The 270,372-nt window shown below is 34.9% G+C and overlaps 11 protein-coding genes and 2 non-coding genes across 27 annotated transcripts; 8 read left to right on the top strand and 5 right to left on the bottom strand.

Moving 5' to 3' along the window:
* Positions 1-105,322: 105,322 nt before the first annotated feature.
* LOC106672433 (protein FAM210A-like) lies at positions 105,323-155,172 on the top strand. Of its 2 annotated transcripts, none has more exons than XM_024228888.1 (5): positions 105,323-105,531; positions 153,880-154,207; positions 154,270-154,424; positions 154,483-154,648; positions 154,863-155,172. In XM_024228888.1, exons 1-5 carry the CDS (start codon positions 105,471-105,473, stop codon positions 154,867-154,869), a joined length of 717 nt encoding a protein of 238 aa, XP_024084656.1. In that variant the 5' UTR covers positions 105,323-105,470; the 3' UTR covers positions 154,870-155,172. The 2 variants fall into 2 exon arrangements, with proteins under 2 accessions (XP_024084656.1, XP_014259355.1); XM_014403869.2 differs by lacking the exon at positions 105,323-105,531 and adding an exon at positions 151,249-151,538.
* On the bottom strand, positions 154,825-161,029 carry LOC106672429 (tripartite motif-containing protein 45). Of its 3 annotated transcripts, none has more exons than XM_014403857.2 (13): positions 160,196-161,029; positions 157,454-157,592; positions 157,219-157,334; positions 157,015-157,161; positions 156,825-156,959; positions 156,538-156,768; positions 156,377-156,478; positions 156,181-156,300; positions 155,918-156,116; positions 155,723-155,852; positions 155,505-155,619; positions 155,195-155,318; positions 154,825-154,984 (listed from the first exon to the last, which is right to left on the bottom strand). In XM_014403857.2, exons 2-13 carry the CDS (start codon positions 157,584-157,586, stop codon positions 154,866-154,868), a joined length of 1,671 nt encoding a protein of 556 aa, XP_014259343.1. In that variant the 5' UTR covers positions 157,587-157,592; positions 160,196-161,029; the 3' UTR covers positions 154,825-154,865. The 3 variants fall into 3 exon arrangements, with proteins under 3 accessions (XP_014259343.1, XP_014259344.1, XP_014259345.1); XM_014403858.2 differs by lacking the exon at positions 160,196-161,029 and adding an exon at positions 157,693-157,969; XM_014403859.1 differs by lacking the exons at positions 157,454-157,592; positions 160,196-161,029 and adding an exon at positions 159,706-159,808.
* On the top strand, positions 159,565-164,379 carry LOC106672430 (FAD-dependent oxidoreductase domain-containing protein 1-like). 2 transcript variants are annotated; one of them, XM_014403860.2, is made up of 9 exons: positions 159,565-160,110; positions 162,763-162,992; positions 163,057-163,170; positions 163,231-163,387; positions 163,447-163,583; positions 163,643-163,729; positions 163,786-163,942; positions 163,997-164,111; positions 164,175-164,379. In XM_014403860.2, the coding sequence occupies exons 1-9, from the start codon at positions 159,751-159,753 to the stop codon at positions 164,312-164,314; spliced, it is 1,497 nt and encodes a 498-aa protein (XP_014259346.1). In that variant the 5' UTR covers positions 159,565-159,750; the 3' UTR covers positions 164,315-164,379. The 2 variants fall into 2 exon arrangements, with proteins under 2 accessions (XP_014259346.1, XP_014259347.1); XM_014403861.2 differs by having other exon boundaries at positions 159,569-160,071; positions 164,175-164,352.
* Positions 164,380-164,383: 4 nt separating this feature from the next.
* On the bottom strand, positions 164,384-166,831 carry LOC106672434 (calcium load-activated calcium channel). Its single transcript, XM_014403870.1, has 5 exons — positions 166,552-166,831; positions 166,416-166,493; positions 164,843-165,017; positions 164,630-164,774; positions 164,384-164,574 (listed from the first exon to the last, which is right to left on the bottom strand). Exons 1-5 carry the CDS (start codon positions 166,610-166,612, stop codon positions 164,482-164,484), a joined length of 552 nt encoding a protein of 183 aa, XP_014259356.1. The 5' UTR covers positions 166,613-166,831; the 3' UTR covers positions 164,384-164,481.
* Positions 166,651-169,370, top strand: LOC106672435 (COP9 signalosome complex subunit 9). The gene is made up of 3 exons (XM_014403872.1): positions 166,651-167,137; positions 168,837-168,909; positions 169,234-169,370. The coding sequence occupies exons 1-3, from the start codon at positions 167,069-167,071 to the stop codon at positions 169,272-169,274; spliced, it is 183 nt and encodes a 60-aa protein (XP_014259358.1). The 5' UTR covers positions 166,651-167,068; the 3' UTR covers positions 169,275-169,370.
* Positions 169,371-169,861: 491 nt separating this feature from the next.
* LOC106672431 (transcription factor Dp-1) lies at positions 169,862-181,319 on the bottom strand. Of its 5 annotated transcripts, none has more exons than XM_014403868.2 (11): positions 180,922-181,319; positions 180,417-180,517; positions 180,234-180,312; positions 175,228-175,313; positions 175,053-175,156; positions 174,782-174,992; positions 174,507-174,719; positions 172,294-172,442; positions 172,139-172,221; positions 171,979-172,062; positions 169,862-171,003 (listed from the first exon to the last, which is right to left on the bottom strand). In XM_014403868.2, the coding sequence occupies exons 1-11, from the start codon at positions 180,968-180,970 to the stop codon at positions 170,798-170,800; spliced, it is 1,365 nt and encodes a 454-aa protein (XP_014259354.1). In that variant the 5' UTR covers positions 180,971-181,319; the 3' UTR covers positions 169,862-170,797. The 5 variants fall into 5 exon arrangements, with proteins under 5 accessions (XP_014259354.1, XP_014259348.1, XP_014259353.1 ...); XM_014403862.2 differs by having other exon boundaries at positions 175,228-175,346; XM_014403867.2 differs by having other exon boundaries at positions 174,782-174,965; positions 175,056-175,156; positions 175,228-175,346; positions 180,922-181,318.
* Positions 181,320-181,633: 314 nt separating this feature from the next.
* On the top strand, positions 181,634-187,338 carry LOC106672424 (F-box/SPRY domain-containing protein 1). Of its 2 annotated transcripts, XM_014403837.2 has the most exons (3): positions 181,638-183,031; positions 185,985-186,075; positions 186,157-187,338. In XM_014403837.2, the coding sequence occupies exons 1-3, from the start codon at positions 182,351-182,353 to the stop codon at positions 186,249-186,251; spliced, it is 867 nt and encodes a 288-aa protein (XP_014259323.1). In that variant the 5' UTR covers positions 181,638-182,350; the 3' UTR covers positions 186,252-187,338. The 2 variants fall into 2 exon arrangements, with proteins under 2 accessions (XP_014259325.1, XP_014259323.1); XM_014403839.2 differs by lacking the exons at positions 185,985-186,075; positions 186,157-187,338 and adding an exon at positions 183,144-183,330 and having other exon boundaries at positions 181,634-183,031.
* Positions 186,189-195,547, top strand: LOC112126109 (hydroxylysine kinase). Of its 3 annotated transcripts, none has more exons than XM_014403836.2 (8): positions 186,189-186,269; positions 193,320-193,463; positions 194,222-194,363; positions 194,426-194,512; positions 194,581-194,714; positions 194,773-194,947; positions 194,999-195,225; positions 195,290-195,547. In XM_014403836.2, exons 2-8 carry the CDS (start codon positions 193,326-193,328, stop codon positions 195,455-195,457), a joined length of 1,071 nt encoding a protein of 356 aa, XP_014259322.1. In that variant the 5' UTR covers positions 186,189-186,269; positions 193,320-193,325; the 3' UTR covers positions 195,458-195,547. The 3 variants fall into 3 exon arrangements, with proteins under 3 accessions (XP_014259322.1, XP_014259320.1, XP_014259321.1); XM_014403834.2 differs by lacking the exon at positions 186,189-186,269 and adding an exon at positions 187,550-189,460; XM_014403835.2 differs by lacking the exon at positions 186,189-186,269 and adding an exon at positions 189,535-189,977.
* A 6,300-nt stretch (positions 195,548-201,847) lies between these two features.
* Positions 201,848-219,049, bottom strand: LOC106672425 (transmembrane protein 164). 2 transcript variants are annotated; one of them, XM_024228887.1, is made up of 6 exons: positions 218,852-219,049; positions 209,376-209,716; positions 209,182-209,298; positions 208,882-208,960; positions 204,001-204,101; positions 201,848-203,501 (listed from the first exon to the last, which is right to left on the bottom strand). In XM_024228887.1, the coding sequence occupies exons 2-6, from the start codon at positions 209,691-209,693 to the stop codon at positions 203,325-203,327; spliced, it is 792 nt and encodes a 263-aa protein (XP_024084655.1). In that variant the 5' UTR covers positions 209,694-209,716; positions 218,852-219,049; the 3' UTR covers positions 201,848-203,324. The 2 variants fall into 2 exon arrangements, with proteins under 2 accessions (XP_024084655.1, XP_014259326.2); XM_014403840.2 differs by lacking the exon at positions 218,852-219,049 and adding an exon at positions 214,470-214,968.
* A 132-nt stretch (positions 219,050-219,181) lies between these two features.
* Positions 219,182-219,255, top strand: Trnan-guu. Its single transcript has one exon. It is a non-coding gene; the product is annotated as a tRNA-Asn (tRNA).
* Positions 219,256-221,469: 2,214 nt separating this feature from the next.
* On the top strand, positions 221,470-221,551 carry Trnas-aga. Its single transcript has one exon. It is a non-coding gene; the product is annotated as a tRNA-Ser (tRNA).
* Positions 221,552-223,189: 1,638 nt separating this feature from the next.
* On the bottom strand, positions 223,190-230,374 carry LOC106672423 (metallophosphoesterase 1). 3 transcript variants are annotated; one of them, XM_014403830.2, is made up of 10 exons: positions 229,962-230,374; positions 229,766-229,902; positions 228,544-228,614; positions 227,259-227,400; positions 227,031-227,197; positions 226,877-226,959; positions 226,689-226,811; positions 226,489-226,632; positions 225,439-225,601; positions 223,190-223,331 (listed from the first exon to the last, which is right to left on the bottom strand). In XM_014403830.2, the coding sequence occupies exons 1-9, from the start codon at positions 230,058-230,060 to the stop codon at positions 225,440-225,442; spliced, it is 1,128 nt and encodes a 375-aa protein (XP_014259316.1). In that variant the 5' UTR covers positions 230,061-230,374; the 3' UTR covers positions 223,190-223,331; position 225,439. The 3 variants fall into 3 exon arrangements, with proteins under 3 accessions (XP_014259316.1, XP_014259319.1, XP_024084654.1); XM_014403833.2 differs by lacking the exon at positions 225,439-225,601; XM_024228886.1 differs by lacking the exon at positions 223,190-223,331 and having other exon boundaries at positions 225,090-225,601.
* Positions 230,375-230,500: 126 nt separating this feature from the next.
* LOC106672422 (suppressor of cytokine signaling 5-like) lies at positions 230,501-234,274 on the top strand. Its single transcript, XM_014403829.2, has one exon. The coding sequence runs from the start codon at positions 230,954-230,956 to the stop codon at positions 232,139-232,141; it is 1,188 nt and encodes a 395-aa protein (XP_014259315.1). The 5' UTR covers positions 230,501-230,953; the 3' UTR covers positions 232,142-234,274.
* The last annotated feature ends 36,098 nt before the right edge of the window (positions 234,275-270,372 follow it).

Here is a 270,372-nt window from a genome sequence, read left to right on the forward strand (position 1 = left end):
GATCATCTTCAGGGCCTGGGATTTATAAACATTATTTCAATTATACAAATATATGTAGGATGTATAAAAAAATGAATTTATACTATTTGACATAGCCATAGTTAGCAACCTGGGCCCGATACTTGCATATATAATTATGGCACATCTATTAAACACGGTTATACCACAACTTCCTTTCACATTATCCTTCCTAACTAAATACGTAGATGATATATTAACAGCAGTTCCCACAGACCGAATTCACACAACATTAGATACATTTAACAGCTTTCACCCACGCCTACAATTTACTCATGAAATCGAAAACAACAAAACAATACCATTTTTAGATACACTCGTAATAAAGCAACCAGATGGCTCATTAATCCCAGATTGGTATCAAAAACCGAGAAACACAGATCGCTACCTCAACTTGACATCACACCATCCTCTTCAAATAATAGTCCAAAGGGCTACTTCACACAATTATTACCCTGAGCCATGAATCATTTCACCACAAGAACATAAAGATTTACAAACATCCTTCATAACAATCTCTACCCTAAACACATTATTAACAGAATAATCAACAGCTTCAACTCAACACTAACACCATCCACTATTACTAATAATACTACATCAAATCTATCAAATACAGACAAACCAACATACACATACAACTCATAAATTAAATTCATTTCTCTATACAGATAACGTTAAAAAATCATTAAAAACTATTAAACAATTCACACATTTTTTCCAAAATTAAAGATCCCACAAAAGTAACAAATAAATCTGATATAATTTATAACATGAATTGTTTAAATTGTCCATCAGTATTACATCCCAATATCTTGATAAGAGAGTAAAGCACCATATCCATAGCAAAAAAACCAAACAAAATCCTACAGCTCTGGCTACCCAGCATTTTGAACACCAACACAATTTCGACTTCAACAATCCAAAAATATTACACACAGAACAAAACAAACATAAACGTAATTTTTTAGAAATGGTTTACATCAACAGGGATAAACACGGCATCAATTTCAGAACACACACATGTAAACTCAGTCGCAGCTACGCTAATATCATTAATGAAATTCAGTACCAATAACATACATATATCATCATCACACCACGCAAAACATATAATATAACATATAAAACAATCATTACATTCAACACATCAAACATTTCTACATAGTCTAATTCTTCAACAATTTGGTTTTCCTGTTATTTCTAATTATCTCCATCTATATAATCCTGAAAGGATAGTCAGGCCAACCATTACCCATTTTATTATATATCAATACAATGATTTTAAGTTCTAAATTAGAAAATTTTTGAAACCTATTTTATTCAATCAATTCTTCAGTCAATGTTATGTTGTTTGTTCCGACAATGAAGATACAGAGAAGCCGAAATGCGTGGGATAAACCAAACAAGAAAGGATAGGAATACCAAATTGATCGAGAACGTCCAAACTGCAGCTTATGATGTTTTCTTTTCCGCATCCAAACTGGAGTTTTTACTTAGTTTATGTAATCCTAGTCATCAAAGTTTATGTTGTTGTGGTCGGTATTTGTAATAAAAAATTATATTTTTATGCAATGACATGGCAAGAATGTCGAGGAAATATTTTGGTTTAAAGCTTTAAATGAATAGTTCTGCGAATATGCTTGAAATAGGAGCACAATAATCCCACTTGATGGACAGTCATTTGATGTTATGGTAAAACCAATTACAACTTAACCTAACACCAACCTAACCCAACCCATGTCCTCCCATTCGCTTAGTTTTGTCGAATCTAATAAATCTATTTACCTGCATTATTGCCGCGTGTGTTTAATGTTTTAACGTGTTTAGAGAGAGAGAGAGAGAGAGAGAGAGAGAGAGAGAGAGTGTGTGTGTGTGTGTGTGTGTGTGTGAGAGAGAGAGAGAGAGAGAGAGAGAGAGAGAGAGAGAGAGAGACCCCTAAGAATAACAACAGGCCACAAAATGTTTTTACAAATCTACCACTTGAATTAATGAAGGTTTGACGTTAACATAAAGTAAAATTAGTTGAACTAAATAGTTAACTAAATCACTAAATCAACTAAATATAAAAACATAGAAATAATAGTAGCAATAATAAAAATTTCAACTCAAAAAAGTCTAAATGACTGAAATATGGTTTCCCATTCCTTCTCTACATTTTGTTGTTTATATTTTACATATTAACGTCGTTTCGTTATTATAATTATACTTGGCACATGCTTTATAAACTTAAACGCCTCCTACTCTCTCTTTGTTATCTTGTCCTGAAATCCTACCTAACAGACCCCCTATTCTGAGTGGGGTGCGGCAACGGGTTCTCGGAAGTCAGACAGATAAAAGCCAGAGTCGTACAAGGGAGCATTTTCTGTCCCATCCTTTAAATCATTTATACTGCTGACCTACCGATACACCCTAATACCGTCACCACCACCTATGCGGACGATACCGCAATTTGTCCTCTACATCGAATCCAAGATCCATCATCCAAGAACACCTTGAGATTATCGAAGATTGGTGCAAAAAGTGGAGAACAAGACAGAATGAAGAAAAATGTACTCAATGTACGTCCACATTTATAAAACAGTTTTGCCCCCCTATACTATACTTCAACAATAAAAAGATAACGATTCACGTCAAATTCTTAGGACTACACCTAGACTGCAGAGTGAAGTGGAATCCCTACACAAGACATAAGAGACAACGTAACAGAACTTGGACAACTAAGATGACTTCTAGGACCCCATGCCCTCCATGTACATCAACAACAAAGAGATTCCGACTTCCATTCTAGTCAGATACTTAGGACTGTATCTAGACAGTAGACTGACATGAAGTCCCCGTTCAAGACTTTGGAGAGAACAACTAGACTACTTGGACAACTACGAAAACTTCTAGGCCAAAAATCTGCCTTTACCGTCAAAACTAAACTAACGTTATACAAGACTTTACTGCGACCACTTTGGACCACTGGAACTGTGGGGTTTGCCAAGCCATCCAACATCCAGCGAATCCAATCAAAAGTCCTGAGACAAATGGACAAAGATCCTTATTACTTACCTCACTATCCACAACGGCCTCAACATTCCTTTCGTCAACGAACTGATCCGTTCCCGATTCCTAAATTTACACACCAGCCTCCCGATCTATACTAACCCTACTGCCCGAGCTCTCTCTACACATTCCCATCACGAGAATCCACCACGTCGCCTAAAACGACGATGGCCCCGAGACCTTCTTACCCATTAATCCCTCACACTGAGTGTCAGCATTGGCTGGTTCCTCATAGCATGTGTCCTCCGGGTGCAACGCTAGCATTAGTGTTTGTGTTGTGACCGTGGGAAAAACATTTTTTGATCACATTTGTAGTATGTACGGATATGTCTAGGGTACGAATAAAATATTTACAAACATTTTTTTACATAATATGGACGGCAAAACAGCCCAACCGACCTTTTACCTTTCACAACGAACGTATAAATGTTTCTAAAAGAAACCCTTTCTTTGTCACAAATCAATTTTATATTGATAATGATTTATAAGAAAAATATTTTTTATAGTAAGTTGCATTAAGTAAATGTTCATAATTAACTTAATATTTACACGTGATATGTAGCTGTAGTTCGTCTTCGGAGGGTAAATGTAAATGAGTTTGTTTGTTTTCTTTAATTTTTATCCTGTAAAGCTTGTTACATTCGCCTATTCGTTATACGGGTGCCTGGAGCTCGTCGGATGCAATTTCAGGATCGGGATCAGAGGAATGTACGGTTCTTGCGTCTACAAAGGATGCTAGGAGGATGAAAGGTGTAGTTGGGATGTCTGAGGTGTGAAGGAGGTACAGTAGTGTTCCTAGCATACCCCCTGGTCACTACTGCTCCCACAAGACATTGGTTGTTGTAGTCAGACCCTTGGCAAACTAGGAAGAATCATAATGTGAGTTAGGAGCGAACGATTAGGTACAAGGTGTTTGGAAGGTCCCGCTTTAGTTTGTATAGAAGTCCCCATGCCACAGACCAACGCTTGTGTCACATAAAGGAAGAATAAAGTATTCTTTACGCTCTAAGGATGATGACATGTGGTCTACAACGCGAAGCATCTGCAGGATTGTGGAATGTAGAGAGCGAAAACCAAATTGGTAGAGTATTATACGCTACCTTGTGTTCTATCTTGACACACGCTCAACCTGACCGACACATACAAATAAAAATACAGCAATTGAACATTCGCTTCGGATTTCTCTATAAACGAAATGAACTGAAATCTGACATATCGTCAAAATACAAACTGATACTCTACAAAACTTTACCGAAACCGATTTGGACATATGGACTAGAACTGAAAAATGGCAAAAAGGGGGAAAATTCAAAAGGTGCGGTTGAGATGGGAAGTTGGTGTCCGAGTGGATCGAGGTCACGATAGCTCAAGTGGTAGAGCAGCGGCGTATCTAGCCGAAGGTCGTGGGTTCGAATCCCGCTCGTGCCATTGACTTTTTTATCTCAACTAAAACCTTAATTAATTGTAACATATGACTAAAACTGGGATGGTCCCGGGATCTCGTCATCAAGTACTATCCCTGGAGTAAAGTTCGGAGAACAATGTTGGTTGTTGTCCCTCATATCTTAGTGTAATATAAATATGTATGCTGTTCCGTAAAATTACAAAATGCATTATTTTATATAGATAGTAATAAATATTTCATTATGTAGAATATTTATTTTTATCTCACGATATAATGAGAACGTTTTTTTATAATTGTTTTTGTTTGCCATTCTTATAAACAAGATAAATTGGCCAAAAAACGTTAAAAATAGTTGTCCTCAACCTTGAGTAGACGTTCTTTAACAAGCTGAGATATCGATGGTGAAAATCGACTATTTAGTATTACTTCTGATGAGGAATTAATATATAACGACTAAGGAATTCAAATTATCTGCCTTGGGACAACAACGAAAAATTGTCATCATCAAAATACGCGCACAGATCGATCGAGTAACACGAAATGAAAATGGAAGGTTTTTTTAAGAATTGGCCAGGCCTCGGCCTTCGCGTACCGAGAGACACTCGAAAGCCGCCTCGAACCTGACCCACTTCGAAACGTCCGAACAGAAATTCTGACCGACTTCGGCCCGGTCTCCTTGAAATAATATTTTTCGTGTCAAACTCGTGTGAGACTGTTAGTAGATTGGAATTGCACTCATCGGCGATTCAGTATAAAAGAAGCCCTCCAGCTTTAATTCCCACTTAGAATTTGACCAAATAAATAAACTAAGAAAATACAAACATATAAAGTGGTAAACTATATTATAAAAAGTAAGAGCGAATGACACAATTAAACGGTAATAAATGAAGTTTTTAAAAACTAATTCTAAGTTCAAATTTACAAAATGTCAATTATTGTTTCAATTGGTTTAGCAAATGTAATAACTTTTTTTTGCTTCGTTTCGAACTTTATTCGGGTCATCTTCTCGTCCTGGGTAAATTACAAAACATATGTTCATTGGGAGAAATACAATTTAAGATGTAAATATAGATTTTGAACGAAGTATGTCATACTCACATAAGGGTGGAAGACTCTGTAAAACTGGGAAAATTTCGTTGATCAGAGGCGGCTTTATCAAAAAAATTTTCCCAGATTTACCACGTCCCCCACCTTGTTACAGTCATATAAAAAAAGCAGAATACAAACTCACGTTTCACAACTCCAGTATGACAACACAATAATAGCACCACGCTACATGTCAGTATGACATACTTGGTTCAACATTTATATTTACATCTTAAATTGTATTTCTCCCTATCAACATAGGTTTTGTAATTTACCCAGGCCCTGAAGATGACCCGAATAAAGGTCGAAATATAGGCAAAAAATGCAAAAAGTGTTTTTCTAAACTACCTCATTCTTAACCGCTCCTCACGACTTCAACAAATTTTTGAAATATATTATTTAAATAATTAATTAAAATTGTTCTTTTTAGACCCAACCATTAATTTTACAATGATATATCCATGATATATATGATGGACAATTTTTACAGACTACTCAATTTATTTAGTTTAAAATTAAATACATTATCTTTCTACGCCAGTTACAGGAACTTTCTTTTTACACCAAGACTCTAGTAGTATGAGGTGTTGTTGAGTAATTAATTAAACATTAGAACAACACATGGAAATGTGGAAAACATATTTTAATTGTGAGATTACCTTTTCTGGGCTGCGAGGTGATAGACCTATCGTTTGATAATACCTGTCATCACGGTCCGCTTATCCTCCCTGATTTATTATTCAGACGCGTTCGGGTGATTTTTGTCTTCTTCACACTTCACAAAAATCACCCAAACACTGATGATGGCGAAATGCCAAAACTATCTAAACCCATAGAAACCAGCGGGAATAGGCGGACCCGGATGATAAGATAACTACTAAACAATAACATGATTTAATGTATAAAATTGCTAATTTAGCTTAATCAGAAAATATTTTCCATCTGTATCTTTCTATAAAAGTTCTTTAACTTATTTAAATGTTGATACTTATATTTAAAAAAAATTAGTTTTTTATATTTTTTAAATTTATTTCTCAATTCTGAACCTCTATCTTCCACACTGTACATATTTACCTTTAATTCTCGTCGTTTTTTTTTTACGAGGGTTCGCACCAGCAGAGGTCATATAAACCAATCAATACGCATTCACACAAATAAATACAGTCATACCTGTATACATTGCATTCATTCTATTTGGTGGATGGAGTACTGAATATTCCTCCATTGAACTGCTTACAATAACAAACTAATCTAAATTTTTTTTACTGCCCTCGGGGTGTCGGTGTTTTTGAAAAAGTATGTCCATTTGTAAGAATGTCGGGCTCAAACGCAGGGCCGCTGGATTCGAACCCGGGACCTTTACCTTACAGTGATGAGCGCCGTGTCAACGCCTAAACCGTTGCGGCCACCCACGCCCCCTCTCGTCGAATTACATATTGAAAGTATTGATATCAAAATTTGAATGCCAATTTTTCAATGTATTTTCTCAATATTCTTAATTTGAACTAACAAAATTAAAACTTAGGTCAGTTTTCTATTCTATGTTTTCCAACTGAGAAAGTTCTACAGCCCACTATCGTCGAACCGCAGACAGTTAATTAAGTTCGTCCCACTAAGCACATGCATTACATGAGAAAATTGCAAGCGTTTTCAATAATTCTAGTTTTTCGAATATTGAAAAGTGACAGTCTGATATATTCTTTATGTTAAATAGTAACGTACTGAAAAGGCTTAAGACGAACAATTCATACGATTTGTATTTTTTTCCAAAATGGTATGAATATTCTTAATAACATATGATTTAGTATATACATTTATCGTGATGTAGTCTACGGGGTGATGAACCTGTAATTTGATCCTTATTGATCATGTTGGGTGCCTATCCTCGGTGGGTTGGTCCGTCAGACGTGTTTCGGCATATTGCCGTCTTCGGTGTTGGCTCTATGTCATTTCTTCGAAGTCAAATCACTTTTATAAGGTCGTGAAGGTGGTTTTTCCTCGGTGCTTTTTCTTTTTAATTCGTACGGTGTTTTCAATTATGTAAGAAATGTATGTGAACGTTTGTTAATCTGTTTGTTTATGAGGGTTTTAGTGTTAAACGTGATGTGTTTGTATATTTACAAGTTTTCGAGGATGAACATTTCTCTTCATTTCTGTATGTCGTGTAAAGGTTTGTTGTTGAAAGCTCGATATGGTTTCCTTGTTTTGAGTAGAGTTGCTTGATTTTCCGCCCCTGTGTCTAAACGAGCTTTTATGTTCTTTGTATCTTTTTTTTTACTTTCCTGTCTGTTCGATATATTTGTCCTCCCATTCGCATTTTTTGGAGATTTTCCAAGTTGGTTTGTCAATGTTTCGTCTTATTATTATTATAATTGTGTTCGTGGTCTTCATAGATGTTTCAATTCCTAATTTGTTAGATAGATTAATTAGTTTGTACGTTTCTTTCTCTGAGTTTGTGAATGTCGCACATTTAGTGCCTTGCAGTGGGTTTTGTTGATAGTGTTTGTGTTGTATCCGTTCATTTTTTGTCGATTAGCAGTTCCATGCTTGTCTCTATTGTTGAAGGTTCGTGATAGTTTTGTGTGCGGTGAGTCGTGTATGTTTGTTTTCCGCCGTTATTGGTTTTCATATTTTGTCGAATTGTAGTTTGTTGTGAGTTTTAGTGGTTGTTAGGCCTTATAAATCGGAACATGGGATTCCCCCAGGACTGCCTTTATATCGGGTGCCATGCCTACTTGTTCCCTATAAGGGCCTGGCAAGGCTCGACTAAGTGTGACATACTGAGCAACCTTTTTCTACACGTTTGTGTTTGCCTCAAAAGAAAGTATTCTGTGGTTTATGTTGCCGTCGTCTACTATTGTATGTCATCAGCATATCTGTGATGTATTTTTTTCCATAATTTTTCTTTTGTAAGTTTTGTAAAAGTACTTCTGCGAAAAAAGTTGGGTTACCCATTCCTAGTCCGAATTTCTGTGTGTACATTTTTTCTTTGATGCTAAAGTACTTTTATTCTTTAGTCATCTGTACTTTAGTTTATTTTCTTTAGGCAAACTGCGTTTAGTTCCTAAAAATAGTGTTAATACTCTTATTTGTAGAATAGAACATTTTTTTAATAATGGTTATAACCCAAAAAATTGAATGAAATAGATTCTCTAATTTCGTGGTCCGCTTGACCAATTAATATATTACAATTAATTAAGGTTTTTAGTTGAGATAAAAAAAGTCAATGGCACGAGCGGGATTTGAACCCACGATCTTCGGCTAGATACGCCGCTGCTCTACCGCTTGAGCTATCGTGACCTCGGATTGGATTCTCGACGACAAATGAAATATACACGGAGAGGAGAGCTTCCAAAAATGGCTTGAAAAATGGCAAAAAGGAGGGAAAATTCAAAAGGTGGGGTTGAGATGAGAAGTTAGGGTCCTAGTGGATCGAGGTCACGATAGCTCAAGTGGTATACAGCGGCGTATCTAGCCGAAGATCGTGGGTTCGAAACCCACTCGTGCCATTGACTTTTTTATCTCAACTAAAAACCTTAATTAAATTAATTATATCGTTATATCTGGTTTATAAGTTTGTAAAAATAAAACATGTTTTCAGCTGTTTTATTTTCACTACGACAAATTTGTGTTAAGTTAACGGTAAATTTTACAGATTCAATTAGGCCTTTGAATGGCATGCAAGTTGGTATAGTCTGATGTAATTCTTGTTTATAATCTAAAGCTATTTTTTGATACAGATAATTCAAAAACCAACCATTAAAATCAGGTACAAAATTCATCCTTGCGGTCTTCCACGTAACACATTTTCTCTACTGGCAAAGTGACTATATCGTCAAACGCCTGACGTGGAATCCTCACACACGACTGAAACGTCAGGACATGACACGATATAGACTTCTTGACAAAAGTTCTAATTTACCTCTCAAACATAAAAACTGCTTTACAACATCGTAATTAAGGACTTACGGACTGGAAGTGAGGGGTTCAGTCAAACATTCGAACATTTACCGCATTCACTGACCAGTCCTTAATACTATATGCTCCATTTTATGTAATCTATCCTCACAAACAGAATTACTTGTCCATTTCATAAAGTAAATTTCATAAAACCTTCCAACTATGATGTGATGAAATCAGCACATCAGACAAATAGCATCCCGACGAATCCCCTTAAACCCTCCCCGCCGACTGAAGAGACCGCGAGATCTCCTATGAAATCATGGTGATAAAAGTGATAATGACACAAGTATCAATTAAACAGACAATGTTTTAGTAACATGACCAATGGGGGAAGAAAATCTCCACTCTTGTTTCTAATTTTGTATATATTACCTTGCTCACTGTTACTTGTTACCTACTTGATGGCAGTTGTAATGTATTACAAATTATTAAAAAATAGTAATAACAATTAATTAATTAAGCAAATATTATTTCTCATTAACAAGTAATAACACTGATCATACACCAAATTAAACTTCAAGTGGTCGATACTTTCTATTGAATAATTTCATTAACGATTATGAATTGATGAATTGTTTTATAGTTTTTGAATAATTCATTCACTTTTTTCCAAAATTAAACATCGCACACCAGTAACAAATAAATCTGACTTAATTTATAAAATCAACTGTTTAAATTTTCCGGCAACTTACATCGGTATTACATCCCAATATCTGGATAAGAGAGTCAAGCAACATATTTACGATTGCAAAAAACCCAAACAAAATCCTACAGCACTGGCTATACACCATTTTGAACACCAACGAAATTTCGACGTCAACAATCCAGAAATATTGCACACAGAACAAAACAAACATAAACGTAAGTCTGTAGAAATGGTTTACATCAACAGAGATAAACACAGCATCAATTAAGAACAGATACATGTAAACTCAGTCTCAGCTACGCCAATATCATTAATCAAATTCAATATCAATAACAACATATATCATCATCACACAAAACATATAATATAACATATAAAACATTCATCACATTCCACACATCAAACATTTCTACATAGTCTAATTCTTCAACACTTTGGCTTACCTTTCCTTAATTATCTCCCTCTATATAATCTTGAAAGGATAGTCAGGCCAAACCATTACCCATTTTTTCCCATTGTCGGCTCCTTTCACTTCAATGAAACCGATTCCTCCTATAAAAATGTCTTTCTATCCCCACTTCCTTCTTCTCCTCTTCAAAATCCAACGTATGTAGACAAAAAACATCAATATCTCACTGGCACTCTCAACGCGACACACAACAATGACACATTTACACAGAAAACAAACACCTTGATCAAATACTTTGATTGAGTCTAAAATTTCTAGCATTGTAGAAATTTATATTTTTTTCCACATCCTACATGTATTTGTAAAATTTACGCAATATTTATAAATCCCAGGCCCTGAAGATGATCTCAATAAAGATCGAAACGTTGACACGATAAAGAAAATGTTTTTCTAAAACCTACGTCACATCAGACCGCATCTCACGATTTTTGAATAATCAATAACAATCAATAAACTTGTAAAAAAAGACTCACAAAACTAATCTCCAAATAATCATTAACTAACGGTCACTAAACACGACAAACTTCATTAACATTAATTAAAAAAGATTAAATGGTTTATTTCATTAACAAATTGCCATGTCATACAAAAAATACATGCCATCTGAACAAATATCTTGCAAAAATATTTATTATAAAATAAATTATTTTATTTACAATGTACGTTTTATTCTTTAAACATTTATAATAGGCGTCTTTGTGTGAATGCGTGTCTACTTATGCTTATATGAATTTTGTACAAATTATGCTAAATAGTTGGCTACATTAATTAGAATCAGTCGAAGGAGCATATATGCACAGACAGTATTTAAGTAAGTTTCAGTAAACGATGGACACTGGTTGGTAGTTCGATCGATAATCAATCGTCGCAGATGTTGGACTTCTAAAGGCTAAATTACTACTAATTCAAAGCAAAAAATATTACTTATTTACAACGGTTTGATATGCATTAACCATATTGAAAACCTTCGGGAATAATTATTATAAAGAATGACGATATAGAAAAGAATGATTGATAAAAAGAAATTGGGTAGAGAATAAGTTGATCAGACGTGTTATTTTCAAAAGGTTGTGTTGATTCAACCGAAGTGATTATCCCCTCGGCAACCAAGAACGTCATAAACGCAGATCATCGTTCTAGAAAGATAAAAAAAAGGAAAACTATTACACCAAATAAACCTAGTCGATAAAAGTATAATGCCGAAACAATAAACAGAAGGTATAAAGTAGTTTTTTGTTTTTTTCTTTGTTGGCCAAATAAACATATTTTGCACCGTGAAGATTTTTTCTTTTTTGGGGGTTTTGGAATCAGTGCAAATCCGGTCGGGATATGGAATGGAATTTGAGGCATCACTTGACCACCAGTCCAGGGCGGTCACCGTGGCACGAGCCTACTTTCATTCCCTCGCCAATCTCCCTTTCTTTCACATAGATTCTTTCATGACTGGCTCATGGTGAAAACACAAGAGTAGAAAAACCGTAGGGTATACTTGAATGTTCTTGAAGTTTCTGAAATAATTTATAGTGCCATAAAATTTGCTTTTGAACTTTTGACTTACATAATGTAAAAAATACGAATTATTAAAGTAAATCAAATTGTATTATGGACGAAAAGTTTCCAACTGAAAAACCGTGGCGATTGAGCTCTACAAAAAGTAGAAACTGTAAGTAAAAATATTCTGATAAACAAGCTGCGCTCAAAGGATTGACGTTATCTGAAGTAAAATCACAGATAGATGACTGTATCAGTCGTTGGCCAACTGGCGAGGTTTGGTGAAGATCTTGAAAGACCGCTTGCTGTACAGCAGAGGTGAAGGAAGCGTCGTCCGGTTCATCTGGTGTTTTTAGGGATATTTTGTGATTGATGGAATTCGGAATGTGTTCCATCTATAGGAATTCTGGCTTTTGTTTAAGGATCGGATTGAGGGATGAGGTAAGTAGCTTGAGCTGTGATCGGAAAATAGGTCACATAGATTAATTATTGACGTGTGTAAGGGACCGACGTTTTTTGTTACAAAGAAGTCTATGAGGTCGGGTATATGATTTACATCGGTTGGCCAATGTGTGGGAGTACACAGAGCGGCCACGGGAGTTGGTCTCCCTGTAGACCCAATGCAGGTGTTTAGCGTTCTACTCACCGCCTATAAGAAATCTAGGTGGTCTGGACTGATTGTCAAGTGATACCTAAAATTCCACTCCCTATTCCGACCGGATTTGCACTGATTCCAAAACCCCCAAAAAAAGAAAAATCTTCACGGTGCAAAATATGTTTATTTGGCCAACAAAGAAAACAAAATCAACAAAAAACTACTTTATATCTTATGTTTGTTGTTTCGGCATTATACTTTTATACGGCATATACTGGGTTTATTTGGTGTAATAGTTTTCCTTTTTTTATCTTTCTAGAACGGTGATCTGCGTTTATGACAATTTTGGTTGCCGAGGGATAATCACTTATGTTGAATCCACCATCCAGCAAACTATGTAGCGATGTAAACCAGCGGCTAAAACGCCGGGCGCAACCCAGTACACAACCCTTCTAATAACCCAACACGGAATCATACTACAGGCTCGTGGCTCGTGATGTCCACCCAGGAACCACCTACGCTCAGATAGCCAGCAACAAACTTTGCCCAATCACCTGGATTACTCCACCCTGGAAAGCCAACCTCAACAGCAGGCCATGTCCTACCTCCCTCCTCCTTCCGCTACCAATGACCTTCTGACAATCCTCTCCTCCATTTTTAATTAATTTAAATTTCTTATTACATCCTCATCACCATATACAACACCATAGTCTCAAAACTTATCCCGACCCCGTCCCACCTCCTACCAATGATCCTATTTCAATCTTTTTCGATGCTAACATAAGTTACATTATGTAACTTTTGACTTTCATAATGTAAAATTACATAGTAAATCAAATTGTATTATGGACGAAAAGTTTCGAACTGAAAAACGTCCAAGACATTCAAAGATTTCGATTTCGATTTGAAATCGGTTGGGAGTTATTACTTTGTTGAGTGGGCACTCAACAATATACGGATGCGATTGGTATGGTTGCTGATTGAAAGAAGATCGTAACAACCCGTGCTTTGCAGGAAGTCTGTGGGGTTGGTTGGGAAGACTTGATGTGATATGGTATTACGGTAGCTGTACCTCCGTGGGTTCTATCGTCGAGATGAACAATTCTGTAAGTCTTGTATCCTGGTACAGTTGGCGTTTCTTCAGTCTAGTTTCCGTTATGAGGGCTATTTATATATGTCGTTCGGGTAATATTGCAGTGAGTTATTTAGTGTTTGTGAGTTCACCGTTAGCATCGAGCAGGTTTGAAATAGATTGTGGGAAGGGGTCGGGATCAGTTTTGAGACTATGATGGTCAGTATGGTGATGAGGATGTAATAAGAAATTTAAATTAATTAACAATGGAGGAGAGGATTGTTCGGAGTTCATTAGTAGCGGGAAGAGTAATGTGGGAGATGGCCTGCTGTTGAGGTTGTCCCTCCAGGGTGGAGTAATCCATTTGGTTGGACAAAGTTGTGCTGGCCATCTGAGCGTCGGTGGTTCCTGGGTGGATATCACGAGAAGGGAGTTTGATCCCGTGTTGGGTTATTAGAGGGGTTGTGTGGTAGTTTCGCCCGTTGTTTTAGCTGCTGGTATACATCGCTGGGTGGTTTTGGCGTCATAAGGCGGAAACCGTAGGTACACCGGGCTCTTTCGTCATTTTTCACTTGTATGGGTGCCTTCGCTTCACTTCACTCAAGAAAAAAGCGAAGGATTTCGTAAAAAAATAAGATAAAAAGAAGAAAAAAAGGTAATAAAAATAAATTCTGTATTGAGCTACTCGGGCGTTCTGTTGACAAACAATTGCTCATGACAGGCAATGTGTTACCGACAGCGCGGTGAAAAGCCTGGAACGGCAGTTTTCCTGCCCGTCCACCTGCCTATTAATTTAGAAAGATTCATTAACTCATAATCGTTGTCTTTTGTTGAAATTTCTCGAAACTTTAGGATAGTACACGTAAGACATACGACTCACGATGTGCTCGCTTTCAAATAAAGTTCATGAAACAGGTCAATTAGATGAGCTGTGATAAACATGTCTTCACTGTACGAGATCAATAGCAAGACTCCATTTACTTCCATTGTTTATTACATTTATTTACACGTTTACCTTTACTCTAGAAAAACGTGTCAGCACAAAAACATTGGCGTTGGGCTCGATTTATCAACAAAATATTGTAAACATGACAATTATTAAATTGATTTGGTTTCGGAAGGCATTTTTCACAGTAAAAGTTTAACTTGTTAGTCTTCACCATGATCAATGAATATTTCTTTCAGCCCGTTTCTATTTAAAGAAACAACAGAAGCGGGGGCTCAAAGAACAAACAGATCTGAAACAAACCATTATGTAACTTGATTAAATTGCAAAAATCTCTTTCGTCCCTGGAAAAAAAATCATTATTAACCTGCTGCTTGTGTTTTAAAAGTTAAAAATTTGCATAGGTTCAGAAATAATTCTTAAATTGGTGAAACATAAAATTTGTAGGATTGATATTTTCTTATTAATTCCATATTTCGTTGAATACACTATTCAAGAAATGACCCGCATCCAAATAGAAAATTTGTAATCTCACTTCACAGTGTATTTTTCTTCTTAACGACGATCTAGGCCTGGGGCGTCCTCATTGTTCTCCATGCTAAATTGTAATATTCCGTTCTTTCCAAGCTAGATTGTGATTAATTGCTATCTCTGCTTTGGGTAACACGGGATAATCGCCAACGGGGCTGATGAAACGCGACACGCTCTTCCCTCCATTCCATCTTAAAAATAAAAAATACAAAAAAAAGTTCGTAGAGAAATACGAAAGAATGTTTGAAAAATGGAGGTATTTGTGGTGAGCGGTTTAGGAAAAATAGAATTTCTAGCTTGTTTCTAGATGTTTCTCAGGCCTTTGACAAAGTATTTCTATTATCTGATTATACAATTATACCTTAGGGAGAGATTTTTCGCAGTAAACCAGGGATCGGAAACATCTGAGATGGAAGAAGTGCTTGCAGGTGTGCCACAAGGGCCAATACTCGCTCCGCTGTTGTACACAATTTTTTGACATGCCCACAAATGAGAATGCACTTACCACATACGCACATGACACCGCCATATAAACAAGTCATTCCTCTTCTACACAAGCTTTACTTGTGCTACAAAACCAAATGTCAATAAATGAAAAAGGAGCAATCTTTGGTAAATCAAGTTTAACCCTTCAAAGTCATATCACTTTTACACTCCGCCGTGAGACTTATCCTAGCGTATACTTACACAATGAACATATTCCTCAATCCGACAAAGCTAACTATTTATAATTAACATTATTTGATAGAAAACTAACTTGGAGTTTTTAAGCAGACGATTTAAAAAGCAGACACTCAACAAACGATTTAAAATGCTTTATTACCTACTGAACCGACAATCAAAATTGCCATTAATCAAAACTTTCGACATACATATACCAACTCAAACTTATTTGGAGGTACGGGTGCCAAATTTATGGATCGGCCAAATATACAAAGATTACGTTTTCACTCCAAAATTTTAAGACTAATCGTTTCTGCCCCTTTTTACGTTAACAATAACATATTTCACAGAGATCGTCACATGCCAACAGTTTTTTCATCCATCAAAACATATTACCGACGTTTTCATAATAAATTACAAATGATTGTTAGGAGATCGTGAGATGCGGTCTTATGTGACGTACGTTTTAGAAGAACATTTTCTTTATTGAGCCAACGTTTCGACCTTTATTGAGATCATCTTCAGAGCTCAAAATGTTAGTCTTCTCGTAGATGGGTCATTCTGTGTGATGTGTTGAGATTGGTGAACACTTTGAGCCCTGAAGATGATCTCAATAAAACTAGAAACTATTAATTAAGGTTTTTAGTTGAGATGAAAAAAAGTTAATGGCACGAGCGGGATTCGAACCCACGATCTTCGGCTAGATATGCCGCTGCTCTACCACTTGAGCTATCGTGACCTCGATCCACTCGGACATGAGTTTTTCCCTCCTTTTTGCGATTTTTCATCTCAAGGTGGGGTTGAGATAGGAAGTTGATGTCCGAGTGGATCGAGGTCACGATAGCTCAAGTGGTAGAGCAGCGGCGTATCTAGCCGAAGATCGTGGGTTCGAACCCCTGTCGTGCCTTTATTTTTTTCATCTCAACTAAAAACCTTAATTAATTGTAATGTATTAATTGGTCAAGCGGACCACGAAATTAGTGAACTTAAAAACTAGAAACGTTGGCATGATAAAGAAAATGTTTTTCTGAAACCTACGTCACACCAGACCGCATCTCGCGATCTACGAATAATCGTTTCGTTCTTTATTGAGACCATCTTCAGGCTCAAAGTGTTTGTTTTCTGTGGAGTTGTGTCATTCTTGTGTGTCGCGTTGAGAGTGCCCAGTGGGGGCTAATATCATTAATCAAATTCAAAATCACCACTTCACACAAAGCCTATAATATAACATATAAAACAATCATTACATTAAACACATCAAACATTTCTACCTATTGTAATTCTTCAACAATCTGGCTTTCCTTTCCTTAATTATCCCCGTCTATATAATCCTGAAAGGATAATCAGGTCGAACCATTACCCATTTTTCCCATTTTCGGTTCCTTTCACCTCAAAGAAGCCGACTCCTCGTATAAAAATGTCTTTCTATCCCGACTTCCTTCCTCACCCCTTCAAAATCCAACGTATGTAGACAAAAAACATCAATATATCACTGGCACTCTCAACGCGACACACAACAATGACACATTTACACAGAAAACAAACACCTTGATCAAATACTTTGATTGAATTTAAAATTTCTAGCATTGTATGAATTCATTTTTTCCACACCCTACATGTATTTGTACAATTTAAACAATGTTTATAAATCCCAGGCCCTGAAGATATCTCAATAAAGATCGAAACATTGGCACGGTAAAGAAAATGTTCTTGTAAAACCTACGTCACACCTGACCGCAACTCACGATCACCAAATAATTATTGGCTAACGGTCACTAAACACCACACACGTAAATTACAAAATCACACTAACACACAAATACGATTACTCCTTTCCCCACAATTACCACATAAGCGACTGAAAAGAATATTGATAAGAGACCTCTTAAATGATTAATATCCTTTTATTAATCCAGAACGGCTACCAATGGATAGCTTTCTCTATAACGCCCGTAATGCCACAGGCATAAATTGAAATCCAATCTGCTGTTTGTATATAAAATACATGTACAGTTGTAGATAAAAATAAATTTAAAAAAAGACGTACCGTTTTAAATGGGTCACCTTTGGGTTAAATCAGCAATCATGATAAGAAAATTTAATGTTTGATACAATATGAAATTAGATCATTTTTTGTAATGGAATTTGTGGTAAATGTTTTATTTTTCTCGTTAACTTAAACTTTTGCGGAGTCCTTCTTAAAACCATTGCTTGGTTTTTTACTACTTCCAAGTCTGGCTTAGCAATAAATGACGTGACAGATCCCATATTTGCATTATATCGGCATGGACAAAAACTATGCGGAGTCCTTAGAGCAAAGGTGATAACTCATAAATATGTCCTTTGGGTATTTGCAACTCTCTCATTCTGGAGGGAAATATGGGTAGTTTAAAAAAGCCCGATAGAACTTCGGGATTAAAGATGTTCAGTTTGGATTTCTCATCTTTTTAGCAGTTGGCTATCGAATAAACACGCTACTTGTCTGCCGGCATGACGTGCTCTCGGGTATAAGTAAGAAAAAATAAGATTCAACCTAGTCAAAACCAACTTTTACAAAAATGGCATATCCTCATAACACACGATCGCGGGAACAAGTATATCGGACAGTAGTCAACAACATAATCGAAAAACTGACAGACCTAAACTCCCTACACAGAAACATAAGCATCTACAATATGAATTTCGTAGACCTACCAATCACTAAAACTGACAACTTCATGCAGCCGACTCAACTTACCCCATCGACAGAAAATGGCACCACTAAAATGCATGACAGATTAAAAACGGTACAACTCAAATGCCTAAGATAAATTCAAAACGATGTAGAAATACTACGTCACACACAACAGTAAAAATTGTTACAAACAATAACTCATATGATACAAACACAATCAACAACATATAATTTCAGCAGAATCACAACAGAGCACCGTCAAGTGAATAAACAAAACACACACTCAAAAACAAAAAGACTCTATCGACCACAGGAACATACACAGGGAAAATACGTGCAAACAAGCAATTTTTTTTAACAAATTAGGAATGAAACCACTAAGGGCCACGAACACAATTGGAAAACTACTAACAATTAGAGAAAACATTGTCAATACCTCTCTACTTGACAAAAATCTACGTCATAATATGCGAGTGCCATCAAAAACATCAGATATACAGGACGAAAAATAACATAGAGACGAAGAAAATGTTTAAGGACGAAAATAAAAAAATTAGAAAACTGCCTATTAACCCTCAAAAATACAGACAAACATGATGCTTCTATTCGACGTACAATGAGGATGAAAAAATAAAAAAATGGCAACTTGGAGAAATGAAAACATAATACATTTATCACTAAACTCATAAACAATTGTTTCGCCATTCAAAACATATACGAATTAAAATAAACATGATCGACGATCATAAACGCGCCGACAAACAATAGTAAAGCCTCGCACCTTACAAAAGAGACTTGACTTCAAAGAAATCACTCAGACCCAACACAATGATGGCCACCAAGTTATCCAGGCAGACCAAAATGTTAGTAACGGCCAAATTCCATCGCCCCACAGACCATACAAAGAAATCTTTCAAAAACCATCTCATGGAACAGTCTGTCATCTCAACCACCCAATTATGGTTTGTAAGATTTTCAAAAAGTCTAATTGGATTATTTTAATTCCCAGTTTAATGGGTCATTAAAGTCATGCCCATCTCAACTCCACCTTTCGTATTTTTCCCTCCTTTTTGCCATTTTTCATTAAATTACAAAGATAATTTATGACATTTCTCTCTGTATTTCTGCTAGGGGATATGCTTGAAATTTGGTCGTTACCGAATATTTTGGTCTACCTATCCTCGCTGGGTTGGTCTTTCTGATAAGTTTCAGCATTTCGCCATCTTTCCTAAAATTTCAAACTTGAAAACGTTTTCTAAATTATCGTCCTCAATTATTACGTGATCTATGGTCGATCGACGTTTCACAAGAGACACATAGATTCTATCTTGGTATCTGGGGAGGACAAAATATGATATATGGGTTTATATGCTTTTACAGAACATTTATTAGGTTTCGTGGTCCGCTTGGCCAAATAAATTCTTTTCAATTAGTTAATCTTTAATTAAGATTTTGGTTGAGATAAAAAAGTCAGTGTCACAAGCGGGATTCGAACCCACGACCTTCGGCTAAATACGCCGCTGCTCTACCACTTGAGCTATCGTGACTTCGATCCTCTCGGACACTAACCTCCCATCTCAACCCCACCTTTTGAATTTTCCCTCTTTTTTGCCATTTTTCAAATGTCGCGTAATCTATTTGATTCTCGGCGACAAATGCAATGGCCACGGAGAGCTTAAGTGAAGTATACTTCAGCTCAAGTGGTAGAGCAGTGGCGTATTTAGCCGAAGGTCGTGGGTTCGAATCCCGCTTGTGACAATGACTCTTTTATGGAACCTTGTGAAGTGGCAATATCGCACTGTATGAAGTTCTACTAAGATGCGATTATTGCTATTGCAAACTATACTTTTGTACCTAAAAGAATGCATGTATACGCAGAATAAAAATAGTGTTTTTGGAAACCCAGGGATGTGAAACATTTTTTCCCATTACAGGGATATTTACAGATTAAAATTTATAATTTGTTAATTTTCAGTACAGCGTTTAATTGAATTTTTCTTTTCTCAACAATTTGTTAATCTGAATGATTTTAGACTAGTTCAAATTTAGACATGAACGTTCGTTGTTGCCTCAGTCCGAGTAATGCTATTTAATCGACCTTATTTCCACTATCATAACGGGTCAAGGATCTACCTCCAGCATAGGCCGAAATTCCGAAAATTTTTAATCCACGATTAAGTAATAAACCATATTTCCCGTTCAAAAAACGTTAAATGTTAAACACAATTAAATATATTGCATTATCGAACCATGTCTTTCGATTCCTACAATCGAATTATTTAGACAGAAGTAAAAGTTCATTGTTTTTAACGAAACTAACATCGATAATAAAATATAACTTACACTATTTAACATAAAATGATTACATGAATTATTATCGGATCTTTTATACAAAATTCAGCTTTAACCGCAACACAAAAGTCCGATGTTGTGGTTGGTGCATTACAAAAATAAATTTTTTGGCATTTGAAGTTCATTTGTCTTTAGATATTCAAGTTCAGCAAGTTCACAATGAAAATGACCGTACAAATCAATAACAAGATCGCAAATTAATTTTAAGTCTGACGGCTCCAGATAATCGATAGCCTTCCCGCCCAGCTAGTCGACTACGATACAAAATTTAACATTTTACAAACGGACAAATTTTAAATTGCACCCAGTAAATTACACCCCGAGGGTTAGTGTCGGTCTTCAGGGTAGGAAAACGAATTCTGGGGGAAAAAAGGTTTAAACGAAAGGGAACGTCCGCAAAGGACTTCGTTAAAAGTTAATTACGAAAAGCGTAAAAACAAAGCAGGCTTGTTTTAGCCGCAGTTTACAGTTGACTTTAGCAAGCCGTTTGGGAATGAAACTATCCCGACAGACTTAGTATTGACTTTTTGATATCCGACAAATCGGGATAATCGTCACTCTTTTGACCTGCAATGATTTTATTCAACATTCTCCATCAAATTTCGCAATTGAGCCCTCACCCTGTGGTTTCACAGGGAATCCACAGTCCATACTAGTCCTCTGACGATTTTCAAGTCTATTGAAAGGATTACAAACGTCGAATGACCCTCGCAGCTGGTTGAAATTAAAAATTGTGTAAACAAGTGGTGAGGGGCTTTTGTTTTGCCGGGGGCTCGGATCGAGCACCGCGATAACTCGGTCGCTGTTCGCTCGATTGTAAAAGTAGGAGGGCCTTGACACAGATTCGTCCGGGAAGAACTCGCACGGAGATTTTCAAACCGCATCCACGATGTTTTGACGATGTGCGCACCTCCGATGGTAGAGACGCATCATCTCTGAGGACGGGAGACGATTAATCATCAGACATCCCATAACCAATAATTAATATATCGCTTTGACGCAACCCGGGCAACGTCAGATTATCCTTATCGCCATTTTCCCTTCGTCCTGAAATCAAATCCAAAATACTTATTTTTATAAATTATACATATTTTCAATTGAAATTCATTAATGATTAGTACGTTTTTTCGCTCCGCCTAAAACACAGTTTAAATTTTATTAATTTAGTTTCTACGTTTTCAAATCATTTTTCCTAGATTATAAATTTACATTACGCCATTTTTAAGTAATCAATAAGACTTCTATTTTATACGATATCAACAGTTAGTTTCAAAATATCCCCCAACAGCAATAACCATGGTTTGTCATATAACAACATATATTCTTACTGTAAACTTATTACACATATTTAAAAAAAAGACTTATAGAAAGAAAATAATGATTTTTTCATCCCTTTTATTTGTCCAATTTGAAAAAATACTGGTGCGAAGAAATATCCTACTTTCGCGGTTTTTCTTTTTGACACAAAAATAGCAACTGTGCCTCTTGCATTATTGAGTTTTATCGGTATGGAATTTAAATAGCATGCGAATCGTCCTTCCTAATTAATAAATTACCTACAAACAATTTTATTATAATTTTTTTTTTAAATTTACATTGTGCCATTTTTAAATAATCAATAAGACTTCTATTTTATACGATATTAAGAGTTTCAAGACATCCCCCAACAGAAATAACTACACATATTATAATAATGTGTGGTGATTAGTGACCGTTAATCGATAATTATTCAGAAATCGTGAGATGCGGTCTGGTGTGACGTAGGTTTCAGAAAAACATTTTCTTTATCATGCCAACGTTTCGATCTTTATTGAGATCATCTTCAGGGCCTGGGATTTACAAACATTGTTTACATTTAACAAATACATTTAGGATGTGGAAAAGTGAATTTATACAATGTAAAAAATATATTTTGCATTGTATAAATTAACTTTTCCACATCCTAAATGTATTTGTTAAATGTAAACAATATTTGTAAATCCCAGACCCTGAAGATGATCTCAATAAAGATCGAAACGTTGGCTCGATAAAGAAAATGTTTTTCTGAAACCTACGTCACACCAAACCGCATCTCACGATTTCTGAATAATTATTATAATAATATTCTTACTGCAAACTTACTGCATAGATTAAAAAAATATTTATATAAAAAAAGGACTTTTTCTTTATTTGTCCTATTTAAAAAATACTGGTGAGCCATGATAAGAATAATTCCAGAATTATCCTACTTTCGCTGTCTTTTCTCACATTCTTCAGATTCATATAACATGATATCATATATTGAGGATATTAAAAATGAAATCATGTTCTTATCGAAAATTCCATATTCAATTAAAGCAAAATTTTAATTTATTCTATATTTTTCAAGGGCAAGAATGCAAGACATAAATGTGTACTGTTTTTCACAAGTAAAGCAATAAATTAACAATATCTAATTATTATGTTCTATTACATAATAAAGACTTTTTATTATTCTTCTTCTAAATTTGAATCACGTTCAAATTCATTCGAATAATCAAACGGGGAAAAAGCTGAAAGATTTGATCACCTTTCTAAATTATGTAATATATTTGCATGATATCAAATTTTTTGAATATTAAAAATAATCGGTTGAAAATTCCATATTTAATTAAAATAAAGTTTTAATTTATTCTATATTTTTCAAGCGCAAGAATGCAAGACATAAATGTGTACGGTTTTTCACAAATAAAGCAATAAATTAACAATATCTAGAATCAATATTCATTTTAATCCGACGTATGAAAATTAAATGATTCCAAACCACTGCAGTGTATTTTTCTATTTAAAAAGTACTGGTGAACTATGATAATCCTACTTTCGCAGTTTTTTAATGGAACATAAATAGCTAAAGTCCTTCCTAATTAATAAAGTACCTACAAACAAACAAGCAATGTTTTGCGAATATCTCCTGTTGTTCTATTACATAATAAAGACTTTTTGTTATTCTTCTCCTACCTTCAAATTCATTCGAATAATCAAACGGGGAAAAAGGTGAAGGCTTTGATCACCTTTATAAATTATGTAATATTAAATTCACTAATTTCGTGGTCCGCTTGACCAATTAATATCTTACAATTAATTAAGGTTTTTAGTTGAGATAAAAAAGTCAATGGCACGAGCGTGATTCGAACCCACGATCTTCGGCTTGATACGCCGCTGCTCTACCACTTGAGCTATCGTGACCTCGATCCACTCGGACACCAACTTCCCATCTCAACCGCACCTTTTGAATTTTCCCTCCTTTTTGCCATTTTTCAAATGTAGAGCAGTGGCGTATCAAGCCGAAGATCGTGGGTTCGAATCCCGCTCGTGCCATTGACTTTTTTATCTCAACTAAAAACCTTAATTAATTGTAATTATGTAATATATTTGCATGATATCAAAGTTTTAGAATATTGAAAATAATCGTTTGAAAATTCCATATTTAATTAAAATAAAATTTTATTTTTTTATTCTTTTTTTAAGGACATGAATGCAAGGCATACGCACGTATATGATTTTTTCACACGTATAACAACAAATCACAATATTTAGAAGCTTCGATTAATATTCTTTTATAATCTGCCATATGACAGATCTTGTTAAATGACAACTTATTTGTCCTATTTCAAAAAGTACTGGTGAGCCTTGATATGAATAATTTCGGAATATCCAACTTTGGCGGTTTTTCTTTTTGACACAAAAATAGCACCTGTGCCTGTTATATTATTGATCTAGACTAGTGGCTTAGACCTAGATATTTTTAATGGTTTAGAAACAGGCCCGTTCGTGAACTTGATTTATTTTGTATTATTTCCTCGCCAGGCGAACACATTAGCACAAAACTTCTTTCTGATTGTACATTTTTTCGTAATTCTATTCACTTAAATAAACACGTTTGTTACTGTATAAGAATTATTTGTGGATTACAAAAACATTTAGTTTATCATTGAAAATTTTCGCAAATACATATATCTTTATTACGATCTTCGAACGTTTGACCCGAAAAAGATTTCTTTGCCTAAGTCTGTCTGCCTCGACTACCGACCGTAGCAGTTCGACTCTGTATTTTTTATTTATAATTTCGATGTATAACTTTTTTTTTTTTTTTTTTTAATTTAATTTATTTATTTGTTACCTATACAGAATTGTATACTATACAAATATGTACACATGCATGAAATATCACACAGCACAACACTAGCACTAATGCCAGCACTGCACCGGTAGGACACATGCTTTGAGGAGCCAGCCATTGCTGGCACTCAGTTTATATGATTAGGGATCAAGGAGGTCCCGAGGCCATCGTCGGTTGAGGCGTCGCGGTGGGTTGTCAGGATGGGAATGAGTGGATAGGGCTCGAGCCGTATGGTTAGGATGGTTTGAAAGGTTGGTATGGAAGGTTTGGAATCTGGACTGGATTAGTTCGTTGGCAAAAGGAATGTTGAGGTCTTTGTGGATAGTGAGGTTAGTGACATAATAGGGTGCTTTAACAATTTGTCTAAGGACTTTCGATTGGAAGGACTGGATGCGCTGGATATTGGAAGGCTTGGCAGTGCCCCACAATTCTACTCCATATGTCCATATTGGTCTTAGTAAAGTCGATGTATAATTAGATCCAAATTTTCTTAATCCATACAACTATCCGAGAATATTGTTAAAACGGACGGTGTATCGCCGTACTCGTTTGCCCTTTTTGCCCTGTAATTTCCTGCAGGAGAGATTAAACTAGGTCAGAGTTGAATATTTAGCGCAAGAGAGGGAGGAGGGGCTCAATGAAACTTTTCACTTACAATTAGACTAGCTCGACTTAAATAAGGGAGAAACCGGATTTATTATCGAGCAATGCTTTATTAAAATCCCTATACATTGTAATGTTTAGTGCTTTCCATATAAATTGTTCGCATTTAAATCACATCAATTATAGCCTCGAAACTTTTCTCCTTTAACTTTTTCTCGTGATATTCGGGTATAAATTTCTTGCAAAAAAATTTCAAGCTGGGTTTACTTTGGGCATTTGGGAAAAGCTGCTTCTCCAACTGCTGACATGTCACGCCTCGCACGTTCCAGGTTGTCATATTGTTCAGGAATTTTTGCCCCCCGCCTAAACCATCGAATTAAAATAATTTGCCCGAGGATTTGAACTTTGTCCAAAGCGATTGTACGATCGTCCCAAATTTTCTACAGAAATCAGGCTTGAGTATCGTTAGATATTACTGCATGCTTGGAAAGTTTTTTTGTCGTCGTCGATCAAATTAACGGTTTAATTAGCAACTATTCATCAAAAAGTAATTAATTACCTGTGTGCATGGGAAAGCGTTATAGACATTCTCTATCAATCATGCCAGTAAAAACTACAGGGTTAATTAATTTCCATAACTACTATTCATCTCATAACTTCCAAATTTAGCAAAAATATTCGTGGATTATTCACTATTTTCAAGAAAACCATTAGGCGTTCTGAATTATCAGGTGCTTGGATTGTAAGTTAGTTACTTAGATGCGAAAACTCTACACAGTCCTTCATGTGGCGCATTTCCTTTTCGGCAGCATTCGCCAAGAAGAGTTATTGCTGGATACACATTAACTTTCAACCCATTGAAATTTCTCCCATGGTAAAAACATTAACGGCGACGGCCATGGACCCAGATCGTCTTAGCCCCTTCCAACCTGAAGTTGCGCAAGAATCCATTCATTCTTCCCCACAAACCAGTAGATAACTGTGATGATCTTTCTCCTCTCTCAGACGTTCATTGAAACTATCAAGACCATATTATTGAAATAAAAAGGTGGAAAATAAAAAATTTACTAATAAAATGTTAATAGCTCTTATCCGCCTGACATTTTCGCCGGCTTTTTCTCGTACATGTTTCGACTATGATGGCTTGGACGACTAAATAAAACTGGAGAATAGGCAGACAAAGCCCTAGAAAATTAATGGTATTACGAGAAATTTACTTTTCACTACCTTCTTCGTACTTGAATCACAGACAGATTTGGACCGTACTAGCCATATGTGAGGTTATTCATGGATTACAGAACATGTCACAGAACTCACATGTTGGACTTTAAAGGTCTAACGACGCTATCGACTATTGGCCGAAGATCTACATTTTATTTTGTCAGGAAAAGACTGATATCAACATCATGTGATTTAATGCTTGAAATGGTCCAACGAAATGCTTAAATATCCAAACAATTACACCCAAATCAACCCTTTAATTGCAAGGGTCCTGGTGTAGCTCTCTGGTGTATAATGTGTGACTCGCTAATTTTTGATTTGGAGACGATTATATTCTGCTTATAAAAGGGACCTCACATTGGTGCGATAAAAGTGACCATAGCTCTCCACTACTTAAATAGCTGGGATAACGGCCAAAATTTTCAACAAAAGTAAATCTATGTACTAATCCATGTACAAGAAAACAGTGCTGGAAAATGTGAGGCCTTCATAGAGGGTAAAAACAAAACAAAAAGTTAAAAAAATTAACTACTTTGGAGTAACCTTCACTAAAATTTTCATGGACTTTCCATATAACAAAATCTTCCAGCAAAGCTCTCCAGATAATCCAAGTACTATCAAAGCACACTAAAATACCTGAGGCTGTCAACAAGGTGTACTACTGCAACAAACCACAACAGATAATGAGAACGGGTGCTCAAGCAGTACTGAGGCTTGTCATTCATCAAGCCCCAAACCTTTGATGTCGGAGTATTTGCCGGAAAGGCCGAGCCACCTTGAAGAATAATGAGTCTTTACGGTCCCATGGTGTGAAGTAGTAAATTTCTGGCCATGCACGCCATGACAACAGGATTAAAAAGCGCTCGGGCGGCTTCCTTCTGCTTAATCTAAAAATGGAAATGGGTCAATTTATGCAATAACTAGAGGTGGAAATCATGTAAGAAGTCAATAAATTGTAGAGTTCTGATACAAAGAGACACTTACCTTTGAGCCAAAGCCCGCTTATGTGTCCGGCATGCCAAGAAAGATTGCTCCATTTTTCCCACCTGAAGGGTGCACATCCTTGCCTCCATACAGAGAACGCGCATGAGAATTGAGTTTGATCATGGCAGCGAGTCTGGATCCCCTGTTCAGATTCTTGGAGGGAACGGGGTTGTTCTATTGTTTGTAGTTGTTGTTGTTGTTTGTTGTTCTATAAACCTAGTTTGTGTTGAGAGTGAAAGTATTTATTAGCGTGAATATGTGATGTGGGAGGATCGATGGCGGAAAATCGAGTATTGCATAATATGTGTAAAGGGGGATGGAGAAATATCGAGTAATCTATCATCCTAATTGAATGAAAGCATGTGAATGGGAATGAATGAATATAAGGATGAGCGTGAGTACGAGTGAGTTTGGAACACCCTGGGTGGGTATTCTCTAGTCTGTCGGTTATTTACTGTGAATAGAAAAACCTAGAATTGCTGGGGACTGCGAGAAGCGAATAGGCTCAACTCGGCACATGTTTTATACATGTATGTACATGTACGGATTTGAGCCTATATCAATCCATAATCCAAATCCTTCAACAAGGAGAACCTGTACCCAAATAATCAAGGATCATATTTCGGAACTGCTGAAGTATTTAAGGAAGATAATTTGTCAATTTAAAAAAATGTTTCTGTTATTTTACATCATTTTAATTAAATTATCTAATAGCATGTAAATGTACGTAACTAATAATTAAATAATCAATTTTTTAGAAACCTTTCCCCATGGTCTTGTAGAACCTTATTCTTCAAATTTCACTGTTCCTTTCTAGTGACTTACGTTTCTTTTAAATCGAAAGTATCCTCATGGCCATCGATACATTAACTTCTTATATTTTTGCTAATTATCCACGTATTACGAAAGGGTGATAAACTCGAGCATGTTATTAAGTCGTAGGACCTCGACTGGATTTGAAAATAAAGGGGGCCACAATGCCCTAGAGTGTAAGTCCGTCCTTTCGATTTATTGCTGACGCTATCTTGGGTTCGATCCTCAGCGTGGCTCTTGGAAATTTCAAACCGCTCAAAAGAAACTTCTAGCTGTAAAACCTTCGTCCTAACATTAGACATGAGAAACAAACGTTATATAAAATATTCTGAAGTTTACGTTGTGGAACACCTCATCCGAGTTTTTGAGTGAAACGTCTAAGTTAAGGAATACTCGTCAATCATTCTACGATTTGTTAATTAAAGCGAAGAACGTGATAATAAAGTTTAGAAGAAGCCTCATTAATTTCCTTCTACCAATTTAGAACTGAACCTTTTGGATTTCAATTCTGTCAGGTCTACAGCAATTTTGATAAGAATTTCCGATATTAAACTTATGCATGTCGATTCCGCCGTCCCTCCCTTTTACCTTAATGAGGGAGCCTTCCGTAAAACAAACCAGAGTATGAGGGTCATTATCTCAAAGTGATGATATCCTCCTGGGGATTTCACTTTTGCATATCACACAAACGAGGATGCCCCTATTTTCTTGAAATTCCGCATTACAAACTCAAAAATTCGCTGGAAAATTTTTTTGAATCAAAGAGGACTCCAACCATATTATAATATCTAATTTAATATAGAATAGATTTGATAAAGGTTCATATCGTGTAAAATAAATGTGATAAACCCTAATAATGAGTTATACACTAACATGGCCAATTATCACGATATAATTTATTTTTATAGATTATTTTTATATTAAAAATCAGATGTAAGGACTATTTTGAATCTTGAAGTCTCACTTGTGAGTTCTGTGACAGGTTATTTGGTTATTATCACCCCTAAGTACAAGTCATATTGTGGAAATACGTCTGAAACAAAACCGGCGAGAATGCGAGGTTTGAAATGGAATTGAATTGAAACTGAAAAACTTTATTCTGGAACTTCAAGCCACCTTAAATAATTAAATAAACTAGTTTTCGTGGTCTGCTTGACAAATTAATATCATTCAATTAATTAACGTTTTTAGTTGAGATAAAAAAGTCGTAGACAAGAGGGGATTTGAAACCACGATCTTCGGCTAGATACGCCGCTACTCTACCACTTGAGCTATCGTGACTTCGATCCACTCGGACACTACCTTCCATCTCAACCCCACCTTTTGTATATTCTCTCATTTTTGAGAGCGGCGTATCAAGCCGAAGGTCGTGGGTTCAAATCCCGCTCGTGACACTAACTTTTTTATCTCAACTAAAAACCTTAATTAATTGAATGATATTAATTGGTCAAGCGGACCACGAAAACTAGTGAATTTAATGAGTTAAAATGAAGTATACTTCACTAAAGCTCTCCGTGGCCATTTCATTTGTCGCCGAGAACCAAATAGATTACACGACATTTGAAAAATGGCAAAAAGGAGGGAATATGCAAAAGGTGGGGTTGAGATGGGAAGTTAGTGTCCTAGTGGATCGAGGCCACGATAACTCAAGTGGTAGAACAGTGGTGTATCTAGCCGAAGATCGTGGGTTCGAATACCACTCTTGACACTGACTTTTTTATCCCAACTAAAAACCTGAATTAATGTAAATAATTAAGTATGAATACGTCACTCTTCCAGAGCTCCAAGCTTGATTAGGCTAATCAAAGGTGCTCATTTACAAATATACAGGGTGTCCTTTTTAGATGGCCCGATGAATTTCTCTTGAACCAATGATACTAAAAAAATAGGTGTTTAATATCTTTTAGTCTAGTTTCAAATTTTTACCTTTTTCTGGAGAAAAATTATACAGGGTACCTGAGGCCCAGTTCAACTTCAAAATTTCAAATACAACCCTATACATCCTGACACGTCATTTCAAAGGATTTTATTATGCTGAAAACAATGGCGCATTCGGATTTTAAACTGATCAAAAATGACAAAGTTCTGGCGAAAATTTTGGAAAAAATATTTGGTTTGCTATTTATTAATGGCATTTCATGTTCGAACTGCCTGTCTTGCGTAAAGATGCAAAGGTTTGCTCTTTTTAACCTCTCTTCACCGGTGCTCAGCTCGATAGAGTAGAGAGATGGTTTGAGAAGCATTTTCTATGCGTTTTCTATTCTAGGCGAAGTCACTATTTTTTAAATGGCCCCACAGAAAATAATCAAGTGGGGTTAAATCGGGTGACCGTGGAGGCCAGCAGATCGAGCCTTGAGATTTTATCCACATATCCCGAATGGGAAGATTCAAATAACGGCTCACCTTCAAAGAAATAGATTAGAATTAGTTGATATCCATCAACCTGGAGAATCGTTCTTTGTCGTTGGCGCAGTGGAACATCATCTAATAGTGTTGGTAAAATCTCCCTCAAAAAATTAAGGAACTGAGTACCATGTAAATTATTTCGTAGAAAGAAATCCCTATTAATTTATTTTCGAAAATTCCATGCCAAACGTTGATACTGTGAACCACCTGATGACAAGCGTACGAAATTCGGGGATTTTCTTCTGACCACGTTCGAAAATTCCAACGGTTTAGTACGCCACTAGAGGTCAAGTTGGATTCATCAGTCCGTAGGATGAATGGAAGAGTAGAGTATGCTGGAGAATCATTCTTTGTAGTTGTTGCAGAGGAACATCATCCAAGTGTCGGTACAACCTCCCTCAAAAAATTGGAACTGAGCATTCATTCCGCGCCAAACGTTGATTCTGTGAACCACCTTGTACAAGATTTCGAAATTCTCGGATTTTCCTCTGCCCACGTTCGAAAATTCCAACGGTTTAGTGTGCCATTAAAGGTGAACTGGGATTCATCAGTCCATAGGATGTATGGAAGAACGATTTCTTCAGGCTTCAGAATATTCTAAGGCCGGAGTACATCTGTAATTTTATTTTTTGAAAAACCTAAAACCTTCCAACATTTCGGAGAGAGGAATTCTGACTGACGATTTCTTTTTGCTGCAACTTTATCATTTTTTGGCTAATTTACAATCCGATTGCACCATTGTTTTCAGCGTACAAAATCTTTTAAAATGGCGTCACGATGTATAGAGTCGTATCGGAAATTTTGAAGTTGAACTGGGCATGAGGTACCCTGTATAACTTTTCTTCAACAAAAGATAAAAATGTGAAACTAGACCAAAAATATTTAACAAGTATTTTTCTTAAATTTAATTATTTATTTTTGATGCCATCATTGTTTCAAGAGAAATCAGCCGGACCGTCTGAAAAAGACACTGTATGTACATATAATGTGAAAATACTTTACTATGGAAATTAAACTTAAAGGGCCTTGATGCTAAGTTGTAAAGATGAGAAAAGAACGACGAACGCAGCGGTTTCGTGTTTAGGGGAAGTTAGAAGGGCCGAAGCTAGTTAGATAGGCGTGTACAGAATATCTGGAATTACGGAGATCATTTTCACGGTGTCACGTGAATAGACGTCAATAGCAGACCATAAGAGGAAATTTCTAGATTTACAGTTATTTTGGTAATACTCATTACCGATCCTCCTCGTCTGACGTGTGGTCCAAAGCACGCCGGATTAGTCAAAATAGCCTGAGGATGATTCAGGTTGCCTCGGGGTGGTTAGAACAAACCAGGATGTCCGACTTTGTAGAGGCCAAACGTTTCGTTGTTTTTTTTCAGTCTGCTCACAGTCAGTCATTGTCTGGTGTTGTTTCGTTAGGTCACGGTTTGCTTCAAACATTACCAAAGTAAAAGTAGCAGTGGTAAAGTAGCATCTACGTTTCTTGTCTCTATCTCTCAGGAAACAACCAGCTGCTCCCATTGACAAAATTGAGCCCAATGATTCATTTTCTCCAATCAACAATAAATCCAAAGGAGCCATAAAACCCCAATTATGTATAAGTTATAAGTTAAACAGATAGTTTTAAATAAACTGTACAGATAGTCAATTGGAATAGCACGAAACATGATGTGACCCTTTCAAATAGGCCAATGAATATACCAAATAAATAGACCAATGAATTAAATATATATACCAGTATATATATTTAAATATTTCTGATACACAATATAATACCGTAATTTGACATATAATCAGACCGAACACGGAAAAGGAGATTTTTCTACCATGGTTCATTAAGGACTTAACATGTTTTGTCTGGTGTGGTTTGTCATTGTTCCAGTCATTTTCAGTCACAACCAAATATTATTTTTCGGTTTGCTTTAATTCAATTGACTAATCCACTAAGTTTTGGGCACAAAGTCTGTAAGACGCATTTCGTCATTTCTCCATCTGAGTTTGATCTCTGATAAGCAAACCAAAATGATTTAAAGGTAACGAACAAAGTGTAGGTTCATAACCCTGAAGACTACTTTTTGTATCACAGGAAGGATTATTATCATTGTGCTGGCTTGAGTAAACTTCAGGTTAACCAGTTATGCATCATCAAATTACACGTGGAACAAAAAAATAAAAATTACTGAATAATGTTTTTATCTAAAGTCGTGGTTGAGAGGAAAAAGCTAGTTTCACGAGCGGGATTCGAACTTACGACCTCCGGCTCAATACGATGCTTCACTTACCAGTAGAGCTGTCGTGATTTCTATATCATAAATAAAATATTAGAGAGAGAGTTTTCTTAGACATAGATAGCAGGCTAAGGCAAAATGATCGCATAGTACAAGAGGTAAGATTTAGATTTCATCACAGTTAAGATCCCAGACGAATTAAATGCATATTGTATTGATCAAACAATAAGGATGAAACTTTCGTGCACGTGCGTTCTCTAAGGTCCGAGACGCAGGATCTGTTCTCTGTTCAACAATCAGGAAAAGGAGTATCGGTCTTAACCCCACTTTATCTTATCTCGGCTTTAAACGCCCGATAAATAAAAATAGACTCGACCCCTTTGTCTAAGCCAGTGATCGGGGATTTTTTCCCGAAATCCTTAGGCTGCGATGACCCGGTTCGTCGGTGTCGTGCGACGTTAACGGCTCGGGTGGAGATTGATCGGCAATAAAATCGAGGTGAGAAAGATTTTCAGAGTTTGTCGCCGTGCTCGAAGCGAAGCCGGGCAATGTAAACAAACAGGTCGGAATTTTCGAGTGCGACGGACGGAAATACACCGCTTCTATTTTCGACCGGCAATGTACAACCCTTTAATACTGATTGACGGATGTGTTTGCCTTTACAATAAACAAAAAAAATGAAAACTATGAAAGATTTGCCTAGGTGAACTGCAATGTTATCTCTACAACCCGATTAAATGGAAAATTTGTGTAACTTTTTTTCTAATGCTTTTTTAAACACAAAACTAACAAACTCACTCTCTCTCTCTCTCTCTCTCTCTCTCTCTCTCTCTCTCTCTCTCTCTCTCTCTCATCTCAATTTTTTTGTACGTTATTTGATGATGGTTAACTTGTTAACCTCAAGAGATTAAAGTTTTTGAATCTTTGTGTAATATTTTTAGTAGAGTGGACGAAAATATACTTTCTGTCTACGGAGTGGCCTTATCGTGTCACTATCTTTGAGTTATCCAATTTATATTTAATGGCAATTTCCCATTAAGGGGAACATAAGGAATTAGATTTTCCCTCTCCGCCCTTATGTAAGCATTCTACATACATATCATGATTTTCTCACCCGACATATTTCTGTACCAATAAATTTTTTTCAAAGATTAATATGGAGATTTGGAATTTAAATTTCATATCATAGGAAGGATAACACGCAAAAATCGTGAAGCGTTCCAAATTTTTGTTTCTCAGGGGTGAGTGTGTGACGTCTATAAAGTAAACGTAATTTATTAGCGAGAATGGAATGGGTTCAACCCCGCCCCGAGGAATATCGGGTACTCCAAATAGAGTGCGTGACGTCCCGAGAATGAAAGTATTAGCGCGAATGGAGTGGGGGTCAACCACGTCCAGAGGAATATCAAGTACTGTGGGGTAGTGAATGTGACCAGATTTCTATGTTTGTGGGTGATGTATGCATATGTATTGTGTGTTTTTGTCATTCTGAACTTGACAGCCTGAGGTACAAACGAGCAGCTAGCATTTTAGCATCGAGACGTTCAAATGGTCAGTTTAAACAAAGTTCGCGTGAAAGACCAGAAAAAGTGGGAAAACACGCAGAGGGCCGGCGATGTCCTCAACTGTTTATCAGCCCATAAACCTCGTACTTTATATATACAGGAAATCAAGTTTTATTTTCGGCAATGAACGTATCATAATTTTGCTCATTGTTTTAACATAATTGAACACCGGTGACCCGGTAAATAACCTACCAAACGAGCTAAATTGTACCTATGAAGGTACAATGTGAAATAATTGTAGTATCTACTTTGTTATTTTACCTCCCCTAAACGAAATTTCATTCTGGACTTCATACGAAAGGCGTTTGTTCGATAAATTCCAATTCAGTTTTTACCGTTTCTACTGACCTAAATGTACGTTTGCACTTATAAATAATAAGGCGTGATATCTCTGGGGCAGATGGTATCTCAGGCACGTTCTGTCGACGCTCAAAAGTAAATTAAAGAAATGGTGTATGTATCATACATTTCTTTAGATTATCAAGTATTGCACCAAAGTTTATTAGCTAAAGTTACATATCACGGCTTGTTAAACTAATATAAATCAAGCAATATATTTATTTTATTTTTGTTAAATAGGAGATTATTTTTCAACTATTTATATTCCTTTCTGTAAAATATTTTTAATTTTTTTAAGTATTGGGTATCTAACAAACAATTGTTCCTGCAATTTCTTTTTATTTATTTTTCTATTCTGCGTCTCTATCTTTCACGCTGTAGAAATATTTCTCTTTATTTTTTTATTGTATTACATATCGCAAGTATTAATAGAATTAATGTTAAAGTCTGAATTCCAGTTGTTCTTTTCAATTTTTATTTATACTAACAAAATCCAAAGTTTCTTCGGTTTTCTATTCTATATTTACCATCTGAGACTGTTTGTTCAACAGGCCACAATCGTCCCACCGCAGTCCGTTCTAATGAAAGTTCGTTCCACTAAGCTCATTTATTTATTTTCACGAGAAAACAAAAGTTTTTTGGCGCAGACAATAAAATACAAGTCAAAAACTTTATTGGCCTCAAAAAAATAAGGACGTCTACCTATATTTAAAAATTTATGTATAAGTGCGCGTTAAATAAACAAATCAGATTTGAAGATTTTTTTAATAGGGGCATCCGACAGCTTGGTCATTTCAGCCCCGAGCGCATGTGTAATATTGCAACACACATTCAATACTCATTCGCACAAATACATACATTCACATCTATATACATTTCATTCATTCTATTTGGTGGATGGAGCACTGAATATTCCTCCATCGACCTGCACACAACAAGAAACTAATGTAATTGGGGTCGATGGGATACTTTTATAAACATTCCGCCATCGACCCAAGTCACGTACACAGCTCGAGGGGCGATGGGGATGCTATTCCACCATCAGCCCCTCCCCATTCACTCTAATATATACTATCACTCATACAAAACACATATTTTGAAGGCTATATACAATCAAAAGTTCCCAATTCCCCTAAAAAGCGGAAGAGGGGACCCTGAATAAAACTCGCTACCGTGTTCGAGAACTCTTCTTAGATCCGGCAGCATTTACTAAAGATGTTGTTATTGTTATTTATTTTTTTTTATTTGGATATTTATTTATTCCGGTCTTCTTTAATTGACTTTGTTGACTGTTTAGATGACTACAGAGTTTCCGGGTAGGTGTCGGAGGTAAGGGGCCCGGTCCGGCACTGATTTCTTGCTGGGTGGAAAAGTGGCCTCCAGAACGAAGTACTTTTCCACATTATTTTCATGTTAGTGGTTTTTATTCACATCTACCCTAAGACCCTCATTATCGAGAAAGATTATTCCTAAAGTAAAATAACCAGCCTGGTTGGTCGTCCACTTGGTACCGGGGCGGAGGCATCTCTCCACATATTGTTTTATTCGAGCTTTAAAGTCCGGTGGCTAGTGCGAAAACATAGATATATACAATGTATATAAAAATCTTTATTACGCATAGTTACATACAATACGTACTTTATTTCCATATTTTTCATCCAGATTTCTTCCCTTTCATAAATTGGCTTTTCAAAAATTCTAGTTTTTGCCAATATTTGAAAAGTGCATGGCTGATAAATTCTTTACGTTGAGTGTAACATATTGAAAAGTCTTAACCCTTTTTTGCACAACGATGGCTCAGGGCAACCCCCAGTTTAGAAGATATTTCCCATGAGTTCAGGGCGGGTGCAGGGTTTTTCCTTCCATATTTCCTCTCTTTGGCAACACTGATTTTTTTGGCGCAATCTCCATATTCTATGTCCAACATGGCTCTTTCACCCGACCACTGCATCTTCTATCGATTATCATATTAGTAACATAACGTTTTTTATATACCTTTTACAATTTATCCCTTTTTGCACAAAGTTGATTCAGAACAATGTCAACTTTAACAATTTTGTTTAAGGTTAACAAGAAATCCAGTGAGCTTAAGGCGGGCGCAGTGTTGTTTCTACTTATTAAATTCCTAGTTTCGTGGTCCACTTGACCAAGTAATATCTTACAATTAATTAAGGTTTTTAGTTGAGATAAAAAAAGTCAATGGCACGAGCGGGATTCGAACCCACGATCTTCGGCTAGATACGCCGCTGCTCTACCACTTGAGCTATCATGACCTCGATCCACTTGGACACTTAATTTCTCATCTCAACACCACCTTTTTGCCATTTTGCAAATGTCGTGTAATCTATTTGATTCTCGACGACAAATGAAATGGTCACGGAGAGCTTTCATGAAGATATACTTCATTTTATCTTATTCAATTCGTTAACGCTTGTCTAATATCTAACTATATGACTAATTTTTAGCATCCTTTTGGTATGAAAAGCTTTGCTTGACATATATTAGATGTAATAAACTAAACAATTATCAGCAAATAACTAATTATTTTTGTAAATAATTGTATTAATGTTATATAATGTTGGGACTGACAAAAAATACTCTCCTCTGATTAATTCTTTTATTTCTCATAAACTGCTAAATGAATAGCTTTGATTTTTTTAAATTCAAATGAAGTAAGATTCGAAGAAAACACGAGTGTGTAATTTGTCTGTATAATGTTTACGACAACGAATATAAAATTTTATTTTTTTCAGATTGGTCCAGATGATGAATTTCCACAATCAAACTTTCTTCTGACTTGTCCAGGTATGGTGATTTGAACTGTGATAATAAATATTATAATTGTTCTCGACGCATATAAATAACTTCTTCATAACAGGACAATTTTTTTATAAGATCTAAAATATTTAAAAGGTTAAAATTAGAACTTATCCTCATCTAACATAATTCAACCAACGCAAAATCTATTTTAAAACTCGGACCTGACCCGTCTCTAACCCTAACGCTACCTAACCCAACCATTCCTAACCTAACCTGACCCAACCCAACTAACCTAATCCAGTCTATGCGCATGTTACATGGTAATGTGAAATCAATGAAGCTAAAATGGTAGGCAAAAATATGTGTGTTCCATCCCAAAAACATTTCCATCTTAAAACCCGAACCGACCTAATTTATGCAATCTAACATTACCTAACCGAACCCGTCTCTTACCCTAACCTAATCTTACCATACCTAAACTGTCGAAATCAAACTAACCCAACACATCCCAAGTGCAGGCTTCATAGTAAAGTGAAATTAATGATACGAAAATAGTAACGCAAAAAAACGTGTCTTTCGAGTCTGAAAACATATCCATATTAAAACCCGAATCCTGCCTAACCCAACCTAACCCTAATTTAATCCTACCTAACAATTCCTAACCTAACTAACATAACCCCAGCCCATGCGAATGTTACACGATAACGTGAAATCGCTCCTTAATTAATATATTCCGCTTCGTTATAGCAAATCTGGGTTCCGCTGTTCACCTGGGTAGAGCTCGCGGAAGACAACTATAGTCGTATCAAACATATTGTTTATCAAAATAATAAATTAACAATCATTTCTTCGACATTTTCATGTTTTTAAATGGGAGATTCGTAAATAACCGTTTCTTGAACTTTACTTTAATTTCGGCTGTAGAAACGTGTAAACGCAATAGGAGAAGGGTTCAATATAATTACAAATTACGTTATTTATTGTTTATCGGAGTCGAAATTGCCAATGAGGTGTTTTTATTTCATTCGTTCAAATAACATATTTTTCTTGATGAATAAGTGAAAACGCGCCACTTTCATATTACATTTGACAGCTATTCCTTGCATTTCGTAAGTTTGACTGCTTCCCTTGTCCAAAAATTAATTTGGGGGGGGGGATGTAAAAGATCGACTACAACGTTTTGGCCTCGGCTTTCGACTGGATGCGTAGCCAGGCGTGGCAGGCCGTTTTGTCGGTTTCACTCTCGGATCTGGCACGCCCACGCGTTTCTGTCGAAAGGAAATCGAAAGGATCTGCCCATCGCCGTCCTTGAGTGATCCATGGTTCTTGAAAATTTCATAAATTCTAAGAAAAACAGGATAGTCGGAGAAAATTTCACATATAGAATAAATTTAAATGGAATTCTTCGTGTTTATTGTATGTCAACTCAACATTATTGATGACTCAAGCCGGATTGGGCAACATGCGAAGACATCGGCCGACTCGCCTTTGTTCTATGGCCGGGTAAATATCTTTCAGATGAGAAAAACACCCGAAAGATTAAATTATGCCCACTTCGTTAATTTATTACGTTTATAAGCAAATATTGCCTCGGTAAAGCGGCACGTGCACTTTTTGCTGTCTTGTTCAGTAATAAATCCACGAATGAGAACAAAACTTTCAACACCCGGTTTGACTGAGCCATTAATTATAATTTACGATTAGTCACATGTGTAAAAATCATCACAAAAGCCCATCGAGGCTTCATTGGAAAAAATAGTCGTTAAAAAATTATTTCTCGTTTCTACGAGGTTTAATAAACTCTAAAGCGTACACTTAAAAGAACGCTTGAAACTGTGATAAAATTTGAAAAAGTATTGGATATACTTTTAGCAGTTACACTTTTGTCTATTGTGTCCGATCTCTGCTAATGATTTTCCTGAAAGATTATAAATGAGGCATAGAATTCTTTTCAGGGGTTTCAAGTCTAGGTCCACATTGCACAAAAATGGCTTTCCTAGGTTTCATGTCCTTTTCCTACCAATTGTAGCGCAACTGAATAAGATATGTTCTATTCCCTATGCCATTTGACATATTCGACATTGGTCTTCTGTTAACAGGACAATTATTGTAGGTAGTATTTACTTAAGCATGTCCCGTAAATATACTTGTTAGGGTCTGTAATGCTTAACAGGTGAGTTGGATTTCCTCTTGTTTTTGCGTGTAGTCTTTTTGCTAGCCACATTCCTGGCATACGTTCACAGTATTTGTGCTCTCTAGTAACCCGGTACTTACATGCTTGTGCGGATTTAAGCTTACATAAATCAGTAATTATGCAAGAAACACATGAGAATAATTTGACATAAATAACATGTAATATAAATATGGAACATGCTAGAAAATAAATAAATTCTATTCCTCGAAGGTATATTAGAATAAGGAAAAAATCAACTGTGCTTATTCACTCAAACATTCATAGTTAATTAAGTCAGAACGTGTTCGTTTGAAGGATTATTTCTATTGCTTAGCGAAGTACCTGCGGTCTTGAAGTACGGTCAGGGTTGAGGTATATTTTAAATTTCATATTGCGAATAACTAAACTAAACGCCACAATTAAACGTTTCTGCCTTTATTTTTCAAATATATTTCGCGTTCCTCTTCTGGCCAATCAAGATATATTGTTATATAGAAATGTTCAATATTGACATATATTCGAAATAAAATATACGAAAGCATTCCTATCGCCTATCAATTAAAATTCGACGTATGCAAATAGATCCCGGGGGGGGGGTCCAGTCCGAAAATAATTCTCCATATGCTACGCAATAGCTGGAGAAAAAAATTGACAACTCATCGAAAATGTCAGCTTGGACACCTATCCATCATTGGAGCGTTATTGTGTAAATGTCTTTTTAAAAAAATGAAAGAACAAAACTGGATACCCAATATATGAATTATGGTAATGCCCAACAGATTTAAAAAATATTAAATGCGATTCTGTTAGGGAAAAAAAACGTATAAAATATTTCATTGCAAGAAATCAATTTTTTTTTTTCTAAACATAACCAACAGATGATGGAAGTTATGTAATCCGTTATAATAAAAGTCCAAAAAAAAACTTTATTTATAATAACGAATACAATTTTATACAACAAGTATACCGGCCAACAACTAGCATAACACTGCGTCTAGGATAAGACTAAGAGTAAGACTTAATAGAAGACTAACGGAAGACTGTCGGCCCTAGCGCCTGAGCCCTATTTATATGGAAGTGAAGTTTGCTGACTCAGATGCTGTGGATTCTGGAAGACGGTACCATAACTTGGATGATACATAGTACAGGTGGTAGTTTTCCGAAATGGTAAATCGCAAATATCAACGAATACAGAAGATGTTCGAACTCGATTTTGTCCATATTGATGTTTTAAACTCTTAAATGAAGTTCCACGTGTCAACCTGAAGAGTTCTCTCTCACTCACACTCTCTCTCTCTCTCTCTCTCTCTCTCTCTCTCTCTCGTTCTCTCTCTCTCTCGTTCTCCCTCCATATCTCTCTCTCGCTCGCTCTCTCTCTCTCTATCTCTCTATCTCTATCTCTATCTATCTATCTCTCTCTCTCTCTCTCTTTCTTTCTTTCTCTTTCCCCTCCTCTCATTTCTTTCGCGTCTGGGAAATAACATCTAGTAACTGTAATAACGTTGACCTGTTTCTATATCTCAGCCAACAATCCGCTCTTTTGAAGAAACAAGGAAGCAAGGTCAAAAATATGTAAAAACCCCAGAATCCAATGGCACCTTACACAAGTGACATAGAAAGGTCATAGCAAGCTGTTAGTAATTGAAATTGGTATTCAACTGGTTTCATTCTCTGACTCCAAAACCTGCAGTGGTCAGTTTATGTACCAGGAAAGATTTTGACTTTCGAAATGAAGGCAGTAGTGAAGTTCAAGCCCAAAAATCCTCGTGTTATCCACATTGTCCCATTGTTCACAAGAAACATTAAACGAAGAGGAAATTTCTGTGCTTTCAATGTGTTCTTTCTTGTCCTACCGAATATTAAATATTATGATTTAGAATGATTCAAGTCGTATTTGTAAAACGCAAAACCATTGGCTAAACTACAACCCTCACCAAGACTGGTAAAATTACTGCTACAATTGGAGAGGGCTAAACAAAGAAGTACGACTACTAACCAGTCACTGGCATCTGAGAAATCATCTACACAACATGGGCATATACAACGATGATTCCAACTGCAGATTAATAAGGAGGAGTAATAAGGAGGAGGAAACAGCCACCCACATCATCTTCGGATGCGAAGCAACAGCTCAATGGAGATTTAACCTAACATACGAAAAAGCTTAGCGAATCAAATTGTAGCAGCGACAGTCAATGACATGATACTTCTAAGGAGAAGGATTGAGTCTATTGCACTGAACTAAGGAACTTGGAAGGTACAAGAAGGCTGCAGTGCCTGGGGAGCACAACCCCGCTTCCTAGTATCGTTTGTACCATACCATACCATATTAGCTAAACTATTTTAGAAGTTGGGCATAAAGCAGCATTAAGTATGAGCGATCGAAATTGTAGTCATCAGCATAGTTAGTGCAGAGGCACTAAGGTATGTAGAAACAATTATTGGCCTTGTACGTTCCTTCATGAGCCATTGCCATCTTAAATATCCGACTGTAGGTTGAAGATGTGAGCCCATTTTGTGCACTCTCTTATGTACAACTCCAACTTACCTACAAGATTAACTTGTCACAGGCAGCTCTAGATAAATCCATAAATGTTCCAACGACATAATCTCTCTCAACCAAAGCACAGTGCCCATAGTTTTTCAACATGTTGAGCCGGCACTGGATTACTTATTGGGTCAGTCTATATTTGCATGTTTTTGAATTACTTTCAGCACTGTGCTATGTTCAGTGAGGAACCGTTGTTTCGTCGTTCATGTAGGGCTGTATATACCGTAGGGAACTACAACAGTATATATGGGCTAGTGCCTACAACCGACGGAGAGTGTTCACCGGTTCGTAGACCAACATACACCATCTAAAATTTTGTCAAGTCAGAAGTGCGGCGCCTGTTGATGTACCTTTCAACCATGATTTTTTTATTTGGACTGCACTATTGTAGTAATGCTCTCATATTTATTGAAATTTGTACAAGAAGAAATTGAAAACAAAATATTTTCTTCATTTCAAGTTTAATTATATTAAAATCAGATAATAGCTTGGTTACTAGTTAAGTAAAGTACTATTAACTAATGCCAACTTGCTGTTATTAATTGGTCAATTATTTATACTTTTTATTATAATGGTGTATGCTGCACGTGCAAAAAGTGAAATCCAAAACTTCGTCAAAGATTCATTAATATCTATGTTGATGTTACATGTCATGGTGAAAGGATTCATGGTGAACCCCTTCCCTCGACCTTGGCGCTTTGATGTTGGCTTTGAATAAAGTTCTCCTCGAAGCAAAGCGGGTAGTGAGCCGGGGTATATGGATTTCCCATTTCTTAGGTAAATTACGAACGCCTTCCTCTTCCTTTAATAGTAATAAAAAAATATTACCCTAATAGTCTGTTTATTAATTAAAATAAATAGGGAAACATTGAAGTAAGAAAGTGCGTTTGATCTAAATTGTAAAAACTTTGCGTCAAACTTTGTTGTTTCGTAGGCTTAGAACAGAGATAATCTCCTCCCCAGGTTTGATCATTACCGATTGTTCATCCAGATGGTCTACGATGAAGCGGGCAGATAAAGTTTAATCAGCGAGAGTAGGTAATTCCAAAAAACAATGTCCATTATCAAATTGTTCAATCTTATTAACTGAAATACAATGAATTATTGCATGTCGAGAAAACCATTTCACCCGTTGACCGTTTGGAAACTGTGGAAACTGAGATTTTCCAGGAGGTTTCTTGCACTGAATTTTTTTTTCAAAATTATTTATTTAGTGTCTATATACATGTATATACATATTTACAAGTTGTAAACAAGAGTGCCAGTAATAATTTACCTCTCGACTTAAATAAATAACGAATATATAATATCTTACAACTTAAATGTTGGGAAAACTGGACTACAAAAACCCAACCCTGAGTTACACTTAGTTTTAATAAATCCGTTGCAGTTCGTGGTCCGATTGATCAATTAACATTTTTCAATTAATTAATATTTATGGAAGGTATTGGTTAAGATAAAAAAGGCAATGTCACGATCGGGATTCGAACCCACGACCTTCGGCTAAATACGCCGCTGCTCTACCACTTGAGCTATCGTGACATCGACCAATATCTTCCATAAATATTTATTAATTGAAAAATGTTAATTGATCAATCGGACCACGAACTGCAACGGATTTAATAATTAAACTGAAGTATATTATCATGAAAACTCTCCGTGGCCATTTCATTTGTCGCCAGATTACACGACATTTGAAAAATGGCAAAAAGGAGGGAAAATTCGAGAGGTGAGGTTAAGATGGGAAGTTAGTGTCCGAGCGGATCGAAGTCACGATAGCTCAAGTGGTAGAGTAGCGGCGTATTTAGCCGAAGGTCGTGGGTTCGAATCCCGCTCGTAACACTACCTTTTTTATCTCAACCAATATCTTCCATAAATATTACTTAGTTTTAATTATTTAATATGTTCTTAATTCTTTTGTGTTTATAATATTAACACCGGATTGTCCTATTTTTCTTATTACTAAATTTTCACTCATTACATTTTTAATGAAAAATTTAGCACTAATTTCTTTAAATTATCCTTAATGTAAGGTACACTTGTAACATTGTGGAGTTTACATTTGAGTATACCTAGGATCATCCACAGCAAACCTCAGGAATTTATTTTGCACTCTGAAACTTTTTAAAATTAGTTTCACTTGTGAAGCTCCATGCGGCTGCCGCACTGGTCTTACTAGTACTTTGTACAATAACAGTTTGTTATCAACACTTAGTGTTGAATTTCTATTTAATAAAGAAAATAGTTGAACTATTAGTCCTTTACATTTATTTACTATGTTATTGATATGCGGTGTGAAGGGAAATTTTCGGTCTAAATTTATCCCTAAGCATTTCACTGCGTTTGACCACTCTATGTTTCGGTTGTCTACTATTAGTTGGTGATGTAGTGTAGGTCGTCTTTTGGTCAACAAAATAACCTGTGTTTTGTCCACGTTGATTTGTGTTTTCAGTGCCATTCGATTTACTATGGCGTCTATTCTCCATGATGAGACATACAGACTGTGTCATCAGCGAACAATGACAACACAACATTTTCTTTTATGGCCATGTCATTTATGTAAATAGAAAACAAGATTGGGCCTAGCACAGAGCCCTGAGGTACAGTACCCTAAGTAAGCAAGCAGACCTTATTTTAGACTTTTCATGTCTAACATGGACTTGAAAAGTTCGGCCTGTTAAGTATGAGCTCACCAGTTGAACAACATATGGTAGAAATTCATAAACTATTAAGGTGGCCATTCACGATCGCTCCAAACAGGCCAAACGGAGCGACGCCGTTCCAAAAACCACGTCAATGGCAAAACTGAACTGGCGTGCCCGGCTGTGCCGAATATTCGACCGGTCCAAACTTCAACGCGCCACTCCAAATATCTACGGCGCTATGCCGGCATGGCGCGTTCGTGAATGGGAAAACCTGGCGCGAACGGTGGAATATTGGTCGTGAATGGCACAACCCGCGTTTTTTTGGCGCATTCTCCGTCTTTCTGTCACTAAGCAAATCTCCGTCGTACATTCTCAAAAAGTCAAAAACTTTTATTCTTTATTGGTAATGACATCCAATCGAGATTTTATTGTTGAGGTGATTGAATTGTATGAAAGTTTACCATGTTTATGAAAAGTGGTGGACAATGATTACCACGATAGAAATAAAAGAAATTCGGTCCTCAACCAGTTGGTCGACGTTTTCAAAACAAAGGATACAAATGCAACGAGAGATGCGGTATTGATAACCCCTAACAATGATCAGAAACCGTAGTAGAGAACGTAAGTTCTTTTTGGTTCATCCCTGTAGCGAGAAATCGTAATGTGGTTGCCAACCTTTCATGTAGTGATGATTTCTCTCATGACTGTTTTTTTATTTTCTAATCAAGGGGGTAACAAACTGGAGTAAATATAAATAAGACGTTAATCTTTTTTTTGTAAGGTTTTGGTTGAAATGAAAAAATAGTGTCACGAGGGGATTCGAATCCACGACATTCGGCTAAATACGCCGCTGCGCTAACCACTTGAGCTATACTGACTTCGATAGTTCCATCCACTCGGGCACCAACTCCCCATCTCAACCTACAACCTTTCGAATTTTCTCTCTTTTTGCCATTTTTTTGGTGTCGGAGAGGATCGAAGTCACGATAGCTCAAGTGGTAGAGCAGTGGCGTATTTACCCGAAGGCCATGGATTCAGATCCCGCTCGTGGCACTAGCTTTTTCATTTCAACCAAAACCTTACAAAAAAGATTAAATAATTGAAAGAAGTAATTTGGTCAATAGAACACTAAATATAATGAATAAATAAGACGTTTCATCCATCCTTAAATAGTTTCTCCAATCAGCGGGTTCAAGGGAAAGTTCTTTCATCAAATTGATATGGGTATTACGGCTTCTGTTCAGGAGCCACTTCTTATACCATTTTCTCTTCGATTTTTTGCTTTTAATATGTAAATAAACAGAAGAGTAGCACAAGAGATCGTCATCCATTTTGAGCGGTCGTGAATGCCCCTCAAATTTCAGGCACTCCAAATGGAGCTGTACGGCTTGGCGCGGTTCAATTTGGTGTGATCGTGAATGGCCACCTTTAGAGCTTATAGAGCTTATAGAGAAGACCTTCATGCCAAACGGTAGCCTTCTGTACGTCCAACAGTAACACTCCGGTATGCTTTTATTCATTAAATTTTTCTGTCGACTCGTCGCGCTAGTTGTGCTGTCGTAGAATGACCCGTTGGAAAGCCGAATTGTTCATTTAGTAATATGTTATTTACTTCCAGGTGAGAGTTAATTATATTTACGATTACTTTTTCGCTATTTTGCTTAAAGTGCTTAGAAATCAATGCATTGAAAATGTAAAAGTTCTTTATGTACGACAAAAAAACGAGATTAGGCGGATCAATGTAGAACTGTTCCTTTGTTGACAAACCTCAACATAATATACACTTGTAAAGTAAAAAAAAACATATGTACTCGAAAGATATTTAGACTATCAGAAGTAACAAACTAAATTTGTAGAAAAAAAATTGCATTATGTTTTATTTAATCATTTCTAGTTTACCGTTACTGCCAGAATAAATCGTTGAGGGACCCGATTAATGTTTGATAAGTGGCTCAAGTTCATTTTTATTTACTAACTATATATGACAGAACTGGTCAGTCAAATCGAAACGACGTTATTCCAAAAGTTAAACAGTTTGTTTTTTTCGACTCGAACTCGAATTTTAAGCCTATCGCCCGAGGTGCGTGTCATCGCGGAGTTGATAAGTCGCGGCTTATCGCGGATTGTTTCCACTTTCCAATCCGACTGACTCAATTCGCCCACTATCGTTCTTTTCGGTGGAAAACAATTTAATATTACTCCCCTTCGGTTTCGTTTTACTCGAAGCTGATCCGACCAATATTGAGTTGTTTGTTCCTCAATGTTTTGTAGTCTCATCAATTGTGTACCATGTCGCGTTCTTTAATTACTACTGCCTCTAGTGATGCATGTGTGCACCTTTAAGTTTAAAACAAGGTAGATTGGAAAAACTCAATCAGGAGAGTTTGCGGTTAACGACCGTATGAATAGTTAAAATCAATTATACAAAGTGTTAAGGAAATTAGCGTTAAAAATTCACTCATGGGAACATTTGTCTCAAGCGCGCAAGCCTTATAATTTAAAATGTGCTGGAATTTTCGTTCCATTAGTTATATCACTAAAAGTAGGTCGAAACGGTCCGACACAAAGAACAAAAAGATCCTTGTAAAATAAAATCCGACCGTTCTGATTTTTTCGTTATCTATAAATCGTCCAACGTCTCGAATGAAGAGATTAACACTTAACACGTTAAATGACTTAATTCCATTTACAGCTATGATCTAATCAAAGAGGTTTTTAATGTTTTATTTATTAAAACTGGGCAAATGAGACCGTCTATTAATTTTATAAGGGCTAATTTAGTAATAAATACACTTTAGTCAACATAATAGTGTCACAGTTTATCTAGTTGAGTTCACCTCGTAACTTTTGCAGAACTAATTCAAACGGCTTTGACCTCGTCGTCTTACAATGTGCTGACTATGTAGCAGGCATCGGTGTTCGGGTGGCTTTGAATAAGTAGATGGTGCTTATAAGGATACTGTTTGATCTCACAATCAGTGTCGATGTACGGGATGTTCAGCTCTCTGTGTATGACGCTATTGCAAACATACCAAGCGGCATCGTTTTTTCATAGACTTTATTTTGGAACATTGTAGTATAATTTCTATTTAAATATAATCTCTGTAATTTTTTTAAAATTCCTTCCCAGCGGCCATTACGTTGGCGGTTTTAAAGCAAGTTCTTTCTTTTTCTTTTTGGGATTGGCTTTCCATTTATTATTTTTATCTATTATCACGCCTATATAATTTAACTGATTTCTGCGATGAAACTATTTTACCGCTGAAGAAGATTGGTTTGCCTACTAGTTTTATATTCGTGAAATTCTGGTTCGTTCATTTCGACTTTTCGAGTATCTGTCCCGTCATGGATGCTGTTGAGTGTCATTTGGAGTTGTAGTGTTGTCATTGGTGTCTTTTTATTTAACTTGAGTCTTTCCGAAAGGTAGGAGGTCAAAAGTTCAACAACTTGGTTTGGTAATATTTTTTATAGCTTATTAATTAAAGCTTTTTGAGATTAAACCTTGGTGCTAAATTCAATTAATTAAGGTTTTTAGTTGAGATAAAAAAGTCAGTGTCCCCACTTTTTAAATATTCCCTCCTTTTTGCCATTTTTCAAATGTGTAATCTATTTGATACTCGGCGACAAATGAAATGGCCACGGAGAGCTTTCATGAAGATATACTTCATTTTAACTCATTAAATTCAATAGTTTTCGTGGCCCGCTTGATCAATTAATATTCAATTAATTAAGGTTTTTAGTTGAGATAAAAAACTCAGTGTAACGAGCGGGATTCGAACCCACGACCTTCGGTTAGATACGCCGCTACTCTACCACTTGAGTTATTTATTGACTTCGATCCACTCGGGCACTAACTTCCCATCTCAACCCCACCTTTTGAATATTCCCTCCTTTTTTGAGATGGGAAGTTAGTGCCCGAGTGGACGGAAATCACGATAGCTCAAGTGTTACAGTAGCCGCATGGAGCTTCACAAGTGAAACTAATTTTAAAAAGTTTCAAAGAGTGCAAAATAAATTCCTGAGGTTTGCCGTGGACGCTCCTAGGTGTACCCAAATGTAAACTCCACAATGTTACAAATGTACCTTACATTAAGGATAATTTAAAGAAATTAGTGCTAAATTTTTCATTAAAAATGTAATGAGTGAAAATTTAGTAATAAGAAAAATAGGACAATCCGGTGTTAATTATAAACACAAAAGAATTAAGAAAATATTAAATAATTAAAACTAAGTCATATTTATGGAAGATATTGGTTGAGATAAAAAAGGTAGTGTTACGAGCGGGATTCGAACCCACGACCTTCGGCTAGATACGCCGCTACTCTACCACTTGAGCTATCGTGACTTCGATCCACTCGGGCACCAACTTCCCATATTGAATATTCCCTCCTATTAAAGATGGAATAACTCAAGTGGTAGAGTAGCAGCGTATCAAGCCGAAGGTCGTGGGTTCGAATCCCGCTCCTGACACAGACTTTTTTATCTCAACTAAAAATCTTAATTAATTGAAGGATATTAATTGGTCAAGCGGACCACGAAAACTAGTTAACTTTAGTGTTAAACTTGTCAAATTGCATGTGGAAGTATCGACAAACAATATTAAGGTTCTTTGGAATAGAGGGAATGTGGTCAATGATCATCGATCCATTGACTCCCAATATTCCAAAGAACATAACAAACATTTGTCAAAGGCTTGGGATACATCTAGGAATAAAGCTGGATATATGTTTTTGTCTTCCAGAGCTTTCAATATATCAGTAATTCTACGTATCTGATCTATGGTTAAGTGCTTGGTCAAACTGGTGGCTCTTGGTAGAATGTCTAGTATTTTTTGTGACCGTTACTTAATGATTATTTAGAGAAGGTGAGATGCGGTCTGGTGTCATGTAGGTTTAGAAACACAGATCGCTATTCCAACTTTATATCACACCATCCCCTTCATACAATAATAAACGCGTCCAAAGGGCTACTTCACATAATTATTACCCTGAGTCATGACTCGTTTCACAACAAGAACATAAAGATATACAAACATATCCTTCATAATAATCACTATCCTAAACACATAATCAAGAGAACAATCAACAAATACAACTCAACACTAACTCCATCCATTATCACTAATAGTGATACACACGTGATAAAACAACCATATTGCACATTAATCACAGATTGATATTAAAAACCAAGAAACACATCAATTCTATCAAACTGAATTATACAGACAAACCAATATACATATCCAGTCCATTCGTTCCCGGCCTATCACAAAATTAAACACATTTCGTTCTTCTGATAACTTTAAAATAGACTTCAAAAACTATTCACACCCTTCTTTCAAAAATTAAAGATCCCATACCAATAACAAATAAATCTGACGTAATTTATAAAATCAACTGTTTAAATTGTCCCGCAAGTTACATCGGTATTACATTCTAATATCTGGATAAGAGAATAAAATAACATATGTTGTTGCAATCTATCATATCTATGATTGCAAAAAACACAAACAAAATCCTACAGCACTGGCTATCCACCATTTTGAACATCAACACAATTTCGACTTCAACAATCCAAAAATATTACACACAGAACAAAACGTAACTTTTTTAGAAATGGTTTACATCAACAGAGATAAACACAGCATCAATTACGGAACAGACACATGGAAACTTAGTCGCAGCTAATACCATAAATCGAAACGTTGGCCCGGTAAAGAAAATTTTTTATAAACCTACGTCACACCACACCGCATCGCAGGATCTTGGTATATGTTCGCTTTTTCAACAAAGAGTTTCAGTAAACACTGAACAGCAAACAGCAAACAAAAAGTTTTCGAATATTTTTTTTTATAACTAAAAGCAATCGACGATAGGATGATATTGAGGGTGGTGGTTTACCTGGTTTTACTATTATGGTGATCTCAGCAACTTTCCATACATTATGGGCAACCTGTCTTATTGCTGCGTTAAGTAAATTCGTCAAATTTAAAATTCCTTTTTTGGAAAGTTTTTTTAAAAATTTCTCCTTTTCTCAGGTCGCATCCTGGAGCTTTCTTATTATTTACATTGGTTTTTATTTCTTCAATCATAGAATTGGACAAAAATTGTAGACAAAAACCTCTGACCGCAGTTTTATCAACATAAGTCTGTTCGTTTAAATGAAATAATCAAAAACAGCAAAACGTGTCAGTTAAAAACGTTTTGTTGAATGTTAGGAATTTTCATATTACAACCAATTTGTGTCCAGGTGATGGTATTTGTATCGCTTTATTCAAACAAAACATTAATTCACTAAATCTTTCGTAAAACGTTTATATTAAGTTAATCAATTTAAGGGAGAAATTAACGTTATCTGAGAAATCAAATTATTTTATATTCGTTCTGTATTCCACTGAGTTTTAAAGCAAGATCTTATGCGTGAAACCTCTGCAGAGAAACTGGTACGACTGATCGATCGAACGGCTTTCCTGGGGAGTTTAAGACGGTCAATTAATAAACTCGGCTACGCTTATAAAACTATTTATTTATTTTTATTTTGTATATTATTTTTTTCTTTGAGTAAAAGTTGCTATTGTGTATGAGCCCGCGCTTTCACCACGCAGTCGCCCCGCTTTTCGTTATTGACGGATTCCGCGGCAGTCCGGGCTACTTCTCGAATACGCCTTTCTTTAACTTTAATCATTGTTAATTAATTATTTAGTTTTGTGTTGTCCTGTAGAAGAATGCGATCCGGGAAATTCGGAATTGTTCGCAGTTTTGCTGCAGGGGGTCTACAATCTTTTTTTAGGTCACAGTCCCAAGACTCAATCCTGTGGCAAATTATTATTTCGAAGAAATACACCTACGCAACCCGCGCCCAATTTAACATCATTCAAATGCAGACTTCTTGTACATGTTATGTTGTTTTATTATCAATACAATAACCATACTTACTGGAGGGGGGATAATAACATATGAAGACAAAATAGGGAATGATTATAACTTTTCAGAAAAAAAGTACAATTAAAACCCGTTTTCAAGTTTTGGATATGTTGTACTAATTGTTTGACGTAAAACAGTCTACTTTCATGATTAAAAAATTTTGTATAAAATACTCGTAAATATTGACATTTTTTGAATAGGTGTTTCTTTTTGTAATAGTAATTGTGTGCAATTCGTCGTTATTGGATTTATATAAATTCAAATCCAAATACATACGTACACACAGCTTTTATAATTTACAATAAATTAAAACAGTCCAGGGACATGTTTCTTGGTCTCCAGGTGCTGTCAACAGCTAGGTCAATTCAGCATCCAACTCATACATTCCGCTTTCATTCTTTCTTAAATTCCTTCTTTCCTATTTACATACTATTCATTTAATTGGTGATGGAGTACTCGGTATTCCTCCATCCCCCTATTATATAGGTTAGTTATATTGAGGGCCGATGGGGCAAACAATACACCGCCATCGGCCTTCTCGCACTACACATTCACGCTAATAAATACATTCACTCTCAACACATGCTAGGTGGACAAAACTATATACAATAAAACCATGCTGTTACCTCCAAAAATCGGAACAGCTCAAGCACAATTGACGATACGCGCTCTCTATATGGAGGCAAGGAATTGCACCCCTCAATCAGGCAGCAAGCTTTTTGTGCATGCCGGACAAATATGGCTTTGGTACAAATATAAGTGTCAGTGTGTCAACCTCGCTTGTCCTATCCTTAATGGGGTGATGACGACCCTTCTTGTACGAGTCAGATCCTCCGAGGGCTACCCATCGACAGTACGTCGATTGTAACGTCAGAGTTTCTCTGCTGATCCAGCCCGCTGAGGCCGCCGCTTTGTTTTAATCAGGAATTATTCATCGTCATCATGATAAAGGATACGCGTGTTATTTGACTAATCTTTTTTTTTAAATAACAGAGCTCTTCTACAGTTCATCCTCGTCAAAATCTTTTATGTTTGGTTTTATTATTTAGTCTATGTTTGCAAAAGTTGAAGTGATTGGTGGACACGAGACCATTGCTTTTGGGTCAAGTGACCGAAAACGCAATGCGGGGAGAAACGTTAAGGCGTTTGAGGAATGAAATAAATAAAGACACAATAATTTTGGGGAAAATATAAATAACTGGAATCCTCTATTTATAATGAATTTTTCAAAGCATAAAACAAGCGTAGGTAGGTACTGTTGTTATAATGTGTTCGTCCAACTCTAATGTAAGTGCGAAGAATAGAATGTTATTCAAAATTAGCCCTATTAATTTGTCGGATTCGTGAGGAGCGGTCAAGAATGAGGTAGTTTAGAAAAACACAATTTCACCCAACACCCATATGACACCACAAGAATAGCCCTGAAGATGACCCGAATAAGGTCGAAACGTCGGCAAAAAATTAAAAATGTTTTTCTAAACTACTTCATTCTTGACCGTTCCTCACGAAACCAACAAATTATTAATCAACCGATCACTAAAAAACACACATTAGCCATAGCTTTCTTCACGGTGCATGGTGTTGATCACGTTGTCGTTCAATTGGAAGTGGTCGCTCACTGTTGACCAGTATTCAAGTACATTTAAATTAATTTTTTAAAGTATTTATTAGGGGCGTCGGTGGCCGCAACAGTTTAGGCGTTGGCACGGCGCTCATCACTGTAAGGTAAATGTCCGGGGTTCGAATGCAAGGCCGCTGGATTCGAACCCGACATTCAAATAGGCTTGTTTTTTCAAAAACACCGGCAACCTGAGGATTGATTTGACCTTTCCTGTTGCGAACCCTCGTTTCAAAAAAGTATTTATTAGGAGGATTTAGTTGTGTTGTAATTCACGTTTTTCGCACGTTCAAAATTGTGCAATAATAAAATCCAGCTTCCCATTGGAACTTCGCGTTGGCGGTGTTTCAATCTTACAATTCATGTCGAGATATGTTTTGGTAACGCCAGCTGAGATGAGCGTTTAATGTTAAAAATCCGGGTTGTGGAAAACAACAAACTGTGATTAACAACTATCTTTTAATGAGGTAATCTTAACCTTGGTCAAAAACTGGACGTCGTTTTGAAATCTCTAAAACTGGTTCCTTCATATTTTCATCCTGACGCTACGAAAATCAATCGAACTGCAATCATAATTCCAAGCAAATTTAAAATTAAAATATCCGTGACATCCAGGGTTAATTGATTAACAGATGCCAGGAGAAACGTATGACTTCGAAGGGACAAACGATAAATAAAGAACAAGTGATATGCCCAGACCTGATAAGATGAAAATCCCCCCAAATTTTGTCTCTCTCTCGTGTGCTGTTGTAATGTTTGTGTTGCTGTACATGTTTATTAAAATTTTGTTGAAAAGAAAAACCCAACAACATTATCTTTAATATCTTTTAATTAATCAAGGTTTTTAGTTGAGATAAAAAAGACAGTGCCACGAGCGGGATTCGAACCCACGATCTTCGGCTGGATATTCCGCTGCTCAAGGTGGGGTTGAGATGGGAAGTTGTCCGAGTGGATCTAGGTCACGATAGCTTAAGTGTTAGAGCAGCGGCGTATCAAGCCGAAAATCGTGGGTTCGAATCCCGCTCGTCCCATTGACTTTTTTATCTCAACTAAAAACATTAATTAATTGAAAGATAGTAATTAGTCAAGCGGACCACGAAACTAGTGAATTTAATCAATATAATTGAAGTATACATTCACTAAAACTCTCCTTGGCCATTTCATTTGTCGCCGAGAATCAAATAGATTACACGACATTTGAAAAATGGCAAAAAGGAGAGAAAATTCAAAAGGTGGGGTTGACATGGGAAGTTAGTGTCCGAGTGGATCGAAGTCACGATAGCTCAAGTGGTAGAGCAGCGGCGTATCTAGCCGAAGATCGTGGGTTCCAAACCCGTTCGTGCCATTGACTTTTTTATCAACTAAAAACAGTATCTTTTATATATATACATTTTATATATATTTTTTATATATTATATTTTCTTTCTTCTTTTTTTAACGAGGGTTCGTAACAGCAGAGGTCATATCAGCCATCAGGGTGGCCGTGTTTTTGACAAAAGCCCTTTTGTAAGTATGTCCAGCGGCCCTGCAATCAATGCCTAAACCGTTGTGGCCACCGAAGCCTCCGAACTATCTTTAATCTCCGTAAAAAGATCTCACCCACAGCATACTTCATAATATTCCCTTCCCAACTGCGATACCTCGGACTGAACATCGACGCATCGTAGAATCCTCACATAGGACTGAAACGTCAGGAGGTTACGATACGAAATAAGACAGAATAAGGCACGACTCGATGCCGCGAAATCTCCTACCAAATCATGTTGATAGTGAAAATGGTAATGACACAAATATTATAAAAAAAACAACAAACAAACAAGCAAATTTAAAAAAAATTATTTTAACCAAATGGTAATAAAAACAACTTACTAACAACGTGTGCTAATAAAACATCAATTGGGTTTGCAATATAGAAAATCAGGCATCGGTTAAAATTTAAGCAGTTAACTATATTCTAAGCAAATAATGTCTATTAACTACATTTTGGGGACCGCGGTTGCCGAGTGGTTAGCGTGAGAGACTATCGGCTCATGGACGTCGCGTTCGTGGGTTCGATTCCCACCGTCGCCTCTGGCCTTTATTCACGATACACCTTCCCTCCACAAATATGAATACACATATAATAATCGTCACCTTGGCTAAATATGCATCGATCATAAGGCCATTTAAAAAAAAAAACTACATTTTTTTATGCATCACTATTTTCAAAATAAAAAATAATTAAAATGTGGAAAGTAATAATAATATTGAAAATTATTATTTATTATTATACCGAGTTTGCGTTTTACAGTTTTATTTAAGCGATGTAAATTTTATAAAACTGGCAAACAGGACAGTTGAATACCAATGTTGTCTTTCAATGTTATCGTCGGATGACGAAAGCGACCCGATAGTGGCGATGTTAATTTCTACAGAATAATCAACCTTATCTCCAGGCGGATAAAGACACTAAAAACGCGAATGTTCCTTGTAAAATTAATAAAGCTGAGAAATCAGGGGGAAAAAAGAATTTATTGCGGGGGCGGGGGACTTGCGACTTGCAGATCGGCGCAAAGTTCAACAAGTGGCACGCGATCATTCGATGGTGATTCTTTATCGGTTATCAATATTAATACGGTTCATTTCGTATTTACAATACTATCACATCGTTGAAAATCCGATTTAATCGGTCAATTTAAGCCGATGGTGCAAAAAAAGCTCACGATTGTGGACAAAGTCGCTCTTGAATATGTATCGTGTGGCAAATGTAATTTAGTTTTTATTTATTTAGTGGGATTTTATATTTTACCCTTTATCGTGCAAACAATGCCGTGATAGCGTTAATTTCTTTTTAAACGCTAACAGCAGGAGTTTTATTACCGACATTATTATTTTAATTAATACGAACTTATGCAGACATAATAACTAGGGGTTTCTCAGAGCGTGGTCTCCCGGGATTTAGCTCTATTTCGAGAGACTGAAAGTGCCAATATGAGACATGGTAGAGTATCTCAGCGAATTACGTTGCTAAAGGAAGACAGAAATATTGTAATTGCTGCAAGATGGAACCCTTTCGATTGTGCCCGCCAGATCCTAAATGAAGGACAAGATTTTTCATTCAAGTTCTTTATCAACATAAATGATCCGTAATCATTTGAGGAAAGTAGGACTCACATCGTATGACCCTTTGAGACGTTTTCTAGCAACCGCCCGCCATCAACAACTCGACAGAATTTGGTGCAGCAAGCGCCTAGAAGAGAACACCAATTTTAATGCTGTTATGCTTACTTATGAGTCCCGTATCTGTCTGTTTAGTGATATCAGGCGCCGAAGAGTCTACCGAGAACAAGGGATGTGTACAATGCCCCTGTTCGTACTTCATTCAGTGCATTTTGGAGGAGGCGGTGTAATGGTCTGGGCTGGAAGGACAAATTGGATTCCATGTTGTTGAAGGCAACGTCACCGCAGTTCGTTATAAGCAAGAAATTATCGAGGAATACATCCCTCAAACCAGGGTTCTTTTAAGGGATTTTCGATTTCTGGATGACAATGCCAGATCTCATAGAAGTAGATTTGTTCATCAATGTTTAGAAAACGTGGGAAATTCCCTTTTGCCCCTTACCCCATTCTCTCCAATCTCATTGAGCACATGTGGGATGCGTTGCAGAGCACGCTTTTCGATGACCATCCCCAGCCAGTCGACCTGGAAAAACTGAGTGCAGTGTTGTAACATCTATGGAGTGAAATTCCGTATGAAATTAGTAACAACCTTATTAACAGTATGCCTAACAGGTGCACAGAGATTTTAGCTATCAGAAGACATTAAAGCCAGAAACACACTTACCCGATGCTACCCGACGCCTTGCCACGTTTTGGTGGGGTGTGCACATCTATCCGACGCAAGTACAGTCCACAGCGTTTATCACAATAATCACTATCACAATCGCAACGCATCTTTTGTTCTTAATGCACTATTTTGAGCAAAACCTTGTAATAAATTGTTAGTTAAATTTTACGAGCACAACCATCAAATAAATTGTTTGTTAAACTTAATTGTTTTAAATAAAGTTACTCCTAACCATCATAATTAAACAATGTTTATAAAAACTTATGCATTTTTGCTCTCGTTTAATTTGGTTTACCTTAAAATAACATGTTGTAATTAATATAACGACAAAATTACCTGTACTTAGTGTGAAATAAATTACAAAAAATATAAGTGTCCTGTTCTGATGCTACTCGACGAAAATGATGTAATTTTACGAGCAAAACTATGAAATAAATTGTTAATTAAATTTTATGAACAAAACCGTGTAATAAATTGTTCCAATTTTAGTATATGTACGGCCGAAGCGAGTACAATAAATTGTTAGTTAAATTCATTATATCAAAAAATCGTATTCCGGTGTTTTGATTAATTTTCTACCAAACCATTAAAATTAATTTTTTAAATAAAAACTAATTAATTTTTAATCACAGTTAATTTGGTTTATATAAAAATAAGTATGTTGTAATTAATATAACGACAATAATACATGTAGTTTGAATAAAAATATGAGTGTCCGGTTCTTTTTTCTTCGACTGTACTCGATGCGACCCGACGAAAATCTGGACAGTGGGGATCGCAGAGCGTCGGGTAGGTAGCGTGGCATAGCATCGAGTAGATGTGCACGGGGGTGTCGTGTTTGGATTTGCGTCGGGTAGCATCATGTAGCGTCACATGGCGTAGCATCGGGTAAGTGTGTTTCTGGCTTAATTGTTTAAAAAAAATTACTGTGTCCAATAAACAAAATTATGGAATTAAAAGCTTTTATTTTGTTATTTTTCAAAAGCTGCTTCATTAAATTTTCCTTCAGTAAAAACCAATAATTTATAATAAAGTTTAACGCAATTTATAATAAAAATACTAGGGAAAATACAAAATTGTCAATAACCCAATTAATTTTTGAGCAGTTTATATAACATGTTTAAAGGGTGATGGAGGAATATCAAGTATTCCACTACTCTAGTTGAGCGATTGAGTATGTAAATAAATAAGAATGTATTTCGAAACTGATGGCGTTGGGTGCTGAAATGACCTACCACAGCACAAGCCCAACCTCAGTGGCTGGAATTGCCGGTGGACTGTGAGAAGTGATAGCCTCAACTCTCAATACGAGTGTTCCTATTAACCTACATGCGTGTTCAGATTTGTTGATATCAATCAATATCAGGGGAGGGATCAGTAATCCCCATATTGTTGCTTGACCTTAAATATATCTTACCTTGTGTAAATTTATGTTGGAAAAAAATTCTTGCCTTCCATTTTGCATCAACATGTAGCTACCGACTTTTCACTTCAGTCAGATAGATTGAGTTCTAAGTTTTACAAAAAATTAAACAGTATTTTTACACTCAATATTGCCTTAGCCTGGAATCATATTTAACTGCTTCTGTTAACTGCAGAAGTAAGATATTAGGCCAATAGAAGGGACCATTTCTTGGTCCCATCATTGATACCGTCTATCCTGATGACTTTCTTATCCCAATACTATCATTACCACCTACGAGGATACTAGCGCAATTTCGTCCTCTAATCCTAATCTAAGCGACCTCCTACTTCCAAGGTCACATTTAAAAAAGAAAAAAACAGCCTTGCCCTCCGCTGAACAAACTAGGAACTACTGACATACACTCAACTCAGATACTTAGAACTCTACCTGGAAAGCAGTCTGAAGAGAAATCCAAGACTGTCCAAGAGACACATAATAAAGAACCTGAACATTTAAAAAATGTTTAGAGCCAAAATTAGTTTTGACTGTTAAAGCATAACTAACTCTATACAAGATACTGCGATTACTTTGGACATCGGAATGGAAGTGTAAGGTTCCGCCAAGCAATCAAATATCCAACGCTAGTTCTAGTCCTCAGACTACTCGCTCATACTAGTTCTAATTTGTTTCTGATTTCTCATAGTATGCATTCTCAGGGTTCAATGCTAACAATGTTAGTTTCTGTTACTTACTTGTGAAATGTGGCTGTAAAAGTGGCTACAAACAAATTTTATAAATATATTTACAAATTATTCAGAAATCGTGAGATGCGGTCTGGTGTGATGTAGGTTTCAGAAAAACATTTTCTTTATCGTGCCAACGTTTCGATCTTTATTGAGATCATCTTCAGGGCTCAAAGTGTTTGTCTTCTGTGTAATTGTGCCATTAATATATTTTGCATTGTATAAATTCACTTTTTTCCACATTCTACATGTATTTGTAAACAATGTTTGTAAATCCCAAGCCCTGAAGATGATCTCAATAAAGATCGAAACGTTGGCACGATAAAGAAAATGTTTTTCTGAAACCTACATCACACCAGACCGCATCTCACGATTTCTGAATAACTATCGATTAACGGTCACTAATCACCACACATATATTTATAAATATCTCTCTTTATTATTAGTGCAAACACTGAGATGAACGGACGTTTCGTTTAGTGTTTCCATTTAATTTGAAGTGGAAAACCTAAGCATTCATTTTTGCCATTTTTAGTAAATGCTCACAACACACGCTCACAAATACTGTGAACGGTACCAATCGATGAAAGAAAGACTCAATATCGGTTTACTAAGTTTTATGCTGGTGATTTTTCACCGAATAATAAACAGCACTCTGACCTTCGAATGGAAAAAGAACCAATCTAAATCAAGGCGATAATCGATTAATATCATTTCATACATGCAAAGAAAAGCATCTGATGGGACATAATTATGTAAAAAAGATGAATTTTTGAGTGCCTTATCAACTAAAGGAAACTCTCGATTCAACGCATTACGGTCTAACAACAACATAGGGACGAAACAAAAGAATCCATTTTTACAAACAGTTGATTCTGGGCGGTAGGAAATAAATGGTGTAATAAAATATAAAAAGAGTAAAAACATCATCCAACCCTCATGTTGACCTTAGAAACCATATGATACCCATGCTAGTGTGATTACTAGAGTTTTGTATATTATGAAATCCTAATACCAACCAGACTATTAATTCAGATGTTTATAGTCACAAATTAATCGGAATAAATTATACGTTTCTAGCTAAACACAAAAAATTGACCAGCAAACGAATTATAGTGTTCCAGCAGGTTTTGGCCACTTGGCAAAACTAATTGAAGGTTAGCTGGAATGAGTTGCCATATTCGCCATCCCTGTCTTTGCCCCTAAACATTACTATTTGTTTCCATTAGACAAAAAATTTTACAAGGTGGGTGCTATCTGAAAGATGGCAAAAAATCATTGATAAAAATGGAATTACGGAATAATTATTCTCATAATTCACAAAATCAGTAACTATTTGTAAAACTGATCTCATTACTAAATAATTATTTTGTCTTCTTGAAAAATGCACAATTACTTAGTTGCCAACTAGATACATAAATTTATAATAATTCTGTCAAAGTATATTGTTTGTGCGCCTGTCGAGCGATTAAAACACACCGGTCGATTTTGGGTGGTCGAATAGAACCTCTTGAAAAAGAAAAGAAAAATTCGTAAAATATTACTCATGTACACGTTCATTCCGCTGGCATTGGATCAAAAGCACGTCTGTTAACCCCACCCGGAAACACTGCATTCGTATTTCACTGACGTATACAAAGGAAACTGTTTCATTTAAATGTAAGTTTATTGGGTCTGACGACTTTATAAAAACCGAATACGATGTAACGACCATCGATCATTAACTCAGTTTATCACAAAGATTGTTGTTAGGAGCAAAATCGACTTAACCTTAGTTCGGACGACCCTGGAGCGTAAACCTTGGGATATTAGCATTCGCATTTGTTCGGCTTCGAACCGCGGTTTTGATTTAACCCGTTCAAGAAAAAAACTGCATTCGCCCTTTTTAAAAGGGCAAGCTTTTCAACTCGTCGACTCCAGGATCAGGCCTGTCCTCTGTGAGCCTTCCGATGCATTAATCCCTAAACCCCCTCCTGAACGGTTCGATAAATCCACGCCGGTTACCGCAACTGCTTATATCTGACATATTGCCCTGCATCTGTTTGGATGAGATGTGAACCCGGGCGATTGCAAGCTCGCCCCAAGGGACATCGAAGGCTGTCGTTCTGAGCAAAATTCAATCGTCACAGAGAATACAGACTGTCCCAGAAAAGTCTTAACTGCCCTTCACTTGTGTCTCGTTTATTATTCCCATAAATAATCGTTCAAATAAATAGTATTTTACACATTCTGATTTGAAAATGAACCAGGTGATTTATACTTACTGTTTGCTGTTGTGTAAAGTGAATGTGATTCAGAAGTCGTGAGATGCGGTCTGGTGTGGTTTATGTTTCAGAAAAACATTTTTTTTTATCGTGCCAACGTTTCGATCTTTATTGAGATCATCTTCAGGGCTCAGTGTTTGTTTTCTCTGTAAGTGTGCCATTCTTGCGTGTCGTGTTGAGAGTGCCCGATTTTTTGGTGTGTTTGTTTTTAATTGGTCAAAGTGGAAATCGTATGCATCTTTTTGATGTTTGTAAAAAAAATTTAAAATGTCTAAGTATTATGTTGGCGGCACTGAGTTTTAATTGGAGTAATTTTTGTGTTAATATCTTAATGTTTTTGATGTTCGTGGGGATTTATGTTTTGAAATGTATTGCGGCTTTATGTATGTCGTTAATTCGGGTGTTGGATTGTGTTAGTGTGGCATTTGTGAAATTAACATTGTTTTTTATGTGAATAGGAAATACCTTGTGTTGTCTGCATTTCAACAAAAAGGTTCTCTGGTTAATAGCCGATGCCAGTTTCTTCTCATTGTTGGAGATGTCCCCCAGAATACTTTTTGCTTCGTGTCCATATGTACCTGAAATTTGTTCATACAATCCCATGTTCTTCGTTCTTCTCGTGTAGTAATGTGTGATGATTGGTGACCGTTATTCGATGATTATTCGGAAATCGTGAGATGCGGTCTGGTGTGACGTAGGTTTCAGAAAAACTTTTTCTTTATCGTGCCAACGTTTCGAGATTTATTGAGATCATCTTCAGGGTTCAAAGTGTTTGTTTTGAATTGTCGCAACAATGGCACATTTACACAGAAAACAAACACTTTGAGCCCTGAAGATGATCTCAATAAAGATCGAAACGTTCGCACGATAAAGGTAATGTTTTTCTGAAACCTACATCACACCAGACCGCATCTCACGATTTCCGAATAAACAATAAATAATGTATACTTTTAATTCTATATTATTAAATAAAATTAATATTTAAAATATAGCACATTGTGATTCAATATCAGTAGCCATCTTTCAGTCAGTTACTCCACCCCTCGCAGGTACCATTCCAATGGATGTCTGTCGAACAACTTTTGCACTGTAATTTCGACTTCTGCCATACACCGAAGGAAGTAACATTCAGACTGTAAAGTACAAACAGGCTGTTAGAACAAAATTAAATCAAAACCTAATCTATAAGGAAGCCTTCATAAAACAATGCCTGTAAAATAATGCAAATAAATGCAAAGGCTTCAAAAAGTCTGACAAAATTTTAAAAAAATAACAAAAAGAAGAAGAAGAAAGAAGGAAGAATAAAAGAGACTAATAGATACCACAGCAAGCCTACAAAATCCTCAAAACCCTACAGGAATTGTTTTATTGAACGAAAAATTGTGGACTTCAATATTCCTTTCCCAATCAAACTCCTTTATCAGATGTAACAGAAACCACATGCAGTATGCCAGTGGTTTCCTGCCTATGATTGTAATATGGATAGAGTTGTAAGAATACAACGAAAGAAAGATCAATATTTGATGTTCTCAAGTTTGTGAGTTGTCTTATCTCGATAAACTTAAGGCTGTAGTGCTAGATACATTAAATCTAAGCATAGTTGCTGGGTCACTTGATTTCGGTTAAATAGTTGTTAAGGGTGTTAATTTGTCATGTGCCTTTTGATAAGTTATCACTGTTTCGCATACATTCCTCATCTTCTCAATGACTCATCAGATATCGCAGATGATATCGTTTTCAGACACAGAGTTTATAAGATTGTAGTTGATTGGCTGAGTAAATCAGTAGGACCTAATAAAAAAATAAAGATAAATTTTTCCCAGGAAATGAAATAGCTAAAAATAGTACGATATCAAAATATAGACCAAACAATACAAAAAAGCGAAGACAATAACAAATGTGGGCCAAATATTTTGTTGTAAAACAAGAGGTACACTTCAAAAAATAGTCGACTAAATGTGAACAACGGAATATGGCCGCCACAAACCTTGGAAAATAGGACAGAAAAGGTTGGCTTGTCTCAACACCATAGTGGCATATGTTTGCCCAATTTTAACAATGAAAGTGACAGTGGGATTGCCACCGTGCTTACATAAATGCAGAGGATGGTATCTGATAGTGCAAATCTTAGGAGGATTTGGATTTATATAAAATAAAATCTGCTCATATACCACATACACACATGTACAGAGTTGAGCCTATCACTTATCATAGTCCACCGGCAATTCCAACTTTTGTAATTTACTACTACCGTAGGCCTCGGGAATTATCCACCCCAGGTGTAACAATCCTGTTTCCTCCAAAATTCAGCAGATACTAGCTGCTGTGGTTAAATACGATCCTCATATCTGGTGGCATTCCTACACTCTCTCTCTCTCTATTTAGAGCGAAGGAATTGCACTCTTCGATTAAATAGGACCAGGCAACAATTAAAAAAAATAATAAGCCTGTACTGGTCATTGCCCATTTAATTACCACCTATAAAAAAAGTAAAATCTGACAACAAACAATTCCGCCATGAAACTGTATTGTAGAAAGAACGGAACATGTCCTATGTGATTGCGAAGTATCAACCTGGAAACGGTACAGCCATTTCTGGAAGGCGTTACTACACAAAGACATTAGCGAAGAGGAATGTCCGAAAATGTGATCAACTACTTTACAGGTAGTGCAATGTCCTAGATATGGAAATAGAGAAGAGTCAATTTCACAAAGAATTCTTAGATCGCAGTGCAAGAAAAGTAGACTTTAACCACCTGGCCCAGCGAGGTCTAGACTAAAAGGTTGGCGATCTCATATTTTCCTTGATCCGTCGTAATATGTCTTACCGAGAGTCATTATGTTGAAAAAGCACATCATTGATTGCTGTGAGGATTTTGCGCCAGTTGAATATTTATTAGCACGGTTGGATAATGTGGTGTAATAGAATATTAATTAATGGTAAACATTAAATTGAATCAGCGACGTTTTTACCGTCCTTGGACTTTATGAAATTGAAAAAAACAATTTTTTTTAAATAAATTCTAGACTTAAATAATTTTTTTTTAAAAACGCTCTAAATATTGACATTTTCCACTCCTCTCGCATTTCATACTAATAGTCTCGTCATTAAAAATAGCATTAATTAATAATTAAATTAATTATATTCTGTGCTTTACCGTTAAGCCATTGTGCCTGGGGTCATATTCACAATACTACTTTGTTTTCCCTCAGCGCCACAAAAATATATACATATTTATATGATATTAAAAACCAACAAGAATGATTTCAATGTTATGGAAAAATCGTCCATCTTGTGGTAGTCTCTTTTTGTAATCTCAATTCGCAAATTTTTAATTGCCTGATATGAAACGATAGTTCATTTGTGTTTAAAATCATGAGGTAAATTAGGAACTTTACACTGCGCGTAGAAATACACCAGTGTCTATTATTTTATAATACAATAAATAATACATTTTCGGTTAAAACGTTTTCACAAGAAAACAACTTAACTTCAAGCCCTTGCTCTATAAAATCAACTATTTTTTGAAACTGCAGATTAGATTCTAAAGGGTATTAGCATTTTTATATTAATTATGTGTCCAAGTTTATATATTATTGTATAGAAAATTTAATTGATAAACACAACGTTTTGAGAAAAAGATAAAAAAGGACGCCTAATCCAAAACAGATTTTGTAAAGTTAACGCTTGTTGTAAAGTGTTCAACAAGATTAGCCTTTAAAGGTCTAAGGCACTTTTTACGATTGAAGTTCCTACTTTTATTCTCTTTCAACCAAATTCCCGATGGTTACCAAAACAGCAAGGCCCTTCAAAAGAAGCCTAATCGGATTTGTCCTTTGGCGGTAGAGCGGATCTGCTCAAATCCAGCAAAATGTTCGATAAATTCAGCGGTCGTTTATCTGTAGCAGACGCATAACAGATGTCTTCGTCAATAATAACATGAACTCCCATGCCTGTTTTAAAGGTGTTCAAACATTATGGAGAATTTTTTTAAACTCAAATACTGGAAGTTGGCATTTTCTTGGTCCACAGATACTTCCTGTGACGGTCTGAGGGATTTCGTCTTTAACCGTTCCACAGCATATTTGTCATGAGCATCCAAAGTAACATAAAAACACGTATAGAGACACTTATAGAGCATAAGAAGAATGGTAGATCAGCATGGCTTTTTTCCCCTAAAAGCCCCTCCGTTGAGAACGGCACCATCTGCTGGTACACGAATGGATCTACAACGCAGGAAGTTTTGGTCTCGGAACATATATGTTGGAATATACACAGTATCACCATACATCGAAGCACTAAGCTCAAATATCATTAGCCTAAAGATCGTGCTGAATTGCGAAACTTCTTGCTGGGTCCTAGGACATGCCGGAGTAGAATGCACCGAAAGAACAGCCGCCCTTGCATACTTAGAAAAAGGACCAAATGAAAATAAGAGAACAGTGGAATTCACGCATTGTTCATAAACAATCCAAGAATTTTCTAGCAAATTTTGGAAGGAAAGAACCAACAGAATCCGCCGAAAGAAGCAGGAAAAACTTCGAATCCTAGCAGGACTTAACACGACACTGCAGTCAGAATATTCATCATTGTAATTAGCTGTCCATCCGTGACACAGAAGAGGGGCATGCCCCTGGCCATAAGATAGCCATGAATGAAACTTGTGTGCCCTATTCGCGGACAAGTCAGTATTAAGTTCTGAAAGAGGTTTAATTCCCCTTAATTAGACTTTTTTTTAAAGAAAAACTGTTCGGAAAGTATAACGTGTTTTAAAAGATGTGTGTAAATCAGAAAAATAATATTTAATCAATTAATTTTCATTGTGGGTAATCGTAACATTGATTTGTATTTGGAACTTTCGGTAAATCCACTGAGGATTCAATGATTATTTGATCATTTAAAAAAATCGTCGAAGACTATTTTTATAATTATTTGAAGATCGTGAGATGCGGTCGGCGTGACGTAGGTTTTAGAAAAACATTTTCTTTGTCGTGCCAACGTTTCGATGTTCATTGAGATCATCTTCAGGGCTCAGTGTTTGTTTTCTGTGTAGATGTGTCATTCTTGTGTGTCGTGTTGAGAGTGCCGAGTTGTTAGACTTCTGGCTGAAGATGATCTCAATAAAGATCGAAACGTTGGCACTGTAAAGAAAATGTTTTTCTAAACCTACGTCACACCACACCGCATCTCCCGATCTTCAAATAATTATTAGCTAACGGTCACTAAACACCACACACATTATTTTTATAGCAAATTCGTTGTGTAACTGATTAATAATTAATTGTGTAAAGATTATTGTGTTAACTGTATGGAACAATTAGAATAGATTAGATTTATAAAAGTTGAAAATCCCCTCCTAAAAAGCTCAAGAAATGCAAGACGGTGAAGCCTGACGGTAGTAGCTGCCACGGGAAAAAAGCCCGTAGGACGAGGGGAGGTTTGCAAAAAGCCCGTCCTACCCCCGTTCTGGTCCAGTTTGGACCTGATAGTCACGGACACTAGACAGGCCAAGTGGTGAGTTAGAAGTTGGATTTTGAATGCGATAGTTGGTGGGCTAGAGATTTGTTAGATTTTTTGAAGTGCTACATTGATGGGAGAGTGTCAGGCTTCGGCATATATAACTTATTTGTGAATTTTTAGCAGTTAAACATTGCTGGAAATGACAATTAATTAAGGATTTTAGTTGAGATGAAAAAAAGTTGATGGCACGAGAGGGATTCGAACCCACGACCTTCGGCTAGATACGCCGCTGCTCTACCACCTGAGCTATCGTGACCTCGATCCACTCGGACATCAACTCCCCATCTCAACCCCACCTTATGAGTTTTCATCTCAACTAAAAACCTTAATTAATTGTCATGTATTAATTGGTCAAGCGGACCACGAAAGTAGTGAATTGCTGGAAATGTGAAGACCTGGATTACTTTTTTATCACCCAAACGACGACGGATTGCGACTCTCTCGAATTTATTGCCATTGACAAAGCCGTTGAAAATAAGTTTATGAAAATAAGTTAAATTGCGAATTGATTTAAACAAAACTGAATCAAAGAGCGCACTAGACGGCTTAAAAATATAAATAATAAATTCATGGATAACCATTTGATCATTTGGGAATACAAAAGATTTCTTGAGCAGGAAAAATGGTGGATTACCACACAGACCGACGTGGAATCTAAACAGTAACCTTAAAATGGGTGAATACAATATAAGATTTGAATAAGTACGAAGTCTTTTAGGAATCGTTTGGTAGTATCACATCTCTCATGCCACAGTCGCTAATATCCTTACTGAAACGCAAAATATATTTTTTAGCTTTCCAACATTGTATCTCTAGAATCATAGTTACATATAGTTCAAATTGTTCGTATTGCCATAACAGTGACACTGCACCCTGAGGAATCATATTAAACACTGAGATTTTCTCCTGATGTTCGAGTCGGGAAGTGCTAGTGAACTTTAGAAAGAGGGGAAGGATAAATTCGTTGACAAAAGGAATGTTTATTACATTGTGGATAATTCGGTTAAGGTCGTAGTAAGGTACATAAATCTACAGACTTTGGATTGGAAATCTGGACTTTCCAGCTAACATCGAACCATATCCAGCGAATTCATTCCTTCCAACTTTAATGGCTTGAAAAGATGAAATGTCCAGTTTATCCTCGTTCTTCTGATCGCTTCGAAACTGTTGACAGTCGTATTTTGAAAGGACTTGTAAGTTCAACTGCATGGGGAAAGAGTCTGTTGCGTCGGGTGGTTGTTTATCCCTCGGAGGCGGACCCACCCCTTTAATAGGCCATCTCCACCCCCGACTCGCCCCCTTTCTTCCCTAACAAGCGTTACACGGCTTTCTCGTTCAACTCTCTCGCCAGCTGACCGCTGACACCTGATGAGCATGCAAATCCACTCGGGGCCAAAGGTCGTGGACGAGACCCGATGCAAAAACGTTTGCCGTCTTCCGCCCCCTTCGCCGGGGGCTGCTTCGAATTGATTTTCCGCCGGCCAACATCGGCTTCACCGATTAATCATTACTCTGTTGATTTATAACTGTTCAAGCGATAAATTCGATGACGAATATCACATTAAAAGCTTAAAAAAATTATTTCAAAAAAAGTCAGGAGCACTTTTAATTAACACGATTCTTTCTTATTCTTTTCTTGATAATTAATTCTTTATTACGTCTACTAACTTATCGTTGAAAGAAACCCCCCTTTAAACTTCTCACTTAAAGAAAACTTTTTGATACAAAATATTTATATTATGCTTTCCATATAATTTATTTTCAATCAAACTAAATAAAAGTCGTTTAGGTTTAGAGAAATTCGGCCGACCTAGTTTAAGGGTGGACGACCCTTTGAGGAGCCAAATCAACGTTTGATTAATAGTGGCACTGCAGTCGCAATATTCACTCCACAAAATCACGATTGTTATATAACAACTGACGTAATATTCATTAATAACAATAAATCGCCTTCTATAAATAAAAATTGCTTTAATATGACGTAGGTGAAAACAATGTATTTAAATTTAGCCAACATCCTCCATTGGCGGAGTCAAGATTCAAGAGTTTAATTACGTAAAAAGTGCAAATTACGTAAAGCTGTAACAGGTTATCGGAGGTATGATAGGCAAAGGTCAAAATGAAACTATTAGGGTGAGTGAGTAGCTCAGTCGTGTAAACTGTGAAAAGGAGGGGAGCGAATACGCTACTCTGCCGAACACCAGCAAAACTCGCGTAAATAGAGGAAAAAGAAGTGTTTTGACAGTCTGGAAGTGACGGGAATTAGTATCAGGAATTGGGGTGATGGTAGATACCCTTGAGATGCCACAGCATGCCATACCATTTCAAATGCCTGGGATATGTCCAGGAAGACTCCAGGGCAATACTGATTCAGCTCGAGAACAGTGGCAATGGTATCTACAACGCGATATTTAAGCTGCAGTCGTAAATAAATTAATTAATTTTAAAAACGATAAATTTGCAAACCGAAATACATATTGACTAGAAACTGACGTAAAATCAGTTACTTCATTACAATTCTTATAATTAGTATTTAGTTAAATTTAAATTGATATGTTTCTTAAGTTTATTTTTTTTTTTTTTTTAATTTGCTGCTTTCCAGATATAAAATCGGCCAATATTTACAAATAGCTTAATCTTTGATTAAAGTCGAATGTGATGGGCATGTACGATGTTCTTCTATTTGATATGTATTTTATGTATATTTTTCTTGTTTGCTTCCAGTTTCGAATGAGGGCTCACTTCACAAACTCCGGCGACTGTTTCTATTTCATAAAAGTAAATTTTACAAAGACAGGAGACATTCCATCCATCAAAGTGCCAGTTTTATCTTTGGAGGGTTTTTTTCTGTTTTTCCCTTATCAGCCTTACATTTCATTTATTTCTCCGTATTCGTGAACCCTTACAGATAGCAATTTAAATATGATGACTACGTGGATTATCGACTAGTGGTATGTAGTGTAAGACGTAGATCTGGTATATGGTTTAACAAGAAGAAAGACACTCCAATCCCAATCTTTCGGCCTTAATAAGGCCATCCTCAGAGCAGAATTACTCCTTAGTTTCATTAGTTGACCTACTTGGTTGCCAGGTTTTCAGTGAGAACTGTTCTATTGAAAAACCATGGAGTTTGCGGTAAAGGTACTATTCTAAATCTTGGATAAAAATATGAAAATAATAAACCTACAACGAGTCCCTTTAGTAGGCACACTTGTAGTAGTGATTAACTACTAACTACTGAGATCTCTACTAAGCCTACCAAAACGACAGTAGTAGGTTTATTCTTTTCAATCAGTTCATTTAATCCATCCTATAAAAACCAAAGTCTAAAATGCCATGATTATTGAAATAAAATTAATTTATTGGTAAAGTTCTTGTCCCAAAATAATTTTTTAATTAGCAAAAGAAAATGTTCGCGCCAAAAATCTCTAATTATAATTGTTTATTTTGTTTCCGAAATGCCGCTAATCTAGAATTTATCCTAGTTCTGTTCCCTCCCCACAATCCTGTCCTGTTGCTGCCTAGTCCTGCCCTAGTCCTGTTCGCTTCCGTCTCGCTTCCATCCAGTCAGCTATTAATTAGCCTCCAAGAGTGATTTTCTTTTAGTTTTCTTTCAGTTTTTCTCTTATTTTCAAGAAGCATTTTTTTTCGTTTTGTTAATTATCGCGTTCAAAATAACGCGAGTGTCTCCTCCCGCATCCTTAATGCGACACATCATACAGGGTTCGGACGGAGCCCCGAATGTAAGTAATAGATTACAACTAATTAAGGTTTTTAGTTGAGATGAAAAAAAGTTAATGGCACGAGCGGGATTCGAACCCACGATCTTCGGCTAGATACGCCGCTGCACTACCACTTGAGCTATCGTGACCTCGATCCACTCGGACATCAACTTCCCATCTCAACCCCACCTTATGAGTTTTCCCTCCTTAAGGAAGGTTAGTAAGTAATAGACTAGGATTCTGTTTTACCTTTGGCCAGAGTTATTGCAGGTTCTTGCTATTAAACGGCTCTCCTCCCTGGTTGTCGAGAAAATCAAGCCACAGTTAACAAGTGAGTATTTTATTTTGTATTTTTATTTTATTTTATTTTATTTTTATTGCGACCGACCAGCGCGTGCACAGAAAAAAAACGCATTGATTTAGAATAATTGATAACGATTGTAAATAAAACATTATCAATCTAATGGGAGGACTAATAAAAAAGAACAAAAGTGATATTTTATCTATTCTGACACTGTTTTATCTTTTTAATTTTATGGTTTACAAGGAAATTAGTTCTGCTCGCACTTTGCAGACGGTTTATTGTTATCAATGTTTTTTTTTTCAAAACGAAAAAAAAATTGTTTCTTATTTGAAAAACATCTCTTTATCTAGTTTTATTGCCCTTCAATATATAAAATTTAATCGTTGACTTTTATTATAAAAAATGTATTCAGTGAACTTGAAATCTTTAGGCTAGGAACGTTAATCGATTTCCTACTCAACAATTAATCTTATGGAGTTTTAATTAATTTACTGTATAAGGAAACAAAGGTCAGATCTTTTAAACAATTAAGGCTAACAAAAGAAAATTATGACGAATTTTAAGTTTGTTGTTGTTAAGTTGGTGTAGGGATTGTTAGCAGACCGATCGTCATTGATCCGTTCCCACGGGATTGATGATTTGATGATTGATAATATTAACACGTTGGACGAATGACGGATCTTGCCTTTTTTTTAATAATGAAGAATTGGGTCTTGAAGTGCTGTTTTTTGGCGGACCTGAAAAATAAGCGCTTAGGGAATTTATTATTTGTGCCCTAACGTGATGCACATATGCGCTAAATTTAGACATGTCCTTCGTAACTAGTATTCTCACAATAGTGTGCCATGTCGAGCAGAAAAACCGGAAGGGTTTTACGAGGACAAATTAAACGAAGATTAAATAAACTAGACTGATTTTCTAATGCTTTTAAAAACTTTAATTGGTTTAATTATTGTGAATTATGAAGCGTTCTTCGCGACTCGATGGATTGTTGACATGCATCAATACCATTTTCAGTGGGAGAGTGTTTTTATTTTCGTATGGATTCTGGACGTTATAAAAATAGAAAATCACCGAGCCAGATTTTTAATTCGGCATAGTATTTGCAGGAAGGTGTCTCCGTGTATATTACAACACATGCTGGAGTTTGCGGGGGGCGGTTTTTAACAGGGCGAGGGGTGGTCGGCGTGCGGGGGCCATCGGAGGGTGAAAGAGGGTGGATGGAGCGAGGAGGGATGAGGGAGTCGGGAACGATTTTGTCCCTCGCCGAGCTGTTCTCTCTTTATCGCATTGCTGCTGCGATCTCTCGCCTTTCGGCCCAACCGGCGGCCCGTTCAATTTAACGGGACGTCATCTAACGGAGAGAACCGTGAAAAAGGACCTTTCACGGTCAGTTTTTTCCTCCGCGGAGATTCACGACTGTCGCGGTGTTGCGCAGTATTTTTATAAACAAACGCTAACGTCGATCCGGCTCAGTCACGAGGAGTGTGGGTTTTTTTGTGTTTGCCCAAAACGTCACGCTGACGCAAAAGTACACCTTGCCACGTGTAGATGCTCAAATCTTCGACGAACTCGAAAAGTACTTCGTCCATATCTGCAATTTGATAATTCAAAACCTTCCATCCGGAATTGTTCTTATTCGAATTATTTACTATTTTTTATTTCGTTTATTTTCATCTACAACTGTGCATGCATTATGTACAACAAGCAGATTGGATTTCAAAAGAAATTTCACTCCATAGATGCTGCACTCAGATGTTGCAGATCAACCGACGAATGGTGATCGAAAAGCCTTCTCTGCTGAGATGTGGAGACAATGGGGGTCGAACGAATGGGAACGAATTCCCAGGTTTTCTAAACATTGATGTACAACTCTGCCTCTATGAGGCATTTTCATCCAGAAATCGAAAATCCCTTAAAAGAACCCTGGTTTGAGGGATGTATTCCTCGATAATTTATTGGACATAACGAAATGCGGTGAGGTTGCCTACAACAATATGGAGTCCAGTTCATCCTACAGTGTAAATCCAAGCGCAGACGCCCGCCTCTTCCAAATTGCACTGAAGAGAACATGAACTGGGGCATTGTACGCATCCCCAGTATTCAGTAGACTTTTCGGCGCCTGCAATCTATATACAGAAACGCAACTAAGTATAACAGCATTACAACTTGGTGTTCGCTCCTAGGCTCTTGCTGCACCAAATTCTGTCGAATTGCTGCTGGTGGGCTCTTGATGCAGGTCTTCTCAAAGGAGCACACGATGGGAGGCCAACCCCCTCAAAAGGTTACTATTCACTTGTGTTGATAATGGCCTTGGCAAAACTTGTCCTTCATTTTCGGTCTGGTGGGCACTATGGAAAGAGTTCCGTCTTGCAGCAGTGACAATATTTCTGTCATCCCTTAGCGTCGTAATGCGCTAAGATCCACTACCAGGCATGGCACTTCCAGTCTCTCTGAATAGAGCGAAAACCAAATTATTTCTGCCGTATCCACTTGCCGATGATCTCGATGACTCGTTCTCATAATAATATTCCGAATTCCTCGTTCAATATGATGTCTTTCCGTGGTTAAATAGAATAAAAAGCCGAAAAAAGTGGGGCATCCGACAGCTTGGTCATTTGCAACACACATTCAATTCAACACGCATTCACACAGATAAATACATTCACATCTATATACATTGCATTCATTCTATTCGGTGGATGGAATACTGAATATTACTCCACTGAACTGCATACAATAACAAACTAATCTAATTACTGGGGTACTTTTATAAATATTCCGCCATCGACCCAAATGTTTACTATTTTATTTTTATTTCTTTATTTTTTTACGAGGGTTCGCAACAGCAGAGGTTATATCAACCCTCGGGGTGCCGGTGTTTTTGAAAAAAAGCCCATTTGTAAGTATGTCGAGTTCGAATGCAGGGCCACTGGATTCGAACTCGGGACCTTTACCTTACAGTGATGAGCGCCGTTTCAACGCCTAAACCTTTGCGGCCACCGACGCCCCATTCTTAAGTAACTCCGTTATTAAAATTGAGGATTAAGATTTGTTTCTTTTTAGTTTGTATTTTCTATTTTGTTTTATCCAAATAACAAGAATATATCAGTTAATTGAATTAAAATTAATATAATAAGAATAAATTACAAATATACCTATTCATTTTTGAGCAGTTTAGAAAGCTACCCTTTGGCAGCTTCTCTGGATTAACAAAAAAATATTACTCTTTTATGTGGTTTCTTAACCTTATTCTTTTCAATCGCTACGTGGTAATTGTGGAGAATGGAGTAATCGAATTTGAGTGTTAGTGAGATTTTTTAATTTACTATGAAAACGTCTGTAATATGTTTTGATGTATGAAAAAATAGTTGGCATTTGACGATCTCTTAGAAGTGTGTTATTGTTTACGTAAAAAAGGGGCAGAAACAATTAGTCTTAAAATTTTGGATTGAAAACTTTGTAATCTTTGAATATTGAAATATTTAGCCGATCCATAAGCTTGGCACCCGCACATAAAAACAGGTTTAGGTAAGTATGTGTATGTCGAAAGTTCTGATTTTAATGGTAATGTTGATTGTCGGTTGAGTAGGTAATAAAGCACTTTAAATCGTTTTCCGAACGTCAGTTTTTTTAAACGTGTGAGTGGATTCCAAGTTAGTGTTCTATTAAGTCCTTGGTCATCCGACCCGGAGGACCACAAATTTTATGTGCACGCGCTGGTCGATCGCAATAAAAATAAAATTAAGTAAAATAACAATACAAAATAAAATAAATACTAACTTGTTAACTGTGGCTTGATTTTCTCGACAACCAGGGAGGAGAGCCCGTTTAATAGCTAGAACCTGCAATAACTCTGGCCAAAGGTAAAACAGAATCCTAGTCTATTAATTACCTTCGGGGCTCCGTCCGAACCCTGTATGATGTGTCGCATTAAGGATGCGGGAGGAGACACTCGCGTTATTTTGAACGCGATAATTAACAAAACGAAAAAAAAAATGCTTCTTGAAAATAAGAGAAAAACTTAAAGAAAACTAAAAGAAAATCACTCTCGGAGGCTAATTAATAGCGGACTGTATGGAAGCGAACAGGACTAGAGCAGGACTAGGCAGCAACAGGACAGGGTTGTGGGGAGGGAACAGAGCTAGGATAAATTCTAGATTAGCGGCATTTCGGAAACAAAATAAACAATTATAATTCGCGATTTTTGGCGCATATGAGTATAAGTAAATACTCAATTAACGATAAACATTTTTTTCTAAATGAAAATTTGGTTTAATTAAGAATAACTTGATAAAAAATAATAAAAGTTGGTACGTCCTAAATAGTTAACTTTATCTGATTGAGGAACAGGTCCATTGTATAAGTACATGCTAAGACAAGTCTCACGACGGAGTGTAAAGATGATGTATTGTGATTTTGAGTGGTTCAACTTTATTGTTCAAAGATTTCTCCAATTTTGAGTTGTTAATATGTGGTTTCGTAACATAAGTGAAGCTTGTGTAGAAGTGGGATAATTTGTTAATATGGCGGTGTCATCTGCGTATGTGGTGGTAAGTGCATTCTCTTACTCTCTCTGGCCATATCAAGAGTAAAAATTGTGTACAGTAGCGGAGCGAGTATTGATCCTTGTGACACACCTTCAAGCACTTCTTTCATCTCAGAAGTCTCCTATCCCTGGTTTACTGCAAAAAATCTCTTCTCAAGGTATGCTTATAATCAGATAATAGGCTCGGATTAAAAATAATTTTTGTTTGTACAATAATCTCTCATGCCGTACTCATAACACCTGAACTAACATCGCATCTACTCGAATGACGCGGCCAACAGAACAAACAAGGAAAAACGCCCGAATAAAATAAAATAATCCATTCCAAACCAATTGAGACTGATCCTCTCAGACATCTATCAAACTCAATCTGAAGAACACAGATTCCACCAGTCTTAATATGCTTACATCAAACGTAAGTCGGAGGGAGCGCAATATAGCTATTGTGAGAAAGAAAGAAACATGATTTTTTTTATTGTATTGTTGTACTTTCAATTTATTAATTATAAGATGTTAAGTACATTTTATTTTCACAAACATTATTAATCATTCATCGTTAAAGCTCGACTTTGGAACGAAGTAGCTAAAAGCTGCCGAACAGTCGCCATGTGACCTTGAAATAGCATCGATATGGGTTGCTTGTACGACCAAAAAGGCACAAGGGCAATCTGTAATGTTGAAGTAGGATACTCCTGTATTCATGGCAATTATTTTTTGAGATTGTCTTAAGTAATAAGTAAAACTAATTTTTTAATTAAAGTTGATACAAATCACTATTCGATCTATACTAATGTGTAAAGCGTCTATATGGTTAGGGATGACCCCCCCCCTGATCCTAACCATCCCTAACCGTCTATAGTTGAACGAGCTAACTAATCTTAAAAACAATGCTTTGGAAAAAAGCCTCCAAGGTCTTACGAATGGTCATCACTGTTAAAATCTTTACTCTCTGAATACAATCATAAAAACACACCGTACTATCGGAATGACACCTACTGCGGGAAGCCTGGTAAAATTGAAACACATTTATTAGAAAATGTTTTCGTTTCAAAAAATAACAAAATGAAAAAGTTACCCAAATTCAGAATTGGTGATTCCATGAGAATATCGCAACACAAAGCACAATTTAGTAAGGGTTATAACTACGTCATTGTCCACTGAAAGTTTTAAAGTATGTGAAGTTTAAAAAAATCCTGTAATGTATACAATGATGGATTCGAAGGAATATGAAATAGCGGTGGTGTTTATCAAGAAGAATGCACCCAGTTAAATAACCTGACCTTTACTTGATAGAAAAGGTGATTAAGAAAAATAAGGGGAAAGCGCTAGTGAAATGACGTGGATTCGATTCATCCCACAATAGTTGGGTGGACATGAAAAATTTAAGCATACAAAGCAATCGTTTGTTGAACAATAGATTGAAGTGAACAACAAGTGAAGAAAAGAAGAACAAAAATCAAAACGTACTTACTATTCGCCCAGGTTTTTCAATTAATCCTGCTAAACGAGAATTGATAATGTTTAGCAAGAGAAGAACATTAGGTAATTTTAAAAACCCTAAATTTCAGGGCGTAGAATTAAATTTAGTGGAATCCATCAAATTCCTTGGTGTGACACTTGACAGGAAACTTTATTAGAAAGGTCATATTAATAACATATACAAGAAAGGCACAATATCAATAGTACAATGTAGGAGAATTGTCGGTAAAACATGGGGTATCAAACAATGGGTAGCCAAATGGCTATATACTGCAATTATTCTGCCTAGATTCTTTTTCGCAGCTTTAGTATGGTGGAAAGGTCTAGAAAATAAAGGGAACAGTAGCAAATTAAGGTCATTTCAAAGACTAGGTTGTTTGATGATGACAGGAGCATTTTCAACTACACCCACCCTAGCACTTGACATCATAACCAATACCACACCTCTTCACATTGAGGTTAAGGTTAGAGCACTAATCGGCTGCTACAGATTAATTAACGAAGGCAGCTGTAATCATAAGTGAATAACATAGGTCACTCGAAAATCTCACAAATACTGAGTTAGGTTAACGGCCAATTATTAAACGTTAGTGATAAAAAGATTAAAACTCCTTCGGGGAAAAAGTATTTTGAGGTAGTTACACCTTGTGAATATAATTACAGAGTGGATGATGACCATCGCAACATAGACTGCTATACAGATGGTTCACTTATCAAACGTAGAGGGAGAGGTGCAGGAATACCTATATTAGGAATCAGCATCTCCTCCCCTCTTGGCAATAACACCTCCGTTTTTCAGGCAGAACTCTGGGCCATTAATGTGTGTTGTAGAACACTTATGCAAAATAAAATGAAGGGAAAGGATATTCGAATTTTTTCTGACAGTCCGGCTAGTGTTAGGTCATTACAAAAAGATTTGTCAACCTCAAGACTGGTGGAGGAAACCGTAGATCTTATCAATAGGATCTCTTCCAGGTTTGAGAACAAGGTAACCCTTATTGGGATACCAGCACCTAAAGGACGCCATGGCAATGAAAAGGCGGATGGCCTAGCCAAAGAAGGTTCTAATACTGCGTTTGTTGGACCACAACCGGTATTACCTCACTCTATGAGCACAGAGAAAGAGAGTATTAGTTGCTGGGGCATGAAACAATTCCTTAAAGAATGGAATATGTCCCCCGGACACAGGCAATCGAAGGAGTTTGTTAGGGCGATCAAACCAGCAGAATCGAAATGGCTATTCTCTATCTCAAGGAAGGGAATTAGGTATTCTGACGGGCCAGTGCCCACTGAGAAGACACCTCTTCGTAATGGGTATCCTACCAGATCCGTTTGGCCGTTTTTGCGAAATAAAAGAAGAAACGGCAAAGCACTACCTCGCAGAATGTGATAGGTATGCTAGGTCTAGATTTGAAATCTTCGAAGGAGAGGACGTTACCAAATCACTCCCCGAGATAAAATGGTCCAAAATCTTGTGGTTTGTGAACAAGTCCAAGGGATTTATGCAGGACACGTGAGCCGACCAAGTCCCGGACCTTTTAGGGATGGGGTACGAGTGACGTGTTGAGATTGGCGAACACTTTGAGCCCTGAAGATGATGTCAATGAAAATTGAAACGTTGGCACGATAAAGAAAATATTTTTTTGAAAACCGATGTCACACCAGACCGCATCTCCAAAAAATCATTGGCTAACGGTCACTAAACACCACACAAGTATTTATCTACTTTTCCGCAGTGGAATTTAGCAAATATTGGCATTTCTAGAAAAGCCTCTTCGAAAAAGATTCCAGGTTTCAGAGGTTTTAATAATAGATAGCATCCCTAGCAAACCGCGTACAAACGAATGTGCAGTATTGAATTTGGATAAAAGGTCATGGTACTCATTGGTTAAGCTGTACAAAATAGGTTGGTGAGATATTTTGATAGGCCTGGTAATGGGAAACCTCCTCAGTTCGTCAAATATTTGAAAATAGTCCGTATAAATCGTGAATTCTAATCACTGCCATCGGTTTGCTCTTTTTATTAGTGTTTATAAAATAAACGATTTCTAAAAGATATATTCAATTTATTTCTGATTGCGATGAGATTAGTCTTCAGAAAAGTATATAAAAATAGGTAGATAATCGTTGTCCAGTTTTCCACAAGCAGTTAACGAGAAAACCACCTCTCGTGTCGAAAGAAAATATTGAATTTTTGAAAACCGTAGGCTATAAAATTTTACCTTAATCACCAAGGAAATGTTAAATGTTAAAGCATTGACAAAACTGATGGTATAAAAATCACTGTTCAACACCAAGATATTTACACTTTACCTTGCGAGAGTTTTGCCTATTTAAAAGAAGTCTTTTTAAAAAAAAAAAGAAGTCGGATCTCGTGTAACAACTAATAGTAAATTAACTCAGAACTCTTTTGCATTTTTGTTCGATTAAATTAGGTACGATATCTGTGGAACAGAAATAGATAAGAGTTAAAAATATGGGAATTTTCAATACTTTAAAGGGTTTAACCAATAAGACGTCACGGTAAAGTTTCAATTCGGGTGAGGGCCATTCAGTGTTCGCATCCCATTACGATTGCTGCTCGGTTTTGCGGAGGATTACCAAAATATCGTCACTACAACCGTGAAACAAGAGCTCAAACGGTCCAGAAGAGATGAGTATTCGTATGTTTCAACAGACCAATCGGAAAAAGTGAAAATAGAGTTGACGAGTCTTTCGAGGAAAATATCTTATCTCTGTTTAAATGAATAACAGAAACTTTTAATGGTGAAGCATTTGAAAAAGGAAAAATTTATATCGGTACCATTTAGAATGGGAATTGTACGATTACACGCTACTCTCCTACGGCCCAGAGGAAGTTGTGGGCGGTTAAAACTTCTACTCAAATGGAAAAACCTAGTTTTGTGATTTTGGCATTTCACTCATGTAGAAAAAATAATTCATTGGTGGATTCAAGTATTTAATCATTGTTTTTTGACAAATGTAAAACTTTTCTTAAATTCAAAACCTTATCTTTACGACGATTTAAATGTGAATTTTTCAAATAACCAATATGAATTGTTGTACTATATGTATGTAACTTTTAAAAGAATTTCTACTCTGAACCCTTCATTACAGTTCATAGATGAAGCTCCTATTATCGTAATCAATAGTGTCTTACTTTTCTTTCTCTTTTATATGCATAATTTACACAATAATTGTATTTTTACCTAGTTAAGTGGTACATTGTAATTTTTTGATCTTCTCTCTTTCCCTCTTGCTGTCTATATGTTTTATACTTGAAGCTTCCACAAATGCTGTCGTGGGAGGAGAGCTGAGTGAGAGAGGAGAAGATATAAACCGCTATAAATGAGTAGGGATATTTATAATTTATTCTTATTCTATTAATTTTAATTAAATGAACGGATATTCTTGTTAATTAGATAGAAAATAGAAAATACAAACCAAAAACAAACAAAAGTTAATCCTCAATTTTAATTACGGTTTTACTTAAGAATACAGTTAATTAAGGTTTTTTAGTTGAGATAAAAAAGTCAATGGCACGAGCAGGATTCGAACCCACGATCTTCGGCTTGATACTTGAAAAATGTCAAAAAGGAGGGAAAATTTAAAAGGTGCGGTTGAGATGGGAAGTTGGTGTCTGAGTGGATCGAGGTCACGATAGCTCAAGTGTTAGAGCAGCGGCGTATCAAGCCGAAGATCGTGGGTTCGAATCCCGCTCGTGCCATTGAGTTTTTTATCTCGACTAAAAAACCTTAATTAACTGTAATATAATTAATTGGTCAACCGGACCATGAAAATAGTGAACTTAAGAATAGTAAACATTTTGTAAGCAAACACCTTTTCTCGATTTTTCTTCATTTTATTACAGTTCTATTCTCCCTAACTATGGAAAGATCTTGAACCAGAAGTTCGCAATATTATTAAGTTAGAATGAGTCATCAAGGTCATCAGGAGGTGGGTATCGCAAAGGCAGCTGGCGTTTCTCACAACTTGGTCCGGTCTTTAGCCCGATACCAAGAGACTGGAATTGCCAATAGGAGGACTGGTAGTGAATCTCAGAGCATTACGACGCTAAAGGAGGACAGAAGTATTGTCATTACTGCAAGACGGAACCGTTTACGTAGTGCCCGCCAGCTCCTAAATGAAGTACAAGATGTTTTAGCAAGGACTTTATGAACCCAAAAGATCTTTCGGGGGAAGTTGGCCCTATCTCGTATGCCCCTTTGAGACGACCTGCAGCAACAACCCGCCACCAGCAACTCAGAAGAATATGGTGCACCGAGCGCTGAAATACCTGAATGCTATTATGTTTACTGATGAGTCGCGTTTATGATAGCAGACGCCGAAGAGTCCACCGAGCACAGGGAATGCGTACAATGCCCCAGTTTGTGCTCGCTTTAGTGCATTTCGGAGGAGACGCTGTAATGGTTTAGGCTGGGGATTTAGACTGGAGGACGAAATGGACTCCATATTCTTGAAGGCAACCTCACTGCAGTCCGCTATATCCAAGAAATTATCGAGGAATGCATCCCTCAAGCCAGGGATCTCATTGGCGGGGATTTTCGATTTTTGGATGGACTGCCAGACCTCGTAGAGTTCTGGCATGTGTGCATCAATGTTGAGTACACTTGGGATGCATTGCAGAGAAGGCTTTTGAATAACCATCCGCAGTCATTTGTCCTGCAACAACTGTGTGCAGTGTTGCAACAGCTACGGAGTGAAATTCCGTATGAAATTAATGACAACGTTATGAACAGTAGGCCTAACAAGTGCACAGATGTTTTAGCTATCAGAGGACACTATACACAGTATTAATTGTTTAAAAAAATTATCGTGTCCATTAAACAAAATTATGGAATTATAAGCTTTTATTTTGCTATTTTTCAACATCCTGTAATTAAATTTTCTTTTTAATTTTTCAACAGATTTTAACGCAGTTTATAATTAAAACAGCTAGGGAATGTAATACTACAAATTGGCAATATCTCTAGTTCCTTTTTGAGCAGTAGATGTAAATAGTTTTTTTTTAACCTGTATTTAGGAAATAAAGTATTATTATTATTCATTAAATTCTTACTTCAAGCGTAAAGTTTTCACGGCCGATATCATCCGGTTTTAGTTCAGTGTTTTTTTCGCCGCTAAAAAATTGTAAAATGTAAACTACAGAACATCCCTGACACGGAAGAAATCAGTTATATAACTCCGAGTTCCATTGTTTGTTTTACAATTGCATAACGGCGGAAAGTTCTGCCGTCGAAACTGAATCGAACTTAGAAAAACGACCACATCTTCGAAGCCCAGAACGAGAGGATTGAAACGAATTTCTTTTTATCGGCAAACTTATCAAAAAGCGGGGGTAGACAAAGGTGGCGGCGCTCGCCTGAACACGAGAGCCAGATCGATCAAAAGGGTAAAAAAGAAAAGCTCTTTTCGATTTTCCATCGGACGAGTACCACGTCTTACTTCGTAAAACGGGACAAAACGGACGGGCAAATGAAGTTATGGCACACCTTGTCTTGCGCAACCAACGACAACAAAATACGGTTACGGAAATTTCCATTACCCCCCGGGGGGGGGACGTTGAAAAGTAAACGTAGATCACTGTTAATAGCGTCGAATCAACAGTCCATTTTCCATTTAATTTTTTGTAAATAGTCTAAAAGTTTAAACCGGCCAAAATAATAGATAAAAGTTTTGTATTTTAAAGGACTTGTATCATAAGAACCCCTTTGTCCGAGTCCAAGTTTATCTGGTTTAGCACCATTCCCGATGCCGCTTGATCAGAACCAAGTCCGAAGTCAGCCTCTTTCATATGCGATTACATCTAAAACCGAAACACACTCCATTTGGCATAGGTTTTATTTGTAACTTACATATCGTATTACAAGCTAATATCTTAGGAAGTTCGGTAGATCGATCACTGTACTCTCAACCCGTTCATAACACTACGCCCAGTCGGACAATCAATACTATACGATTTTAATGACATTGTGTCTTTCATTTATACATATTTGTAGTTTAGATTAAAGAAAGTAGTACGTAAAAACTACTTTTTGTGATGCAAAGGATATTTATCTACAACTATGTACTTTTCTTTTACACAACTATTCGATTTTTATTTTGACATGTGGCATCATAGAGGTAGCTCCCTATTGGCAGTTATTTAGCTAACTCATTTAAATAAGGGGATTAAAAATGCTTTCCTCAACTGCAACCTATATAGATCTGTCGTCGAACACCTATACAGATAAAAAAGTATTCTTTTTCGTATAAGGAGGCCGTCCACTGGAGCCGTTTTCGGCCGAACTTGCACGGCCGAATAAGACAGGATGATCCACAAGCGAAGAAACGAATGAGCACACGTCCATTAGAACCAATTCGTTCGGTCGTGTTAGGCCGTGTACGGCCGAAGCACTTTCCGATTCAAATAAGGTTGGATTTTCCAGTCTATTCGGCCGAATGGTTACTTCGACTTCAACTATCAACCACGTGACATCAAACGCTCACCAATGTTTAACGCCGTTCTTTGCTTTTTGCTTACCTTTTCGTTTCGTTTTCATTTCGATGGATTGCGAAAAATTGATAAGTGCGGTTGAGGAGCAGGCTCTTGGGACATGCGTGATCCACTCTATCATCGGAGAGATGTCCAGCGTAAGCTGTGGTCAAGGATAGCTTTAGAAATGGAACTTCCAATATTTTTGATTATTTCTTTCATTCCATTTGTATGTAAACTAAGAATTTTCGAGCAGCAACAAATCTTCTACATCCATTTGGGCTGTGTCGTGAACTGACGAAAATCGGCTACAGTGGACGACGGCGTTCGGCTATATTGTCGGTTGTCCGTTTGGTCAAATCGTTCGGTTACAATGGACGAGCAGCCTAAGATGTAGCACTTTCCTTGGTGCCTCTTCACGCACCTCTTTCGGTGTAAGAATTGCCTTACCCATGTGGCTGTACCGTAACTGGGCTAATGCTTCACATTCACCAAGGATATGTGCCGATGTCTCTGGTTCCTCCTGGCAGAGTCCGCTTGTTTCTGCATTGCCACTCTTTTTTTAGGTGGTCGTTAAGAGGCCTATAATTTTCCTCAAATCTTGCAAACTGAGAGAGAGGAGATTCGCCTTCCTTTTTCAGTGGTTTATAAACCTCTTAGCCTGCCTCATACCTGGTGTTTTTGAGTTTTTTCATTATCAAGCCATTTTTCCATTCCCAACTTAAGCTCATACTCCAGTGCATCTATTTGTAGTTCTGGTTACGTGGATGAGAAGGCTGCCTCCTTTATGGCTAGTTGTTCAGCTTGTTCATTTCCTTCCGTACCTTCATGTCCAGGAACCCACTTTAAATTAATCTTGTTGGGTTTTTCTAGACCGTTAGGCTAACGCTGCAGGCAAGTTGGGAGCTTAAAGCGTAGGCATTTAGCGCCTTTACAACTCCCTGTCTGGCTAAGAGTATGTAAATCTGTGCACCTTTCAAATTTTTCTTAATTAGCTCCTGCGCACAGAGTTGTATTCATGGACCACAGTTAAATTTTCAATTAATTAAGGTTTTTAGTTGAGATAAAAAAGTCAGTGTGACGAGCGGGATTCGAACCCACGACCTTCGGCTAGAAACGCCGTTGCTCTACCACTTGAGCTATCGTGACTTTGATCCACTCGGGCACTATCTCAACTGACTTTTTATCTCAACTAAAAATCTTAATTAATTGAAAAATATTAATTGGTCAAGCGGACCACGAAAATTAGTGAAGTTTTGAAAATTATTGGTATTTGGTCCAATGGGTATAGTTCGACCCTTCTATTCTGAGTACCATATTGGGCCCCTTCCTGAAACCTGGAGCTACCTTTCTTCCAAACGCCTCTATTCTGAGACCGCATGGAAAGGTTTGTCTAAGTTGAGTTTTTCTCTCATTTCATTTATTTAATTCTCACCAGAAATTTTTGATGGCTTCACCTTAGATCTGCCTTTATTTCCTTCTATCTGTTATTCACTAACCAGGTTTTGTACATACATACAAATGAAAGGATGGACAATTAGTGCGGTTTCCTCGTTGTAGAGTAGGTAAACATAGCCTATGTTACCCTTTGCTTTATGTAGAATGAATATTGTCTACCTGTTTTTTCCATTTGATCCTTTGGTTATATCTTATAACTAGGTTCTTTGTTTCTTTAGAGAAAGTTACGGCTTCATCTTTCTGCTATTTAGTTTTACCGTATTTAGATTTATCTTACTTCGTGTTGAAAAAGATATGACATATGTTTTCTTACGGTTTTTGTTTAAACCCATTTTCTCACACCTTGTTCCTACAATAATGATGGCGTTTTCCATCTGATTTGACAAAGTGAATTTCTCTTTTACGATTGCTACCAGAACATCTGCGTAACTTACTATGAGGCATGAATAGGGGTGTCAACGATATATCGATATATTTCTACATACATCGAGTATATTTTTATCGATATATTTGATTGTAAATATTGAAATATATCGATATATTCGTTTTTTTAACGAAAAAATTAATTTGCAAAAACTTGACTATACATTTTTCTTGTTTATTATTGGATAAATCATTTAAAAAATATCCCTGTCAGTGGTCGAATCGGATTAGAGTCTGCCGTCTGGTATGTGACATCGATGTATGTATACAATTTTAATTGCGTCTAAACTGTGGTCCGTGGGTTAACCTAACTTACAATTCTCCCTTCTGCGTCGGCATCGGCATCTCTATCTCGTTTCTGCGTACAATTTTCAAATACTTATTTAGAAATCGTGAGATGCGGTCTGGTGGGATGTAGGTTTCAGAAAAACATTTTCTTTACCGTGCCAACGTTTCGATCTTTATTGAGATCATCTTCGGGGCCTGGGATTTACAAACATTGTTTACATATAATAATTACATTTTGGATGTGGAAAAGTGAATTTATACAATGCAAAATATATTTTTTATATATTCAATCAAAGTATTTCTACTCACTCAAAGTGTTTGTCTTCTGTGTAATTGTGCCATTCTTGCGTGTCGCTACCCACCATCTTGAACACCAACACAATTTCGACTTCAAAAATCCAAAAGTATTACACACCGAACAAAACAAACATAAACGTAATTTCTTAGAAATGGTTTGCATTGTATAAATTCACTTTTCCACACCCAAAATGTAATTGTTATATGTAAACAATGTTTGTAAATCCCAGGCCCTGAAGATGATCTCAATAAAGATCGAAACATTGGCACGATAAATAAAATGTTTTTCTGAAACCTACATCACACCCGACCGCATCTCACGATTTCTAAATAAATATCGATTAACGGTCACGAATCACCACATATTTTCAAATACTAAATTCACTAATTTCGTGGTCTGCTTGACCAATTAATACATTACAATTAATTAAGGTTTTTAGTTGAGATGAAAAAAAGTTAATGGCACGAGAGGGATTCGAACCCACGACCTTCGGCTAGATACGCTGCTGCTCTACCACCTGAGCTATCGTGACCTCGATCCACTCGGACATCAACTCCCCATCTCAACCCCAAGTTCGAATCCCTCTCGTGCCATTAACTTTTTTTCATCTCAACTAAAAATCTTAATTAACCGTAATTTTCAAATACGTTTATGATGGCACCGTCCCCGGGAAAAATTTTAAAAAAGTGTTGCTTGGAAATGTTTTAATGCGCCGAAAAAAGGAAAACACGTGGCATCTTCTAAAACATGCTCGAAAGGCTTAAAAACCTTAATTTTTACATTTTTATAACCTAAATCTATTTTGATGTTCTTTTCAGAGGATCTTCGGAAGAGGTCAAAAAGACCTTTTGACCTCTTCCGAAGATCCTCTGAAAAGAACTTCTTGTATCCAGCAGGTCGATAATCTATTTTCATCGCTAAATCTATTTTATTTTATATCATTTTTTATTACTAATTAATAAGAATTTTATAATTACTCATGATCATGTGTGGTATGTTTACCGTTACTAATATCGTTCTTTTCTTACAGTTGGGCTAGCACATACGGATATTATAAAATAGTCGTAATGTACCTAAAATTAAATATATCGATATATTTTTCTCGATATATTAGTGAAGCCGATATTATATACATAGATTAGATTGCCACCCCTAGGCATGAGTGATCCTGCAACTTACTTTAAAATAAGATTTTATAATGTTTTTGTTTGTAAATGTTTTTATAGATGAAATACAGTTAAAACGTGAAGACCTCTGTGAAGTGTACTATTGGTACATAGGAAGAGAAAAATCTTTTGTGAGATTTCCTCGTGTAGTTTGCGGGGTGATGATATACCTATTATTTGATAGTTTTCATCTTGGTCCGCCTACCGGTTCTTGCTGATTTTTTGTTGTTTTTTGTGTGTTTTGAAACACTGAAGTTGACGAAATGCCTGCACTAACAAAAACCGGCTAGGATAGGCAGATCAAGATGATAGGTAACTTTCAAACAATAAAGAAATATCATTGAAAACTGTAATCTTTGAACATTGCAATTTTGATTATTTATACGATCCGTAAACTTGGTAGCATATAGGTCGTAAGTAGGTATGTAGTGATATTAAAAACATTTTTTCAAAGTTGATGAATAGTTACGGTTGGTAAATATTTTAAAAATATATATTAGAAAAACAAATAGAATTATATCTGGCTTTCGTCGACGGTTGTAAAAGTTGCTTAAGTACACATTGAAATCAGGACTTATCATCGAGAAGTACACTTGTGTAAATCGGGTTAATATGATAGCGTCGAACACATCAATACCAGACCCGCAATTCACGCAGGGAATGCGTGTTCTCATAGTATAATGTTCCGACGATAATTGTCCTACGACAAATTACGAACCGTTTGACTTGGGATGATTCGATGGTTTTTCTGGTTTTAAAAGTAGAAAATTTATCTGCATTTGATATTTTTGGGGGGTGACGGATGAATTTGATAAATCGCCGTTAATGATGCACAAAAATGCCCTCTTTCTTGGAAAAAAAGAGGAATGATTTTATTGCCGAGTTGTGGGTCCAATTATAACATTGTTAGACGTAGTTGCAAAACAAAAAAGAGGCGGCGACCTTTCCCCTTACCTTACAGCAAAAGTGTTCCCTCCTGGCTGATTGTCTTTTCACAAAAATCGCCGTTGAACGGCAAACAAGGAACGTAATAAAACTGAATATGATGCATAAAGTTTCGTACATTAATTTAATTGCAATTCCAAAAAGCAATCCAGTTTATAATCCAAGAATTGAACCATCTAAACTATACAGGATACCTCAGGCCCAATTCAACTTCAAAACTTTTCAATCGACCCTGTACATCTTGACATATCATTTTAAAGGATTTTTTACGATGAAAACAATAGTGCAATCGGATTTTAAATTGGACAAAAAATGACAGTTGTGGCAACAAGTTTGCCAAAACGCATTTCGTTTGTTTCGTCGTTAATTGCAACAATTTGCTTCTTCATTGATGTAAACATTAATTGCCTTTATTGTTTACATTCTATCATTGTTTTGTTGTGTTCATTCATCACACTCGCATTATGAGAGCAGATCATAATTCCTGGAAGTATATAAATTTTACAATAATACTTAAAAGTTATGGCAAAAAGAAACCGGCAGCGTAATTTCGACAAGGAGCTGAATATTTGACTGTATGTTCGCGAAAATCCGAATTCCTCTCTCCGAAATGTCGGAGGAATGTTAGGTTTTTCAAAAACTAAAGTTAAAGATGTATCAGGACTTATAATTTTAAGCCGTATTGCTTTTCCAGGGACTTCGGGACTCTGGTTATATACAGCCGTCTAACGTTCCTTGCATAAAAGTCGATTTGCTGAAAAAAAACGTTCTTCCATGTCTATGGACTGATGAATCCAAGTTCCCTTATAATTGCATACTAAACCGCTGAAATTTTCTAACGTGGGCAGAAGAAAATCCGAGAATTTCGTAGTCTTATCATCATCAGGTGGTTCACAGTATCAACGTTTCGTGTCGGCTTGTGGGGAATAAATTCTGGGCCTTATTTCTACGAAAATAATTTAAATGGTGCTCAGTTTTTCAATTTTTTGAGTGAGGTTTTACCAACACTATTAGATGATGTTCCTCTGCAACAACGACAAAGAGTAATTCTCCAGCTTGATGGATATCCCGCGTACAATTCTTTGTAGGTGATATGTTTTTTGAATCGTCACTTCCGGGATAGATGGATAAGTCCTCATGGCCCGATCTGTTGGCCGATTTAACTCAACTTCACTACGTCGGGGCCATTTAAAAACCGGGGTCTAACGCCTATCATAACACAGCAACCTCAGTTGAAGAACTGAGGTAAAGGATAGAAAATGTTTGTCAATCCATCTCCCCTGACTCTACCGCACTGGGCACCGGTGAAGAGTGGTTAAAAAGAGCAAATCTTCGCATCTTCACGCAAGACAGGCAGTTCGAACATGAAATGTGATTAAAAATAGCAAACTAATTTTTTTTTTCAATTTTTTTGCCATAACTGCATTTTAACCAAATTAAAATCCAATTCCATCATTATTTTCTGGCAGGATGTATAGGGTCGTATTTGAAATTTTGATGTTGAACCGGCCCTGAGATACGTTGTATAATTTTTGCCCAAAAAAGGTAAGCATTTGGAACTTGACTAAAAAATATTAAACATTTATTTTTTTTGGTTTGGAAGGCGTCATTGGTTCAAGAGAAATTCAGCAGTGGCTGTCTAAAAAGGGTACTCTCCCCCTGTAGAGCGTTCGATGATCTTATGACGGGATCGACAGTCGAGGATACAACGGCATCAGCGAATGTTCGGATAGTGGTGTCAGGATGGAAAGGGATGTGAGCAGTTTATATGGTCTCATTTGAAAAAATAAAGTTGATGTTCTATTACCTATGACTGTGACATTTAAAAAAATATTTAAGCCACTTATGCTAGCTCCTTCGGAAGAACGGTAGGAGAGTTACAATTTAAACTTTTTTTTCTATAACACAGCCTTTTCGAGGAAAGTATACTATAGTACTTATTAAATATTCGGTTTTTAAACAACATCAAAAGATTATGTTTTACGAATATTCTAATTACTTAGGGGAAACCCGATTGGATATGGAATACACTCAAAATTGTAATTTTTCGTCTTTCTTATTGTTACAGTTTACTTAAGATTAAGTTAATGGAGGCTTAAATAAAGTTTAACAGCTGAACGTCATTTCCGGTCATTATGGGTCGGCCAGTGGCAGCCGGGTTTGTCTGCCAATTTGTTCAAACATCATAATTTTCTAACGGTGGTTAGCTTTCAATAATGACAATTTTAACAAAGACAAATTCCAATTAATCAACTCAGCAATATTATATATATATATATATATATACCTCTCATTAAGAGTAAAGATTTTCTGCCTTCTAGTTATAACAACTTTGTGGAAGGGAGGAAAATGAAGCGTACTTCAGCGAAATTATATTTAAAAATTCACGATTCGTGACCTTTAGACTGGAGCAAGGAAACAACCTCACTACTTTAAAATATGTTTTTCTGATTACATTTAATCTATCTTTATATATGATTTAATAAACAATAAATGTATTATTATGAGTATATTATTATGTTCTATGTAACTGTATTTTTTACTTATCAGTAAATCCTTTGTTTATTTTGTGTAGGATGGAGACCGCTTAACTAAACAAACAGTAATTATGTCAAAAAATGTTTTTCTCTTTTTTCAGCATTCTCGTTAACATTCTATAAAGAACGACATTAAGCTCCGTTAAAATTATTTACACTTTTGAAAATGAATCTAGACAATTTTCTTCTAGGTTATACATACTTATCGGCCTTCACTCCTCATTGCCTTAACTCATGCAATCTTTGTGAAGAAAAAAAATTGTATTTCTTGTATTTGGAGTATACACAATGCTCGAGCAATGAAGAATTGGATTTTATATCGATCTCGACTAATGCGCCAGGCCCGATGTGCCGTTGTGACAAAAACTTTGACCGGCTTCGACCAAAAGCGCATAAGCATAAAATTATCATGATAAAATTTGGCAAGGCGGCCTTGAATCGTGAATTACTCGGGAGAAAAACAATTTTGTCGTGTATAAACGATGTCCTAAAATGTCATCAAGACGAGGTTATATGAAAAAAATTAAATCACCGTAATTTCGATTATTGACGCAATTGCCCATAAAATCATCGCCCATTGAGAAAGATCATTATTAGTAATAAATTGAGTGTATTTAATACATTTCACAACTGACGCGGCCTTAATGGAAAATGTTCGATTAAAAGGTTTTCATAAGGCGGCCTGCGTCGGGCGGGAGCCTGGGGTTACAAAGGAATGCGCCGTTGAGTGAAAACCACGCTTTCCTTTGATTTCAAATTAATGAACCTCGAAGTTAATTTACATTTCAAAACACTTATAACGGCTTACATAAAAAAACTTTCTTTTATTACACCTATTGCGCCAACGAACTGTCAGATTGAACGAGAACGATGGTGATTTTTGTATGGATATCCAAAAAATAGTGGCTATATATGTCGTTGTACCACTAAATCTGACCTGTTTTGAAAAAAATTCTATACGGAAATTCCAATGTAATTTTTGAAAGATTACCTCTCGCGAGGGCCGTCAGAACCAGTCTGAGCAGAGTAAGGCACCAGCTTTATCGATTATTAGAAAGCGCTTCGAAATGAACATTGTATAATTTAAACCGATATTTATGACCCAATCTCTTTCCTGAAATGTATATGTTTATTGTCTTTTTTCTCCTTTTAGTAATTGTTTTAACTGCAAAACAAAATTTATTTCTTTTCATTAAATCCCCTCTCAGCACATTTTTCTCATCCGGATTTTATAAGGACAAGCTCCATTGTAATTTTATGTTTACATATTATGATTATTTCTGCCGTATAAATGTTCATTTTTATGGGTAATTAAATTTTGCTTTGACAAATCCGATTGTTTTTATGATAATTGTAATTAGTGTTGACATGACCGATATATATATATATATATATATATAGCTTAACTGAATAGGATTAACATCTATTAATCCATATAATACAAATTATTACTCGCTTTTCCAATTTATCTTGTAGCTTGTTTTGGCGTTATTTAATTTTTTCTAATTACATATTTCATACCAATAAGAATTATATTTATTTTTACATAAAAACAAACGTTACATGGTGTCACGTGAACAGAGGTCAATACTTTTGTAATGTCACATTGAGCTAAAAAGTCTCTATTGTTCAAAATCTAAGTCTCAGTTGCATTTCAGATATGTTACTTCATCGTTTATTATAAAAAGTTTCCAGTGACTCATAAATTTTAAACCTACTGTATATTTTACCACTTCAATGGAAATACCATCGAAAACCCTAAGAGATTCACTTGTTTTTTTAATTGTAACCTCAAACAAATGAGGTACGAAAACACTTAGAAGATAAACTTTTATGAGTTTCCGATGTCTCAAGTTTAAGTATGATTATCTTGCTTCTATGAATACTGAAAGATATGATTTTACAAAAAAATAGAATAGAATAGAATACATATAAATATACATACAATAAATACATTGATTGAATATAAAAATATTTTTTTTGCATTGTATATATTCACTTTTTTCCGCATTCTACATGTATTTGTTAAACTTAAACAATGTTTGTAAATTCCAGGCGCTGAAGATGATCTCAATAAAGGTCGAAACGTTGGCACGATAAAGAAAATGTTTTTCTGAAACCTACGTCACACCAGACCGCATCTCACGATCTCCAAATAATAAATACTTGTTTTGATTTCTTCGACAAAGGTATAACATATACAAAGTTTAACTTAACAACCACAGATATTCTTAGGTGATTGAATAGTACGTTTTGACTTTTGTTCTTTTCTTCACTTGTTGTTCACTTCAATCTATTTCCGTATAATCATCAACTAACGGTCACAATCACCACACATTTTACAAAAAAGTTGCCTATACAAATGAGCATGTTCTTAATTTCTCAATAGTCAGTCAACACCAAGGTTATAAGTTTAATTGCTAAAAATTTTATTTTCCGGTTACAAAACGTTAAAAATAATTTGTAATTGGGATTCTTTGAAACTATTATTAAAACGTAATGAAAGTAAAGTAAATTACACAAAAAAAACTCTACGGTACAATAGAGTTCTTTTAAGACAAATGTTCTATTAAGAAAAACCGAAAAGCTTCTAAAAATTAAAATAAATTATCCAAATTTCCACCTCTTTAAGAATGCAAGTCTGACATCGTTTCCAAAAAAATTTAGTGTAGTATGTTGTATTTTGCGTGCTTAATGTTACAATAAAAAATTAATCTCACGGGGTTTTCATTGCTCTTTTTATTGGTGTAATCAAATTTACAGTAGGAATACTAACAAATTGAGAATCCGACTTTGGATAATAAAGTCTTTTTTAGACATATTTGACATCTAGGATAAACTCCTGAAGTAATGACTGTTCAGGGGATTCCCAGTTTATAGTGTATCTTACCTGATGGATATACTCTAAATAGTATATATATTTATATATCATTTTACAGATATGAGAATTATTGTTGAGCGCAAGCCCGACTTACTCAGATCAGTTTTAGAGAAAATGGTGCAAAGAAATAAATTCGTTGTTTATCAGTTATCTGCATGAGGCACCTTGATATATCGTTTGCATGAATGTATAATGTTAGAAGATTGATATATGATATGATGACAACATGATTATAAATAATAACCCATTTATATATTTAAAAAACCTGAGTACCCCAAGAATTCTTACGGTCAGTTATGTACTTTGTGATGACGAATTTGAGCACTTCAAGGCTGAATTGAATTTTGAAAAGACTAGGTGGGCATTTCTGATGATCAGAGGTAAGACTGGTTTCGCTTTTTTTCTAATATTAAATTTATTGATTCGTAATTGACTAAAGGAACAGAGATTGAATTAAAACAAAACAAAACGAGTGAGAAAGCTAACACGCAGACATACATTGGAGGATGACCTGAGAAGACCAAGCTGAAGAAAAATGTTCTCACCTCAACTGTTTTTATTTTTAATGTTTAAACGTTGATAAATATGATAAATGTGGGTCAACCTATTTTCATAGCCGCTTACATTGTTAGTAATAAATTTCCAATCGTTAGTTCAACGCTTTTAAACGTATAATCAATATCCCCGAAAGTATGCCGGCGAAATTAATGTTGTGGTCTTAAAGTCGAAAGTTTATGATATGCAGCCCCTCCGCATGAACTCATTAATCCATTAATCTTTGTTAGCCGACAAAGGTGTATATGAAAACAGGACTGGCTGACATGAGATGTTCAAAAAGTTGATGTTTGGCCACACACATTTAAAAAAAGTTGCATTTTAAGTCCGTCCAAAGCTTCAACTTTAAAATATAGCTGTCCAACTCAGTTGTGCTATTCAGAAGTAGAATTTAAAAATTGGCTTTTGTTTTTTTTAAGTCATCAGTCAAGATGCAAAATGAAAACAGCCAAAAGCCTAATTCTTGCGTATGATGATCACAATAAGAGTTACTCATTACATTTGAGTGTCATCTACACAGTAAGTTACAAAGGGCTACGTGCTTTTAACTAGACTTGTACCTTTATCCCATATAAGTGATCATTCGTTTTTCAGTGCTAACGAGACATAAAGAGTTCGATTTTTCTTAAATGATTGTAGTGGTTTTTACCCTCAGGAGCTGGGGAGCAAGGTTGAGTTCGGGATTCAAATTTTTGGCCAGGACAAAAGAATTGTTTATTTTTACATCTGTTTTACGCTATGGTCTCTGAATTCGGGGTTGTCTTCTGAGATAGGGGTTCGAGCGAAGGAAAAGAAGCCTTTCTACCTTTCCTGAGGTGGTCCGGTGCCGTGAGGTGGTCCTCCTTCCTTCCTTTCTCTCCGATTCAGCACTCAACCTTTCGTCATCCACCGTCCAGCAATTTCCCGGTTAGGAACCAGTCTCTCCCCTCTCTCCTCCTTTTTTGGATATATCCTCTTTCCCCTACTCCCGGTGGATGTGGACTCTCATGAGCCGAACCGACAGGCGCGGATAGGCGAGAGATGGGTGGTGATGAGGCCCTGGATAGGGCTGTCTGGGGTGGTTCCTCTGAGTCACCACAAGATATGGAATGGGTCTGGTAAGAGGAAAAGTAAATCTAGCACCATGGTTCGATTAGGCAAAATTTTGCAAGATCATTTCTATCAGAACACGCCTTGATCCTACCTTCAATGTATCCTTCAATACACATATTTTATTTAACCATTATGAGAAGTAAATAAAGAAAATAAATTGCTTATCCAAAATCGTTAGAATTATTCCAGCTGTTGAGCTTAGGTAAGAAAAACCGTTACAGTCAGTACATAAGGTTCTAATAGGTATAGGTTTTCACCCCTGACAGATAGGAATTAAAAATATTTGAGATCGACTGAAGGGCTCTATCGGTGGTTGCAGGGGGAGCAGATACGTCGAGATGAAAAAGTACAAAAAGAAAATAGTTCTAGCTAGAGAATGACTCGGTGGCTTGATTAAAATGAAAATTCACGGAAGATGGAAAATCGAAGAGGTAGCTGGAAGATCTGATGCAAAATAAAAAAATTTCTCCCTCGTATAGTAAAAATTGAAATAAAAATAGATTAATTTTTATTATTTAAATTTGTCAATTCTTTTAGATTTTCTCACAATTTAAAAAACTTCATGATGATGAGTCTAGTACGCGTAACTCGATTTATTATTCAAATTCATTTTTTTTTTTTTTTTTTACTTCATTTATTTGTATCTACAACTGTACATGCATTATATACAACCAGCAGATTGGATTTCAGATTATGTGTTTGGCATTATTATGGGAGTTACAGAGAAATCATTTAAGAGGTCTCTTATCCATATTCTTTTCAGACGTTTACGTGGTAATTGTGGGGAATGGAGTAATTGTGTGTATGTGTGTTGGTGTGATTTTGTTATTTACTATGAAAACGTCTGTAATATGTTTTGATGGATGAAAAAACTGTTGGGATTTGAAGATCTCTGTGAATGAATTATTGTTTACATAAAAAGGGGCAGAAAAAATTAGTCTTAAAATTTTGGAGTGAAAACTTTGTAATCTTTGAATATTGGAATGCTTCGCCGATCCATATACTTGGCACCCGCGCATCCAAATAGGTTTGCGTAGGTATGTGTATGTCGAAAGTTTTGATTTTAATGGTAATTTTGATTGGTGGTTCAATAGGCAATAAAGCATTTTAAATCGTTATGTCGAAAGTTTTGATTTTAATGGTAATTTTGATTGTCGGTTGAGTAGGTAATAAAGAATTTTAAATCGTTCAGTGTCTGTTTTTTTTTTAATCGTGTGTGTGGATTCCAAGTTAGTCTTCTATCGAATGTAAGTCCTAAATAGTTAACTTTAACGGATTGAGGAACAGGAATACATGTATAAGTATATGCTAGGACAAGTCTCACGACGGAGTGTAAAAGTGATATGTTGTGACTTTGAGGGATTAAACTTTATTTTCCAAAGATTGCTCCATTTTTCAATTGTTGATATGTGGTTTTGTAACATGAGTGAAGCTTATGTAGAAGAGAGATGGCTTGTTAACATGGCGGTGTCATCTGCGTATGTGGTGGTGAGTGTATTCTCATTTGTGGGCATATCAGCAGTAAAAATTGTGTACAACAGCGGAGCGAGGACCCTGTGGCACACCTGCAGGCATTTCTTCCATCCCAGAAATCTCCGTATCCTGGTTTACTCCGAAAAATCTCTCTTTAAGGTATGATTGTATAATCAGATAATAGGCCTGGGGTAAAAATAATTTTAATTTGTATAATAATCCCTCATGCCATACTTTGCCGAAAGCCTGAGAACAGAAACACTCCAGTCGCGTACATTTTCTGCTCGAGACACGAAGTAATGAAATCAGTCACTCGGTGAAGTTGATGAGTGGTGGAATGAGATGGGTTCGAAAGCCAAATTGATGGTCTGGTAAGATGTTGTTCGAAGTAGCAATAGAGAATTCTTTTGTAAATTAATTTTTCGAATAATTTAGAAGGAACGGGTAACAAACTAATAGGACGATAAGACGATGGGGAGCTTAAATTTTTATGGGGCTTTGGGATCATTTTAATGTAAGAAAGTTTCCATTGTATGGGGAAGTGTGTAGTCCTCAACATAGCGTTAAATAAAGAAGTCAAAAAGACGACTGCTTTTTTGGGAAGTTCTTGAAGAACTTCAGCTGTTATCAAATCATGACCAGGTGATTTTTTTGTAGGAAGCTGTCGTATTTCTTGTGAAACTTGTTTTGGAGTTATTGGTTTAGGTGGCAAATCTAGGGGCATAGGTGTTACAAGTGAATCTGATATAAATTTATCGTGTTCAGTATTCATTACGTCATGAGGTTTGAATACCCCGGAGAGATGTTTCGCAAATGTTTTGGAATTTTCTTTATCGGAAACGATCCAAGTTCCATCGTCATTCCTGAGAGGAGTTGAGACAACGCTATGACGCAGGAATTCAATTTAAAAAATATTTTCACAGCCCGTTCTCGAATTGGGCATACATTAACCGAATGTAATAACAGAGTTGTGCAGGGTTTCAGTGACAAACCAAGTTTTAGGGAACAAGCTGAGATGAGCGTTGTGTGGCCCGAAGACTATAATTCCAACCTCAGTTCTTAACAAGTTGTTCCTAGTTGGACTGATTAGATCTGCGGCCGGCTAATTGTTTTATTGCCGAACCGCTTTTAGTTCATTCCTTGGACGATTTCCGCCAGTTAACGGCACTGCTGGGTAAATTTCACGGTTAAATACTGTGCTTGTATCACTAGTAACAAGTATAGGTAAAATAGAAGAAAACACCTTTAGTGTATATCTTCACTGTAGGTTCAAAAATTGTTTTACCTCTTATTTGAAAAATTATATACAATTATATTATCAATATTTAGTTAAGTCTTTTATGTATTACTAGTTTTTATCAATGTTGAAGTATTTTTGCGGTGGAACTCCATCATCGCTAAAACATAGGAAAACGCCTTGAGTTTGTTGAGTTTCAAGCACCACTTTGTTGGAACTAAAGGCGTTTTCCTATATTTTTACCTATGATGGAGTACCACTGCAAAAATACTTCAACCTTGTTAAAATCTAGTAACAAGCAAAAGACTTAACTAAACATTGACAATATATATTTATGTAAGGTATTGGTTGAGATAAAAAAGCCAGCGTCACGAGTGGGATTCGGCTAAATACGCCGCTGCTCTACCACTTGAGCTATCGTGACTTCGACCTACTCGGACACCAACTTCCCATCTGAACCCAACCTTTTGAATTCTCCCTCCTTTTTGTCATTTGTCACAATTAATTGAAAGAAGTTATTTGGTCAATCGGACAACGAATTCGAATGGTTTGACAATATAATTTTATAGAATTTTTCAAATATGAGGTAAAATAATGTTTTCCACTTGAACCACAGTGAAGATATGCACATATACACCGTATATACAAAGACATAATTCTTCGATGTATGGAAACACCCCCGTTTCTATGAAGGAATTAAAAACAGGAGGTCACAGGATCCGAGTAGCGCATTTATGTTAATTGTCATGCCTACTCGCTTCTTATTAGGAGACGAGAGATCTGTCACACTGAACAACTTTTCTCTACAAAACGGACACCTGGGGGTTTTGACCCAGAAGAAGGTGTTTGTGTGTCAGATTGGTATGGCCGATCCTCCTGGTCAGCGCGATCCTTTTCTTTCATTTGAGCCTCTCGAAGGGCCATCGTTCAGTCGTGCTCTTGATTACCACGAGCTTCTCAGACGAGGTGAATCAATACGTATTATCAATATTGAATTCTGTAAGTTATTTAAATGTATCAGGGAGAGACGTATGATGGCTTAGATTATTGTTATTGTGTTAGTATAAAAACGGCATTTCTTTTCAAACGAGCTGCTTGACTTCTTTGCATGTGTATAGATGATTGGTTTCCTTTGCCGGCTCAAAATTGGTCACATCAAGTATTGACTTGATAAGGTTAAAAGTAAGGTTGCACGTTCCTGTTTCCGTTCTTTAATAGTTTAACTATTATTAAAAGCAATTATGTTAATTAACTTTTGTGTATGATAGGAGAGTTAAAATTATTCTAATGCGATTAGAGTTGTCCCAGATTTTCTACCATTATGTCCTTTACGGAATGGTCTGTCCTTTTTTGATAGTGTGTTCTTGCGAATAGCAGAGAGCTACTTAATCAAGATTAAAATTTATGGATACATTTTTTTTATATGGTGTTTGTTAAGCGGGGGTTAGAGCTAGAAAAATACCTGTGAAAAATACGTACGTGATAATTATATAAAGTTTAAAAAATATAAAAATATTACTAGAATTGCAACATTTAATGTAATAATTTTACCTCATTAACCGGAAGAATCAGATGGCCAACTTATATTCGAAATGAGTTAAACCACAGTACAATTGTTAAATAAATCGCTCTGATAATTTTAGAATACGTAAGAAAGTGTGACAGGTCTTCTAAAAGTGAATAAGCCGCTAAGCTCTGATACGGTTGGGGTTCAGGACTTCTTCAACCCTCCTGTTATCAGCATTGCGCTCCTCAATATATTTACTGTCGTGATGAGTCAGATGATTTATATTTTGTGAAAGTAAAATGAAAGTTCTGTCAAAAGACGGTGCAGTTTATAAAATAAAAAACATATCTGCTTTTTATATTTGTAAAAATTGAATTCACATTTACAAACCGGAAATATATTTTTTTTAAACAAAAATTCAACTATCAGAACCGTAGTGTTTTATTACTCAATGCTGTCTTAAATGTGAGTAAGGCCTATGTTTCTGTAAAAAGGAAAATTCATCGATCTTTATTGCTCTTTATGCCACTTCTAGATTAGTACAACACAAATTGTAATTAAAGATATAATTAATAGTAATTAATTGTATAGGTAACCGTCATTCAGACATTGTTGGGCAAAAATTAGTCTAATGATTAATGATTGATCACTCAGATAGTTAGTCATGATTGGTAGTAAGTGACTAATTTAGTCATTAGTCGCCATATGTGATTGATGACTAAATTAATCATGACTAGTAATTAAATACGAGGCATGATTAATTTAGTCACAATATAGTTAGTCATGACTAAATTTCGATAAACCATGTTCAAATGGGTGCTCAAAAAATGAAAAATTTCTAACAGAAATTTATTTCATCAAAACGAAAATCCTTCAACACATTATTTAACAAAAATCAATCTTCCAATTATAAGTAAAACTCCGTCGTTATGAAAAGCCAGAAAATAATGATAATGATATTAATAATAAAATAAAATAAAAAAATCCTAGAACAAGCTACGCTTTGAAAAGTAAATATGTTTACATAACCGATCAATGGAAAAAATATTTCTTTGAATTAAAATTTATTCCACTTAAAAGGAGAGATTTCTACATTATTTGGAAAATACACCATCTAGGAATCTTGATTGTAATAAAATAGACATGTAGAATAATTATGTAACTTCCGTTTTCGTTTATGATTACAATTTTTGAAGGTTGGCCTTGAGCACGACTCTCATCTCAAAATTTTTATCCGGAGTCGGTTGGATTTTGGTAAGTTGGCCATTGTAGCAAGAGTTGGGCAAAATCAAACTAATTCATTCATGATTAAGAATTTTGATTGAAGTTTAATCATGATTGAATTAGTATTGAGTAAATTAATCATTATATGATTTAGTCATACCTCATGATTGTATTAATTATGATTAAATCATATAATGATTAATTTACTCATGACTAATTCAATCATGATTAAATTTCAATCAAAATTCTTAATCATGATTGAATTAGTTAGATTTTGCCCAACTCTGCATTCAGAGGGGTCTTTTGTAGTCCAGGAGAACATATTTACTTCGCTAAACATTGTAAACCAATTTCGGAAAACAATTAAATTTGGAGAAATGTTTTTCATTTCAACATTGACTGTAACAGTTTTGTTGAGGTGTCTAAACAGTCTTTTACACTATGTCCATCGGATATTGCTCTCAATCCGGTTATAGCTTATAGCTGACTATCCAGCTCAGTTTTTTAAAACCCTTCATAGCTTTGGCATTGGCTGTTCTGGGATAAAATGAAATTTACTTAAATGCAACACTATGTTAATAACAAATTGGATGGTGCATAATACTACAAAATAATGCAGAGAAAGGTTGCTCGATGTGTCCCACATACTGGAAACATGCCATGCCTTGGCTCCCTACAGGGAGCGCGTAGGCATGCCATCCAATCTGAAGAAGGTACTCGAGCACTGCAGCGGGTTTCAGGGTCCCCTGTTCCGATTTTTGCGGGAAATTGGGGTTTTTTATTGTATATAGTATGTCTCATGTGTTGTGTGTCTATATGTTTGTCTGAGTGCATGTATTTATTAGCGTGAATGGCGAGGGGTGAAGGTGAAATATAACATCATCATCGCCTCTCGAACGATGAGAGCGTATGAGTATGTGTTCGGGGTCGATGGCGGAATATTTATAAAAGTACTCCATCGACCCCAATCTAGTTTAGTTCGAGTATAGGTCGGTGGAGGAATATCAAGTACTCCACCGACCAAACGGAATGAGTGTATTGTATGGATGTATTTATGTGTATGAATGTATTTATCTGTATGAATGTAGTGTTTGTAAATAGAATATTGACTTGACTTAGCTTGGGGCTGAAATGACCCAGATGTCGGAAGCCCCAGTAAAAAAAAAAAAAAAAAAAAAATACAAAATAAGCGTGTAGGACTTGGATATCTGTTAGCCGAAGTGTGGCATAATTTTGATATTACAATTATAGTCGAATCCAGTTTACAATTAAATTAGCCAAGGGAAAACGGAAATGCGATATGATATTTAAAAAAATGGGTTTAAATAAGATACTATAGACAAGTTGAACCGGCAATGGGTCACTTGCTGGGTCTGTTTCCACCCGCGGGTTTTTTACTTATTCAAACGTGTTTCGGCATTGCGCCTTCTTCAGTGAGGAAAATATTATAGACTCTGAGGATTGGCGCAGAATGCACATGGATAAGTTATCAGTCTTGAGCTGAGACTAAATAATCCAACTTATATGAGATTTAACAACTCTGTGGCTATTAGCACGAGTAGAAAATTTGGAGCCATTAAGCTTCCTCACGTTTTAGGGCAATAATTGAAAGGTAACCGCAACAGAAATATGATTCTGGTTGGACTCATGACAGGGTTCTGCCACCTGAACCTGTTTTACGTTTTTGTGAGGGCTATTTACCTAGGTGTAGAATCTTAAAACAAGTTGAGGAAATGCTGACAGCAAAATCCTACTCTAAGGAGCCGATGGCAAGGAATGGAGGTCGATTAACAACCTAAAGCTACCCAGTGATCAACTCAGGTCGAGGTGCAGAAGGCAAGCTCTGCACAGGTGTCCCGTTTACATGTCACACTTTGTCGAGGAGTGCCAGGCCTTGACTCTTAACGGGAGTAAATGGGCATTTGAGAAAAAATATCCTAATAAACTTCTAGGAATTAAATAATCCGAACAAATCAAAAATACAGAAGACAACTAGGAACTATTTTCGTCGCAATGACATGAAACTACTAAAGACCTCTCGCTTTAGTCGCTCCCGAACAGATTTGGTGCTGCCTAAAACACTTCTTGATCTTTCAAGTTCCTTTTGTTTTAAATTTTGTGGGCAATTGAGATTATGTAGGAAATATGCTAGAAGGATAGTGATAGATATATATCATGGATACTGCAGTTGTATGTGGTGTAATTTATTTGAAATGAAACTATTTCGCATATTCTATTCCCATGCTTAGCCTACAAAATCTGTAAACAGCCTTTTTCTACAGCGTTTAGTTCCTTTAATTTTATATTCTATTAGGGAGTAGACACGAGGATGGTGCACACTCGAAGTTCGAAAATCTGCTAGTGGAGGACAAGTCCGTAAAAAATTAACCTTCGAGCAAATGGGTGAAATCCAAGTAATTTATTTTTTATTTGAAATTGTCAGCAAAATCTTCAATGAGTTGTCTGGTCGTTTTGTCCGTTTGGTATGTCAGACGCATTTCGCCTTCTCGCCATCATCATTTATTAGACTGTTACCTAACTTTAGGTTCATCATCACGCAGAATCCAAGAGAAAATATCAAAGCAGATCCTTCAACTTAATTGGCAGTTCGTTTACAATGAAAATAATTTACTTTAAATGTTCATTTCTCAATGGACAGTAAATCTACTTGAGCCAGAGACATCTCCCGATGAATATTTTCGTGTCCGTTAATAATTCATATAAATTACAAAAATCTGTTCCAACATAGAGCGAAGGATAACACTAAACCAACTCTGAAAATAAAAATGTCTGCAGGTTGGGAGCCAACAGCATCTGGAACATACCTTTTTAAGTTTCTAGGTGCAACGATGAACTAGATTATCGACCTGCTGGACAGAAAGACAAGAAGTCTTTTCAAAGGATCTTCGGAAGAACGTACTGTGATCATTTGTACCTGAAAAACTAAAAAAAGGTGGATTTTATTGGTTTTTTAGACTTATATGAGGTAACCTTTCTCGACCACGTTTTTAACTTTATTTTTACTGTAATTTTAGCTATAATTTTTAATTGTTAAAGTATTCCATTTAAATCAATATTTAGATGCTGAGCCGAAAAAAACATAATGTACTTCTGTGCCCAAAACACCATGTTGTTTAATTTCCTATTAAGGTTTTAAAGTAAGATATCCAATTATTGTTGTAATTATTGTTTTTTCATGTTTTAATTGTTTGTTTATATGATAATAAAACAGGCCCTGAAGATGACAGTATAAAACTGTCGAAAACTCGGCGAAAACCGTAAGGAAGTTTTCTCTGTTTTGACCTCTTCCGAAGATCCTCTGAAAAGACTTCTTTTTCTAGGTGCAGTTTATGACGGGTATACGACGCCATATTGGGAAGACGCATCCCAGGCTTCCTTCTCTGGTTCCATGCCGATTTATTATATATTTAAATTTAGCAAAACATATTATTAAAATCATAAATAAAATCATGCCCAACTACAGTGGGTACGGCATGCTATTGAAGATCCAACCTACTTGACCGTTAATATTATTATAAGGCTTACTCTTCCATCATCCTCATAAGAATGTCATGGTTTACTCACTTATAGTATAATCATTAAATCAACTTTTGTCCTGTGCCAAATTTATTTCTCAACTTTAACTTAATCAAGAAAGAAAAGAGAAAGAAAAATAAAACAAAACACATAAAAAAGAGGCAATAAACATAGTAACCAAAGCAGAAACAGTTGATAAAACATCTACACTAAAAAGACAAAAGAAAAATAGAACAACAATACAAAAGTTGTAAAAACAATCTTTAATCAAATAAAAAAGCACAAAAAAGAAAAATTCAACGATATTTTCAATGCTTTTTTGGATTATCACAAAAATTAATATTTCAAAATGTTGAAAGTAGAGATATGATAAGAGCCGTATATAGATGAAAAAATCATAAAATATCTGTCAAAGGACCATTTTAGGCATTTGAGGTGTAGAAGCACCTGACAAAATTTGACCTAATCACCCTGTACAAAAAAATGTCATGTGTTAAAATTTTGAGCTTTTCGGCCCTTACATTCGAAATTTTATCCTATTCGAAAACAAAACAAAAAAGTTCTAAATGATAAAAATTTAAAAGCCGAACTAGAAAAAAAAATAGAAAAATGTCTGACACGAAACAATGCCAAGCACGTCTTATATGGTTTTGCATATTTTTACAAGACTGTAAGTTTTTGTTTTTTTTTAAATGAATTTATATTATTTCTACCCAGCTGACATGAATAATAGAACTAACGGCTATTTAAAAATATCAGTAGTAACACAAAATCGTTAATCAATTTCTGCTTCATACCGTTATGGTCGGAATTCGTTTAAATGAATGAGAAATTTTTGTTGCCATGGTCGTAATTACTTGTTGGTGGTGTTTTCCAAGAACCACTTCGAGCAAGGGGGATACATTGAGTTGAACAGAAGGGTGGAGGATGTGAACGGGGAGGGACAATTTTGCAAAGAGCTGGGTCAGGCGGCTTCGTCACCAACTACTCTACGTTTTATCCAGTATCGATTTCTCAAAGCATTTTCTCTGGCGATGTCGAGGTAAAATGTACAAAAAAAAAAACAATTTCATCGGTCGTTTCCCTTGTTAGAGAAAAGTTTCTTTGCAAAACGTCCGAAAATGGTTGAAAACCTTCGGACTTTGGACGAAACGCGCCACCAAAGACACGGGTTTTCAGTTGGAAAATATTTATAACTTAATATAATAATAGGAACCTTGACTTTCTACTGGGGAAAGAGAATTAAGCAGCATTGATTGCGACTCGGCTTAAATCATTAACGGTGTTCAAGGAACGAGGGCAGATTTTTTGAAAAACGTTCATTATCTCATAGGCTTTTAAATTTCCGTAAACAAACTAATAACTTTATTATCTTACCGCAAAACGCCTTATTTGCGAGAATAAAAAATCTCCCTCAGTCTTTTGTTATTGGTACCTTTTTAATCGGCATTTTATTGAAAATTGTAGGCAATGAGTCTAGTGTCTTTGACTCTTAACAGCAAAATCTTTTGAGAAGAAAACCAGTTCTATTTGTGAATTTGAAGTGTGGGATACATTGAAGGTCTATGCGGAGGCGGTTTAAAAATTCTAGCGGCGATGAGTCTCTGACCTTGTGTCTTGGTCCAGGGTGACAATCTGCAATGAACAGCATGCCCAACGCGAATGCCCTGCAAAATACTATTGATCGCGATCCTAAAAACACGTCGACTGACGTACGTACTTGGTTTGTAACATTCGAGTGTGAACACCACTTGCACAAGTTAGCGAAAGTGAAAAAAGCGCATAGAAAAATTCAACAACAAAGTTACTGTTCAACAAGCATGGGTGGTACTCTTTTAAAATTCCGGATCTCTCGAGGATCCCTCAAATCCCACTCTTTACAAAAAATTGTTAACCGTAACGAGGTTTAAAAAAAACAGATACTCAAAAAAAAATATCGCTCGTATGAATACAAATTTTAAAAAAACCAAAATGGGTGGAACCTGGCTTCTACTTCACCTCATTGTAGTCCTGGCCTTGCTTTATCAGAGTACGGTCTCGTTTGTGCTATTTAATATTTCTTAGCCCTTTCTTGCCCAACGTTGCCTCTGGGCAACACCAAATTTATCAAATGTACTAATGCTTAGCTGATCCCATGAATAAGCCAGGAGCAGTGTTTTTTCTTCAATGTTTTATCCATGTACTGGCATTACAGGGGTGATTCTTTTGGCGACCATCTGAAATTTCTAATTTGGGATCTTCTACAAAATGGCCCTTCACCCTACCATTGCACCTGGTGCCTGGTTCGTTTGTTATGTTTGCCAAACAAAATTTTTCATATCCAGTTGAAAATTCACCCCTTTCTTGTCCCAAGTTGTTAAAGTAACATATATCAATACAGTTCAATACGAGAAATAGTTACTGGGGGCATCGGTGGCCGCAACGGTTTAGGCATTGACACGGCGCTCATCACTGTAAGGTGAAGGTCCCGGGTTCGAATGCAGGGCTGCTGGATTCGAACCCGGGACCCGACATACTTACAAATGGGCTTTTTTTTCAAAAACATGAAATTTTTTCAGAAATATATAGCACATCCTTAACAATAATAAATTTTCACGATACTTCTGTTATATAACGTGGTTTAAGAAAACTTATCCACTCACAACAAACAGACATTTTAGCTATCACTAAATAATTGAATTCCGTGAATGATATACTTCTTTATTTTAATGTTTGTATGATAACAATTCGAATAAGTTACACCAATTTTTTCCACGCTGAAAGGGCTACGGTCACTTTTTGGGTACGTTTTCAGTCGCGGATTTGTTGAATTACTCAAACGCGTTTCGGCACTGCGAAATCTTCATTGAGAAACTACCATTTTATCCAGAAAGAGTTTATATGTCAATGGGGAGAAAATCATACTAATATTTCGTAATTACGGATTGAAAAAATAATAACTGAAAACAATGTTACTCTTCAAGATTTACATTACATTCAAATTATTATTCTATAATAAATTATTTTAGTTATAGTGCTGACATCAAAAACCTATATAAATTATTAAATTCACTAATTTCGTGGTCCGCTTGACCAATTAATATATTACATTTAATTAAGGTTTTTAGTTTAGATAAAAAAGTCAATGGCACGAGCGGGATTCGAACCCACGATCTTCGGCTAGATACGCCGCTGCTCTACCACTTGAGTTATCGTGACCTCGATCCACTCGGACACCAACTTCCTATCTCAACCGCACCTTTTGAATTTTCCCTCCTTTTTCAAATGTCGTGTAATCGGGTTGGATTCTCGACGACAAATGAAATTGCCACGGAGAGCTTTAGTGAAGTATACTTCATTTTTAATCATTAAATTCACTAATTTCGTGGTCCGCTTGACCAATTAATATATTACAATTAATTAAGGTTTTTAGTTGAGATAAAGCTCTCCGTGGCCATTTCATTATTACTACAATTAATACTGCTTATTAAAAGGAAATGCTGATATGTCTCTAACTCTTTCAGACTACAAATTGATGATAGGATTTGAGCAACGATGATATAATTGTTATTTGTAATATAGATTACTATTTTTACGTGCTCATGCTGAATTGGAACTGGGTCACTTGTTGGGTGCAGATTTGTTGAACCACTCTAACGCGTTTTGGCATTGTGCCATCTTCAGTGAGGAATTGTCTGTCATTTTGTCCATGTAGGGCTTATGTCGTTGGGTCCGTCGGTTGACGCTAGGGGCGTTTGTAGCATAAGATATGGTTATGGTGTTCATCGGTCGGTTGTGCTGTCGGTTATTTCCATTGTCGTTTATTATTTCTGCGTTATTAGTTCCTGACTGATCGCCTTTTCTGTTTCGAAGTATTTTTAGAGATGTCAAAGTAGTGTTGAATGTGTGTTTATACATTTATAAGTTTTCCGAATTTAAGAGTTATTTGTTTCTATATTTTTAGGTTCTCCAGTAAGTCGAGTTTTCGTCCTTTTTGTGCGTTTTGTATTAAAATAATGCTTGTTTCCATTGTACTTTGTTCGTGATTGTGATTTATAAATTGTGGCACAATTTGATTTAATCGACATTTTAGACTTCCCAGACTGTCCAATGTATATGTATCCGCATTGACATGTGGTGTGTCTAGCTGCTTACCTGTGTTATTATTGGTCCACATTGCTGTTTTAAGTCCGAGTTTGTTTGACTAGTTCGTTAGTCTGTAGGTTTCTTTTCCTGGAGATGCGAACTTCTGGAAGTCACGATAGCTCGTGGTTGAGCAGCGGCGTATTTGACCCGAAGGTCGTGGGTTCGAATCCCGCTCGTGGCACTAACTTTTTCATTTCAACCAAGACTTTACATACAAAGAATAATTAATTGAAAGAAGTAATTTGATCAATCAGACTACTAAATATAATGGATTGTTGTTTTGTGTTTTTTTTGTTATTATTTTCAGTTTCTGTATGGCGCTTCTTTGTGCTTTATTACTATTATTCGTTATTCTTTGTAGTTCTTTGTTGTAATTGTCAGTGTTGAGTGACTGCTTCATCATGTGTCGTAGTGGCGAAATTTTATGGTGATATGGGTGGTTGGATTGTCGGTTAATGATGTCGGTTGCAGTGGGTTTTCTGTACACATTGATTTGTGCTATATATTCATTGAATTATTATATACCAGTAGTCAATATAATCCTGTTTGATTTACAATCTAGACAAATTAAACCACAGTGAGTCAAGCAAATCGAGATCTAGTGGAACCTAGACAGTTTGTTTTAATACCTTAGATGTATAGTAACGCTACTTATATACCAAATGCTCTTAATAAGTCTGCTAGATATATAATAATTCAAAATAAAAACGTCTATATAAATTACAAAATTAAATGGCGAACACATAAACTATGCTGCTTTTGAATATGTGTGATCCAACAGGACTACTTTAAATATTTGACTACTTTACTAACTAAACGACTACTTTACTACTTTACGAACTACTTTAAATATAATAAATATGACCATTTAAAAATTAAAATAAATAAAAGAATCAGGGTTTCTAATAAGCAGGATGGTGGGAAATAATAATCAACCCTCTTCGAAAGGGGGTTCCTGTCAAATGGACAAGAGAAATTGACAGGAAAAAGTTTTTATCGCAGAATATCGCAGCATTATCTCTCTGTGTTCCATCGTGTTCAAAGGTTTGACTTTGAATGACTTCAGCTTCATTCAGTATAGTGTTCCTCAGGGCTCTGTATTAGGGCCTATTTTATTTTTGACTTATATAAACAATATTTTGGAGGACGTTAAAATTAAAGGCACATTGATAGGGTTTGTTGGTGAAATTTCTATTCGGTACTCTGATAACAGTTAGGAGAACGTACCAGTTCAAACACAAGCAGGTATGAAACTAGTGAGGAAATGGTTTGTCCGCAACTTTCTGTAATTCGTCCAACCTGGGATTAAAAACAATGAAAGATTAAAATGAACTGGGATAAATTTATTTTTTGCGGAACAAATGCAAAAGCGGTGTTTTAAGAGCTTTTCCCCCTTTTTTAAGCATAAGTCTACATTTAAATTAAGAATCTAATAGTTTCCCAAGTCTATGGTTTATTACAATTAATAAGGTTTTTAGTTGAGATAAAAAAAGTCAATGGCACGAGCGGGATTCGAACCCACGATCTTCGGCTGGATACGCCACTGCTCTACCACTTGTGCTATCGTGACCTCGGATTGGATTCTCGACGAAAAATGAAATAGGCACGGAGCGCTTCCAAAAATGGCTTGAAAAATGGCAAAAAGGAGGGAAAATTCAAAAGGTGGGGTTTAGATGAGAAGTTAGTGTCTGAGAGGATCGAGGTCACGATAGCTCAAGTGGTAGAGCAGCGGCGTATTTAGCCGAAGATCGTGGGTTCGAATCCCGCTCGTGCCTTTGACTTTTTTTATCTCAACTAAAAACCTTAATTAATTGTAATATATTAATTGGTCAAGCGGACCACGAAATTAGTGAATCTATGTTTTATGTTCGAATTTAAAAAATAGGACAGGTAGCTCTAAAATAGGATATTTTCTCTAGGTTAACTACAGCGTTAAATTTAATTGATTATGTTGATGTACAATTATTTTAGTTCGATCATTTTAGTTATGGTGTAATCTAATAATGGATATATGCTGGCATAAAATAAATAAATTTGATGGGAAAAAATAATAACATTTCCATGTAATTTATGGTTTCGTCCATTCGACGAGAGAGTAATAAATTAGTCACCTCCAACGATGGAGAGGCATGGTGCTCAGCCGGCTATTAGCAATCGTTCTCTGATCAGCTCTGGGTCTATTGAGTCGTCTGTAGTTTACGACACCGATTTAAGTTCAATCGGTCGACAAAAGCAGTCAAACTGCATACACTGTAGTGTGAGATATTGCATTTATCGTCTGTTGATAAATGGTATAGAGATTTTCAGACATGTTTGGAACTGGACAACAATTTAACAAATCTATACTAATAATATAAAGAGACAAAGTTGGTTTGCATGTAACAAATACTCTCGAAATCTACTGGTACGATTTTGATGAAATTTTTTCGACGCGTTCCTTAAGATCAGAGTTTTTGTCATGTTATATTTTCATACATTTTCTTCCAGTTGTTCACAAAATTAACTTAATACTTATCCATTCTCTCCATTTTTTCTCAATTTTTTTATTAACGATAAGAAATGTTTAAAGTGGATATAGTGCCACAATACTGTACCTAGATTGAAGGATATCCTAACAAAAAGTAGACAATGCATTTGGAAGAATATACAGAGTGTCTCTCTACTCAACAACTTCACCAGCATACATATACTACCCCCCTAACGGAAGAAAAAACACCAACCTATGGTCAGTTCTTCAATTCTTTCGCGGAAATTCAACATTTTATTTTTTGTCAAATATCTACCCTCATAAATGTACTCGTAGGTCTTGAACTATTCAGTTTTGTGAAAATTAAAAAGAGCTTATTTTCTAAAAAATTCCTTTATCCCTTCCCTTCTAGAACTTTTAATTTAGTTTATGGTAACAAAACATTGTAACTTGTAAATCTTTCAAAAACAGCTTTAAAATTAATTAATCCTATTGGAAAAATTCACATTAGATCTTGTCAAATATCATAAAAACTTCTTCGTTTAATAAGCTTTCTAGGGGTATACTCTTTTCTTTAATTGTTTCGAACCGAAATGCAGAAATTTTATGTTAAATGAGAAAAAGTGGTGACAGTGTGAAAAAGGGAGAATGGGTAGTAATTCCACTTTTTGTGCTGAGCCAAATGTAACTCCCAACTTTACCTTAATAAAAAAGCACGGAGAGAAAGAAAAATGTAACAAAACACATAAAAGAAGAGACAATAAACATAGCTAACAACCAAAGCAAAAAAATTGAACAAAATATCTACACTAAACACAAAGGAAAGAAAAACAACAATATCTAAGTTGTGCCAACTTTAACCTAATAAAACAAAGCACAAAAGAAGAGAAAAAATCAACTTAATTTGGTAGTTCACGATGTTTATTGTTTATCTTTTATGTGTTTTGTTTGATTTTTAGGCTGATTATTTTTTTTAAATTAATGCATTCAGTAGAGAGTCACCCTGTATACCGTTTACCCAAATTAGAATGTTTCTGTCTCAGAATTCGGTTACAGCCTATTTATGGGCCTACTTGTTTTCAGTATTTGAGCACGTTTAAATGGTGAAGTAAAGAAATCTTATCCAGCAGCTTGCAAAGAATACGGTCTTTCGATATAACGATTAAGGACAAAGGTATAAATATGTGGGGTAGATTTATGGGAAGAATGTTTCTCACAATTATACGTCGGTTTCTCAAGAAATCCATAAATAAAGTTTCTGTACAAATAACAAATATGCAATTAATTATTCAAATTTTCATCCTACAAGAGGGAAGCCTGCTATTGGGTTAGCAAGAAAATAGTGCCTTTGTTTGCATTATATATATATTTTTTTTTTTACTGTAAATGGCATGTTTTTAACTATTCGGGAATGTATTGACTATTATTTGCACTACTTCATGCCATCTATCTTTCTGGTAGCATGTCTATTCATTTCGCAAATTTCCATCTTTTGCGTCCAGGAACGTTTGAACTGCTGTTTGAACAGTTTCAAAACTTTCAAACGTTTTGGCCATTTAAATAATTTTTTAATGGCCGAAATAAATAGTATTCACAAGGTGAAATGTCCGGAGAGTTTGGTGGGTGTCATAAAATTTCCCAATTCAGCTTAATTAGTAATTGTTTGGTCCTCAAATCAACGTGGGGACGGGCGTTGTCGTGGTGAAAGACTACACCTTTTCAATTTGGTTGTGCAGACCGTTTTTGCATTATTCGATGGTCTAAACGGGTTAGCTGTTCACAGTACAGTTCACTATTAACCGTTTGCCATTGTGGTGAAACACAAACTGCAAGGGACCTGTCCAACCAAATGCACAGCATCTAATTTCTTTCGTGCATATGTTGTTTTGGAACAACGGGGGTCGTTGACCGTTGTCATCCAAATTTCATCATATGTTACCAATCTATGAAGAAATGGGTAGTAAGAGTAACGATGAAGGAGTAAAGAGCAAATTGAGATGCGATCCGCCAAATTATGTTGCTGAGTATGTTTGGGATGGACAGTAGGACAAACCCAAGTCATTCGATGTGGTTTCCAATGGTTCTAGTTCTCTGGTCGTCAAAAAGATATTTTCTTTTAGCCTATGCCTCAGTATGTCGTGCTGAACCTCATACTGCGCTCATCTTTTCAAGAACAAATTTCCTTATTTAAATCGAGCAAGCTACCGTTGGACATGACGAACACTTCTATTGAACTGCACATAAATTTTCAGCTGCAACAGTTGCGTTGTTCCCTTTTTGAAATTCGTAAAGCAAACAATGCCTTAAATGCCTTTCATCCAAAGACCTGATTACTTATCAAATTATTCGACACAACTAAAGAAGTTTGAAGAAACAAGAGAAACAAAGCTTTTAGTTTAGAGATTAAACAAGCGTATTTTTAAACAAAAATAATATAGACAAAAAATTTAAATAATGAGCTAATTAATCCTACAATTGAAAAGACGCTATTTTCTGGCCAAACCAATGAATCTAATCTAGGTAACGATTTGAATCCGTGAAATGCGTTCCTGCAGGTTCGTTAAAAAATTAGGGAAAACAACAGGATCGTTGCTACTCTAGTAGAGACTTGTTGTTGTTGTTGTTGAATAGAAGGAGCTAAGAAGAGATTAGTTTCATTTGCTCGATCCCAGTGAACTCCCGAGCACGTCTAGGAGCACAGAGAGTGTTTTCCGTGAGAACTGTCACAGAAATGCCCGGATCAGGCATGTTATGGGGCAAAACATCGGCTGCCATTCGGTTTAATGCCGTTCGTGCTGCATACCCGAGTAGGGTCACATGTTTTGAAATCGCCGACAGCCGAAGCCGAAATACTTGTGGATATGCGGCGAGGGAAGGCTGCCGGGTGTGGGCATGGGCGGAAAGATAGGCCGGGGAGTGAAGAGGTGGCCCAGTCAATAGGGCAGAGCGGGCGCCGGTTCAATACCAGCCCCGGAGCTTTGTTTATTTATGCACAGACCTGTTTCTGGCGCACATGAATTTTAATATTCTCAGATAAAACGGCAAAGGAACGGGTCAATGTATTCTCCGGTTGTATTCTCCGACTGCAGGCGAGTCGGCCGATGAGACGAATGAGATTTTTCGATTCGAGCCGCGAGATGAGATTGCACTGCATATTCACGACGGGTCTCATCGTAATCTGACACCTGTAACGGGCCCTTGAATAAAACATTAGACCCACGGTCTGTTTGCTGGAGAAACAACGTGAAAAATCATTCTGGAAATGAGATTTAATTAAGTCTGCCATCCGCAGATCGAAATTGTGGGTGCGGCGACCTTCCGCTCGATTACAATTACTAATCAAATCCGTTTTCTCAATCAGCAAATTTTCTGAGAATGACGGTCTGAAAAAGACACGGACTTCAAAACAACGATAAACCAACAGCAACGACAAACAACGACAACGGTTCATCGTCTATGAATAATTTTTCAATCTTAACACCGGATTTTTGTTCAATTTTAAAAAACAATAAACACTATAAAACGTGCAAAAACGCCTCAAAATCGGTTAAAAAAAGTGTAATAAACATTAAACAACTCTCATTTAACCTAGTAAAACTTTTATTTCCCTAATAAAATTAATTATTGACGTAAACATGTTTATGATTGCTTGTGTATTATATAGTCAATCCATTTTTTTTTTTAATTTTTAAACCCAACTCATTAAGTACAAATATGCAATTAAATTTTATAATTAATATTACAGTGTGTGGTGTTTAGTGACCGTTAGCCAATGATTATTTGGAGATCGTGAGGTGCGGTCTGGTGTGAAGGTAGGTTTTAGAAAAACATTTTCTTATCGCGTCAACGTTTCGATCTTTATTGAAATCATCTTCAGGGCCTGGGATTTATAAACAGTGTTTAAATTTTATTATTTAGTTTGACTTTCTTCTCTACCTCTTCAAAATCCAACGTATTTATACATAAAACATAAATGTCTCACTGGCACTCTCAACACGACACACAAGAATGACACATCTACACGGAATACAAACACATTGAGTGAGTACTCATACTTTGATTGGATCTAAAATTTTCTAGCATTGTATAAATTCATTTTTGCACATCCTACATGTATTTGTAAAATTTAAACAATAAATCCCAGGCCCTGAAGATGATCTCAATAAAGATCGAAACGTTGACGCGATAAGAAAATGTTTTTCTAAAACCTACGTCATACCAGACCGCACCTCACGATTTCCAAATAATCATTAATATTACATTTTATATGTAATATATTTTATTCGAATATTATATTTTATAAATTAAATTATTTATAATTAAAAAATGTATAGATGGAATAAAAACTTAACGTTATTGAAATTTAATATATTTTTTCTTCATTATTTTTATCTACAGTTGTATATGTATTATATACCACCAACAGATTGAACTTTCAACTACATGAAATTATTGTCGTTATATCAATTACGACATACTTATTTTAATATAAACCAAATAACTATGATTAAAAATGAATTAGTTTTTATTAAAAAATTAATTTTAATGGTTTGGTAGAAAATTAATCAAAACACCGGAATACAATTTTTTTATATAATGAATTTAACTAACAATTTATTGTACTCGCTTCGGCGGTACATATACTACAATTGGAACAATTTATTACACGGTTTTGTTCATAAAATTTAATTAACAATTTATTTCATAGTTTTGCTCGTAAAATTACACCATTTTCGGCGGGTAGCATCAGAACAGGACACTTATATTTTTTGTAGTTTATTTCAAACTAAGTACATGTAATTTTGTCGTTATATTAATTACAACATGTTATTTTAATGTAAACCAAATTAAACGAGATCAAAAATGCTTAAGTTTTTATAAACATTGTTTAATTATGATGGTTAGGAGTAACTTTATTTAAAACACTTACGTTTAACAAACAATTTATTAGATGGTTGTGCTCATAAAATTTAACTAACAATTTACTATAACGTTTTGCTCAAAATAGTGCATTAAGAACAAAAGATGCGTGGCGATTGTGATAGTGATTATTGTGATAAACGCTGTGGACTGTACGCGACGTGTGCTTGCGTCGGATAGATGTGCACACCCCACCAAAACGTGTTCCTGGCTTTAGGGAGAAAAGCTCTTATCCATATTCTTTCGAAGTTGCTTTGATGGTAATCATGGGGAATGAAGTAATCGTATATGTGAGTTATTGATATCGTAACGTACTGTGAAAATGTTTGTAATATGTTTTGATGGATGAAAAGTGCATTCTATAGAAGAATAGTTAAGTATCATCTGTGGGGGTTTTATTTACCATATTGTGTACAAAGGGACTAAGTCATGTGGGACATGAGTTAGTATGGGAGTTAGTAAGTTGAAAAGAGGATAAATGAGTAGGATTTTTTCTAAATATGCACAAATAATGCAAATCTGCAATGTTGTTAAACTATCCAAATTTCTGCAATATTCTTTAAATATCTGTACAAAAATATGCAGAATAAAATTGGTATGAACCTGGTAAATCTGATCACCTTGGTGGATTCAAGTGTTATCAAAATGATTGTGCAATGGCATACAAATCCGGGCTCTACATAACAAATGTAGGTTGGTAAACAGAAAATAGAACAAAAAGGTTTATTTTCAAAATAAATATCAATGTACTTGTCAAAGTATAAGTAACAAAAAAGAGTTTCAAAGATATGGTTTTTCAACCGTCAGCCTGAGTTCTTCTCCTTACATCAAAAAATTTAATAATAATGTAAATAATAGTAGGGGCGTCGGTGGCCGCAACGGTTTAGGCGTTGACACAGCGCTCATCGCTGTAAGGTAAAGGCCCCGGGTTCGAATCCAGCGGCCCTGCATTCGAACCTGATATTCTGACAAATGGGCTTTTTTTTTTCAAAAACACCGGCCCCTTGAGGGTTTATATGACCTCTGCTGTAGCGAACCCTCGTTAAAAAAAAATTATGGAATAAACAATTCTGCAATTTTACGATTCAATACCTTGACAATTTTGACCGCTAAGAATTTTTATTAACTCAGACTGTGACAATTTTTTCCAAGGAATACCATAAATGACTATGTACCGAGGATTACTGCTAAAAAAAATTCGACTGTACGGTTTACTATTACATATTGAACACAGATTTGAAGGAGTGATATCTTTCTCGCTAGGCATATCGTTAATGTTCATCATTTCCCCTTTAAGTTTTATATTTTTAAAACTATGTCCCTTCCGTCGAAACAGCGTATTTTGCAGGCCATTAGCAAGACTTAGAAAGGAATTACTTGAGAGTAACCGCAACATAACTAGGATTCTAGTTGGACTCTTGACAGAAAGAAGGCACATGCACGGGATAGGAGTGCAGATAGAAGAAACACAGCAGATTCTGCCAAGAATAAGAGGAGACTGCAGAACATTTTTATGTTTCTGTGAGGGTCTATGTAGATGAGATTTCCTGCAACTAGGAGAAGAAAAGGGGCGAGTGATATCCTACAGTAAGGAGCCACTGGCAAGTAATGGAGGTCGACCAGCCAGTGATTTATAAAATTAGAGGAGGACTATAGATCTACTCAGGTCGAGGTGCAGAAGGCCTTGTGGCCACCTCTTTTTTCCCTATCCCAATCCCCTACCCTTACGTAGAATGCAATTACAATAATTTACACCTTTATTAATTACACTATAAAACCGAAATGCGCGCTAGGTACTGCTCGGCATTTTTCTTTTTAAAGAAATATATAACTAACAGTGAGGTAACTTATTCAATCGGGTTTTTAATATCAAAATCTAAAGGAATTCCCCAAAAAACTGATATTTCGTTACACTTTTTACATCAATACACATTTTCTTTTACAATTTCAATAACAGTATAATATATATTATCATTGTAATTAATTCGACGTAGGTACTGAAAATGTAGCATAAATGTGTACCGCATGTAACTAATTGTAGGAGGTCTCTTGATTTAATACATAGTAGTTTGGAGTGTTATATAGTATACTTGGAACAATTCAAAAAAGAACCTTTGAAACTTTTTATCGTTCTTTATGCCCTTGTACCCCCAACTTACCACTCCATAGCAGAAAACATTACGGACAGTTCATGACGGATATATTGAACTTCGTGAATGCTTAAAAATATCAACAGACAAATTCTATGTTTCAGATAAAATTGTACGATTTGTTTTTTCTTTAAAGATGATTATTCCTTTGGGAGTTATTTTGGGTTTTCGTCCAACCGGTTCGTTTAACAATTTCTCAAAATATCCCTGGAGCGACGGGTTTTCAGGACACACCCTTTGATCGAACCCGTTCAAGCTGAAAGTTGAGATTTTTCCTTGGTAATAATAAAAATTTAATTTGAAATTTCAGTCTCTTACTATTTGCATAAGGGACAAAAAACATGTCAGTACCTAATCAAAGCAACGATCAATCGAACTAACTGGAAGCTCTTAAAAACCAAAATATAATAAATTATGTTAAGAGAAAATGTTCAAATTTATCTAAACAGTTATAATTTTATTTCATTGTAAAATTAAAAGTTAGAATCATACCAGTCAAACAGAATGATATATTAAAATGTATAAAAAAGAAAAAGATAACAAAGTTGATAAACGGCGCGTGAGAGCACTGTTCTTTTAAAGGCAGATTAACCTTCCAAACTTGGATTAAAGACTGGCGTTACCGCTCGTAAACCTCTGTATTTTTGTAATATTTGTAATTCAAGTGTATAATACAATAAAATACTATTTTAGAAATAATATTTAATTAAAGAATTTAAGATATTTATTGAGAATAAATCACAAATGAGAAAAAATAAACAGTACACAAATGTAATTGTATAAATTCATTTTTGCACATCCTACATGTATTTGTAAAATTTAAACAATAAATCCCAGGCCCTGAAGATGATCTCAATAAAGATCGAAACGTTGACGCGATAAGAAAATGTTTTTCTAAAACCTACGTCATACCAGACCGCACCTCACGATTTCCAAATAATCATTAATATTACATTTTATATGTAATATATTTTATTCGAATATTATATTTTATAAATTAAATTATTTATAATTAAAAAATGTATAGATGGAATAAAAACTTAACGTTATTGAAATTTAATATATTTTTTCTTCATTATTTTTATCTACAGTTGTATATGTATTATATACAACCAACAGATTGAATTTCAACTACATGAAATTATTGTCGTTATATCAATTACGACATACTTATTTTAATATAAACCAAATAACTGTGATTAAAAATTAATTAGTTTTTATTTAAAAAATTAATTTTAATTGTTTGGTAGAAAATTAATCAAAACACTGGAATACGATTTTTTTATATAATGAATTTAACTAACAATTTATTGTACTCGCTTCGGCGGTACATATACTACAATGGGAACACTTTATTACACGGTTTTGCTCATAAAATTCAATTAACAATTTATTTCATAGTTTTGCTCGTAAAATTACACCATTTTCGTCGGATAGCATCAGAACAGGACACTTATATTTTTTAGTAATGATGAAACATTTAATTAAGGTTTTTAGTTGAGATAAAAAAGTCAGTGGCACGAGCGGGATTCGAACCCACGATCTTCGGCTAGATACGCCGCCGCTCTACCACTTGAGCTATCGTGACCTCGATCCACTCGGACACCAACTTCCCATCTCAACCGCACCTTTTGAATTTTCCCTCCTTCCTTCCTGAATGTAATTATGAAAGTTGACCATTGGTATAAGAGATTAAGTAGACCGAATTTACTAGAAATTATTAAACATCTAAGCAGTTCAGTACAGAATATTGTGAAAATCAAGGAGAATCAATAATATGCATTTAAATTGTCTGGATGTAATATTAATTGGAACTTAATTGCTATTATTGCCATATATAACAGTGCTAAAATGGTTTTGATATATATATATATATATATATATATATATATATTACATTTGGACAGACAACTCGTGGCAGGAAGGATGGGAGTTTCTACCCAATATTGAAAATCAAGCCAGAGCATTGTGTTTTCTACCAGATTTTTGGATTACCCAAATAACGACAGGAAATGTCAATGTTTACCAGTAACGCGGTTCTATAGAGCCAACAGTCCACTGCCGAGTCGTTGGCAACACAATAGCCAACACAGTCTGTCAACTATCACCTCTTTGAGAGTGCGAGGAAATCTTTAAAGCTCCTCTTCTGCCCCCACATGTCCACCGACCCTCAATGAACTAGTTTAGTAAAAGAGCATTTATGAATTCCTCAAGACTGTTAACCGAGGTAATCTATAAAGTACCTACTATTTTCAAGGTTTTAGTGATAAATAAGTTACTTGGATTGTAGCGCTACTCTGAACTTCTAATTTCGGGCAGGTTACTCTTTGTATATTTATTAAAATATTGTATATATAGTTTTATTAGAAAATGTATCCAAAAGGATTAGTCAGCAAGGGAGGGACCTATTAGATTAGGTAAATTAATATGAAGAAAAATATTTCCCTACTTTCCTTGGGCCTCCTCATTTGGGGCAAGGCCGGAGGAAGCCGTTAAGTAAAGTATGATCACCTAAATTTGCATACCATAAGAACTGGTTTAGTGGCCGTGGTCCGCCAGTATGGGGTCTACGTATTAGACAATAACTATTTTTACGGCATCACATATCAATGCGAATGCACATTGGACAGACTGGAAGGAAATTAAAATGTCGACTCAAAGAACACTTCCTTTAGAGACAACGACGGAAAATCAAATTATGCTTAATATATCACAATCACGAACAAACAAAATAGAAACAAGCATGACTTTAATATACCACGCACAAAAGGACGAAAACTCGACGTACCGCAGAACCTGAAGATATAGAAACAAATAACTCATACATTCACACACTCACTTTGACAACACTAAAAAAACTACAAAACAAAAAGTTTAGGAGAAAACAACATCGAAACCAATAAAACTTCTAATAACTCACAAATAATAACCGACAGCACCATCGACAATTGGACACCATACCCTCGCCCATTACTGCAAACGTCCCTAGCCACAACCGACTGACCCAACGACATAAGCCCTACATGGACAAAATGACAGGCAGTTGCTCACTGAAGATGGCGCAATGTTCCGATTCAGCATGAGCACACAAAAATATTAATGTATATTATAATTATCAATTATATCATCGATGCTCAAATCCTATACTTAATTTGTAATTTGAAAGAGTTACAAACATATCATTTCTTTTTAATTAGCCCTATTAATTATAGAATCAAGAAAAAACATATTACTTATCTATCTCCCAAATGTTGCTCCTTTTACTTATTATTACGAACGGAAGCCTTAAAAAAAGTTAATAATTTGTGTAGGTTTTTGATGTCGGTACTAAAACCGTTTTTTATAGATGAATAATTTGAATACCATATAAATCCTGAAAAATAACATTGTTTTCATTTATTATTAATAGTTATGTTACTTTTTCTATCAGCAATACTAAATATTGGGGGGCGTCGGTGGCCGCAGCGGTTTAGGCGTTGACACGGCGCTCATAAACGTACCGGTTCGAATCCAGCGGCCCAGCATTCGAACCCTACATACTTACAAATAGGCTTATTTTCAAAAACACCAGCACCCTGAGGGTTGATATGACCTCATGACCTCTGCTGTTGCGAACCCTCGTAAAAAAAAATTATATGTTTGTTTTCTTCTTTCATACCTTTTTTGCCTTGTACAGAGATTATTCTTTTTTTCATGTTGTCTTATTAATATATTATTATTTGTATTTATTAATATTTTTTCATAATTATTTTTTTTATTCCACCCCATCTGTAAATAATATGTCTTTCCTATGTACAGATTATATATAAATAAATAAATAAAAAATTATCTAGAGCAAAACCTATGAACGTCATTAATTAAAAAAATAAAACAGAAGGCAAATCTTAGAATCTTACGTAATGGCTAAACACGTAGAACAAACGGGCGGCCAGGATAGATAAATGAATAATCAATACCGGAATCTAATAAGAATAGGAAATCTTCGGGTAAGCGTCTACATAAAATGACAATCAATTAAAATTAATCCTCCAAAGGGAATAAAACAGATTACCTATAAAGATAAAACATCCGTTTGATTAAAACGGGATAATCGCAGAAAGCGCCGAACCATATGAAAAAGTCGTTCGCTGATGGATAGCTTAGATCTTCCGGAGTAATAGGACATATATCACGATGAGCCGGAAAGAAACCTAGTGGAAAAATTCCTTTTTTTCTTCAATTTTTTACTTCCCCAGCTGTTTAACGCTTTGCCTTAAATATTTCTGCATTTTGTTTTTATCACTGTTTCTCCCAGAAATTATTTTTCTCCCAGACATCAGTTCAGTTGTAAACGGTTAAAACGGATTCGATAGTCAAACAGCCATAAAACCCAATGAAACATTTAAATATACATCGTGATCTTTGTATACAAGGCAATATCCTGTGTAGGCTTTCCGAAAAGTGCCCGTCATGCGTCGCTAATGCACACTGAGATCGATTTCGAATCAGGACCCATGCCCTTTTCTTAGAGAGGCACGGGCTCATTTAAGGGGAGATCGCTGTTAACACCGGGGAACAAAAACTTTGTTGTTTTTATCTAAAATTACTTTTCCATGAGCCTTGGTAAGTTTTCAAAACACGCATATTCCAATGCACGCAGGAAAATTTTGGGAATTTGGGACAGCGCAGGGGTTGGTTTGCACTTATGCTTTCATTCTATATATTGCCCCTATGCCTATTATATTTTTTTTTTAGCTAGTCTGGGATTGTCTTGTATCTAAATATAGCTTATTGAGGATTTTACTGTGTTACAATAATTTCACAATATTCAAGCAAATGTGAATATGAAATTAACCTCTTTGTTTATCTTATGACTTCAGATGTATATTTAATACGCGGATAAATTGATTTTGTAAAATAGAAACTTCATTTCTATAATATGATTCTAAATGGTCGTCCTTCCTCCCCTTATGAGTTGGGCAGGGTGGGCGAGGGCTGGAATTGGGAGCCACCCCCTGGTGAAACTTGTGTGAGAATTTCCACCCACCTCTGCTTCACTTAGTTTATACAAAGCCCTTGAACCGTACATTCTATAAACGCGAGGAACTCAAAGCGAATGTGGCGGCTCTTTCGTTTCGAATGATTTTTTTTTTTATCTTTTTCAACGAGGTCTGTTTTCCCAGCAGTGTTAAAAAAAATCTAACGGGATCGTAGTTCACCCTGGAGGGAGGAATTAAGTTGAGAACTCTTTAAGGGACTGAGTACCGCCCGGTAGCCGGGTTTGCGATAAACCTAATCGATTTAGATAATTTATTTTCAAACAAAGTATTAACGTCTGTATAGAAAATGACGGTTGCAAATGACAAATGTCTACGCCTCTGGCTATGGAATGATCAACGGTTATAAAACACCATATAAAATACTTTTAAAATATTTTTCAAAAATATGAAATTTGTAATTAATCTGGTTTCATACAATTCGCATTATCTCTCCGAATTTTTAAAAGAAATATGTAGAATCAGGCCAGGAGAAAATTTAGAGAAATATAATCCATCGAAATATGGTTTAAATTTCAAATTGCCTCTTTATTTTTGATAATTTACACAATAAATCCGATTATACAATGAAAAATAAAAAGTAAAATTTAGCAATAGTGTAATTTCTATTGTTGACTTGATTCGCCTTTTTGTTACGATCATCAAAAGTTATAAATTAGTGGGTCGAAGTCAGGATAGATCAATTGGTATAGCAGTGGCATATTTATACGAAGGTGATGGGTTCGAATCCCACTCGTAACACTTGCTTTTTACACTTACATAAAGATTAACTAATTGAAAGAAGTTATTTGGTCAATCAGACCACGAAATATAATGGATTTAGTAAATAAAACGAAGTATATCTTCCGGAAAGCTTTCCATAGCCATTTCATTTGTCACTGAGAATCGAATCCTGATTACACGACATTTGAAAAATGGCAAAAAGAGGCAAATTTCGAAAGGTGGGTTGAGATGGGGAGTTGATGTCCAAGTGGATCGATGTCACGATAGCACGGTTACAGCTGCGGCGTATTGAGCCGACGTTCGTGGGTTCAAATCCCGCTCGTGACACTAACTTTTTCATTTCAACCAATACCTTACTTATAGATTAATTAATTGAAAGAAGTTATTTGGTCAATCAGGCCACGAAATATAATGGATTTAATAAGTAAAACCAAGTCTATCTTCACTAAAGCTCTCCGTGGCCATTTCATTTGTCGCCGAGAATCGAATGCTGATTATACGACATTTGAAAAATGGCAAAAAGGAGGCAAATTTCGAAAGGTGGGGTTGAGATGGAGAGTTGGTGCCCAAGTGGATCGAAGCCACGGTAGCTCAAGTGGTAGAGCAGCAGCGTATTTAGCCGAAGGTCGTGGGTTCGAATCCCGCTCGTGGCACTAGCTTTTTCATTTCAACCAATCTCTTACATAAAGATTAATTAATTGAAAGAAGTTATTTGGTCAATCGGACCTCGATATATAATGGATTTAATAAATAAAACGAAGTATATCTTCCGGAAAGCTTTTCATAGCCATTTCATTTGTCACTGAGAATCGAATCCTGATTACACGACATTTGAAAAATGGCAAAAAGAGGCAAATTTCGAAAGGTGGGTTGAGATGGGGAGTTGGTGTCCAAGTGGATCGAAGTCACGATAGCTCAAGTGGTCTCGCCGAGGCTTATTTAGCCGAAGGTGTTGGGTTCGAATCCCGCTCGTAACACTAGTTTTTCCATTTCAATCAATTCCCTTACAAAAAGATTAATTAATTGAAAGAATAAGTTATTTAGTCAATTGGACCACGAAAATGGTTGTAAATTAAAAACATCCAGGATCAGGTTACGTTCGTTCTTAATTGGATTATTATTGAATAATGTTTTTAGTGTTATATGTATCGAGCACTTTTCTACTCACGAATACTCTGTATCACGTTATGGTCTTAATGAAAAAGCAAATTTCATTTTTACTGCCAAGCTTTCGACCTATTTTAAGGTCATCGACAGAGTTACGTTACAATCTTAGCTGTTTTGGGACTGAGTCGGTCTTTAAAGAAATTATCTCCGTGAAAAACTTAAATATGTCAATTTGTAGACTTATTTAAGATTGTTTTTCTCTGATGATTTTAAAATAGGTCGAAAGCTAGCCAGAAAAAATTGAATTTGCTTTTACATCAAGACCGTAACGTGATAAGAGTATTCGTGAATAATAAATTAGTTTGTAAAAAAGTAGAATAGGTATTCTTTTTAATTGTTTTGCATTTGAGGACTTGAATTGTGTCATATTTGACCTATTTAAGTATTTAAGTGAAAATCGATAACGGCTGACATTTACATTAATTTCGCCAAGAGCGATGGCGGTTGGATGGGGGTGTACATTAAAAAAATGCCTTAGATTCGGAATCCCAGACCGTAAACCTTCTGACATTATACCGACTATTGATTGTTTTACACATTCCCTGAGCGAAGCGACTAGCTTTATCCGGGGACCTTTCCCCACTTCGTCGGTTATAAAACTACCCCAATTAACCCGTGGGGATGGATATCAAAGGAAATCCCCGAATCTATAGGTCAAAAATTGACAACGGATTTTTCAATTAATTATATCGTCGAAATAGCTGAATAAAAAATGAAAATCATTGATTTTATTTTCCCCCTAGGCAACGTGTTGCTTCTGCGTTGAATGTGTTAACTAAAATCTTTCTTTTAACAATTTTGTTGTTGCTTGACTAATATTTAATAGAATTTGTTCTTACAAATGAGCAAACTAAACAAAACTGCGATGATTATTCTTCTTACAAGGCTATGCATATGGTTAATGGTAGGATCAAAGATTTTGAAAAACTGTTTTGGTGAGACCATGTCAAAATTATTATTTCCAATTTTTCTTCTCAACCGACTTTACATCACAATTGGAAATAATAGTTAATAATAAACAGCTAACTAAATAAATAAAAATATATCACATTACACACAGCATTCTTGCCGATAAGAGCCAAGAAACAAAGCGTATTAAGAAAAAAATGAAAAATATTAGTTATCAAAAATGACAAAGCCGCTGCAATGAATTGCCTGAAAATTAAAAAATATAAAAGATTCGGTCAAACAGTGGCCTGTGGAGAAAATAAAAAGACAGAAAAACTCAACAAGGCTTAGGATTGGCCACACTCGTACCACACACGGCTATCTCCTGTTGGGCGGTTCATAATAACAGTCCCCCCAACGTAATGAACCGGTGACAGTCTGTCAGCTAATAGTGGACTGTGGTGCTTCAAAAATCGATAGAGAACGGTCTGCCTACCCTTAGATGAAAAGAAAGTGTTAATGCTTTGCAGTAATTAAAGAGAAAACTTTTATTTGAACATCTGAGAGTGGTAAATGCATATAACCTAATTTAATACGCCTCTTTACATAATTCATAACTTAATATTAAGGATTGTATTTATTAGCGTGAACGTTGATTGAATGCTTTTGAATGTAAACAGGCCTCTCGATGAAGTATCCAAATATCTCGACCGCCGTTACCTACGTTTTTTTCACAATGTCAGAGGTCATATTAACCCTCGGGGTATCGATGTTTTTTTAAACAGCCCATTTATAAGTTATCGGGTTCGAATGCACGGCCGCTGGATTTGTAACCCAGACTTTTACCTTAAGTGATGAGCGGCAATGCCTATACTCGCAAAATGGAATCAATCTTCCTTACGCTAAGCATTTATCCAGACTGAAGGAAAGATGAAAAACATTATTTACCTGATTGGGCAGAAGTATATAAAGAATTAGGTAACAAAATAGTGACATTACAACTCCTCTGGGTGTCAAAACCTTAACTGGTGCGACCATCGACGCTCTCTTTTACTTATTGGCATATGGTATGAATGAGGAGTGGCCATTGGTGGAATTTTGAGTACCCCGATGGCCACCTGTAAGTTTTCAATTGTAAATAGTTAAGTACGTACGAACATAGTATGAAAGATAGACAAATAACTGCATTTATGTACGAGATTGATGTTGAAAGTATGAGTATGCATGATGTTTTAGGCACTGAAAAAACATGAATGAGAGTCGTCTACGTACAGTTTATCGGAAATAAAAATAGCTAAGAATAAAATATTATAACAAATTTAAGTAATTTTTAATACGTTTTCTGCTTTTGCATGTACGTTTTAGGTCACTTTGAAGATGTAAAGTAATTCCTGTCATATAGAAGGGCTTAATGTCCAACAACCCGTTGGGTGTCAAGGACGAAGGGTCAGAACCACTTTACGATAATATTTTCCTATTATTCTTAATTTTCCATGGGCTATACTAGACGGTCGCCTTAACTTATCTGCCCCCTCGTTCGGATAAATATTAAGGCTGAGCCCAAAACCATTATTATATGCCAATCGATTGTTTTACGTATTATAAGAAAATAATATGCAGGATTATATTAAATGACATTAGATTTATAAAAAGTCATACAAACCAAATAACATTTCTAGTAAAGCAGGTAGAAAAATATATTTTGAGAAAAAGAATCCGAAATCGTTTTCACCATTTTCGAAAACCCTTAAAGACAAATTTTCATAGTAATAAAAAATATACATTTTGGTCTACATTCGGCAGAGGCATTTTTTTCAACTATTGGGATGATGCAAAAATAATACAGGTTTTGAAAAACTATTTTTAATTTTTATAAAATTAAGAAAATTTATTTGAAACATTTTACATCACAATCTTTACATCTTTGCCAATCTTGGAATCAGCGCTTTTATTCCGCTGACCGAAAAATCTTTATTTCGACTCACAATAAAGACTTGGAAGGCGTTTTCTGCTTCACCGGGTTCTCTAAAAGTTTTAGACCTCAAGAGGTGATCAAAATGCCTAAAAAAGTGTAAGTCTGTAGGTGAGAGATCGGATGAAGATGGAAGGTGCGGTAAGACTTTATATCCTAAGTCCTTAAATTTCCGCAGGGCATTGCGACAAGTGGCCTGGCGTGATTGTGACGAAGAATCGGCCCCTGACGGTTTGCCAATGCTGGACAAAGACGTTGCATTTTGTCACTTTCTTGGCAATATTTCCCTGCTGTGACAGTTTCACCATAATTCAGTAAATTAAAGTGAACAACCTCAGCAGTACACCACCAAACTATCATCATATCCTTTTTAGGGTGCAAATTTTGTTTCGGGAAGTGTTTTGACGCTTCATCCACGTCCACCCACCGACCTATAGGGCTCCTGTTATCGTACAGAATCTATTTCTCATCGCACGTGATGAATCTATCGAGAAATGGATCATTTTGGTGGCGCAACAGATGAGACGTGTAAATTTCAATGCGTCGATTTTTTGGGTTTTGGTTAGATCGTTCGGTACTCACTTGTCGAAATTTTTTGCTTAGCCAATTTGTTCTATATGACGAACAACGGTTGAGTGGTCAACACTAAGCTCTTCTGCGATTTCCCGTGTTGTTTTACGGGAATTTCCTTCAATCACCGTTTTGAATTGGCGCCTTCCCTGTCTTCAAGATCGAAATTTCTGAAACCATCGCTGCACCGTGCATTCGCTAATACTTCCCTCCCCTCAAAATGTATTGATATTACGCTCGGAGGGCCGCACTTATCCCAAGTTTAAATTCGTACAAATAAATTTAACGAAAATCTAATTTCGACATATTTAATTCCCTAAAATGTTTTGTATAAAAGATAACATTTAAATTTATTATAATACATAAATTAGATTTCAGGACTTAGCTTTGTTTACATGACAAGCACATCCTCCTTTCGGCCAACTCAACATCGTTTCGGCTTTATAACATTATAAGTGAGGAAAATATGATTGGAATTTTAAACAACTCCCCAAACGGTTTATTTTATTCCTCCGGTTTAAACTTACTTACGAAATTCACTAATTTCGTGGTCCGCTTGACCAATTAAATCATTACAATAAATTAAGGTTTTTAGTTGAGATGAAAAAAAGTTAATGGCACGAGAGGGATTCGAACCCACGACCTTCGGCTAGATACGCCGCTGCTCTACCACCTGAGCTATCGTGACCTCGATCCGCTCGGACATCAACTCCCCATCACAACCCCACCTTAAGGAGGGAAAATCATAAGGTGGGGTGAGATGGGGAGTTGATGTCCGAGCGGATCGAGGTCACGATAGCTCAGGTGGTAGAGCAGCGGCGTATCTAGCCGAAGGTCGTGGGTTCGAATCCCTCTCGTGACACTAACTTTTTTATCTCAACTAAAAACCTTAATTTATTGTAAGTACTTACGAAAGTAAGGTTTGTAGTTTATAGAGTTGTAAACTCCTGTGAAGTTTCCGTTGGAGCGGTGGAATCGTTCACAATTATCACCATTTTTGTGATTTCCAGAATAAAAAACACGGAGGCATTTGGACGCATATGAATAGTAATAATAATTGTTAATATAAAGTAAATCCGTATTCACGTGCGTATTTATCTTTATTTATTAATTTATATATTATTACTAAAAGAAAAAAAGAGGAGGGAGAAAGAGAGAAATATAAGATATAATATAAAAAAGGGTGTAATGTATGTGCATACGTATTTGTTTGTTTAATCTTTGTTTATTTATTCATTTCTTAATTTCTTTAAAAATAGTAATATAAACTTAACTTATGTAAGGCATGGACGACTCAAAGGTGACATTGTTCCCCCCCCAAAAAAAAAGTTTGTAGAAAAAAATATTTTTTAATTTTCATAAAAATTTGGGGCCAGGGGGTTTTGGGAGTACAGAAAATGTGCAGGATGTCAGCTTTGTTTAAAAATAATATAAAAATAAAGTATAAAAACATTTAACCTACTGAGCTACGGTCACCAATTGGGTATTATTTTAATGTACTTTGTACGAAATCCATAGATAGGCCTAGATACCTTTTTTTCTAAAACAAGCATGCAAGACTTTTATTTTTTATTGTTTTGGGACTGAATTGGGAAACATAATTGACTTGATTAGTCTCCTAGTCTCGAAGTCTCCCCTTATTAGTTCTTAAATAAACTGCAGTTTTTAAACTACATGGAAATATTTGAAGCTCAAATATTTGAAGGTCAAAAAGTTCTACAAAAATCTATTTCAGAAAGCTTGCTCTCAAGTACATTTACATAAAGTAAAATATATATATATCTTTAATATCGTATATCCAACAATAGTTAAAGAAACTTCACCTCAACAGTAAAATAGTTTAATAAATTAGACTTAATAATTTCTCGTAATTCGACGTCAGGGCAAAATCCATAACGTACAATTTGCTCACTGCTCATACCATGAGTTAATTGCCATAATTAAAAGATAAAAGGGAAAATCGAAATTTACATTTCCACCGTGGGCCTTAAACTATATTCCGCATGTTGTGATTCAATTATTAATTTGCAAACAAAGTGATTTTTCTTCAATTAAATTTTAGCTGGACCCAAGTTTTATATAGAAATAAATTTAAAACATAACGGTTTAGAGCAGGTCGCTTTGATTCTCGGTGTTTTAATCTCTTTTAATCTCCTTCGCGAACGTAGTACCTGTTTTCAATTCCGGTGTTACCTCGGGGTTTATGTATGTCCGTTTGAAGGTGCAAGTAATGTATTGTGTTTTGATCTTGTGCTTTGTTTTAAAAACGCCCTGACGTGAAAAAATCCCAGCTTTATCCTACAATTTTTATTTTTATTATTTACACTTTACACATGTTGAACACCACAAAATTTAAAAAATTATAAAGGACAAGTTCTTCTAATACGTATAATCATTGACAACGATTAGCTTTCCAATTTTCACTTAGAGTTGTGACCACAGGTTCTGACTCCCTTAATAATAAACCGTTTAACACTCGACTAAGTTGTGAAATTGAGCTGGGAGTTGTGTGAGTGTTGAACTGTAGTCAGCAGTTTGATCAAAATTTATCTTCTCTGGTCCGCCGAATTTCGCTTTGTGCTTGGAGTAAAACGGCTTTCATCATCAGCAGAAGTCTTCGTTGCTAAAGCGTCCAAAATAGCGATCTCTTGACTCCTAGTGTCCGCCTAGTCGAGCAATAATTAATTACATTTTAGCATAGAATTAGCTATACGACATCGAAGTGATTAAAACAACGTCGAGTTTTCGCCGGGTCCCCCTTGGTTAGACAAATTACCTCCAGTCCTTTGATTTTACCCGTGAGAGATTAGTAATAAAAATAAATCAACTTTTTAATATTACGGGCCATTAAACTACCTCGGTTAATTCTTCATTAAAAGCAGAGTGTAGAGTATATCAAATAAATTTATGATTATAAATAATTATATTAAAACGAAATGTTTTCTGTATATTGTAAGTTTCATTGGTACTAGATAAGAATTTAGTGCATATTTTATTTTAAAACTTTATGAAGCTGGTATTTTAATTTAAACTAAATGATAATTGGAACAGCCAAAGTAATATAATTCAGTTAGATTTTTAAGGGTATTACACTGCCAGGACTTTATTTCCAAATTGAAAAAAATTTGAACACACCTTATGGAGAGAAAAAACTCTTTCTCATGCTGTAATCACTATTGCCGATAATAAATGTTAAATTTTTTTACAGTAAATTCAATCTTGAACCCACAATTTTACCTTAAACAAACGCGCTGGAATGATACTAGTTGAGATGGGAAAGTCCTTAGACCTTGTGGCACAGAGGTCTCATATATAAACAGGTTTTGCTAGATATATCTCACGCATTATCTCCATCTGTGAGACGGAACATTTTATACCCTGGAACTAGAAGTTCACCATCCTTAGAGCCATTGGAGCGGGTGTTTCTCAAGGCTCCGTGCTGGGGCCTACACTTTTTAACATCTTTATAAACGGCATTAAAGCTATCAAATCGGTTTCAGACTTTGCAGATTAAACTGTATTTACACACCCTCGTACCGAATGATTATTATTTCTATATAAAAAAAAAACTAACACTGTACAAAAACGTTGCAAATGCTTATTTCAATAAGTGGAGAATTAAGTCAAATAGAGAATAAAGCTGTGAAACTGAAGCTATTATTTTTTCTTGGCGTAGACCCAAACTAGATCTTTTGTAAGGTAACAAATCATCCCAGCTCGACCAGGTTTAAATAACTTGGCGTTTACTTAAACAATAAATTAAATTTTGACTTGTACAATATGCCGAGAATAAATGTTCAACCGCTCTAGCAGCACCGAAAAATCGTTTCCCCATCTTAGATAAAAGCTCCGACCTAAGTACAAATACTCATTTATAAATTAGTTCCATGATAATCTTTGCATCTCCTGTATGGTCAAATACCAATATGATCATATGAAAGTCAGCTCCCTAATCTATGACGTTATTACGGACGAAAATTATCATAGCCTTCAGTTAAATATTTTGAAAATTACTGCGAACACTTGGGACTTTCTGTGAACCTAGAAAAATCCAAAATTTTTGTGTTTAGACAGGAGAAGCAGGCTGTCCTCAAAAGAGAGATGATGGTGAACTGGTGGAAGTCAGACTGAGGTCATTAATAGGTGTACGTACTTAAGTGTTTTCCTTACCTCTCGCCTTCGTTTTGTTTGTGTTACACAGAGATCTCTTCTGCAAAAATGGTCCTTATAATGTTTGATTGGGTTGACCCTCTTTCCAAAAAATTACAGCTTTCTAACTCCATGGCTAGATAAACGTCTTTTTAGACTCTAAATTTGAAAATATAATATATTTGAGACTAGAAAAATTATTAAGGCTTTATATCAAGGAGTTGTTTTCGTTCCTCACGATCACTCATGATTTTATGTCATTAGAAACTGATGTAGACCAGCTGCAGATGATTACATAAAAATTGTACTAATCCGATTAAGTTTAGTAGTCATAATTGACTGTATTAATTATTTTAATTAAGTATACTAATTATCTAAGGTCATAGTTGAGTTGAAAAGTTAGTGTCACAAACGGGATTCGAACCCACGCTCAGTACGCCGCTGCTCAAACCACTTGAGCTATCGTGACCAGGAATTAATTAATAGAAGATAATAGTTGTTAAAAAAGTTATATTATCCGTTCAACCTCGGCTGACGGAATGATCGTATTCAAGTTGTAAATACTTGTATATTTTTATTTATTGTATTTTAAGCATTTCATAAATTAAATATTATTATTAAGGATAGCAAAGAAAAGGACTTCGGCTCAAAATGTTATTATAAACTCCTCTTTTTTAATTTTATCTCACCCTTCAAATATTCCCATTCAAAGTAACACCTACTGAGTTCATGACATTTAGAACAACGGGAACCAAATGGAAATTTGTAATTGCCATGCTAAATCAACGTTATAATATTCAAAAACGGTTTCCCAGAGATAAAAGAAATGTTCCATATTTCGTTTTTTGTTGGTCTGTTTAGATTTTGCGTTTTGCTTCAATACGCAACATGCTAGAGATTATGGAAAACCTGCGGATGAACCTTAGGCTTAAAAAAAATACAGTTACTTTCGTCAAGTCGGTATTGTATAAAATAAAGTAATAAAGTATACTAAAGTTAGTAAGTAGTAAATAAATTATATACCCCGTGATAAATTCCGTTATAATCTAGAATAATAGAAAATACAACACTGCTAGAATATATACAGTAAACCTTGATTGGATAGGTGTTGCGAAAAATACACTGACAGGCAAAAAATTCCGCCCACTTGTAATATAAGTTGGTTTGTATATATATTTATATATTAATCAAAGTTTCACGTTTTTTAACGTTTAATAATTGAGTTTTCATCTTTAAAAAAAAATTTAAAAAAGACGGACAGATAAAATTTGTTTTAATTTTTAGATTTTTAATGTACATTTCAATATCGCGTATTTCCTTCTCTTGTTTTAATTACATCTCAACGACGCCTCGGCATTCTTTCTACCAGTCTGGAAATGTCCCCTTGCGGAGGTTAGCCCATTCTTCGCAGAGTCCTTTCAAGATCGTGAAATGTATCAGGAAGTGATGGACGTGCACTTATTCGTCTTTTGAGGTTATCCGATAAATGTTCGTTGGGGTTCAAGTCTGGAGAACGGGATGGCTCGACCGTGATGTTATGCTGTGGAAGGTACATTTATACTATACGAGCGATGTGTGGGCGAGCATTATCGTGCATTAAAATAGGATTGTCGCTGATTTCATCGAGGATAGGCAACGAATGATCCAAAATTTCATCCACATAGCGAGTGGCCGTCAAAGACCCTACACGGACAACAACCAACTCTGTGCGACACCCCATTGAAATTTCCGCCCACACCATCACTGAGCCACGTTGAAAAGGTTGGCTCTGGTTACAAGCTTCGTCCCTTTTATTTCGCGTTCTCCACACTATTTCATGCCCATCTGGAGATCATAGAGCAAATCTACACTCATCTGTAAAAAGTACAGACAAATCGTCAACAGACCAATGGCTGTGTTCTCGAGCAAATGCTAGCCGTGCAACACTGTGTGCTCTGGTACGAAAAGCCATCAGTCCATATTGATTTAATCTTCATTGACCAGTGCGTTCAGAAATTTAGACACCTCGAACTTCCTGGAGCTGATGAATCGCTGGAACAACAGTAACGTGCCGGTTTCGAAAAATTCTCAAAGTCAAAAACGGCCAATCTGTGGTTTTGTTACCCTAGGGCGTCCAGAACCGGGCCTTCTATGCTAGGACCCAGTTTATCGAAATCGTTTAACGTGTCGCAGTGTTTGGAAGTTTGGTGTGTAGGGAACTCTAATGACAATAGCCGCATACCCGATAGAACGTCCGTCATCAATAAGTGTCTATCACACCACGCGCAACATCCTCAGCACTAAGTGGCATTTTTAAGTTAAAAAATTGAAATTAAGAAAACAATGAAAACTAGACAGTTTACTGGTTCAGAATTCAAATGAGACTGAATAAACATTTTAAATTTCGTAAAAATTAAACAGTGAAAAATCCTTTATCCTTGTTTTGGATTAAGGATTAAGAATGTTTACGTCTAATTGATATTCCCGATACAAAACATAACATAAACAAATATTTATTGATAAAAACAACGAGACAAATTAAGGACAGAATTTGTTTTTATCTAGAAAATTTAAAAAAATTAGTTGGGTGGAATTTTTGTAGTTTTTTGCCTGTCAGTGTACATTCAAACGATAGAACTTGCGTTTCAGATAGATTTTAAGCACCTGTCAGTCAACAAACTACAATTTAAGTTGTACGAAATAGTTGTTAAGTGAACACGATATGACAGCTCGTCAAAAAAGAAAAATATGTACCTTATTATAGGTTTTAGATGCAGTAGTTAGAATCTCACTAGTAACTTAGTTTTTTAAAAGCTTTTTAGTTGAGATAAAAAAGTCAATGGCACGAGCGGGATTCGAACCCACGATCTTCGGCTAGATACGCCGCTGCTCTACCACTTGAGCTATCGTGACCTCGATCCACTCGGACACCAACTTCCCATCTCAACCCCACCTTTTGAATTTTCCCTTCTTTTTGCCATTTTTACCACGAAATTAGTGAATTTAATGATTTAAAATGAAGTATACTTCACTAAAGCTCTCCGTGGCCATTTCATTTGTCGTCGAGAATCCAAACCGATTACACGACATTTGAAAAATGCAGATAGGAGGGAAAATTTAAAAGGTGGGGTTGAGATGGGAAGTTGGTGTCCGAGTGGATCGAGGTCACGATAGCTCAAGTGGTAGAGCAGCGGCGTATCTAGCCGGAGATCGTGGGTTCGAATAACGCTCGTGCCATTGACTTTTTTATCTCAACTAAGAACCTTAATTAATTGTAATATATTAATCGGTCAAGCGGACCACGAAATTAGTGAATTTAAGTTTTTTAAAAGGTCGAACTTTGGAAACTCATTAAATTCTGAAGAAAGCGATGTTATACGGAAACGAAAGTGTACTCTTCAGAATGAAAAAATGAATCGTTCCAGAGGTCTACTTTCCACAGATTACTTTGTAAATATTGTTGCTGGTTTCCTGACTTTCTAGAGAGACCAGCCTCGTCCTCTTTCTCTCTAACTATCATCGTCAGACGTTCACCCTTTGTTGCACCGGGAAAGTTTTAACAAGCACAAAGCCACAAAAAACACCTTTGAAGAGTTCGTAAGTCCTGGGGGCGAAATTTTTATTCGGAAGATATTGAATAATTTATGACTCGGGGAAATGTATCGATTGTAATGGGCCTCCTGTCAAATCGACATTGTAATATTTAAAGAGCGATTTTTATGAATTTTTTTTCCTGGCGTAATGAGGCAAAATGGTATTCAGACGGTGGAATATAAATCACTTAAGGCTAGAGTAGCTGGTCTGGTCCTAATGCAATAATATCGAGACAGTTCTTGTTATTAAAAAATCAACACGATTTTAACAAGGATTCATGTTTGTTGTTGTTGAATTGCCAAATCCTTTCTTAAACGTATTCTGTAAAACAAATTTCTTGAAACAAAGTCGGAAAAAAAGGTCGCTTCCGTTTGCTTTTTGGAATGAAAAACGAACAGCATCGTCGCAGTTTAGTGAGTCGAGATGGTAAATGGATTCTCTATGGCAACCGGAGACGTTATAGAAAACGGCTGGACAGACCAACCTTCGCTTTTCCAAGTTGGGTCCACACAAAACACTTCGGAAGATAATTCACGATAAAATCAAATGTTTTAATTAAATAATCAATTATGATTCTTCCATAAAAAAGTGCATGATTCCTGTTAATGTTGTACATTGAACTCGTCATGCATCTGCTCCCTCTCATGTGTATTCCTTTTTAAATATTGACGTGGTGTCCTGGTGGTGAAGACGTTTTTCAACAATTGATAAGTACTAAAAATATAGAACATATAGGATAGGAAAAGGAATGCAATACAACATGGATTAATAACCAACTAATTAATTTTTTTTATAATAAAAATCAAGCCATATTTTTTAAATAAATTTCCACTGCTTTCAAAACAATAAATGTTAACCAAATTACAATGAATTGTATTGAAGGATTTGATATCCAATTATCATCGTACTCAATAACTCATGTTAAAAAAATCCGACACATCAATTTATTTTTATTGCCACCACCTTTGTTTCCTTTTTAAGTAATAAATTTATATTACATATACAAATAAGGATATAAAAAAATCCAGATATGTTGTTTGTGATTAATGAATTTAATTTTTGTTTGGAAAAAAAAGCTGGGAAAAGTCTTTAGCATTTTATTTTAGCATGTATAAGTAGACGTTATCGATTGGTGCAGACTTTGGGAATGTCGTTTGTAATATTGGAGGGAAAATTAAACTCCAGTCTCCGGCACCACGCAGGTGCGCCAAATCTGACGAGGGCACAAACTTTAATAGTCGAATAGTCAAATTGCTAAATTTAATATGTTCCTTCATCGAGTTTTTAGCATTAGCGCAATAAATCGTTCGAATAGTTTCAGAATCCGTTGAAATAGGGGGTCGGGTTTGAAAGATTTTTTATTTCTCTCCAGAGGGTCGGAATTTGCTGTTAATCCTTCTCCTGTCACATAAATACTAAACCGCTGTTTCTGCGGATGTGAAATGAGATAGAAATAATGAACCTGGCTTTAAATTTGTACGCGGATATCGTGCCGGGTCGGGAGGATTCGGGCCGGATCGGTGTACTGTTTGTTATTGATCTATCCCGAAGTTGATGCGAAAACACCCAAAAATTTGGATTCCTAGAAACGGCGGGGTCGGTAATGGGTGAGATTTGAGGAAATTTCTTAGAAAACCGGAACGCGGATGGGCCGAGGTAAAGGTGTCGAAGGAAAAAGGAGTAGGAAACTGAAATGGACCCCGCTCGCCTGTCGACTGTTCCCCGGGCAACCCGACATCGATTGGCCAGGAGACAAACTCAGAAAAAATCCTGTCGATATGTGACAAAATCGGTTTAAGTCCGGAATCAAACTTTACTCCTTACACGCCTAGGCTAAGGCGATTCCAATCGTATGCACTACCCTCTTATTAGGTTGTTCCAATATAAGCTGTCACTCAAAAGTCGGTTGGTCATCTTTCGACCCACCTTTGGCAAAAATCTGATTTTCTGAAAAGAAAGTTAACATCAAACATCACACTATATTCCAAAACAAAATTGTGTCAATCAGGGGTCGACTCAATTATTACAAAAACTTTTTAAAAAAACGCGAGATTTTTTTTTTAATTATAGCAGAAATATACGTCGTTATATTTTAATACACAAACAGATAATAGTTCAATTAAGACTAACGATCCATCGCGTGCGATACGTTTCGTTGTTAATAATTTGATTACCACCAAAAATTTCCAAGTCGTTTACCTCGAGTGTAACGGTTTTTCAAGCACACGTGTGCGCGTAGGCTTGAAGCTGGGTGGCGGGCCGGATCTCTCTCAACGCGCATATTCGAACCCCCATCTTATTAAAGGGTGCAGCGTGAAAACTGTACCATCAATTATGTTCATCCTGCAAATTGTATATTGTAACTACCACTAATAATAGATGGTATGCTCGCAAACACACGTGTCACTTACTACGCACAATGAGAGCATATTTACTTCTTCTTATAATTAAAAAACTTTCACTTTATATAATGAAGAATCCAATTTTACTCTTGGTAATACTTACTTAGTTTTATAGCCAAAAAGCTTGTTAAACGCAAAATTATGAGATTATAAGAAAGTAGATTCCGGCTTTTGTCCCAAGAAATATGAAATATCTCACTTGGAAATTATTATCATTAGAGAGTTATTATTATTAAAAAGAGAGAATTATTATTATTTCAGATCATTTTACTATAAAATATCCGGGCTTTTCTTAACCTACTTCTGGTTTACATCTTAGTTAGGGATTTGGTGACAAAATATATGTAATTATTCAGAAATCGTGAGATGCGGTCTGTGTGATGTAGGTTTCAGAAAAACATTTTTTTTTATCGTACCAACGTTTCGATCTTTATTGAGATCATCTTCAGGGCTCAAAGTTGTCTTCTGTGTAATTGTGCCATTCTTGCGTGTCGTGTTGAGAGGGCACTCTGCCCAGAAGCCCTGAAGATGATCTCATTAAAGATCGAAACGTTTGCACGATAAAGAAAATGTTTTTCTGAAACCGCATCTCACGATTTCTGAATAATTACCGATTAACGGTCACTAATCATCACACATTCATTGTAATCTTGTAATTTCATCAATCTTATAATTATTGATTTAAACGTTATTTAATGTGAAATAAATAATAGAAACAAAGGCAATAGAAGGATGTTGCAATGTGGGTACTTTGTAAAAAACTGTGTCTGGCTGAAAAATCTAACAGTCCGTCTAAGTTATAACATTTTCACTAAATTGACTGCTAGAAGGCGTACACTTTTAAGGGGCACTCTCAACACGACACGCAAGGATGGCACAATTACACAGAAGACAAACACTTTGAGCCCTGAAGATTATCTCAATAAAGATCGAAACGTTGGCACGATAAAGAAAATGTTTTTCTGAAACCTACATCACACCAGACCGCATCTCGCGATTTCTGAATAATTATCGATTAACGGCCACTAACCACCACACAAAATATAAGGTGTAACTGTTGTGGTCTGACTCAATAAAATGACTTGTGGAGATACTGGACAGTAAACTGACTTTCCCCATGTTAAATAAAGTGATCATGGGCAAAGCTATCCGCGTACTTTTCCCTCTGCTCTGTCGTCTGCCAGTGAACTTCTCCTGTACAAGATCGTGTTCAGGTCGATGCTCCTGTGTGCGCGCCCCTCGTGGAGTCTCATATGGCTAATGTCGCAGGCTGCAAGTTGTGCAGAACAAGTTTCTGAGGCTATCGACAGACTCGCCCCAACATACACGCATATCGGAAGTGCACGATACGGCGAACACGTTGATGGTGCTGGAATACAACGGAGAAGTAACCTTTAAAGTTTTTAACCAATGCGCAGCTAGTACCAGTACAATCTGCTGCTAAATAGGGTAAACAGGAGAATAATAAAAACGCTCTCCTATGACAACCATGATAGCTGGGGTTTGTATTTCTGTACTGGTACTGCTAATAGCTGTCCTATAGAAATTTTTTCAACGGATTTGCCTTTCCTGAAGAACTTTAACTATTTTTCACATTAAGCAATCTGGAGACTAAAGCGATATTTATTAAGTTGTCTGGAAAAGTAGTGCCCTTGTTTTCACAATATTCAATTATCTTCTGATAATGTTATAATTAAAAACATATACTGTCCGTTTCATGACATTTTTGAAGTAATGTCATTATGCCACCCCCCCCAAAAAAAAACTTTCCGGCTTTTGGTTGACTACGCTACGCCCAAAACGATGGATTTGGTGAAGTACTGGAGTAAGTACAACAAATTTTGCCCCTTCACTTAAAACTTGGCAATGAGTTGAAACGGAAAGCTTGCAAAATTGCAGGGTCTTTTCCTTATTAGCTCTCTTCATGTGGTAAACAAACAAGGTAGTCGAGTTTATTGGTTCCCAAACGTCAACTAAGGAAAATCCGGATTTTTTTATCCGTTATTTCCTTCATAGCACAATTTCAACCACCAAATGTTCCAAATCGATTCTGTTATTCTAAATCCAAACTAAGAAAGATTATTTATTTACTAAATAGTTAAAGCATGCAAGTTTAAACATTTCTATAATGTGTGGTGATTACTGACCGTTAATCGATAATTATTCAGAAATCGTGAGATGCACACCAGACCGCAACTCACGATTTCTGAATAATTAATTTCTATAATATTTTATTTTTATTGATTTTATTATTTCTCTAAGAAAGATTATTTACAAAATTGTTAAAACGTAAGTTTAAAAATTTCTATAATATTTTATTTTTATTTATTTTATTACTCTCTTACTTAATTAAGACATTCAAAAGAGGTTGGTTACCATAATTGTAAATAATACAAATATAAAATAAGATATACATATGAGTAAGATTACATTGAAATTAAATGTATATTTTTTATATAATAAAGTACTAAAAGAAAGACAATAATAATAAATCAAATAACATTAAACATGTGAGGAGATTCTTTAATATGAAACTTTGTATACAGGACATAAAAACGTAATTTATTTTGCTCTTCAAGTCAGCAGAATTTAAGCCTAGTAGTAATGATTATTAGGAAATCGTGAGATGCGATCTGGTGCGATGTAGGTTTCAGAAAAACATTTTCTTTATCGTGCCAACGTTTCGATCTTTAATGAGATCATCTTCAGGGCAGAGTGCCCTCTCAACACGACATGCAAGAATGGCATAATTACCCAGAAAACATACACTTTGAGCCCTGAAGATGATTTCAATAAAGATCGAAAAGTTGGCACGATAAAGAAAATGTTTTTCTGAAATCTACATCCCACCAGACCGCATCTCACGATCTCCGAATAATCATCGACTAACGGTCACTAATCACCACACATTCCTAGTAGTAATATTACATTTTCTAAATATGAATGAATTCGTTAAATACTTTGATCTGAAAGAAACAAGACAGGTAAGTTAATTAAAAAGTGTTCCTTAGGAGCCTGAAAGGTACATAAAGAACACATTTTATTAAAGTTACATAAAGGTATTAGGTATAACGCCAACTGTTCAACACAGACTCTTCTAGGCTGATAAGATTATTTTTAAATGAATCATTAAAATTTTCATAATTGTTCTCATCTAATTTAAAATTAATATTTCTTAAACCTAGAGATTGCTTTTTACCTTCCGCACGCTTACTTTCCATAAAGTATTCGTTTATTTTACGTTTATATATATAGATCGTGTATAGTGCAGAAAACTTGATAATTTTTTCCTCTCATAAACTCGAGTTTGGATTCAGCTTGTGAGTTCCTCAACTCTCAAGTCTAATCGTAATGCAACCATGTCGAGCATATATTGAAACTGCCCCGATCCCGAATAAACGGTTTATATCCATCATTGCAACCCCTTTGACTTTTACTTGAGAATTGGAAATGATGCCAGATAGCCATATCATTAGACAAACACAGCAAATTAATAGTAGTGTTATTTAAATAACAAACGATTTTTTTTTTAAATAAAATAAAAGCTCGAAATGCATTGGATCATTGGAGACTTCCGATCCATGGATCACGATTTTTATTCCGTTTGTCAATTGTTTTGTGTGAACAAACTTGAGGACGGACAAAATATATTGGATCGCCCGAGCTGAAATCGATAATTGAATAACTGACTGGCCAACTGTGTAACTAAATTACTACATGTTAAGGGATATTCACTGTTCAATTTCATTCATTCAAACCTTCAACGCATTATACATCCAATTATGATTTATTAATACTCTTAACTATTTCCACATCGATAATGGCCTCTTTCAATTTTTTCTACTTTTCGTTTAAAAATCATAAAAACGAACTGGCATAAAATCCTCAAATATAAAACCACTTTTGGGCTTGATCACTAATCTAATTATATTAAACTAACACAAATAAAAGAAAAACAAATTTAGTGGACTTTGAGTACTGGAATTAAACTGCTACTACTTTTATACTATGTGGTTCAATTATTTGACAAAATGTTACATATTTTTTTGTAATGTGTGGTGATTAGTGACCGTTAATCGATAATTATTCAGAAATCGTGAGATGTGATCTGGTGTGATGTAGGTTTCAGAATGGGCACTCTCAACACGACACGCAAGAATAGCACAATTAGACAGAAGACAAACACTTTGAGCCCTGAAGATGATCTCAATAAAGATCGAAACGTTGGCAAGAAAAAGAAAATGTTTTTCTAAAACCTACATCACAACAGACCGCATCTCTCGATTTCTGAATAATTTTTTTTTTGAAATGTTTGTGCAACAAAATCGCAAAAACTTCATAATTTCAAATGTGGACGTAATTTACTTCATTTGAGAAACATTATAAATTTCATTTTTTCCTTTCAGTAAAAATCATCGATCAGATATTTTTTGTTTAACTAATTATTATTATTATTATTATTATTTTATACAGTAATTAAATTATCTTGGTTTATAAAAACCAGGCCATGGTATATTCTCTTTATGTTACTTTTGTGTAAATTCTTTCTACACCACCGTATATAACTGATATAAATGAAGTGTGTTATTGTTTACGTAAAAAGGGGCAGAAATAATTAGACTTAAAATTTTGGATTGAAAACTTGGTAATCTTTCAATATTGAAATATTTGGCCGATCCATAAACTTGGCACCCGTACATCGAAATAGGTTTGAGTAATTATGTGCATGTCGAAAGTTTTGATTTTAATGATAATTTTGATTGTCGGTTAAGTAGGTAATAAAGCTAATCGTTCCTTTTTAAAAAGATAGTTCCTACTCACAGTAAGTTGTTTTGCACGACCGGATTTCGAGCCCTTTCGCTCATCATCAGGTTGATGCAGCTGGTTTTTTAACGGCGCACAATTTGAACGTGCGAAAAGCGGGAATTATAACACAAATAAATATTATAATAATAAATACTGTAAGAAATTAATTATAAATTAGTGATTAAAGATAAAAGATAGAAAATTAGAATGATACCGTAATATTATTAAATTACTATAAAAATAATAACAATTAAAATAATTAAATTAATTATTAATAATGTTAAGATATCATTCTAAATTACTATAAAAATATTAAGGTATCTTCTAATTTTCTATCTTTTATCTTTAATCACTAATTTATAATTAATTTCTTACAGTATTTACTATTATAATATTTATTTGTGTTATAATTTCCGCTTTTCGCACGTTCAAATTGAGCGCCATTAAAAAAACCAGCTGCTAATTGGAACGTCGCGTTGGCGGGAGGGGTTAAACATTATTTTCCAAAGATTGCTACGTATTTCAATTGTTAATATATTAGAATGATATATATTCATGTTATATAAAATTATTATATATTAGATATATTCAATGTTTTATAAAATAAGTGAAGCTAGTAAGGGATAACTTGTTAATAGCTGTTTTATTACAGCTTGTTTCAGACAATAACGTCTAAATTATTAATATTCAAACCGAATTATAACACGCTTGTAATTTTGAAGATTTTCATTTCTCTCGCGCTGGCAATGGTTTTGGTCATGGACGCCAATCGTGTGTTCAGTTCGAAAATAAGAGCGGGCACATTACATAAACTAAAAATCATAAAAATTAAACTGAGTAAAACAATTTTACCAAAAATATTGCTATGGAAACAATGAAGAAAATATTAAATCAGTAGAGTTTTTACTCCTCTTGCGTTGACCACCTCTTCATTCGACGTGGCATCGATTTTACGAAGTTTTGAATGTAGTGCTGTGGAATATTTTCATTCTCCTTCAACAGTCAATGACCTGATACTTTAAGGAGAAGGATTGAGTATTGCACTGAACGAAGGAACTAGGAGAGTACAAGCCAGAAAGCTGCAGTGAGTGGGGAGCCCCGCAAAATTCTTAATTCCTGCAAAATCTCTGGCATCACTGGGCGACTTTTTACCCCCTTTGACCATTCCTCCCAAAGGTGTTCGATAGGGTTTAAGTCGGGACTACATGCTGGCTACTACAAACAATGAATTTAAGTCCGTTCCAAATAGTCACCAACGATGATGTGGGGCCTTGCATTGCCATGTATAAAAATAAATCCGTCGCCAATTAGCGGAATATAAGAAACAACTTCTTCTGATAACATCTTCAATGTATCGCGAAGCTGTTAGGGAACACCGATGAAGACCAAGTTTGTGCGATCTTCCATAGAAATGCCTTTTCAAACCATAACACTACCACCTCCAACGCTTCCCCGGAGTGAAAATTTGCAGGAGTATATCGCTCTCCTGTTCTTCTCCAAACCATTCGAGGCTGTCAAAACACCTCAAACAAAACTCATCCGAAACAATTTTAGTTCAATCTTGGTCAGACCAATTAACCTGATTTCTTGCGAAACTAACAGCTTTTCTGTGCATTGTCACAAGTTCTGGACCAGTGGCAGGCCTTATCGCGCATAATCCAGCTTCTTACAGTGCATAAACTGACATTAACATAATATATATAATTTGTTGAACTCGTTGCTTGATCTACAGCTGTAGAATGTCGATTACGGAGTACATTCCAAACAATAAAACGACCATCTCTCTGATATGACACGATGGCGACCTGACCTATGCATTCTTCAGTAAGAGCCAGTATCTTTGATAAAATGATGCGAAAGCTTGCTAATGCAGTGTACCTCAAGCGAGTGTACTAACATAATACCCTTTTATCTCTTAATTTTCTTCATCAGCTGGCTGATGTGCCACTGAAGAAGTCACTGCGTTCACTGAAGAAGACCTACACTCAAACCAGCGGCGAAAATGAATGGTGATTCCGATCAAAACAGCGTTTCGCTACTTTAGTTAGCGTTAATTTCCAAGTTTTCGTCCGCCAATTCTCGCTCGATTAGACGTTCAATGACTGAACCTTTTTCCCTTTGGGAATAAATACCATTTCGAGAATTTCGTAAAACATTCTGAAAACGGAGCAGTGCACTCAATACTAACCCTCGTTTCAAATTATGTATAGAGAATATTATGATGGATGATATAAAATACTGATGCTTATCGATGCGAGATTCCTACGTCTAAAAGTTAACAAATTCTTATGGGAAATCATGTTTAGTCAAACTCAGAAAAGATCCGAATAACCGAATTCCTGTTCGATTTGTCTTAGATAATTATGTCTGTACAATCTCCGGAAATATCTACTCTGTAGGGAAAACTATTTTACTTTATACTTTGAGAAAACCAGGTATTAAAAGGATGGTAAATTAGTAAAAAATAGGGTGGGCAGGGTTGAATATGGACAACCCGAATAAGACATGGGCAAACTTATTATCGTACTTTCTACACTACACATTTCTTGAATGTAGTAATTGTTGAGTGAAATGTAGAGACCTCTAAATAAGTACAAAACGGGCTCCTAAATGACGTTTTTCAATATATGCACATACATAGTGTTAACACCAAGCTTCATGTGGACTATCTTGCAATTTTCAGGAAAAATATTGGGTTGTCCGGAAAATAATGCAGGATTTTAAGTTTTCATTAAAAAAAATCTATATAAAATATTCTGTTTACGTTTACAGGATTACTCATNTTATTTTGATTAAAGAACATTGCTTTAAAGTAACTAGTTTCTTTTTTTTTGTTTAATACCAAAATCCTGCATTATTTTCCGGACAACCCGATAAAAACACCCCTTTTATTTCATGTTAGCTATTATTTATTTTTCTCTGGCTTATTTCGAACTGTTTTAGTATTTCAAATCAATGTTTTGTGAAAAAGAAAAGACCCTTCAGAACCCCCTTGTATGAAATAAGCCGATTCTTCTCTGATTATGTCCCATACCTAGGTCTTAACTTTTACAGAACTCTTAACCGGTCGAGTCCCTAACCATCCGTAACCAAGTTTAACCAAGCCTTTCAATATTCATATGAAATCTCGAATTGATTAGAATATGTTATAAATTAACAATAAACAATACGATAATAAATAAATGAAAACAGATTGAGCGAAAAAAGAAACCATGGCAGGTTTAAAAAGATATTGCTAAAATGTGGCAATAGCTGAATGGTATCTTTACCTAAAGGCTAGTCTAATTAGTTTATTGGTGTAATAAGAAACGTTTATACACTACATAATAATTTATAATAAATACCCTAATAAAAATCTACATTCATTGTAATTACTCAGAAATCGTGAGATGCGGTCTGGTGTGATATAGGTTTCAGAAAAACATTTTCTTTATCGTGCCAACGTTTCGATCTTTATTGAGATCATCTTCAGGGCTCAAAGTTGTCTTCTGTGTAATTGTGCCATTCTTGCGTGTCGTGTTGAGAGGGCACTCTGCCCAGAAGCCCTGAAGATGATCTCATTAAAGATCGAAACGTTGACACGATAAAGAAAAGTTTTTCTGAAACCGCATCTCACGATTTCTGAATAATTATCGATTAACGGTCACTAATCATCACACATTCATTGTAATCTTGTAATTTCATCATTCTTATAATTATTGATTTAAACGTTATTTAATGTGAAATAAATAATAGAAACAAAGGCAATAGAAGGATGTCGCAATGTGGGTACTTTGTAAAAAACTGTGTCTGGCTGAAAAATCTAACAGTCCGTCTAAGTTATAACATTTTCACTAAATTCACTTCTAGAAGGCGTACACTTTTAATATTTAACCTCTGAAGGCAACAATAAGATAAATCGACACGGCTTAACATTCACGAAACAAATTTACACACTTTTTTAAAACACACACCGTTTAAAACACCTGACGGGAACGGCAGGAAAATCCTGAAATTACGAAGGAAAATTATATTCGGAAAAGGCAAACCTTTTATTTTATTTACATTGCGGATAATGCAGCCTTATCGACGATTAGGAGCAGTCTGTGGATATCAAAAATGAGTTGGTTTTCAGATCTTTTAAGCTTTAAGAACATTATTTCTGTAGGTGTAAACGATGGTGCCAGTTATACTGAATCTGACTAGGTCTAGTAGCAGTTTTGGTACACATTGGGGGTAAATTGTTCTAGTAGGTTACCCGTCGATTCTACGTCAATACTATTTAAGCGGTTAGAACATAAACAAGCTTAGACCTGACTCGTAGAAGAGTCATCCTCACATGATTAAGGATAGGCCCGCGAGGTCACTTTTGGGCCAAATCCCCCTCGTGTATGTGTGCGGCATGTTGAGAAAGGTTGCTCCATGTGTCCCATCTAATTGAAGGGTGCCACTTCTTGGCTCTATATAGAGAGTATTTAGGTTCCTGTTTTGCTTTTTGGAAGAAACTGGATTGTTTTACATCATATAGTACTTTGTAGATATCGTCTTGATAGCTTTGTGTGTATTGAAACTGAATGTATTTATTACCGTGAATGTGTATAGAGAGAGGTCCGATGGCGGAGTATTGAGTACCCATCGATCATCAATTAGATTAATTATATAACATGTGTGGTGATAGAAGAATATGAAATATTTCACCACCCCCCTAAATGAGTGAATGTCGTGCAAATAAGAAAGAACGTTTTTGAAAGAGTGTCATTGTGAAAGAGTTAGACACCGTAGATTGATTGGTTGGGAGCTGAAATTACCTACCTGTTGATATCCCCAGGAGCCCAACTTCAGTGGCTGCAAGGTTGAGACCGAGGTAACCCCGGACTGTCAAACCCGGAGTGGGTGATTCTCGAGGCCTACCGGTTATTTATTTTAAATTACAAAAACTGAAATTGCCGGTGGACTGCGAAAAGTGATAAACTCAACTCTGTTCACGTATGAATGTACATGGATGCAGATTTGAGCTCATATGAATCAGTTAATTCCTTTCTCCTGAAAACTTTGAAGAAAATCATTGATCTGCACATCAAGAGCGTCCGCTTGGAAAACACCGCTCCAACAGCAACAATTTGCTTAGGAAAGTGTCCTTCATAATATTATGCAGAAATTAGAAAACTAAATATATAATCAAGAAATTGTCCTATGTGGTGGCTTCATCGATATAGAAGGAGCAATCAACATCACCTCATATGAATTGTTCCAAACTGCGGCTACGAATAAAGGAATAGAACCAACGACTATATGTACTATGGACACACACCATGCTAATTAGCCGAAAAACAAAACTAGAACTTAGAAACAAAAAGCATACAATACAGCCAATGAGATGCTCCCCCCAAGTAGAAGTAAAATCACCAACCTTAAGGACTTTGGTAGTGGACGACCTCTTACATCAGCAGGTCCATAACATTCCCTTTCCAGAATGTTTAATGTTCTATAGAAACAAGTGGAAAAATTGATATCTGAAATTCATCGATACCGTATATAAATCATTTCTCTACTCGTTAAAAAAATATTTATTTTTATTATTAAAATTTTGAAATTCTCTTAACCCCCTTTCATAGTGACAAATATGATTATTTATCTTTAAAATGTTTTAAAAAATTATTTTACGAATATCTAGAAGGTTTTACGATTATTGAAAAGCACACCGCCCGGGCTGTGGGCGTAGTTTGTTCGCGGTTGGTGCAATTACAACTGCTTTTTCCTCCCATTTTATTATTAATAATTAAAACTAACAATGAACTTTAATTACAAATTTTCTTTTACCTTTGTATAAATAGTGCATATTTCGATAGACAACATGGAAATTTTACCGTATCGGAAGTCATCCAAAGGAGCCTCACAGATTTCAAGATAGTAAATAATAAATAAATCAATATTAAATAATAAATAAATCAATATTAAATAATAAATAAAGTAAATAAAAAATAAATAAACCAATATTAAAACAAGATCATTTAAAAAATGCGAAACTATTAAAATAACTATTTCCCTGAGTTTTAACCGAAACAAAGATTTTTTAAAGTAAAATTATAACATTTTCAAAGCGCTTACGGAAAAGAGTAATTTATGACATGCGGCCATGAAAAAGCGATAAATTGCCAATGATACCATACCGTACAAATAACAAATAGAACAGGGCTCAAATTCTTTTAAAAATAATAGCCTAGAAATCCCTAAATAAATAAATATGATTTTGTAGAAGAACGTTCTTATGTCTGTATTCCCTGGCGGTGCCATAGTTATTGTGGTATTGCAGCTATAACTATTACCATATTATAGTTCTGGAACCACATTATGCTCGAAATGTGCTCGCAGATATTGAGGATTAGGGAGGACCTACTTAACAGTGACATACTTAATGGTGATGGATTCTGTTCATATTTTAAATTCTACAGCAAAGCAGCAATTACGTGTACAAAAAATTAGAACTGGACACATCGGGTGTACCCAACACCGGCCCCCATGTTTGACACAGAGTAACGAAGGAACCGGAACGGTAAATACATGCCATCAGTGTTTGTGCCCTAGAAAATCTTAAAGCAGTTACACTGGAAAAAAATCCTCGTAAGATCGGATAGTCCAGAAACTATAACAGCATTAGTATGTAGCAAAATCATCAAAATTAGGGAATGCATAAAAAATCTTCATATCTGGGGAAACATAACAACGTGATGGTATCTTGTGTGTCAGGATTCAAAGGAATTTTGGATAACGAAAAAGCAGACACACTGGCCAGAGAAGGATCTGCATGACCGTATATAGGCCTTGAACCTGTGCTTGGGATAACAAAAGCAAGTACAGAATCCTCCATTGTAGAATGAATAATATTCTAGGGACAGTTAGGCAGAGTATACTTACGCTAAAACAACCCTCACCAAGACTGGCAAACTCGCTGCCAAAATTGGAGACGGCCAGACTCATAGGAGTGAGATAAGTCTATTAACCGGCCACTGACACCTGAGAAAATATCTACATAACGTGAACATATTCAGTGATGATGTAGTTGTATTAGTCGGGGTGTTATATACCGCGCCCTTTAAGAGCTATAGTCAAGTCATTGATTAGTAGGCCCGGTTTCAGAGGAACGATGATCCCATTTACCGACTATGCAATGAGGAGGAAGATAGCAGACATAACCTAGAATGAGAATAAAAAACAGGGAATGAAATTGTAGGAGCGGCAGTCAATGATCTAATATTTCTGAGTCGATTGTGCTACACTAGGAAGGTACACTAGCCAGAAAGCTGCAGTGCCTGAGGAGCACAAACCGTTTCCTAGTATCCATCTTCATCATCGTTTGAAAACTGTTGTTAATAAGTGAAAAGTAGTGAATGATTTCGTTAAGAAATTAACCAAACTCAAACGATGAGTCACGCGCGTAATGATAACAGTGGATGAACTTCGTCTAAGGCGCTCAAGTCTAAAATGCGTCGTTTAAACCTGAAACCTCCCCACACACGAAAAAATAAGAAGCCCGAGATGGTAAAGTGATTCGGAAAATGATAAAAACCGGCCGTTTCGAGAGTTTTCGTCGATTGGCTTCAAGAACAAAAATTATCTGGATGCTATTTACCACGAAAAACCCCGACACAACTGCCAGACATGTACAAGAACGTGTTCACACTGCTGAAAAGCTACAAAACTTGCTGTTGGCAGCTTCAGCGTTCAAGTCACCTCCCGATATCGCATACAGGCAAGTGATTTCATACTTAATATAACATTCTAAATATCAAAGATAAAATCTCTTCATTATGTAAAATAAATAAACGTCAACAAGTATTAGTAAGTACCTATCAAAAAAAAAAAAGCTGCAGTTCAAACTCTGCCAATTTTTAGCTTAAGAATTGTTCTGCGATTAAAACTTTTTTTTAAACATATCAGTTTGATAGGTAATTTCTTCATGAAGCACAATTAACTAGTGTACGCAAAGTATGCAGCCTTTCGTACAAACAGTTACTTTGCAAAATAGTTACTGCAAACTCCTTTGAAAATTTGTCATTACCAGTCTGCCCATCCTCACTAGCTTAGTCTGTTAAATGCTGTCTCATTAAAGAAGGGGAAATGTTGAAAGGCTGTTGACACATTGTCTGAGACACCCAGCGAAGATAGGCAGACCAAAATGATTAGTAACGATCAATTCAAGTTCATCAACCTATAGACAACATGAAGAAATCTCACAAAAATTCATTTGAGCACACTTTTTCTAGTGAATACCTTAAAAATAAAATGAAATCTGAGAAATAGACATCCAGCATTCATATGGGCCACATCACCATTATTACTGTATACAGATTGTACTACTAGTCTCTACTGATGTGCACTTAAAATCAAATTAAATCTATAAAAATCAATAAATCTACCTGAATGACCCATTAAAAACCTTACAAAAATAATCTTATAAAATCTAAAAAATTGTAGATATATTTCATCCAATATTCATATGTCCCACATCGCCATTTATTACTGTATACAAAATTTAGTTAATTATACTATTTACCTAAGTTCCTGGGTGAGATGAAAAAGTTAGTCGGCTAAAGCCCCAAAGGTCATGGGTTTGAATCCCACTCCTGACATTAACTTTTTCATCTCAACCAAGACCTTAGATAAATAGTATAATTAATTTAAATAATTAATATAGTCAATTATGACTTATGAACATATGTGGATGTATACAAAACGTACTACTAGTCTATGCTGATATGCACTTTAAATTAAATCTATAAAGATCAAATTTTTACCAAGATGATGATGTAAAGTCTTACTAAATTTTTAAAAAATTCATAAAAATCTAAACAATTGGTAGATATCCATCATTCATATGTTCCACATTGCCACTGTGTATGGACTGTTCTACTAATCTCTAAAGATTTGAAAACTTAAAATAAAATTAAACAAATCATGATAATGATGATGCAAATGCTTACTCTTTATTTCACTATTGATAAGTAGATTGGATATACATACTTGCGTCAAAAAGATATTTTCAGTACTTAATTATAGACTGTCTTTCCTCAGAATTTGCAAATGTTAACATTTTAACAAAGACTCACTTTTTGCTCTTAAGTGACATTTTTAATTTAATATGAAAATATGATTAAATAAATTATTAACATTTTTCGTAGCAAATTTATGAGACTATATTCATACATTTGAACATTGATTTATATAAGCTAAACTCTGTGCATAAATGTACACATAGATATTTATACAGAATTGAGCATATGACTTATTGAGGCAAGCTGCAAAAATCACCTACTTTGATGTCAAACCCCTTGGCTTATCCGTTCTGTCACCAAAGTTAGCTGTCAACATTTCAGGTCCCCTGCATGCAGTTTTTAAAGCTAGACACATTCACATTCTCATTCATTCTACTAAACAATCCTATTTACGTACTATTCACTCACGAAAAAAAAGTTATTTAATATGTAATCATCCAGCTTTTTAACAATAGAAAAAAAAAGGTGCGGGTGAAAGGTTGTTTTAACTAAAGCCAGTTGAATTATAGTTAATTACAGTTTTGAAGTCAAAACAATAATTATAGTTCATATAACCTGCTTGTGTTTTATTAATTGGCTTTGGTCAGGAATGGAACACCTACACATCAATACTGCAACTATTAAACATATTTTGCAGGCTACTACTAAAACTCACAAAATAGTTGTTGGTACATGTATGTAATGCAAACAAAAATAGAAATCAATATGTCATACAGTTTGTACAAAATCACATTAAAAACAGACAAAAAAAATCAAATTTAAATACCAGTGTTTCAGTGTGCAAAGAGAGCATTTACAAGTGAGATTATATTTATTGGTAAGGTTTTGTACACAATTTTATTTCTCAGAGAATACTAGAGGAACAACCTGCTGCAATTTGTATAATTAATACTTTCTTTTTGTTATTATTAAATATTTGTGGTTACAGTAGCAATTGTGGTCATGGTTTATTAGCATTGGTTCTATTATGTACATGTTAATTTTTCACTAATACATTTTTAACAAACAAAATAAGATTTTTTTTTCTTTTTTCTTTAGCTTTTCAGCTCTTTACTCAAAAGAATGACTACTTTAATACTAACCAATATGATCTACAAACTGAGAAATTATTTTTATTCCAAACAAAATATCCTTTCACAATATCCACTAGAGACCTTCGAACAACTTATCAAACTAAATTTGTGAAAGAAGGGTCTTCCCGAAACAAAACAAATGATGTGCCTCCAAAGTTAGAGGAAGAACCAGCTAAGCTTGGCCTTTTTCAAAGGTTCAAGCAGATGTACAAGAAATATTGGTATGTTCTCGTACCAGTTCATCTCATCACGTCTGCTGGTTGGTTTGGCGGTTTTTACTACTGTGCAAAAAGGTTATATTTTGAGTATTAATATGCATTTCTTGAATTTTTATTTTCAACTTGTAATCTTTCAGCGGAGTGGATCTTGTCTCATTGGCAGAAATGCTGCACTTCAGTGATTCGATTGTTGAAAAGCTCAGATCTGGAGGGAACTCCACTGCTGGATACATAGCTATTTCCTATGCTTTGTACAAAATCTTTACTCCTCTCCGTTACACAGTAACATTAGGTAAGTGCCATATGTTTTCCAGAATCAGATGAAATTTGATGATCATTGCAATATTCAGGTGGAACTACGGTGGCTATTAATTACTTAACAAAGTACGGATATATCAAGCCCATGCCCAAAAAAGCAGAGCTTCAAAAGATGATAAAGGATAGAAGAGACACTTTAAAAGAAAGAAGTGATGCTATGAAATGTAATATAATGAAGAAGTTCCCTCAAAAGAAAAGGTAGCAGTTCTGTACTATAAATGTGTCTTGCCTTTCATTTGTACTTTGAAGTCAAACGTTCTCTGCCAAATAAAAAATAAAGCCATTTTATTTTTTGTTTTATAAATATTTAAAGCATATATATTTTTAGGAATTTCAAACATTTTATGTAAATGTTATTCAATTAAATAGTGTAATGCAATTAAAGAACATTTATTTTTGCCAAATTTCACAGTATTTAGAATTGGTATGTTATTGGTCGACTGCATTCAGAATTCTGAAGAAGGTTACCACAACAGGACCAATGCCTTCTACCAGGATGGCCTATGTGCCCATGACCACAACCTTCATACCCACCTGCATAAATAGAACAAAGTGAATCAAATAGTTAGTTATTATCTAATTAATTTTGTCTAGTCAGAAATTTAGTGTTTGATTTCATTTCACTGTTTCATTATTGTACGTTGTTACAATTTTATTTTCTGATTATTAAACAATTATAACACATAATAAAAAGTACATCTAATTTGTACATAAACATTGGAGGTGACTAATTTTATTTATTACCTGGCATCTTACAGCCACAAGCACATTTGGCCGATTTACTGCCTCTGCTTGAGCAGAATGCACAGCAATGATAAACACCTTTATGAGGTCGCAGACTGCATACGCACACATTGAATGGACTCCCCTGAAACAAACTTTTCAATCTTTGTGGATATACCATATTTTGTCATCATAAAAAATATTTTTTATAGCTAAAAAAATAAATACCAACTGAAAGATATTAATTGGTCAAGCGGACCACAAAAACTAGTGAATTGAATAAATACCAACATTGGAAAATATATATAGACTTAAGTTATAAATTTTTTACCTGAATATGTATGTTTCTTATTAAAACAGTTAATGTAAGATTTCCTGGTGTATCAGCTTTAAATGAGAGCGTATAACTTCCATCACCTTCGTCATTTACAAATACAGGCAATAATCTAATAATAATAAATTGAAGAAAAAAGGAAATTTTGTTTTTAGGAAGAATTTCAAATATCAATGTTATTTTAATTGTTTCCATTGTTGTAATCCTTTAAATACCTTTGCATTTCATCTTTATACTGTAATGTAGAAATTATTTTTTCCCCTCCGTGACACAATGGTTTATTATCATTATCTTTAGTCAATAATTTGAAAGTCGCTTTTTTATGCTGCCTGCATCTTAATAAGCCTTAGAAGTTAAATTATATTGAACTATTAACAATTTTTATTGATGATTTTGCAATATGTATTTACCATCAGCTTCTAAAGTGCAATGCTGAGGGGATATGACTTGGGTTGAAATGATGCCAAACAGTTGGTATTTTCCAATGTTGGTTGCTTTTTCCTCTGGCAAAAATTGAACTACATCCGACACTCTCATAGTGAGAACTTGTAAGTCTGACTCGTCATTAATATCCAGTTTGCTGAGTACGTGGGTGGCAGTATTCAAAAGCTGGAATGTATTTTTTATTTAGTTTAAATGTATTTAAGGCAAATGTAATTAATATTTTACGTACCTCAACAGGTGTGGATTTTATTAGTTCTTCTGCAAATTCGATTGCAGGTTGCATACTTCTCACCTTTCGGTCAAGCAATTCTTTGTGACTTATTAAAAGTTGTTTCCTGCTGTCTTTAATCTTTAAAGAAATAAAAATGTTTTGTCAGTGCTACAAGGCTCTAAAGAAATATTTACTTAATAATAATGTCCTATACAGAGGTAAGTTGCTGAAGTAAACTTTGTGCATGCTCATCCAAAACCTCTTTGTAAGCTTGAATGAAACCTTTTATTTCCCGTTCCACATCATTGCATTTACTCTGAATTACAAATTCAATTAATGTCAAATATGCTTAAAATATGAATAGCCCTAAATTACCATTATCTTAACTTCAAGACCTTTGATAGCATCCAAAGAATGATTACTGTTCTTAATTATCACCTTGACAGTTTCTAATGCCTGTCTTATCAGAGAAGAATAATTGTCCGCAGCTTTTGCAACAGTTTCATATTTATGACTGGAGTGTGACGAAGTGCAACAAACAAAGCACATCAGTTTGGCACAGGTTCCACAAAAATAATTCAACTCCTGTTGGGGATGGGCTTTACACTGGAATATACTTTGATAAACTTGGCGTTCAAAAAATAATACTGTTTATATATTACTTTGTATGTAGGATGCGATGGTTTGACAGCGTTCAAATGGATTATCCTGTGGTGGGAAGTATCCCAGAACTTTAAATGAGAATCAACACACAGAGCACACATGAATATATCGCACTGTTCACATCTTGCAAATGCCTAAGGCAAAAAAAAATCACATTTAAAGAATAAAAGTAATGCTTTAGAAGTTTACAAATGCTGTAGAGGTGCAGAGTTCACAATGCGGTAATTTATTTTGCCTTTCTTTTATTTTATTTTCAATCACAGTGTTGATTGGTAGACCAAGCACTCCGCATTTTAGCAAATTTGTCTCTGTGCCACAAATTGGGCATATCACTTTCTGTAAAACAAATGCATTGAAACCGCTATAAAAATAAATGTGTTGACAATAAAATACCGATTCATTTTGCCTGTTGGAATCATTCACAGATCTTATTTCACTTTCAGGTTCATAATTGGATAAATCTGAATGAAAATGTGTATTTGAATCGTCTTGAAGTGACGCCTGACGTGCTGAAAAAAAATCACAAACATAAAAGTTTTAAAAATAAAACAGTATTATCATTTTTGGGCAGAGTTCTCAGGTCTTTCAACCTTGCAAACTAATAGTTATGCTAAAATTTATTATTTACAGCAGTTAGCAGAATTAATCTTCCTCGGGATCAGGCATTTGGTACAGAAAGAGTGAAAACAGGTTAACAGCCTAGGCTCATCATATTGCTGCTTACAAATATTACAAAGTATATCTTCCATATTTTGATACATTCTCTTCTGAAAAATATAATACTGAACAAACACATCTATACTACGTACATCATACCTCACATCAAAATTATAAATAATTAGTTAATTGAATTTTTTTTCTAATGACCTTAAATACTGAATATTTCAAATAGTCATTCACGAGGTTGAGTTTGATGTGATTTGTAGTTCATGACAGTGTTATAAGATTTACACAAACTTTCTATGGCTTCCACCATCTCAAAAAAAATTCAATTAGGAGCGATTATTCAATTAGATATGGGACAAAATAGATTTTGGGTTTAAAAAAAAAAATCATGCTATGTTTTAAGATTGTATTCTATATAGATATCTCTTTTGCCTATTGTTTTAACGATAATTATTGTACATAAAAAGTGCTATAAAATGTTTTAAAAAATTAAATGTTTACCCTATCATTGATTTATCTCAAATTATGTAATAGATAAGGACTAAAGAAGTTAAAGACAATTAAAATGTTATTTAATGAAGTTTTCAAAGTATTTGCTCTAATCTTGAGACAATAGACAGAATTAACAACATTTTTAAGACTACTTGAAAATGCAATTGCCCCAGTATAATTCTGCAATAATGGACTAGAAGTAATATTTTAAAGCTAAAAATATATTCTTTTTGTACAACAAGAAAATTTGTCATGATGTTTCTAGAAATTAAAAAAAAAATTTTTAAGTGTTTTTATTGATTTGGTCATTACCAATAATTTTGATCTGCCTATCTCCTCTGGGATGGTCTGCCAAACGTGTTTCATGTGACAGACACACTGAAGATGGCGAAATGCGAAGCGAATTTGACAGATAAACCAGAGGATAGGAAGACCAAAATGATCGGTGATTAAATCATCTCTGGGCAATCTGGTTTTTCTCAAATAAGCATGTGAAATTCATTTATAATAGGACTCCCAAAAAATGTTTCATGTTACATAGAGCACAGAGATGACACATGGGATCTCTGAGAAAACTCTTGTTTAAATAGAGTAAATCACACCTAGCTTTAAAAAAAGTCAATTGCAATAATTAATATAGTACTGGTCAGTCTTGTAGTTTTTACTTTTCATATCCAAATTCATTTCTTTATTAATTCTGGTAAAATTTGTTGCTTTAATTTTAAATTTGTTTAAACATTTACACTAGTTTTAAATTTAGTAAATTAAACGCTTTTGGCCACTTGTCAATATTGCTTTGTTTAATAATTTATTGAGTAATTAATTTACCATTTATTTATTACAAACACAGACTTAAAAGGCTATGGGGGGGGGGGATTGAACCCCACGGGGTTGACAAGCAAAGAGTCTATCACTCGGCAACTGCAGTCCCACAAAAAACTCAAAATAAAATTAAAATATAGGTAATAAGTAAATATATAAAAACACAAATATAAGCGGTTATAAAAATATGTAACTATGACTAGAAACAATTTTGATGTGGAATTTAAAGTAGCGTATAGGGAAACCTGTAACCTGCTAATTTAATTGCATTCCTTAAATATTTCTAGTGGATCCTAAATGTACATTAGACTTTTAATATGGTGTACATTTTGGTAAATTCAGTAACCTCTTTATAAAATGACACTGAAATTTATGTACCAATTCCCTCAAATTGTTTGAAACCCTGTTTGTGCTCCTTAACAAATCGTGGATCGTGAAACGACTTCAATACTTTTAATTTTGATGAATGTGATTTATCATTATCTGTAAATTGTAACGCTTTGTTGCCAGTAACACCTTATGGATATGCCAGCAACACGATATGGTATACCATACATATTTCAAACAATGCAACACAGTGAAGTGTTGAGTTTAATTTAATTTGTCGGATTGTTTTACATTGGAAAACTTTTTGGTTAGACGTGATTTAACTAATTAAATTTAATTTTGATTAAAAATGTTCTTCAGATTTGTTCATGACGTAAGCTATCATGAGACGACAAGGGGCTGAAGAAGTTTCAACGTTCCAGGTTTTTAAAAAAAACCAGAGAGGTTTTTTGTGATATCCTAAATACCGTCAATTCGGGTCGATTACCTAATCCTTATCAAAACTATATTGTATTTAAAAAAATGTCTTATCTTCCCATCAAATTCTAGGTCATCCAATAAATTTGTATCTACCGGAGAATCCCATAACGCTCCTCCAGTGACCACCCTTGGCCCAAAATGAGCAGCATCAAACTCTTCAGGCCTTTGAAGAAAAGTTTGAAGCTGAGGAACTCGCTCCTGCCTCTGCAGAGAAACTACTCGTCTAACAAGGATGACGACACCCCATATAAAAAAACTGTAGACGTGTTCAAACATGATTTTGACCATCTGAAACACTATTTGTTAAATACAGAAAACAAACCGAAACAACCACGGATTCCCCACTTTTGTGACATTCTTATTATTGGAGGAGGCGTTATGGGCTGCTCGATAGCTTACTGGCTCCAGCAAAGAGCATTGGATGGCCTGGATATAGTTGTCATCGAAAAAGACCCGACGGTAACTGATTTTACAAACAATTACTCTAAAATACTTGAGGTACCTATTTACAATAATTTATAGTTTAAAAAAATTGTTTAGTAATTTAACACTCATAAGTAACACTTAAATATCCGTCTCTTACCTCATAATGGTGAGGTGCATGTGGGATCTGACCCAGATGTTGTGTCCAGATGCCCTTGCTTCCTTTCCAACTACAAGATGTATAGACACTCTGTTACAAAATCATGACAAAACCAGCGATTTTTTTTGGAATGATTTTTTTCAATATTTTATTATTTAATAAGATTTGGCAGCAGTTTCTAAGCCAAATATTGTTAACATTATACATTCTAATAAATTTAAATTCTAATGGGGCGGGTGTTCATCTCGGAGTTGATAAACACATGTTGAAATTGACGGTGGACTAGGTCACTTATAGAGTCCAGCTATTTCTAGAATTTCTTCTTTGTGTCATCTCCAGTGGGGTACTCATGTCAGTTGTCTGTTCTTCTGTTGTGAAGTGAAACATAAGCTTTCAATAAAACAACTAAATGTAGAGGTATTATTATATCACCGTACAACTATATTTTATTTTTCAAAAGCGTATCACCGGTTTTACAATTCTAACTAGTACTGTTTCCTTGAGAGATTCCTCTTCAGGTTTCTATGTAGTTCAAATCATAGCATGGTGTGAAATGATCATAGGTGGTACAGTAATAAACTGTGATATATTGCTTTGTCATCTTCAGTGAGGATTTTTTATTTTTCAAAAATACCAGGTTTTTATTATTCTAAGTGTGATCATTTGCTTGAGAAAGTCCTCTTCAGGTTTAAACTTGGTTGAAAGCGTGGCATGGCTTGAAACTAACATAGTTAGAACTGGTCAAAAACTTTGAAATGTTGCTTTGTGCCATCTTCAGTGAGGAACTCTCCTGTTGCGAACCCCATTTAAAAAAAATTCAAAAGTAGGTTTTGAGTAAAAAACTAAATGTTGAGGTATTTTATTATTTTAATGGACAACTATATTTTATTTTTCAAAAACAACAGTTTTTACAATTCTAAGCGTGATCATTTGCTCGAAAGAGTCGTCTTCAGGTTTCTGCACAGTTTAAATCATGGCATGGTGCGAAATGATCGTAGTAAGCAATAAACTTTGATATGTTGCTTTGTGCCATCTTCAGAGGATTTTTTTATTTTTCAAAAATACCAGGTTTTTACTATTCTAAGTGTGATCATTTGCTTGAGGTTTAAACTTGGTTCAAAGGGTGGCATGGTTTGAAAATATCATAGTTAGAACTGCAAAAAAACTTTGATATGTTGCTTTGAGCCATCCTCAATGAGGACTTTTTATTTTTCGAAAACACCAATTTTTTACAATTCTGTAATCATTTACTGAAGAAAGTCCTCTTCATGTTTAAACTTGGTTCAAATCGTGGCATGGCTTGAAATTAACATAGTTAGAACTGGTCAAAAACTTTGATATGTTGCTTTGTGCCATCTTCAGTGAGGAACTCTCCTGTTGCGAATCCCATTTTAAAAAAAATGCAAAAGTAGGTTTTGAGTAAAAAACTAAATGTTGAGGTATTATTTTATTATTTTAATGGACAACTAAATTTTATTTTTCAAAAACACGTTTTTTACAATTTTAAGTGCCCATTTGCTCGAGAGAGTCCTCTTCAGGTTTGATTTTAGTTACAATCATGGCATGGTGTGAAATGATCGTAGGTAGTACAGCAATAAACTTTGATATGTTGCTTTGTGCCATCTTCAGAGGATTTTTTATTTTTCAAAAACACCAGTTTTTTACAATTCTGTGATCATTTTCTGAAGAAAGACCTCTTCATGTTTAAACTTGGTTCAAATCGTGGCAAGGCTTGAAACTATCATAGTTAGAACTGCAAAAAAACTTTGATATATTGCTTTGTGCCATCTTCAGTGAGGAACTCTCCTGTTGCGAACCCATTAAAAAAATGCAAAAAGTAGGTTTTGAGTAAAAAACTAAATGTTGAGGTATTATTTTATTATTTTAATGGACAATTAATTATATTTTATTTTTCAAAAACACGTTTTTTACAATTTTAAGTGCTCATTTGCTCGAGAGAGTCCTCTTCAGGTTTGATTTTAGTTACAATCATGGCACGGTTTGAAACCATCGCAGTTAGAACTGTAAAAAACTTGGATATATTGCTTTGTGCCATCTTCGATAAGGAACTCAGAAGTCAGTTCCACTGTTGCAAACCCCCATTAAAAAGAAAAGTGTAAAAAAGTTGGTTTTAAGTAAAATTTAACTAAATGTGGAGGAACACTTTTATTATTGCACTATACGTATTTTTCCCTTTCCATGGCATTTCCTTCCCCCCCATGATGATCTGAATTCAATGACGCTCATCAGATATTGGTTCGACTTATATGAAAGAAAACCCTAGGTGCTTTGTTGAATTACAATGCTATTAAATATTTAAGTTTAACAATTTTTAATGTAATTTAAAGTTGTGTTTAACAGTGATGAATGCTGCAAACCTGAAAAAATAATTTTAAAAAAATTATCTCAAATGTAATTTAGTTTGGGAGATGAGATCCACAATCATCAGGGCCTATTTACATTTATATGCATTATATGCTTGGCATCCAAACTTAATTTGCTCTAGGTTGATAAACATCCAAAACAATCAAATGTAATATTATTCCGTTTGTTTTAATACGGTCTAGTACCAGAAAAGCACATCCGTGCTTTCAGTCGGTGGTCTGAGGCAGCAATTTTCTTTAAAAGAAAACATTGAACTGTCAATGTTTTCTGCTGAGTTCATGAGGAATATTAAATATTATCTGGGCGTCAACGGCCAGGATCCTCCTGATATCCAGTTCAACCCTTGCGGCTACTTATTTTTGGCATCTGAAGAACATGCTGAAGTTTTGAATCAAAATGCCACACTTCAAAAGTAAGCCCTTTATTGGATGAGTGTTCAAAATTAGTTTGTTTCACTTTCTATTTTACAATTTTAGGTCATTGGGAGCTAAAATAGAATTGTTGACACCAGAAAATCTCAAGCGTAAATTCCCTTTTATAAACACTGATGGTATCGGATTGGGTTGCCATGGCTTAGAAAATGAAGGATGGTAAAATGTATTGCTTTTATGGGAAATTGTTTAGTTTAATTGCAATATTCAATGTTACAGGTTTGATCCTTGGTCTCTTCTCAATGCATTTAAAAGAAAAGCAAAAAGTTTAGGAACACATTTCGTTTCTGGAGAAGTTATTAGTTTTGAAGCCTTGAATAATTCTGATGTTGTTCCCAGTGATGAAGATACACACAAGCAGCTTAAAAGTGTTAAAGTAATTCAGATTTAAAAATAAATTGAAAAACTCGTATCTCAACTGAGTGGATTTTGCAGATTTTAACTGAAAATGGAGAAGAGAAAGAAATAAGTTTTAGTATCCTTGTTATAGCTGCTGGTGCAAATTCTGGACATGTTGCACAATTAGCAGAAAGGCCATTGAGGGTAGACTTAAATCTCCCGGTCGAACCAAGGTTCCTTTTTTTCATATAATTTTCAAAGGTTATGTTTGCTGATTAATTCTATATTTCAGAAAACGTTATGTTTATAATGTCCACTGTCCAGAAGCACCTGGGATGGTAATGCCTTTTGTGATTGACAATTCAGGAGCATACGTCAGGTGAGATTTTTTAAGATGTCAGGTAAAGTTCAAGATTAAAAAAAAATTATTTTCAGGCGAGAAGGGCTGGCAGGTCATTATCTGTGTGGAATGTCCCCGTCTATCGGAGACCCAGAACCTCCTGTAGATAATCTAGATGTAGATTTTGATTTTTTTGAAAACAGAGTGTGGCCAGCTATTGCTAACAGAGTCCCTTGTTTTGAGGGTTGTAAGGTTAGTAGATGTAACCTAATTGTAATTTTTAAATGTAACCTACATTATTCTTAGCTCAAATCCGGTTGGGCGGGCTTCTATGACTATAATAAATTTGATGAAAATTGTTTTGTCGGACCTCATCCCTATGCTTTCAATGTTTACTTAGCTACTGGATTCAGCGGTCATGGTATTTATCTTTTAATTGAAAATCTTACAGTTCAACAAGTATTTACAATAAATTTTAATGTAGGGATTCAACAGTCACCGGCGATTGGAAGATCCATAATGGAGATGATTATTGACGGTGGATATATGACAATAGATCTAAGCCGTTTAGAATACAGCAGATTATTACAAGATCAACCATTGTGGGAAAGCAACATAGTTTAACATTCAACTTATTTTTAATATCGTGTACATAGACGTGTGTAAATGAAAATAAATATAAAACAAATGTTTGTATTAAAACTTCTTATTTAAATAAATTATTTTATATATACAGGCATCACACATTGCTTGAAAGTTTTAAATTTGTTGTTTCTGTGGCCTGAGTGAATCTATCTTAACTGTTGAGGAGGTGGCCTAAACAACCCTCCTGACTGTTTGCTCGCTGTCCTCGAAGGTGCAAATCCCAACATTTTTTGGATGTTCTGTAAATTTCACCAATATATTGTAACAGTCTGTTTTTTAATAGTATACACAAACCTGTCTGATCGACATAGTGCATAGAATGTATAAAAATAGAAATGAGCATTCTGAATAGTCATCTCCTGGCAAGTTCCTATGAGATAGTCCTTGGATCCATGAAATCGGTATGAACGGCAATCTCGCAACAATCCTTCCATCGAATCTAGCACAAAAATATATTCTTATCATAAAGGAACAAACAACATTAAAAAAAAATTAAACGTTATTTACATGTTATTGAACATGCTGAGTAAGGCGGTGAAAGCGAAACCGATGGCAAAGACAGATTTCATTTTGACAAATGACAAATCTCTGTTATTGTTCATCAGTTTTTCCTTCTCCCGTTCAATTTTCTTCTTATGCTGCTTATCCAATGAATCTCCATGAGCTTCTTTACGCTTCTCCACTAAAAAAAAAAAGAAGAAATATTTGTAATTCTTACATTAGCATTAAAATCACTAGAAATTTTGATATTAAATATGGTCGTCTCTGATTTGGTGGAATGTCCAATTTTTATGCAAAGACGGTTGAGAAGAAATATTAGTGTGATTTGAGCCCACGACTTTGGCTGGTGCTCTAACCACTGGGCTAGTTGATCCCGGGGTCATGGGTTCGATTCCCACCGCCACCTCTGGACATTTTTCTGATACCTAAGGGGACCAGTAGCCACAATTGCTAAAATTACATGGAACTCGTCAATGGAAGGTCTGGGGTGGGATCAGATCTCAGCAACCCTGAATTTGGTCCAACTCCCTCCAGGTCCGCTGGATTCGAACCCGAGACCTTTACCTTACAGTGATGGGTGCTGTGTCAACGCCTAAACCGTTGTGGCCACCGATGCCCCCACAAAAATGAGTTTCTTCGATGGAGGAGTACCGGCAGTGGGGGCGTCAAATTCTCATGTGTGTTGTGAGCCCCCCCCCCAAAAAAAAAAAACCGAGCTATCATGACCTTGATCCCAAGACAGCAACCTCTAATTAAATAATTATAATCGAAGGATGTTACCCTTACATTAAAATTCCCCGTTGCTAATGATACATTGTAATGCAACTAAATGATGCTATGAGGTTTGAATCCCGGTGGTAAAGGGTAAATTTAAATAATAACCATTTGGGAGGAGAGGTTGATGCCTCCGGGGATCAGTCTTAACTATATTAATAATCCATTATATTCCGTGGTCCGATTGACCAAATAACTTATTTTAATTAATTAATCTTTTGTAAGTTGGCACGATACAGAAAATGTTTTTCTAAAACCTACGTCACACAGACTGCACCTCATGATATCCAAATAATCGTTAGCTAACGGCCACTAATCACTGCACATTTATGTAAGGTATTGGTTGAAATGAAAAAGTTAGTGATATGAGCAGGATTCGAACCTACGACCTTCAGCTTAATAAGCCGCTGCTCTACCACTTGAGCTATCATGACTGTGATCCACTCGGACACCAACTTCCTACTTCAATCCACCTATGGTGTGTATTAATAATGATCTTACCAGAATATTTTAAAATTAATTAATTATGACATAACATGACAACTTGGCAGTATTGGTCGGTCAGCTTGTCATTCATATCCTTTTGATGAATGAAGGAATGAACAAAAGATAAATGAATGGATATCCTCATCTGTTTGGTTGGTCACAGTTCAACTTGGATTTAAGCAAAAAACTAGATTGCCAAATGCCGAAACTCATCTGACGGAATAAAATAGCAAGACTCGGCAGACCAGGATCATCGTTGACCAAACCGATATCAGGATGTAGAGAAATAAATACGTTAAAAAAAGGCGAATTTCCTTACATCTCTTGCTCTGCCGTTCGACCTCGGATTTGAGTTTTTGATATTTCTCCGTCCTGTAGACCATCAGCCAGGTCAATCCTGAAAAACGAGCAAAGTTATCCATTGAAACGGGTGAAATTAACTGCCGGGAGCTCACCTTCCCCAAGAAGTGCGGTGCATATTGAAATAAAAACAATTAATATCGTATCCGCCCACATTTTAATCAAATTATCAATTTATTTACAAAACGATTAATTAAATGGCCTATTTAAAAAACGAAAATCTACATGTAAATACTACAAAATTAAAAACACCGTAGAACCTCTACTGGTGTTATCCCGCGAAGAAAAAAATTATGCCTATAACATAAACTTCCAACTAAAGAAACAGATTCCTTCCAAATATTGCTAATTTAAAAATATCTGGAGAAAATATTTCGAATTCACTCTAAGAATAGACTGCCAACTGGTTCCTAGTTGACTTTCACCTTTTATCACTATCAAAATACACGCGAACGGACGGATCGAGATAAGTGGTCAACAGTGAAGGAAACCTCTCAGGTCTCAGTCAGTCAATCAGTGTCTATAAAAGAAGGAAAATCTGTCAATTCGTTTGAAAATTATTTTCAAAAATCGTCCAAGCTGTCAGTCAACAAAGGTCAAAAGGGTCAAGACATGAAACCGACGATTGTGGCGGATGAAATGTTTCCGGAGGGTGCCGGCCCTTACATGGACATGGAGGAGGTACATCGTTATTATAAAAATTAAAATGTCAGTTTAAACCAGGCCTGAAAACAAAGAGGCGATGTTTCTTTAAAAATTTATTTGGTAACTGAGGTTGTTCATGATAGATGTTACTTGTATCTGAAGGTGTTGGTCTACAAGGAACGGTTCATACAAAGGAGACGTAGGGACAAATCCCGTCATTCAGACAGGGAGACTGGAAGGCGACAGTTTGAGAACGATTTCCAGTCATCTGACAGGACATTGTGCACCATGGTCTCATTCACACAGTTCATTGCTCTGTCTGAACTCTGATTCTAATTTCATGCCTTCTTTTTAAACATTTTAAAAAAATGACTAGAAGGGACATTTTTGGTAATGACAAATTATTTTCATTAGTTCAAATATATGGGTGAGCCATTACTTCTTTTTTTAACCTAATTAAATACCAGAGAGCTTCTAACTTGTCCATTATAAAAATATTACAGTAGCAAACATCTGGATCTTCAAACAGCTCGATAAGAGATTAATGGGACGCGATTGAATCTAGTCACCTTGATACTTTTTGTATCTCATACCATAATCACATAAGCATCTCTCATACTGCCTCCTTGTGAACATGGCCTAAGGACGTAGTGATCGACCAGCAGTTTAATTGTAGATCAGGGGTGGTTCTATTACAATTGACCAAGTGTTATTTTTCATTCTCTTAACGAATCATCTCGCTTAACTTTTTTATTTCTTCAATCATTTGCTGGACCTCCGGTCGCTAAGGCACTGGTTTTCTTCCTCTAAATGGCATTCAATTTATTGGGTTGGTTTTTTCCAAGTTTATGACATAGTGATTCAATGAAACGTTTATCATTCGGTTGAGCATAACTCAATTTCAAGGAATTTCTGTAGTCAGTTCCAAAAACAATCCAGCAAAAAATGAATTTCTCAATTTTGTAAAAATAATGATTAACCTAACCCTGCTTTTTGTTAATTTCTCTTTCCTAGAATTTTGCAAAATGCCTTATTACTAGGTAAATAAATCACATATTGTTGTGATTTTCATTAAATAAATGTATAAGTTCTCATGTCCCACAAAGCAGTTGTTTCAACCTCAATTTACTGATCAATGTTTTCCATTTATTTTTTTGCATTTTGGAACTCAATATAATAAAATAAAGATACAACGCAACTTCTAAATCTCATCTCACATTTTCAAAGCCCAACTTGTAAAGGTCGTCTAGAACACTACCCAACTCGGTTGCAAAACAAATAGGTGGTACACATAGCTACTTGTGTCAGCACAATACTACAACTTCAGACAACTCACCAACTCGGTTTTTCTTTCAATAAAAGCTTAGGCCAAAATAGCTGTTTGTGTCATTGACCCTTATTGGAATTTGTTCTATGCACTTGTGACCACAATGTTGAGCATGGTGATGGGTTCTCATGCCTGCTGGGCAAATGACGATTGACTGCATGTGAAGGGGTTCTGGTAGTTCCCATCATTTGCTACTTGCCTTCACTCCTCAACACTTGTCCATTAAACTAGCTGCCTTATCTGATAGAGGTCTTAAAGCTTATATCCAGTGGTTCAGATGTAAATTATATTAGATATTATCCTTATATAATTATAAATTACTTCAAATTTATTTCAATTTTAATATATAAATTGAAATTTTGCAAGTTTTAGCACAAATCATTCAATAATTTTTATTATTATTATTAGAGTGGAGGGCCTAGTGCACTTCTTTTGGATCTGGCTGCAAATGAAAAGTCAGTGCATGCTGATTTTTTTAATGGTAAGACCAATAAAAATAATTTAAATATATATTTTTAATTAACATTTTAACTGAAGTTGTCAACTCCACCTACTTTCCTATGCAGGTGACAATTTCAATCAATTCAGCCAGTCAGGCCTGCAGCCTGTAAATGTATTAAAATCAATAACATTTCCCTTGTGAAAAATTTAGTTCTTAGTAATTTTGTAATAATTCCCTATTCCTTGGTGAACTATTATTTTTTCCATTTTCTTTTCCCCTTTTAAATGCTAGCTCAGTACTAATTAATTTTTGTTCTTCTAAAATATAAATTACGTATATTCAAATTAAACAAATTCTTTTCAGATTTTGAAGACCTCTACGACGACGAAGATTTAATGGAATAGATGTCTGTATTAGTATTAAACACCAAAAAGTTAACTTATTTACCAGAATGAATGTCTTTACAAGCTTGAATAAAGGAATTTTTACAAATTAAACAACTCGTCTTTTTTCCTTTCTTTAGGGTGTGCAGAATTTATATAAAATACGGTCTGAAACTTTTAAAAAATACAGAAATTTTCATACAGAAATTCACAAAATATATGTACATTATTTTGTTACAATGCCAGGTGCATACAATCCATTTTGCACACATTTTGTATTACACAGTTGAAATACATATTTAAAAACAAAACTATTAGCCAGCGGGGAGAGGGTAATGTTCACATTGGATTTTTTTTTACTAAACTTAAAAAAAAATGCTATAACCTAAAATTATAAGCTATCTAAGTTCATAAGAGCATATAAAATTATCAGGTAAACAATATGGCGATGACAACTTATATTAAATTAAAAAATTCTATCTTACACTCACAAATTTCAATTTATAATTGAGGACAGATTTCGTTCTTTTTAGTTTTTAGAAAATATCTCTTATACAAACTGTATACTTCCAAGACATTTATTGTCTATTATCTCACTTGTATTGGAATAAAATAAAGTTTTTATGCATGGAGAACAAAGGTGTAAGAAATGCTTCTGACTAGGGATGACAGTGACAAGTATTTATAAAAGATTAATAGTAAGCAATAGAATGTGCAGAAAACAAAGTTCTGATCAACTGCCAAATTAATTTGTACCTTAAATACCATCATTTATTTCATTCGGTTAACTAATAAATAAGAAATGTTAACATTACTTCTGAGCAATAAATAAATATTTAATAACGTTATACGATCGGGTCATACTGATACTGCAAATATATCACTTAATCGAAATTTAGACGAAATACTCGTAACTTAAGCACAATTGTTTTATTACAGTTGTCAACTATAATATACATACTACAAATGGTGGGTAAAAGAGCTTAAACTAAAATTATTTTAACTGACTGTCAGAACTTTGCTGGTGTACTTAAAACAATAAAAAAATAACAATAAAAAAAAGCGACATTCCAAAAGTTTAGGTGATATATAATGATAAAAATTAAACCTGTCTTTTGTTTTGTGTTTAAAATTTGAATGGCATGAGGTTGGTTTATAAATAGTTTTTGAATAAAATGAATATACCCAAATGAATGTACTACATAAATAAAGTGTTTACATTAAATTGAAATAGAAACTGCATTAGGCACCATTAACGTAAAGCTTTTTATTGTTTAAACTGGAATTTAAAAAAAACTGCAGTTCTTTGAAAAATATAACAAATAATATACTTTGCAAATTGTGCTTTGAACTTAAACTTTAACTTTGAACTTAAATACTAATGAGGTGAATTAAAAAATAAAAATAAAAATCACCTGTACATAAAAAAGAATGTTTGATTTTGTACAGAGGCGGGTTCGTTCTTTATTAACACCGAACGAGAATGTGGATTTGCCGCAGACGGACAGCAAAGAAAAACCATGTTGTCAATACTTTTTATAACCTTAGTTAATTTCGATGTCTGTAGATATGTTTGACTCTTCATCCGACTCCAGTACACCTGCGTCTTCCATATTTGTATACCCATCTGCAGAAGTTCCCGCAGAATCCTCAATACAATCTTCCAAAGGCAAATTTCCAAATATATGTTCACCGTCATTTTGGCTGGGAGTATTGGCTTCTCCTCTATTAGCGGCATCGATGACCATTTCTGAGGAAGGAGAAAAAATTAGAATATGTTTCCAAGAGAATCGTTTTTGGGAATGACATTAGATGTTAAAACATGGACTATAGCCTTCGACCTGATTTATTTTGCATTATACATCAATTTTCAAAGAGTTTGCTTTGAATCACTCTTACTCCTTTTATATTGCACCAATTTTGTTCAAAATATTTATTTTTTCTTTGTAATATTCCTCTAAATTTTCAAGTATTGTTTTCTTCCTTACAGCCTAAAGTTTCTTCTAATTTTCTCTAGTTATGTTTGGTGGTCAGTGTTTTGTCGATGTGCTTTTCAGCATTGGCCTTTGGAAAATCATTTAGACAAAGGTTGCTTCATGTATTTTTTTTTAATTTTTATTTTTTTAAGTGCTTAACAATGTTCAATGGTCCAGTTAATCTATTTCCACTTATTACTTTTATGTAATTCAAGTAATAACTTGTAAAAATGCATATCAACTTTTAATAATTTGATTTTCTTTCCTCTTGATAATCAGATTATTTTTGTCCCTTGAGTTTGAATTATCAAGTTGACTGTACATAAAAATTAGGGAGACCATGGAGGCCGAGGGGTTAAGGTGCATTTCCCCGCTAGTGGTGCCGAGTTCAAATCCCAACAAAGCCTGGGCATTAAGCCCTCCTTTATGTCAGGAATTAATAAAAATGAATAATTAATACAAAATGTTTACAAAACAAAATAAAATATATGCCATAACATAAAATATGGATAAAAACCGTCTGCCAGACAGGAATTACTATTATTGTGTATATAAAAAATAAATAAATAAAAAGCCCAACAAAAATATATCTGAAAATTACTATGTACTATAATTAAAATTACTATATAATATACAGGGTAAAAGATAAAACTGAGGTCATTTGGCAGACAAGGGGCGAAAAATCAGATAGACGGAAGAAGAGGATAGAGGGTATAAAATATATATACATACAAATACAAATTACTTACTGTCGATATACTTTTCCAAATTTTTTGGAACAAGTGTTTTCAACTTTTCAATGTTTGATCTTGAGATAGTACCATCTTCGAGACCTAAAGCACAATAGTTCATTGTTAAATTAAATGTAATAATTTATTTAACCTTATAGTTCTTATAATGTCAACTTACCATGTGTTAAGCCTATTTGTTTTAATACATCAAAATCATCGGTTATTTTGAACTTATCATTAAATACAAACAAGTACTCAGATCTGAAAGAATTACACCATTATTATTTTTTGTACTCAAATCAAAAAATAATCTTAGCTCAAAATAAGACTAACTTGTCATTTGTTATTGAGCAATCAATAATTGTTTTTTTATCACTGTTCACAACAATGAAAGGTAATTGGATGGCTGAGTTTGGGACAGGAGGCCCACGGACCTTTTCCAGTTCATAATTCCTCTGAATAACACTCTTGTATAAAATTTGCTAAAAAATAAAGCTTAAATTATTTAAAAAAAAAAAAAAAATACTAGAAACAAAATGTAATCATATTTTACTGTACAAGTTCCAATTTAAATTCAAAATTAAAAGTATGGCCCTTTAACTGTAAATGGTAGGGTGATGATAAATATTACCCGCATTTGTATGAGACTTATTTACCTTGAAGTGGACTCCAATATAACACGCTTTTTGACCACATCAATTTAAAAAATATGATAAAAAATTGTGAGTAATATTCCACTAAAAAAAACTCACGATTCCAGACATTTATGCTAAGTTCACAAAAAGTGGATTTTGTCATCTTGATGGAGGATCATTCTTTAGTTCAAAGCTGGATGTTTTATCTGACATCGCAGGCTTCCTGGCTATGCTTAAGGTTTCACCGAAGGCAATAAGCAGCACCACAGTGGCTGTGTCAACCCATCATTCAATAAATATTCAGAAATCGTGAGATGCGGTCTGGTGTGATGTAGGTTTCAGAAAAATATTATTCTTTATCGTGCCAACGTTTTGATCTTTATTGATATCATCTTCAGGGCTCAATACAGATCAAAACGTTGGCACGATAAAGAATAATATTTTTCTGAAACCTACATCACACCAGACCGCATCTCACGATTTCTGAATAATTATCGATTAACGGTCACTAATCACCATCATTCAATGTTTTTCCAATGGTGGTGTTGAAAGGGTATTTTGCTTTCCGTTGATACCACAGCGGTGGCCTGAGAAGCTTTGGCTAAGGTAAATGATTTTAGCGTTGTTCTTTTTAAAATAAAATTTGATCAGTGTAGATAAAATAAATGACTCATTCATCATCGAAGAAAGATCATCAATTTGGAACATGAAAAATTCTAAAGAAATTCAGCACTGAGAAGCTCATAAAATGAGACTGAACATCCTTGTAGAATTATTTAATTATTTATAAAACAGTTGAGAAGAAACACTCTTAATTTTTCTTTTCAACCGTCTTTGCATAAAAATGGGAAATAATCCTTGTAAAATCTTCATCCTCCTTTAATTGAGGCAACAACATTAAAAAAAACTTTCTTCAATTGCTCGATAATATGAGATACATCAACATGCGCCTTCCTTTTCCTTTTATTTTTTTATTTGGGGTAATAACAATAATTCTAAAACAAGCACTTCGTTTTTCATGTTTGGAATCGATAATTTGAAATTGCAGAGGAAGGTCGAGTGACCTTTGAACTAACTGAACAAGCTCGAAGATGTTCGACCTTGCTACAAGTGTGAACATTGCAATTTATCTGTAACCCTTAATATATCAGCTGTATTGGCAGTACATTTTATTTTAAAACAAAATTTCCTATGTACATGAACATACATGACATAGTTTTAAAACCTTGTTTTTCTACGCTGTACTTCATACTAACAGGCTACTTAAGGTTGATTCGCAGTTTATAGAATATCAACATGTCAGGGACCAGTAACGTAATGTCAAAATATTGTATTATAGATTTCTTATGCTAATATTCACACAGATGTAACGGAACGCACCCTCAATATCAGGAACTGTTGAGTGTTTCAAATTAAATTTTATCATTTCGTCATGAAAGTGTACTTTTGAATTGTTTCCAATTTTACTTAAAAGCACATAAAATTGGGAGCCATTCTAAAGTATTTATAAAAGGATATTTCATCATCCTCTAATTCTTTAACAGGTTATAGTATTTTCCTTCTTGATTTCGTGTTGTAAATATCTTGCGTAACTATTTTCTTTTCTTAGGTACATTGCTGTCCGTTTCTTCCTCATCCAAAATTAATACGACCATCGTTAATTTTCTTCCATTTAATCTGGCCATCATCAGAAAATGTAGTATAGAACAAATTAGAACTATTCACAGTGGTGCAGTAATGTAAAGTGTGAATTAACGGCAAGATTTTGTTACGTTGCTGGTCACAGACGTGACGATGTTCCGTCGTAAAACACAAATCGATCTTTATTCAGTTTTCAAAAATAGTTGTTTTAGTTTAATTTTCAACATTTGTAATTAACAATTGAAACAAAATTCTAAGAAAAGAACACACCTGTAAAATAAGTTCATTCAGATATTGCGTTTTAGTACGTATTCGCTCTGCAACTTGTTTCTTTTCATTCTGTAAACTGTCATTTTCCTGAGCTGATGTGGTCGGCAGACCCAACCATCTAATTTCCTTTTTCTCTTTTGAAATTATATTCATTGCCATGAGGACGTTGAGGGCGTCATACACTCTCCGCCTGATGTTCTTCTGATCATATTGCTACAACAGTTATTAAACAATGACATATGTAGACAAGACAATGGGTCTAATTTATGAATTACCTGATCGACACTGTTAGGTATGTGTTTCGGATCAGTGAACTCTGAAACGAGCTCGTCCGCAACTTCATTGTAGGAGGTTAGGCCTTTCATTTTGACTTTTTCACACACTTTCATAGAAAAATGTCTAAGACCTTTACCACCTTTTTCTGTTTTCCTCCTCTTGACATTTTGTTGGTATTGGCTTCTGTCAGCAAAAGAAAAGACCGCATTACTAAAAACAAGACAATTGGTTTGTAAGATAAAGAACTTCAAAATGAAATACAAATATTACAACAATTCATTATATTCTGCTTCGTCGATTCTCTTCTTGTTCCCATTGGTCTCAATTACCGGTGTGACATAATAAGTTTTTATATTGTTTTGCTGAGGTACGATCTGCAATTGTAAAAAATAATTGTTACTTTAAAGTTGAACTCTCCTTTTAAATATAGATAAATACAACTTACGGTTAACTGCTGAGGAGATGTGATTTGAATAGATTTTGGTGTGGTTGTTTGTACTGTAGAACGTTCCTGTTTGATAACGCTCTGAACTGGTGTTTGAACAGGAAGTGTTACAAATTGTCCTTAGAAAATGTATTAAAAAAATATTGTTTTGTTAAAAAAAATTTACACATATATCAAGGAGTAACAACTTACAACCAACTTCATGAAAAGGAGGTGGAGGTGGGTAAGGATATTCTGGAGCTCTTTCATACACAGCTTTCCACTATAGACATTTTTCATTATCTTCTGTACTAAAAATGTACTTACAAACAGTTATTAACTGCTTTTTTTTAACACATTTAAGTACATTCTCTAAGCCTTTTTTTTAAATTAAAAATTAACTTCTAATCCCGATTTTAAACATTCAACCTATGTTACTTTTTTAAAGGTTTTTATTATTGTTTCAAGATAATATTTGTTTGTTATTATTATTTGATCAATAGCAAAATTAATTAATGCATATCAGTGTCATTTATATTGAGAACTATTTATATTAATACAATAACCGTATTATATTGCATTTTAGTATATCGATTACATATAACATGTGAAAAATTGGAAAAAAAGAAGGTACACAAAGAGGGTCAATGGTGACCTCTGCTGGTTGTCGGCCCGTAACTCCCCACATTATATATATAAGAAGGCTCACAGCACAATGAATTGTGACTAATTTGAAGACAATACAGCATACAGACATAGCTACTTTTTGTGTAGTGGAAGGTATGGTTCTAGTATTCAATAAGCCAGGGAGATATATTCTTCTACACTTATTGTAGATTTAGATGTAGATGAGAGACAAAGAAAGCCTGCAATATCAGCTTCCACATCATGTTCAGCACCCTTCCAGATTCTCTTCTGCACCTTCCTTGTCGACTTTATCGACTGGTCGTAACTGCTGGTCCTTGCTGGCTCTGGCTTGCATAGTCCTAGACGTTGTGTACTTAACTTCCAGAGTTGAATGGATTTCCTAATGTAATCCCTTTCAAAACAAACCCCTTTATAGAGAGGAGTTTCTCAACCAGAATAGGGGAGGAAGAAAAATCAAAAGTCCATTGGGCCGGGTGATTTGGAGGGTTTACTCTTAACATTGGTCACATGCCACTGGGGTGGGGTGGGGTCTGGCAAAAAAGGTATCACCCCAAATTTACGGTGTACCACATCGTTGGACGAACTGGGTCTGTTTTTCTGCTTCCACGTTGTACTTGTAGCAGTTCATTCTAGACTGAGTTTTAGGATTAAATACCCCTTTCTTAACGATATCTTTCAATAGAATAGGGACTAGCACGTAAGGGAGAAGTCCAGGAAAGATTAAAGTCGAAATTTGACAAAACGAAAAAACTTATGCACACACACTCAAAAAGTTTGGAAGATGATGAAAACTTCTCAATTATTTATTAATCAAAAAAATCCTTCCCTTTAAAAACTACATGTAATTCAGTCGTTTTATTTGTATATTAAATGTAAATAACCTTGCCATTACTTTTTCCATGTTTTAAATGGATCTATGCTTAAAGATAAGGAAGGACATACTCTAATATATCAACTTTTATCTCTATAGCCCTAATCTTACAGAACCAAATAAAGTTTGTGTACTCTCATCTCAAGACACGAGATCAAGTTTTTTTTTGCTTAGTTTAAGACCAACTAGTTATCAATTTACCTTAAGTCATCTTATCTGAAAACACCTCTAAAATAAACATTGAGCTATTCCCAATAAATGTTAAGTCCAATTGTACAAGATTACAGCTGACTTGATAAGAAAAAGAATAATGTGGTTTTTTAAAGTATATGATACATTTGGGAATTTAAACTGTTGCAATAATTACTTTTTAAATCTACTGATGTCAATTGTTTAAAAATTCCAGAACCAAAAAGTTTTTGGCATTAATATTACACTCTTATAGATAAGACTTTATTACAAATACGTTATTTATAAATCAATAACAATGATAAAAGAATAATTTCCAAGAAAAAGGGTAAATTCAATCTTGAATGTATAAAAAATCAAGTCCTTCCTGTAATTAATATAACAAACGAATACTTAAAACAAATTCTTGCAAAACTACATTCAATCCTTCTGCCAAAATTAAATGAATCAACAAAATCAGAAATGCTCAATTCAACTAACAGAGAATCAAATTTACTATCATTACTGTTGTAATACAAAAAAATGGTTTAATTATTGTTCTTTTCATTCAATTATTTTTAGTTAAATATGGTATAAATAGGCTGTTACTTATATAAATTTAATTAATAACAAATGCAATGTTGTGCTTAAGACACTACCAAGACAATTAAAGAGTAATAAAAATTGAACTTTGAATGATATACTTAAAAAGGCCATGCTTTGGAAGGATTCGTGAGATAAATTCATATCAGAGTGTGATTATGATATATCAACATATGGTAGGCCCTTCCCTTATGAGTCAACAATAGAGCTTAGGGCTATCTGACATTTTCTAGTACGTTATACTTAATAACTTAGTGCAGTACGATCCAAGGACTGAAAGTAGTAGACATAGCTTTGAGGCATTCAATTTAAGACTGATTATATGATTAGATCACTGTTTTTTATGCTCTGATCTGCACAACTGGCATAGAGATTAAATATATATTAATTATAGATTTTAACAGTGTGTTAGGAAATGCTTGATGATTTCGTAATGAGCAGATTGAAATTCAGAGATAACTTGAAAAACCAAAAACATTATATCATACAACTTCACTTCCCTTGATAGTGTGGCATACCACAGTCTTCCAAGCAGAATTCATGCAAAACTTAACACTTCAACAAAGGACAAACTGAAAAGTCAAAATCCATTCTTATTACATAATCAGACTGCCGTTTGAGTCTTAAACAAAGTAAAACACCGGCAACCTACAATCCATAATTCCCTATCCCATCCCTAGTTTAAGTTTAAAAGGCGTACCCTGACCAATATTGGTGAATTATGTAATATCAATTAACATCTACAGCTTAAAACTTTTTATCACATCTCAAAGCTTTAAGGGCTCTCAAGGGTATTCTTCAAGCTTGGCTTTTCCTCTCTCAGATGTAGAATCTCAGCCTATATAGGCATTCACACCAACAGAGGACATTTTCCTCTATTCCTTATTTTTCCTGGTAATATCTCCACCTGCTTGGAGCAATTACGCTTCCGCAGTCTACCGTCTTACTATCACTCAAATCCCAATGCATCCTAGGTTATCCCTATCCCAAATAACCAAGTACTATAAAGTAAGGTAATCAGTTAGTATGTGCATGGATGTTGATTCGTCCCAGTGCCATAACTGACTGTCTTTAAAAAGGCTGCAACTCGTGCATGAAGCAAAGAATTCTCCATGTTTTCAAACACAGCCTGGTCAACTAAACTGGCGCTCTTCTATGAAGAGAACAGCCCCCCTCTCCATTGTTCAAGTATCCAAGCTAGATGCAAATTTGAAAAGAGTCGCTTTTCTACTCAATGCATCTCCAATAGTAAAACACCATCCAGGACGTCTAAAGATTAGACTATTATCACAAGGCATTCTGATGAATGTTTTAGAGTTCACCCTTTCATTACAGGCTGTTTGGAGTCGACTGCCTATCAAGAAACAGTTAAATGATGGTTCTGTAGTGTGGTAAGAGCAATAAAACTATTGTCTCTGCCTGCTGTACATCTTGGTCGACCACTATCTTCTTTTTGATCAAAACCATCGTAGATGATAAGAGCATAGCATGCCCAGGACTTGCACTATGTAACACATCCATCCATCGCTCACCAAAGCATCTGCCCAAGCAAGATCTTGACTTAAAACCTTGCTTTTAATAAAACAATATTCAATTTTTACGACAATTTACTGTTTCTTCAAAGAAAACAACATAAAAAAACTCAACTAATTCATTCAACAAACAGGCTCTGGAAAGGATGAAATTGAACAGATTTTCTTTCTTTTTAATCTAAATGGTGTAAAAGGATTAGTAACTCTTAAAAGTCATTACAATTAATTAAGGTTTTTAGTTGAAATGAAAAAAGTTAATGGCACGAGCGGGATTCGAACCCACGACATTCAGCTAGATACGCCGCTGCTCTGCCACTTGAGCTATCGTGACCTTGATCCACTCGGACATCAACTTCCTATCTCAACCCCACCTTATGAGTTTTCCCTCCTTAAGTTATTATCTAAATGTTGTTTGCATTTTTAGTCAAGTTTATAGTTTATAGAAGTTATTACGCTAACAAATAAATAGAAGTCTTTTTTTTGTCTTCGTATTATGTTGATGGCTGTCATCATAACTGTATTTGAATTATTTTATTTCCTGACAATGCAACATTTTAACGTCAACAGTATGTCCATAGGACAAAACTGCTTATAGAACCAACGACAAACAGTCTCTAATCCTAAGGTACAGTATTTCAGCTAAGCACAAAAGAAATATGATTATACTGTCAGTAATTCTAAGAAAATGATATGAATTATAAATATTGCGAGTGTGACTATTTTTATCAACACCGCCAAATTAAAAATGCGGACATGAATATCTACAGTTGAACGGTCGTGTCACCGATTACAGGAAATAAAGTATAATCTCCTAATAAAAACAAAAAGTCGTTTCTCAATTTTTTTTATTTTTTATTTATCGATAAAATTTATCTGGCCGTTTTAATTCCCAATTATGAGACTAGATCCAATTTTAATCAAAGTGATTAATTGGTGGAAATTCGTTTCCTTTTGTAAAATATAAAATTGGTATCAGCGTTTGAAAGTGCGACGAGAGTTGATGGGAACGCAACGTCAAACTGAGTGAAAAGTGAAAAGGCACCCTACAGAGGAAAGCTGTATCTGGCCGACACGTTTCTGGCCGTAAAAGTAAATAAGAGCGGCAAAATTGGAAAAATCGGTCGTAATCGGTTTGGAAAACGTGCGGGAGTGGGATCTAAAAATGCTGATAAAATTGAAGAAAAAAGCGCCGGTTTCGAACTCACTTGCTGATTTTCCTTGGAGTTTGACCGTCCTTAAAATTTGAGATCCTGGGATGATGGTCGCTCCCGACGTATTTATCACCTGTTCGGAACGGCAGAAAAACAAAGAAGAAAGAATTGAAAGGCAAAATTGAAAAATGAATCTAGAAATGTAAATAAAGGGAAAGAAGCGTCCTAATAATAGACCTGTGCGGTTGTTGTTGTGGGTTTCGGTGCTACGATCTTAACAGTCTCGGGCTTCCCGGACTTGGCCTGGGACTTTTGTACTTTGATGTACTGCGGGTTCCCTGGAACGAAAAAAAAGCGATTCTGGAAACGAGGCGAACTGTGGAGGTGAAAAGGAGAGAGATGGGTGACGACATGTTAGGTTAAAAAAGGAGTCGTTTTCCAGGAATTCCAGGAAGCTTGGTGAAGGGATGTGGGCAGGGTGACGGAGAAAGGGTGTCGGGCCGTGGTCCAGGGCGTAGGCGGCCGAGACGGGGGCCGGCGGCGAAAGGGAAAGGATACGAAGCCAGCCTCGTGGACCTCCGCGTTTCTGGCCCCGGGGGGATGGCAAATCGTGGCGTCTCCGGTCTCACCGTCTCGTACGCCTTCTTCCTCCGCCACATCCGCGGTTTTCCGCTCCCACGGAGGCGGACGGCGGCCTCCAAAGGAACGCAATTTCAATTTATAAGATAAAATTCTGTCTTACCATTTTTGTCGTGGATGACGAAATTGAAGGTCCCGGTCGGTTGAGACATTTTCTCGGAAAATCGGGGTTTACGACTAGGACGGGAACATCTAAGAAATTCACCGGGATGCGTCGGATAATGTCATTTGCGGGAAAAATCCGTGGATTTATTTACGCAAAATGGCGACGAAAACAGTCGTGTGTCAACCGGATTAAATCCGTTGAAACTCGCCGAAAGCCGAAGGGTCGCCGTCCGTTGACGAGGGCCGTATAAAGGGTCCACCCGCGGAACAGGAAAAAACGTCCTTAACAGCACGAAATTCGTTTTACGCTCCGGAGATATTTCAGCTCCACACCTCGGCGGCCGTGTCGACTTGTAAAGCTTGGGGCCTTGGCGCGGTCGACCTCAACAGCTGATTTCGTTATTTGGTCACGTGCGACGTCGCTCGGCCAATCAGCATCCGCGCCTTCTGAAGTCACAACAGTCCCGACAAAGAACCGACATTTTTCTGTACGACCTTCCAACATTTCGACGTAAACTCAATGATTACCACATTGGTGTCGACTTCTTTATTTGGTAGATTGACTCTCGGTTTGTATTGTTTCGGCAAAAGGTTGTTGGGTTAAAATTATCATTTAACACCAGCCAAAACACTACAAATAATCAAAAACCCATTCCCAGCTCTCCAATATCAACCACATTAGCGCAGATATAGTTTAGTTTAGGTATGTAGTATAGTGCGTCGTTTAAGCTATTCTATCCCCCCTTTCTGTGAATGTGACTACCGGTGAGTCTTAATTCATCAAAGAACTTGATTAGTCTCAGGGGTTGAAGTTCTTCTACGATTAGAATGTACATCCCAAAAACACCTCCAGTGAGCAAATGCACCATGGTTGGTTAGTAGGTGCGTTGGTGTCAGGTTCTTATACCATTCTTCTTGCCGATTCAGTCTTTAGTGTCCTGTTAGGATTCGCAGTTTTTTCCTGCTTCCTTTAAGGCATTTTATTACTTCTTTCCTTCCAAAATTTTCTAGGTCGTCCTTGGATTGTTTGTAGTCAATGAGTGAATTCCTCTATTTCCTAATTTTCTTTTGTGGTATAGCAGCCCCTTCCTTGCAATGGCGTCAGCTCTCTAGTTTCCCTCTACTCCTACTTGTTCTTGGAATCTGTAATGACCCAATTATACCAAGAAATGTTTCGATCCTCCAAAATAGTGGGGGGAGTCGTTGTAAAGCATGCAATGACCTCATTGCCAAGATTTGGTGGGGGTTTGTTTACGAGCCGATGGAGGCTTGCCCACTTCTAAGACTCGGTCGTCCGTCTGTGGCTCGTACTCCGTACGGCGTATCCTCCCGAAAAATGATAATTCGCAACTTAACCTCAAAAACAAATAAATGATCGTCGGGAATTAAAATCGACATCATGTAAACAGTGTGTTCTCCGTATTATAATGGAACTGCTCATAGAGACCGGTGGAAGGAAGTTGTGTAGTCCGTCGAAAAGCAAAAATTGTTGCAGGGAGAGAAAAGTTCCGAAACCGACGGGGAAAATGGTGGAAGAGATAGCGGCGACGCTCCCGGACTCGGCATTGGAAGTTATATTCTCGTACTTGGACCTCCATGACCTGAGAAACTGTTCTCTAGTGTGTAAGAAGTGGTATAGTTTTTTAAACGACGAAAACAACGACGTCTGGAGGCTGCACTGCGTCCGGAAATTGGCCGAGGAGGCCCTCAAGTCGGACCTGCTCTCCTCCGTCCCGACGTACAAGGCGAAGCTGCGCGCCTTCTACCACGCCTGGAACCCGAACGACTGCTCGAGGAACGTGTACATCAAACCGAACGGGTTCACACTCCACAGGAACCCGGTGGCCCAGAGCACAGACGCCTCCCGGGGGAAAATCGGCTTCCGCCACGGCCGCCACGCCTGGGAGGTGATCTGGGAAGGGCCGCTCGGCACGGTGGCCGTCATCGGCATAGCGACCAAAGAGGCTCCTCTCCAATGCCACGGCTACGTCCCGCTCTTGGGCTCAGACGACCAGAGCTGGGGATGGAACCTAGTCGACAACCACCTTCTCCACAACGGCGATTCCCAAGAAAACTACCCCCTTCTCAACAACGCCCCCAAATACCAGGTACGCTCCACCATCCCATCACCTCCCTGGACTCCTTCCTAATATTACATTACCATCAGTTTAATGACAATTGTTCACTATTACTTTCATATTTGAACCCTCTGGAAAGAAGGATGTGTTTAAGTTCATTATTCTGATGATCAACGTGAGATGATGAACATGTCTCAGAAGCATTTTGTCACCCCACCACTACAGAAGATGGCAAGCAAGGATGATTGAATTATGACCAAACTACCAATTCACCACCTCACACTCCTCAAGAAAATATCTCATATCTGATAAATGTTATTTATTTTTCATTTTTATGACAATATTCTTGACTTTTAAAAGTGTGTTCTCAAGATTTAGTCGTTTTATTCGTATTAAGATGGCTCCAGAATGCCGAGCAAAGGTTCATTGAATCCCGACTAGTGGGGATGGTTGCTTGGTTATTCGCCGACCAACGTTTCGCTAATTGTCAGTTTCCTTGTCCACTTCAAAGTGTATAAATATTTGTGAAGTAGCCGAATTCAAAGCATCCACACATTGGGGAACCAACTGTACTGTACGGATATCGACTGTAATCACCAATCAACACTAACATTTATTTCAATTAATTATTCTTTCCATCCAAGCCTTGGTTGAGATGAAAAAGTTAGGCCACGAGCGGGATTCGAACCCATGACCTTTGGCTCAATACGCTGCTGTTCTGACCACTTGAGCATTGTGTCTTCAATACTCTCACTCGTGATTCCCTCGGGTAGAGCAGCAGCATATTGAACTGAAGTTCACTAATTTCGTGGTCCGCTTGACCAATTAAATCATTACAATTAATTAAGGTTTTTAGTTGAGATGAAAAAAGTTAATGGCACGAGAGGGATTCAAACCCACGACCTTCGGCTAGATACACCGCTGCTCTACCACTTGAGATGGGGAGTTGATGTCTGAGTGGATCGAGGTCACGATAGCTCAGGTGGTAGAGCAGCGGCATATCTAGCCAAAGGTCGTGGGTTCGAATCCCCCTCGTGCCATTAACTTTTTTCATCTCAACTAAAAACCTTAATTAATTGTATTGAACTGAAGGTCGTGGGTTCGAATCCAGCTTGTGACTAACTTTTTCATCTCAACCAAGACCTTAGATAAAAAGGATAATTAATATGGTTAATTATTTTAATCATTTATTCTTTTTATCTAAGGTCTTGGTTGAGATGAAAAAGTTAGTGTCACAAATGGTTTTCGAACCTATGATCTTCAGCTGCTATTTATTTTTCAATAATAAAAGATTCCTAACTAATGTAGATGTATTAATGATAGAACATCATAGCATTGTTTCTGTTGGTTAGGAATGGATTGGCCCAACATAACGATATTGGAGTTCCTTGATTTTTACCAAGCTGAACCAATAATTTCGCACGCTTCTCTTTCAAATCACAAAAATCAAATCGAGGCTTTCGATGCGTGGAAACAGACTAAAAATAAGATGGGGCAACAGAAACTGAGTTTACAGTAACCACAGCTGCAGCAATGATGGTTTCACTGTTGTCCAACATGATTGGTAGTAACTTGAGGACTCACATGGTACTTGGTGAATATTCGCTGTTTCTGCATAAACTGGGTGGTTTTACAAACCCTGCATAATATGTGTATACATAAGCACACTATTTGGTGCATGCAAGAAGAGCATCTTGAGACTTGACAAATGTTCAGCGGCAATTGGCATTCGGAAATCCAAGGCAAAAAGCATACTTATTTTGCTGTTAACTGTGAATTTGGTTATTACGATACAGTATGGTGACCTAGAACTAAAATATTTTTCTATATATTACATATATTTTTATATATAAGTGGGTGATTCCAAAAGAATAGTTAGATAAAATTTTAAAGGTTGAGAAAACGTTTTCATTATAGTTATCATAAATGTTGACAAAGTTTGAACCAAAGAAGATACCTGGTAGTCCAAGACAAAAGGCAACTATCTTAATTTTTGCTATAATAAATCTGGCTTATGATGAAATTTGACGTCAAGTTTAATGTACATTTTGTAACTACCAGGTACAAATTCATGCAGTTTTATTTGTTTTAATACTGTTAATCAACCTTTCTATTTACATAGCAGGATTAGGGGTTTACATCCTATAATACCTAGAGGATAATTTGTCAAGTTCTTTTTGAACCACTTTTGGGCAATGTGCTCACTTATTGTTTCATCACGGAATGCAATGCACATTTTACAAGCTGCCTCCGGCCCCCCTATCACCAAGCTAAAATCATACCATAAGCAGTCTACAAATTATGGGTTTGAAGCCATGAAAAAGAAAATATATTCTAATTGACAGTGGACAGTTCGACACTTTTCTTTCTGACTGACGCGTTATCCTGTGGAATTACAAGATGTAAACACCTAATCCTCCTATGGATATGGAAATGTTGTTTAACAGTAATAATAATGAAGTATTTTATTTTTCAGTTTTACACAGAATTGATAAACAAATGCATATAAACTATACAGATCATGATTGAGGTCATTCTACTGAACTGACTAACAGTATTAAAACAACAACAAATTAAAAATCCACGATCTTTTCTGGTTAACTGATATTTATAAACAAAACAACATGTGTAGTGTAAAAGTTAAAAACAGAACAGTCAACTGAGATGCTTGCACATTTCAGTTCATGTTCCAATTTGAGATGAATGACTCAATTTAAATAGAAGTCTCAATTTGAATGACAAAAGTTTCAGTTCTGGTTCAAAATTTAGTTGATCAACTAAAAATTTCATCGACTCTGTTGAACAGGAAGTTCTCATGATCGATTTTCATTCAACTTTAGTTGATCAACAAAAGTTGAATCATGAGAACACGCGTTTTTAAATTGGCCTGACTTTTTCAACTTGTGTATTCCCAATAAACATTCATGTGTTGGCACATATCGTGAATACTTTACTGTGTATAACTTTAGGTTTCAATTTATAGGTTGGTGAGAGGATACGAGTGATCTTAGACTGTGATGACAACACTTTATCATTTGAAAAAAATTATGAATTCCTAGGTGTTGCTTTTCGAGGTAACCTGCTTAAGACTTTATTTTTTGTATTTTAAAAATGATTATTGGTTTTCTAACATTTCTTTTTTTTTTTTATTTAAGGGCTCCCTGATAGAAAATTATATCCATCGGTCTCAGCAGTATACGGAAATACGGAGGTATCGATGGTGTACCTTGGTCCTCCTTTGGACGGGTAACAGTGGACAGATAGTGAAGTTAGTGACATCAAATTAACTTAATTGATGCTTTAATTATTTTTTTTACATTTAAAATGTCTTGGTAAGTGGGCAAAACTAAACCAGTTATGTAAAATTTTGTCCAAGGATGTGGAAAAGTGCATTTTAGGATCAGTTATAAAATATAAGGACAACTAATGATATTTGTAAATAGGAAGCAGTGGCAGATTTATAATTCTATTTTATTTTAATTTTTTATCGTGAATTCGTTTGTCTTAGGCGAATAGAGACAAGTGAAAGTTCAACATACTGGTTTAATCATGTTAATTATTTAATTATAAAAGTTTTTGGCTTTGAACAGCACTGATTAAATAGACCAAACTTCTTTTCATTCGAGCTTGTTGAGATTCATCGATTTAAAATTAAAATTACATTTTACTATTGAGACTAATCGTACTATGTCTATTGTGTAGGGTTCTATTCCGATCATTATTCTTCACCACTAGTCTTCCTCAATTAGGGTTACTGTTAATTAGGTGTTTTAACTACATGTGGTTTTATGTAGTGCATTGTACAACCCTTTTGAAGAATGTTCTCCATAGTGTGATCTACCATTGAGATAAAATTTAATTAGTTTAATTACTGAAATTTGTAGGGAATCTCTAGTCATAAATAAGCATCAGGTGATTTAAAAAAAAAAATGTTGTTTTTAATATTTATGTCTTGTCATTTGATTTGCTGTAAGTGTAGTCCTTGTTTTATTTCTATTTTTAAAGGAGACACTGCAATTAAACGGCTCTGATTGGGAGTATGTTGAAAATTCAAACTTGTACTAAGTGCAATATGTGACAATTCTTTTGTGTTCATTAGAGAATAATAAATTTTTAAAGTTTTTTTAAATTAAATAATTTTTTATTTTATATTAAAAAGAATATTGCCTGTATTTCGCAAGTTCAGTTATTAGTATATAAATTAGCATTGGATTGCGATAGATCTTTTAATTTGATCCTCCAAATATATGCTGACTTGAAGCGGGGTTCAGCTAAACTTGTGGATGTTCTTATACAGTGCTTTTATTATTGGGTTGTCCGGAAAATAATGCAGGATTTTGGTATTAAACAAAAAAAAAGAAACTAGTTACTTTAAAGCAATGTTCTTTAATCAAAATAATTTNAACAATATCATTTGGAAGAGGATTAATAAGTGTTGACATTCATACAAATGAGTAATCCTGTAAACGTAAACAGAATATTTTATATAGATTTTTTTAAATGAAAACTTAAAATCCTGCATTATTTTCCGGACAACCCAATATTTTAGTGCTATTTATATTTCTTCTGGTCAGATGGTCAGATTGTTAGTCATATTTAACAATTTTAAAGAACTGGTTTACAAGGTTTTTTTTATTTAAAAAAAAAGGGCATCTACGTTGATAAACTTCACTCATCAGTCAACTGCAAATTTGTTCATATTCAATTTACATTTCAAGAAACATTTTATCTTTGCAATTCCACCAGTTTTATTGAATGTAATTTAGTTTTATATCATTCAAATTAATTACTTAAAGAGCACCATTGGCAAGAGATATGTTATCAACATACTTAGTAGATAAATTGATTAAAACTTTTGACATTACAGTACGCACATACACATTTTCACTTCTAGTAATAAAAAAACATTAAGTTTAATTTTAAACAAACATTTTCAATTTATTTTTGCATATTAACATTATAATTTGATTAATCATAAAAATAAATTGTGAAAATGTCAACCCTCCGGAAGGTGCCCTCTATTTCAAACATACGAATGCGCAATTTATCTGGTGGATAAAACACCATACAGGTCAATAAAAGCAAAATCATCCATTATTATTTTTGTTGAAAATTATTTTCTTCCAAAATTATTTTCTTTGAACATATTTATTATTTTAAAGAAAGAGACCATTTTTTAACATATAAACATTGCTAATATTAAAGTGTCAATATGAAACTTTTTATTTTTTTTAAATGCTCAGTTTTTTAAAATCACTGGCACTAGAATGTTCCCTCAGTCTAATTGAGTTTTTATAACAGTATTGAAAAATTAAATCTAAGAAAAATGGACAAAAATAATACAATAGCAAACAAATATAGAAATAATATTAAAAAAAGTGGTACACAATAATATTACAAAAATTAGGGAAAGTAGGTTAAGATGTCACAAAGTACCTACCCATCCCCCCACCAAGGTTTCTTATTATAGACATTTTTTGACAACAATCATCACATACATTGTTAGAGTGCTAAAAGCACAATTTTGAACACAAAATTTACTGGAATATTGAGTGAAGCGTGTCTTTTTCATTGCCAAGCAAAGCTTCCGAATTTTCGTTTTTTTCCAGCTTTTTTTTCCCTGCAACCCAATATATTTTCACGTATTGACTACACTGATCTTTTTCACTAACCGACTCCCAGACACCTGCTACAACAGAGCACTCTTCCAAGTGGTCATAGCCCATTTCACTTTGGCATATGGGGGAATCTGCAACTGAATAGATGTTTATTGAGGTAGTCGTGCCCCATAGTTGCCCAGAAGCATGCAACTGCCATATCCCTTCTTAGGTAAGATGGTAAGCTATTATTCCTCAGACTTTCCCTTCTCTTTCCTTCCGCCGCTGAAAGCAACTTACCTGACCTTTCAATTTAAGTGTATTCGCAAAGTTCTTCTAGCTGAATGGAACATTAACCCAATCTCTGGCTGGTCTTTTTGCGAGCCTTCTCGAGCTAAAGCTTCCTACCTCTAGTTTCCGTGCTAGGCTAATCCACAGTAGCTGGCAGAAACACTATTTCTTTTTCATCTGACTCGGCTTTTTTAATCAGTGAGAGACAATTGATGACATCAGGGTCCTACAGTTAGAATCCCCATTTAATATAGAAATTGCTGCTTGAGAATCAACTAGGATCATTAATTTATTTTCAGCTCGGTTGTTAATCAAAATGAGGGCAAGATAAATGGCCCTGATCTCCCCATCAAAGTTGGTTGCAAACTCTACCCACTGGCTCTGAAATCTTGCCGATGTGGGAATAAACCCTGGCTTTTGCATTTCTATTTGCTGTTGTATAAACATGCGTCCAAGGGGGGGGGGAAGGATATCTGGCAGCGATTGTTTCCAATGTCAGTGCTTTTAACTCCCATATTGGCATTGTGGCCTTGTTTACTTTGGAAATCAACCCTAGCATCACTTCACTCTGGTAGGTTTTTTTTTTTTTTATTTTTTATTTTTTTTATTTTTTTTTTTTTTTTTTTTTTTTGTGGGGGGGGGCAGAAAAACGACTCTATTCTCCATCTCCAGCCCATTGCTGATCATAATTTCTACAGCCCTGTCTAAGATGCTTATTTAGTCTTTTGCGTGGCATAACAATAATTAATTTCCCAATAATCGATTTCTAGTCTTTTTAATCTTTCCAGATTGCTCTGTGCCCAAGGCTGCTATAGGGGTTGAACGTGGCCCACCGGTGATTATGCGTAATGCTTTATTTTGTTCTTTATCTATGTGCTTTGTTGTCACATTCAGTATAGTAATTAGCAATTCCCCACCACTCTCTAGGGTTGGGCAGACATAAGTTGTATAAGCCATGCTACCTCTTATGAACACCCCCATTTTTTCCCACTTAATCTGTTGAGCATTCAGATTCTTTTCTCTCCTTTTGTTGCTAAATATTGAGTGTGTTTAGTCCAACTTAAATTCATGTCCAGTAGTATGCCAAGGTAAGTGGTTTTCAGAGACTTGATGGTTTGTGTTTGTCTACACATGTAGTTGTTCAAGGGCAGCATTTATGCTTGATGCTAATGCAGGAATATGACTTGAATTGGCCCAAAAAACAAGATTGTCCACAAGCAAAAGAGCAGCAACTCCAGGAAAAAACTGAATAGTCTGCAACACGTCATCTATCATTATATCGAATAGGATTGAGAGTACAGCCCTTGTGGCAGATCTTGTTTGGCTTGTTTATAGGGGGACGTACCGTTTTAAAATGTAACCCAGATCTAGCGCTACAAGAAAAAGAAGCCACCCTCCTGTATAAGCATCCACTTTGTCCTCATTTTGACAGCTCCTCCAAGAGTTTGACCCCTCCAAACTTAATCAAAGCAAGGTCTTTCTCAAGAAGCTGCAATCTCCCCAAAGTCAACTGCTCGAACAGCTTGGAAAATATGCTCATCAGAGTAGTTGGTCTAAAATGTTCTGGCGCATCAAGTGGTTTGCTTTGTGGAATGGGAATACCTTGTCCATCCAATTTGGAAATAAAATCGTGGGCCCACACGCCATCTTTTTTAAAATCACGGCTACCAAGGGATGTCCTAAGACCAGAATGCTTGGTAGATATAATGCTTCCCTCCAACTTAGCTGTTTTCTTTTTTAAACTTCTGTCCTGATCCCGATCTTTCTGCGGCCTTCCTTACTCAGTCCCTTTCTTGACCTTCTGTTTTTGAAGGCTGTCATTCCGGAATGGAGTAAACCTCTTCATTTGTCCTTGTGGTACTGCTTCCAAGGCGCATTTGAGAAAAGCTGTACTTTTTGATCTTAAGGCTAAATTTTATCATTCCAGATTCTTTTTTACAGTTAATGTCAACTAGTGTGTGTAGAGCGGTTTTCTATTCCTAATTATTTCATACAGTACATTTTGAAAAAATTGCCTCATATTTTCTCTTTGACTAGTAACATACCTACTTTTTGATAAACCAAAAAAAAAAAATTTTTTTATTAGCACTTTCTCTTGTAATATTTTTTCTTTTATAACTTTGGTATATTTTTTGCCATTAAATAAATAAAATATTGTTGAATTCTTGACTGAAGGTAAGGCATTAGTTGGAAAAAAGCTTCAACAATGAAATATATATATAATTTTTATGTATAAAATGAACCTCCAAGAGAACTAAAGCATTCTTACTTAGAAAAATCGCAAAAACCTTTTCAATTTATGAAAAAATTATTAAAAAATAAATCCCAACTATGTTTTTACCGGTGGAACCGCTTGGCACCAGGGGAAGGAACATGTCCCTGGGACCGCTGTTTTTTTTAAAAAATTGCTGGATTAGGAGCCGAGGAAATAAGAAAGGTTAAAAGCTTTGCTCATTTGAACACTAAGAATACTAAAACACTAATCTCATTTTGGTCTGGGGTTAGGTACGTAGTGAGGGGGTTCCATGGCACTTGAGGTGTGAAAACTATTTAATTTTTATATCTCTTTCTATTTATTTTTTTTAAACTAGTTTTATAGCTCTTGTGATAGCAGGTTCTAAGACATTGGTTGCATTTACATTTGTTTTTAATTATTCAACATTGAACCTGAAATAGTCAATAATAAAATATTTGTCAATAGTAAATTACACAAACTTTACAATTCTAACTGACAATTTCACAATTTTAGTAAATGTTATTTATGACAGATTTTATTTATTAAATGAACCGTTTGGCATTGTTTTACTGTGAAACTTTATTTTCCAGATGTCACAACTGTTTTCATAAAACAAAATTTTATTAACATGTTCAAATAAAATTGCTATTCTTGTTTTAAAATTAAAATATGTAAATGAATCGAGTATAGAAAACACTTTATATTTGGACCTCTACTGGTTGGCCTTCATTTTTTTGTTTGTTGGGTTAACAAGGCAATATTTTTTTACTTGTATATTTTGTGTTTTGTCTCAGTAAATTTGAGTGATTTACATGCACAGCTCTCTGCATTCCAATTGTTGACTATTTGTTATTGCACTGTGTACAGAATTAGTGCTAAGTTATAATCATTACACTTATAAGTATCCAGGTACAAAGAAAAATTGTAAATAACGTACATAAATATAAATATGTATATATTTTGATAAAACCTTTAAGCCCAATTTGTTTTTATTTAAACTGTAAATGTTATTTATATTATTATGTAATTATATATATACTTAGATTCCTCAGAAGGAACTATTTCTAGTCATGTGTGTATAATGAAAGAATTTCACCTTGAGTGGTTGATCAAAATGGTTGGCTGTTTGTAATTTGCATATCGGTGGGTAAAACAATGAATTAGAATATTTGTGACTGATCTACTCACTGAGCAAAATGGACATCAAAGAACATCCATTTTGTATTTATTTGGTTGTTTAAACCTAAATATTTTAATCACTAATATTTGTAATGTAATTATTTTAAAAACAAACAAAAACTTTTTTTAATAAGGCAATTTTTTAAGTTTTTTTTTTTTTAATTTATTAAACAATGAATTCAATCATTGTACCTGATTAACATTTCTGTGTGAAAACAGGTCTTTGTTTTCTATTTATTTTTGATTACCTGCTCAAAAACCCTGTTCCTGATGATTATTGTGCATTTAGTTTAATTGTCTTAATATGTTCTGTGATATATTTATGTTATAAAAAAATTTAACATAAATGATTTTTTTTTCTCTGAGTCATTATAGTTTCCTTTCCAAATCCAAACATCATATTCAGCCAAAAAGAAGAAACTTTTTCTTAATGATAAGTATTAAGCATCACTATGTATAACGAGAACTAAAGTGATAGTACATACCAATCAGACTGTATCTTGTGTGCCTATCATCAGATTCAATGGTGCAAATTCCGTCCAGAAATAAAAATTTAAAGGAATTAATATTTGACAAACAAAAGTAAATAAAATTGATTTATTGACACTAGAGGCTTTTGGGCTTTTGAGAACAAATTTTTTTTAATTGAAATGTTTTAATTCACTTAACACTTATATTAAAAATCAGTTTGATAAAGTTTAATTTTTACATTCTTCTATTTACTGTGCAAATCATAAAAATGCCTTGTTCATTGCAAGAAAAAGTTATCACTTTTTGCTGTGACATCATTTTTATAAAATGATATCCTTGTGATAGTTGTGCCCAATTGAAAGACATTAAGAGTTTGTAATCTCAATCATGTGACAGGATGGGTTAAAATCAAGTTAGTAAGGGGATAGGACGGGGGGGCATTTATTGGCTCTACAAACAAAATTCATTTGTCGAGAGATAATTCGACATACTGTGATAAAGAGTTACAGGTTTTGTATATTCTGAAGTGGGTATTTGTCATTAGTTCAACATGTCTGATTCGGAAAATATGGTGAGTCCCACTCTTACCCAGGAGCAAGTTTTTTCTTTGATGGAACAACAGTATGGCCTGAATGTGAAGAGCTGTGTGCAGCTGGATGGATATGATGACAAGAACTACAGGATTCAGGTAAAGTTAAGCCACACTTAGTATTAGATTTTAATTTAATTTCAATTAATTAAGGTTTCGGTTGAGATAAGAAGTCAGTGTCACAAGTGAGATTCAAACCCACGACCTTTAGCTAAATATGCCGCTGCTCTACCACTTGAGCTATAGTGACTTCGATGTACTCGGACACCAACATCCCACCTCAACCCCACCTTTTGAATTTTGAAAAAAGGAGGGAAAATTCGAAAGGTCGGGTTGAGATGGGAGGTTGGTGTCCAAGTGGATCGAAGTCACGATAGCTCAAGTGGTAGAGCAGCGGTGTATTTAGCCGAAGGCCGTGGGTTCGAATCCCGCTTGTAACACTGACTTTTTATCTATAACCAAAACCTTAAATAATAGAAAAGAATTTATTTTAAGCAGACCACGAAACCTAATGAAATTTTAATTTAAATTAAGTAAATTTTAAGTTGCTTTCAGTTTTATCCTCCTGTATGGAAGGAATTGATTTTAGTTGAAATTTATTTTTTCCCTTATTTATAATTTTTATGTAGTGTGGTTTTTGTAATTTTCTAAAATAAAAAATACTGTTTTTTACTACTTTTATCGTACATCCATAGAGATGCCATTTTTGTTGCTTGATTTAATTTAAAATAAAAAGTGAAAATAATTAAATACAAAAAGGCACACAAGAATAAACAGATTAACAGTGACAAAACTAATAGAAATTAAATAGCTACTGTCTGAATGGATTAGTTTTTCAGTTTTACACCATTTTCTAGGTAGATGATGATTTGGATTCAAGCAAGAATCTCTTCATTGAAAAACTGCATCCACACGGTTATGTTTTGAAAATTCTCAATTCCCTCGATAGCCAAAACAAACTTATGATAGAGGGCCAGAATGGAATGATGTTCCATTTAGGTATGTATTTGAAATTAAAATCAATTGTTGTTTTGTTCTTTTTTCTAAACTTTTAATTCCAGTCAGTAACGATTTCCGTGTTCCAACACCCGAAAAGAACGTATCAGGTGAATTTTACTCCTTTCACACTTTTGGAGATGGTAAATCTGGTCAGTCGATACATTAAATATAATTAAATCAGTTCTGTTTTGATATCACAGTTAAAATTAAATTATAGGAGATGCTGGTACAGTTCATATAGTTAGACTTTTGAAGTATCAAATTGGGACAAAACTCAACGATGTCAATCCATGCCATGAGATTTACTTTAATGTTGGGGTTTTAACAGCAAAGATCGACACCTGCCTTTCTGTAGGTTTTTATCTCTTGCTTTACTTTCCATTTCATTATTGTTCATTATTTCTTTTAGACCTTTCACCACCCAGGTTTTGAAAATCTAAATTCAAACTGGGCATTGTACAATGCACCGATGATAATGAAGCATATCAACGTGGTTACAGATTCAAAAAGGAGGCAGATAGTAGAACAACATATTACAGATTTTAAAAATGATGTCCTGGCAGCAATGCCTCAATTGGAAAAAGGTAATTCAGTTACTTTATTATCCTACAAGATGGTCAATTAAAGTTCTTTAGGTATTATACATGGAGACATCAACGAACACAATATACTAGTAGAAGGAACTGAAATAAGTGCTTTACTTGACTTTGGTGATGCAAATTGTGCACCGTACCTTTTTGAAGCAGCCATAGCAATTTGTTATATTTTGGTGCACAGTAGCGACATATCTTACGGTAAATCATTTCTCAGCGGTTACAACAGGTTCAGAGTGATGCCTGAATTGGAAAAAAAAATACTCAGAGTATGTTATCTTTTGTTATAAAATCAATTGCTCTTAGAAAACTTGTGTATGTTTTAATTTCTAGACTTGTGTATGTACAAGATTGTGCCAAAGTCTAGTGCTTGGAGCTTATTCTGGCCTGAAGGACCCAACAAACAAATACATACTGTCATCACAAAAAACTGGTTGGCCAATTCTTGAAAAGCTGTCTGCTATTAGCAATGAAGAATTAATTAACTTGTGGAACCAATGATGATGTAACTTTCAACTAAATATATATTAAATTCACTAATTTCTTGGTCTGCTTGACCAATTAATATATTACAATTAATTAAGGTTTTTAGTTGAGATAAAAAAGTCAATGGCACGAGCGGGATTCGAACCCACGATCTTCAGCTAGATACGCCGCTGCACTACCACTTGAGCTATTGTGACCTCAATCCACTCCAACACNTATATTCTTTTCTTATTATATTGTTTAATAAAAATATTGTTCAATATATAAATAATGCTTTTTCATGTTCTGGGATGCCGGGAGAAATGACACTTGTCTTCCTCTTAGAATCTTATACTCTAATTACTATTGTTGTACCTGTACTTTAGTGCGACCATTTGTGTCCAAATTATCCTGTGGTTGAAAATGTACTAAGACATCATTAACAGTGATCTATCAGCCTAATTGTCTAACTAGGAAGGCCTCAACCTTAAATTGCGAGATCACAAAAGATGTCATTATATGGCCTGTATCTTCTCTATCTCCAGATTCTTGATATTCAGAGTGAGTTTAACTTCTGTCACCTTATATTTTTTTTATTGGGCGTTTTTGGAAAATTTCCAGCCACAAAGGCAAACTTAAAGAAATTAACATTTGATAAACAAACATAAATAGAAATGGAATTGTGTTACGATTGACACTTCTGAATAATCCCCAAAAAGATTGAAATTTTTAATACATAGTTAATACTTATCTTAAAAAGCATCACGCTAAAGTTTAGTTTTTACATTGTTTGACTTTTAATGAAAATTGTAAAAAAAGTCTCACGCATTACAATTTTTCATTTAAAAGCATGAGCTTTAATCTATGATAGTCCATTTCCCTCAGTGTTCTTATTTGTTCAGCCATTGTTTCTGCGGTTCTTTATGATGAACAGTGTGTGTATATTTTTATGTTTTTTATACTCCAGACTAATCAGTTTTGGGTCATTTTACCCATTTGAACTGCAATCAAATGAATAAATGAAATTTTGTCTTTAACCATCATTTTGGTCTACTTATCTTCGCTGAGTCTGTCAGATGCGTTTTTGCCATCTTCACTGTTGGTATGGGTGATTTTTGTGAAGAATGACAGACCAATCCAAACAGATTTTGACAAACCAAAATAATCAATAATAACCAAATTTCAAAAAGAAAATGTTTAAGTATGTGTTTTGTACAATTTCAATTATTATTTGAAATTAAAAATTACCAATATAATTTATACTGCAGTTTTAAAAATATTATATAATAACTTCAATAAAGAGGTGACAGGAAAAGAAATTAAGCTTGTAAAATCTTTATTAATAACCATAAAACTACAAATAAAACAAGACCACAAATATTTTAAAAACCATTTAAAAAAAGAAAGGATTTTCCCATTAGAATTAATAGAAGTTTGTATAATATAAACAGCAAAACAGGTTTGCTGAAACCAAGATGAATAAAATATAATAAAAGCACGCAAAACTTAGAATTGCGGTGGCTACAACAGGTGTTTTTACATTTTAAAAATTCAATAGAGATAAATGCTAATTTATTTTTCTCTTATTACTTATATTTTGACTATTCCAATATACAGATTCTAACATATAACCCACTACAAACTCTAAGTACAAAAACAGAAGAAAAAACAGTCCTTAACATGTCTTTTTTTTATTACATTTTATTGAAAATTTCCTAATAGTAACATAACCGTGCATTCAATATTGAATGAAACGAATCAGATGTGTAGTTTTAAATCACTCAAAATCTCAATTTAAACAAAGAAAAATTATAATTTTGATATGTTAGAAAACATTATATTTAAGTAAAACTTGCAGAACAGATTATTTGAGATTTTCAGTCTGTGAAAGACTTCATAATCTGAAGAAATTTTAATGTTGATGGTTTTAAGAGAATTAAAACAACATTTCACTAGCCTTTTTCATACTTTCCTTTTAAAAGAAGTTATGTCAAACAGAAGAGATACGCTTGGTGTATACAATAAATTATATCACTTGAACCAATAGAATTTACATTATATAAAATCGGCTACAATTTTGGACAGAATATCGCTATTACAAGACTAGATTATAGTACTCATTATTTTCTCTCACATCAAACAGAGATCATTTAACAAATAAGCTGAATAAAGGCATGAGCAAAGAACACAATATTAAATTGTATTTATTTTAACCCAAAATAATCATTTGAAATAACTCCATTACCATCCAATGTTAACACTTTCAAACACTGGCATTAATCAAATTATTAAAAAAAAAAAAAAAAAAAAAAAAAAGAGTAAATACTGATCGATGTTATGGCAGTGGTTCCACCTTCAAGACACAGAAACGAAGATGGAAGTTTGGTAACAATGAGCTGGTGAAAAAACTGCCAAACTTTGTAATAGAAATGTATACTTGTAAAATAATGAAAAATACGCCTGTAAATATTTATTAAAATTACCAAATCACAGAATAGTTATCTACATAAGAAATAACTATTTTATTAATAATTGAAGTTAAGCTTCCTATTCAGTATTTAGGAAAAATCTAGACAAGGCACCTTAAAAATACAGCAAATTTAAAAATAGTTTGTCCTTTTCAATTTTTGAAATTGTCTTCCTACCTGTTAAAAGTTTTATTATTATTATATTTTACTTGTGCCTACGTTACTAAAAGAGCTATTCTCCTACTTTTATACATAAATGGACTCGTTATATACATTGTATCCAATGTGCTATTTAGATTACATCCCAAGAAGTCTACTTATTTTAAACATACTTGTTAAATTTTATTACTCAAATACAAATTAATTGTTTTTTTAATCATGCAAAATTGCCTTTATGTGCAACAGCTATTTGTGATTGCAGTTAAGAAGCTAATTTCAAAAAGTTTCGCTAAAATCCAACCTTTAAACTAAAAAGTTTTGCTTTCTTTTGCAAATGTATATCACGTTTGGGTAAAATGCTGTGTCGTTTGAGTGAACATTAAATCCAGGACCTACCAGACATGACCATCACTACAAAAAACATAAATCTGGACAATTACAATCTGAAGGAAATATTGTTTGACTAGATAAATTGAAATTAAAACCATTGTTTGCCTTTTTTTTCATAAGAATAAATATGATCTAAATAATTATTCGAGTTTGTTTTAATCCTTCGCAAAAATAATTTACATACAAAGATGGCTGACTACCTGCCTCCTATTATCCCAATCTGCCTATTTTGTGACCCTTGTCAAATGCATTTTGCTTCCTTTAGAATCTGCCACCTAAACACCTGGGAGAATAGGCAGACCGGCATGTTCGGAATGGTCTTGCAACAGGCTCATCACTTCACAGACATTTTTTATATCTGTATTTTAATACCTTGTTCATGTCACAGATGAGAGATCGGACCATACTTTTTCATAAAAACCTCCAAGATTGAATCAGAATTCAAAACCAGGATAGCTATGCGATAAATGTGAGAATGCCCTAATGATCCAATGAGGTCCCCAAAAACCGTTTTTTATAAGCTTGGAATTCTTAAAAAATTGCAGCTGATCAACTGATCCTAGCATATAAAGCAATTGACTCATATCATAGGGCCAAAAATCCTTACCTTACCTACACTTTAAAAATTGGATATCCCAAATAAAAGCACAAGGGGTTCCAACAGAGATCAAGATTATGACTAGTAAAAATAATTTTATTGCATTATAAGAGTAATTGATAAGTTTCAAGTTAATTTAACTTGTGGAAAAAAAGAATACCCACATATAAAGTAAAATTCCTTTGGAACCAGTGAAAAATTGAAAAGCTAATGTAAGTAATTCCCATAAATACTTACTCAAGCTTACTTTTATGTCGTTTCATATGAAAACTTACTATTTGTTCCGAATCCTCATAAAAATTATTACACCAGAAATCAGAAGTAAAAATAATTGTAGTACTTCATAAAAGTCTTGTGAGAAAAACTGTGCAGGAAGTGTTTTGTCAAAAAAAGTTTGTTCAAATGTGATAAGTGTTTAAAAAGTGAATTAACAAACCCATGAAAAAACATTGAAAATGATTTAAATTCACTAATTTCGTGGTCCGCTTGACCAATTAAATCATTACAATTAATTAAGGTTTTTAGTTGAGATGAAAAAAAGTCAATGGCACAAGCAGGATTCGAACCCACGATCTTCGGCTAGATACGCCGCTGCTCTACCACTTGAGCTATCGTGACCTCGATCATTTTTCATCTCAACTAAAAACCTTAATTAATTGTAATGATTTAATTGGTCAAGCGGACCACGAAATTAGTGAATTTAAAGAATTAAAATGAAGTACACTTCACTAAAGCTCTCCGTGGCCATTTCAATTGTCGTCGAGAATCCAAACCGATTACACGACATTTGAAAAATTGCAAAAAGGAGGGAAAACTCATAAGGTGGGGTTGAGATAGGAAGTTGATGTCCGAGTGGATCGAGGTCACGATAGCTCAGGTGGTATAGCAGCTGCGTATCTAGCCGAAGATCGTTGGTTCGAATCCCACTCATGCCATTGACTTTTTTTCATCTCAACTAAAAACCTTAATTGTATTGAAAATGATATTTCTTGGGACCACAATTGAATTGTGTCTACAAGTGATAACTTACACAGGACCAAACAAACAGGTACAGTCAAAGATTCTCCTAGGTTTGTTAGCTGTTCATTGAGATAATGGTAATTTATTTATTTATTTATTTTTAATTACGAAACAGAATTTTCATGAGAACTGGGAAGAATAATGTGAACTTTTAAATTTACTATGAGCACCAAGCTCCAATTATTAAAGAATAATTAAAAGAAATAAGTTTAAAAAATATTAAAAATCACATAACTACCCGTATACAACCCTTGGGAATAGACAAGTACTTCATACCTGACTTTTGGTATTTTTCACAATGTGAACATTATTATAAACACAACATAGTAACACGTTGACTGCACCAGACACAACATGTGTGCCTTACCAACTGTCCTTCTGGGTGCGATTGACGCAGGGTCTGCATCAACCCGTTTATACTTTTTAAGATCTCCCTCAACTACATCTGCTACCCAATTCTATTCAAAATTCCTAGGGCCACCTTAGAAAGGGCACAAGTGTCACCAGTCGAATTTCAACTGAAAGTGATTTTTTTAAATTATTCTGTGACAACCATGTAAGCAAATCTGTTTTTCTGTGTATGTGTTTTGTTATTTTAAATAATTATTTATCTATTTTGTACAATTACATAAAATAAAGGAAAAATTATTGTAGAAAATAGAAACAACTTTTATCAAACTACACACACAAATTGAACAAGCGTTCTGCGGGTTGCCTACTTCATTTACTTAGCACTGCGACGGACGCAACTGTTGCTTTTACAATTTATAATATTTAAATAAATGTAATGAGCCAGAAAACATGAAGCATATTGTCTTTTTCTGTCCTGAATACGAGACAGAAAGAGAGAACCTTTTAAAATGGATCTTCCAGCAGAGGGAAGTGATTAAGCCTTTTAGTTATGAAACCTTGTTAGCATCAGGCAATGGTGTTGACTCATTTTTGATTTCTTGCAAGATAGCAGAGTAGATATATAGATCGAGACTATTCAAACAATAATCAATGTCCAGGAGGCCTGCTGCCAACGCAGTGCTTAAAGCGATTTAAGTGGTTTTTATCTATATCCTCTCAATGCACCCGTAAGAGAGAGTGAGTTCCCAAATGTCAAAAATAAGTCTAAAGGGAGGCACTCTAGCCCTCTTCCCAAGGATGGCTTTGGTCAGCTCGCACAGGTTGGGTGGGTGGTGTCGCTGGCAACACGGGACACTGGCCATATACATCAAAGTAAAGCAAAAAAAATGTAATATAAAAGAATCATTTACATTATTTTTATGTACCAGAGAGCTATTTACGAGATAAACTGGGTTCAGCTATGGACAAGCATAGGACGCAGTCAACGTGCTAAGAAACCTGACCTCCAGACAACTGTCAGCCTTTTGAACAAAAATAATGTCCAATGTAGGGTTTAAGTGGTTAAGTACAGTTTAATTCAGCATCAAAAATATCAAATTAGATATTAGACATCGTCCTAGAGATCAACCCTGAAACAGCCTCCAGACAGCTTTTGACCTGTTTAATCGAATGATAAATTATCTTGTTAACTCAGATTAGTCAAAATGAATTTGCCTCTTTTTAAGAAATTTTAAGAAAGTGAGACAAAAATGTAGCTTCCATAAATTTTGATCCTCATTTTAATATCCAAATGATTTTTCTTGTCAAATGACAAAGTATAAAAAATAATTATCTTAGCTAAATATTATTTAACTGCATAAAGAATTAAAAAAACGTATGTGGTCCTTATTTTACCAATATTGTAATATATGTAAAATCTAATATTGGTATGAAAAGTGATTATCAATACCATTACAATTGATGAAATTTAAAAAAAAATAGATACTGAAAAGTCATCAAACAATATTAATCTTAAGAACCACAGCAATAATCACAGTTTTGTAAAAGTGTGCACAAAAATTTTTGAAGTTGGATTTTCAATTTCGCCCAAGAAATTTGTGATCTGAATAATAAAAAAATACTACTACTGAATATAAAAAATAACATTTTGTACTTTTCGGGCTAAATTGTCTTTAGTAGATTTAAAAAAGAAAAAACAGGCATTTTACTTCCTTCAAAAGGAGAAAATAATTTGTTTATAAAAAAAATTGCACAGCAGATAACTCACTGAAAATCCAACTTTTAAATTTTTAATACTTTTACTTTGCCGTAGCAGAAAACTTTATAAATCTTCCTAATGGCTCACAATAATGACTAACCTACGTTACTAAGTTACTTGCATAACTTTTATCTTGGCACTTTTGGCCTGTGAAGTTTTTGATAACATACAAGACTTGGCTGTGACTTTAAAAAACAATCTAATTCACAATATTACTGCACAGGCTAATTATTATTGTAAACAATTTAAAGTGATTTCTACAAGTGTTTCAAATTTTAAATTTACTTTTTCCATAGATTTCATAAGTAAAGAAGGTTTATTGTACTCTGTAAAAATGGAGAAAAAATATACCAATAACATAATTAATGCCTTTTTATTTATTTTTTTAAATAAAAGACATTGTTATATTATGATAGAAGGAAAAGTAACTTACAATTTTCCTTTTTATGATTTACTTCCCTTATTCTCTCTTTAACCTAATGATATTAAAAAAATAGATAATAAATTTGTTTGATGTAGAAATTCTACATAAAATATTTATTGAAATGATAACTTTATTGTCACATTTTAATTTAAACGAAAATTTGAACCTACCGACTTTTGTTAATAAATGTAGTTTAAGCTTCGAGTATTTCCAGTAAGATGTAAATGTTTTCAAGCTAGAAAGTGTTGAAGCTAAATGCCATTGGTCTCAAAATTTAAAAATTTCAATTAAATGTTATTCGAACTTCTTTCTCCAAGTAGAAAAAGGGTTTTAAAACTGCTTTTACTTTGTTATAGCTTTTTGGTCAGCAAGTAGGAACTCAGATTTAATCAAGCCAACTGGTCTATTCAGAACTTATGCAAAAGCAAGGCTAGATTAGAAAAAACTGAAATGTTTAAATTAGCATCTGTCACAGAAGTTAATGATTTAAAACTTCCGACTACACGAAACACCAGATCTATTACACATGAAACCCTAAATCTTTGAAATAAATCACATTAAGATCTGATATGTTCAAATTTACAACCAAATAAATAAATATGAGCACTTAGTACATTTCAAAATTACCCAAAACATCATGTCCAAAATAAGCTTAAGCTGAAATGAGCAAGATAGAGAAAGGGGGTTTCGAACCCAAACTTGTAAACAAACAACCGATTCGATAACTAAATTTATCAGTGATATTTCTTTCTTGGCGGTGTTGACAGTTTATGCCCAACGAATGCGAAAAACTTGCTTAGCATTGGGCAAAGGAATGCCTGATGTGTCGTCGCTATCGGCCTGTACCAGGGGCCATCAAAAGGATCACGGATAGCCGGGCATAGCATATGATTCAGATTCACCTGAGTTGGCTGTAAATCAAAATAAAAATTAATCATTTGGTTAATTTTTTAAAATTTTTCAGTGTAAAAAAACAATAATCATTAAAAATAGTGATATTTAAATCGGATTGCCCTTCAATAGCTTTAAATAGTTTTTATCTTGGATCACATTAGGGCCATCTGCTTAGTGTAGTGGAAAATTATAGTTCTAAAGGTTAATGACATAATGTAATAACTCAAGAACTTCCTCCTGTCACAGATTCACAGAAGTTGCCCTAATATAAAACACCCTTTTTGTTAAATTATTAAATTAAGTAATGCAAATTATTGATTATTTCTCATAATTTAAACTTATCCTTTATTTATTATTCGTAATGCAAAGAAAGAATTACTTTTAACAAAACTAAAATTCTTAAAATATTTTGGAAAATTACAGTGTCTTCATTGAATTTGCAAATTAAGTAGTAACTTGATTTCAAATATTTTTTTCACTTTTTTTTTTTTTTTGGTAAATGGTTTGCCTACTTACAAGACCAATTCCTTGTAGGATGATAAAATGGTAGAAAACAAGAATGCAATATGAAACCAGACTCCATGAAAAATCATTCAACTTTTCAACTTCATAGACACCTAGAACAAAAGACCAAAGTTTGCTGGAAGTTATTTATGTTTCAGAACCAAACTGGACTAAAGTGAGGGATGTAAAGCAATACAAAAAAGTGAATAAAACTGAGGAACATGGATTATAAAACATTAAAAAAAGAAACAGTAGAATTTGAAATAATACATAAATAAATAAAAATAAGAAGGACAAATAAATGAAATACTAATACAAATGAATCAAAACATGCAAAATTGTCAACATGTTCTTCCTATATTGCTTTACTTAATGCCATGTTATTTTTATTGCGAGCAAAATTAATAAATAATTTAGATTACCTCTTCTAAAAAAAACCAATAAATAATCTGTTAAAAAAAACTTACAACAATAATTTTAAATACTACCAACCTTTTTTTTTAATACTGTTTTTGTCATATTTGAGTGTGTCATTGATTATTCTTTGTTAATGTGTTTCTTTAAATGCTTTATCTTGCTGGGGCAGTGAAGTTAACTTTTAAATTGTCTAATAGCTCTCTTTTAAATTTTTAATTTAGACTGATATAATGTATTCATTTTAATTTTCATGAACAACACTACACCTTTCTAATGGTTAGAATTAATTAAATTTTAAACTGTCTACGTTATTTTAAAAAGCTAAGGTAAGAGACTATTTCTTGTTAATTAGTTTGCAATACAAGCTTATTCATTTTAATTAAAGGCCTTCGACAAAAAAATGAATGTTAGTTATTTTACAGTTCACCACAAAAATGTACTATTAAATAAGGTAGATGGGGGACTGCGGTTGCAGAGAGGTTAGCGAATAGTGCATTAGAATCTCGGCTCATAGACCCAGTGTGGCCATGGGTTTGATTCTTAAAGTCCCTGAACTTTTTGACCTTTATCCCTCCCAAAAAAATACTCCATCATATTCTGGCTAATACGCATTAACATAAGGCCTTAAAAGGGAATTGTGGAGACCAAGTGGTTAGAGAATTTGCCATGATAGCTGTTCTGGGTTTGAATCCCAGCATAGCTCATGGCTTCTTAATTGGTACTAGTATGAAAAATGTCTGGTATGTGGTTTGACCCTTCGTATGCAACACCCAACAGGTAGTTGGAGGTTAAGCTTTACTGCATGACAGAAACTTTTTAAAAAATAATTACAATAAAATCAGGTAGATTTTGTTTGCATTTGTACATTCTCTCTTGTTGAAATTCTCTGTCACTAGCTTTTAAACAATGGCAACTGCTGAATTTCAAATAATAAGTGAAATAGAAACTTTTTTTATAACACCAGTAAAGTACTACACAAGGTTTTGAAATAAAACTGTGCCAAGAAAAATGAGAGTGGATCGGTGGGCAGAGTCGTAAAGGATGATCAACCTAAATATGCCTGGCAAACTAGGTTGGACTTCTTGCTAGCTATATAGTGGACGTCTCGTTGCTATCATTCATTAGTTGGTGCCCTCTTTTTCCTTTGTTGAAAGGTAATGTAAGAAAAAGGCTGACATTTGGGTGAGGTCTTTGTTATTACCAATTAGCAAAAACTCTATTATAGTAGCCCTGACCTAGGACGAGATTAGCCGAGGCTCCCTACAATTAACATTTCAAAAGTATACAATATTTTTGCTTTTAATTTTATTTGTAAGTTTTTTTTTTTAAATTGTCATGCATATATTACAGGAGGGGTTTATGAATATTATTCACAGCCAACAATGATTTGTAATATATCATCAAACTATATACTTTATATAGAGACGGCAAATAAAATTTTCCTATTTACGCTTTTCCTGCATTTTTCATTTGTTTTAGGGTACTTAAGGGCCCTGTTGCCCGAATCTCCAAAATTACTGCTCTCGAGGTTATTAAATCTAATGGTTCTGGTTTCGGCAATGGAATACTTTAGCTTCTCAATATGGTTGCGATTTTTCTTTTTGTTTAGAAAACCTCTCGGGTTGGCCCAATTATACCATGAAACTTTTGTGCAGACTATGTGATCCACATCGTGTGAGTTGTGAGCATCGGGCTCAGGTCTCCAACAGGTGTCTTCTCTTTAAGGCCCTAGACCACTCTAAGGAAACCTTTAACCTAAATGTGCAAGCTAGTGGGTCTATAAAACTTCCGACTCTTCGATGGCTTCTTAAACTCAGATGCGAGCAAGTGTTCCTCAATTCTGTGCCATGGAAGGAAGACGACGGAAATTTCTTGTGCACGCTCTGTAACCTAAGAGTTAGGGAAGATATCTTTCATTTTGTTGCCCAGTGTCCCATACTGTCTGAACTCCGTATCCTGTATCTAGGCTATAAATCGCTTTCCAGGTCTCAGCTGCTTGATCTGTTAAATATCGTGGATATGGAGAGGTCGAAATGTCTAGCACACTATGCACGTCATGCCTGGCAATATAGGTACGATTATAATACCGAGTCATAATTGTTTAACTTGTATCTAAAATCAGCTAGTTTTTATAATTTAGTTTTTACTTATAGTTTTCTATTATTACCATTATTATACAGTTTATTTTATTTTTTATTTTTCATTCGCCTGAAAAAGAACAGCCAACTTCCGGCAGACGGATAAGCATCCATGCTGTAAAATGCTTTTAATATTGTATATTATGTAATGCTTCTCTTTAATGTAAATAAAGCATGTTATCTATCTATCTATCTATCAATGATTTGTAATTCGATGGCTTCTCTACATCTCAAGTTCTATGTGGTCATTAAAAAATTATTGTTCTGTTAGAACAATATTTATTGCAGCGCATTATCATATGCTCCAAGACCTCACGGCCTTGACATGTCAAGAATAGTTAGGGTTTCCCTAACTCAATGTAATGTAGAAAAATCTGTGATTACATTTTAGCCTGTAGATTATAGTGTATTCATTTTTTGTCAAGATTGTGCTGCGGAACCTACGAATTTTTGAGATGTGGGGTTTCACTGGCTGAAAGAAAGCTCCTGATTTCATCTCTTCCCAATCTTTCTGCCAATTCCTCCATGGTGTATGTCCAGGTATTTTACAAGGGGGATAGGAAGTTCAGAGTTCCCTCTTTTGTGCAAGTCTATTTCTTTATTTTTTATTCCTGAATGTCCTCTAACCCAACAGAAAAAAGTCATTGTACCTTTCTCTTGTGATAAAACCTCTCAATTGTGCTCAATTTGTCATACAATATAGTTGCTGCCTGACTTTGGGCCGAAGTTTCTAATACTTTCCAGCTTGCTTCAGGAGTACAACTTTTCTGCTATTGAGTTTAGTACTCGAAAAGTATTGGAACACTTTTAGAATAGCTACTAGTTTTGCTGAGTGGTCATTTTTGAGGGGAGTTTGAATTTTTCCCAAATTTTAATTGAGGGTCATACATTGCACAGCCTACCACCATTCTTTATTGACCCATCCTTAAATATGAGATAAGCTCTTCCACACAGATTGTCTAGGTCAGCTAAAAATGTATTATTTACTTCAGCGAGAAAACATTCTGAATAGTCGGACCGAAGTGCTATGTTTCTCTCACTAACCAAGGAGTCCTAGTTTAACATTCATTTTTATTATTACTTGTATCACTGAGAACTTTTATTGTACTTTTTTCTGTTATCTTTTTGTATTCTCCTTCTGTGAAATATATCCAGCAATAAAAATAAATAATAATAATTTTCTTGGAACTACAAACATCTAACGCATTTTCTTTAAAAATATATTATAACTTCACTAATTTCGTGGTCCGCTTGACCAATTAATATATTACGATTAATTAAGGTTTTTAGTTGAGATAAAAAAGTCAATTATATTAATTGGTTAAGCAGACCACGAAATTAGTGAATTTAATGATTTAAAATGAAGTATATTTCACTAAAGCTCTTCGTGGCCATTTCTTTTGTCGTCGAGAATCCAATCCGATTACACGACATTTGAAAAATGGCAAAAAGGAGGGAAAACTCAAAAAGGTGGGGTTGAGATAGGAAGTTGGTGTCTGAGTGGATCGAGGTCACAATAGCTCAAGTGGTAGAGCAGCGGCGTATCTAGCCGAAGGTTGTGGGTTCGAATCCCGCTCGTGCCATTGACTTTTTTATCTCAACTAAAAACCTTAATTAATCGTAATATATTATAACATATTAATACAATGTATCTCGTACATTATAGTTTTCTTAAACATTAATTTGAAGGTAACGCCATCCGGCTACTTGTGGTGTGATTACAAGGTTTTTAATAGTCGGTATTATTACCCCAGCAAGAACTGTATATAACTAAAAATTGTATAACCAATGAAGCAAAATTGAATCCTTTCTTGTTACTGAAGAGCAAACTTGCCAAATTACAAAAGGTGTTTGGTATACAAAAATTAAAAATAATACAATATGCTGATAGGTGATAATTTATGAACAAATTTCTTGTACGTTTCTGGAGTTGTATTTTAAAATCACCTTAAATCACAATCATGACTATTGTGTTGTGTGATTAATTAAAACCCAAATCATGCAGATAATTTACAAATGGCCTATGTTCTGCCATTCGAATTATAACAAAAAATATAGGTGGCCATGTGCTACAATGCCCAAAACAAAATATTAAATTCAAACCAAAAAGGTTGTTAAAAGCACAAAAAAAAGCAAAAGACAACTAATAAAACAAAGTGTACAATTAAAAAAAAAAATGTGTGACATGTATAGCATTAAAACCTTTCCAAAATTCAATAATCCTTCTGCTATCTATCACTCAAATAATAATAAAAAGAGTACCAAAAAAAGCATGCATTGGTGAGTATGAAAATAAATTTACAAATTGCAACATACTGCCTACTTTGATAGTACATACCTCCAAGTTGTATGAGATATAAGGGTATTACCATCATCATAGAGTGTTGTATCCAATACAACCAGGTTTCAAATGGCAGCTTTAATAACAAAGGCACCATTGTTTATGGTAATAAATAATAGATTATATGGTGCAACTATTTTAATTTGTAGAAAAAAAAAAGAAAGAAAAAAGAAATGAAATAAAGGTAACGGACATGACATTGTCATAGTGGATAGGAAATTGCCTCCAAGTTCGCTGATTTATACTTTAACAAAATGGAAGTTATTTTTCAATAACGTGATACAAAATGATACGTACATTTAATGCATCTAATTCGGGAAATGCTAATGCTAACACAGCGCCGTTCATACAATTCATCTGGAATCGGAAAAGAGCCCCAACTCTTTTACTAGGTCGAGCCACCAACAAATATATCTAGATTAGAAAGAAAAAAAATTATACCGCCGAAAGTTTTTTAGAAAAATATACATCAAATACAATAGATTTTGTACCTGTAAGGCGGTAGTTATATGACAAGGGTTGAGAAGGAATATCACAGTCCTGGATGAGAATTTGTATCCAATTTCAATTCCCCAAATGAGGCACATCATTACAAGCAGGACCCTTTTGCCAGTCGGCTCTCTCTTTTCCTGGCAGTCAATATTAAGAGGTGTGAGGCGTCGCATGCCCCACATGAACGTTGGCCCGCACAGACACAGAACGAAGATGGTTTCCAATGTCCTTGTCTTCATTGACAGGAAATTGGCACATTCCAAACCACCGTTCCTCGGCACAGAGATGTTCACCCCTTGAACTGCCCACTCTAACATGTTTCCGTCTATTAAAAATTAACCTGAAAAATGAAAATCAAGAAGAATTAATTGGGATGTTTTTTCTTGAATAAAAAATTGGTTAATTCTACAATTTGTACTTGTGTCTTTACGTTTTACTATATATTCAGATTGTTCTAGGTGAACACAAACTAAGAAATGTGAATTGATGTTTTTTATTTTTTGTAACTATTAGCCAATAAAAAAATAATAATAACTTGCTCCATTACAGGACCTGTATTGATAAATTTATAACTGGAAAAAATATTATGGGTAATTTATTAGTAAGTTAGTTTTTGAAACATCATGCCAAACACTCCGTGTACATGGTCCTAACCGAATAAAACTATCACAAGTGTGTGATTTTTTTTTTTTTTTGCAAAAATGAGAAAACCATTAAAGCTGCTTAGAATTTAAATTATTAAAAGATAACTAGGTTTGTATTCTCCTGACATATAGAACAAAAGCAAGGAAGTGGCACATGCATCTAGAGGATGGCATACAAAAGCTCAAATACTCTTAGGATAAAATAGAAAATTTTCACAGACCTTTCCAAATAAAATTAATACTATATGTTTGGAAGAATAAAAGCCATTCAAAATGATAAAGGGGCCTTATACATATGAGTAAAAAATTGAACGAAGTAGGGAAGGAGTCAAAGGCCCCAATTTTGACAAGCAAAACCTAAAAGCTCCACATCATCAATTTTCCAAGCTAACATCCATGTAGTAGAACTCTTTGCAAGAAATACTAAAAAACTGATTAAAATGTGCACAGAAATACATATTCTCAGATAGCCAAGCAACACTGAAAGCATTAGACTCCTCCTTCAGCTTTGGTCTAGAAATCTAAACTATATCTCCAGCTCCTGGGAACGAAATCAGATTTCATTCTGATCTGGGGGCTAGGGCCCAAGGAGATTGAAGACAACGAACAGGCTGACAAACTAGCAAAAGCAGGAGCATCAGTCACACCCTTTTGACCAAAACTGCAAATTGGCACAACCCACAGCATCTTAAAGTGGATGGAGAAAGAAATGACCACAAACTGGATGAATTCACCAGGTGCAAAATATTCAAAGAAGTTCCTCGACATATCATCCATGAAAACAAAAATTTACCTCTCCCAGCTATCCACCTATAAAAAATCGGAAAATTTTTTTTCCGAATCTGCCATGAAACAGCTAAGACATAAGAGCATGCTCTATGTAATTGCAAAGCATCAGCCTAGAAATAGTACATCTCTCAGAAAGGTGAAACTAATGCCTGCAGAAAAATAAGCAAGTGTTCAACTACTTAAAAGTACTGCACTTTCTGGGGAGTGGAAATAAAGAAGGGTCAATTCCACAATAGATCTTTTAAGTAGCAATGGAAGAAAGGGAAACTAAAGTCACCGGTGACTATGGGGGGGGACTTATTTATTTTGAAAAGCAAAAAAAAGTTCTGAAAACTAGCCCAAACATCACCTGAACACCTTATAATTCAAATTGTAGATAGCATACAGATAAATTTTCGGTCAGCATCCATAAAAAATGAAATAAAAGAAATCTACATTTTCTATTTTGAAAAAAAAAATCTAATTGGTAAAACTGCATGAATTCTATCAGTATTTATTTAATGACAATATTAATAAAGGCATCTGGTTTTATTCAAACCATACATTGCAACAAAGCAAGCTGGGGGATTCTTCATTTTGGGGAAAAAATCTATTTCTAATACTATGAGCCAGAAAACAGTTATAAAATTGAAATAAGTGGCTGCAATGATTGACATGGCGCTCATCACTGAAACCTCGTATTTTAAATTCCCCCATTAAAAAAATTAATTAATTTTAAAAAATAAAAGACATTTCTTATAACCAATATAACAAAACTTTAAGTTAAAAGTAACAAGGTATTCCAGTTGTGTCAACTACCATGGAATACCTTGTTTCTTTTAACCTAAATATTTGCCATTAGTAAAGAATTTTTTATCTCACAGTGGCCTTAACAAAATGAATACTACTATAATAAAAATGGTCATAATGCAGGGAGTACATTAATTCCATAGATTTTAACTATTTCAATCAATATACAACAAGAAAACTTAACTTCTTCATTTTAAAAAAGTCATAAATTTTGAAATCTATGAGCTGAAAAACGTTAGAAAAAACTTAATTAATCCTTTTTTTAATAAAAGAATTGAACTCCACACTCACTCCATCATTCATACTTTCTATAAACTTAATGTAGCCCATATTGAAAAAACATTCTTCAACAACCTACAATTAAGAAGTCTTTTGCATAATAATAGCAAGGTTATTGGGGGTGTTGGTGGCTGCAACGGTTTAGGCGTTGACACAGAGCTCATCACTGTAAGGTAAAAGTTTCGGGTTCGAATCCAGCAAGCCTGCATTCCAACCCGACATACAAGTTTTTTTGTTGTTTTTTTCAAAACCACCTAACAAAATAAATAAATAAATAAAAGAATCCAAGTTTACTAGAAATAATTTCAGATTTATATAAGCTCAAATCTGCACTAGCCCTTCTCATGACCAAACCAGCAATTCCAGCTTTTGTAATTTAGAATAAATCAGCAGGCCTCAAGAATAACCCCGTGTGTTGGCGCAGTTTAGGGTCACACATTGGTCTTATCCATCTGACCTTTGAGGTTGGGCTGATAGAGAGAAGCTATCAACAGCTAGGTCATTTCAGCCCCCAATTCAAACAGTTCATAAATCCAAACCCACTCACAATTTACATTCTACATAATACATTCTTTCCTATTTACATCCATCTCACTCTATTACTACTAAGATACTACTTATTACTAAGATATTACTAATCTAACAAGACAATAACACTCACACCACACATTCACGTCAATAAATACATTTACTCTCAACACACACAACATACAAAAAATTATCGGTAGTACATACAACAAAACTACCCTGTTGCCTCTAAAAATCGGAACAGGGGACATAGATACTTGCTGCAGTCTCAAGCACAATTCTAATACTGGGCGGCATTCCTGCGCTATCTATACAGGGCCAAGGAATTGCAACCTTTCCCTACATGCCGGACACATATGCAGACTTTGTTACAAAAGTAAGCTGTGTCAACCTCACATGGCCTATCCATATTCGGGTGGGGAAGATCCTTTTTCTAAGAGTCAGGTCCTTTAAGAGCCACTTATCGACAGTGTTCACAAAAGGCGAGACAAGTTTATTAAAACAAATGATTTTAGGTTTCTATTAAAAATGTCATGAGTGTCAGAATGCATTGTATACAGACTTATTAGAGGAATGGCACGTGGGACTAAGGTTCGAAAACTGATAGAAACATTGCATAATTCTAATAGTATTACAGAAGACATTAATTAGTAGGTTATTTATTAGTTTTGTGAGTTTTTTTAACTACAGATTGAAAAATGTTTGTACACCTCATAGATAGCTTATCTACATAGTCATTGGGTGAAATGTCATGTTCTTTAAAGAAAGATTAATTTATATTAATAAAATAAATTATAAATAAAGAAATGTTGGTAATAAATAAATGAAATAAAAAATACTTATAATAAATAAAGCTTTTATTTATGCAAAATAAATAAGTGTTATTTAGAAATGGTGGGGAGTGAGACATTCCCTCGAGGTCTAGGCATTGCTGGCCCGTTGCGACCGTCCACAAACCTCTGACTTTCCAGGAAGGCAAGGCATATTTGCACACTTTGGGATGTTTTTCATTTCATACAATGTTACATAGCCCAGACACATTGTACATGCCGAAATAAAATGTTGCGAAGAGGGATCGAGTACCCACTGTCGGGTTGAGGTGTTTTGGGGTTCCAGAGGTTTTTGGTGCCAAACAACACTCAACTCCTCAATACGACAAATCAGCTCACCGAACGTCAGAAAAGTAAGATGTTGATTTCTATAAACTACTACTACATTAACAGTCTTGGAGAGGGTTTGTCTACAATCTTGGGTTCTACTGAAGGAAAAAAGCTTTGAAAACTATGGCATGAATAACGATATAAGCTCCTCTGGGTTTTATGTTTAACCCACTACAATTAAATTAAACTAGGTTATTCTTTTTGAAAAGTGCTTTCAGTTGTCAAAACTACATGCTAAAAAATGCTACAAGCACCTCAGAATTAAAAAAAAAATGAATGAATGATTGATAATGGCAGGTTTTACTTAAGCAATATATACAACTATAACAGGAAAATAAACCGTTTTAGGCTTATTAATATTGAAAAATGTCATCAGCCATAGAAACTAGAGCCATAGAGGCTGATGAACAATTTAAGTGCCAATGAATTGACATAAAATTCGTTAATTACACACTTCCCATTGCATTATTTGTTTTATCTGGTTTAGCAAAACAAATAGTCTAAACTTCAAATTAAAAAGAAACCAAGAGAAAACGTTGATCTTTGGTTGTTTGAGCATTCTGTTAAAATGTCATTTGAGTTTTGAAAACACGAGTCAGTCTCGCGAGTTTTAAAGACCTTTTTAAGATTAAATTCCATTAATAATTTCAAATCGTGTTTGAATTGTTGAGAAAAAAATATCTAGAAAAGTTTTCTATCGGCTTGTGAGTCGCGAAAAAAGGGAACATCTAGGGACTTCCGAGGGCTAGAACGGACGAAAATATACGGCATAAGAAGAATACGATATATGAATGTTGTAAAACAGAGAAGAAAAAAAGTAATAATGCACCTATTATTATTAAATTGGAATCGGATCGGGATAAGGCGGGGGATGAAGATAAATAATGGGTATTCGAATGGGTACCTCGCGTGAGAAGAGATTCATAACGTGTGGGAGGAGGGCGGCTATCGGAACGTTGATCCTTGGAGGGCTGGCATGACGAAAGGTAAAGAGCTGAAGAGGCGACTGTCAAAAAGGACGATGTCAACTACTGCAATGGGGTTGAATTCACATTCAACACGATCCGTAGTCATTCAATACTGCAGTCGAGTCGTCGGCCAGGCTGGTCAACCGGCGGCCGGGATTTCCCGCTGGCACCCGCTCCGAATTTCCCCGCGTCCGTCCCGCTTAATTATACCGCCGATCGATCTGGGCCCGTATGGATTTTTCGCCGGCACCGTTTCCGCTTTGTTCCGACTCGCCCGAAACCCGGAAATTCGCCGCTCTACACGAGCGAAAATCTGGACGAAAAAGAAGAAAGGAACCGCGGATGTGGACGAAGACGCGGACGTCCGCCGTCCGTCGCCGTGGCTCCGTCTCTCTGCGTATCCACGTGGATATCCATTTACGCAAATTGATTTCATTCTAGCCAAGAATATCGTATTAAAATTTCAAAATTGTTTTGAATTTATAAAACAAGGCAAAAACCGAAAATATTCACTTTGTGATTTTTTTTTTTTAATTTTATTTTGAACCTAAAACCCTTCTCTGGACAATAAACTAGACGATTCATTAATACCTTTCCTGTCATTATTTGTTCAAAAATAATTAGTTGCTATATTAAAATAAAAAATATTTTTTTTTTAATATTTTGTATACAATCCCAATTCATTTATTACGGTTTGTATCATTTTTGGCACGCATCCTTCGAGCTTTAATGTCTCTTTGAGCATGATTTCTATTCATGCCTTTTTTTTTAATTTCAAATTGATTTCATTTCCAGTAAAATTTTATATTGTACCGACTTTATAAAACAAGGCAACAACCGAAAGCATACAATTTTTTTAAATTTTATTCGTTGATTTTATTATGTAGCTAAAACCATCCTCTAGGGCAATAAACTGGACGATTCAAACGTACACCTTTCATGTAATTATATGTTAAAAAGTAATTAAATGCTAAATTAAAATTTTAAAAATATAAACAGAACAATATAAACAGAAAATATTTACGGCTCGTAAAAAAAATTATTCATAACCCTACATTTGGTTTATTGGAATTTTTTCTTTAGGTAATTTTATTTCGTAGCTAAAACCCTTCCCTGGATAATAAACTATTCGATTCAATAATCCGTTTCATGCAATTATTTGCCCAAAAATAATTAGGTGCTAAATGAATATTTTAAAAAATACATTTTTGAACGCTAAAAAATAACAATTTTTCAAATTTTTTAAACCCATTGTGTGCAATCCCTTGTAGCCTTTTTGGCACGCATTCTACGAGTTTTAATGTCTTTTGCGATGATTTCAATCCATGCTTTTTTTAAATTTCAAATTGATTTCATTCTAGTCCAGAATATGCTATTAAAAATTTATAATTGTATAGACTTTATAAGACAAGGCAAAACAGAAAATAATTATGTCAAAAAATTATTGATGCATTTGAATTTTTTTTTTAAACAAGACATTTTTCTAATCCAAAAACTGGATTAACAATTTATAATTTTTATGTATTTGTAAACATTTTGAAGCAATTCATTTAAATTAAGGTTTATAGCATTCTTGGTATGCATTTTACGAAGTTTAATGTCTCTTGAGGTCCCATCCACGCTTTTATTAAAATGTCAAAGTGATTGCATTTTAGACAAGACTATCCTTTAAAATTTTATAATAAAGTAAATTTTATACTACAAATACATATATGTATTCATTATTTAATATACCGTGTGAATTTTTATAAACGACATGGCCATTTTTGTGCTGCTTGCTTTACTGTAAAACTAAGTGTGGTTCCAAATGTGATTTTTCATGTGCAATCTGCTAGCGCTATTAGAATTTTATGAAGTTAGCACGTTAATAGCGTGATCCACTTTTTTTCAAATATAATACTCTATTTTTTCACAAATTTTGAAACTACGACAAACTCAAAAATTCATCGATTCATTATAAAAATATAGAAATTTTCCTTGAAGAATTTGTTAATTGCTTATTTCAATTATGAGTGTTGTTGTTTAGTTTAGTTTTAAAAAATCAACCCAATAAAATTTTTATTTTTTATACAATTGAATTCTAATTTAAGGTTTACGTGTGAAACGTTTTTGTCGGGATTGACGTTGCTTTGTCTGTATTTGTTGTCTTTGTTGCAGTTTTCATGCCTAATTTCTTTTCCCCTAATCTTCCCTGTTCATGTTTTTAGTTTTATAGTTTTTTTTTCCTCCTGTTAATTCCAACAATGGATCCTATCAGCCCCCAAGCTGCTTTGCGAAGCCTCTTTAAAAAAAAAAAGAAAAAAATAATAATGAATTGCAAATTTTTTGTTTGTACAGATTTTATTTATACAGTTGTCCGTGTGAGAAACATTTTTTCTATAAATCTAACTCCACATATTTATACGTTTGTCCTTAATCGTTATAACATATTATGAGATGTGCTGATAATATATTAAAATAAAATCTTCGAAACTTTTCTTTTTAATTGGATCTTTCCCTCTGTCCAAAAAGGGGAATATCTTGCTGGAGTTATATATGTTAATTTAAAAAAATTTCCTTGTACTTGAAACGGTGATATAATGTATTCTAGAATAATGACAAGATTCTTAAATTGTTATTTTTTTAAACAAACAAACAAAACCCTAATATACAAAGGTACTTGTGCAATGAGCAAATTTCAGAAAACTATGTACATACGTGCTTGCTATACTATAAATAGTTATTCAGAAATCGTGAGATGCGGTCTCACGATTTCTGAATAATTATCAATTAACGGTCACTAATCTCCACACACTATAAATAGTATCCTTTTGAATTTCTTATATTAATTTTAATTATTCAGATATCGTGAGATGCGGTCTGGTGTGATGTAGGTTTCAGAAAAAGATTTTCTTTATCGTGCCAACGTTTCTATCTTTATTGAGATCATCTTCAGGGCCTGGAATTTACAAACATTGTTTACATTTAACAAATACATTTAGGAAGTGGAAAAGTGAATTTATACAATGCAAAATATATTCTATATTCAATCAAAGTATTTCTACTCACAAAACTCAAACACTTTGAGTGAGTAGAAATACTTTGATTGAATGTAGAATATATTTTGCATTGTATAAATTCACTTTTCCACTTCCTAAATGTATTTGTTAAATGTTAATAATGTTTGTAAATCCCAGGCCCTGAAGATGATCTCAATAAAGATCGAAACGTTGGCACGATAAAGAAAATGTTTTTCTGAAACCTAATCACACCAGACCGCATCTCACGATATCTGAATAATTATCGATTAACGGTCAATAATCTCTACACATTAATTTTAATTAGGGAACTAATTAGGGAAGTTAAGAAGAAAATTTGTTTCGCCTCGAGGAAATGCTATTTTTGAATATTGGTCTCCGATGTTGAAAAGAGTCCTCTTGTATGATCCTAGGCCAAGGATGTCTGATTTAGTGCAGATAATCAGCTCCCAAAAAAAGTCCTGTCTTCACCCGGTACCCTTCAAAATTCCCGCGTAGTCCTTCCTAGTCATTCCTCTCTTGTTTCATCTCTCTCCTTCTCTCCTCGGGCCAGCGCCACACAGTATTTGTTATAAACAAAAGATCGTTTTATAGGAAATGCGAAAAAATTTTCAATTGAAAGAACGATTGAGAAATCACGGCATCTCCAAAAGTATTTTCCCAATTCTCATCATCTTCTAAAAGTCTTTTTCGCAAGCTGATTGATAAGTTTCTTTTACTTCACCACTAATCGTGTGCAAATACCACAGGCCCACGAATGTTGTGAGATTATTCTGAGATAGAAACACTCGAATTTTGGTGAACGTTATATACTCTTCTAAGTGCATTTTTTATGTTGTGATATCCGTGTACATTCTGTCCCCACTTCCTTTGAGAAAATTTTTATTAGCCCAGATATAGTTTTTGTGGTACTTGATGATATAATGTTTTTGCGAAGTCATCACTGTTACGTAAAAGCAGTTCCATAACAAACTGTCCCATCATCTGAACCCTTTCGTCAAAAACTGTCATCCGCCATTACAATATCGGGTATGGCCTATCCTAAATAAAACGGCCTTGAAACACAAATTTCATAAGAACAAATGCATTTTATAAACGGACAAACTTTGGAACGTTGACTATTTTGCAGGCAAAATTGTCCGCCTTGGTACCGATTCATCACCAACTTTAAGTTAATTAAATTCGACGGAAAAACAAAAATAAGAACGGAAACAAATAATGTTATAAACTGAACTGGCCGGCCATCGTTTTCTACTCCCGGCGTTGCGGACTCACAAATAAAAAAAAATCTGTTTACTCACCAGGGCAAACGTATAGCATTTGAAGTCGAATTGAAAGAGTGTCCGGTCGAGAATGAGTCGGTACAGAAATTACTTATAAATAAATTAAGAAGAAGAAAGGGTGAAACGGAACGGGCAGACCGATAAATCGATAGAGATTATGCGTGATCCCATCTTCGTCGGGGGAGATTTCATATTTCCTACGACTGTACGAATGAGCCGCCGGTTAATGAGCGAGACCGGCCGGGCCGCTTGATCGGACGCGAATCCGCTCGGCTATGATCTCATGATCAATGTAATGATTTAATTCGGATCGGTTGATGTAGCGTTGTAAGCGCGTTGGCAAGTGTGGCCTCCGTGGCGCAATCGGCTAGCGCGTTCGGCTGTTAACCGAAAGGTTGGTGGTTCGAGCCCACCCGGGGGCGAAATATTTTTTTTCCAGTTTTCGAAAGATTTCATACAAAATTATTTAAATTATGTTTTAAAACCCTGCGAACTGAAAAACAACCGTGTAAAGCTATTTATGTTTTTTATTTTCTTCTTTATTATTATAACATTTGCCTAGTTTTATAATACAAATATACTCTGGCTACTTCTATTTTTACTTTTCGCACATTTTATAAATAATAATGTTCAGTTTTTATTTGCAAACAATAAATTTTCAATGATATGATTAGATTAATAATTATGAAGGGTGGATGAGTATGTCGATTCACCTTTTTAATAACTTATTACTCAAAGTTTGTCCTGTACACTTCTTGGCAATTATTCAGAAATCGTGAGATGCGGTCTGGTGTGATGTAGGTTTCAGAAAAACATTTTCTTTATCGTGCCAACGTTTCGATCTTTATTGAGATCATCTTCAGGNAAACAATGTTTGTAAATCCCAGGCCCTGAAGATGATCTCAATAAAGATCGAAACGTTGGCACGATAAAGAAAATGTTTTTCTGAAACCTACATCACACCGCATCTCACGATTTCTAAATAAAGATCGAAACGTGTAGAGATTAGTGACCGTTAATCGATAGTTATTCAGATATCGTGAGATGCGGTCAGGTGTGATGTAGATTTCAGAAAGGGCACTCTCAACACGACACGCAAGGATGGCACAATTACACCGAAGACAAACACTTTGAGCCCTGAAGATGATCTCAATAAAAGATCGAAACGTGGCACGATAAAGAAAATGTTTTTCTGAAACCTACATCACACCCGACCGCATCTCACGATATCTGAATAACTAAAGATAGAAACGTTGGCACGATAAAGAAAATGTTTTTCTGAAACCTACATCACACCAGACCGCATCTCACTATTTCTGAATAATTATCGATTAACGGTCACTAATCACCACACACTTCTTGGCAATGTTGGGACTGAATCAAGTCTTTTAGTTTTATGTTGTTCGATTTATTGTGATATCGTAAAAATATTTATTACATTACTAGAAAAAATGGAGATGATTCAGTGTGGTGCAAATTTTGGTCCACAAATAAAAATTTAAAGAAATCGATGTTTGTAAAAATTAAATAAATGAATAAAAAATAATAATAATAAAATGATTATTTGAAGATCTTGAGATGCAGTCTGGTGTGACGTAGGCTTTAGAAAAACATTTTCTTTATCGTGCCAACGTTTCGATCTTTATTGAGATCATCTTCAAGAATTGGAATTTATAAACATTGTTTAAATTTTACAAATACATATAGGATGTGAAGAAAATAACACCATACAAAAATAAGTAAAATGTTGACCCTTGAGGATTTTGAGAAATCCTCCTGTGTTTTAATCCTTAGTTAACACATTTCTTAAAACTATTCACAATAGTTTTCTATAGATAATTAGTTAACACATTTCTATAAATAATAATGTTCAGTTTTTATTTGAAAACAATAAAAAAACATGATTAGATTAATAATTATGAAGGGTGGGTGAGAATGTCACAATTCACCTTTTTTATAGAGTTCTTACTCAAAGTAATGAGACAAAGACATGGCATCGGAAAGACCCAACAGTCGAGGATAGACTGACCAGGAAAATCGGTGAATTAAATATTGATTCAACATTAAATTTAGAATTAATTAAGGTTTATAGTTGAGATAAAAAAGTCAATGGCACGAGTGGGATTCGAACCCACGATCTTCGGCTAGATACGCCGCTGCTCTACCACTTGAGCTATCGTGACCTCGATCCACTCGGACACCAACTTCCCATCTCAACCACACCTTTTGTATTTTCAACCAATTTTGAATTTAATTGGTCAAACGGACCACGAAACTAGTGAATTAAATTTAGAGTGATATAAAAGGTGGTTTTTGTTTTGTATTGCTTAAATTTTTTTTTTTTAACACAAATTTCCTGAATTTTTTAAGGTCTAAACTATTTTTAGAATATACACTGGAATCAATTTATTAGAAGAATCTTTTTTTTACTTGACGATCTCAATAGAAAAAAAGCCGTAATTAAAAATTAAAACAAAAAAAATGAAAAGGTTAAATTTATTCGTTATTGTTTTTACATTTTATCGTATAATTTTACTGTTTTTACCATAAATTATTGTATTTAAAGGAAAAGAATTTTCAAAGTAAATTAATGTATACGAAGGTATAATGAACTTCTATGAGGGAGAAGGTATGAAGCAGTCGTGGCCGAGTGGTTAAGGCGTCTGACTAGAAATCAGATTCCCTCTGGGAGCGTAGGTTCGAGTCCTACCGACTGCGGTAGTAAATTTTTTTCCAACATGGTTTATAATTTTATTGCACAAAATGTTAAAAATAAGATAAAAAATTTGTAGTAATTATATGTACTTTTACTAATATAAATAAAGTACTCTTATTAAATAAAAATACACAGATGAAAAATAAATAAAACAATATCAGAAATTCATCTTTTATTATAAATTATTTAATTACGATGGTTTGAAAGACAATTCACCAAATAACTAGAAAATCATTTAGTTATAGAATAAATTGTTTGTTAAATTTTAATCTATCACTAAATGATTTTCTGTTTTAGTGAATTTCCTTATTCATGTATTTATGAAAAACATTTTCTTGACAGTAGGAACTTGCGAGTGAAATGTGTAGATTCCTTTACCTCCCAACATATCAAGAAAAACAGGGTATTGCTAGGATGTGAATTAAGTGATATGCCCCAAATAAATTTGCTGTCATATATCATCATGATTTAAGTAGATTCTATTGTTATTTTCACCTCATCAGTGTAGATAAATCTGTCTCTATTAAATTCCTCCACTGTACTGCTATTGCATGATAAAGGTTTTGTTTAATGTTATATTCTAAATGGAGTCAAGGAATTGCACCCTTTCTCTATATACCTTACACCCAAGCCAAAAAGTAAGTGTCAATGTCACATGGCCTACTTTGACCCTTTGTCTAAGCATCAAGTCCTCTGAGGGCCACCTATCAAGATTGCTCTTGATTCTCTGTCAATTCAGCCTACCAATGCTGCCACATTCTTTTAATCATGTTTTGTATTATATTTTTAGCGTCAGGGGGCTGAGACATGGTGGTTATGTGGAGGTTGGAATGTCCCAGCCTACGCTGCCTCATCTACTTTTTTCGTTACCTTTCAGACCTATTTGTCCGGGGTACAACTACCACTGTTTTGCCGAGATGCTCCAGCTTTTGTAATCTCGCCAAGAGCATGAGAGGGTCAGCAGAGGAAGGGGATCAGTAATGATTATGAAAAAATTTATTAACTTATTAGCACTCTGCTCAAACAAGATAAGCAGAGCCTCTAGAGACTCGAATCCCCTCAAGTGCATGCCAAATCGCATATAACTCTGCCATGTAAACACTACAATGCTGTGGTAGCGGCCATCTTTTTATTAATAAAAAGCGATGTTATAATTAAATTTTAAACGTCAATTTTTATATCGATGCAAAAAAAATGTTCATGTAACATTTAACACTGCAGACTCCAGAGGCATATGTATAGACTCGAAGGGGCAGAGACTAGCCTGTGCAGATATTGCCAAGAAGAAGAAGAAGAAAAAGCCTCAAGCTTAACCAGAAGCTCAAGAAAAAAGAAAAAAAAGCTCAATAGATCAATACTGGTCGCATGCGCAGATCATAAAGAGGCCGGCTCCTACATGGTCTACCTATGTAACTTTTAACAATGATTTTATTATTTGTTGTAAGTCTTAATAAAATGTGGGTTGTTGTTAGGTAGTATAAAAATAATAAAGCTTGAATTCATTAAAACACCTTTTTATTCAAGTAACAAAGACATTTTATTATAAAGATAGGGTTTTCCACAAAAGCGTTGAAAGTATAACAGCCATGAAAAATAGAAGGTATATAAAGAAGTATTTTTTAGTATATACAAGATAAAGATTGTATTTTTAAAATTATATTTCATGATATCACATATTATCACAACAATAGAATACAAATGCATAGTTTTTAATTTTATACTTTTATTATTAGGTACTCACACGGAAAAAGGCAGGAAAAATGTTGCAACATCAAATGTCACCTAAATGGTACAAAAGATAGAAGTTGATCATATTACAATATTCAAGGGTTGTGCCTTTTTCCCCTTTGATAAAAGTTTTTTTAAAAATTAACTCTTTAAAAATTATTTATAAATATCTCTTTAAGTTAATATCAAAACACCAATACATTTATATGTAAGCTTTGTTAAAAAAACATAAAATAAAAACTTGCAGAACTTGGTTCATAAGATTTCTTATTGCTCATAGAAGCTTATGTTTATTTTTTGCTTTAAACAAACAGACATGCTATTTACATTTTAACTAAAATTATTAATAAATCATTTCAAAGGTAGATTTATTAAGGTAGCATTTTTTAAATATTACATTTAACAACTTAAACAACAATAGATAAATAGATTTATTATGTTACCGCTTTCCAGAGATATGTGTAACTAATATATTTTTACCTTAAAACCAACTTTTGCTTTAAAGTATTAATTTGATTTAAAAAAAAAATTAAAATTAAAAAGTTTACTTGGCAAAGATATATTAAAACTATATCAAGAGTATGACTAAATTTTCAGTTTCGCACTTCGGCAATAAATAAATACCAGGTAAACAGAATGGTTATATATATATTTTAGTAGATTATAAAAAAGTTGGTATTTAATTTGGGAAGTTGTAAGGAAGTACTTTGGATTACAAATTTGACAATTTTTGGTTAACAAAACTTGGCACAATTCGGATCGTTGAATGGTAACAATAATCATTTTGGAACCCTGGATTTAAATAAATTTTAAGTGTATACAAACAAATTGCAGTATGATAAAAAAGTAACAACTTGTTGACGATTGTTTCTAAAATAAGTTCTATCTGAATAAATTTTGTATTTTATTTATTTGCTTTTTAGGAGGATATTTCAACTATGAGTTATATGAACCCTCGGGGGTGCTTGTGTTTTTGAAAAAAATTGTATATCGGGTTTGAATGAAGGACCGCTGGATTTACAAGCCCGGACCTTACAGTGATGAGTCGCCACACCATGTCATTACTAACTTTCTAACTGTTGCAGCCACTGACACCCCATAAATTTTAAATGTTCTACTCTTTGTAAATGGAAGTTTAAAAATATTCTATATTTCCCATTGGACCCCATTTGACTATTGCATGTTTTATTGTTCTATAATTCTTTGCTAATTCCTTCTTTCTAAAATATTATCTAGCAATTAAGTAACTTTTAATTTTCACTGCATACTTCATTTTCTGAATCTTTCGATAAAATATATAACCGTATAACAATTTAAAATTCTAAAACCAGGGTTCCTTTAGAAAGCACTAAAACACATGAATTTCCAAAAAAATACCAATTATTTGTTTTTTCCATATACTATTTGGAAAATTTTCAACTCTAAACCTAATTTTGGGATTTAATACAATTATTATTCCAATCTATTTGTTAAAATATCTTTAGAAATTCACTACACTCCATAAAAATATGAAAGGGACACAATTTAATATTGGCTTCAATGAATTTTATTGTTATTATTATTTTAGAAATGGTCTTTGTCTTTTCACTCTCAGTCTCACATAAAATAATGATATATGTTTATCTTTAACTTGACTTCATGAACTAGATATTTCTGTTCTTTTTTTATTTATTTATATTTTTTGATTAATTAATACTGTAAATTACAAACCTATAAAACAAAATACTTTTATTGTGCAAATAATAAATAACCTAATAATGTGCTAATAATGTTTTTTTTTTTACAGGTTGGTTGTTTCTGATCATTTTGGTCTGCCTATCCTTGCTGTCTGTTAGATGCATTTTGACCTTTCGCCATCTTCAGTGGTGGGTTTCTAATGTAATGAAAATAACTTGAAATGACTAAGTTATAAGCCATCACCCTATAGATCGCAAGAAGAAATCTCACAATTTAATAAATTTTATACAACTTGGAGAATTAATGTTGTTTCTTTCTAATATTAAGTTTAAATTATAAAAAGAAAATGAAAGATGTTTATAATATGAATTATAGTAACATAAATTAATGAATATAGTAACAATGTAGTTTCAGCTGTGATACTTTATGAAAATAAAAAGCACAAATTTTTGAAAATACCCTGGAAAGTTTTTGAAAATCTTACTTTAATGCATTTTGAAAATCCTATTCCTTCGGCATATCCTTTTATACGAAAGAGCTGCATACACTATGATGGAAAGGAAGCCGACACAATATAAAAAGATAACCGTTGACTCCTTCGGCATGTGGCACTTCTCAATTGAATAATTGTTTGGCGTGATGACCAACTGAACAAACAATTTTTGTTTAAATACTACCAATTTCATTGATTAAAAAAAAAAATGGCACGGAAATTTTGATCTATTTTTTAAATACCTGCTTTTTCGACAATTTTTTTTTTAATAGAAATATTTTCTGCAAGAATTTCATTAGTGGAAAAACTATTTTAAATGCTTAGTAGGGTGTCTTGCTTATGTATTTTGTATATTTGAGGATAATACCCAAAAATTAGCCAGTGAAGACTGGTTGGAGATAAAAGAAGTTTTGAATTTGCCTAAAACAGTGGTCCATCAGGCTATCCATCAGTACTGAGAAAAATAAAGGTGAGCTCGCAGACAAGGATTGGGTCACCGAAGGGCCAGGTGTACTAGGTGACAAATTTATTCAGTTGCATATTTTTAGAAACTCCTACTTCAGAGACTTCGAACAGGGCAGGTAAAGGTTAGCGCAGTTCAGCAGGAGTAAAGTTAGTACTGAGACTGTAAAAAGGAGTTGGTGGAAATGAGTTTACACCCCAGAGGGCCAGCATAGTTAACAGCTGTTACCACAGAGCGTTATTGAGCCTGTCAAGTGCCTAGAACTTGGGTAGAAATTTGAAATTTAATTCTGCATGACTTTATTAGTAAATTATTCAGGAGTATGGGGAAAAAAAATGTGTAGGAAAGCAAGTGGCCTTAATCCCTACCATACATTTTTTAATATCACAATGAAATATTTTAGATTTATGTATAAAAGAGCTTGTTTTATTCTTTTTTTTTTCTCCCAAAGTGGTCTTTTTTAATTAACACTAACCAAATTATATTAAAAAATGATTGTAGTGAAAAGGCAGATACCTAAAATTTTGATCAAAATGTAAAAGTATGCCACAATATGTCGAAAACACATTACAACTTACCAACATAAAAGAAGGGTTGTCTTTATTTCTCCAGCTAAAGGAAGGAATTGTAAACTCATGAGTGTCATACCCATCATGGTACCTTCTGCAGCCGTGATGGGTGTGCCCTGTTATGACTAAGCGGGGATTTAATGTTTCTAAAAGCTACAACAATAGATTTATTAATGTTTAATTATTATTGTCAACTGGTGTGTTTTTACCATGTAAGATGACTCTTTAGAAAGGCATTCCCATCTTTCTCTAAATTTCTGCCTTTTTTCATCCTCAGGTGCTTCATCAATTTCGTTGCACCCCTCATCAGATTCTCTATAAAGTGGGAAGTGCTAAAAAAATTAATACATTGAAACAAACACACACATACATAAAATTAAAAAAGTTATGTTTTTACCTGAAGTAAAATAGGTCTGCTGTACTGCTTAATGTCAACTGATTTTGGGCAAGGGCCTGAACCTCTGGCACACTTTAACTTTTCTGTTCAATCACAACGTCAGAATAAGTAAAACTTAATTATGATTTTTTTTTTTAAGTATAAAATTGCATACTGGCAATATTTCCTATTTGAATTTCAGCCGGCCTACATAGAAAACACCTGTCACCCTCCATAGCCATGCTGTTGATCAAGACAAAATGGTTTCCCTCTATTGTCAGCATTCGTACTGAAGGGGCATTGAATGCATCTGTGAATCGTTTATGCAGATAAGGGCTAATCCTGTTAGTAAGAACAAATAATTATTAAGCGTTAATGTGCTATATATGATAAATACCATTACCCATAATGAAATCCGATATCGTGATTTCCTACTACAACGTATAGCTTGGTCCCTGTTGGAACGTAAAACAATGACTTGAACCTCTCTACATAAGTTTTGAATTCGGCATCACTGCACCACAAGCCTTCATCAAAAATATCTCCTAATCAACAGAAAGGATTGGTGATCAAAACTGTCAGATCCTAATTTAAGCTTTAAGGTTGAAGAATAAAAAAAAAAAAAAAAAAAAAAAATTAAAAAAAAACTAAACCCGGATTGAAGAAACAGAAAGGAATAAATATCAAGTAAAAAATTCAAGCTAAATAATCTATAATATGTAATACATACGTACAAAATAATATAAATAAAGTAATGAAGGAATTGAAGAAAGTAAACAGAGTTAAAATCTTTTGCAAAATACTTTGATGAATTATCATAATTTGATTGATATCAGCCTTAGTTTAAAAAGTTTAGTAAAAAAAACCTGGATAAGGCAAATTTGAAAGAAAGAAAAAATGCTTTTGAAGCATATATCCCCTTTGCCAGAATTTGAAACTATGTATTCATTCTAATGTTTACCTTGTTAACAAATATAAACATCTTACAACATTAAAAATTATAATTGTTGAATTTATGAGGAGCCGCCAAGAATGAGGTAGCTTAGAAAAACACCTTTTTTATTACACGTTTCAACCTTTATTTGGTTCATCTTCAGGGACTGAGTGAATTTTTTTTAAATTTGTTTTAAAACATATGTTAATTGGAAAAATACAATACAGATGTACTTACATATAAACTTTGATACCAAGAATTTCATACTCAGATAAAGTGTGGTCCTATTCCTGTGGTGTCATATTGGTGTTGTGTGAAATTGTTGTAAAAAGCGAATTTTTATTCTGCTGATTTTATACGATTGTGACAGAGTGGGGGACGTAATTTTGGGAAATTTTCTATGATCAAAGGCAAATTTATTGAACTCAAAGGAAGTTGAGAATGTGGATTTTCTGGATAGAATTTGTGATTCAGGGCCATCAAATTATGGAAAGGAAGTTAATTATTAGAGTGTTTTTCTTTCTTTCAAATTCACCTTATCCCTGATTTATTTTTTTAAATATATAACATAAAAAAATATTATTGTTATAATTATTATAAAGCATAATGAAAACTATTCCAGTCCATTCCTCTTTTGTCGAGCCAAAAACTTCTAAAACAATATATTGGCTTACTGAACTACAATAAAACATTTGCATATGAAGTTTTGACAATGACATTTTAAAAAGCAATACGTCTATTTCAATATACATACCTAAAATAAATACTACATCAGGCCTGTGTATGGTCATTGCAGTTTGAAATGTTCTATACATTTGCCATTCCCTGAAAATACATAAATGCTTTCATTCCAGAGGAAATCAACAAGGATGGATTAAATCTGCACCCTCGAGGCAAAATTGGATAAGTCTAAAAACACAACTTTTCAGGATTGTGATTTTAAAGTTTAGACCTTTGGTACAAATTCAATTGTAGTAATTTTTTTATTGTGCCATCCTAGGTTTTTAAATTTATTTTTTGTGTCTAAATAGAAACCATTTTCTTCTCAACTTAATCAATTATATACAGTCTATCAGGCCTAAAGGAATAAGCACTTATCTGATTTGGCTGTTTGTTCTGAGGGTGCAGAATATGTTTCGCATCAATGTTACAACACCTTCAAAATGTCATTTTCTACTTGGATTTTAACGTTCATCACCTTTATTACAATATTAAATAAAAGATGCTGTGGTATTAACGAGAAATGCCCTACTGAAGTGGCTGTGCTGTCAATGGGCAAATGCATTACATTCACAAAGAACATGTACCAATGTCTCTGGTTCTTCCTGAAATTGCCGGCATATTTCTACCTCAGCTTTGCCCATCTTCTTAACATGAGAATTAAGAGGGTAGTGGCTGGTATAGAAGCCTATAATTCACCTCAAACTGTGTCTGCTGAGAGAGAGAGAGATAGAGGTGTTTCTTCCTCTTTATAAATAGATTTATAAATCTCTTAGCAGTTTTTTTCTTTCTCAATCCATTTTCCTCTAGTTCCAACTTAAGCACAGACTCCAGTGAAAGGGTTGCCGTTTTTTGGCTAGTTGGTCAGCCTGTCATTGTGCAGTTTAGGCATTCCCAGACAAGTATGGAGTTGAAAACATAGACATTTAGCTTTACTTTTTTGTAAATGAGGGTTCTACTCAAAAAGGTGGCTCCTCCTGGGATCTGGTTTTATTTCCTTACATCTCATGAGTCTGTCGACACTGTCAAAAGCCTTTTGTACATAAATATGTAAAGGTGAAAGTGCTGTTTTCATTGCCATAGTGGGGCTGGTATGATTTGCCCTGTAATACTGAGACACCTTGAGTACTTAGTATTTTGGTCTGTGTCTCCTTATTTAGTGTTTCTGGCTAGAGCTCCCGTATGTGACCAAGGGTATAACCGTTGTGTGTTAACTTGATGGTGTCGTTAATTAATGTTAAGTCCTTTAGGCTCACCTCCTCAACTTGTCGAGCCAGTGTCCTCTCCTCGGCCCTAACAAATGCGTGTCAGCCAGCAGAAGCGCTTTCAGCTCCTTTCCGTCGTTTCTGATCGAATCGTCCGCTCGTTTTTCGTCCAAATCGGGCCATCGACACTGAAAAGGTGAAAAACGCTGATAAACGTCAATAATCACTTGTTGATACCGGAGCTCACCTGAAGCAAAACAACGTAGTAAATTATAAATTCGCAGAGTAGAAAAAGAAGAATTATCGACGACGCTATCTTGAACACGTAAGATTTAATTTTGGCCATCGCCTATTTACATTATTAATTGTTTCATTTGTATTATTATATTATCACCCCAGTTTGGGGGTATTCATTATGGCTTCAAACGTTGAAACCTCCTTGTTGATAACAAATGTTTATTTATACAAGTAGTTTTTTGTTTTGGGGTCAACATTAGGATCGTAAGCCGTTTATTTCCTATCCTTAGGTTTAATCTGCAATTGTTAATTATATTTAAGAAACAATAAAATTATTATAACTCAGGAAGATTGTTGTCAGCGCTACTAGCGGCGCCAGTAAAGCAGTAAGACGTTATCCCATTCCAATAGAAAATTTTTTTCTCGACAAATTGTAAACTTTTAAACGATAAAGGATTCCAATTCGAAGCTTTTAGTTACTGTTTTCATAATAATATGTTTTTATACAATATGTTTGTCTAGAAAAATGGAAAATTTGGGATAATTCTTTTCGATGTGTAATTGTCGAATCCCCTTTAGACTTCCATTGGAGCGCCGCTGGACGGCAGGACTCGGAGGCCGAGCGGAAAGTGGGGAGCGATTTAGTCGTCGGGATAGAAGAAGCCGTGGTAGTTTTCTAAAATGGTGTCAAGTGAGTGTGTCAGTGAGAAGAAAAGAGCTGGCCGTTCCGTCTCTTGTTGATTCAAGATTACGGCCATTATTTTCCCCGTTGAGATTTCCCGTCGCAGACTGCGTCAACCGACCGATCGGTCAATGTCAACTTTGTCGTACGTACCGAGACAGATTCCGATCGAAATAGTGAAAGTCGGGAGTGAAGGATATTTGTGTCGGGTGCGAATGTGAGAAGTCAGATGGACGTTTTGGATTTGTTATGATGTGCTGTTGTTGGTCCGTTTGGTGTCCAGTCGCGAGTACTGGGCGTCGTCGCCCCGCGAAGAGATAATGGGCCAGAAGATCAGCGACCTGAAGGGCGTTTTCGGAATAATGGACGAGAAGGACGTGAACGAGATCCGGATTTCGGTGGAGAGCGTGGACCTACGTCTCGACGAGCGCAAGGAAGAGAACGGTAACGAGTTCGGTATTTACTTGAGTTCGGAGGACAACGGAAACCCGCGGGCGGGGGCGTCTGCTCTCCCGGAGAAGAAGAAGAGGTCCTCCAAGAGAAAGAAGGATAAGAAAAGGCCGCATTGGGTGCTGAGGTTTAACTGCGCCAGGCTGAAGTCAGGCAGCAACAGCTCCGGCTGCAGCTCCGAGCCCGACATCGCGGAGCCCAACATCGGCCTGGAATCGTGCGTCTGCACCGGGTACCGGCGGACGGAGGAGCACCACCTCGGTGCGGGGGTCGTTTTTGAGGCCAAACGGGAGAGCAGCGATTCGGAAGAGGACGAGGACCGTCGGCTGGAGGACTATTCGCTCGACGACTGCGACGAGAGGGCCAGGATCGAAAGAGCCAGGGAGATCGAGGAAGGCGTGGATCCTCCTCCTGGCTTCAAACCGGGCCAGCACATTCAGGTGGTCTGCGTCCAGGACATGAACATCGACTCCTTGACGGCCCTCCTCCAATCCGCTGCCCTTTCCGCCCTCTCCCAGCTCGACTCACAGAGGGTGGTCCACACCCAAGTGGACTACATCCACTGCCTCGTCCCGGACCTCCTCCAGATCACTTCCTGCTCTTTCTACTGGGGGAAGATGAACCGGTACGAGGCGGAGCGACTGCTCGACGGCAAGCCCGAAGGGACTTTCCTCCTCCGGGACTCGGCGCAGGAGGAATACCTCTTTTCCGTCAGTTTCAGAAAGTACGGCAGGTCGCTCCACGCCAGGATAGAGCAGTGGAAGCATCTGTTCAGCTTCGACTCCCACGACCCCGGGGTCTACTCCTCGCCGACCGTCTGCGGACTCATCGAGCACTACAAGGACCCTTCGTGCTGCATGTACTTCGAGCCGACGCTCACGATACCGCTCCACAGGAACTTCGCCTTTCCCCTCCAGCACCTGGCCAGGGCCGTCATCTCGTCGAAGATCTCCTACGACGGAATCAGCCAGCTCCGCCTTCCCAAACCGCTCAAAGCATATCTCAAAGAGTACCACTACAAACAGAGGGTCAAGGTACGTCGATTCGACAACGAATAAGTACTTAAAATGTTTAACGATTTTAGCGTTTAATATACTAAATCAATATTTGAGTTTAATTAATTGTTTAACTGGCTTTGCAATTAAGGATTAATGACCAAGTTACCAAAAAAAGAGTAGTAGTCGACTGTCACGGTGTTGACATTTTTGGCATTTCACTCAGTCCACCTCTCTAAACCTGAATGGAATACCCTTTCACCCGTCCACATTCTTCAATCGGCAATGCGTCTGGACAGTCATTCGAGATATTTACTCTCAGCCAACTCACAACACACGTCTGAATACCAAAGCATCGAAATTCAATGCAATTCGGTTAATGCCAAAATTACGTCCACAACTCGGTACTTCTTCCTTAGGATTACTTCCTAGACGACAGCTGTTTATGAAATTAATCACCTTTGACATTTCTTATTTTAAGATCTTCAACTTTCTATTCTGACTATTAAAAGACATCAAATATTTAATATAGGAGAAGTCTTATTGTTCAAATATCATTAAGTTCCCGTATTTACTGACTGCTTTTCCCATTTTATCCGCAATATCTATAAATTAAATTTTACAGTTCAGTTTTTCATTTTTATTACTGATATCAACACCTTTCTTAAGCTTTTGATACGTAATAATTCTCGTGGTCGTTTCTTAAAAGAGCAATCTGTCATCAGATAAACATTGTATTTCGATGCGTTTGTAGTTATTTATACTGCGTATTTGAACTATGCCCTTGAATGAAAAATGTGTTCAGCAAGAGATCCGATCTCGCCTTGTTGATGAAATGCCATAAAAATCAACATTCGTATTATTAATAAAAGAGTAAAAATATACAACAAAAACTATGCTAGTGGGTCGAAGGAAATTCTCTAGAATAAATTTTGGTAAAAATTTATAGAGAAATTGTAGAGGAAATTTTAATTTCCTACAAATTTTTAAAATGAAATGTACCCATTGGACCGTAAAGGTTCATTAGAAAGAGGTTGGAAATATTAAAAGTTAGTTAATTTATATACAGAAATTATATATAATATAATGTAATTATAACATAGTGTAAATATTAGCGTTATTACAATTTATTATTACCTAATTATAAACAAATACAGATGTACCTGAAATATTAAAGAAAGAGAATTTTACAAACTTTTTTGCCAGGTTTTTTAAATTCTGAGCAAAAAGTGGAATTTGTAAGGTTGAATAGAGGAGTGATTGATTTGGTTGACATATTGATAAATTGGTAAGAAATCATTAAATTTAGTGATTCGGCCTTTTGAAATATTAACCTTTATTATTGTTATATATCTATTTTTTAATTTTAACTACGGTTTAATTAAATGCTTGATAGCTAATACTTTTTCGATAAAATAAATGAGGATCGTTTCTAATGGTATAAATTGCAACTTGACCTCGTACTCGCAAGTATTAAAGAAATTCGGTGAAACTTATAAGATTCTTATTCTGAACTCTGAAGAGGTTTAAAACAAAAACGCCAATAAAATTGAATTAACAGTGTTTGTGTTTAGCATCTTTCTACATATAAAATAAACTTGAGCTTAAAAAAATGTTTTCGTGTGAACCAGATTGATCACTTTAGCGTTTGAAACAGATATTCCTACTGATTGATGTTTTAGGACGAGAATATAAATGTATCAGTTGAATAAGAAATTCAATATCATTTTAGGCTGTGGTTATAATTGTTGAGTGGAATTTTATTTGATGTTTTTCCTTCGTTTAATCGAAAGACAGGAAATTAATTTCGACTAGTTTGATATCTCATAATTGTCGTGTTGAATGAATTGTGATATTTAATTGTTCAATTATACATGTATAAAAGACGTTTTTATCAGGCCTAAGAGCCGGCCTTAAATAATTTCAAAGGAATGTCTGAACTACGACTGACACTGTTTGGTTTCGAGCTGAATGGCCTACAAACTCGTTTTGTCTCGGGTAGATTTGTTGTCAGTTCGACTGATAATTCTGAATGGGTTCGCCTTGACTCACTGTTAAAAACTGGTATTCCACCAGTTCTTAGAATCTGCCGGTGATCTAATAATTTATGACGTCCTTTAATTTTATATCCGTTAAAAAGTCGAATGTTGTCCCGTGATCTGTAATAAATGAAATTCCATTCAACTAAAAAAAAAATGCAGTATTCTGAAGCTTTTTATAAAAAACCGAGTTTATACTTGTAGTAAAAAGAATATATTATAAAAGTATTTAAAAGTTGTTATATAAACAAATGTTTATTATTGTAAATTTGGATATTATAATATGTTAAAACATGGAAGAATTGTTTTCTTCCACTATTTCAAAATTTATTATCGATTTCAAAAATTTTGGTTTTATACTCGTAATTTGAAGTAGAAAAAACTGAAATAATAAAACAGTTTCTTTTTTTTTATGTGCTAAAACATGTTATATTCTGTTGGAATTGAACAAATTGTATATTTATTGCTTTGTAACTTTTATGCCTTACTTACTGCAAAAAAAAATGTCTTAACGCTCAAATTTGTACATTGTAAATCTTAATGTTTTTGTAATATATAATGTACTTTATTATATTTGTGTTTATATTTTTAAATATTTTTTTTTTTTGCAAAATTGTATAAATATGGTTTTTTATTTAAAAATTGTATTGTTTTACTTTTAAGCAAAGTTAACTCATTCAAAACAAAAAGTATTAATTAGTCTTCAAAAATTAATAAAAAATGTTATTTAAAATTTAAACTATTGATTTTTTTTTTAAATTTCCAATTCCTTTCTGTTTTTAAAAGTTTATTTAGGTGTGCTCATCTGAAGAGGACTGTTAAAAATAGCTCATAATTTGAGCAAGGTAGCATTGATTACCAAATACATTTGAATACCAAAATTGTTCGTATGAAGTCCGTCGTCCTTAAAATACAGTGATATTTCAAATGATATCAATTGAACATCAATTTGAGCTATCGCATTTCTTGTTAAAGTCATTAGTCCGAACCATTAACTAAAAAATGTCCCCATTTATATGGATTTTCTTGTATATAAAAAATGTTTTCAAGAAAATTCATTATTTAATATATTAACTATTGGTTTGTCTTCTCGCAAGTCTCAACAAAATATCTTAGAATTGTACATTATGGGGTTTTTAAAAATTGTTTTAGACTAATGTTTGTATCACATTGTATAGCGTTCATTTAATAATATTTTATTATTTAGTAGTATACAAAGGATAACATAATTGACAACATTATTTTGAACAAGCAAGTTTCCTTTTTGCTAGAAAATGCGAACAAAAGTTGGCAGTATCCTTCCTGCTGGTCGTCTTCGTTCATTTTGATCTACCAGAAAACAGCGAGGACAGTCTGTTGTGTGATGAACCATAAAAATATTTTCTAGAAAATTGACAAAGCACAACAGAACTAAGTTCCTTGCAGTGCTGATGGGCAAACGGTCTCCAGGGGAGATGGGAGAATTGTTCTGTTTGGTAGGAACGAAGGATTATGTACAAAGTATTTGCAAGGACATGTTTTAATTTGTACAGGAGACATGTTGGTCTCCCGTACTGTATATTAATTTACAGAAACTGTACACGGCTTGTGAAATTAAGTTATTTTCGACAACATATTGCAAGAAGTCTGAAACTGCAATAACGTGCAGATGAGGATGAAAATGTTACTTGCACTTTTAAATTGTTTCATAATTTAGCATTTCTCTTTGAAGAACAGACGATAAAAAGGTGCAATTACTATTGTTTTCTCTTGGAATTCCTAAATTGAACATGACAGAATTTTGAGAACGACAGAGCAATGTTGCATGAGGCAAAAACGGCGTTATGAAATTCACAGTTTGCGTGTTTGGGATTTGGGGCTAGGCACGGCTTAATCGACTCAGAAATGGGCTAATGAGTTTTTACTACAATTGCAGTTTTCCACTGGTGAAACTAATGTACACTGAACGGTTTCATGGCCATGTAACAGGGCCAAGGACCCGGGTTTTCTTTAATGCTAAGCGACGGTTCCTCCTCTCGCCTACACGAAGCCCCGTGGGCCGGTTACGAAATTGTTTTAAACAAACGTACTTAAATGACATTAATTACACCCGTTTCTGGAAAAAGTGATGGAGAGGTGTGATGTAATTGATTCAACCTCTCCAGTTCAAGAAGAACATATTTCAATAATAGCGCGATTGATAGAACAATTCCGCCTTAGCGATAAAGGAATGCTCTGAAAAATCGGGAATGTTAACATAATTCAAATCTTCCCATCCGGAAAGTTAATTTACTTTGTGATAAATTGAAGATCAACTTCCCAGTTTTACCGAAACTGTCGGCTATCGAAGAGAGAACTTAATAAACAATGTAAGCAGTTAAAAAAATCGAATTACACTTTTGAAGCGTATTTAATATAGAGTTAGCTCGTTTGTTAAAAAGATTCGGTGCAGTACATCTAAAAGTGGAGTAGAATGCCGTAAACCTCATGGATTTATCTCAATCCGTTCAAAAGTTAAGATTTGCACAAGGGTTGATCGGGCATTTAAATTAATAATTACAAGACTGAAACGTCAGGAGGTTATGACACGATTTAGAGTTCTTGCACGACTTCTTGACAAACGCTCTAATTTACCTCTCAAAAATAAAAGGCTGCTTTACAACACCATAGTTAAGCCGATTTGGACTTACGGACTGGAAGTGTGGGGTTCAGCCAAACATTCCAATATCCACCGCATTCAAACTGCCCAGTCTATAATACTACGAAAAATACTAGAACTACACATACAGATTTACATATTCCTTTCGTACAAGATGAAATACGATTCCGTTACCGTAAATTTCATAAAAACCTCCCAACTAACGTAAACCAACACATCAGAAACCTCGCATCCCGACGAATCCCCTCAAACCCTCCCCGCCGACTGAAGAGACAATGGCCGCGAGATCTCCTAGGAAGTGATGGTGATGACAGTGAAAGTGATAATGACACACGTATAAATTGAACAAACAATATTATTGTAACATTGGAGTAATACTAATGGGTGTTTTCTCCACTCTTGATTTTTTAAATTTTGTCTTGTTTTAATTACCTTGCTTACTGTTACTTGTTACCTACTTTAAGGTAGTTGTAATGTACTACAAATTATTTAAAAAAAAAAATTAGCTAATAAATTCGAAATAATTTATTTGTAAAGAACAATTGTTTTTCAAACTAAAAACCCGATCAATTCTTGGGCCATGCATTTAGTTCCCAGTATACGTTCCGGACCACGCTTTCCCAACTTCCTACTGAAATTGCCTATCAAAAAATAAAAATAGCCGAGGTTTCGAATAGACCGTATTAAAGCTCATAAAATGTTGAAGTTTTTAGCTGGTTTGACATTTAAGAAATGTAATGTAAAGGAGCTCCGATTTAAAGAAGTTGATCCAAAATTACCATTTCGCAAATTTCGTAATGTTTGTGCAGTTATTTTGTAAGAAACTGGCAATTTTTGAAACAACAAAATTCCAACTATGCCAAGCTTTCGACCCGGGCTTCAAGGTCATCATCAGGGCCTATATTTTCCAACAAATTAACAACGATCAACTAACAGTTACTTTATAAAAACTAACAATTACCAATTTTTGGGTTGGTTCCTTGACCATAATACTGATCTCTACTCTTCAATAATTTTTTAAACAAAAGTTAACTAATCTAAAAGGAAATTCGTTGCTAAATCTAAAAATAGGGTCAGTCGTTGGGAAAAGTTACTTTTGAGAGGAGTAAATTCAGAAATATGTTTTGCTTAAATAAACACTAAAAAATCGTGACTTTTTGAACGGATTGAGATAACTCATGATGTTTATGGCATTCTACTTCACATTTAGATGAGCTGTCACCGATTTTTTTGACTTTTGTTTATTTATTTTTGTATCTCTACTCTTCAATAATTTTTTAAACAAAAGTTAACTAATCTAAAAGGAAATTCGTTGCTAAATATAAAAATAGGGTCAGTCGTTGGGAAAAGTTACTTTTGAGAGGAGTAAATTGAGAAATATGTTTTGCTTAAATAAACACTAAAAAATCGTGACTTTTTGAACGGATTGAGATAACTCATGATGTTTATGGCATTCTACTTCACTTTTGGATGTGCTGTCACCGATTTTTTTAAAATTTTTATTTATTTATTTTTGTTACACGACGAGCTGACCACCCTACAAACATGAAAAGAAAATCTCCATTGTCAAAAATTCCATTCTATAGTTATATTCAGATTCACTTAGCTCAGGTGAAAATACTGGTTTAACAACCGAATAAAAGCAGTAACATCTCAGAAGAAAAATGGACATTTCGATAGAAATTACCTTACCATTGACTACCCCGATATTTCTACAGGGAAAATAGTGCCTTACATTCTAGATCGGAACATTGACTTGATTGATCTTCCACAGGCCACATTTCATTGCAAAAATGGCAAATCTCCAGATGATGGTATTACCAAAGCATTTTGCAAATCCTTCACCCCAGATTGGGAGTAATATTTTCTGAATATTTTCAAAAAGATATTCAATCACGAAAAGTTCTTAAAGCAGTGGTCTCAGGAAATTTAATATGATACATAAAATCGGAAAGATTAATTATAGCTCGTCTAAATGTACGAAACTGTTCACGCCTATATTAAAGAGAAAGATAGCTGAATGGTCGAATTCTAACAAAGTAATTCCCGACGAGCAGGTGACTCTCAGGAAGGAAAATCATCCTCTCACAATCTATTCGTTCTAAATAGCCTAATTACAGCATGTACAATCGAGAAATGAAATTTACACGTAATTTTGGTAGATCTCGGTAGAGCATTTGATAGAGTAAGACATGGTTTATTGTGGACTAAGCTACAAAAGGTGAGATTGAGTAGTCACATTTTGAATATTATTATTCGGAGATCGTGAGATGCGTTCTGGTGTGATGTAGGTTTAGAAAAACATTTTATTTATCGTGCCAACGTTTTGATCTATATTGAGATCAGCCCACTGGCAGTCTCAACACGATAGACAAGAATGACACATCTACACGGAAAACAAACACTTTGAGCCCTGAAGATGATCTCAATAAAGATCGAAACGTTGGCACGATAAAGAAAATGTTTTTCTAAACCCTACGTCACACCAGACCGCATCTCACGATCTCCGAATAATCGTTGAGTACCGGTCACTAAACACCACACATTTTGAATATTATTAAATACTTTTATGAAAATGCAAATTTTAGTGTTGGAAAGACGAGAGACATTTTTTTATTTTTCTCAAGGTGTTTTACAGGGTGACTCCCTCTCTCTTCTATTTTTAATATTGTAGTATTTATGCTAATAAAGATGCTTAATATTATTGTTTTATTCTAATGATAAATTTTTTCGCATGTCTCTGCCCTGGGCAACATTCCCATTGAGCGGAGGGCTAAATTAAATCATTGTCTAATGGATCCCCGTTTTTGGCAGTTTGGTAAGCTACAAAAGGGTTCAGAACGTGTATTGGCCGTTGACCCTTTTTGTGGCTTACCAAACTGCCGAAAACGTCGATGACCATGACAATGGTTTAATAATAAGCCCGCCGCTCAGTCGGAATGTAGCCCAGGACAGGGGCATGCGAAAAAATTTATCAAAGGAGCATCGCAGAAACTAACAGCAGAACTACTAAATCTAGGACGTGCTATGACTAGAATTATAGTTGGACTGCTAACTGGACACTGCAGACTTCGGAGAAATATGTACAGACTCGGAGTGGCAGAAACAAACCTGTGCAGATATTGCCAAGAAGAAGAAGAAACAGCGGAACATGTCCTCTGTTGGTGCTAAGGTAGGCTGAGATTCTTTATCCTGGGAGATGAAAAGCCAGGGCCTGAAGGATACACACGAGAGCCCTTTAAAAAGCTTCGGGATCTGGTAGAAAGCCTAAAGCTTGACGAGGAGCTCTAGATAAAAAATGGAGATGTTCAATAGAACAATACTAGTCGGGGTGCACAGGTCGTAAAGAGGCCGGATCCAATATACACATAATCTAATCTTAATGTTATTTTTGTAAATAGTGGAACCGGACAATAACCAAGTCAAATGTATTGTACTCGTTTTAAGTAGGGATGGTCGGATTGCTTGTACTAACAGTTTTGAATATAGATCAGCCTCGTCCCAACTTTGAAAGTTATTTTTCATTCATGTGTCATTTTTATGATGGGTTTAAACAGCGTTGGGCTGGTGGTTATCTCGACACTAAATTATCGGTGTTTAATGATGTTTCTAGGTCCGTCTCTACATTGGTTTTTTTATAGCTGACCACACATTTCACGATACTTCAGGTAAACCTGTGAAATTTATTAACCACGCTATTCAACCGTGATAGTGCAGACTGATGATTAATTGTACCACCGGCAAGCGAATGGGCGAAGGGTAAACTTCGAATAACGAGCGTGCAGAAAAGTCTGCGAACCTGAATTCAAAATGAGCTGTGAAACATGAAATTAATAATTATAAGTGTTTAGAAACTACCTTGAATACAGAACGTACCATCATCAGGGATCGGTTACAAATGGGGCCGAACCGAGATTAACTAGACGTCAATAAACTAGTATTTGCAGCTTAACACACGCATGGAAGTTTTCTGTTTCCCAATCAAAGTCTACACTCAATTTCACAAACCGCCTCATTAGCTGTCTTCTGTGGACAATCGACATTTCAATAACACTATTATCTCTAGTATTGCCACTTAAATGAGAATTTTATGAAATATAAATGGTAGGGCTTTTTTATTAGTGTAATGTTCAAAATATTACGTTGTTATTATTGACGTACGATAAAATCTATCGAGCATTGCAAAATTATGATGTTGTTATTTTTGCCCATCTCATCGAGCATTTAGTTGAATTTTCTGACCTCTCAATCTTAAAGATAAACGCAGTCTCGGACAAAATCGAATAAAAAAAATCAATAGCTGTGATTAGTTCTCTTATCCTTATCTGTTGTTTTCCTTTCCGCTGGGAATGTAATGTATCAACTGTTTTCCACACATTACCATCACCAGCAAATGGGTCGTAAACACACTAAATTTATATAATACAGATGTATTTTAGATTGCAAACATAAAAAATACATTACGGTTTTGGCAAAAGGCTTGTTCCCAGCTGTTGCACCATTGTGCATGTCGTATGATAAATTTGCTGTATAGGGTACAAGGCCGCTTGCAAGAACGACCTTCTCTTTTCAGACAGGAACAAACCAATCGGGAAATTATTATTTAAGGAGAATGTTTACTATATTCAACGTTTTGAAATGCCTTTACAAATTAATAATACAAATAAAATAAAAATAATAATAGGGGGGGGGATTTGCAGCCTTGTATGAAGATTTTAAAAAGCTTTGATAAAGTAATTGACGAGATGGAATTTATTTTGCCAAAATTGTAAAAAAGGACAGATATAAGAAGGAAGTCGTCAATGTTCTAAATGAGTAATTTAGTTATATCTTTTGTGATATGTGAACAACCTTCAAAATTTTCATCTGCTAAATTTGCTAACGTGAGCCTATATTTTTGATTAAGTCTAGTGAGTTATATATATAAATATATCAATTAATGATTTTTTTGTAATAAAGACAAGTAAAAAGGCATTTGTTGCTAGAATATATGCAAAACTGCTGGATGGAAAACGTTTTATTATAAAATCAAATTTTATCTTCCTTTGACCACCTTTTTGACCCTTCCTTTCGCAATCTAACTTGTGTTTGATTCTGTTGAGAATATTTCCATTTAAGTAAATATCAAAGAGAGGCCACGGACTGGGGATCTTTCAATGAAACTTTTATTAGTGATAATAGGTCAAAACATATTAGACACGTGTTCGAGTGTTCTTGTCAATGAGCCTTAAGAGCTTAATTGCTTAAAAGCTTAATTTAAATTTTTTAAGTAATTTTGTAAAAAAATGATTTTCTGCCTTTGTTTTGCATGTATTTTAATTATATATTAGTCGATATATAAGTTATTATATACTAGTCTATTTATTTTTTTACATAGGATAACAAAATAATATGCATGGTCGTATTAAATAAGATTATACGTTCGAAAAGTTACACTAAGGAAAAGTAGTTTCCAGTAAAGTTGGCCAAAAGTTTTATTTTTTGTTATTAAAAAATCGTTTTCATTTTAGGCTACCATTAAAGCCCTTGAATAAAAACTTTTATTCCAAAAAATATAGATTTTGGTCTCGATCAGCCGGGGAGAACTTATTTTTATGTGTTCCACTTAAAAATTCATAATTTTTGTAGATATTGCCCAATGTCCACAGTATTACAATCGCTGGAAAGTTTCATTTTTCTTCTCTGAGCCATTATCAAAGACCTTTGACTTTTATGACAATTATAAATGACAAAAAAAATAAGGATGAAACTGACCAAAACTCAGCCAATCGTTTTATTTTATATTTTCAATTTTAATTTATTTTCGGAGGCCAAGTTATGTCATGAAGTGGTATTAAGCAGGTTAAAATACTACTTAGCAAGAAACTAATTTGATAATAGTTTTCTGTACTCCAAAAAAATCGTGAAAATGAATAAATTTTTGAATAGTGAGAAATCAATGTTCAGCTGTTGCCACTTACATTTCGTTCAGGGGACGTCGGTGGCCGCAACTGTAAGGTAAAATTCTTAATTCACTAATTTCCTGGTCCGCTTGACCAATTAATACACGACAATTAATTAAGGTTTTTAGTTGAGATGAAAAAAAGCTAATGGCACGAGAGGGATTCGAACCCACGACCTTCGGCTAGATACGCCGCTGCTCTACCACCTGAGCTATCGTGACCTCAATCCACTCGGACGTCAACTCCCCGTCTCAACCCCACCTTATGAGTTTTCCCTCCTTTTGCCATTTTTCAAATGTCGTGTAATCGGTTTGGATTCTCGACGACAATTGAAATGGCCACGGAGAGCTTTAGTGAAGTGTACTTCATATTAAAACCATAAATTCACTAATTTCGTGGTCCGCTTGACCAATTAAAACATGACAATTAATTAAGGTTTTTAGTTGAGATGAAAAAAAGCTAATGGCAGGAGAGGGATTGTAAGGTAAAAGTTCGCGGTTCGATTACAGCGGCCCTGCATTCGAATACTCGACGCAGTAAATAAATTAGAAGTGTAGATGAAAATTAACGCGTTTGAGGAGCTTCTGTTGATTCCATCTTTGTTTTCCTCTCTTATAATGACGTAAAATCAAAACATTATTGGGAAATACTGAAAGAAAAGAAATTAAGCTTTCTAATGGTTGTAATAACGGTTAATTTGGATAAAATCTAGTTTTTGAATTTTTAAATGGAACATCGGTTTCGCCGAAAAAAATATGGCGAATCCAGCTTAAATTTCTATATGTTTTTATTGCGAAGAAAATCCGTATTTAAAGGTTTTAAATGGTGCTTCAAACAAATTCGAATTGTATTTTTCAAATGTTTTTTTGGCCTAATTTACTGGGAGCGCCTTTTGGTTTTTGTATCTGTGTATCTGTTGTGTATTTGTATCTGATTTCATTTACATCTTACATGTTACTTTCTTATCCTAGTAAAAATCAACAAATCGACTTATTATACATATGATAACTTTGCACTAAGTGTACAAAGAAAAGCCCACAAAAATAAATAAATAAATGAAATATATATATTTTTAAGTCAGGGTTAAAAAAAATTCTCCGTCTCCCAAGGAACATTGTCAAAAATGCTCGGATATGACTCGAAAATTTTTCATTGAAAGTTTCATAAGTTTCATTGAAAACGGTGATCTCACGTCCATAATCTCCCATTGCAAATGGTAAGTAAACCAAAGCCAAACGTCTGTTTTAGAAAAGACACGTAGTTTAGCAGACCTATGTGCTAGTAGCTAAATAAGTTTAAACGTAACAAATTTATATATACTTATAACAAACTTTATAACACCATTAGCCTAGTCTGCGTGAATACCCTTCTTATCTTAATTCCACCAGTCTCAAAAATGTTCAATTCCAAATTTTCAAATGTAAAACAATACATTTCTCATCATGTTGCATCATTATGTCAAAGGCTGCGTACTTGAAACTTCAAGGCAATAAGCCGGGGTAATTAGAGATTTCCTTAGGCTTCGCTCACATTATTCGGGATAAGAACAATAGTCTCGTTAAAAATTATCCTCGGATCATCCCGACAGAGTTAATTAGAGATGCTAAACAGCTGGTAATTGTTTTTTGTTTTAATAGGAGTTGTCTTTTTATAATAGTCCGAACCGCGGACAATTCCGGGTCTATAAACACGACACGATGTCGGACACCATAAGTTTAATTAAAAACAAAATCGATTTGTTGACCTCGGGCTAATTAATTATATTAATTTGCCTAATTACTCAATAAGCATCATCTTTTGTCAGAACGGTTTTGCCATTTGTGCGCCAAAACGATCCCCGAATTTGAACTCATGAATTTCCGATTTCGTTTACTTTGGCTTACATTAAAATAAGTATGCCGTAACTAATAAAAGGATAAAGTTTGATAGTTTGAAATAAACCACAAAATACGTTTCCGGTTTTTATGTCTTTGAGTGTATTTTGGCTTGTTTCGAAGTGTCATTTCATATAGACTTTTAGTTTCGTCAAGTTCTAAAAACACATGAAATATTATTATTTCAAAAACGAATTGTCAGAGTTACGTTAAATGAAATAAAAACTGTCCATTGTAAACCTATGTTTATTAATTAAAAATATTTACTGCATTCGCCCTTTATGTGCTTCTTGGCTTAATGTTAAAAACAGAAAGTTCATCTAACCATACAGGAAAGATATGATCTTGGTACTTAACAAGCGCCAAACTTGCTTGTACCTTATTGTCATAAACAAAAATTAAAAGAAGCCTTAACACGTCAGCATTATGCTCTTTAATGTGATCCCCCCTCAGAATTAGAAAATTAAAATTAATTAACAATACATAAATATCTTGTGGAAAATCCAATATGTAATATAAATGAATTTTATGACCTTATACTCGAAAAAATGTAAAAAAAAGTGAAGAGAAAATTGTATTGTAAGACAATTAATTAAGGTTTTTAGTTGAGATGAAAAAAAGTTAATGGCACGAGAGGGATTCGAACCCACGGGTTGAGATGGGGAGTTGATGTCCGAGTGGATCGAGGTCACGACAGCTCAGGTGGTAGAGCAGCGGCGTATCTAGCCGAAGGTCGTGGGTTCGAATCCCGCTCGTGCCATTAACTTTTTTTCATCTCAACTAAAAACCTTAATTAATTGTCTTGTATTAATTGGTCAAGCGGACCACGAAAATAGTGAATTGTAATATGACAATGTGTATATTATATTATGTCATATGCTGAACAATAAATTATTTGGGTTGATTCATTGGTGAGCTGGTTTGGTACATGAATGTAATATTCATTATTGCCAACATGTTCAATTTTGCTCATAATATTCAATTATTTCTTATTGCAGGCCTGTTGTAAGGTGAAGAACATGTTTTTTTCGGAATGGCGTTAAATTTTCGGTAATATTTTCTTTTGAATTCATATCGTAATATAGACATCAGATCCAGTTCTTAATACTTCATTTCCTGTTCTTGAAGAAATCAAACTGTTTTCGAGAAGGAATGTCTTCACCGTCGGATGTGCGTCTAATTTTTACGTCGCATTCTTTTTTCCATTCATACGGGGTCGTTCTTAAATCGGGCACAATAAGGCCTGTTGTGATAGTATATTCATCCCAAGGCTTTAATCTTTTTCTTTTTCTTTTTCGAATTGATCCTTCCCGTTTTATTATCTGGATTGTACGTTTTTTTCTGTTTCAAACATTTGCAAATGAGTCTATTCATTCACGTCCAATTCTCATTCTTTATTCACGGCTGATTATGCTTCAGTAATCCATAACGTTCTGTTTTTACATTTGTTACGTTCATCGAACGAAATGCCAATTAAGAAAAACAAAACAAAAAAAAAGCCAATGAAAAAAAAATACTACTAATAAACTCATGACCACTGAATCATAAAGAAAAAAACCAATATCCAAATATAGCAGGGCTAAAGTTTAATAGGAGTGCATAAATTGAGGATACCACCCCCGGAAATTTGCCCCGACGGGTGTCGATCAACTAAACAGGGGCGAAATAATTAGATTTGAACATGAACTTTAGGTGAAGAAATCAGCACGAGCCCTTCTGAAAGATTAATCTAAGTGAAGTTTTCAAGGTGTGAAACTAACATTAATTGATCTTCTATGCGATAGAACAGCCTTTATTCAATACACGTGGATTAGGGTTGTGGTCAGAAAAATAGTGCAACTGTTCCAACGCGTAGCTTTAGAAGATATATTTTGTCTTCTTCAGAGAACAATTTATTTAATTTTATATTCATGTAGACATATCACAGATTCTTGACAAGTACCTCTAGGTTGTCAAGAATCTGTGATATATCTATCTGAATGTAAAATTAATTAATATTTTTCTCTGTAGACCCTAAAGAAGTGGAAATATATCGTCGATAGCTCGGAGTTGTTTTTCTGACCAAAACCCTAATCTACGTGGCTATTACTGAAATTGCTATGCATGGTCGTAAAATTGCCTTTAAAAACTGAAAGAACCCTATTTAAGTATACTGTACTTCTTGTTTGTTTGGAGTTGCAGTAAGAATACGCTCAGTTATATTTTTCAAGTTGTCCACCTTTCTCTGTCAAAACTGTACCGCCTAGAACATAATGCCCGTTTTCAGAAACGCGTTCTCTTCAATCTCGGCCGCTCAACGAATAGTCGAATAGTTGAAAGTTAAGAGTGGGCTGAGATGTTTCTGGAAAACTTCACTCGCATCTGTTCCTGATTGATTAAATCGTTCCAGACTTTAAGCGGTTCGTTGTCCCTCCAGGGAAAACTTCCGCCCGTAAAGTTGGGAGAGAGCTCAGCCGCTCGCTATCTGCGTCTTTATCATGTGACATAGTTCTTCCTGTTTCTCCGGCGTTTTCCCTTTTTAAAAATAAAAGAGTTGTATTTTGCATCCGTTCTGTCGAAGGAATAGAAAATTGACCGATCAATTGTTATAACGTAAATAATTGATACTGAACAAAAAGGGACTTAGCGGCTTAGTCATAACTCCAAACATCGGTGTATGAAATGAAAAAATCGTTTACATTGAAGAAAAATTCTAAGGGATTCGCGAATTAAAATGTAAATTCATGTTCCTGTTCATGTTCAGGTAAATTCATGTTCTAATTCATGTTCAATTGTACAGTCATTCAAGACTTAGCTAATGACAATTTCATATTTCTTTTATAAGGCGTAAATTCGACCATTTTTACCAACTAACTCCAAATATTCAGTTTTTTTTTATGAGCTAAGATCGTAGATTCTGTGAAGATTGAACCTAAGGTCATTCTTAATCATTTTCCTGTGGTTTATGACTTCAAAATGAATTTGATATAACTTATCAGGATGACAGACTTTTGATAATGCAACACAGTCTGTAAATTCTTAATACCTACAACATCGTTTTAGTACTCACTGAAATCATAAAATAATAAAGCAATAACTTTTTTGTTCTTTTACAGAAAAATAAAAATTTCCTAAAAGCTGGTTTACTTTACTCTTTTACTAAACTAACGTAGAAGAGTCTTATAAAAATATATTCTCTGTGCTCCACAATTAAAAGTCTGTCACTCTCATAAGTTATATCAAATTTATTTTGAAGTTATAAATCACAGGAAAATAAGTCTGAGGTTAGGTTCAATTTTCGCAGAATATACGATCTTGCCATTACCTCATCTCTTTACTCATGCTGATACAATGAAATTTTGTACTGGATGGATTTGGATTTTTCTTTTTCCTGTTGTAAAGTTATCGTTTTACTTAGTTTTAAACAATATAAACATTTTCGCCATTATTAACGCGAGTTTCTTCTTCTTACTTTCTTTTTACAATGTCCGTTTTGTGATGATTGATTTGTTTGTTTGAAGTGAAATGACCAACAATTCAGTTCACCAAGGAATAGTGATTGTGTTAGTCGATTAAAGGAGGGAAAATTCGAAAGATCGGGTTGAGATAGGAAGTTTGTCCAAGTAGATCGCAGTCACGATAGCTTAAGTGGCAGAGCAGCGGCGTATTCGCCGAAGGTCGTGGGTTCGAATCCAGCTCGTGACGCCGACTTTTTTATCTCAACCAATACCTTGCAAAAAGATTAATTAATTGAAAGATGTTATTTGGTCAATCGGACCACGAAATCTGATGAATTAGATTCTATCTTTATTCAACTATAATGTCTCCAATAAACCATAAAAGCGGGCTAATGAAATTTTTATAAATGGTTCTCGAGACATGATATTCAGAGGTGAATTTGGAACTGTAAACAAAAATATACCATTTTTCATAAAAATGTTAGTTGAAATTCCTAGTGAAATTCAGGATAAAACTTTGTTGTACCAATTAGTCTTAGGAATAGTTTGTCTAATCGTAGGGAAGCTTGAGGAATTATACAGCCGATTACATTCCTGTTGATTTAACTATCCCTAAGTTGAGATTAACTTTAATTCAGACTGAAAGTGCTATACAAAATACTATTAGTGCGAAACGTCTTTTAAAAGACTATTAATGGCTTGCAAACAACATGGTTAATTGCTATACTTTAACCTGCACGAAAATAAGAATTTTAATGTTTCGCTTTGCATTTTTCATGTCGCCGAGCGATAAAATACCTGGTCAAAACTTATCGCCAATTAGTGTTCCAAGAAAATTTTCACTTTAATTGTTTATTTTTTGTTTCAACATTATCATTCAAAACAAAGAACAATGCATTTTTACAACAGTTTGAATTGAGGCTGAAAGTTGAACAAAAACTGACTAGTGATTTCCTTTTATTTTTTTATAGGATCAATTTATAATTTAATAATCAGCAGACGAATTCATCCATGTTCGTGGCATGCTTTGTCAAATAATGTAATGAAAACAAAATAAAATCATATTCTACAATATTCTACTCTAAACAATTTAATAATCGCGTTCGATTGCTCTCCATAAATTTTAAATTGACTGTCATAGAGTGATTAAACAGTTATTGCAATTTCTTGAAATCCTTGTTTCTTTTACAGTTGTTGACTTTTGTCGTTTGTTTACTATGTTGACTCGCAGATTCGTTCAATAAACGTGATCGTCACATCACTTGTGTTTGACATTCTTTGTTTGCTACAAGATTAAAAAACTTGAATGTGAGGATTCCATAAATTGCGAAATTGCACCATGTTGACTGGGGGGGGAGGTGATGAACATGAAATTTGATCTTGTCCATTTTGGACTGCCGATCTTCGCTGAGTTAGTCACTCAGTCGCGTTCCTGCATTTCGCCATTTTCCGTGTTAGGACTGTGTGTTTATATTACCAACTGGATTTACATACTGATCACTAGACAAGAAGACCAAAAGATACATAAAAATACAAGATAAAAAATACTCATATAAAATAAATTTAAATAATAAGCACATTACGGAAATATTCCTCTTTTCTAATATAGAAACAATGAAGTTATATTTACAAATAGGACATCTTTGTAGATACATTAGTTATTCAGATATCGTGAGATGCGGTCGGGTGAGATGTAGGTTTCAGAAAAACATTTTCTTTATCGTGCCAACGTTTCGATCTTTTATTGAGATCATCTTCAGGGCTCAAAGTGTTTGTCTTCTGTGTAATTGTGCCATCCTTGCGTGTCGTGTTGAGAGTGCCAAGGATGGCACAATTACACAGAAGACAAACACTTTGAGCCCTGAAGATGATCTCAATAAAAGATCGAAACGTTGGCACGATCAAGAAAATGTTTTTCTGAACCTTACATCACACCCGACCGCATCTCACGATATCTGAATAACTATCGATTAACGGCCACTAATTTCTACACATTTGTAGATACAACTCGCGCATTGCACTCACATATTTTAACCGTTAAATCATGGTAACCTAACCTGTCAAAAGCTTTTGGTTGAGATGAAAAGAATAATTAATTGGAATAATTAATATGGTCAATTATGACCACTAAGCAAATATTAATCTAATCCTAACTATAACGCTCTAACTAACCTAACCTTAGTGCAACCGCTAACCCTACCTAACCTAAAAATTAACTAAACTAAGAGTTAACTTCTGATAAGCTGGTTGTTTTTTTGAGATGACTTATTATCCCATCTTCGAGAAGGAAAAATCAGAAGTTAATATAACAATTCCTGACCGAACTTAAGCCAACTATGAGGACTACCCCCAGTAACGAACGACCAAATTTCAATTCACTGTAGCTTTTCAGTATAGCGTTCTGTAAGAAATTCACCCGTAAAACCACATCTGGAATTACAGTCGCTAATTTACAAAACAAATCATGATTGCTGTATAAACAAAAATTGGTCAATTATTGTAAATGCTTCTACCGGTTTTGAATTGAATTATAGGTTTGAATCTAGTGAAAATTCAACAGTACTATGGAAATTCGAAAGGTTGCGATAATTGTTGAAAACTGAGTTGCGCGTTTAAACAAGTAATGTCAATTAAAGATGAAACAGCCATTTAAAGTGTCAATGTTTATAATAACAAAAGTTATTCTGAAAGGAGGTGTGTTAGTTAGTTTTCGGGTGATACCATTGTCTTCATATCATTTTTGTATGAAGATGATGATAGTCTCGTTTTGAAATAGGAACGGCCTTCTCTTTGTTTTCATACACGGTCGCGACCGATAAAGAGAACGTTTTTCGAAAAATCCCCCTCCCGGAAACCGGTTCCGAAAGGAAAAAATAAATAAGGATACGCTTTGACAAATAATGTGCATCGTTCCGCGGCTCACGACGACACAGAGCGAGACCTCAAGGACATTAACCCAAGACTGGTGCATGTTTCAGATATCGTCTGGTGTACGTAGACTGCCCCGATAGCGCTCATTTTATCGGACGTTTGTACATTTCCGTGAATTTCCTATCGCGAACTATTTCGAATCAAAATAATCTTCGTTTACACTCTGTAAAAACAATGTTAATAATTATGCGCAAACGGTATTCGTTGTATACAACCATCTATTTTAATTGTCTGAAAAAATGGCAAGAAAGGGAGATATATGTTTGAGATATCGGCCATCACAGTTTGCTCTACAACGATTACTTACTGAGATTGTAAAAGAGTTTCATACAAATTTTAAATGTAACGAAAACCGTTCATTGAATGGAGTGAAGCTTTGGACCAAGTCTTTCATTCTTTTTCCAGTCTACCTTAGAAACACACCAACAACACAAGATCCGGAAGAAAGAATTTTCACAGTCGAATCCTCTAGTGAGGTAGTCTTTCATTGAGAGACCATTCTTACGGCAGTGGGCCCCTTTTTAAACCTGGGTGTAATTTTCTAGACCTACTAGGTTGAATAGAATTTTTTCTCTTTGTCAGCCCCTCCGTCCGTAGCCCCTCTTTTACCTCCATTGATTGTCCACCTGTTCTTTTCTACCTTCACACGTCGATCCTTTGAACACGTTTCTGAGGACGATCACACAGACTAATGGCTTTTCGGATTTTAAGATAAAGGGCGCCTCGAATTCTATTCACTCCACTCTGACGTCCTTTCTGAAACGGCTAGGTAGTGGAAACAATCCGGTCGGACAGATTTGGCAAGAAATTTTGTATTTAATTATACCGATTGTGAATAGCACTTTTATATTAAGGAAAGAGTTAAAATTAGATTCTAGCTGCTAAATAATAATCGTTTCTAGAAAACAACCGATTTGTGTTTTCAAGTTGTTTTTCCACGTTTCCGGAAAAATCGACAGAAGAAATAATTTAATGTTTTCATGCAGGGAAATATTAAACAAAATTTCACTACTTTCCATTTTAAAAATTTTACTCTGTCGTTCGTAATTTTTTTAATTATCGATTATCCGGAGTAGCAAGTATTTGTGCTTCCGAACTACTGGAGGTAGGGAAGCCTTTTTTATTCATGCGGGAAGTAGTAAAAAATTTTTGTCCTCAAAAATCAAAATTTCCACTCACATTTTGCGTTTCAGACCTTTCTGAACATTTTGGTTCCGTGTCTGTCTGTGGTCGATTCCTTGTAACCGGCACACATTCGTCAGATTAATACTAACTTTTTAATTATTTTATCAGCTTATGCTTAATTATATAAATACTCAATTAATTATACAATTTTTTCGAAATGAAAAATTTGTATCACAGGCGGAATTCGAACCCACGACTTTCGGCTGAATACGCCGCTGCTCTACCACTTGAGCTACCGTGACTTCGATCGCCCATGCCAGCGAGCCGAAAGTCGTGGGTTCGAATCCCGCCTCTGACACAAATTTTTCATTTCGAAAAAATTATATAATTAATTGAGTATTTATATAATTAAGCATAAGCTGATAAAATAATTAAAAAGTTTGTATTAATCTGACGAATGTGTGCCGGTTACAAGGAATCGACCTCAGACAGACACGGAACCAAAATGTTCAGAAAGGTTTGAAACGCAAAATGTGTGGAAATTTTGATTTTTGAGGACAAAAAATTTTTTAATACTTCCCGCATGAATAAAAAAAGGCTTCCCTACCTCCAGTAGTTCGGAAGCACAAATACTTGCTACTCCGGATAATCGATAGTTAAAAAAATTAAGAACGACAGAGTAAAATTTTTAAAATGGAAAGTAGTGAAATTTTGTTTAATATTTCCCAGCATGAAAACATTAAATTATTTCTTCTGTTGATTTTTCCGGAAACGTGGAAAGACAAATCGGTTGTTTCCTAGAAATGATTGTTATTTAGCAGCTAGAATCTAATTTTAACTCTTTCCTTAATATAAAAGTTCTATTCACAAACGGTATAATTAAATACAAAATTTCTTGCCAGATCTGTCCGACCGGATTGTTTTCACTACCTAGCCGTTTCAGAAAGGACGTCAGAGTGGAGTGAATAGAATTCGAGGCGCCCTTTATCTTAAAATCCGCTGCTCTACCACTTGAGCTACCATGACTTCGATCGCCCATGCCAGCGAGCCGAAAGTCGTGGGTTCGAATCCCGCCTGTAACACAAATTTTTCATTTCGAAAAAAGTGTGTATAATTAATTGAGTATACGTCGGATTATTGTGAATTTTCAAGGATTATGCGGGTGTTTTCTAACGATGATCCCATATTAATTTTATACCAATCTGATAAACATATGCGCACGCACAGGCGTAAAATCTCATACACTCAGCTATATGTTCGAAACGATTGGCATTTGACCAAATATTTTCACGAGCTGTTTTGCTCGTCTATATTTAATTTTAATTAAGGTTTTTTTTTCACCGTTGTTGTTTTCCTTGACAGTAAAACGAACATGACGCGCGACATCATTTTTGGATTTGTTCTGTTTTTACGTTTCGAGTCTCGGTTAAAAACAGTATTGGATTTATTTACCCCAGGAAGGGAGGATCCGTTGGTCCTCGTCCAATGAGTATACGGGCCATCACAGAACGCCCGTGGGTCTTCAGACATTTCACTTGACGAGTCGATGTGTACATATTAATTCGGTATCTCTGCTTCTTCTATCCCAGGAAAATGGGTGAAGTTGAATTTCTAATAAATCTTTTAATTTAAAAACGTTTAAAAAAAATTATAAAATGAGAGTAAGTTGTCAGAAAAACTAATCATTGAGATATATTAATAAAAATAAATTTACCGCTTTTTTTTAAATTAAAAAAGATCAAAGCCACGATTTTCTTTTTCACATCTAAAGCAAATATTTAGCTTATAACATGAAAAAATAGCCTACTTCATTTATTTTCCTTTGAGAAAAGGACGTTACATGGTTAGGAATGGCAGAGAGGAAGTCGGGGTTCAGGTATAAATAACGTTGACAAGCAGAGCCGAAGCGATGTTTGCTGATCCATTAAAACATTTAGAGACCCTGCTAATATGATTCGGTTACCTTTTCGTCAAACGTTTTTTCAGCTTTTCGAGATTACTTCTGGAAAACTGCGAGGAAAATCGGCACAGATGTGTATTAAAATAAAAATAAATCAATAAATAAACAGAACGTTAAAAGACAAACAAGTCGAAAATCTCTTTAATTCTGTCAGAGATCTCACTTAAATCTTTTAGTATCCCGGGCAAGGAAATGAATCATTTACTAAACGCGTCTTGAATATTAACTTCCCTTCCTATTTCTGTCTCAAGTGAAATTGATAAGCTCTTGCATCACTGTACAAACTCTCAACCTCAATTTGTTATGGTATTGAATCTCCATGGCTAATAAGGAAAACGTTTAAGTTTTAAGAACAACCAATAAAAAAATTATGGAACGTTGAAGCAAAAAATGGTTAAAATGATTGATATTTTAATTAATTTAAAGTTCGGGATCGGAGGTGTACACTCTGATTATTTGGAGGTCGTGAGATGCGGTCTGGTTTTAGTAAGCGTAGGTAGCGTAGGTTTTAGAAAAACATTTTCTTTATCGTGCCAACGTTTCGATCTTTATTGAGATCATCTTGTTTTTTTCTGTCGTGTTGAGTGTGCCAGTCACACGACATACAAGAATGACACATCTACACGGAAAACAAACCCTTTGAGCTCTGAAGATGATCTCAATAAAGATCGAAACGTTGTCACAATAAAGAAAATGCTTTTCTAAAAACCTACATCATACCAGACCGCATCTCTCTACCTCCAAATAATCATCAAGTAACCGTCACTAAACACCACACAGGTGTACACTCTGTTTAACAATTTTATAATAATATTATNCTACCACTCGAGCTAGGGTGACATAGAGATAAAAAAAGTCAGTGTCATGAGAGGGATTCGAACCCACGACCTTCGGCTTGATACGCCGCTACTCTACCACTTGAGCTAGGGTGACATAGAGATAAAAAAGTCAGTGTCATGAGAGGGATTCGAACCCACGACCTTCGGCTTGATACGCCGCTACTCTACACTTATCTCAACTAAAAACATTAAATAATTGAATGATATTAATTGGTTACGCGGACCATGGAAACTAGTGAATTGAATAAATAACATTAATAGAAATGATAAATGATGGAGTCAGTGTGGGGTTCTATCCTCTTTAAAAAGATAGTTCCTACTCATAGTAATTAGTACTTACTGTGAGTAGGTACTATCTTTTTAAAAAGAAATAACATTAATGTCATTAAAAACCTACATTTCGGTTTGGTCAGGTCCCACTTAGAGAATAACTCACCTGTTTGGTCACCTTACTGCAGTAATCATGTATGTACATTAGAAAAAGTGCAAAACAAGATAAGATTCTGTGGACAAAAACTACAAATACATCTTGAACCAGATGGGCAAACCATTCAACTGAGATCCGAATTAGGTATAATTTCACTAAATTCTAGAAGATCATGACTGATGCTCTAATATTGTTCAAAACAATTAACAATATAATTAAATACCCCTCTCAGCTAGAAGAGATAAAATTTCATGTACCTGCCTGTAGAAATAGACAGTTGTTTATTATAGCAAACCATAAAAGCAATTTTTTTTTTTTTGCTGGGGCTTCCGACATCTAGGGCATTTCAGCCCCTTACTAAGTCTATATTCTGTATTCTATACCCGTTCAAACACAATATTCATACAAATAAATACATTCATACACTTAAATACATCCATACAGTACACTCATTCCGTTTGGTCGGTGGAGTACTTGATATTCCTCCACCGACCTACACTTAAACTAAACTAGATTGGGGTCGATGGGGTACTTTTATAAATATTCCGCCATCGACCAGAACACACACTCACTCGCTTTCATCGTTCGAGGGGCGATGATGACGTTATATTCACCCTCACCCCTCGCCATTCACGCTAATAAATACATGCACACAGACAAAACATATAGACACATAACACGTAATACATACTATATACAATAAAAACACCAGTTTCCCCTAAAAAGCGGAACAGGGGACTCTGAAACTCGCTACCGTGCTCGAGGACTCTTCTTAAATCCGGCGGCATGCCTACACGCTCTCTGTATGGAGCCAAGGCATGACACGCCTCTATTATGTGGAACCTTTCTCTGCATAAGGGGCACCTGCGCGGGCTCTGGCCCAAAAGCAGGTGCCCATGTGTCAACCTGGAAAGGGCTTATAAAATACTAAACTGTGCAAGCGACTAGATTTATTTTACCAGTCACAAAACTGTTATAAAAAATAATTATTGCCAATTCTAAACCACTGAAGGAAATCATGTATATATTCAGGTCTGATTATACTATTTATAATGTATTTGTTATATTTGTAAATGCCTCTTTTATGAAGTTTGTAATGTATACATACCGTGTAAATGGAAGTATTTTCCGTGAGAAAAGATATACACAAAAGTGCAATTGTCATTTGAAAGGTGTATTGTTTTCATTAGGAAATGCTCGAAAATTGCTTTTTGCACTCAACGCGTACACGTCCTGGAGTAAAGTTTTACTGGAACATTTTAATGAAAGGAGGCTGATTTTTCACAACTTTACTAAAAAGCTTAGTTTCGTAAATTTGCACACCATTATGAGACTGGAATGTGTTTCGACATGTTTAAGATGAATGCAAATAACTGAAAATCGATTTTGACGTGTAAATGTAAATTATTTTTCATTTACAAGCCATTTCCTGACTTCCCAAAAAATTTTATCTGGCAGTTTTAAACAGTTTATCGTCGAGGTTAAAATTATCGAGTCAACCTTTATAAACAACGAAACATTTTTTGAAGTAAAATAATAAATGTGGAAAAGTTTTTTTTTTGTATAATATTTTAACACTTAAAAGTAATGTAATAGGGCAAAGATCACAATATCAAAAGCAATTATCGTTTGTAATAATGATTGGTCAAGCAATGTGGTTTATTGTTGACATATTTCAATTATTTGACAACATGGTCAGTAGTCTATAATATTCAATGCATTTAACTTCCTGCCATTTTGTTTCATTCAGTGGTAAAGGCCTTTCCATTGAGTAAGTGCAGTACTAAACAGCATTTTATGGAATCGATGCGAAGATTTCTGAAGAATTGTTTTGCTCGTTACATATATGAGTGTGGGCCCATGTTGTTACGGAGGTTCGTTGGCTTTCCCTATGATCAGTGCCGAGATTTATATCTACGCAGAATCTATTGATCTACTTCAATTTTTTTGCCGTCGTTTTTATTGTCCTGAAAGTAGACGAGAAGCAGAAAAAGCGCTCTTTGTCGCTGAAATGAGTAGCAGTTTGTAGTAAATGGACAATCATACCAAATACATAACATGATGAACCACCGACGCAATATGCGGCCTTGAGGTATCGCGGAAGGAAACTCGATTCTGCATTTATATCACGGGTTGTGAACGAAATTACAAGATTTCATTCTCAAGGAGCAGTTCATTAATGCAACTTCTTTAGGTGTGTCCGCCCACGAGCAGTATTGGTTTCTTTGGTATCCGCTAATCATAATGAATCAACATTCCATTGACTAATTTCTATGACTAATTTTATAAAAAATGGACCGATATCAACTTTTATTATTTGATAATGATACAGATATAAAACAGAAAAGAAAACTTGTTTTCCAATGAGAAAACATATTACGAAAAAGTGATAAAAGCTATCATTCCTTGCCGATATAAGAGTCACCAGATTTAATTAGATTCAGATTTAATTTAATCAACGTCTAAATTTTATTTGCCTTTCTGTAAAAATATTTTGATTCCATTCGAACAGGGAAGGATTTTGCGTCTTAGAAAGGGAATCTGAAATATAACGCAAGCAGAAATTATTCAATAATTGTTTTTATTGTTGTTTTCTCTATCTCTCCCACCCGCAAGTGTTTACGTTTGAAAAGTGTTAAGACGCAGTTTGTATAATTCACCGGCTCGACGGATAATAATTTCAAGGAGTGGTGTGAGGAGGAATTGTAGGCCACCCGTTTTCCATTTTTGGATATGACAGGTGATTTATCTAGAAAAAATGAATATTTTTCTTTCAATTGCCTCGTGGTAGCGTTGAACGTACAACGGGAATCCATCATCTGGCTTTTTGCACTCCCTCATTGCAACGAATGGTCTTTCGCTTTTGGATAATAGGACATTATCATCGAGCCGTTGTCAGTTTAACATTTTAGAGACGGGGTTCCGATATGGGCATAAAATAGAAACGGCAACTGGACCGGGGCCAGTATGTGGCACAACGTAGTGCACAGAATTAGGAAGTTTGGCGTAGGGCCCACGCGTCCAAGGCTATCAAAAAAATCTTGTCACAAAAGACACTAATGCCATTCAATCAGATTAAATATTATTGTCCAAAATCTAACAAAACTACCACAATGGAATAACTGAATGAAATGGATAGATTAATAGATAGATAGAGAGAGATAGGGAGAGATAGTGGAAAGATGGATAGAGATAGATAGAGAGAGATAGTGGAAAGACAGATAGTGTTTACTCAGTTAGATAGAGTTTACTCAGTTAGATAGAGAGTGAGGAGAGAGGGAGGGAGGGAGGGAGAGGGAGAGGGAGAGAGAGAGATGAAGGGAGAACGAGAGAGAGAGAAAGAGAGAGAGAGGAGAGAGAGAGTGAGAGAGAGAGATCAAAAGAGAGATGGAAAGAGGGGAGATAGATAAATAGAGAGATAAATGGATATACATATATATATATATAAGATCCGAATTAGGTATAATTTCACTAAATTCTAGAAGATCATGACTGATGCTCTAATATTGTTCAAAACAATTAACAATATAATTAAATGCNAGAGAGAGAGAGAGAGAGAGAGAGAGAGAGAGAGAGAGAGAGAGAAGGAGAGAGAGAAGAAGAGAGAGAGAAGAAGAGAGAGAGTGAGAGAGAGGGAGGGAGAAGGAGAGAGAGAGAGAGAGATCGAAAGGCAAAAAGAGAGAGAATCAGAGGGACAGAGTGAGAGAAAGAGAAAGAAAATTATCAGTTGCATTAACATCTTGACTAAACGTTCCACAACACATATTTTTATATAGTCGGACATTTGTTTTATTTATTTGTTCTATCCTCGCTAATTTTTCTGTCAGTCGGGGAAATATAACAATATTTACAGGCGACTTAATTTTTAATTTTACTTTTATACAATGTATAGTGCATGTGATAGAAAATTTAAGAACAACAAACTAACAACAAAAAGAACAGTAATAGTTTAATGACAATGTACGCTACAAATGAGCTTGTAGTACATATTTCTTGTTCAAGGAGCCTTAATAAAAAGGCCAAAAACAGCTGAAATAATTATAATTCTTATTATGTAACATGGATTTTTTTAAAAAAAAACTAATTGTCTTTTTATATTTTTAGCTTGTGGGTTTTTATCAAAGAATTTTTCCATTTGTTTTAATTTTTTTATTTACTTTTAAAATAAATCAGAAAATTAAACAAAGAACTGAAAAGTTTTTGTAAGTATATAACACACAAAGCTGAAATAATATTTACATAGTCGCGCGTACAGTATTGCGATGTCACAATTATGTTAAGTGAATCTTGCAATTCAATTTTCTAATAGAGGAAATTTAAATAAATGCGATTACGCAATTGACCAATTGGTTGTCTTTTGTCAGAATAATATATTAATTATTTTCCTTCAAACGGCAATTTACGCTCACCCGATTTCCCTTGATATCCGTGATGCAGAAAATTTTTTAAATTCAAGCACTTGTTCAATTGTCAATTCAATTATCTCGAATCCGACAATGAGAAAAAAATATTTTGACGACATTCTGCAACTTTCAACTTTGCATTTAATAAAAAAAAGTGATTTTTTCGTACAATTTGAGCCGCTGATTTTTCTAATTTTGTACGGAGTAAGTTAAAAATTAATCTCATTTATCTTGAAACTAAAATTTATCTAGCTGTTTGTGTCAGTCAAACAAATAAAAAAGAGTGTTCTAGAATGAAGTATTTTTTGGTCAGTCTTGGAAGGTTTTGTGTAAAATAATTTCTAGCTTTGTCGCATTTGTAGATTATTTGTTAAATTGAATATAATTTGACTTCGAGGTTTTGTTCTTATCAAAAAAGCCACTCTATTGTTCTCTTTAGATATTTATAAAAAAAAATCCCTAATCATTTCAGTTTTATTCGATCTGCCTGACTCACAGAACGATGTAAGACTGAATCGTCACGTACAGAGATATAATACTTTTAGAAATACAGTTATGTAATCAAACTCATAGCGATTCTTACACAACAAATTACATAATGTATATTTCAAGCATCTCTAATTGTAAGTGTAAGTCTTGTTAACGGACTGTAAAAGTTCAATAAATCCGGATGGTCGTTTCTTATCTAATCGTACAATTCCTGGTAGCCGATTTTTCGGATTATCGCACACGGTTATCATTTGTCGAAATTATTAGCCTTGACGATAACCCGTCTAGCGGAGAAATAGTCGTTGATCGCGGCCCCCTTTTTTTTTAATTGCTGTATTTCTCAAGCGCTACTTTTTGTTCCTTTAAATTAGAAAACATCCACTAATGATAATTTATTCGTCTGAGCACAGCGAAACGCCGTCAGACTTAAAATATACTTTAATCTCGATGGTAATTTTATTTATTAACTTCCGCCACCTTAAATCCTGCGGTGGTGTCCGTAAATAATTTAACAGCAGCTGACTTTCCTGCCTTGCCGAGGAGAATACGAATAAGTTAAACACAACTGGTGCACAGATTTTTACAAGGCTGTTGTTCAATAAACGCGTCGAGGTTTTTATATCTGAACGATTGCTTAGAAGTATGTGACTTTTTCCAAACTTTTCCAGTAAGAGTTTTCAGCATCGTTGGACGATGAAGTTTTCTATTTAATCATTTTAATTTCGTACTTGTGTAAGCGTGCCTGACGCCTATAAATACTAAAACTACACTATTTCAAGACAATGAAGCCCATGTCGCCATTTGTGCTAATGGGCCATTTAAAAGAAAGTGCTTAATCGCGTTTAATGTAGTTAATTATTTCTCTTATTTCAAAGTTAGTATTTTATCAAGTTTAAACAGAATTACTAATGGTTTTAATGAAGTTTATTTTAAAAAAATTACTTTGATGTTCATATTGATGCTTGTATAACTGTCAGACCGCACTTTTTGTTCGGGATGGGCCGTTATTCGATACAAGAGGAAAGTCTCAAATTCCTGTTTGCAGTGGATGCTTTCTTTTCAAAGGGGACGAACTATTAAGGAACCATCTTAACGTTTTTTCCTTTTCCTTTCCTTTATTTCCTTACTTCTTCCCCGTAGATTGTGCGTTATGAATTATTTTTTTGCTCAATTCAATCGATAAACGTCGCCGATCTTCCTTGTCTGCTTATTCTACCTACCCTTCAGACGTTTATCGGCACCCGGCCATCATTGGCAAGTTTGTCCTATAAAAAGGACACAACTGATCAAATAACGCACATATCAACTATTGGGTGAGGGGGCGACAAGGTCCATCATTTCGCAGACATAGCATAACCTGGAAACTGAGGGAGGAGATACAGGCAGATGCCATTCTAGGTATGCCAATTGATGCCACTACTCCAAAGTACAACTTTACCAAGAAGTACAAAGTACTGATACCAGAATTCATACTGGTATACTGACGGCTCCAAAACCGACAAGGATACGGGGAGCTGGGGTCTTTTGGATGAACCCCAAGACTGAACTGACGGTAAACCTAGGCAAGTATGCTACAGTTTTCCAGTCTGAAATCATAGTGATTGAACAATGTGCCAGAAGAATAAAAAGGCTAGGAATACATTCCCGGAAGATAGCCATTTTCTCTGACAGCCAGACAGCTCTCAGGACCTTAGCCTTATGTGAGGCGAAGGCAAAGAGTGTTTGGAAATGCATGGAGGCCATGACGGAAGTCAGCATAGAGGCAACGAAAAGTTACCATAAATATACCACCATAACTATAAGGGAGCCAACATGGACTCTATGGGCCCAGAACCCTACTGCGGCCTAGCAGCCTGCCACAAAAGAGAATACATCTTAAAATTGATCCTTAATGAGTACAAAACCTGGTGGAACAATACCACAGGTATGACGCACGCGAAGAGATTCATAGAAGGACATCCGCAAAACTTACAAACGAATTATTGAAAGGCAGCCAAACCGAACTGTGGGTGGACTCCTGACAGGGCACTGCCATTTAAGAAAGCACATGCACCGGATAGGAGTACAGACAGTAGAAACACTGGGCAGATACTGCCAGGAAGAGGAGGAGACCGCAAAACACATTTTATGTTTCTGTGAAGGTCTATGTAGGTGCAGGTTCTTGCAATTAGGACAAGAAAAACACCAAGGAACCGCTGGCTGATTAATAGCCTGAAGCTGGCCAGTGAGTTATAAATAACAGAGGAGCACAATAGATCTATTCAGGTTGAGGTGTAGTAGGCCTTGTGGCCGCCTCTTTTATCCCTATCCCTATCCCCTAGCCATAATCGTCACATGTTACCCAGTTTAAGGAACGCAGTATTAATTAAATTAAATCTTGGTAGACAATGTCAATGAGAGATCCATATAAAAACCTAAAGTAAATTTCAATAAAATTTTTTGTTTTAAAATCTTGTCAAAAAAAGTTTACAGAAGTTAATTTTCTTCTTCTTTTTTGACGGGCTACCAACAGTGAAATCATTTCAACCCTTGCTCGCTGACATGACCGACAAGGTACTCGATATTCCGTCATTGGCCCTATGCTATTTATTACGTACACACCCACGATAATTAGTTATTTACAAATGGAATATTTACATGTACAAATAAACATACTTACAGGAAGTATGTACAGTACACACATATACGCAGTATATATAATATTTAACGATATTAAAACACTCCTGCTTCTCCTAAGAAGAATTCGACCTACTCGCCCACATAAGGCCCCTACACCATCTCACATCAGGGCTCGTACCTACTCGCTCCGTATAAGGCGCTTTTCGATCAGATGTGACACACTGAGCTACCTTTATCTATAAACGGGACATTCGCATGATTCTATCTCTTGAAGTAATTGATTTGGTAGTTTTCAATTTCTTTAGTAGTGGTAGTTGCATCCCCGTAATTTGGCTCTATAACGTATTAAAAGTTATCGCGTCGAATAATTTAAGTCGTGAGTCCATGGAGTTACCTGATGATAGCATACATACATATTTTCTGATATTCTCATTCCTTAATGTACTAATCCTTATTAAAATTTTAACAAATTTAATTAATAACTGAATGTAGTAAAATGTATAAATTAATTACAATTAACTAAGGTTTTTAGTTGAGATGAAAAAAAGTTAATAGCACGAGAGGGATTCGAACCCACGACCTTCGGCTAGATACGCCGCTGCTCTACCACCTGAGCTATCGTGACCTCGATCCACTCGGACATCAACTTCCCATCTCAACCCCACCTTATGAGTTTTCCCTCCTTTTGCCATTTTTCAACCTTAATTGTAATGAAACTAAAAACCTTAATTAATTGTAATGATTTAATTGGACAAGCGGACCACGAAATTAGTGAATTTAATTGTATAAATTAAGTCGAACTCCATAATACAAAATGTAATGCAATGCTTTTCACTTCAAGTTCATTTTTCAAAAAACTTCAATTTTCCATATTTATTCAAATTTGGTATTGGGGGACCGCGGTAGCCGTGTGGTTAGCATGAGAGACTCTCACGCCGCGGTCGTGGGTTCGATTCCCACCGTCGCCTCTGGCCCTTTTTTCCCGATAACCCCCAATTTGAACACACAAGAATTCGTACTATGGCTAATATGCAAGATCATAAGGCCAATTAAAAAAAAAAATTGGTATTAATTAAACAATTATAGTATTACATATTTATGGGGTTTGTCGAGGTGTGCCACATGTTACGCATGAAATTCAAAATATTGTCGAGCTTTAAGAACTACTATTAGCTTGAATTTTAGTAAAATAAAATTTCATCATGAAGCCTTTTCAAAATAGCCGAAATCCTTCAAGGTTTCAGTCCAAAGACTCGGTTTTAAAGCATAACTTAAGGCTTGCACAACAATGGAATTATTTGACCTTTGGCTTCAATTTAAAAACGGGAAGAGCTAAATAAGTTTCTTACCAGTAGGATGAAGAGAGCCAATGTAAAGATGCGTTCATTTTGATTAACCAGTTGCTTTATAAATTAATGTCTCGGTGCTAGGACTTATTGGTTAATTATTTCGATAACCAAAAAAATAGAAAAAGTAGAAATCAATTTTTTCTTTATTTTGTGAAAATCTACAGCAGAATGTATTATTTGTAACGAGCAATTTTTTTCAGGTCAGTAGCATGCTTATTCATCATTAATAGCAGTTAGCTGTCACAGTGCACCGGTTGTTCTCTATATTATACATTTTCTCGATAATTATTCTTGTCGCCGTTTGCAATTTTTTGAAATAACCAGTCCATTAACCTGCAGCTTTTCTCGTAGGTGAATTGTAGGCGTGAATGTGAAAGACAACCACACGGCGACAGGGGAAAAATCAGACGAAAAAAACAACCGTGCATTGAATAGAAGTTCTGGAGATATTTTTACGAGCAGTACAGAAATGGAATCGGGTAGGTGTTTGACCCTAGATGTCGATTTGTGTTCTGCATCCCGACGCGAAAAGAGATTATACAAATAAGCAGAATGGCGATCCAGAGGAAATCGTAAATTTAAAATTTAATTTACCCCTTTTTAAATCGCATTTGCCAAGTCGGTAAAAGCAATTCATTCATCTCTGAATAACGCAACCGTCGTACTGTTTCTTGAAATTTTTCATTCGCCAACTTTTATCTCTGGATCTTATGGTAATTGGACATATTTATCTAAACTGTCCTTTCTATCGCCGGTTGTGGGAGTGAAGCGACAGAGGTCAAGTGATTTCAATTAAAACATTTTACGACGGAACGGGGCTCGTTTAAAAGCCGCGGACGAGCTAAGCCCCTCGCCCTTCTATTGTTCCTGACAGGCCAATTTACTTTCGAAAATATGACAAATAGGAATTACGGCTTATCTCCGAGGAGTTTGAGGAAAGAATCGTTTGTACATTAAGGCGTGTCTTATTTCAACTTCCTCGGACACATCACTCGACGTACGATTATCCACCGAGCTATTTTCTCTCGGTTCGCACCAGCACTCGAAGAAAGGAAGTGGGTCGGCTATCACTTTTCCTTTTAGATAATTGATTTTCGTCCCTTTATTTATCTAAGCTCACATAACGTGTAAAGAATTCTTTGAAACGTATTGGAAGTTATATTGGGAAAACTTTTTTGAGGTCTTGGAGATGTGAACCTTTGGCATTTCCGAACATTTTGGACAACAGGCAGTGTCATGCGAGCGAGTTGAAATAAGCCACCCACACTGGCCCAAAATGACACGACTACAATACATGACGGACAGGCTAAAAATAAACCGCCACCAATGATAAATACAAACAAAATCAATAAATAACATAGACCAGAGTTACAATAAATAAACTGGTAAACAAAAGACACTCAATGGATCACGTTCACATTCATAGAAACTTTCATACAAACTAAATTAGGCATAACTACACAGAAGACAACAAACTCATTTGAAAACTCCTGAGACAAAAACGACGTTAATCACAGACAAAAGCTGTCCATATGTAATATTACATTCGAATGTGGAGGAAAATATGTCGGACAGGACACAAATAAAACCACGACAACACTCAACTATACAGACAAGTTCATTAATTTCGTGGTCCGCTTGACCAATTAATATACTACAATTAATTAAGGTTTTTAGTTGAAATAAAAAAGTCAATGGCACGAGCGGGATTCGAACCCACGATCTTCGGCTTGATACGCCGCTGCTCTACCACCTGAGCTATATCTATACAGACAAGCTTGAAATTACTCTACGGCGTGTAAAAGGGGCATACTTTAGGACGTAGAAATGTTCAAATAAGCCATGGAAATCAAAAAATCTATTTTTTGATTTTAATAAAATTTATAGAAGGAATAAGTTTATATGATCGTTTAGATGAGTTATGAAAGACGATTAGAAACGAAGCTACGTGTAATTAATTACCGAGGGAAGAGGAAATGGAATAAAGATAAGGGTTATTTCGAGTGTGACAAATCCATTATCTGGCCTCGCCTCGTCCATGACTTCATTCACTCATGACTATGACACACCTAACCAAAATTCTGCTTTTTAAATGACATTTTGACCAACTGTTGTATTGTTAGAAAATCAATTACTCAAAATTGACGGAAATCATTTGAATACCGTTCTGTGAAAATGATATTAACGATTCTTCGCTATTGCAGCTTATTACGGGATACTCAATTTCATTGTTTCCTTTTCCGAAGAAAAGTGTTTTAATTGTCCTTCTAATTGCAAACTCTATAGAAGATTTGCCAATTAAATGGGTTGAAAAATGTTCAAATGTTCGACTTTTCATTAACACTATTGAATTATTTCAACAGTAATATTAAACTCAATTTATATTACATTCAAATAGTGTGTTTTCTCTTGTTTATGTTCCTTTTATAACTCTAAACAAAATTCGATAAGCAAGAATACAAAAAAATACAATTGTTGATGTTGTTTTCTTGCTGGCATCATTATTATTTTTACATTTTTGGCTGGAAAACTTTATAAAATTCTGAAACTCGAGTTAAAAAAAATACAAATTGTATACACTTAACTGGCATGACATATTTCCATTGTGACCAACATTCCGTAACTGCCATTATGTAGCCGTTTTTCCGCCAAATTAACCCTTTTTCACACCAAATTAGCCTTTTTTAATATCAAATTAAACTTCTTAACTACAACTTAACCTTTTAAATTTAAATGCATACCTTTTTTACTTAAAATGAGCTCTTTTTAACTTCAAATTAACATTTTTAAATTACAAAGTAACGCTTTTTGACTTTAAATTAACCCTTTTTTTAATCAGCTGTTTTTACATTTCAAATTAATGTGTGGTGATTAGTGACCGTTAATCGATATTTATTTAGAAATCGTGAGATGCGGTCTGGTGTGATGTAGGTTTCAGAAAAACATTTTCTTTATCGTGCCAACGTTTCGATCTTTATTGAGATCATCTTCAGGGCCTGGGATTTACAAACATTGTTTATATATTACAATTTACATTTTGGATGTGGAAAAGTGAATTTATACAATGCAAAATATATTTTTTTATATATTGTATAAATTCACTTTTCCACATCCAAAATGTAATTGTAATATATAAACAATGCTTGTAAATCCCAGGCCCTGAAGATGATCTCAATAAAGATCGAAACGTTGGCACGATAAAGAAAATGTTTTTCTGAAACCTACATCACACCAGACCGCATCTCACGATTTCTAAATTTAGGAGATAAAACTATAAAATATAAGCATAAAAAGTAAAACTCCCGAATATTTGAGACTTTTTGAGAATAATTGATCTTTTAAAAATCATTTTATAATGAATTTCAATTTAAATTAAAAATGAAATAAAATATAAAAATAAAGAATTCTTCTTTTAATTTGAATATTTGTGACTTTCAATAGCATAATTATTTTCCATTTAAAAGAAATCACAAATCAAAAGGAGATTCATTTGTTTTTATATTTAATTTTGTATAACTTTTAGTTTTCATTGAAATTAATTTTATTACTTATTAATGAATTATTAATTTTCATATAATTTTCTAAGGGTTCAATTATTTAAATTTTTTTCAAAGGACGTAACTTTGCTTTACGTGTTGACATTTCATTCCATCTCCAAGGTTTTTTTAAGTGTCAAAGGGTTAATTTGAAATTAAAAAGGTTAATTTAAGGTAAGAAAGGTTAATTTGAAATTTAAATAATTAATATGATGGAAAGAAGTGTCAATTTCAAATTAAAAAGGGATAATTTGATTGAAAAAAGCTGTAACTTGGAAATAACAGCCTCAGGGGTTACAAGACGATCAGATGGTTAGAATGCGCTGCTTGAAATGGTTAGAATGGTAATGTTGTGTTGGATATCTTTGAGTGGAATCCAATGTAGTGGGATTGGACTAAGCTTGTAACGTTCAGATTCAAGACTTTGGATAGAGTGAATTTTGGTGAAGTTGGAACGCTCGGCTGTCTTGTATGGTTCTTCTCCATTACAAATTGGGATGAGAGCGGTGTATAGTAGTTTCTTTTTTGGTGTAACCAGTTTATATACAATTTCCTCTAATGGTCTTTGTCCTAATGTAGTCTTACAGTACACAGTACATTTCACTCCATATATGGAGGTGTAGTGAAGGTAAATAGGATGTAGAGTAAAGCGGTTACAATAGAAACGATATACCTTCATTCTCCACTGCCAGTGGTTTGAGGATTCTAAGAAGGGTCGGAATGTTTGGATGGCTGTAAAAGGATAAATATCGGCCAAAAAAAGAATTGATGCATCGTCGGTGTTATTTGTCGGGAGAACCTGTAAAGTAAGGGAGCAAGTATGCTTCCCTGGGGACTTCCATCTAAACTAAAAGAGCAAGGATGCCTTGTATGACTTAGAATTTTTGAATAGGAGTTGACGAAAGGTAGTATGTGAAAGGGTGATGTCTCTGAGCTTCTACAGTAAGCTCTCGTACTATACACGATCAATGCCCTGGAGAATGTCCAGGGTAACTTGAGGCATTACTGCTTAAGCTCTAGTCGGTGGCGACGGTATCGACAACACGATGAGTTTTGTGTATATTGAGTGTTTCCCGTGGAAGCCGAATTGATGATTGGTAAAAATAATTAAAAGAGGAAATGAGTAGTTAGCTTAAAAAAAATTACATCCTGGAATACTTAATTCGCGTGGGTTTCATCAAATAAATCACCTTTTAAGCAGGTGTACCGCTCTAACTGAACTTTAAACACTTTCTGAACTGTATAAAACAAGTTGAAAATTAAAAGTAGCACATCTCGGCATGCAGTTTCCCGGTGTTATGAGATGCAATTGGACTCGTTGGTTGTGGGTCTAAGAAAACGTGAAAAGTCCATTCCCGAGCTCCCTGAGAAACGGGGAAGTTGAACGCTCTTTTATTGAATAAGAACGAGAACAAAACATAAATCTTCATACATATTTCATGACGTGTCTTCATTCTAAAATATACTTTGCATTTCAATGGGTCTTGTGGTGATGCACAGAAGCCAATCTGCGGCGGGGTGGAATTTAATTACAATAACCAAAAATTTTCTCACCCGACAGATCCGGAGAGTTGGTTTAAGAGTTAAATCATCAGCCGAAGAACGTTCGACCCATATAGTTTCACGGAAAAACATTGATTTAATTTTTTTACGTGATAACATAATGAGTCATTGTGAGTTCATTGACCGTGTGACTCATTCCTTCTACCGACGCCTTTTCATCATGTGTGCATTTCCTTTTCCCGATAATTTTTTTTATATACAAAAGTTGCTCATATCCAAGCGAATTAAAACAAAATTAGGCACGCGCAGTGGTCAAAAATCTATTGCCTTCAAATTTAATCTAGTCATCTAATGGTTATAATATATGTATATTGCATACTATACCACTACTATTATTCTAATAAATATTACTATTTAAACCTTTTGTTATTTGTGTTTTTGCTGTTTTTCGGTGTAAACCTCTTACAGCGTTTGCTTTTATTTTATTTTTTATTTTTCACATTATTTGTTTTAATAAATTTCTAAATTAATTTTTTTTTTCAATCACAATCCCCTTTCACAGATCTATAGCCGTTATAATTATAATTATATTATAAAGTTTCCGGGATGGACCTGGTTTTACAGGGGATTTTTTTTCCCTGAACAAACATTTCATATAAATTATTTAAATATATACACTATAACTTAGACTAGATATTTCATATAAGTAATTCAATTTTATACTCATATAAACATGAGAATAATGAAAACAAAATAAATAACTTAATTTACTAAAACATGCTAGCTTCAATAACCTTAACGGACTATATACATTTATAACTTTAAATATAACTTCTCAAATATATAATTTAACTATGTACATATATAACATAAAAACAAGACATTTCATTTAAATAATTCGATTATATACACATACAGTTATTAATAAAATGACTATATTGACTAGGGAAATAACATGATTAACGTGATCATAAAAACATATAAATAACAAACTTAACTACTTAATACTACCAGTTTAAATACATGATTAAACCATATACATTTATTTTAAACTACCATTTTAAATAAATAATTTTACTATATACATTCATAATTTACACAATCAGTTCAAATTAATAGTTCACTAAGAGTAATTAAATTTGTACATTGAAGTTGTTTATTTACATACATAAAATTAAAAGCC

This window comes from Cimex lectularius, unplaced genomic scaffold (genome assembly GCF_000648675.2).
Source record: "Cimex lectularius strain Harlan isolate CLEC.00 unplaced genomic scaffold, Clec_2.1 scaffold335, whole genome shotgun sequence".
In the NCBI taxonomy this organism is placed as follows: Eukaryota; Metazoa; Arthropoda; class Insecta; order Hemiptera; family Cimicidae; genus Cimex; species Cimex lectularius.

What these genes read in the sequence shown, in the direction of transcription:
- LOC106672433 (XM_014403869.2), top strand. Translation starts at nt 151,448, where the DNA reads ATGTACAAGAACGTGTTCACACTGCTGAAAAGCTACAAAACTTGCTGT. An exon ending in CCTCCCGATATCGCATACAG is followed by an intron (nt 151,539 to 153,879) that starts GCAAGTGATTTC and finishes TTTTTTCTTTAG; the next exon opens with CTTTTCAGCTCTTTACTCAA. An exon ending in TTTTACTACTGTGCAAAAAG is followed by an intron (nt 154,208 to 154,269) that starts GTTATATTTTGA and finishes GTAATCTTTCAG; the next exon opens with CGGAGTGGATCTTGTCTCAT.
- LOC106672429 (XM_014403857.2), bottom strand. Translation starts at nt 157,586, where the DNA reads ATGTATCAAAATATGGAAGATATACTTTGTAATATTTGTAAGCAGCAA. An exon ending in TCTGCACCTCTACAGCATTT is followed by an intron (nt 156,960 to 157,014) that starts GTAAACTTCTAA and finishes TTTTTGCCTTAG; the next exon opens with GCATTTGCAAGATGTGAACA. An exon ending in TATAAAGATGAAATGCAAAG is followed by an intron (nt 155,620 to 155,722) that starts GTATTTAAAGGA and finishes TATTATTATTAG; the next exon opens with ATTATTGCCTGTATTTGTAA.
- LOC106672430 (XM_014403860.2), top strand. Translation starts at nt 159,751, where the DNA reads ATGAGCAGCATCAAACTCTTCAGGCCTTTGAAGAAAAGTTTGAAGCTG. An exon ending in AATTCAGGAGCATACGTCAG is followed by an intron (nt 163,730 to 163,785) that starts GTGAGATTTTTT and finishes AATTATTTTCAG; the next exon opens with GCGAGAAGGGCTGGCAGGTC. An exon ending in TACTGGATTCAGCGGTCATG is followed by an intron (nt 164,112 to 164,174) that starts GTATTTATCTTT and finishes ATTTTAATGTAG; the next exon opens with GGATTCAACAGTCACCGGCG.
- LOC106672434 (XM_014403870.1), bottom strand. Translation starts at nt 166,612, where the DNA reads ATGTGGGCGGATACGATATTAATTGTTTTTATTTCAATATGCACCGCA. An exon ending in CTCAGCATGTTCAATAACAT is followed by an intron (nt 164,775 to 164,842) that starts GTAAATAACGTT and finishes TTTTTGTGCTAG; the next exon opens with ATTCGATGGAAGGATTGTTG. An exon ending in GCACTATGTCGATCAGACAG is followed by an intron (nt 164,575 to 164,629) that starts GTTTGTGTATAC and finishes TGAAATTTACAG; the next exon opens with AACATCCAAAAAATGTTGGG.
- LOC106672435 (XM_014403872.1), top strand. Translation starts at nt 167,069, where the DNA reads ATGAAACCGACGATTGTGGCGGATGAAATGTTTCCGGAGGGTGCCGGC. An exon ending in CTTACATGGACATGGAGGAG is followed by an intron (nt 167,138 to 168,836) that starts GTACATCGTTAT and finishes TATTATTATTAG; the next exon opens with AGTGGAGGGCCTAGTGCACT. An exon ending in GCATGCTGATTTTTTTAATG is followed by an intron (nt 168,910 to 169,233) that starts GTAAGACCAATA and finishes AATTCTTTTCAG; the next exon opens with ATTTTGAAGACCTCTACGAC.
- LOC106672431 (XM_014403862.2), bottom strand. Translation starts at nt 180,970, where the DNA reads ATGTCTCAACCGACCGGGACCTTCAATTTCGTCATCCACGACAAAAAT. An exon ending in ACTCCAAGGAAAATCAGCAA is followed by an intron (nt 175,347 to 180,233) that starts GTGAGTTCGAAA and finishes ACATTTTCTAAG; the next exon opens with GACAATTTGTAACACTTCCT. An exon ending in CATCTCCTCAGCAGTTAACC is followed by an intron (nt 175,157 to 175,227) that starts GTAAGTTGTATT and finishes TTACAATTGCAG; the next exon opens with ATCGTACCTCAGCAAAACAA.
- LOC106672424 (XM_014403837.2), top strand. Translation starts at nt 182,351, where the DNA reads ATGGAACTGCTCATAGAGACCGGTGGAAGGAAGTTGTGTAGTCCGTCG. An exon ending in ACAACGCCCCCAAATACCAG is followed by an intron (nt 183,032 to 185,984) that starts GTACGCTCCACC and finishes TTCAATTTATAG; the next exon opens with GTTGGTGAGAGGATACGAGT. An exon ending in CCTAGGTGTTGCTTTTCGAG is followed by an intron (nt 186,076 to 186,156) that starts GTAACCTGCTTA and finishes TTTTTATTTAAG; the next exon opens with GGCTCCCTGATAGAAAATTA.
- LOC112126109 (XM_014403836.2), top strand. Translation starts at nt 193,326, where the DNA reads ATGTCTGATTCGGAAAATATGGTGAGTCCCACTCTTACCCAGGAGCAA. An exon ending in TGGAATGATGTTCCATTTAG is followed by an intron (nt 194,364 to 194,425) that starts GTATGTATTTGA and finishes TTTTAATTCCAG; the next exon opens with TCAGTAACGATTTCCGTGTT. An exon ending in TGGAAAAAAAAATACTCAGA is followed by an intron (nt 195,226 to 195,289) that starts GTATGTTATCTT and finishes TTTAATTTCTAG; the next exon opens with ACTTGTGTATGTACAAGATT.
- LOC106672425 (XM_024228887.1), bottom strand. Translation starts at nt 209,693, where the DNA reads ATGTTAGAGTGGGCAGTTCAAGGGGTGAACATCTCTGTGCCGAGGAAC. An exon ending in ATATAACTACCGCCTTACAG is followed by an intron (nt 209,299 to 209,375) that starts GTACAAAATCTA and finishes TTTCTAATCTAG; the next exon opens with ATATATTTGTTGGTGGCTCG. An exon ending in ATATCTCATACAACTTGGAG is followed by an intron (nt 204,102 to 208,881) that starts GTATGTACTATC and finishes CTTTTGTTCTAG; the next exon opens with GTGTCTATGAAGTTGAAAAG.
- LOC106672423 (XM_014403830.2), bottom strand. Translation starts at nt 230,060, where the DNA reads ATGGCCAAAATTAAATCTTACGTGTTCAAGATAGCGTCGTCGATAATT. An exon ending in GATATCGGATTTCATTATGG is followed by an intron (nt 227,198 to 227,258) that starts GTAATGGTATTT and finishes TCTTACTAACAG; the next exon opens with GATTAGCCCTTATCTGCATA. An exon ending in CTAAAGAGTCATCTTACATG is followed by an intron (nt 226,633 to 226,688) that starts GTAAAAACACAC and finishes CTATTGTTGTAG; the next exon opens with CTTTTAGAAACATTAAATCC.
- LOC106672422 (XM_014403829.2), top strand. Translation starts at nt 230,954, where the DNA reads ATGGGCCAGAAGATCAGCGACCTGAAGGGCGTTTTCGGAATAATGGAC.